This window comes from Scyliorhinus torazame, chromosome 15 (assembly GCF_047496885.1).
Source record: "Scyliorhinus torazame isolate Kashiwa2021f chromosome 15, sScyTor2.1, whole genome shotgun sequence".
NCBI classification, from domain to species: domain Eukaryota; kingdom Metazoa; phylum Chordata; class Chondrichthyes; order Carcharhiniformes; family Scyliorhinidae; genus Scyliorhinus; species Scyliorhinus torazame.
In genome coordinates, this window is record NC_092721.1 from 175571924 (window position 1) to 175860281 (window position 288358).

Below are 288358 nucleotides of genomic sequence, written 5' to 3' on the forward strand. Positions count from 1 at the left end.
AAACACACTGACATTTTCGTTTTGCGAAACGTGTTTAAAAAATAAATATAAAATTTATGAAGTAATTTGAAAAACACGGATAGCTGTGTTTTTTTTTTGGATAAACCCAACCAAACTGCGCAGAATAATCCTCCCCAAGGACTCCCATTCCCAGAAGACCACGCGCCGGTAACCATGGCGATCACAGGCGCCTCCGCCGCCATCTTGCGGGTCCGGCGGTTGCCGCAGCAACGGAGGTCCGCAGTGGGGCAGTGAGGAGAGCTGGCCTCCTTTCAGTCTGATATAGCGTGAAGCTGCTGAGCAGAAGATGGGTCAGGATTACTACACCCTCCTGGGCATCATTAGGAACGCAACAGATGCGGATATCAAGAAAGCGTGAGTGATCCTTCCCTGAAACCTGCTCCTCCAATTCAACACAGTCGGGCTAATTTGCCTGCCCAGCTTCCAAATATAACCCAGTCTGCCAAGCAATTTGCACCCTGCTGCATTCCCCTTTCTTACAACTTTAAAAAAAATTAAAATTCTATCCCCTTTCAATATTGAACTATTTGGATCTCCTGTTGCATTTGGTCAGTGTTGACTGGAAGCTATGTTGTTGCTTTGCCCCATATCCTTTAATACCCCTGGTAATCAAAAATCTAACAATCCCAGATATACATTTTATACATGGTCTCACATGGGTTCATCTTCATAGGACAGAGTTCCAAAGTTCTCTCAAAGGTTCTTTATGTGTAGTAGTGTTTCCTAATCTCACTACTTTAAGTTCTGGTTTTACACTATGCCCCCAGATCTAGACACCCCACCAGTGGAAATAGTTTCATTATATCTATCATACTATCTTAAAATCGTTGATCAGATGTGGTAGGAAAGGTTGAGAAAGTGGTTAAAATGAAATATGAGATTGCAGGACTTCCCATATTAATAATCATAGCATGTACATTGCAGAAGGAGACCATTCAGCCCATTGTGTCTGCACCGGCCCTTGGAAAGAGCACCCCACTTGAGCCCCACGCCTCGACCCTATCCCCGTAACCCAACCTAACCTTTTTGGACACTAAGGACAATTTAGAATGGGTAATCCACCTAACCTGAGAGTGACTCACAACTCGAAGGACTTTTATTTTGAGATGGCGGAGGCGTTTGTTAAGGCTGAAGAACTGGGACTGAGATGAGAGTTGGGATCTTGACTTTGATGGTGTGGACTGGGAATGTTTTTCTTTTGAGTTTTTTTCCTGGATTGGTTTTTTTCCAACGTGGGGGGGGGGGGGGGGGGGGCGGTTCACATGTGTTCTTGTTTCTTCTCATGGATGTGTTTTTGCTTTGTTTAGAGGACATAGTCTCCCCACTTTGGTGGTGTGACTGGGGGGGGAGGGGGGGGGTTGGAGTTGGTGGGAAAGGGGGGGGGTTGGAGTTGGTGGGAAAGGGGGGGGTTGGAGGGCTTTTGGGCATGAGGGGCAGGGTTGCTGAGGGTGTGGTGGGGAGAAGGGGGCGCTCTAGCAGGGGTCACCATGCTAGCAAACAAGGTTGACTGGTGAACGGGAGTGTGGTGGGTGATGGGGCTGCAGTCGTTGGAGCCTGGTCGAGCAGGTTTCAATGGACCTGAGATTTGTGAATGGTGGGGGGAGGGGACCGATACTGGGCAAAGTGTTTGCAAGAGGAAATGGATTGAAGGATTCTGGGAGGGGTGCGGGTGATGGTATCAAAAGGATGGGGTGGGTCCGGCCGGATGAGCGGGGCCTGGGCAATGGTGATGGCGGTACAGGCAGTGAAGCTGAAGATTTTACCACGATTTTGGTTCCTGTTTCAGTGCCTGCCGGTCTTTTTGCCTAAGATTTTTTTTAAGGCGGTGGATAGGCTGATGTCTTCGTTTGTATTGGTGGGGATGGTGGCCAGGATAAGGAAGGTGATACTGCAGAGGGTACGGCAGTCGGTGGGGTGTTGGACCTTTCAAATCTGATGTACTATTATTGGGTGGTGAATGCAGAGAAGGTTCAGGGATGGAATAGGAAGCTGGGTCTTTGTGGGTAAGGATGGAGGCGGGCTCATGTAGGGGGGTTGGGTTGCGGGCGCTAGCAATAGCACCTTTCCCGATGGCTCCAGCGAAGTATTCGGTGAGTCTGGTGGTGATGGCCATACTGAAGATTTGGAGGCAGTTTCGGCAGCCTTTTAGGTAGGGAGCAAGGTTGGGGGGCTGCCAATCAGGGGAAATCATGGATTTGAGCTGGGAAGGATGGTTGCGGGGATGGGAGGAGAAGTGGATTATGGAGATGAAGGATTTGCTTTTGAGAGGGCAGTTTGAGAGTCTGGAGAAGCTGAATGAGAAGTTTGGATTGGCTTGGGGGAGAGTTTCCGGTACATGCAGGTGCTGGACTTTGTGAGGAAGGTCTTCTCGACCTTCCCGATAGTGCCCCCCCTCTTTGTTGTTGGAGGTGGGGGAGTTGGGGGGGGGGGGGGTCATCTCGGCTATCTATGGGAGGATTTTGGAGGAGGATAAGGGGTCCATGGAGAGGGTTAGGGCTAAGTGGGAAGAAGAGCTGGGGGTGGTGCTAGAGGAGGGATTGTGTTGTGAGGTGCTGCGAAGGGTGAATGCCTCCACTTTGTGTGCGAGGCTGGGGTTGATGCAACTGAAGGTGATAACAGAGCATACCTTACAAAATGAAGGATGAGCCTGCTGTTTGAGGGGGTGGGGGACAACGGTGAACGATGAGGGAGGGGCCCTGCGAACCATGTTACATATGTTTTGCACCTGTCTGAAGCTGGGAAGGTTTTGGAGGGTGGTTTGCAGCACCATTTCGGGGGTTTTACATGTCGATGTGGAACCCGGTCCCCTGGAAGCCATATTCGGACCGGCCAGAGTTGTAGACTGGTGCGGGTTAAATGTTTTAGCCTTTGCCTTGGGTGGGTTTGTTATTGTTGTAAAATGTAAAAAGTAGAATATTTGGATTAAAAATACTTGAATAAAGTATGAATACAAGGAAATGATGGTGAACCTTTGTTAAACACTAGTTCACCCTCAAGTGATGTTTTGCCCCCAATTCTGGACATTACACTTTAGGAAGATTGATATGGAGATGCCGGCGATGGACTGGGGTGAGCACAGTAAGAAGTCTTACAACACCAGGTTAAAGTCCAACAGGTTTGTTTCGAATCACTAGCTTTCGGAGCACAGCTTTCACCTGAGGAAGGAGCTGTGCTCCAAAAGATAGTGATTCGAAACAAACCTGTTGGATTTTAATCTGATGTTGTAAGACTTTAGGAAGAATGTGAAGGCTTTAGAGAGGATGCAGAAAAGATATACAAAAACGTTTCCAGGAATGAGGGAATAATTATGTGGTTGGCTTGAGAAGCTGGGACTGTTTTCCATGGAGAAGAAAAGGCTTGACAGGAGATTTGAGAGAAGTGTTCAAAATCATGAAGGGTCTAGACAAAGTGGAATCTGTTCCCATTGACAGATTGACAGGTGGTGAAGAACCAAATTTAAGTGGAACGGCATAAGAATCACCAGCTACATGGGGAAAAACATTGTTATGCAACTTTTGGTAGGATCTGGAATGCACTGCCTGACTTTAAAAAGGGAATTGGCTAAGAACCTGAGGAGAAAAGAATGCCGGACTAAAGACAAAGGAGATTGGACAATTGATTTTCCTTTGCAGAGAGCTGACAGGTATGATGGGCTGAATTGCCTCCTTCTGTGCTGTAACTATTGTATAATTATATGAATTCACCTTCTAAATCCCATGGAATTTTTGTAATCTCTCCTCATAGCTTATCCCTTAAAATCCAGGTATAATTTTAGGAAAACTACGCTGCACTCCCACCAAGGTCAATTTGTCCTTCCTAAGGTGTATCTCCCAGAACTGCCCACAGTACTTATTTCAATTCTCGCCCCACGCCTAGTGGTGCACTAAGACAGACTTTTGTCTGTTTCCATAGCTAGTTCACTTGTCTGTCACCGGGGGCTTATCTCTTAAGGGATGCCACTCCACATCAAACGTGGCTGACCAGGAGTCTCTCCCGCTCTTACTGGCAGCCATTGGCATGTTTGGAACGATTTGCAGGTTGTAGCACGCAACCTGTTTGACCACATTATGATCACACGTTCCTTGACCATTAAATCCTGGGATGGGACACAAACCCAGAGCTTCTGGCTCAGGGGCAGGGACACTACCCACTGTGCCACAAGTCATCCTACAGTACTGAACTCAACTGGAGGCAGAGCTGCTTATATTGAGGTACTGGAGAGTGAGATTAGCAAGGATGAGCCTGATTCAGTTTAAGGTGGTGCACAGGGTGCATATGACTCGGGCGGGAATGAGTGGGTTCTTTCAGGGGGTAGCAGATGAGTGTGAGAGTTGTGGGCGGGGGACAGCGAATCATGCGCACCTGTTTTGGGGTTGTGAAAAATTGGGAAGATTCTGGGCAGGAGTGTTCACGGTCTTAGCCAGGACGGTGGAGGAGGAGGTGGACCCGGACCCTTTGGTGGCGATATTTGGGGTTTCAGAGAAGCCGGAGCTCATGGAGAGAAAGACCGATGTCATGGCCTTCGCCTCTCTGACTGCACGGTGATGAATTTTGCTGGAGTGGCGGTCGGCTTCGCCACCGGGGGTAGCAGCGTGGTTGGGTGACCTGTATGACTTCCTGCGGTTAGAGAAGATAAAGTAAAGGCGCTCAGCAGGGGAGTTTGAGAAAAGGTGGGGTATGTTTGTGACTGTGTTTGAGGAGCTGTTCGGCGCAGGGGGTGGGGGGCGGGTGAAAAAGGAGGAAAATCTGTACAAACTGTATAGTTGATTGTTGGGAAGAATGTTTCCCGGGGTGTTTATTTGCTGCAACTACTTTGATACGAGTTTGAATAAGATGCGGTTTAAAAAAAAAAGAGGTGAGGGCTACCCTTTGCCAACCCCCTAAAATATTGCAGATTATTGTGATGTGCACTCTGTGACGCCCCCCTCCACTCAACCCCCCCCACCCCCCAACTAATGTTCGATATTATCCAGTTCTTGAAAGTGCATGATGAATAATGCCCATGAATTGTAGAACCCCTCCATCCTCCCCCTCAGTTCAAACTTAACCTTCTCAAGAGTCAAGAATTCCAACAAGTCCCCCCGCCACACCAGGGCACAGGGTGGAGAGGCTGCCCTCCATCCCAGCAGGATCCGCTTTCGGGCGATCAATGAGGCGAAGGCTACAACATCTGCACCTGCTTCCAACCCTGGCTGGTCCGACACCCCGAATATGGCCACGCGGGGGCCCGGGTCCAGTTTCACGTGCACCACTTTAGAAATTACCCTAAAAACCTCCTTCCAGTAATCCTCTAGCTTTGGACAGGACCAAAACATATGAACGTGATTAGCGCCCCCCCCCCCCCCCCCGCAACGTTCACACACATCTTCTACTCCTTCAAAGAATCGGCTCATCCTCGCCCTCGTGAGGTGTGCTCTGTATACCACCTTCAGCTGTATCAGCCCCAACCTCGCGCATGAGGTGGAGGCATTCACTCTCCGGAGCACCTTACACCAGAACCCCTCCTCCATATCCTCTCCCAACTCTTCCTCCCACTTTGCTTTGATCCCTTCCAGTGGTATCTTCTCCTCTTCCAAAATAGCTCCGTAAACCGCTGACACTACCCCCTTCTCCTGTCTCCCTGTCGTCAGCACCTCCTCCAGCAATGTGGAGGCCGGTTCCTCCGGGAAGTTCTGTATCTCCTTTCTGGCGAAATCTCGAACCTGCATTTATCTAAACATTTCCCCCTGTTCCAGCCCATACTTCGCTTTCAGCTCCTTCAATCCTGCAAACCGACCCCTAAGAAACAAATCTTTCAGTGTCTTAATCCCCATTTCCTCCCATTTCCGAAAATTTCCATCCCACCTCCCTGGCTCAAATCTGTTGTTCCCCCGAATCGGCATATCTCTTGACCCTGCCCCCAACCCGAAGTGTTGGTGAAACTGCCTCCAAATTCTCAATGAAGCTATTATTACAGGAATCCCTGAGTACTTCCCCGGGGCTATCGGGAGCTGATGCTTTCAATCCCGACCACATTCACAAACTCTCTTCCATTCTGACCCACTGGGAATCAACCCTTCTGACCCAGCTCTGCACCTTCTCCACATTCGCCGCCCAGTAGTAATGCATCAGGTTCGGAAGACCCAAACCCCTGCATGCCTTCCCCTCTGTTAGTAGCACCTTTCTAACTCTGGCCACCTTCCCTCCCCATATGAACGATGTAATCCTTCCCTCAATCTTACTGAAAAAAGCCTTTGGCAGGAAAATCGGCAGGCATTGAAAAATAAACAGAAATCGCGGCAGAACGTTCATTTTAACCGCCTGTACCCGACCCGCTAGTGACAGAGGGAGACTGTCCACCTTGCCAGATCAGCTTTCACTCTCCCCACCAAACTAGAAATGTTGTACCTGCGGAGCCCCCCCCCCCACTCCCGGGCAACCTGCACCCCCAGGTACTTAAAGTGAGTCCCTGCCCTACGGCATGGCAGCCCCCCCACCCCTGCCCCCACCCCTGGCCGAGACACCACAAAATATTCACTCTTGTCGAGATTTAGTTTGTATCCCAAGAAAGACCCAAACACTCGAAGCAGCTCCAATATTCCCCCTATCGACACACTCCGTTCCGACACGTATAACAGCAAGTCATCGGCATACAAGGACACCCTATGCTCTATTCCCCCCCGCACTATTCCTTTCCATACCCCCAAACTTCTTAATGGGATGGCCAATGGCTCAATCGCGAGTGCAAACAGCAGGGGGGACATAGGACATCCCTGCTTAGTCCCATGGTGGAGAGAAAAGTATCTCGAGCTGATGTTGTTTGTGCGGACACTCGCCCTCGGCTCCTTATATAATAGCTTTACCCAATTCACAAATCTTGGTCCAATCCCAAACCGCTCCAGAACTGCCATCAAGTACCCCCATTCTACCCGGTCGAACGCCTTCTCAGCGTCCAATGCCACAACCACCTCTGTTTCCTTCCCCTCTGCCGGTGCCATAACGACGTTCAATACCCTTCTAATGTTTGAAAAGAGCTGCCTCCCTTTCAGGAACCCCGTCTGATCTTCACCTATCATCTTTGGGGGGCACTCCTCCAGCCTACCCGCCAGTACCTTCGCCAATACTTTTGCATCCACATTCAGAAGTGACATGGGCCTATACGACCCACACTCCGTCGGATCCTTATCTTTTTTTAGCAACAGGGAAATCGATGCATGCCCCAAAGTTTGTGGCAACACCCCCTTCCCTATCGCCTCTTCAAACATCCGCACCATCAGTGGTGCCAGCTTATCGTTGAATTTTTTATAATATTCCACCGGAAACCCATCTGGCCCTTCCCCGACTGCATCCTCCCAATCGCATCCTTTATCTCCTGCTCCACTATCGCTCCTTCTAATGTAGCCCTGTCCCCCTCCCCTAACCTTGGGTACTCCAACCCATCTAGAAATTCCTGCATCTCACGGTCTCCCCAGGTGGCTCTGACCTGTACAACCTCTCATACAATTTCTCAAAAACCTTGTTAATCAGATCCGGAGCCACCACCAACTTCCCTGCCCTACCCCTCACCTGCACAATTTCCCTTGCCGCTGCTTCCCTCCGGAGCTGACCTGCTAACATGTTCGTAAACTGCACCCCTTGCTCGTCTCAGTTGGCGCACTGCCTTCCTGGTAGATAGTAAGTCAAAGCTCGCCTGTAGTTCCTTCCTCTTTTCCAGCTTTGCTGGGTCCCCATCCTCTGCATAACTCCTATCTACCTCCAACATCTCATCTATTACCCTCTGCCGCTCCAACCTCTCCTCTTTGTCCACCCAGGCCTGGAACACAATCACCTCCCCCCTCACCACCGCCTTTAGAGCCTCCCAGACGACCGCCTTCGACGCCTCACCCGTACAGTTGAAACCTACATATTCCTTAATTACCGTTTCAATTTTGTCACAGAATACTTGGTCCCCCAAAAGTCCCACATCTAATTTCCACCCCGGCCTCTGCGCTACCCCTTCTCCAGCACCATATCCACCCAATGTGGAGCATGATCTGACACTGCAATTGCCGAGTATTCCGACCCCTTAACCCCAGCCAGCAAAGCCTTCCCCACCACGAAAAAGTCGATCCGCAAATATATACCCCCCCCCACACACTATCAGATCGTGTGTGTCCAAGTCGGGGATGGCCCCAAACACCTTCTTTGCGAATCCCACATCATCCCAATTGGGGCCGTATACACTTAACTGCGCCACTAACCTCCCCTCCAGCGCCCCTGTCACAATCCCATATCTACCTCCCTTCTCCACCTAGAAGCGTACTCTTTTGCTGACCATTAAAGCTACCCATCGAGCCCTTCCGTCAAGTCCAGAGTGAAACACCTGACTAATCCAGCCCTTTTTAAGTCTCACCTGGTCTTTCACCCTCAAGTGAGTCTCCTGCAGCATTGTTACATCGGCTTTCAAACTTTTAAGATGCGCAAGCACCCTTGACTGGACCTCCTAACCCCCTCACGTGACTATCCTAACTGGGGGTCTCTCACCCCCCCCCCATCCTTCTTATCCACCATCATCATACCACCGGGCCCTGCCCTATGAGCCTGACCCGCCCCTATCCATTATTAACATCGACCCCCCCCCACCCCACATTTGGAGGCTGTGTGTATTAAGGGTGACTATGGGTGATTCCTGATTCCTTTTTGTCATTTGTTTATGTAAACATGCGGGATAATGTTTGGGGTTTGGTGGGAGGATGGGATTGTTGTTATTGATATGGGGATTGACATATTTGTTACTGATTATTGTTTATTGTTGGTGGGTGTAAATTTGGGAGAAAATGTGAAAAAGGAGGAGAATAAAAAATATTTTTTAAAAAGTCAGAGATAAGATAGGTTCTTGATTAATAAGGGGATCAGGGGTTATGGGGAGAAGGCGATGAGAAAAATATTAGTCATGGTTGATTGGCGGAGCAGACTCGATGGGCCGAGTGGCCTAATTCTGCTCCTATGTTTTATGGTCTTATGGCTTAAGCTGTGACTGTACCCAACGTTTATTAGATTAATTATCTGGGAAAAAACACAAGTACACAGACGAGTGATTGAAGTTGCGCTTGATTTAGGCATTTCTGAATGGGAATGCGAACATTAGAAGTGAAAAACTGAATGTTAGAGGGGTCTGGCAACAGGGTTGTCAGGTAATTTTGATTCTTAACAGTTTTCTGGTACATTTTCCAGTATTTTTCAATCTACTGTTGGTTTCTGCATTAGAAACCAAAAATGACAGGCCAAACACTCCACCTCTGAACTCGGAACCACCCTTGCCTTCAGTACATCTGACGTCAGCAAACCCCTGCCAAAATCCCCTAAGCTTCGGACATGCCCAAAACATATGGACATGATTTGCAGGCCCTCCTGCACACCGCCCACACCTATCCTTCACCCTTTCAAAGAACCTGCTCATCCGGGCCACAGTCATCTGCGCCCTGTGGACCACCTTAAATTATATCAGGCTAAGCCTGGCACAAGACGAGGACGCATTGACTCGCCTCAGGGCATCCTCCAATAACCCAGACTCCAACTCTTACTCCCACTTCCGCTTCACCTCCCCTATCGGGGCTCCTCCCAGTCTATCAGCTCCTTATAAATCTCTGATACCTTCCCCTCCCCACTCCCATTTTCGACACTACCTTATCTTGTATCCCCTGGGGCGGCAGGTCCGGGAAAGTCGATACCTGCCTCCGCACAAAGTCCCTCACCTGCAAGTAGCGGAACCCATTCCAACCAGGCAACGCAAACTCCTCCTCCAACTCTTCCAAACACTGAAAGCCACCGTCGATAAACAAATCCCCAAACCGCTTGATCTCCGCCGCTGCTACCCCAAAACCCCGCCCATCCAGCTCCCCCAGAACAAACTGGTGATTGCCACATAATCGGTGCCCATATTACTTTTTATATGTCATTGGTCAGGCCACTGGGCTTTACCTTTAATAGAAATCAAACTGAACCATGATGACAAAACACCAATAAACGTTCAGAGATCAAATTTCATAAAATGTAATTAAACATATTTAGTCGTCTTGAAGCAGTGGCCTTAGTTGCAAGTCTTTATTTTCAGATGAAGGATCATTGACCTCAAATGTTAACGTCTCTCCCTCTCTCTCTCCACAGATGCTGAATATTTCTAACATTTTCTGTTTTTATTACCTGGGAATATGTTTCAATAGTAATTTGTGCTGTTGAATTTTTTGAAATTGTGCCAGATTTTTGGAAACCTTTGTAAGTGCTGCAGGGTGGCATGTATGAGAATGGGCCGTGCGTTTCTTCATTAAACCATCAGGGAAATAAATGGAAAGGGAGAAGAATCTTATTGCATTATACTGAGGATGTATATCTGCCATTGTAGGTACCGTAAATTGGCCCTGAAGTACCATCCAGACAAAAGTGAGGATCCATGTGCAGAGGAAAAGTTCCTACAAATTGCAGAAGCTTATGATGTTCTAAGTGATTGTGAGTATTTCAATCTTTTTAATTAGGAGCTGGAAAAATTAATGTTATACCTTGATTGGCCTTGATGTATTCAGATGTTGGAATGATTTGGTTTTAAATGAAAATATAAACTATTGTAGTTTAGTAATGCCCTTGTTTGTGAAATCTGAATATTGATTTCAATAATATCTCCCAATACTTGGATTATTAAAATCCTGATGAGAGCAAGTTTACACTCCAAAGCCACAAAACCTTGTGGGGCAGTGTCAGTGTTGTGAAAGGCAAGCATTATTCCTTCACTGCTGACTGATGAATCTGGGCAAATAGGTAGATTCAAAGGACCAACAAATTCAAAATACTATATCATGCTTGAAGGCATGGTGGCACAGTGGTTAGCTCTGTTGCTTCACAGCGCTAGGGTCCCAGGTTCGATTCCCAGTTTGGGTCACTGTCGGTGCGGAGTCTGCACGTTCTCCCTGTGTCTGCGTGGGTTTCCTCCGGGTGCTCTGGTTTCCTCCCACAAGTCCCGAAAGACGTGCTGTTAGGTGAACTGGGCATTCTGAATTCTCCTTCAGTGTACCCGAACAGGCGACGATGGGCTTTTCACAGTAACTTCATTGCAGTGTTAATGTAAGCCTATTGTGACAATAAAGATACTGAAATCCAGTTCATGTTAAACTCCATTAATTACCTTCTCCTTCTGGCATCTTACAACTTGATTATCTCTCATTAATATACTCTTAACACTCTACTTAAATCCTCTGAGGACACAGATATTATGGAGACATTTATCTGCTTTGTTCTACAGGTTCAGGCCAAATTTCTCAGCATTGAACTCCTGTTTCGGCCGAACTCATTCCTTTACCTTTGTTCAGCAAAATCTCACTCATTCAGCCTCTCACAACAATAGCAGTGCCCCATTAAATTTGAGGGAGATAGAAATAGTGAACCTTTTTAAAAAAAAAAAATGTAGAGTACCTTATTATTTTTTTCCAATTAAGGGGCAATTTCTTTTTTTAGCATGGCCAATCTACCTACCCTGCACATCTTTTTCGGTCAGGGGGTTGTGTCAGGGGCCCCAGAGATTTAAAAATGATGTCCCGATCTCTCACTGCACTGAGGAGTCCCAGAGAGCGGTCGATAGCGTAGTGTTTCTCGGCGCAGCGAATGCTGGGAAATACACGGCTAAACGTGCTCGCTATGGGACTTTGTTTCCATTTAGTTAAATCGTGCCGACAATCTTCAAAAACATAAAATTCTGAAGTACCCTGCTTGATACCGAAATGTCTTTGGCAAATGATAACCTTGTTAGCTACAAACATTTTATCAGTGACAATACATTTGTATAGTACATTTGTGGAAACACCAGCACCTATGACAAATCCTACTAAATAAATATCTCTTTCCCAATCTATCATATGGAGTATCTTATTGGGTCTTCCAAATAACTTTATTGTAATTTTGTTAGGATTGAGCAGTTTAACATTTTAGTGAAGTTTAGACATTCAGATAAATTGATGTGTGAGACGTTCTCAATTTTATTTATTTCAGTAAGAAAGAAAGCAACATATGACAAATTTGGAGAGGAGGGATTGAAGGGTGGCATTCCCATTGAATTTGGTGATACTGGCGCTTGGACATCTGGATATACTTTTCATGGAAATGCCAACAAAATCTTCAGGGACTTCTTTGGTGGAGATAACCCATATGCAGGTACTTCCGTTAGATTTTAAAATAACAATGTGGTAAGTATAGTTAACACAGAGATGACATTGTTCATTATCTACTGGATCATGAATGAACTGCTTGTCTGCATGCCAACTAGAAAAGTATGCCAGTTAATGACTGTTTGTAAAAGTACATACTATCAAATAATGCCACAATATATCCTGTTTCACACAAATAACTTTTTCATGTACAGCAGTTCATGACCTCAGAACGTTCCATCTGGATAGCCCATATTTTGTTTTTGAAAATAAAAGTAGGCTTATCCAATGTTTCCTCATAACGCAAACCTTGACTTATGCGGCTGCCTCGAGTGCTTGAATGTCTTCATTGTATCTCAGCAACCTGAACTGCATGCAGTATTCTTTTTAAAAATAAATTTAGAGTATCCAATTATTTTTTCCAATTAAGGGGCAATTTAGTGTGGCCAATCCTGCACATATTTGGGTTGTGGGGGTGAAACGTAGACATGGGGAGAATGTGCAAACTCCACACAGACAGTGACCCGGGGATGGAATCGAGCCCAGTGCTAACCATTGCATCTGCATGCAGCATTCAACCTTGAGTCTGAACAGAGTGCAGTGCAGTTTGATCACAAATTTCCTTCACTTGTATTATATCATTTTGGCTGTCAAAAACTAGATACCAAGCAGAATAAAATATTTATTTATTTATTTTGAAAATATTTTTATTAGACTTTTAACATTTTCTACATTTTTTTTGTGTAACTTTAGAGTACCCAATTATTCTTTTCCAATTAAGGAACATTTTAGCTTGGCCAATCCACCTAACCTGAACCTGCACATGGGTTGTGGGGGTGAAACCCACGCAGACATGGGGAGAATGTACAAACTCCACACGGACAGTGACCCAAGGCCGGGATCGAACCCGTGCCCACAGCGCCGTTGGCAGCAACGCTGACCACTGCATCACCGTTCCGCCTAACATTTTACACATAAGCAACAAACAGTAAAACATGTATCAACAACCACAGCAAACAAATGTATTAACCCCCACCCCCTAACAGTTAACAGTGACCAGACCCTTGAAATGTAATATAAATGGATGCCATCTAGGGTAGAACCCGCCATTCACTCCCCTCACTGTGAACTTAACCTTCTCGAGGTAGAAAGATACCATCAATACTCTCAGCCACGCTGCGGCACTGGGCGGTGTCGCCTGCCTCCAACTCAGCAGAATCTGCCGTCGAGCCAACAGCGAGGCATAAGCTAGAGCATCAACCATCACACCAGTCCTCAATTCCAGCTGGGACAAAACCCCAAATATCGCAACTGCTCCACATCTAAAATTGCTGATATGGGACGGGATTCTCCCCTACCCGGCGGGGGGTCCCGGCGCCGAGGAGTGGCGTGAACCACTCCGGCGTTGGGCCGCCCCAAAAGTGCGGATTCCTCCGCACATTCAGGGCTAGGCCGGCCCCAGAGTGGTTTGTGCCGCGCCGGCCGCCGGCGAAGGGGCTTGGCGCTACGCCAACCGGCGCCGAAGGGCCTCCGCGGTCGGCGTGAGTTGGCGCATGCGCGGGAGCGCCAACGAGTGCTGGCATCATCCCAGTGCATGAGCAGGGGGGGATCGTCTCCGCGTCGGCCATCGCGGAGGACCACAGCAGCCGATGCGAAGGAATAGAGTGCCCTCACGGCACAGGCCCGCCCGCGGATCGGTGGGCCCTGATCGCAGTCCAGGCCACCGTGTTGGGCACTGCCCGGGTCAAGATCCCCCCGAGGACCCTGGAGGCCGCCAGGTCCCGCCGGTAAGTACCTACTCTAATTTACGCCGGCGAGACCGGCCGAAAACTGGGGGCCACTCAGCCCATCGCGGGCTGGAGAATCGCCGGAGGTGCCACTGCCAGCGGCCGCCGACCATTCCTGCCCCCGCCAAATCCCCGGCACCGGAGAATTCGGCAGCCGTCAATGGGCGGGATTCACGCCTCCCCCGGTGATTCTCCGACCCAGCGGGGAGTCGGAGAATCCCGCCCATGGTGTTAAACAAAGGCCCCAGTAACCCACCAACTTAGGGCAGGACCAGAACATGTGCATATGATTCGCAGGCCCTCTCAAGCACTGCACACACTTATCTTCAACCTCCTCTAAATACAACTCATCCTGGCATTGGTGAGATGCGTCCTGAACACCACATTGAGTTGTATCAAACAACCTCTTGCAGGATGACGTAGCATTCACCCTGCGGAGAGACTCACCCCACACCTCTCCCTCCAAAATGGGACCTAGCTCTTCCTCCCATCTAGCCTTCACCTCCTCCACCGAAACCTGCTCTTCCTCCCCTGCTCCGACCATATATCCTGAACGTACTGCCGTTTTCCGATCCTGCACAGGAGAGAATCCTTTCCAACAAAGTGGATGTCGGCACTACCGGGAATGCCAAGAAAGCTTGCCGACCCAGTCGTGCAGCAGAAAATACCTAAACAAATGCAGCTCCCCCAAGGCCTGCTTTCTCCTTCAGCTCTTCCCAGTCAGCAAACAATCCCTCTAAAAATAAGTCCTTTACCCTCTCCAGCTCCTTACTTTTCCACCCCACCAAACATGGCATCCAGTTTCCCCGGTTGGGATAAATGATTCCCACAAATAGGGGACCCCCATGAAAAATGTGGATTTTTAGGTCGGGGGGGGGTTGTCAATGGCTGGGTAATCTGTCCCTCTGTTAAATCCGTAACTCGCAGTATGCATCCTGTACAGTGCACTAGAACAAGTAAACTAAGATATATGCTTTCTGGACAATTGTTTCGCAGTTTCATAACAATTTGTTTTGAGTGTAGATGCTCCTGGTACATTACATGAAATTATTTCTCGAGATCTTTTTTTTTTATAAATATTTTATTGAAAATTTTTGGTCAACCAACACAGTACATTGTGCATCCTTTACACAATATTATAACAACACAAATAACAATAACCTATTTTATAAACAAAAAATGAATAAATAATAAATAACAAAAATGAAAACTAACCCTAATTGGCAACTGCCTTATCACAAGTAACACTCTCCAAAAATATAATTTAACAGTCCAATATATAATTATCTGTCGCAACAACCTATACATATTATACAGTATATATTAACAACCCTGAGAGTCCTTCTGGTTCTCCCCCCCCCCGATCCTGGGCTGCTGCTGCTGCCTTCTTTTTTCCATTCCATCTATCTTTCTGCGAGGTATTCAACGAACGGTTGCCACCGCCTGGTGAACCCTTGAGCCGACCCCCTTAGGACGAACTTAATCCGCTCTAGCTTTATAAACCCTGCCATGTCATTTATCCAGGTCTCCACCCCCGGGGGCTTGGCTTCTTTCCACATTAACAATATCCTGCGCCGGGCTACTAGGGACGCAAAGGCCAAAACATCGGCCTCTCTCACCTCCTGCACTCTCGGCTCTTGTGCAACCCCAAATATAGCCAACCCCCAGCTTGGTTCGACCCGGACCCCCACTACTTTTGAAAGCACCTTTGTCACCCCCATCCAAAACCCCTGTAGTGCCGGGCATGACCAAAACATATGGGTATGATTCGCTGGGCTTCTCGAGCACCTCGCACACCTATCCTCCACCCCAAAAAATTTACTGAGCCGTGCTCCAGTCATATGCGCCCTGTGTAATACCTTAAACTGAATCAGGCTTAGCCTGGCACACGAGGACGACGAGTTTACCCTGCTTAGGGCATCTGCCCACAGCCCCTCCTCGATCTCCTCCCCCAGCTCTTCTTCCCATTTCCCTTTTAGTTCATCTACCATAGTCTCCCCCTCGTCCCTCATTTCCCTATATATATCTGACACCTTACCATCCCCCACCCATGTCTTTGAGATCACTCTGTCCTGCACCTCTTGTGTCGAGATCTGCGGGAATTCCCTCACCTGTTGCCTCGCAAAAGCCCTCAGTTGCATATACCTGAATGCATTCCCTTGGGGCAACCCATATTTCTCGGTCAGCGCTCCCAGACTCGCGAACTTCCCATCCACAAACAGATCTTTCAGTTGCGTTATTCCTGCTCTTTGCCACATTCCATATCCCCCATCCATTCCCCCCGGGGCAAACCTATGGTTGTTTCTTATCGGGGACCCCCCCAAGGCTCCAGTCTTTCCCCTATGCCGTCTCCACTGTCCCCAAATCTTCAGTGTAGCCACCACCACCGGGCTTGTGGTGTAGTTCCTCGGTGAGAACGGCAATGGGGCTGTCACCATAGCCTGTAGGCTAGTCCCCCTACAGGACGCCCTCTCTAATCTCTTCCACGCCGCTCCCTCCTCCTCTCCCATCCACTTACTCACCATTGAAATATTAGCGGCCCAATAATACTCACTTAGGCTCGGTAGTGCCAGCCCCCCCCCCCCTATCCCTGCTACGCTGTAAGAATCCCTTCCTCACTCTCGGGGTCTTCCCGGCCCACACAAAACCCATGATGCTCTTTTCAATCCTTTTAAAAAAAGCCTTCGTGATCACCACCGGGAGGCACTGAAACACAAAGAGGAATCTCGGGAGGACCACCATCTTAACCGCCTGCACCCTCCCTGCCAGTGACAGGGATACCATATCCCATCTCTTGAAATCCTCCTCCATTTGTTCCACCAACCGCGTTAAATTTAACCTATGCAATGTGCCCCAATTCTTGGCTATCTGGATCCCCAGGTAACAAAAGTCCCTTGTTACCTTTCTCAACGGTAGGTCCTCTATTTCTCTACTCTGCTCCCCTGGATGCACCACAAACAACTCACTTTTCCCCATGTTCAATTTATACCCTGAAAAATCCCCAAACTCCCCAAGTATCCGCATTATTTCTGGCATCCCCTCCGCCGGGTCTGCCACGTATAGTAGCAAATCGTCCGCATACAAAGATACCCGGTGTTCTTCTCCTCCTCTAAGTACTCGCCTCCACTTCTTGGAACCCCTCAACGCTATCGCCAGGGGCTCAATCGCCAGTGCAAACAATAATGGGGACAGAGGGCATCCCTGCCTTGTCCCTCTATGGAGCCGAAAATATGCAGATCCCCGTCCATTCGTGACCACGCTCGCCATCGGGGCCCTATACAACAGCTGCACCCATCTAACATACCCCTCTCCAAAACCAAATCTCCTCAACACCTCCCACAAATAATCCCACTCCACTCTATCAAATGCTTTCTCGGCATCCATCGCCACTACTATCTCCGTTTCCCCTTCTGGTGGGGCCATTATCATTACCCCTAACAGCCTCCGTATATTCGTGTTCAGCTGTCTCTCCTTCACAAACCCAGTTTGGTCCTCGTGGACCACCCCCGGGACACATTCCTCTATTCTCATTGCCATTACCTTGGCCAGGATCTTGGCATCTACATTTAGGAGGGAAATAGGTCTATAGGACCCGCATTGTAGCGGGTCCTTTTCCTTCTTTAAGAGAAGCGATATCGTTGCTTCAGACATAGTCGGGGGCAGTTGTCCCCTTTCCTTTGCCTCATTAAAGGTCCTCGTCAATACCGGGGCGAGCAAGTCCACATATTTTCTATAGAATTCGACTGGGAATCCATCCGGTCCCGGGGCCTTTCCCGCCTGCATGCTCCTAATTCCTTTCACCACTTCTTCTACCTCGATCTGTGCTCCCAGTCCCACCCTTTCCTGCTCTTCCATCTTGGGAAATTCCAGCCGATCCAAGAAGCCCATCATTCTCTCCCTCCCATCCGGGGGTTGAGCTTCATATAATTTTTTATAAAATGTCTTGAACACTCCATTCACTCGCTCCGCTCCCCGCTCCATCTCTCCTGCCTCATCCCTCACTCCCCCTATTTCCCTTGCTGCTCCCCTTTTCCTCAATTGGTGTGCCAGCAACCTGCTCGCCTTCTCCCCATATTCGTACTGTACACCCTGTGCCTTCCTCCATTGTGCCTCTGCAGTGCCCGTAGTCAGCAAGTCAAATTCTACATGTAGCCTTTGCCTTCCCCTGTACAGTCCCTCCTCCGGTGCTTCCGCATATTGTCTGTCCACCCTCAAAGGTTCTTGCAGCAACCGCTCCCGTTCCTTACTCTCCTGCTTCCCTTTATGTGCCCTTATTGATATCAGCTCCCCTCTAACCACCGCCTTCAGCGCCTCCCAGACCACTCCCACCTGGACCTCCCCATTATCATTGAGTTCCAAGTACTTTTCAATGCACCCCCTCACCCTTAGACACACCCCCTCATCTGCCATTAGTCCCATGCCCATTCTCCAGGATGGGCGCCCTCCTGTTTCCTCCCCTATCTCCAAGTCCACCCAGTGTGGAGCGTGATCCGAAATGGCTATAGCCGTATACTCCGTTCCCCTCACCTTCGGGATCAACGCCCTTCCCAGCACAAAAAAGTCTATTCGCGAGTAGACTTTATGGACATAGGAGAAAAACGAGAACTCCTTACTCCTAGGTCTGCTAAATCTCCACGGGTCTACACCTCCCATCTGCTCCATAAAATCTTTAAGTACCTTGGCTGCTGCCGGCCTCCTTCCAGTCCTGGACTTCGACCTATCCAGCCCTGGTTCCAACACCGTATTAAAATCTCCCCCCATTATCAGCTTTCCCATCTCTAGGTCCGGAATGCGTCCTAGCATCCGCCTCATAAAATTGGCATCATCCCAGTTCGGGGCATATACGTTTACCAAAACCACCGTCTCCCCCTGTAGTTTGCCACTCACCATCACGTATCTGCCCCCGTTATCCGCCACTATAGTCTTTGCCTCGAACATTACCCGCTTCCCCACTAATATAGCCACCCCCCTGTTTTTCGCATCTAGCCCCGAATGGAACACCTGCCCCACCCATCCTTTGCGTAGCCTAACCTGGTCTATCAGTTTCAGGTGCGTTTCCTGTAACATAACCACATCTGCCTTAAGTTTCTTAAGGTGTGCGAGTACCCGTGCCCTCTTTATCGGCCCGTTCAGCCCTCTCACGTTCCACGTGATCAGCCGGGTTGGGGGGCTTCCTACCCCCCCCCCCCCCTTTGTCGATTAGCCATCCCCTTTTTCCAGCTCCTCACCCGGTTCCCACGCAGCTGTATCTCCCCCAGGCGGTGCCACCCCGCCCTTCCCCTCCCATACCAGCTCCCCCCTCTCCCCAGCAGCAGCAACCCAGTAATTCCCCCCTCCCACCCCCCCCGCTAGATCCCCCGCTAGCGTAATTACTCCCCCCATGTTGCTCCCAGAAGTCAGCAAACTCTGGCCGACCTCGGCTTCCCCCCGTGACTTCGGCTTGCACCGTGCGACGCCCCCTCTTTCCTGCTTCTCTACTCCCGCCATGATTATCATAGCGCGGGAACCAAGCCCGCGCTTCTCCCTTGGCCCCGCCCCCAATGGCCAACGCCCCATCTCCTCCACCTCCCCTCCTCCCCCCATCACCACCTGTGGAAGAGAGAAAAGTTACCACATCGCAGGATTAGTACATAAAATTCCTCTTTCCCCCCTTTTTTAACCCCCCTCTTCGCCCCCCACATTCGCCCCACCACTTTGTTCAAACGTTCTTTTTAATAACCCGCTCATTCCAGTTTTTCTTCCACAATAAAAGTCCACGCTTCATCCGCCGTCTCAAAGTAGTGGTGCCTCCCTCGATATGTGACCCACAGTCTTGCCAGTTGCAGCATTCCAAATTTTATCTTCTTTTTATGAAGCACCGCCTTGGCCCGATTAAAGCTCGCCCTCCTTCTCGCCACCTCCGCACTCCAGTCTTGATAAACGCGGATCACCGCGTTGTCCCATTTACTGCTCCGAGTTTTCTTTGCCCATCTAAGGACCATTTCTCTATCCTTAAAACGGAGGAATCTCACCAATATGGCTCTGGGAATTTCTCCTGCTCTCGGTCCTCGCGCCATCACTCTGTATGCTCCCTCCACCTCCAACGGACCCGCCGGGGCCTCCGCTCCCATTAACGAGTGCAGCATCGTGCTCACATATGCCCCGGCGTCCGCTCCCTCCGCACCTTCAGGAAGACCAAGAATCCTCAGGTTGTTCCTCCTTGCGTTGTTCTCCAGTGCCTCCAACCTTTCCACACATCGTTCTGATGTGCCTCATGCGTCTCCGTCTTCACCACCAGGCCCTGTATGTCGTCCTCATTCTCGGCTGCCTTTGCCTTCACGACCCGAAGCTCCCGCTCCTGGGTCTTTTGTTCCTCCTTTAGCCCTTCGATCGCCTGTAGTATCGGGGCCAACAGCTCTTTCTTCATTTCCTTATTGAGCTCTTCCACACAGCATTTCAAGAACTCTTGTTGTTCAGGGCCCCATGTTAAACTGCCACCTTCCGACGCCATCTTGGTTTTTGCTTGTCTTCCTTGCCGCTGTTCTAAAGGATCCACTGCAATCCGGCCACTTTCTCCTCCTTTTTTCATCCGTATCCAGGGGGGGATTCCCTTCTGGTTTACCGCACAGTGTTTTTAGCCGTCAAAATTGCCGTTGGGGCTCCTATCAAGAGCCCAAAAGTCCGTTTCACAGGGAGCTGCCGAAACGTGCGACTCAGCTGGTCATCGCCGCACCCAGAAGTCCATTTCTCGAGTTCTTTACTCACCTTACTCCAAAATCCCTTTGAAGATCTTTGGAACATTTGGGCAATCAAAATGCTAATTTTTTTAGCTAAACAATGTGTTAATCACTAGATGTTGCTGACTTCCTCAGAAATTCTCTTTCCCCTGCCCACAGGAGACTGGTCAGGGCTAGAAATTACAACTCACTTCCATCAAACTGTGTATTATATTTCAAACCAACAGTATCACCCTTCAATATTAACTGCTATCTGAAGACATTACTTAATTCATAGTCTGCAGTCATTATCCATCTTCCATTTGGAACTTTAGCGATACAATCTTCCAATTTGAACCTAACTATTTAAAATTAGTGTCAGCCGTGGCTCAGTTGGTCGCACTCTCACCTCTGAGTCAGAAGACTAGGTTCAAGTCCCACTCCATGTTTTGTCTGAGCTGTGTAGCGCCCTGGATGTTGCCGTACCAGTTGACTATAAATTGGCCCTTTTAAGTCACTGCATCTGTGTGGCCATGCAAAACAATAAAATTCCGTGGGCTTAAGTGAATAGACCACACACAACAAGGAACAATTAGAAGGCAGGTAGGTCTCACTCCAGAACCTGAACACAAAACTCAAGGCTGACACTCCAGTGAACCACTGTCAATGGTGCTGATGTTTGGATGAGACGTTAATCCGAGGCCCTGTCATCCCTCTCTTGTGGACTTAAAAGATCCCATGGTGCTATTTCAAAGAAGAGTCTAGGGGAGTCATCCCTGGTAGCCTAAGCAATATTTATCTCTCAATCAACATCACCAAAATAGATCTTCAGGTCATTACCACATTGCTGCTTGTGGGAGCTTTGTGTGCGCAAATTGGCTGTTGCATTTCACACATTACAACAGTGACTACACGTTAAAAGTACTTAATTGGCCGTAAAAGTGCCTTGGGATGTTCTGTCATCATGAAAGGCACTATGTAAATGCAATTATTTCTATGGGCAGCACGGTAGCACAGAGGTTACATAGAACATAGAAAAATACAGCACAGAACAGGCCCTTCGGCCCACGATGTTGTGCTGAACCTTTGTCCTAGATTAATCATAGATTATCATAGAATTTACAGTACAGAAGGGGGCCATTCGAGTTAGCACTGTTGCTTCACAGCGCCAGAGTCCCAGGTTCGATTCCATGCTTGGGTCACTGTCTGTGCGGAGTCTGCACGTTCTCCCCGTGTCTGTGTGGGTTTCCTCCGGGTCCTCCAGTTTCCTCCCACAAGTCCCGAAACACGTGCTTGTTAGGTGATTTGGATATTCTGAATTCTCCCTCAGTGCACCCAAACAGGCGCCGAAGTGTGGCGACTAGGGGATTTTCACAATAACTTCATTGCACTTTTAATGTAAGCTTACTTGTGACACTAATATTATTATCTTTAAAATATAGATTTTAAAATTCTGTTTGTCTGCTGCTATAAAAGTAAGCATCAATATCAATTATTGAATGCATTACTTAATTTATCTTTTGTTCCCTGAAATCGGTGACTCTTATCAGGGCATGGTTTCACAAGCGACTTTCACTCTGGCACCTTACTCAAACCGTATCTAGTCCTGAGCAAGCCTGGGTATTCCATGACTATCCGACCCTGGATACCTCACATCTGAGAAAACATTGCTAATTTTCCTGCAGAAATGTTTGAGCAAAGAACCAAGAATGTTAGCTATTTTCCCCTCTGACCTCCCCAATCTTGATGATGCACTCGCATGTTGGAGCACGCTTATGTCTACTGTTGCTAACTTTTGGTTGGTTCAATTGGCTCTGTTTTATAACCTTTGCTCTCGAGTTGCCAGGTATCTTTATGATACCGCCACGAGGTTCAAGTCCAAGTAATGATCAATAACTCAACACACCAATTAGTAAGATTCAAATCAAAGGACATTTATTATACACAGTAATCTCTACTCATGCACAAATTCTACGTCTAAGCTACTTCTACAACTAACAGGCCTATACTTAACTTCGGACTGGCCCACCAGGTCAGGGGAACAAATGGCCTTTTGTTCGGAATCTGAAACTGCGGGATTCAAAGCCGGTATGGACTGGTAGCTAGGAGCGCCTATCTCGTAGCGAGCGTCGACTTGAGACTTACTTCAGGGATGTGGCAGCTTGGACCGTTCACTTTCAGGGGTTGCTTCGTGTTGCTGAGTGACCCGGTCAAGGAGAACGATTTGAACTTGGGGGCTTGCCTTTTATAGTCCCCAGGGGCTTCCCGCCTTTTGGTTCTAGGTGATTGGACTTCATTCCAATCGCTTCATTCGATTTCTCCAATACTGGAGCGGTTCCCTGATCGATGGACGGTCTTGAGGTGTTCGTTAACCTCTTTTGTGTTGGCTCCTGCTGGCGCCGGAGAGTCTGGCTTAGTTTTGTTTGTCCCAAATGTTGCTATTGTTCCCAGGGATTGCTCATTAGTATGTAGATGGCTGCTAAATTATTATGCTGATGGTCGCTGTTTTCAATGCTGTCTGGGCTTTTGCAGAGCTCAATACACAGGAAACCTGCACCTGCTGGTTTCTGCCTGTGTTGGCTGAATTTCCCTTCAGCCTTTGCCGTTCGCCATTTTAAATCGGGACTTGGCCAACTCAGGTGGCTATACTACCTTAGCTGAATTTGGGCTCATTTATGTTCACCCAAGAGGGAAGGTTGGCCTCAGTTTAATATCTTTTGCAAGAATGGTCTCTGAAAATGCACCACTCTGTCAGTACTACATTGAAGTGTCAACCTAGATTAAATCTATGAAGTAGAACTTGAATTCTGACTCCGAGGTGCGAATGGTACCCCTGAGCCAAGGCTGTCATCCTCGGTCTACCTTTAAGTTATACAGTGGTTTGCCTGTGGTGTTGTTCCTGGACAGTTGTTTACATTTCGTTTTTGAAAAATTGGTGCCATAGCTGCAGGACAGAAGCGCTTCAGGATTTGGCTTCGCGGAGCTACCTAATATTCAGAGGTTACAACTATATTGTGACGGTTAACACAGCAAAGCAAATGTTGACATGGTAATTTTCAATTGTAAATGGGTACTGTTAGATAATCATGGACTGTGTCTTCAAATATCATTTGGGTTCAGGCTTGTCAAATCAGACACAACTAAAGTTGGAATTCTCCAATCCGAGAGAACGGAGAATTTGGCGCTCAGCCAAAACTCCATTCACTGCAGCGGGACTGGGAAATTCCGCCGGCGTGAACAGACTCAGAATTCCAGCCTAAATATATACAAACTTTAAAAAAAACACTTTAAACATTAATGATAACACATTTCATGTATACCACCAAAGCATGAAATTCACCACAGGAGTAAGAGAACATTGCATTGGAGTCCATTAGGGCGGCTCAGTAGCAGTGGTTAGCACTGTTGCTTCACAGCGCCAGGGTCCCAGATTTGATTCCCGGCTTGGGTCACTATCTGTGTGGAGTCTACACGTTCTCCCTGTGTCTGCGTGGGTTTCCTCTAGGTGCTCCAGTTTCCTTCCACAAGTCCTGAAAGACGTGCTGTTAGGTACTTTGGACATTCTGAATTCTCCCTCAGTGTAACCAAACAGGCGCCGGAGTGTGGCGGCTAGGGGATTTTCACAGTGGCTTCATTGCAGTGTTAATGTAAGACTACTTGTGACAATAAAGATTATTATTATTATTTATACCTCTTACAGAATACCATTGTTATCCTTGGACATGGCCCTTTTTGTTATAATTTTTTAACATGACACTCAGCATATTACTGCAGCAGCAACTTTCCTCACCTTGCAGGCTCTGTCTAAACTTTATTGCATGAAGAAAGTAAATCTTGTTTAGAGAACTGCTCTCTTTTGCGAACTAGTATAATTAAAATTTATATTAGGAAGTAACAATTGCCATATAAAATGGAACATCCATCCTGCACGGGAGCAGCATGGTAGCATTGTGGATAGCACAATTGCTTCACAGCTCCAGGGTCCCAGGTTCGATTCTGGCTTGGGTCACTGTCTGTGCGGAGTCTGCACATCCTCCCCGTGTGTGCGTGGGTTTCCTCCGGCTGCTCCGATTTCCTCCCACGGTCCAAAGATGTGCAGGTTAGGTGGAGTGTCCAAAATTGCCCTTAGTATTGGGTGGGGTTACTGGGTTACGGGGAAAGGGTGGAGGTGTTGACCTTGGGTGGGGTGCTCTTTCCAAGAGCCGGTGCAGACTTGATGGGCCGAATGGCATCCTTCTGCACTGTAAATTCTATGATAACTATGATTTTCAACTATTGTTCAACCTCATGGATCTGCTAACCATGAATGATTTCACTATTCATTTTTTGCAACATCAACATTCAAGCTTATAACCACAGATTTCACTTCATTATTCTTTTACCCTCTCATGAAAACATGTTTAAACTATTTTGTTGAACACATCTGCAAAATATTAATTCCACATTAGTGAGTTAATTTTAACACATTGGGCCAGATTTAGCTGGAGCAGGGCATCTTGTGATGCATCCGATTAGTTAGACTTGTATTGGACGGGGCGGCACGGGGGCACAGTGGTTAGCACTGCTGCCTGACAACACCAGGGACCCGGATTCAATTCTGGCCTTGCCTGACCGTCTGTGTGGAGTTTGCAGGTTCTCCCTGTGCCTGCGTGGGCTTCCTCCTAGTGCTCCTGTTTCCTCCCGCAGTCCACAGATGTGAAGGTTAGGTGGATTGGCCATGATAAATTGCCCCTTCGTGTCGAAAGGTGTGCCGGTTGGATGTAGTTACAGGGATGGGTCGGGGGAGTGGGCCGAGGTAGGGTGCTCTTTCAAAGGGTCGGTGGTGACTCGATCGGCCAAATGGCCTCCTTCTACACTAGGAATTCTATGGACATTTAGGTTTAAAAACCTGTGCTGACGAAGTTGCTAGAAGTTGCTGATAACTGCATTGATGTGACATACAGACTCAAAACAATAACTCCGTTTCTCTCTCCACAGATGCCGCCAGGCCTGCTGAGTTTGTCCAGCATTTTCTGTTTTAATGTTATATATTATATTGGAATATCTGTGACCTTGGCGAACAACAGAACAAACTATCTCCTTAACCAATAGGAAAAAAAAATGAGAAAGAGGGTCAAATTGACTGGGTGCAATCAATGCAAAATCAAATACTGCAAGATAAATCGAGAGAGGGGAGGGTAGATTGGATTAAGGGAGGAGAAAAGAGACAAATGAAAAATAAGATTTAAAAAATTTAAACAATTTCAAAATCTAAAATAGTTCACAACCCAAAAGAATGAAATTCCACACTTTGTTTACTTTCTGGGATAGTTTGATTGATTGGCATCATTAACAATTATCATGTGATTAAAAGGGTACTTACACTATTAATCACTAGACTTGAATTTCTGTGACGGGTTTGACGGGTAATTTATGTGTAACTGCTACAACTAGATAAAAACTATGGGGAGTTTAAGAGATGCCATTTTCCTGAAGCTAATGGCAGAGTGTGGAAAATTGACCAGCAACTTGTGATTCACAGTTCACGGAATATCTTTCTTGCCACAAGTTACTGGTCAATTGCACATTAGTAATTGCATGCGTCGTACAGATAGCATTATGTTTCAGCAAAATCTAGCTCCGTGTGTCTTAAACATTGGATTATCATGTTTGACTAATAAAATTCAATATTTGCAAAGTCTAAGAATGTTAAACTAGCAGATTCCCTCATCAATCATGTCAGTTGCTATCCTGATTATCCCTTTCCATACTTGTCTACCATTGTCTCAATAAGAATTTTACTGAATATATTACAAACATTAAAAAACAATTCAGTCAATAAATTTAATCCCGTTCCTGTCAAATATTTAATTTCATCATATTGCATTTTATTTAAACCTTATTTAAGAATATTGAAAAATTCAGTTATTGACGTAAAACTGCAGATAAAATCAATATTTTGAGCAATTTGTGGAAACCCACTAGCCAGACTATGCAACTACAGGGTGATAAACTCACTATAAAATAGTAGCAATAATGTATTACAAAGTGACATCTTTAATATTAGCAATAATAAGTATTGTGAGTACATATAATGAGTTTTCGATGTAGTGAATTTAATTTTTAGTTGCTTTCAGTACATATTTTATCTGTATTCTTCCATATTATTTTTATCCCTTGATTTTTATTTCCTGAGCGAGAGAGATAAAAAAAAAATCAGACATCCAGTCTGAAACCGTCTATAGATAGAGGTAGAGGAAAGGATTGAACTCAATCCTGCTGACACCTGGGCTGAGGCCTATGTCTAAATAATAAATATTGAGGCAAGTTCCAGAGACAGTTCTAGAGGAAATTTGACAATTGATTTTTTAAGTATGGAATAAAAAAGAGCATTGGACCTGTAAAACATCTTTTATCCATGGACCATGTACAATTTGTGTTATATATCTGACTAGCCCACTCAGTCTCTATACATAAAGGAAAACTTACAAAAAGATAAAGGTTTCTGAAGTGTCTTCTCAGTTCTGAAAGGCAACCATGTGGAACTCTGCTAGATTGACATGGCAACACACATCATTCAGCTCCAACAAGTTGGACTCTATTTATAAGATTGTCCAATCAGCTGAGAAGTAATTGCATTTAATACAGAATTTGATAGTCAATATCCTTATGACCTACAGTGCTATTCTTCACCAGCTTTTTATCAGGAATTGGGTTAGTTACAGACTGACAAACTCCCCTGTCATCAAGATGTGGATAAAGCAGCACTCCCTCCAGATGAACGTTGGGAAGATTTTTTAAAAAATAAACATATTATTGAGGTATTTTTGGTTTTACAATGACGACAAATTAAACAATATACATAAGTCTATAAACATAGTGCAAAAAGACTGCTTCCTCCCTTCCAGGTCTCACTTTTATTAACCCCCTACTCTAAACTAAACTAACCCCCCCTCCCGCTGACGATTAATTTTCTGCGAAGAAGTCGACAAACTGTTGCCACCTCCGGGCGAACCCTAACAGTGACCCTCTCAAGGCGAACTTGATTTTCTCCAAACAGAGAAAACTAGCCATGTCAGTAAGCCAGATCTCCGACTTTGGGGGCTTTGAGTCCCTCCAAGCTAATATTATCCGTCTCCGGGCTACCACGGAAGCAAAGGCCAGAACGTCTGCCTCTTTCTCCTCCAGGATTCCCGGATCTTTTGACACCCTGAAAATTGCCACCTCCGGACTCGGTGCCACCCTTGTTTTTAACACCGTGGACATGACGTCTGCAAACCCCTGCCAGAATCCCCTGAGCTTTGGGCATGTCCAAAACATGTGGACATGGTTCGCTGGCCCCCCCACACACCTTGCACATATGTCTTCTACATCAAAGAACTTGCTCATCCGGGCCACTGTCATATGAGCCCGGTGAACGACCTTGAACTGTATCAGGCTGAGCCTGGTGCATGTTGTGGACGCGTTGACTCTACTCAACGCATCTGCCCAGAGACCATCCTCTATCTCTCCACCTAACTTCTCTTTCCATTTGCGCTTCAGCTCCTCAGTCTGCGTGTCCTTTGACCCCATGAGCTCCTTATAGATATCGAAGACCTTCCCTTCTCCCACCCCCACTCTGGAAACTACCCCATCCTGAATCCCCCTTGGTAGTAGGAGCGGGAAGGTTGAGACCAGTCTACGTAGGAAGTCCCACACTTGCAGGTACCTAAATTCGTTTCCCCTCGCCAATCCAAATTTCTCCTCCAGATCCCTCCAGCTAGGAAAGCTTGCGTCTATGAACATATTCCCCATCCTCTCAATTCCTGCCCTCTGCCATCTCCGAAACCCCCCCATCCATCCTTCCCGGGGCAAACCGGTGGTTATTGCAGATTGGGGACCAGACCAATGCTCCCTCCGCTCCCACATGCTTCCTCCATTTCCCCAGACTCTCAGGGCTGCCACCACCACGGGGCTGGTGGAGTACCGTGCCGGTGGAACCGACAGAGGTGCCGTTATCAATGCCCCCAAGCTGGTGCACTTACATGAAGCCGCCTCCAAACGCTCCCATGCTGACTCCCCCCACCCACTGGGTCCGATACATACAGGAGCAGGTCGTCTGCGTAAAGTGAGACTCTGTGTTCCACTCCCTCCTGGACCAACCCTTTCCAGCCACTTGAGGCTCTCATCGCAATTTGCAGCAGCTCTATAGCTAGCGCGAACAACAGTGGGGAAAGGGGGCACCCCTGTCTCGTCCCACGATGTAGTCTAAAGTAGTCTGATGTCATCCTATTCGTCCGTACGCTCACCACAGGAGCCTGTTACAGTAACCTGACCCAGTCAATAAAGCCCCGTCCAAATCCGAACCGTCCCAGTACTTCCCATATTCCCATTCTACTCGATCAAAAGCCTTCTCTGCGTCCATTGTGACCACTACCTCCACCTCCCTACCTTCTGGGGGCATCATGATCGCATTTAGTAACCTTCTTATATTGGACACCAACTGTCCCCTTAACGAACCCCCCTCATAAATCGCCCCCCCTCACCTTTCTCAGCTGCTCCACCACCCTTCCTGTGGTTAACAAGCCAAACTCCGCCTATAGCCTCCGTCGTTCCCTTAGACGCCCTGCCTCCGGGGTTCTCCACATACCTCCTGTCGACCTGTAGTATCTCCTTTACCAGTCGGTCCGTCTCTGTCTACCTTCTCCCTGTGGGCCCGTATCGAGATCAACTCCCCTCTAACCACCGCCTTCAGTGCCTCCCAGACCACCGCTGCCGAAATTTCCCCCGTGTCATTGACCGCCAGGTAATTCTGAATACATTTACTCAGCCGCCCGCACACCTCCTCGTCCGCTAAAAGCCCCACGTCTAACCTCCAGTGCGGGCGCTGATTACCGTCTTTACTGACCTGTAGGTCAACCCAGTGCGGGGCATGGTCTGAGATTGTGATTGCCGAGTACCCCATGTCCACCACCCCTGTCAGTAGAGCCCTGCTCAAAATAAAGAAATCAATCCTGGAGTACACTTTATCCATGTGTGAGTAGAAGGAGAACTCCTTTACTCTTGGCTGCCCAAATCTCTCTGGGTCCAACCCCCCCATCTGCTCCATGAACCCTTTTAGCTCCTTAGCCATTGCTGGCACCCTGCCCGTTTTTGAGCTTGACCAGTCTAAACCAGGGTCAATAACTGTATTGAAGTCCCCTCCCATGACCAGCTTATACGAATCCAGGTCCGGTATCTTCCCCAGCATCCTCTTTATAAACTCCACATCGTCCCAGTTTGGCGCGTATACATTTACTAGTACCACCTGCATCCCCTCCAATTTCCCACTGACCATAATGTACCGGCCTCCCCCATCTGAAACTATTCTTCCCGCCTCAAACACCACTCACTTGTTGATGAGGATTGCGACCCCTCAGGTCTTTGAGTCCAGTCCTGAATGAAAAACCTATCCGATCCAACCTTTCCTTAACCTAATCTGGTGAGCTACTCTAAGGTGCGTCTCCTGCAGCATTACCACGTCCGCCTTCAGTCCTCTCAAATGCGCAAACACGCGTGCCCTATTGACTGGCCCATTGAGCCTCTTACATTCCAGGTGATCAATCTAGTCGGGGGTTCATCGCACCCCCCCCTTCGCCCATCAGCCATCCGCTCTCTTGGGCCAGTCGCCAGCCTGCGCCCCACCTCTCCACCGGCCCGCCCCCAGGCAGCCTGAGCTCCTCTCTGTCCCTCAGCAAACGTCCCTCCCTCGTCAGTAGAACATTTTCCCCTCCTCCCCACCCAAGTACAGCGCAAAATAAAACGACCCCTTTGATAAGCCTAACATCTGTTCACCCCCCACTACGCTTCCGTAAGTTAGCCCGCCCAGCTAGCTTGGTGGCCCTCGCCCCTGGCGCCAGACAATCTCCCACCTATTGTCTTGTCCCCCTCCGCTCATACATACATATTTAAATGAAAAACAATTCCAACACAATTGTCCGACAGGGATAAGAAAAAAAAAACCAAGTTGAACTCGAACCAAACAAAAGATCAAGCAAAGATCCAGCATCTGAACAAACGCGCCTCAATCCCCCAATAGTGCAAATGCAAAAACTTTACCTCACTCAGCTCTGCAGCTGACCCCAGGTCCATACAGCAGGCATTACAAATAACGTCCGAAAAAGCGAGAAACCAGAAACTTTTTTTTTGAGAAGCATAAACGCTCCAGCAAAATTCAAAGTTCTCAGTCCGACACCAATCCTTTCCTTTTGGCGAAGTCCAGCGCTTCCTCAGGCGACGCGAAATAGAAATGTTGTTCCTCGTATGTGACCCAGAGGCGGACCAGGTGCAACAGTCCGAACTTCACCTTTTTCTTGAAAAGGGTCGACCTGATCTAGTTAAACCCCACGCTTCTCCTGGACACCTCCGCATTCAGGTCTTGATAGATCTGCAGGATACTGTTGTCCCATTTGCAGCTCCGTGTCTGCTTGGCCCACTGTAAAACACTATCCTTATCCAGATATCTGTGGAATCTCACCACCATTGCCTTTGAGGGGTCTCCCATTCGCGGCTTCCTCGCAAGCGCTCTGTGAGCCCTGTCCGCTTCCAAGGGTCAGGGGAATACCCCATCCCCCAGCAGCTTCTCGAACATGGCCGCTATATATGCCCCAGCGTCCGCTCCTTCGGATCCCTCCGGGAGCCCAACGATCCTCAAGCTCTGCCGGTGGGACCTGTTCTCTCGGTCCTCCACCTTCTCCAGGAGCCTTTTCTGCTGGTCTCTTAGCATCCCCACCACCAACTCCACCACTGTTTGATGTTCCTTCTGGTCAGCCAGCACCTACTACTTTCTGGATCAGCTGATCTTGGGCATCCAATCTAAGTTCCAGCTGCGAAATTGCCTGTTTAATCGGGTCCAAGCAGTCCTCCTTCTGCTTGGCGAAGCCTTCCTGGATAACTTGCATCAACTGCTCCGTTGACCGCTGGGTTGATAAGTCAGAGGTCCGGTCCTCCGCCATGCTTCCTCCCAGTGCAGCTTCAGCCCAAGCCTTCTCTGTCCTTCTGCTTCTGCCTTTGCGAGCACTCCTAGTCTTCCTTTCCATGCACCGTGTATGTGGGAATTTAGTTCACAATTGCCTCTGTCATCAATTTTTCAAATCAAGTCCGGTAAATAATTGGGGAAAAGGTCCAAAAGTCCGACCCGAGCGGGAGCCACCAAATGTGCGACTTACTCCTTCATAGCTGCCACCGGAAGTCTTCAGGAAGATTTTTTAAAAAATATTTTTATAGGGTATTTGCAAGTTTATATAATAATAACAATAACAGTGACATGAACTTGGTACAATAAGCATTTCCACCCCATCCCAATCTTCTCACACCCCAACAATAAGAAAAAAAACCCCAGTCTGCCCCCCCCCCCCCCCCCCCCAACGTTTGGAATTCTGCCTCTGCTGACATTTTAATTTTCCCCGAGAAAGTCGACGAACGGCTGCCACCTCCGGGTGAACCCCACCATTGATCCTCTTAGGGCGAACTTTATTTTCTCGAGACTGAGAAACCCAGTCATGTCACTGACCCAGGTCTCTACACTCGGGGGCTTAGAGTCCCTGCACATTAACAAGATCCGTCTCCAGGCTACCAGGGAGGCAAAGGACAAGACGTCGGCCTCTTTCGCCCCCTGAACTCCCGGCTCTTCCGACACTCCAAACATCGCCACCTCCGGACTCTGCATCACCCGTGTTTTGAGTACCGTGGACATTGCCTTAGTGAAACCCTGCCAAAACCCTCTAAGCTTCGGGCATGCCCAAAACATGTGGACATGATTTGCTGGGCCTCCCGTGCACCTCGCACACCTGTCCACTACCCAAAAAAACTTGCTCATCCGGGCCACTGTCACGTGTGCCCGATGGACTACCTTGAATTGTATCAGGCTAAGCCTGGCACATGATGAGGATGTGTTAATCCTGCTTAGGACGCGCCTCTATCTCTCCTCCTAGCTCGCCTTCCCACTTGCCCTTAAGCTCTTCCACCAGAGTTTCCTCCGATTCCAAAAGTTCCAGCACTTCCCACAGGTAATCCCACTCCACCCGATCAAAAGCCTTCTACTCATCCATCGCTACCACCACCTCCATCTCCCCTCCTTCTGAGGGCATCATAATAAAATTTAAAAGCCTTCGAACATTGGCCGTGAGTTGCCTGCCCTTTAAAAATCCCGCCTGGTCTTCCCCTATCACCCCGGGGACACAATCCTCTATCCTTGTGGCCAGTATCTTAGCCAGCGGTTTGCCATCCACATTCAGTAGAGAAAATAGCGTGTATGACCTGCATTGCCCCGGATATTTCTCCCGTTTCAGGATCAATGAAATCGAGGCCTGCGACATTGTTGAGGGGAGGACTCCCTTCTCTCTTGCTTCTTTAAATGTCCTTACCAGCAGATGGGCTCAATATCTCTGAAAACTTCTTATAGAATTCCACCGGGTAGATGTCCAGCCCCGGGGCCTTGCCCGACTCCATGCCCTCCAGCCCCTCAATTATTTCCTCAATTTCTATTGGGGCTCCCAGCCCTTCCACCAGATCCTCAGCCACCCTCGGGAACCTCAACTGACCCAAAAACTGCCTCATCCCCCTCCAGTCGGTGTTCCGACTCATATAATTTGCTGTAAAAGTTCTTAAACACCTCATTCACCCCCACTGGGTCTAGGACCATAATCCCACCTCTACTCTTTACTCTCCCTATCTCCCTGGCCGCCTCCCTTTGTCTGAGCTGGTGCGCTAACATTCTGCTTGCCTTTTCCCCATACTCATAAATCGCCTCCTTTGCCTTCCTCAGCTGTTCCACCGCTTTCCCTGTAGTCAACAGCCAAAACTCCGCCTGTAACCTCTGCCGCTCCCTCAGTAGCCCCGCATCCGGGGCCTCCGAGTATCTCCTGTCCACCTGGAGTATCTCCTCCACTAACCTATCCCTCTCAGCCCGTTCTGCCTTTTCTCTGTGGGCCCGTATCGAGATTAATGCCCCTCTGACCACTGCCTTCAAAGCTTCCCAAACCGTTGCTGCAGAGACCTCCCCTGTATCATTTGTTTCCAGGTAGTTTTGGATGGACTTGTTCACCCGCCCACAGATCACTTCATCCGCTAACAACCCCACATCCAGCCTTCATAGCGGGCGTTGTCCTCTCTCCAAACTAACCCGTTGATCCACCCAATGTGGGGCATGATCCGACACTGCGATTGCCGAGTACTCAGTATCCACCCCCCCCAGTATTAGAGCCCTGCTCAGAACAAAAAAGTTGATGTGAGAGTATACCTTGTGGCCATGGGAGAAAAAAGAAAACTCCTTCGCCCTTGGCCATGCAAACCTCCATGGGTCTACTCCCCCCATCTGTTCCATAAACCCCTTCAATTCCTTTGCTGCGGCTGGCACCCTCCCTGTCCTGGATTTTGACCGGTCCAATTCCGAATCAATAACTGTGTTAAAATCTCCCCCCATGATCAAGTTATGTGACTCTAAGTATGGGATCTTACCTAACACCCGCCTCATAAATTCCACGTCGTCCCAATTCGGAGCATATACATTCACGTGTACCACCCGCACCTCCTCCAGCTTGCCACTCACCATTATGTACCTACCCCCCCTATCTGACACGATTCTCCCTGCCTTGAATGCCACTCGTTTATTGCTTAAGATCGCTACCCCCCTGGTCTTTGAATCCAGCCCTGAGTGGAATACTTGGCCAACGCACCCCTTTCTCAATCTCGTCTGATCTATAGCCTTTAGGTGTGTCTCTTGTAACATTGCCACATCCGCCTTTGCCGACTAGCCCTTTTTAGGCCAGCCTCCAGCTCGTGTCCCCGGCCTCCTCGAGTCCCCCCTCGGGCATTCGCCATCCCCGACCTCCCATTTGTCCCTTAGTAACAGTTCCTCCCCTGTCAGCAAAGCAGCTTACCCCCCCCTCCACCCAGCTCCCAGTGAGACAAAGTTAACTTTAGCCATCGATACAACCCCTTATTGCACATAACACTACTTATTGAAATCAGCACAAAAGTGATTGTCAACAAATCGCCACTGCAATACTCTCCCCAAGGATTCAGTGTCTTTAGTTCACTTCCAGTCTTTTTTTCTTGATGAAAGTCAATACATGAAATGAAATTGAAAATGAAAATCGCTTATTGTCACAAGTAGGCTTCAATGAAGTTACTGTGAATAGCCCCTAGTCGCCACATTCCGGCGCCTGTTCGGGGAGGCTGATACGGGAACCAGCGTCTGGTGTTTCAAAGTAAAAATCCCGTTCCTCATATGTGACCCACAGACTGGCTGGGTACAACATCCCGAACTTCACCCCCTTCTTAAAGAGGGCCACTTTTGCCTGATTAAACCCAGCCCGCCTCTTGGCCAAATCCACGCCCAGGTCTTGATAAATGCGCAGCTCACAGTTCTCCCACCTGCTGCTCCGTTCTTTCTTGGCCCACCGCAGAACGTGTTCCTTGTCCAGGAATTGGTGAAAACGTACCACCATCGCCCTCGGCGGCCGTTCGCTCGGGGCTTCTTTACAAGGGCTCAGTGCACTCTATCCACTTCCAGGGGCCGAGGGACCGCCTCAGCCCCCATCAACTTCTCCAGCATGTTTGTCACATAGGCCCTCGCATCCGATCCCTCAATGCCTTCAGGGAGGCCGACGTTTCTGAGCTTCTGCCTCCTGGACCTGTTCTCCAGGTCCTCCAGCTTCTCCTGCATTCTTTTCTGGCAGTCATTCATCATCTCCATCTTGGTCTCCAGCACTGTTAGGTATTTCTCGTGCTCGGACACCTTTTCCTCCACTTCCAGGATTGCACGTCCGTGGGTTTCTTGATTCTGCACCACCTGATCAATCGAAGCCTTGATCAGGTCCAGCGTGTTCTTCCTCAGCTTGGCGAAGCAATCTTCGAAAAACGTCACCAGCTGCTCCGTCGGCCACTGTGCCGTCTCCCCGCGGCCCTGCTTCTCCGCCATGCTTTCCCACGTTGCCAGCTCTGCTCGCGTCTTCCTTGTAGAACTTTGTCTTCTCACACGGCCACTTCTGGTCCAATTCTCCATACACTGAAGGGGGATTTCTCCTTACTGTCTCACTCTTCACCGATTTATCCAATAAAATCCGGAAAGAAACGGGAGAAAAAGGTCCAAAGGTCCGTTACAGGCGAGAGCTATCAAATGTGCGACCTACTCCTCCATGGCCGCCACCAGAAGTGAACATTGGGAAGATTGAAAAGTCATTGTCCACCATGCTATAAGTTCTGTTCCATCTTTGCAAAGCTCTCAAAACCCAAGATGACTCTTCCACCATGCCTCAGCATCCTTTTCTTCATTTGTTTTATTTTCTTCATTTTCGGGCGACATGGTAGTACAGTGGTTAGTACTGCTGCCTCACTGTGCCAGGGACCCGGGTTCAATTCCAGCCTTGGGTGACTGTGTGGAGTTTGCACGTTCTCCCCGTGTCTGTGTGGGTTTCCTCCGAGTGCTCTGGTTTCCTCCCACAGTCCAAAGATGTGCAGGTGAAGTGGATTGACTCTGCTAAATTGTCCCTTAGTGTCCAAAGGTTAGGTGGGTTAAGGGGATGGGACGGGGGAGAGGGTCTAGGTAGGGTGCTCGTTCATGGAACCAGTGTAGACTCGATGGGCCGAATGGCCTCCTTCTGCACTGTAGGTATTCCATGATTCTTTAAAATGCCATAAACGTGTTCTCTGCATTGAAGTGCTACATAAATAGAAGTTGTTATTAGATGCCAATCTAAGTAAAACGTTATCCATTAATGTGTCACCTTGCTGCCATGCACTCAGTGGTAATCTAATTTTATAATTGGCCACTTTGAACTGGAATTCAGGAATAAAAAGGATATAGATCTTTGCTGAGCTAGCGCTGATGGAAACCACAGTAGGTAACAGGCTAGTTCCACTCAAAGTGCCCTGTCTCTTTAGGTGACATTAAATAGTTCTTCTAACAGATGAGAGACAGTTCAGGGTTTTTTTCTATTTATCGAGGTGAGAAATGTCAGTGTAAAATTTTTTTTCCTTCACTTTTGCGTTCAGGTTAGTATGCCACACAGAAAAGTAAAGTTCTTTTTACTCTGCCCCAACAATGTGCTTAACCTCAATTTTTGAAAGTCAGCCTCTGCACCAGTGACAATGGGAGGAATTTAATGCCCTCCCCTCAGGCAAGTTTGGAGGCATTTAATTTAATCAGGCTAAATGGTGCAGGGTGAGAACACAACTGCTTTCCTGCCTCTACCCAAATTAAGTCTGATTAAGCCTAATTAATGCCCACTTAAGGACCTCATCCCACCTTTGTTGGTATTCAATGAGCAGTGGGTGGGGCAGTCACCACCCTGGGAGCCTGAAACACAAAACTGTTGGGTTTGCTCCCAGGCTCCCAGGGAGAAGGTCTCTCATTATCTACTGGAGAGATCCGGCATTGGGAAGGAAGATTGGAGCAAAGGACCTTAAATCTGCTTTGCCGATCAATAAGATCATGGCTGATCTAGTTGTGGTCTCCACTCCACTTTCCTATCAACCCCCATAACCCTGGACTCCCTTGTCTATCAAAAATCTATCCAACACTGTCTTGAATAAATTCAGTGACTCAACCTCCACAGTTTACTGGAGAAGAGAATTCCACAGACTAACAAACCTCTGAGATAAAAGCAAATCTCCAACTTAAGGGAGACCTCTTCATCTTGAACTGTGTCCCCGGTATCCATCCTATCGAGTCCCATTATATGTTTCAATAAGATCACTTCTCATTCTTTTTAAAAAAAAAAACATTTTATGAGGCCCCCCCCCCCCCAGATCTCTGCCGCTGCTGACATTTTAATTTTCTCCGAGAAAGTCGACGAACAGCTGCCGCCTCCGGATGAATCCTAACATTGACCCTCTTAGGGCGAACTTTATTTTCTCGAGACTGAGAAACCCAGCCATGTCACTAACCCAGGTCTCTAATTTTGGGGGCTTCAAGTCCCTCCACATTAACAGTATCCGTCTCCGGGCTACCATGGAGGCAAAGGCCAAAACGTCAGCCTCTCTCGCCCCCTGGACTCCTGGCTCTTCCGACACTCCAAAGATCGCCACCCGTGTTTTAAGTACTGTGGACATAGCCTTAGCGAAGCTCTGCCAAAAACCCTTTAAGCTTCAGGCATGCCCAAAACATATGGACATGATTTGCTGGACCTCCCGTGCACCTCGCGCACCTGTTCTCTACCCCAAAAAACTTGCTCATCCGGGCCACCGTCATTTGTGCCCGATGGACTACCTTGAATTGTATCAGACTAAGCCTGGCACATGATGAGGATGTGTTAACCCTACTTAAAGCATTCACCCACAGACCTGCCTCTATCTCCACCTCTCATTCTTCTAAACTTCAATGGGTACTATTAGATACTGCTTTTCTATTCTACTCTACACTATATGGCTGAGAGTCACTCTCTTGCTCTTTCTTCCCACCCCCCTTGCATCCCAGCCCAGCCAGCGTACCCCATCCGCCTCTCACTCACTTGTGACCTGGATTCTTCATTGATTATGGGCGTTTGATGGGTAAATTACTGAGAGCTACCACTGCTCCTGCAGTGAAGCTAATGGAAATGAGCTCTCGGAGATGGGATTTCTGCCCTTGGTTCCTTGATTGCAGAGAAGACTTGCTACTGCCCACTTAAGTGCCTGACCAGCACGTAATATGGCCGACCTTCCTCCGCAAGGCCCTCAGCAGCTCTCCAGCTGCCGGGCGAGACTCCAGTCACCTGCATTAACTTCCACCATTCCAATTATTTTTGTGGTTTCACTGAAGTGAAATGGCCAATTTAGTGCTGAATTATGGATAGCTTTTAAAATTTAATTTCTGTTTTTAAAAATTAATTAATTAACATCCCAAAAGAGGATGTTAGGCTCAAAAATAAAAAAGCAACAATCTCAAATATAAAATACTTCAGATTTGTGATGCAGTTAGTTAACCTTCCTAGTTATATGATAGGGCGGGTAGAAAACAGGGGTGGGGACTTGACTGGCCTCACCTGGTCTTTTCTATTTCTAATGAAACTGATAGTCAAGTTCCGCACGCATGAGTATGGCCTCAATCAGGACCTTGGATTCATGTCTCATTACATTCATCCCCACCATCTGGCCTGAGCTTGCGAAATCCTACCAACTGTCCTGGCTTGAGACAATTCACACCTCTTTAACCTGTGATTATCCCTCTCTCCAGTCGCTCCGTCTGGACCTGTAAAGATTTAATTACCTGCAAATACAAGCATTCAAAGTATCATCTTGCATCATTGACTTTGCCTATATATGTGGTTGTGGAACCCACCTCTTTACTCACCTGATGAAGGAGCTGTGCTCCAAAAGCCAGTGCTTCGAAACAAACTTGTTGGACTTTAACTTGGTGTTGCAAGACTTCTTACTGTGCCCGCCCCAGTCCAACGCCGGCATCTCCCCATTGTTCCTAATGCAGTAGACATTTCCAAACATTGCTCCTGCTGCATGCTGCAAATGCCTGCCCAAAAATAGATGTTAATGGCAGAGTAGTATCATACATTGCAGTTTCTCTCCTTACGTGCATGGAATACCAATACTCCTCTTCACTCAACTTGTCTGACAATTCAATTCTTTAAAGCATTAAGTTGATGTTTTGCTGTGTTATTTACATTGCCTGATTCAAATTATTAGATAATTAACATTTTTTAGGTGCTTAAAAATGACTTTGAATGATCAGAAGTACAAAGTAGACATTCAGCATTGCCAGGGATGAGGAGACCTATTAAAAATGAAAGTGTAGTGCAGTGAGATAATTCATTGGCAGCTCAGTTTAAAAAAAAAAGGTTTGACTTCAATAAATTCACACCTGTCAGGCAGGCAGACATTCTGTCCCTCCATGCTTTCAGTGATACAGCAGCCAAAGGGAAATTCTCACCCAGAAGGTTTGATCTTTTAGAAGTGCTATTTCAAAACAGTTTGTTTTGTGCCTTGAAGTAAAACTCTGGAAATGTTAATATTGAACATAATGTGAACACTTTGAATTGAACATATTCCAATTTGAACATAGAGGTGACAGTTACACCATTGTGGACGATCATGCACTACTGACCTTGACAAAGCTTCTGGGGTCAAGCCTCTTTAAATATTTAGAGTGAGCTCCCGGTATTTATTTATTTTATTAAAAATATATTTATTCAGATTTTTCAACAGATTTTCAACAAACCCCCCACAACAAAAGAAACAAAAAAGAACACAACAATCAGAAATTATACATTGGATTTCCCCCATATCCAATAACCCCCCCATATATCATTTAAAGACACAAATAGGGAACCCCCCCCCCCCCACCTTCACCCAAACGCCACCTCAAAAGAAACCCCTCCCCCATCTCTCTCTCTCTCCTCCCCCCCCCCCCCCCCCACTACCACCACCCCGGCTCCCGGCTCTTGGGCTGTTGCTGACCTCCTCCTAACGCTCCGCGAGATAGTCTAGGAACGGTTGCCACCGCCTGGAGAACCCTTGCACAGACCCTCGCAAGGCAAACTTTATCCTCTCCAGCTTGATGAACCCTGCCATGTCATTGATCCAGGCTTCCACACTAGGGGGCTTCGCATCTTTCCATAGTAGCAAAATCCTCCGCCGGGCTACAGGGACGCAAAGGCCAGAATACTGGCCTCTTTTGCCTCCTGCAGTCCCGGCTCATTCGATACCCCAAATAATGCCAATCCCCAGCTCGGCTTGACCCGGGCGTTCACCACCTTGGACATAGTCCTCGCAAAACCCCTCCAAAACCCATCCAGCGCCGGGCATGACCAGAACATATGGACGTGATTTGCCGGGCTCCCTGAGCACCTCCCACATCTGTCCTCCACCCCAAAGAACCTACTCAACCTCGCCCCTGTCATATGCGCTCTGTGAGTAACTTTGAACTGTATTAGGCTGAGCCTGGCGCAAGAGGAGGGAGAATTAACCCTACTCAGGGCACCAGCCCACAGACCCTCATCTATCTCCTCCCCCAGCTCCTCCTCCCACTTGCCCTTTAACTCCTCCACCGAGGCCTCCTCCTCTTCCTTCAGCTCCTGGTAAATCGCCGAAACCTTGCCTTCTCCAACCCGTACACCCGAAATCACACTGTCCTGAATCCCACGTGCCGGAAGCAGCGGGAATTCCCTCACCTGCCGCCTCACAAACGCCTTCACTTGCATGTACCTGAAAGCGTTTCCCGGGGGTAGCCTAAACTTCTCCTCCAGCGCCCCTAGGCTCGCAAACATCCCATCGATGAACAGGTCCCCCATTCTTCTAATCCCTACCCGATGTCAGCTCCGAAACTCCCCATCCATCCTTCCCGGGACGAACCGATGATTCTCCCGAATCGGGGACCAAACCGAGGCTCCCACCTCGCCCCTGTGTCGCCCCCACTGCCCCCAGATCTTCAGCGTCGCCGCCACCACCGGACTCGTGGTGTACCTTGTCGTCGAGAGCGGCAGCGGTGCCATCACCAGCGCCCTCAGGCTCGTGCCCACACAGGACGCCATCTCTAGCCTCTTCCACGCCAACACCCTCCCTCCATTACCCACTTACGGATCATCGCCACATTGGCTGCCCAATAATAGCCACACAAATTCGGCAGCGCCAGCACCCCCCTGTCCCTGGTACGCTCCAGAAACACCCTCTTCACCCTCGGGGTCTTATTCACCCACGCAAATCCCATAATGCTCCTGCTTACCTGTTTGAAAAAGGCCTTGGGGATCATAATGGGAAGGCACTGGAACGCAAAGAGAAACCTCGGGAGGACCGTCATTTTGACCGACTGCACCCTACCCGCTAGTGAGAGTGGCAGCATAGCCCATCTTTTAAAATCCTCCTCCAACTGCTCCACCAACCGCATCAAATTGAGCTTGTGCAGGGCCCCCCAACTCCTAGCTACTTGGTTCCCTAGGTACCGAAAGCTCCTTTCCGCCCTCTTCAGCGGTAGCTCGTCTATCCCCCTTCCCTGGTTCCCTGAATGCACCACAAAGAGCTCACTCTTCCCTACGTTGAGTTTATACCCCGAAAAGTCCCCAAACTCCCTAAGGACCCGCATGACCTCCGCCATCCACTCCATTGGATCTGCCACATACAACAACAGGTCGTCGGCATACAACGACACCCGGTGTTCCCCCCCCCTCCGCACCAGTGCCCTCCATTTCCTGGACTCCCTCAGTGCCATGACCAACGGCTCAATTGCCAGTGCAAACAACAAGGGGGATAAGGGGGACAAGGGGGATAACACTCCGACCTCCGCCGGTTCGTAGCCACACTCGCCACTGGGGCTCTATATAGCAGCCTGACCCAACTGATGAACCCCTCCCCGAACCCAAACCTCCGCAACACTTCTCAAAGATACTCCCACTCCACCCGATCAAAGGCCTTTTCCGCGTCCATAGCTGCCACTACCTCCGCTTCCCCCTCCACCGAGGGCATCATAATCACATTGAGGAGCCTCCGCACATTTGTGTTTAGCTGCCTACCCTTCACAAATCCCGTCTGGTCCTCATGAATCACTCCCGGCACACAGTCCTCAATACTCGTAGCCAGCACCTTCGCCAGCAACTTAGCGTCAACATTGAGGAGCGAGATCGGTCTATATGACCCACATTGCAATGGATCCTTGTCCCGCTTCAAGATCAAAGAAATCAGCACCCTGGACATTGTCGGGGGCAAGGCCCCCGCCCCCCCCCCCCGCCTTATTAAAAGTCCTCACTAGCAACGGGCCCAGCAGGTCCACGTATTTCCTGTAGAATTCAACCGGGATCCCATCCGGCCCCGGGGCCTTCCCCGCCTGCATGCTCCCCAATCCTTTAACCAGCTCCTCCAGTCCAATCGGCGATCCCAAACCAGCCACCTCCTCCTCCTCCACCCTCGGGAACCTCAGCTAATCTAGGAATCGTCGCATCCCCTCCTCCCCCGCTGGGGGCTCAGACCTGTACAGATCCCCATAGAAGTTCCTAAATACCTTGTTTATTCTCACCGCACTCCGCACCGTATTACCCCCTCTATCCTTAACTCCACCAATCTTCCTCGCTGCCTCCCTCTTACGAAGCTGATGTGCCAGCATCTGACTCGCCTTCTCCCCATACTCATACATTGCCCTCTGCGCTTTCCTCCACTGTGCCTCTGCTTTCCCCGTGGTCAACAGGTCGAATTCCGTCTGGAGGTTCCGTCGCTCCCGAAGTAGCCCCTCCTTGGGGGCCTCTGCATACCTCCTGTCTACCCTTAGAATCTCCCCCACCAACCTCTCCCTCTCCCTCCCCTCTCTTTTCTCCCTGTAGGCCCCAATGGAGATTAGCTCTCCCCTGACCACTGCCTTCAACACCTCCCAGACTGCCCCCACCTGCACCTCCCCGTTGTCGTTGGCCTCAAAATATCTTTCAATACCCGCCGCACACCCCCTCATCCGCCAACAGCCCCACATCGAGGCGCCACAGCGGGCGCTGGTCCCTCTCCTCCCCCAACTCCAGCTCCACCCAATGCGGGGCGTGGTCCGAGATGGCTATGGCCGAATATTCCGTTCCTTCCATTTCGGTATTAGCGTCCTACTCAAAATGAAAACATCTATCCGGGAGTAGGCTCTATGGACATGCGAAAAGAAGGAAAATTCCCTGGCCAGCGGCCTGGCAAACCTCCATGGATCCACTCCCCCCATCTGGTCCATAAACCCCCTGAGCACCTTGGCCGCAACCGGCCTCTTACCCGTCCTGGACCTAGAACTGTCCAGTGCTGGGTCCAGCACCGTGTTGAAGTCCCTCCCCATTATCAAGCTTCCTACCTCCAGATCCGGAATCGGATCCAGCATGCGTTTCATAAATCCGGCATCATCCCAATTCGGGGCATATACGTTCACCAGTACCACCCGCACCCCCTGCTTCCTACCACTCACCATCACATATCGACCTCCATTATCCAGTACAATATTCAGTGCCTCGAACGACACCCGCTTCCCCACCAGTATTGCAACCCCTCTGTTCTTCGCATCCAACCCTGAATGAAAGACCTGCCCCACCCATCCCTTTCTCGGCCTAACCTGATCTGCCACCTTCAGATGTGTCTCTTGGAGCATAACCACGTCTGCCTTCAGTCCGTTTAAGTGCGCGAACACCTAGGCCCTCTTGACCGACCTGTTCAGGCCCCTCACATTCCAAGTTATCAGCCGGATCGGGGGGCTACTCGTCCCCCGCCCCCCTGACGACTAGCCATCTCCTTTTCTAGACCAGCCACGTGCCCGCACCTCCCGCACCCTCCAGTCCCCCAGGCGGCGGACCCCCGCCCCGACTACCTCTACTACTTCCAGTTCTCTTTTGGACAATGCAGCAGCAACCCAGCCCCCCCCCCCCCCCCCCGCTAGATCCTCATCTAGCCATTTTGCACCCCCCATGACACTCCCGTAAGTCAGCTGACTCCTGCTGACCCCGGCCTCTCCCGCCATTCCATCGACGCCCCAGTGTGAGAATCCCCCCACGCCTTGGCAGTCAGTGTGCACTCCTCTCTAGCACCGCCCTTCCCCCCGGCCCCGCCCCCATCCTTCCCTAACGCGGGAAAAAGCCCGCGCTTTCCTGAGCCGGCCCCGCCCCCTTTGGCGCAGCTCCTTTTTGCGGCCTTACCCCAACTCCTCATCCCCGGGCCTCCACCCCCCCGCTTACTCCGTGGAACCCAGCCCCTCCAACACCAACGCCCACACTCTCCCACAGTCCCCACATCAAATCCATTCACCAATCTCCACCCAGCACTCAAACAAAAAGAACATTCCCCAAACGTGGTAAACACAGTAAACATTCCCCCACGACAAACCCACAATTTGAGTCCAACTTTTCAGTCTGTATAAAGTTCCATGCCTCATCAGGCGTTTCAAAATAGTGGTGCCGATCTTGGAATGTGACCCACAATCGCGCTGGCTGCAGCATCCCGAACTTCACCCCCTTCCGATGGAGCACCACCTTAGCCCGGTTGAAACCAGCCCTCTTCCTCGCCACCTCCGCACTCCAGTCCTGATAAATTCGGATCTCCGTGTTCTCCCACCTGCTGCTCCGCTCTTTTTTGGTCCATCTCAGGACACACTCTCTGTTCACAAAACGGTGGGACCTCACCACTACAGCCCTTGGCGGCTCGTTGGCTTTGGGTCTCCTTGCCAAGACCCGATGAGCCCCACCCAGCTCCAGGGGCCTCGGGAAAGCTCCCGTGCCCATCAGCGAATTGAGCATCGTGCTCATATATGCCCCGGCATCGGGCCTCTCCACTCCTTCAGGGAGACCCAGAATCCGAAGATTCTTCCTCCTCGACCGATTCTCCAGGTCCTCGAATTTCTCCGCCCACCTCTTGTGCACCGCCTCGTGCGCCTCCACATTCACCGCCAGGTCCAAGATCTCGTCCTCGTTCTCCAAAGCTTTTTGCCGCACCTCCCGGATCGCCGCCCCTTGGGCCTTCTGGGGCTCCACAAGCTTCTCAATCGCCGCCTTCATTGGCGCCAGCATTTCTGTCTTCAGCTCCTCAAAGCAGCGTTTAAGAAACTCCTACTGCTCCTGCAACCACTGCGCCTATGCCCCTTGGTCTCCACCCATCACCATCTTGCTTTTCCTCACTTGCACTTTACGCTGCACCAGGATCACTTTTTTAGCCGCTCCACTCCTGGTCCAATCCATATAATGTCGGGGGGACCTTGCTGTCACCTTCCCACACTGGAAGCCGTTGAACAATTGCCGTTGGGGCCCCTCTGAAGAGCCCAAAAGTCCATTCTCGGCGGGAGCTGCCGAACGTGCGACCTACCTAGGCATAGCCACAACCGGAAGTCCTCAAGCTCCCGGTATATCTTATCTTCTGTTCTTAGGAAATCCCTTGGAATTGAGGATGATTTATTGCTTCCACATTACAAATGGCACCTCAGGTGACAGGGGTCCAATACATGACCTGTAGTCTCTGTTACTGGTGGAGCAGACGGTGGTTGGAGGAGATGATGGGTGGGGTGCATGGGTTGCCACGCGCTCCATTTGCTGGTGAAGCTTGGCTCCAACTTGCTTTTGATGACAAACTCAATGTGTTCAGCTCCTTCCTAGACACTTTTCCTCCTTCAGGCAGTCTTGGGCCAGGGATGTCCAGGTGTTGGTGGGGATGTTGCACTTTTTCAAGGAGGCTTTGAGGGTATTTTTGAAGTGCTCCCTCTGCCCCCCTGGGGCTTGCTTGCCGCGTTGAAGCTCCGATTAGAGCGCATATTTCAGGTGTCTCGTGGCAGGCATGCAAACGATGTGGCCCGCCCAGCTGAACTGAAAGAGCCTGGTCAATGCTTCGATGCTGGAGATGTTGTGCTGAGCAAGAACACTGACGTTGGTGCACCGATTCTGCTAGTGGTGTTGCAGCACTGATGGCACTTCTCCAGGGCTTTTGATGTCCACATATCTGAGAGGAGGGTGGATATCACTACCACTCTGTAGACCATGAACTTGGTACCGAGACTGAGGTCCTCATCTTCAAACACTTTCTTCCTCAGGCGACCGACAGCTGTGCTTTCACATTGAAGGCGGTGTTGAACCTCATCGTTGATGTCTGCCATTGTTAAAGTGAGCTCCTAAGGTATGGAAAGTGGTCTATGTTGTGGATTTTAATAACTGGGTGACAGTGCTGTATTGCAGGGGAGAGGTTGATAGAGGACTCTTGTCTCACAGATATTTAGTATGCTCCCATACCCCTCAGTGAAGAGGTTGACGATGGCTTGGAGTTCAGAATCTGAGTGTGCTTAGATGCAAGCACTGTCTGTAGTTCAATGACAGATCCCATACCAGACCCCAACAGTGGCTAGGATACTGGACTGAAACCCTAATATTTGGTTTATTTTGGAAGACTGTGCGGAAGGAATACTTCGCTCCAGGAGCGATTGCACAAGAAATAGGGATTTGGTATTTTAGAACAAAATCTTATTATTAACACCACATTAAAATCTTTAACATCACACCCAAAAATAGCTAACAACTATCCTTTAAACAATACTACTCAATACAGTAAATACAATACCCTTAATTACTATCTCTATTCTAAAACTTTTTAAAAAATAAATGTTTTATTAAAGTTTTTCCAAAGAGCGTTTTTACATAACAAAAATAGAAATACAGATAATAAAAAATAACAACCAACATATCCCAAAGCTTACAGTGAAACTACTTACACAACAGAAAAGTTTTTCCTTTTTTTAAAACAGAACAAGGTGGGTTTTGTCTCCATGCCCAACTCACATTATATCAATAGTACCCCCACCTGAACCACCCCCCTCCCCCCCAGGATGCTGCTGACACTTACTGCTCCCCTAGAAAGTCAAGGAAAGGTTGCCATCGCCGGGAGAACCCCATCAAGGACCCTCTCAAGGCAAACTTTATTCGATCCAGGCTGAGGAACCCCACCAGATCACTAACCCAGGTCTCAACACCCGGGGGTTTTGAGTCCCTCCACATTACAAAGAACAAAGAACAAAGAAATGTACAGCACAGGAACAGGCCCTTCGGCCCTCCAAGCCCGTGCCGACCATACTGCCCGACTAAACTACAATCTTCTACACTTCCTGGGTCCGTATCCTTCTATTCCCATCCTATTCATGTATTTGTCAAGATGCCCCTTAAATATCCCTATCGTCCCTGCTTCCATCACCTCCTCCGGTAGCGAGTTCCAGGCACCCACTACCCTCTGCGTAAAAAACTTGCCTCGTACATCTACTCTAAACTTTGCCCCTCTCACCTTAAACCTATGCCCCCTAGTAATTGACCCCTCTACCCTGGGGAAAAGCCTCTGACTATCCACTCTGTCTATGCCCCTCATAATTTTGTCTACCTCTATCAGGTCGCCCCTCAACCTCCTTCGTTCCAGTGAGAACAAACCGAGTTTATTCAATCGCTCCTCATAGCTTATGCCCTCCATACCAGGCAACATTCTGGTAAATCTCTTCTGCACCCTCTCTAAAGCCTCCACATCCTTCTGGTAGTGTGGCGACCAGAATTGAACACTATACTCCAAGTGTGGCCTAACTAAGGTTCTATACAGCTGCAACATGACTTGCCAATTCTTATACTCAATGCCCCGGCCAATGAAGGCAAGCATGCCGTATGCCTTCTTGACTACCTTCTCCACCTGTGTAGCCCCTTTCAGTGATCTGTGGACCTGTACTCCTAGATCTCTTTGACTTTCAATACTCTTGAGGGTTCTACCATTCACTGTATATTCCCTACCTGCATTAGCCCTTCCAAAATGCATTACCTCACATTTGTCCAGGTTAAACTCCATCTGCCATTTCTCCGCCCAAGTCTCCAGACAATCTAAATCCTGCTGTATCCTCAGACAGTCCTCATCGCTATCCGCAATTCCACCAACCTTTGTGTCGTCTGCAAACTTACTAATCAGACCAGTTACATTTTCCTCCAAATCATTTATATATACTACAAAGAGCAAAGGTCCCAGCACTGATCCCTGTGGAACACCACTGGTCACAGCCCTCCAATTAGAAAAGCATCCCTCCATTGCTACCCTCTGCCTTCTATGGCCTAGCCAGTTCTGTATCCACCTTGCCAGTTCACCCCTGATCCCGTGTGACTTCACCTTTTGTACTAGTCTACCATGAGGGACCTTGTCAAAGGCCTTACTGAAGTCCATATAGACAACATCTACTGCCCTACCTGCATCAATCATCTTAGTGACCTCCTCGAAAAGGAAGATCCGTCTCAGGCAAAGGCCAGTACCTCGGCCTCTTTCGCTTCCTGCACTCCCGGATCCTCCGACACCCCAAATATCGCTACCGCTGGGCTCGCCTTCACCCGAGAGTCCAAAACCCTAGACATCACCCTCGCAAACCCCTGCCAGAATTCTTTAAGCGCCGGGCATGCCCAAATCATATGTGCATGGTTCGCCGGACTCCCTGCACATCTCGGGCACCTGTCCTCCACCCCAAAAGAGTGAGCTGTTCGTGGTCCACGGTAGGGGCCAGGAGGAGAGACTCATTCTTGCCGCCGTTATATGCGCCCAATGCACCACCTTAAACTGAATTAAACTGAGCCTGGCACATGATGAGGAGGAGTTCACCCTGCCCAGGGCATCGGCCCACAGGCCCTCATCCAGCTCCTCACCCAGCTCCTCCTCCCACTTGCCCTTCAACTCCCCCACTGAGGCTTCCTCCACCTCCTGCAGCTCCTGATATATGTCCGACACCTTCCCCTCCCCTACCCAGATGCCAGACACCACCCTGTCCTGGATCCTACGCGGGGGCAGCAGCGGAAATGTCCCCACCTGTTTTCTAAGAAAGTCCCGAACCTGGAGGTACCTGAACGCATTCCCCGGGCGTAGGCCGAACCTCTCCAACGCCTGCATGCTAGGGAAAGTCCCGTCTGTAAACAGGTCCCCCATCCTCCTAATACCTGCCCTATACCAGTTTTGGTATTCCCCATCCAACCTACCCGGAGCAAATCTGTGGTTATTCCGTATCGGGGTCCACACCGAGGCCCCCTCCTCTCCCCTTTGTCTCCTCCACTGCCCCCAGATCCTCAGTGCCGCCGTCACCACCGGACTAGTGGTGTATCGTGCCGGCGAGAACGGCAGCGGAGCCGTAACAAGTGCCCCTAGACTGGTGCCGCTACACGACGCCGCCCCCAACCGCCCCCACGGCCCCCCCTCCTCCATCATCCATTTCCTGATCATGGCTGAGCGGGAGCTCCCTCAGTCTCTCCTCCTGGCCCCTACCGTGGACCACGAACAGCTCACTCTTCCCCACGTTCAACTTATACCCCGAGAACCTCCCGAAGTCCCCCAGGATCCGCATGACCTCCCCCATCCCCTCTAACGGGTCCGAAATATACAACAGCAGGTCATCCGCGTAGAGGGAGACCCGGTGCTCCTCCCCTCCGCGCACCAGTCCCCTCCAATCCCCCAAAGTCCTGAGCGCAATGGCCAACGGCTCGATTGCCAGGGCAAACCGCAACGGGGACAGGGGACACCCCTGTCTCGTCCCCCGGTGCAGCCTGAAATACTCCGACCTTAGCCGGTTTGTGGACACACTCGCTACAGGAGCCTGGTACAGCAGCTTGACCCACCCTATAAATCCCTCCCCAAATCCAAACCTGCCTGGCGCCTCCCACAGATACTCCCACTCCACCCTGTCAAAGGCCTTCTCCGCGTCCATCGCAGCCACCACCTCCACCTCCCCCTCCCCTCCGAGGGCACCATGATAATATTCAGGAGCCTCCTCATATTCACGTTCAGCTGCCTGCCCTTAACAAAACCCGTCTGGTCCTCCCCAATCACTCCCGGGACACAGTCCTCTATTCTGGTGGCCAGAATTTTTGCCAACAGCTTGGCATCCACGTTCAGGAGTGATATCGGCCTGTAGGACCCACACTGAAGCGGATCCTTCTCCTTCTTCAGGATAAGCGAGATCAATGCCTGCGACATTGTCAGAGGGAGGATCCTTTTCTCCTTTGCCTCATTGAAGGTTCTCATCAGGAGCAGGCTCAACAGCTCTGAGAACTTCTTATCAAATTCTACGGGGAAGCTATCCGGGCCCGGGGCCTTGCCCGTCTGCATGCCTGCCAGTCCCCTGACTACCTCCTCCAACCCAATCGGGGCCCCCAGTCCCTGCACCCGCTCTGCCTCCACCCTTAGAACATAGAACATAGAACATTACAGCGCAGTACAGGCCCTTCGGCCCTGGATGTTGCGCCGACCTGTGAAACCACTCTAAAGCCCATCTACACTATTCCCTTATCGTCCATATGTCTATCCAATGACCATTTGAATGCCCTTAGTGTTGGCGAGTCCTCTACTGTTGCAGGCAGGGCATTCCACACCCTTACTACTCTCTGAGTAAAGAACCTACCTCTGACAACTGTCTTATATCTATCACCCCTCAATTTAAAGCTATGTCCCCTCGTGCTAGACATCACCATCCGAGGAAAAAGGCTCTCACTGTCCACCCTATCCAATCCTCTGATCATCTTGTATGCCTCAATTCTAAAACTTAAATGACCAAATGTTTCTAATCCAATTTATCTAAAATCCTGCATTCGTCACACAGAGGATGCGATGACTTTGCATCAGGCGTGGGAGCTTTAACAGATTCCCGTTTACCATGCAGTTTAGCTTCACTCCTGAGGGGAGCTTGCTGAGGGCAAGATGGAGCATTGCAGCAAGGAAGATCAAAAAGAGCATCAGTGCGATGACACAGCTTTGCATGGCCCCAGTCTGAATGTGAATTGGGACTGTGGTGGATCTGTTGGTCAGGATCACAGCTTGCATGTCATCATGGAGCAGACAAGGAATGGTGATTAATCTGTGGGGGCAGCTGAAATGGAGGAGGACGCTCCATAACCTCTCACAGTTGACAATGTAAAAGGCCTTTGTGAGGTTAAAGAAGGCCATGTACAAGGGGTGGTGCTGTTCCCTGCATTTCTCTTGTGTTTGTTGCACGATGAAAATCATGCCTGTTGTGCCCTTTAGTGGATGGAATCTGCATTGGGACTCTGGGGGAAGGTTTTCAGCCACAGAGAAGGGGATTAAGGAGGACTCTTGTGATGACCTTGCTTGTCTCCGACGGCAGGGAAATTCCTCTATAGTTATTGCAGTTGGACTTGTCACTTTTCTTGAAAATGATCACCATTTTGTTGTCTCTGAGATCTCCTGGCATGTTCCCCTCACAGATAAAGAAAACAAGGTTATGCTTTTGTGCCAATAGTGTTTGCCTGGCATGTTTTAGTGCTTCAGTGTTGATTCCATCTGCTTCTGATGCCTTTTTGTTCTTTAGCTATTGGATGGCCTTTTCTACCTCGTGCAGGGTTGGGGTTGTGCTGAGATGGTGGTGGGTAGCATGCTGCGGGATAGAGTCGAGGACATCCCCGTTGAAGACAGAGTCTCTATTAAAGAGGTCTTTGAAGTGCTCCTTCCAGCGGCTGCTGACTTCCTCTCTGTTCTTGTTGAGCACCTCCCCGTCTTTGGCCGACAGTGGGGTGTGGCCTTGGGTGCTTGAGCCGTAGCCTGAGCTAAGGAAACCTTGCGTGTCATGGTTGTTGGCTAACTGCTAGACCTCCTGCACTTTCTCCACCCACTACTTGTTATTTAGGTCAAAGATTGTTTTGCTGGACCTCAGCTTTCAGCCATCTGTAAAGCTGCTATCTTGCTCTCGAGTTAAGTTGCTGTTTCAGGTTCAGAAAAACCTTGCACTTACAGCTTAGCAGCTCCTGGATCTCCTGATCATTCTCATCAAACCAATCTTGGTGTTTCCTGGTCGAGTGACCAAACATCTCTTCACAGCTATTGATTATGTTGGCCTTGAGGGCAAACCAGGTACTGTGAACATTCTGTGTCGCTGGGTCACTGAGAGCCGTCAGGTTGGCAGTGAAACGCTGGCTGAATAGGGCTCTCTTTAAAGGGTCGGAACAGAGTCTTTTTTGTGCCTCAGCATTGATTTTCCTGTGGCATTGTTTCTGTTGTCATCGCTGCTTTGCGCCTATATTGATGTTGATCACAGCAGATTAGACAGTGGAACGCCAGCAGTTGTCAGCTCCTGTCATGACACAGGTGATGCACATGTCCTTGCGGTCACTCAAACGATTACATTGCCAAGCAGGTGCCAGTGTTTGGAGCAAGGGTGTTGCCATGAGGCCTTGTGCTTGCCTCTCTGATGGAACAAGATTTTGGTTATGGCAAGGCCATGGTCTAGCCATTTTTTCAGGAGCAGGGTACAATTGGTGTTGGATTTCCCTATCCCTCCTCTGCTAATTATACCTCCCAGGGGTCTGTATCCTTTCCAACTCTGGCATTGAAGTCACCACCTGTGACTAGATATCAGGCCTAGATTTCCATCTACTCATTGGGTGTACAGAATCTGCAGAATTCTCTGCTCCATAAATCCGACTTCTATAAATGTCTGACTTAACGTCAGATATTCGTCCGGGGAGGGGGCAGGCGACGCTGGAAGTAGTGAGGGGTTGGATGTAGGCCTGGCGTGGGTTGGGTGGCTCAGCGTAAATAAAAATCAGCCCCTCAAGAAAGGTTGGTCATTGATTGTGAAGTCCCTGTACTTCAGAAGAGATGTCATTGACTTATCAGGTGCGTGGGAACTCTGTAAATGCCATCCAACTGTTAGCTGACCCAGGAATGGATGGCTCATCATGGCTTTCCCATGGAGGAAAAAATTGTCATTGTTGCTGCCTTTTTGCAGTGTACTGTACTGATACACTGAAAGCACGGAGTGGATTCACAAAACACAGCCTTGGAGATGGTGTTGTCATCACCGCTACCTATATTATGCAGTTGTGTCATTAGGTGCCAAAACTAAGTGAATTAATGACTTAAAGTGCCATGGTCATTATCCCATCCAGTTGCCATCTTGCCACCCATCTATCAGTATCCATGTTTCACTTACAACACTTTAAATAATGCAAAGATCTATGTGGCAAGCTGGACTATTTTTACAGGCAATTGGAAAGTGGAGAGAATTTAGCCAGAAACTATCTCAAAAGGAAACATAAATGTGATGAATACATCTAGCACACTGCCACAGTTGTCCATTACTGAAGATCACCACCCTTTACTCTGCAGATTTTTTTGATGTGAAAGGTGAGATAAGCCTGGGATTTGGAGGGCCCCAAGGACGAGGAGCGAAGAAACAAGATCCCCATATCGAAAAGGATCTATATTTGTCTTTGGAAGACTTGTTTCATGGATGTTTGAAGAAGATCAAAATCTCACGCAGGGTAAGTTACTATTATTTCAATGAAATACTCTGAACAGTTGTACCTTTATTTTGTTACATAGATTGGGATTGGAAATTTTGAAGGGAAATGGATCCAGTGAGTTGAACCATAGCACTCTTGCTACTGTCTGAATGAGATACACTAACTCAGAATTGATCCAAATTTCAACCTCAGATCTTCTGGCATGTATGACTTGGTGTTGCAATAGGTGGTACATTTATTCACTGAATCATTGAGTGAGGAAGGTTCTTTTTTATGACTGCTAAAAGAAAATTATAATGCTGGTATTAAGTTATTACCAATCGGATGATTTTTATCACCAGAAATTAAAATATTTCAGTTGTTACATGTGATGGTAGCACACATTGATGCTCCCCATTTATCTTTGCCAAGGAGTACATGGTACATGGTACGTAGTACAGAGGTACATGGATCTGAACTACAGACCAAGTTCCTGGTCTTAGCTGTACACTTTCCAGCACTGTCCAGTGGGTAGCATTTTGGATTTGAAACTCAGGGCATTTTTCATTTCTCTAAGAAGTCAATGGTAGGTTCCCATTTGCAGCTTGGTGGAGATCAGCAGACATTTCAATTGGCTTTTAACGCGCAAACATTTCGGCGGGAGCGGCGTGCAGGGGCCTGTCGGGAGGTGAGTATTTTCTTTAAAAACACTTACCTTGCAGGAGCAGCCCTTAGAATTTCGGCGGGAGCGGCGTGCAGGGGCCTGTCGGGAGGTGAGTATTTGCTTTAAAAACACTTACCTGGTACCGTTTCTGTTCTTTTCTGTTTTATTTTTTATTTTTTATTTATTTTTTATATAAGGCGGGAACCGGAAGTTCGACCCGGAACCGGAAGTTGGCCCGCGGACTTCTGGGAAGGTTTCTCTCCACCACCCACCCCCCCCCCCCCCCCACACCAATAAATTCTGGTGGAGAGGTAAGTGCCATATTTACATTATTATTTTTAAAAAAAAATTATTTATTAATCAGATCTTGGTTGGAAGTTAGAGGGATGGCAGGGAAGGGAGTGCAATGTTCCTCCTGCAGGATGTTTGAGGTGAGGGATGCCGTTAGTTTCCCTGCTGATTTTACCTGCAGGAAGTGCAGCCATCTCCAGCTCCTCCAAGACCGAGTTAGGGAACTGGAGCTGGAGTTGGATGAACTTCGGATCATTCGGGAGGCAGGAGGGTCATAGAAAGCAGCTTCAGGGAATTAGTTACACCAAAGATTGGAGATAGATGGGTAACTGTAAGAGGGACTGGGAAGAAGCAGTCAGTGCAGGGACCCCCTGCGGTCGTTCCCCTGAGTAACAAGTATACCGCTTTGAATACTTGTGGGGGGGGACGGCTTACCAGGGGTAAGCCATGGAGTACGGGCCTCTGGCACGGAGTCTGTCCCTGTTGCTCAGAAGGGAAGGGGGGAGAGGAGCAGAGCATTAGTAATTGGGGACTCGATAGTCAGGGGCACAGATAGGAGATTTTGTGGGAGCGAGAGAGACTCACGTTTGGTATGTTGCCTCCCAGGTGCAAGGGTACGTGATGTCTCGGATTTTCCGGGTCCTTAAGGGGAGGGGGAGCAGCCCCAAGTCGTGGTCCACATTGGCACTAACGACATAGGTAGGAAAGGGGACAAGGATGTCAGGCAGGCTTTCAGGGAGCTAGGATGGAAGCTCAGAACGAGAACAAACAGAGTTGTTATCTCTGGGTTGTTGCTCGTGGCACGTGATAATGAGTTGAGGAATAGGGAGAGAGAGCAATTAAACACGTGGCTACAGGGATGGTGCAGGCGGGAGGGATTCAGATATCTGGATAACTGGGGCTCTTTCTGGGGAAGGTGGGACCTCTACAGACAGGATGGTCTACATCTGAACCTGAGGGGCACAAATATCCTGGGGGGGAGATTTGTTAGTGCTCTTTGGGGGGGTTTAAACTAATGCAGCAGGGGCATGGGAACCTGGATTGTAGTTTCAGGGTACGGGAGATTGAGAGTATGAAGGTCAGGAGCACAGATTTGACTTCGCAGGAGGGGGCCAGTGTTCAGGTAGGTGGTTTGAAGTGTGTCTATTTCAATGCCAGGAGTATACGAAATAAGGCAGGGGAACTGGCAGCATGGGTTGGTACCTGGGACTTCGATGTTGTGGCCACTTCGGAGACATGGATAGAGCAGGGACAGGAATGGTTGTTGCAGGTTCCGGGGTTTAGGTGTTTTAGTAAGCTCAGAGAAGGAGGCAAAAGAGGGGGAGGTGTGGCGCTGCTAGTCAAGAACAGTATTACGGTGGCGGAGAGGATGCTAGATGGGGACTCTTCTTCCGAGGTAGTATGAGCTGAGGTTTGAAACAGGAAAGGAGAGGTCACCCTGTTGGGAGTTTTCTATAGGCCTCCAAATAGTTCTAGGGATGTAGAGGAAAGGATGGCGAAGATGAATCTGGATAAGAGCGAAAGTAACAGGGTAGTTATTATGGGAGACTTTAACTTTCCAAATATTGACTGGAAAAGATATAGTTCGAGTACATTAGATGGGTCGTTTTTTGTACAATGTGTGCAGGAGGGTTTCCTGACACAATATGTTGACAGGCCAACAAGAGGCGAGGCCACATTGGATTTGGTTTTGGGTAATGAACCAGGCCAGGTGTTAGATTTGGAGGTAGGTGAGCACTTTGGGGACAGTGACCACAATTCGGTGACGTTTACGTTAGTGATGGAAAGGGATAAGTATACCCCGCAGGGCAAGAGTTATAGCTGGGGGAAGGGCAATTATGATGCCATTAGACATGACTTGGGAGGGGTATGTTGGAGAAGTAGGCTGCAAGTGTTGGGCACACTGGATATGTGGAGCTTGTTCAAGGAACAGCTACTGCGTGTTCTTGATAAGTACGTACTTGTCAGGCAGGGAGGAAGGCGTCGAGCGAGGGAACCGTGGTTTACCAAAGAAGTGGAATCTCTTGTTAAGAGGAAGAAGGAGGCCTATGTGAAGATGAGGTGTGAAGTTTCAGTTGGGGCGCTTGATAGTTACAAGGTAGCGAGGAAGGAACTAAAGAGAGAGCTAAGACGAGCAAGGAGGGGACATGAGAAATATTTGGCAGGTAGGATCAAGGAAAACCCAAAAGCTTTCTATAGGTATGTCAGGAATAAAAGAATGACTAGGGTAAGAGTAGGGCCAGTCAAGGACAGGGATGGGAAGTTGTGTGTGGAGTCTGAAGAGATAGGCGAGATACTAAATTAATATTTTTCGTCAGTATTCACTCAGGAAAAAGAGAATGTTGTGGAGGAGAATGCTGAGACCCAGGCTATTAGAATAGATGACATTGAGGTACGTAGGGAAGAGGTGTTGGCAATTCTGGACAGGCTGAAAATAGATAAGTCCCCGGGGCCCGATGGGATTTATCCTAGGATTCTCTGGGAAGCCAGGGAAGAGATTGCTGAGCCTTTGGCTTTGATTTTTATGTCATCATTGGCTACAGAAATAGTGCCAGAGGACTGGAGGATAGCAAATGTGGTTCCTTTGTTCAAGAAGGGGAGTAGAGACAACCCCGGCAACTATAGACTGGTGAGCCTCACGTCTGTTGTGGGTAAAGTCTTGGAGGGGATTATAAGAGACAAGATTTATAATCATCTAGATAGGAATAATATGATTAGGGATAGTCAGCATGGCTTTGTGAAGGGTAGGTCATGCCTCACAAACCTTATTGAGTTCTTTGAGAAGGTGACTGAACAGGTAGACGGGGGTAGAGCAGTTGATGTGGTGTATATGGATTTCAGTAAAGCGTTTGATAAGGTTCCCCACGGTAGGCTATTGCAGAAAATACGGAGGCTGGGGATTGAGGGTGATTTAGAGATGTGGATCAGAAATTGGCTAGCTGAAAGAAGACAGAGGGGGTGGTTGAGGGGAAATGTTCGGAATGGAGTTCAGTTACAAGTGGCGTACCACAAGGATCTGTTCTGGGGCCGTTGCTGTTTGTCATTTTTATAAATGACCTAGAGGAGGGCGCAGAAGGGTGGGTGAGTAAATTTGCAGACGACACTAAAGTCGGTGGTGTTGTCGACAGTGCGGAAGGATGTTGCAGGTTACAGAGGGACATAGATAAGCTGCAGAGCTGGGCTGAGAGGTGGCAAATGGAGTTTAATGTAGAGAAGTGTGAGGTGATTCACTTTGGAAGGAATAACAGGAATGCGGAATATTTGTCTAATGGTAAAATTCTTGGAAGTGTGGATGAGCAGAGGGATCTCGGTGTCCATGTACATAGATCCCTGAAAGTTGCCACCCAGGTTGATAGGGTTGTGAAGAAGGCCTATGGAGTATTGGCCTTTATTGGTAGAGGGATTGAGTTCCGGAGTCATGAGGTCATGTTGCAGCTGTACAAAACTCTGGTACGGCCGCATTTGGAGTATTGCGTACAGTTCTGGTCACCTCATTATAGGAAGGATGTGGAAGCTTTGGAACGGGTGCAGAGGAGATTTACCAGGATGTTGCCTGGTATGGAGGGAAAATCTTATGAGGAAAGGCTGATGGACTTGAGGTTGTTTTCGTTAGAGAGAAGAAGGTTAAGAGGAGACTTAATAGAGGCATACAAAATGATCAGGGGGTTAGATAGCGTGGACAGTGAGAGCCTTCTCCCGCGGATGGAAATGGCTAGCACGAGGGGACATAGCCTTAAACTGAGGGGAATAGATATAGGACAGAGGTCAGAAGTAGGTTCTTTACGCAAAGAGTGGTGAGGCCGTGGAATGCCCTACCTGCAACAGTAGTGAACTCGCCAACATTGAGGGCATTTAAAAGTTTATTGGATAAGCATATGGATGATAATGGCATAGTGTAGGTTAGATGGCTTTTGTTTTTTGACTTCCCATGTCGGTGCAACATCGTGGGCCGAAGGGCCTGTACTCCACTGTATCGTTCTATGTTCTATGTTCTATTCCCAGTGTCTATATCTCCAGCCACTTGGCCAGCAGAAGACCAACAAAAAACACTGTGACATTTACTACACAGTCCAAGGGCAACAGTGTATTTGATATTGGTCTGAAAAAGATAGATTTGACTTTTAAAGGCAATGTTAAATTTATGACTTGAATATTCATGAGAACAAAAAGGGTCTCTCTAGCTGAACCAAAATGGCACTGGTTCCCTGATTCTGGAAGTCCCGCCCCTGCACCTAGCTCACACCATTTTTGCCAGTAAAGTTGAACGGTTGCAGGTTTTAGTTTGCACAGTGAATACTGGGTGAGTTGGCATGGACGATGTAAGTGCAAACGGTGGTGGGTGGGGGGCATGGATGGTTCATGGGGGTAGTTACAAATGCAAAGTGCAGCTGCATTTAACCAGATCCAATATTTGTTCGTGGAATGTTCAAAACACAACTCGTGAGCTTTTGTCCATTGCGGAAAAGATCTAAAGCTGCTAGAGGTATTTGGAGAGGCAGGGCGTCATTTTGGAGAGTTAAGGTGCTCTCTGGGAATAATGAAGTGCCCTTTAACAGAGATAAGATGCCCTTTAGGATTTATAAGAGTAGACATAAATGTGTGTAAAAATTAGATAAACTCTGAGGAACTGTCAAGCTTATCAGGGATTTTAAATCTCCTGCCCTTTAATTTAAAAAAACCCTGCAGTTTAAAAAAATACAGTTCCTGCAATTTCATTCTGTCTGTTGATAAAAGTCCCGAGGGTTATAATTATAGGATTAGTGCTGCATGACTGATTCCACAACCGATCATTAGTACAATGGGTTGCCTGTCAATTGATAATTTGATTGACAGCTCCAAGTGGTTATAACTTCTTTGATGTGGGGCTCTAAGCACAAATCTGTGTTTTCATAAGGAAATAAATACTTGCAAAAAATGTTTGCTTTCATAAGGAATTAAGTAGTTAAAGAAATTTAAATGTACTGAATGGGTTTTTAAGAATGTGTTTTTAAAAATTAAGCCTTTAATAGACACTTAGAACTTTTATTTCATTTCATGTCAACATGGCCCCTGAAGCGCCCATGGTGAATACTGGGTGAGGGGCAGCATGGTAGCATTGTGGATAGCACAATTGCTTCACAGCTCCAGGGTCCCAGGTTCGATTCCGGCTTGGGTCTGTGTGGAGTCTGCACATCCTCCCCGTGTGTGCGTGGGTTTCCTCCGGGTGCTCCGGTTTCCTCCCACAGTCCAAAGATGTGCAGGTTAGGTGGATCGGCCATGATAAATTGCCCTTAGTGTCCAAAATTCCCCCAAAGTGTTGGGTGGGGTTACTGGGTTATGGGGATAGGGTGCAGGTGTTGACCTTGGGTAGAGTGCTCTTACCAAGAGCCGGTACAGACTCGAATGGCCTCCTTCTGCACTGTAAATTCTATGTAAAGCTGGCATGGAGGGTGTAGGAGCATAAGGTGGTAAGTTGGGGTCATGGGTTGGCATGAATAGGCACTAAGTTGGAAATGGGGTTATAAAGGACCATGGGGGTGGGTATAGGGTCATAGGTTGGCATGAGGGTTATGGAGGGCCATAGGGTTGGATTGAGGAATGTAGATTAGCAGGGTTGATATGAGGAGCCATGGGGGGATGGGTGGGGTGCATGAGTTAGCATGGGCATGTGTGGAGATTAAGGGGATGTGAGGGGTCAGGGCTTGTTAGTTTTTTATTGTTTTATTATTTTTTAAATATAAATTTAGAGTCCCCAATTAACTTTTGTCCAATTAAGGGGCAATTTAGCGTGGACAATCCACGTAGCCTGCACATCTTTGGGTTGTGGGGGCGAAACCCACGCAAACACGAGAATGTACAAATTCCACATGGACAGTGACCCAGAGCCGGATTCGAACCTGGGACCTCGGCGCCGTGAGACAGCAGTGCTAACACTGCGCCACCGTGCTGCCCTCATTTTTATTGTTTTTCTTACAAGTCCCATCATCAGCACTGAGACGAGCCTTTCATGCAGCCCGATACCATACCAAGCAGCCCCTGTGGCTGCCTCCAAACTCTTTCTATAGGCGGTGGGCCCGACATCTTTTAACACCTGCCCTCCCCTGAACACAAATTAGAATATTCAGGGCACTTTCTCCTAAATTAGGCTTGCAGAGTTGGAATTTTTTCCAATTCTGCACTCCCAACTCTAGATCGAAAATTTGACCCATATTTTGTTAATATTATTGGTGCATGAAGAAGATCAAAATTTCACGCAGTGTGTGGTACCATTATATGAGCTACTATGAATATTATAGTTGTATTTTTATCTAGTACACAGATTTTGATTGGAAATCTGCAGGTGAGTGGCTCTGGTGAGTTTAGCTAGATATATAAAGTGTTTAATGACAATTCCTCTACTCTGTTATGTTTTAATCAGACTATGAATGAAGATGGGCATACTTCAAGCATTAAGGATAAAATCCTGACCATTCAAGTCAAACAAGGCTGGAAACTGGGAACCAAGATCACATTCCCAAAAGAAGGAGACCAGGTGCAGTTTGTGCAATGACTCTTAATTTAATCCTCAGAATATAGGTTGTTTTTAAATTAATTTTTACGGGATGTGGGCTTCACTGGCTAGATCAGTATTTGTTGCCCATTCCTAATTGCCCTTGAGAAGATGGTGGTGAGCAGCCTTCAGTGGTACACCCACTGTGCTATTAGGGAGGGAGTTCCAGGATTTTGATCCAGTGATAGTGGTGGAGCGGCGATATATTTCAAAGTCAGGCTGGTGAGTGACTTGGAGGGAAACTTCCAGGTGGTAATGTTCCTATGTACCTGCTGCCCTTGTCCTTCTAGATGGTCATGGCCGTGGGTTTATAAAGTGCTGCCTAAGGAGCCTTGATGAGCTCCTGCAGTGCATCTTGCAGATGGTATAAATTGCTGCTACAGTGCGTTGAAGGTGGAGGAAGTGTAGGATCTCTTATTTAATCTTCTAATGTGAGTCGATGGACTGATTCTCCACCCCGCCATGCCACATTTCTGTTTCACCCTGCTGGAGGGATGCTCCGTTACGCCGGCAGGTCAAAGGGGTTGCCCATTGTGGGACAGCCCCATGCCGTCAGGAAACCCCCGGGCTACGGGCAAAACGGAGTATCCCGCCGGTGAAGAATACAGCTCGATAGATTTTAAAAATATAACTTTTTTGCTAATTATTCACTTGAATAGACTTGAAAAAAAAAATTGAATCAAAACTTAGAAATGAAATATCAAACAATACATACAAGGGTCAAACACATGGCAAAAAAAACATTCAACATAAAAGAAGAAAGAAATCACTTCAACACAAACAAACGGATAGATGATTCAAGAATTCAGGAAGGCAGGAATTTAGGAATGAGTTCTTGACCACAAGGTCTTGCTCTTAAGGAAATCCTTGTCTATGGTTTAGTCCCTCATTTACTCTCATTGGTTTCTAATTCTCAGCTGAGACCTCCTGGTTCGTTTAAATAAATGTCTGTTACTTAGAGGACAATTTATTAATTAAACGTTGTCCATTACTTATGATTGACTGTTATCCGTCAGGAATAATTCAGTGTCTACATGCCCGCCATACAAGAATGGGATTCTCACCCCACGGCTAGCCATCGACCTTGCTGTAACTAATTATTTAATACATTCCTATTATTAAATGCACTGAAATACAATGGTCTATTCATTATATGGAACGTTCATTGGAATAATGTTTAAAGTTCTACAGACACGACCCTGAAGTTCAATAGTTAATTCAATATCTGAAACAATGACTATCTTTTCACAGTCATGTCATTTTGAATAATTCCACTCTTTTAACTATGCAGTCAATCAGTACCTAAAAACATCAATAAATCAATAAGTAAATGTTTGTGGAAGGGGTGCCAATCAAGTGGGCTGCTTTGTCCTGGATGGTTTTGAGCTTCTTGAGAGTTGTTGGAACTGCACTCATCTAGGCATGTGGGGAGTATTCCATCACACTTCTGACATGTGCTATGTAAATGGTGGCAGAATTCATAGCCTCTGACCTGCTCTTGTAGCCACGGTATTTATATGGCTGGTCCAGTTCAGTTTGTGGTCAGTGGTAACCCCCAGGATGTTGATAGTGGGGTGTCAGTGATGGTAATGCCATTGAATATCAAGGGGCTATGGTAATGCCATTGAATATCAAGGGGCTATGGTTTGATTCTCTCTTATTGGAGATAGTCATTGCCTGGCACTTGTGAGGTGTGAATGTCTGTGTGGAGTATGCACGTTCTCCCTGTGTCTGCGTGAGTTTCCTCCAGGTGTTCTGGTCTCCTCCCACAGGTCTTGTTTAAGTGAATTGGACATTCTAAATTCTCCCTTAGCGTTCCCGAACAGGCGATGTAGTGTGGCGACTAGGGGATTTTCACAGTAATGTCATTGCAACATTAATGTAAGCCTACTTGTGACACTAATAAAGATTATTATTATTAAATGTTACTTTCCACTTGTCAGCCCAAGCCTGAATATTGTCCTGGCCTTACTGCATTTGCACATGGACTGCTTCAGTGTCTGAGGAGTCGCAAATGGTGCTGAACATTGTGCAATCATCAGCCACATCCTCACTTCTGACCTTATGGTGGAAGGAAGGTCATTGATGAAGCAGCTGAAGGTAGTTGGGCCTCGGGCACTAATCTGAGCAACTCCTGCAGTTATGTGCCAGGACTGAAAATTGAAAATTGCTTATTGTCACAAGTAGGCTTCAAATGAAGTTACTGTGAAAAGCCCCTAGTCACCACATTCCAGCGCCTGTTCGGGGAGGCTGGTACGTGAATTGAACCCGCGCTGCTGGCCTGCCTTGGTCTGCTTTAAAAGTCAGCCATTTAGCCCTGTGCTAAACCAGCCCCCGAGGTGACATAAATCCAACAACCACAACCATCTTTCTTTGTGATAGGTATGTCTCCAACCTTTAATAAGGATATGTGGAGTCTACACCAAGTAAAGTAAAGAAACATCGTTTTAATTACAATACGACATATACACTGACTGGTAGATACCTACCCTTTTCCTGTTCTGGTCGGTGCCTTATTGGCTGACCTCTTATACAGAATTTAAAAGAGATCCCCCAATCCTCGCGGGTGAGCTCGTACTCCATAAGAACTACAGAAAGGATCATCATTCCCACCCTGTAGGCCTCGTGTGGGCTATTGCACAATCAGCGGAGAGTTTTTGTCCTGATTTACATTTACTCCAGTTTTGCTAGGGCTCCTTGATGCGCAACTCAGTCAAATGCTGCCTTGATGTCAACAACAGTCAATCTCACCTCACCTCTGGAGTTCAACTCTTCTGTCCATGTTTGAACCAAGGCTGTAATGAGGTCAGGAGCTGAGTGACCCTGGCGGAACCCAAACTGAGCGTCAGTGAGCAGGTTATTGCTAAGTAAATGGCACTTGGTATCATTGGTTTTTTTTTAACAAACAATTTTATTGAGGTATTTTAGGCATATAGAAAAAAAGACATTGTACAATACACAAAAAAAGAAGTCCAGGCACAAATTTAACATAGCACAAACCACGGCTCTGTTCACGCAAGGACTTGCCTCAATATCCCCCTACTCTACTCTAGCCCCCGCCCCCCCCAGCCCTGCTGACGCTTACTCCTCTGCGAAGAAGTCAATAAATGGCTGCCACCTTCGAGCGAACCCTAATTGCGAGCCTCTCAAGGCGAACTTGACTTTCTCTAGGCCAACAAAGCTCGCCATGTCCGATAGCCATACCTCAGCCCTCGGCGGCTTTGAGTCCCTCCATGCTAACAGTATTCGTCACCGAGCTACCAGGGAAGCAAAGGCCAGAACGTTGACCTCTCTCTCTTTCTGGACTCCCGGGTCCTCCGAAACCCCAAAGATTGCCACCTCAGGGCTCATTACCACCCCAGTTTTCAATACCCGGGACATGACATCTGCAAATCCCTGCCAATACCCCCTGAGTTTAGGGCACGACCAGAACATGTGTACATGGTTAGCCGGCCCTCCGGCACATCTAGCACACTTGTCCTCCAGCCCAAAGAATCTGCTCATCCGGGCCACCATCATGTGGGCCCTGTGCACGACCTTAAACTGGCTCAGGCTGAGCCTGGCGCATGTTGCGGTCGTGTTTATTCTGCTCAGGGCTTCTGCCCAGATACTGTCCTCCATCTCCCCCCCCGAGCTCCTCTTCCCACTTAAGTTTCAGGTCCTCGGTCTGCGTAACCTCAGCTCCCATTAGTTCCTTGTAGACGTCTGAGACTCTACCCTCCCCCACCTCCCCCCTAGAAACTGCCCTGTCCTGCCTCTCCTTCGGCGGGAGACGTGGGAAGGACGGCACCAGTCTGTGTACAAAATCCCTCACCTGCAAGTATCTAAAGTCGTTCCTTCTCGCCAGCCCAAACTTCTCCTCCAGCACCCTCATGCTCGGAAAGCTCCCTTCCAGGAACAGATCCCCCATCTTCACAATCCCGGCCCTCCTCCACAGTTGATACCCCTTGTCTATGTTCCCTGGGGCAAATCGATGGTTGCCGCATATTGGGGTCCACACCGATGCTCTTACCTCCCCTACATGCCTCCTCCACTGGCCCCAGATCCGAAGAGCCGCCACCACTATCAGGCTTGTGGAGTACCGTGCCGGCGGAAGTGACAGAGGCGCTGTGACCAGGGCTGCTAAGCTAGTGCCCCTGCACGAAGCAGCCTCCATCCGCTCCCAAACTGATCCCGCACCCACCATCCATTTCCTTAGCATCGCTATGTTGGCCGCCCAGTAATAGTTGCTGAAGTTCGGCAATGCCAGCCCCCCTTCTCTGTTCCTTCCAAACATCACCCTCTTCACCCGTGGGGACTTCCCATACAAATCCCAGAATAATTTTATTCAGCCTCTTAAAGAAGGACCGCGGGATAAAGATGGAGAGACACTGAAAAACAAACAAGAACCGCGGGAGAATCGTCATCTTAACAGTCTTCACCCACCCTGCCAATGACAGCGAGAGCACTTGATATCATTGTTGATGACACCTTCCGTCACTTTACTGATGTTTGAGAGTAGACTGATAGGGCAGTAATAGGTCAGGTTGGATATGTACAGGGCATACCTGAGCAGTTTTCCACATTGCCAAGTAAAATGCCAGTGTTGTAGCTGTAGTGGAACAGCTTGGCTAGAGGTGCGGCAACGTCTGGAGCACAAGTCTTCAGTAGTATTGCTGGAATATTATCAGGGCCCATAGTCTTTGCAGTATCATGTACCTTCAGCTGTTTCTTGATATCACATGGGGTGAATAGAATTGGCTGAAGACTGGCATTTGTGATGCTGGGGAGCTCTGGAGGAGACTGAGATGGATCATCCATTTGGCATTTCTGGCTGAAGATTATTGTGAATGCTTCAGCCTTGTCTTTTGCTTGGCTCCTCCATCATTGAGGTTGGGAATATTTGCAGAGCCTCCTCCTTCAGTGAGTTTTTTAATGGTCCACCACCATCATGACTGGATGTGGCAGAACTTCAGAGCTTCGATCTGATCTGTTGTTTATGGGATCGCTTAGTTCTGTCCATCACTTGCTGCTTGTGTTGTTTGGCATGCAAGTAGTCCTGTGTTGTAGCTTCACCAAGTTAGCACCTAATTTTTCAGTACAGCCGGTCAGCTCCTGGCATGCCCTCTTGCACTCTTTATTGAACCAGGGTGGATACCCTAGCTTGTTGGTAATGGTAGAATGGAGGATATGCTGGGTTATGAGGTTACAGATTGTGGCTGAGCACAATGCTACTGCTGCTGATGGTCCACAGTGCTTCATGGATGCCCAGTCTTGAGTTGCTAGACCTGTTCTGAATCTATCACATTTAGCACGATGATAGTGACACACAACAGAAATGGAGGATATCCTCTACTGGACTGGACTTCTTCTCCCCAAGGTATCATCTTGTTAAATTTATACTGCATTGCCCACAAGGCCATTATATCCTTCTGAAGGTGTGGTGCCCAGAACTGCTCTCAGTTTTTTTGGTGTGGTCTAACTGAGGCTTTGTATACTTGAAGCATGCGTTCTATCTCTTTGCATTCTAGTCCTGTGGATATAAAGCCAGCATTCCAATAGCCTTTTTAACAACCATCTGTTAATGACATTTTGATAACCCACATACCTGAACCTTAAGTACCCTGTCCTATGCCTGTTTGGTTGTTATTGATTGAAGGGGAGCTGAGGAAGCAGACATGCTGTTGGAGGACAACACTTACTGCCCCCATGTCACTGCTATGACCATGGCGCTTTGGTTCAGCACTTTCTTTGCTTTACAGGTGGGCACACTGCAAATGATAAATGTCACGATTAAAGCCTCTAACATTTAACCTATTGATGTACCGTCAATTACCACGAGACGAGAATGGTGAAACAATCGAGGCTTTATTGCACAAGATGTTGTGCCTCCTGCAGCTGGAACCAGAATGGGAGCAGCGCAGGAGAGCTTACACTTTTATACGCCGCCTGCTGGGAGGAGCCAGCAGGCAGGGATTTACCGTAGTACCTTTAATACACAGGCAGTGCCGTAATACATGCAATATATCACGAGTGGTGTTTATCACACCTATTAATATTCTGGGATTGGCTCCATGCATGCTGAAAGTGGACTCTCCACACTTTCATCCATGGTGGAGGCCATCTGCCTCTCCAAGGCAGAGCAGAAGTTTGAACTCAGATTCTCCTTGTCAGCCATCTGAGCTTCCAGCAATTCATTGTCTCGTATTGTGACAAGCCAGCTGCTGTGTTCTGGATGTGGCAAAATCCCTCAAGACAGACTTCAGAGTATTGATGCATTGTTAGTTGTCTCCATGCAGGTGGGAAGAGTACTCTCCATAATTTCAGCCATGGTGGTGAATCTCCTTGATATGCCTTCCAATACTTGATATAGCTGCTTGTGCAAACCAAGCAGTTTTCTTTTCATTACTAGACCCCTGAAGTCATCCTTAGAAGAGGTAAGAGAGGACATTGCCTTCCGGTGAGCTGTCTTCTAACTTGTTTCTACCACGAGTACCTACTACTGCAGAATTTGCACAGTTTTAGTGAACCCTGAGAACAATGTTTTTAAAAATAAATGCATTTTCATCAATGGTTTCTGTTTACACCCACAGAAAACCAACGTTTGAGTCCTCCAAGGATCAAATCTTGGTTCTCCTTTCTTTCATCAAGGAAGAAATAGCGAGGCATCTGGATGGAAATTGTCTCATTGGGCAGACGCAGCATGGGTTCATAAAGGGCAGGTCGTGCCTAACTAATTTAGTGGAATTTTTTGAGGACATTACCAGTGCGGTAGATAACGGGGAGCCAATGGATGTGGTATATCTGGATTTCCAGAAAGCTTTTGGCAAGGTGCCGCACAGAAGGTTGCTGCATAAGATAAAGATGCATGGCATTAAGGGTAAAGTAGTAGCATGGATAGAGGATATGTTATTCTCTAAGTCTGAATAAAGATTGTAGACTTCCAGTTAACACAAATACTCTGTTCAGTAGTTTGTTCAGTTTCCAGAGCTTAACTAGATATAATACAGTCAAGAGGTATGACCAGTGAAGCTAAGGTAAGCTGCCTATGCTGAGCTGTCTCTGTGTGCTGCTGCTCACTAGCCCTGTGCTTCTGAAAGAGACGGTCCTACCTTGTGCTGGACCCTTTATACCCATCTCTGATGCCCTCTAGTGATGCTGTGGCTGTTACATCTTTCTGCAGTCCCTGGTGTATGTGCAGATGTATGTACAGATGTACAGATCACTACAGAGGATTGGTTAATTAATAGAAAGCAAAGAGTGGGGATTAATGGGTGTTTCTCTGGTTGGCAATCAGTAGCTAGTGGTGTCCCTCAGGAATCATTGTTGGGCCCACAATTGTTCACAATTTACATCGATGATTTGGAGTTGGGGACTAAGTGCAATGTGTCCAAGTTTGCAGACGACACTAAGATAAGTGGTAAAGCAAAAAGTGCAGAGGATACCGGAAGTCTGCAGAGGGATTTGGATAGGTTAAATGAATGGGCTAGGGTCTGGCAGATGGAATACAATGTTGACAAATGTGAGGTTATCCATTTTGGTAGGAATAACAGCAAAAGGGATTATTATTTAAATGATAAAATATTAAAACATGCTGCTGTGCAGAGAGACCTGGGTGTGCTAGTGCATGAGTCGCAAAACGTTGGTTTACAGGTGCAACAGGTGATTAAGAAGGCAAATGGAGTTTTGTCCTTCATTGCTAGAGGGATGGAGTTTAAGACTAGGGAGGTTATGCTGCAATTGTATAAGGTGTTAATGAGGCCACAACTAGAGTATTGTGTTCAGTTTTGGTCTCCTTACCTAAGAAAGGATGTACTGGCGCTGGAGGGTGTGCAGAGGAGATTCACTAGGTTAATCTCAGAGCTGAAGGGGTTGGATTACGAGGAGAGGTTGAGTAGTCTGGGACTGTACTCGTTGGAATTTAGAAGGATGCGGGGGGATCTTATAGAAACAAATAAAATTATGAAGGGAATAGATCGGATAGATGCGGGCAGGTTATTTCCACTGGCGGGTGAAAGCAGAACTAGGGGGCATAGCCTCAAAATAAGGGGAAGTAGATTTAGGACTGAGTTTAGGAGGAACTTCTTCACCCAAAGGGTTGTGAAACCTATGGAATTTCTTGCCCAGTGAAGCAGTTGAGGCCCTTTCATTAAATGTTTTTAAGATAAAGATAGATAGTTTTTTGAAGAATAAAGGGATTAAAGGTTATGGTTTTCGGGCCGGAAAATGGAGCTGAGTCCACAAAAGATCAGCTATGAATGGCGGAGCAGGCTTTAGGGGCCAGATGGCCTACTCCTGCTCCTAGTTCTTATGTTCTTATATTCTAATGTGCATACTGCCCTTCAGGGACATGATCAACAGGCATGGAGTCCCTTCCAAATTTATATGCTAACATCAGTCCAATATCACAGCTCTGAATAGGTCAAACTTTACTCCCCAGATTAGCTCAAAGCCTTGACATTCTGTTTGATCCTGACCTGAGCTGCAAACACTAATTCGTATCCATGAGCAAGACTGCCCCACCTCCAAACAGACTTCACCTCAGCCTCAATCAAATTCTTATTCACACTTTGTTTTACCACTGGTGGCAGAGTCTTCAGCTTGGATTTATTCTCTAGAAATTCTTCCTAAACCTTTTGGCCTCTCTATTTCTCTTCACATTTAAAGATCTCTTTAAAACTCACATTTTCAATCAAGCTTTCAATCACATGTTCTAGCTTCCTCACCAACAGTTTCTTTATTTGCTGTTTCTATTATTTTTCTCCAGCTGTAAATCATCTTGGAATGTTTTCTGCATTAAGAATATGGAAAATGGAATTTATCATTGTGTTTCATGGACAAGGCCCAGATAGCCCATTTCTGAAATTATTGTTTTTGTCTTATGCCTGCAGGTCCGAAAGCATCTTAAAAATAAAAAGAGGCTGAATAAAAGATGTCACGTTCATTGCAAAATATTTAACACACAGGCACATCATTCTGGCAATGCTATGCTGCCCCCTGTGATTTTAGACTATGCACTCAGTTTTGGTTACAAGATTCATAAGCACTCTAACCAGGATTAGATATAATCTATCTGAATTTATATTTAAATTTTTTTAGACTTGTAAGATTAAGCTATTTGTTTATATTTTAAATATCTATTCATTAGCTTTGCTTAAATTAACCTCTTCTATCTTAGTTTATTAATTTATAATTTGTCACAATTAGATGACAATGCAGTCAAAGTGGAATGGTTTTTTTTCAGCCTTAAGGGAGTACATCAATTTCTAGAACTGTTTATTTGAGTGGTTGCTGTGAAGCCAGCTACATCTATCTTGACTACTAAGCTTGAGATTCGACTTGATATTCATCCTTAGTACGCACTCGCCTAGCCTGTCATGTGTTTGAGTTTTGTGTTACCTGACATTCATATTCATCTGATATGTGCTAGCTGTAATGAGCTGCAGCAACTCATGGCTCTTATTTATTGTGCTGAGTCATGTTAAATTATGAATTTTTTTGAATTTGGCATGTTTCTTATTTTTCCTCCTTTCCTTATCTTTCCTTTCTTCTCCTCCGCTCTCTCCTGCCATTGTAGCCCTAAATGTTTGTGCCATGAGCTTATTTCTGCTTGTGGCAGGCGATATCAATGACATTTCACATTTTCAGAGTACCGCTGTATTAATGAAGCCACTGAGCCTTTCTATACCAGGAGAAACAGTTACATTATTTCCCCCCTGGATATAGCAAAGTAGACAAGAATACATTAGGAATTGCTAGCATCCAAATCTTCCCTAGGGTTCAAGGACCCAAAGATTACATCTTCATTGCCTTGCATACTCCCCAAACCTGCCTTGCATTTTTCTCAATTGAAGGCATTCCACTCCCTCAACATCCATTAGGATTGTAACCACAAACAGTACATTATGCAGGACTGTGTCTAGCAGCAGGTCAAGATACAGTCATTGTGCGCCAATCTTCTGTGTTTTATTCAGCCATGGGATGTGGGCTTCACTGACTAGGCCATCATTTATTGCCCATCCCTAATTGCCCTTGAGAAGGTGCCTATTGAACCTCTGTAGTCCATGTGGTAGAGGTACACCTACAGTATAGTTGGAGAGGGAGTTCCAGTGCAATATATTTCCCAGCCAAGTTGGTGTGGCTTGGAGGGGGAACTTCCAAGTAGTTGTGTTCCCATGTGTCTGCCATCCTGGTCCTTCTAGATCAGGATTTTTCAAAGTATGGGTTTCAGGCAGATGTCAGGAGGGTGGTGGAGCGATAGATCACAGAGTTCCTGCAGTGGTTCCAATTGCAGGAGAAGCGTCCAGCGCCAGTACCGGCTTTAAAATCAGAATGAAATGAGGCTGTGTGCAGTCTGCTGACCATGAGCAGCAGCAGTGAGCAGGTCAGCACGCCCTGCACAGACACTTGTCGTCATGTACGTGCTTTTGCTGTGAAATCAGAAAGGAGAGCTTCTTCATTTTCTAGCTGCTAGTAAGCAAGGCAAGAGGCCTGTGAAGATGAATTGTTTTGTTGCAAGGAATAGACGATCAGAGACACAAATAGGTAGTGTACCTACTGGCCTATCTGAATCTGCTGGAGAGAGCTGCACAGAAGAGTCCACGGCAGGACAGAGCAGTGTTAGTGTTAGCTCTGTACAGAGCTCCAGGGCCTCTGGTGAATAGCCTACCAAGAATAAACTTAACTCGGAGACAAAACAGCATAACGATGATTTCTTGAGATATGGTTTTGCCAATTCCACCAATGCAAATAAGGATGCCAAGCCCATGTGTGTTATTTGTAGGGAAGTACTGACAAATGAGAAGAGACATTTCAGATTTTGAAAGAGAAGTGGGGGGTTAAAAATTCCTTTTGAGATAGACTCCAGAGTCAGTTATTTATTTAATTTAAAAAATATATTTATTAAAGTTTTTTAACACGATTTTTCACCCTTACAAACAATAACCCCCCCCCCCCCCCCCGTAACAAAATAACAAGAAATCGGACAAAGCAAGATATATACATGGTAAAACGATATGTTACATAGCTTTGTACACTGGCTCTCTCCCGCACGTGCCAGTTTCCCAAATCCTTCATGTTTTCTCTTGCTCATCCACCCCCCGGGCAAGCCCCCCCCCCCCCCCCCCCCCCCCCCGCCCCCCTCACAGGACATCCCCCCCCACCCCCCCTGGGTTGCTGCTGCTGACCGACCTTCCTCTAACGCTCCGCGAGATAGTCTAGGAACGGTTGCCACCGCCTGTAGAACCCCCGTGCAGACCCTCTCAAGGCAAACTTAATCCTCTCCAGCTTTATGAACCCAGCCATGTCGTTTATCCAGGCCTCCACGCTGGGGGTCTTCGCCTCCTTCCACATTAGCAAGATCCTTCGCCGGGCTACTAGGGACGCAAAGGCCTCCTGCACTCCCGGCTCGTCCACTACTCCAAATATTGCTAGCCCCAGCTTGGCTTGACCCGGACTTTCACCACCTGAGATATTGCTCCCGCCACTCCTCTCCAGAACCCCTCCAGTGCCGGGCATGACCAAAACATATGGACATGGTTCGCCGGGCTCCCTGAGCACCTTCCACATCTGTCTTCTACCTCAAAGAACCTACTCAACCTCGCCCCCGTCAAGTGCGCTCTGTGAACCACCTTAAATTGTATCAGGCTGAGCCTGGCACACGAGGAGGAGGAGTTAACCCTACCCAGGGCATCAGCCCACAGACCTTCCTCAATCTCCTCCCCCAGCTCCTCCCATTTACCCTTCAGCTCCTCTACCAGCGCTTCCCCCTCTTCTTTCATCTCCTGGTATATTGCCGACACCTTGCCCTCCCTGACCCATACACCCGAGATCACCCTGTCTTGAATGTCTTGTGCCGGGAGCAACGGGAATTCCCTCACCTGTCGCCTCACAAACGCCTTCACCTGCATATATCTAAAAGTATTTCTCGGGGGTATCTCAAACTTCTCCTCCAGTGCCCCTAGGCTCGCAAACGTCCCGTCAATGAACAGGTCCCCCATTCTTCTAATCCCCGCCCGATGCCAGCTCTGAAACCCCCCCGTCCATCCTCCATGGGACAAACCGGTGGTTACCCCTGATCGGGGACCACACCGAGGCTGCCATTGCACCCCTGTGCCATCTCCACTGGCCCCAGATCCTTAGCGTTGCCGCCACCACCGGGCTCGTGGTATACTTTGACGGCGAGAGCGGCAGCGGTGCCGTCACCAACGCCCCCAGGTTCGTTCCTTTACAGGACGCCATCTCCACCCTCTTCCATGCCGCCCCCTCTCCCTCCATAACCCACTTGCGGATCATCGCCACATTTGCTGCCCAGTAGTAGCTCCCTAGGTTTGGCAGCGCCAACCCTCCTCGGTCCCTACTGCGTTCCAGAAACCCTCTCCATACCCTCGGGGTCCTATTCGCTCACACAAACCCCGTAATACTCCTACCTACTCTCTTAAAAAAGGCCTTGGTGATCACGATGGGAAAGCACTGAAACACAAAAAGAAACCTCGGAAGGACCACCATTTTGACCGACTGCACTCTGCCCGCTAGCGAAAGCGGTAACATGGCCCATCTTTTGAAGTCCTCCTCCATTTGCTCCACCAACCTCGTCAGATTCAGTTTATGTAGGGCCCCCCAACTCCTGGCTATCTGGATCCCCAGGTACCGAAAGCTCCCCTCCGCCCTCCTCAGCGGTAGATCCCCTATCCCCCTTTCTTGGTCCCCTGCCCGTACGACAAAAAGCTCACTCTTCCCTACATTGAGCTTATAGCCCGAAAACTCCCCAAACTCCCTTAGAGTCTGCATGACCTCCACCATCCCCTCCATTGGATCCGCCACACACAGCAACAGGTCATCCGCATAAAGTGACACCCGATGCTCTTCTCCCCCTCGGACCACCCCCCTCCATTTCCTAGACTCCCTCAATGACATGGCCAAGGGTTTGATCGCCACTGCAAACAACAGGGGGGACAGGAGGCACCCCTGCCTCGTCCCTCGGTACAGCCGAAAGTACTCCGACCTCCGCCGGTTCGTCACTACACTCGCCACCGGGGCTCTGTAAAGGAGCTTAACCCAACTGATAAACCCTCCCCCGAACCCAAACCTACGCAGCACTTCCCAGAGGTACTCCCACTCTACTCGGTCAAAGGCCTTCTCCGCGTCCATTGCTGCCACTATCTCCGCCTCTTCCTCCTCCGATGGCACCATTATCACGTTTAAGAGCCGCCGCACATTGGTGTTTAGTTGCCTGCCCTTTACAAATCCCGTCTGGTCCTCGTGGTTCACCCTCGGGACACAGTCCTCGATCCTCGTAGCCAGCACTTTTGCCAGCAACTTAGCATCCACATTGAGGAGTGAGATCGGCCTGTACGATCCACATTGCAGTGGGTCCTTGTCCCGCTTTGGGATCAAAGAAATCGTCGCCTCCGACATTGTTTGGGGCAGGGTCCCCTCCTCTCTTGCCTCATTAAAGGTCATCACTAGTAGTGGGGCCAACAGGTCTACGTACTTCCTGTAGACCTCCACCGGGAACCCGGCCGGTCCCGGGGCCCTCCCCGCCTGCATGCTCCCCAAACCCTTGCTCAGCTCCTCCAACCCAATTGGTGCCCCCAAACCAGCCACCTCTTGCTCCTCCACCCTCGGGAATCTCAGTTGGTCTAGGAATCGTCTCATCCCCTCTTCCCCCGCTGGGGGCTGGGATCTGTACAGCTCCTCATAGAAGTCCTTGAATAGAACATAGAACATAGAAAATACAGCACAGAACAGGCCCTTCGGCCCACGATGTTGTGCCGAAGCTTTGTCCTAGATTAATCATAGATTATCATTGAATTTACAGTGCAGAAGGAGGCCATTCGGCCCCCTGAGTCTGCACCGGCTCTTGGAAAGAGCACCCTACCCAAACTCAACACCTCCACCCAACACCAAGGGCAATTTTGGACACTAAGGGCAATTTATCATGGCCAATCCACCTACCCTGCACATCTTTGGACTGTGGGCGGAAACCGGAGCTCCCGGAGGAAACCCACGCAGACACGGGGAGGACGTGCAGACTCCACACAGACAGTGACCCAAGCCGGAATCGAACCTGGGACCCTGGAGCTGTGAAGCAATTGTGCTATCCACAATGCTACCGTGCTGCCCTTAAGAACAAATAAATCTACACTATATCATTTTACCGTAATCCATGTACCTATCCAATAGCTGCTTGAAGGTCCCTAATGTTTCCGACTCAGCTACTTCCACAGGCAGTGCATTCCATGCCCCCACTACTCTCTGGATAAAGAACCTACCTCTGATATCCCTCCTATATCTTCCACCTTTCACCTTAAATTTATGTCCCCTTGTAATGGTTTGTTCCACCCGGGGAAAAAGTCTCTGACTGTCTACTCTATCTATTCCCCTGATCATCTTATAAACCTCTATCAAGTCGCCCCTCATCCTTCTCCGTTCTAATGAGAAAAGGCCTAGCACCCTCAACCTTTCCTCGTAAGACCTACTCTCCATTCCAGGTAACATCCTGGTAAATCTTCTTTGCACCTTTTCCAAAGCTTCCACATCCTTCCTAAAATGAGGTGACCAGAACTGTACACAGTACTCCAAATGTGGCCTTACCAAAGTTTTGTACAGCTTCATCATCACCTCACGGCTCTTAAATTCAATCCCTCTGTTAATGAATGCGAGCACACCATAGGCCTTCTTCACAGCTCTATCCACTTGAGTGGCAACTTTCAAAGATGTATGAACATAGACCCCAAGATCTCTCTGCTCCTCCACATTGCCAAGAACTCTACCGTTAACCCTGTATTCCGCATTCATATTTGTCCTTCCAAAATGGACAACCTCACACTTTTCAGGGTTAAACTCCATCTGCCACTTCTCAGCCCAGCTCTGCATCCTATCTATGTCTCTTTGCAGCCGACAACAGCCCTCCTTACTATCCACAACTCCACCAATCTTCGTATCGTCTGCAAATTTACTGACCCACCCTTCAACTCCCTCATCCAAGTCATTAATGAAAATCACAAACAGCAGAGGACCCAGAACTGATCCCTGCGGTACGCCACTGGTAACTGGGATCCAGGCTGAATATTTGCCATCCACCACCACTCTCTGACTTCTATCGGTTAGCCAGTTCGTTATCCAACTGGCCAAATTTCCCACTATCCCATGCCTCCTTACTTTCTGCAGAAGCCTACCATGGGGAGCCTTATCAAATGCCTTACTAAAATCCATGTACACTACATCCACTGCTGTACCTTCATCCACATGCTTGGTCACCTCCTCAAAGAATTCAATAAGATTTGTAAGGCAAGACCTACCCCTCACAAATCCGTACTGACTACCCCTAATCAAGCAGTGTCTTTCCAGATGCTCAAAAATCCTATCCTTCAGTACCCTTTCCATTACTTTGCCTACCACCGAAGTAAGACTAACTGGCCTGTAATTCCCAGGGTTATCCCTAGTCCCTTTTTTGAACAGGGGCACGACATTCGCCACTCTCCAATTCCCTGGTACCACCCCTGTTGACAGTGAAGACGAAAAGATCATTGCCAACGGCTCTGCAATTTCACCTCTTGCTTCCCATAGAATCCTTGGATATATCCCGTCAGGCCCGGGGGACTTGTCTATCCTCAAGTTTTTCAAAATGCCCAACACATCTTCCTTCCTAACAAGTATTTCCTCGAGCTTACCAGTCTGTTTCACACTGTCCTCTCCAACAATATCGCCCCTCTCATTTGTAAATACAGAAGAAAAGTACTCGTTCAAGACCTCTCCTATCTCTTCAGACTCAATACACAATCTTCCGCTACTGTCCTTGATCGGACCTACCCTCACTCTAGTCATTCTCATATTTCTCACATATGTGTAAAAGGCCTTGGGGTTTTCCTTGATCCTACCCGCCAAAGATTGTTCATGCCCTCTCTTAGCTCTCCTAATCCCTTTCTTCAGTTCCCTCCTGGCTATCTTGTCTCCCTCCAATGCCCTGTCTGAACCTTGTTTCCTCAGCCTTACATAAGTCTCCTTTTTCCTCTTAACAAGACATTCAACCTCTCTTGTCAACCATGGTTCCCTCACTCGACCATCTCTTCCCTGCCTGACAGGGACATACATATCAAGGACACGTGGTACCTGTTCCTTGAACAAGTTCCACATTTCACTTGTGTCCTTCCCTGACAGCCTATGTTCCCAACTTATGCACTTCAATTCTTGTCTGACAACATCGTATTTACCCTTCCCCCAATTGTAAACCTTGCCCTGTTGCACGCACCTATCCCTCTCTGTTACTAAAGTGAAAGTCACAGAATTGTGGTCACTATCTCCAAAATGCTCCCCCACTAACAAATCTATCACTTGCCCTGGTTCATTACCAAGTACTAAATCCAATATTGCCCCTCCTCGGTTCGGACAATCTACATACTGTGTTAGAAAAGCTTCCTGGACACACTGCATGTGTGCAGGCCAGGAAATACCTCGTTTATTTTTGTCACAATCCGCACCGTGGCTCCCCTTCCATCCTTGACTCCCCCTATTTCCCTCGCTGCCATCCTCTTACGGAGCTGGTGTGCCAGCATCCGACTCGCCTTTTCCCCATACTTGTAGGTCGCCCCCTGCGCCTTCCTCCACTGTGCCTCTGCCTTCCCTGTGGTCAACAGATCAAACTCCGCCTGGAGACGTCGTCTTTCCCCAAGTAATCTCTCCTCAGGGGCCTCTGCGTATCTCCTGTCCGCTCTTAAAATCTCCCCCACTAACCTCTCCTTTTCCATTCCCGCTGTCTTCTCCCTATGAGCCCTGATGGAGATTAGCTCTCCCCTGATCACCGCCTTCAACGCCTCCCATATCACCCCCACCCGCACCTCCCCGTTGTCGTTGGCCTCCAAGTACCTTTCGATGCACCCCCTCACCTTCCCACACACCACCTCATCTGCCAGCAGTCCCACATCCAGCCGCCACAGCGGACGTTGGTCCCTCTCCTCTCCCAGCTCCAGTTCCACCCAGTGCGGGGCGTGATCCGAAACGGCTATGGCCGAATACTCCGTTCCCTCCACCCTCGGGATGAGCGCCCTGCCCAGGACAAAGAAATCTATCCGGGAGTAGGCATTGTGCACGTGGGAGAAAAAAGAAAATTCCCTGGACTGCGGCCTAGCAAACCTCCATGGGTCCACTCCCCCATCTGATCCATAAACCCCCTAAGCACCCTGGCCGCCGCCGGCCTCGTTCCAGTCCTTGATCTGGAGCGGTCCAGTGCTGGGTCCAACACCGTATTGAAGTCCCCACCCATTATCAGGCCTCCTACCTCCAGGTCCGGAATGCACCCCAACATGCGCTTCATGAATCCAGCATCATCCCAGTTCGGGGCGTATACATTTACCAACACCACCCATGTCCCCTGCAACTTAGCGCTCACCATCACATATCGCCCTCCGTTATCCACTACGATAGTCTTGGCCTCAAATGATACCCGCTTCCCCACCAATATTGCCACCCTTCTGCACTGTAAATTGTATGATCTATGATCTATGATCCCTCTATTCTTCGCGTCCAGCCCCGAATGGAATACCTGTCCTCCCCATCCCTTTCTTAACCTGACCTGGTCCGCCACCTTCAGATGTGTCTTTTGGAGCATGACCACGTCTGCCTTCAGTCCCTTTAAGTGCGCGAACACTCGGGCCCTCTTCACCGGCCCGTTCAGGCCCCTCACGTTCCACGTTATCAGCCGGATTGGAGGGGCTCCCCCCCCCACCCCCCGACTAGCCATCTCCTTTTCTAGGCCAGTCCCGTGTCCGCGCCGCCCTCACCCTCCAGTCCCCCAGCCGGGAGACCCCCGCTCCGACCACCTCTTCTGTGTCCCATTCCCTTTCGGCCAGTGCAGCAGCAAGCCCCCCCCTGCCGCTAGACCCCTGTTTAGCATTTCTGCTCCCCCCATATCACTCCCGTAAGTCAGCTGACACCTGCTGACCCCGGCTTCCCCCGCCGTCCCATTGACCTCCCCGTGTGGGAGTGTCTCAATCAGTGTGCGTTCCTCCATTCCCCTTCCCGCCTTTCTTCCCTAGCGCGGAAAAACCCCGCTCTTTCCGAAGCCTACCCCGTCCCCTCTGGCGCAGCTCCTGTCGCGGCCTTGTCTCTCTCCCCCAGCCCATATAACATTTCCTGCGCGTGATTGACCCCCTATGTACAACAACCATCACACATCAAACATCCCTCCCACCCTCACAAACCCTCAGTTTGAGTCCAACTTTTCGGTTTGTATGAAGGTCCACGCCTCTTCAGGCATTTCGAAATAATAGTGTTGATCCTTGTGTGTGACCCACAGTCGCGCTGGCTGCAGCATTCCGAATCTCACTCCTTTCTGGTGCAACACCGCCTTGGCCCGGTTGAAACCCGCTCTCCTCTTTGCAACCTCCGTGCTCCAGTCCGGGTATATTCGGATCTCTGCATTGTCCCACTTGCTGCTCCGCTCCTTCTTGGCCCATTTCAGGACCCTCTCTCTGTCCGTAAACTGGTGAAATCTCACCACCATCGCCCTTGGCGGCTCGTTTGCCTTGGGCCTCCTCGCCAGCACCCGGTGTGCCCCGTCCAGCTCCAGCGGCCTCGAAGGGGCCTCCGCGCCCATCATCGCCCCGAGCATCGTGTTCGCGTATGCCCCGGCATCGGCCCCCTCCACTCCTTCAGGGAGACCCAGGATCCGCAGGTTCTTTCTCCTCAGCCTGTTCTCCAGGTCTTCGAGTCTTCCCGCCCACCTCTTGTGCAGCGCCTCATGCTCCTCCACTCTCACCACCAGGCCCAAGATCTCGTCCTCATTCTCACTGACTCTTTTCTGTACCTCCTGGATCTTTACCTCGTGGGCCTTCTGGGTCATCCCTAGTCCTTCAATTTCCGAAAACATAGGCGCCAGCATCTCCGTCCGCAGCTCCTCGAAGCAGCGCTTGATGAACTCCTGCAGCTCCGGCCCGCACTCCGCTTTGTCCCCGGCCGCCGCCATTTTGCTTTTCTTCCCTCGCTTCTCCCGCTGCTCCAATGCCGCTTTTTTGGCCGTTTCACTTCTGGTCCGGTCCATAAAAGTTGAAGGGGGACCTCTCTCTTCCCTTCCCCACGGGTTGTCTTCAAAAAAATTTCCGTTGGGGCTCCTCTAAAGAGCCTGAAAGTCCGTGATAGCGGGAGCTGCCGAATCGTGCGGCTTAGCTCTGCATAGCCGCAACCGGAAGTCCCAGAGTCAGTTATTAACCTACAACTCACTCCAAATGAAAAGACTATGCTGCAGTACCTGACCTGTGACAGCACATTAAAAACATGCGAAAGGTCCAAAAGGCTGTCAGCATTCTGGAGTAGCATCTCCCTGGAGTATCCAGTGCTGAGTAAAACAAGCATTTTGTTGCTCTTGCCCTTTACAATGACCTACATGTGCAAGGTTCGATTTTCCATTATCACAAAGATGAAGACGGCACAAAGGAACTGGCTGAAATTGACGCCTAATCTGCACATTGCCCTCTCCTCCTGTGAGGAGGAGCCATAATTGGAGTGAGATTGTGAGTACCAAACGGGTTCCTCTTTCCCATTATAAGTTCATAGATTTATAAGATATAGGAGCAGAATTAGGCCATTCGGCCCATCAGGTCTGTTCTGCCATTCTATCATGGCCGATATATTCCTCATCTGCTACCTACAGTGTTACAGCCCAAGAGCTGGATTACGCAATCAGCCAGAGCAAATTCTCCCTAGAACACATGACCTAGGAGCAGAAATAGGCAATTTAGCCTCCCGAGCCTAACACCCTCAATGTGATCATGGCTGATCCCATCCTGGCCTCAATTCCACTGTCCTGCCCATTTTCCATAATCCTTCAACCCATTACCAATTAAAAATCTGCTGAACTCCTCCTTAAATTTACTCACTGTCCCTGCCTCCACTGCTCTCTGGGGTAGCGAATTCCACAGATTCACAACCCTTTGATAGAAGTAGTTTTTCCTCAAATCTGTTTTAAATTTAAGGTAAAAGTATGAGATGTATGTCATGAAGGCCTGCGGGCATGGGTCGTGATGGTTGACCGGTGTGGGCCTCGAAGGTTAGCCGGTTGGCAAAAGTAGGTCCTGGAAAAAAGTTTGAAAAATACTGTTCTAGATGATGGAGGTTGTGGGTTTGGAAGGAGTCATCTAAGGGGTGTTAGTGAGTACCAGCAGTGCATTTTGTAGATGGTACATACTACTGCCACTGTGTGCCATTGGTGGAGGGAGTGAATGTTTGTGCATGGGGTGCCATTCAAGTGGGCTATTGTTACGTGAAGCTGCTGGAGAGGGTTCCATTACACTCCTGGCCTGTAACTTGTAGATGGTGGGCAGACTTTGGGGAGTCGGGAGATGCGTTACTTTTTGTTTTATCGAATCTACGGCACGGAGACAGGCCCTTCAACCCAAACTGGTCCATGCCAACCAAAAAACCTATCTAAGCTAACCCCCATTTGCCTGCATTTGGCCCATATCCCTCTAAACCTTTTGTCTCCATGTATCTGCCCAAATGCCTTATAAATGTTGTCAATGACCCCGCCTCAACCATTTCCTCCGGCAGCTCATTCCACATACGTACACTCTCTGTGTAAAAAAAGTTGCTCCTCAGGTTCCCATTAATCCTTTCCCTTCTTAACTTAAACCTATGCCCTCTAGTTCTCGATTCGCCAACCCTGGGAAAAAGACTGAGTGCATTCACCCTATCCATGCCTCTCATGATCTTATAAACCTCTATAAGATCACCCCTCAGTCTCCTATGCTCCAAAGAAAAAAGTACTAGCCTGTCCAATTTCTCCCTATAATTCAGTCCCTTGAGTTCTCGCAACATCCTTGTAAATCTCTTCTGCACTCTCCAGTTTAATAACATATTTTCTATAGCAAGGCGACCAAAACTGAACACAATACTCCAGGTGCGGCCTCACCAATGTCCTGAACAATTGCAACATAACTTCCCAACTTCTATACTCAATGCTCCGACTGATGAAAGCCAGCTTGCCAAAAGTCTTCTTCACTGCCCTATCTACCTGTGGCTCCACCTTTAGAGAACTGTGCACCTGCATGCCAAGGTCCCTGGTCCTACCATTCACCGTGAAAGTCCTACCTTGATTTGACTTTCCAAAATGCAACACCTCACACTTATCTCTATTGAACTCCATTTGCCAGTTCTCGGCCCACTTCCCCAGCTGATCAAGATCCTGCTGCAATTTTTGATGACCTTCCTCACTGACTACGATACCACCTTTTTTAGTGTCCTCTGCAAACTTACTGATCATGCTTTGTACATTCTCATCCAAATCGTTGATATGGATAACAAACAGCAATGGGCCCAGCACTGACCCCTGAGGCACACCACTAGTCACAGGCCTCCAGTCCGACATGCATCCTTCCACCATTACCCTCTGCTTCCGACTATCAAACCAATTGTATATCCAATTTGCCAGCTCTCCCTGGATTCCAAGTGATCTAACCTTCCAGAGCAACTTACCATGTGGAACTTTATCAAAGGCCTTACTGAAGTCCATATAGACTACGTCTACTGCCCTGTCCTCATCAACCTTCCTGGTCACTTCATCAAAGAACTCTCAAATTTGTAAGGCAAGATCTCCCATGCACAAAGCCGTGCTGACTACTCCTAATCAAAACCTGTCTTTCCAAATCTTATCCCTCAGAATTCTCTCTGGTAACTTACCCACCACAGATGTTAGCCTTACTGGTCTATAATTCCCAGGTTTTTCTTTGCAGCCCTTCTTAATAAGGGCACAACATTTGGTACCTTCCAGTCTTCTGGTACCTCACCCGTGGCTAACGATGGTGCAAATATTTCAGCCAGTGCTCTCACAATTTCTTCTTTAGCCTCACAAAGTGTTCTCAGATATACCTGGTCAGGGCCAGGAGATTTAACCACCTTCATACATTTTAATATGTCCATTACCTCCTCTACTGTAATGCGAACTGTCCCCAATTATATCGTCACTACCCTTCCCTGGTTTCCAAGTCTTCATGTCTTTCTCCACTGTAAACACAGAGGAGAAATATTCATTGAGAACCTTGCCCATCTCATGCGGTTCCCAAATATGTGTCCACTTTGGTCCTTGACGGGTCCTATTCTCTCTCTAGTTATTTTTTTTCCTTTAATATACTTGCTGGAGGATCCTAGCCTCTGACCTGCTCTTGTAGCTACAGTATTTATATGGTTAGCCCAGTTCAGTTTCTGGTCAGTGGTAACCCCTAGGATGTTGATTGTTGGGGATGATGTCAAGCGGTGATGGTTGGATTCTCTCTTGTTGGAGTTGGTCATTGCCTGGCACTAGTGTCGTGCAATTATGGCTATTATCCACGTCTTGCTGCTTTTGGACACAGACTGCTTCTGTATCTGAGGAATCGCAAATGGTGCTGAACATTGTGCAATCATCAGCGATCACCCCCATTCCTGACCTTATGATGGATGGAAGACCATTGATGAAGTAGCTGAAGATGGTTGAGCCTAGGACACTACTCTGTGGTACTACTGCAGTGATATTCAGAAACTGAGATTTTGACTGCCAACAATCACTTATTTTGTGCGAGGTATGATTCCAACCAACAGAGAGTTTTTCCTCTGATTCCCGTTGACCTAGTTTTGCTAGGGATCCCTGATGCCACACTCAGTCAAGTGCGGTCTTGATGTCAAGGCTGTCACTCTCACTCCACCTCTGGAGTTGAAGCTCTTTTGTCCATGTTTGAACCAAGGCTATATTGAGGTCAGGAGCTGAGTGGCCCTGGTAGAGCCCTAACTAAGCGACAGTGATCAGGTTATTGCTGAGCAAGAGCCTCTTGATATCACTGTTTGTGACTCCTTCCATCACTTTGCTGATGATCTCGAGTGGACTGATGGGGTGGTAATTGGCCAGGTTGGATTTGTCCTGATTTTTGTGTACAGGATATACCTGGGCATTTTTCTATATTGCCGGGTAGATGGAAGTGTTGTATTTATACTGAATCAGATGGCTAGCAGCACGGTAAGTGCTGGAGCACAAGGCTTCAGTACTATTCCCGGAATAGTGTCATCGCCTTTGCAATATCCAGAGCCTTGAGGCGTTTTTTAATATCTGGTGGAGTGAATAGAATTGGTTGAAGACTGGCATCTGTGACGCTGGGGATCTCCAAAGAGGCTGAAATGGATCGTCCACTTGACACTTCTGACTGTAGTTGTTGCAAATGCTTCAACCTTATCTTTTGTACTGATGTGTTGGGTTCTCCATCATTGAGCATGAGGATATTTATGGAACCTGCTTCTCCAGTGAGTTGTATAATTGTCCATCACCACGACCGGATGTGTCAGGACTGATGAGCTTGGATCTGATCCGTTGTTTATGGAATCACTCAGCTCTGTCTATTACTTGCTGCTTCTGCTATTTGGCAGGCACGTAGTCCTGTGTTGTAGCTTCACCAGGTTGGCACCACATTTTAGGTATACCTGGTACTGCTCTTGTCATGCCCTCCTACACTCTTCATTGAATCAGTGTGGATTTGCTGGTTTGGTGGTGATAATAGCGTGGGGAATATGCCAAGCCATGGGGTTGCAGATTGTGTTTGAATACACTGCTGCTGCTGCTGGCCCACAGTGCCTCATGGTTGCCCACTCTTGAGTTGCTAGACTGTGCAGTGGTCATTCCTACTCATACTGTCATAGACAAATGCATCTACGGCAGACAGGTTGGTAAGGATGAGGCCAAATATGTTTTTCCCTCTTGTTGGTTCCATCACCATCTCCCGCAGACCCAGTCTAACAACTATGTCCTTTGGGACTCTGCCAGCTCAGTGTGTAGTAGTGCTACTGAGCCACTCTTAACGATGGACATTGTACCCAGATTACATTCTGCGTCCTTACCACCCTCAGTGCTTCCTCCAAGTGGTGTTCAACATGAAGGAGTACTAATTCATCAGCTGAGGGGGGATGGTACATTGTGATCAGCAGGAGGCTTTCTTGCCCATGTTTGACCTGATGCCGTGGGATTTCATGGGGTCCAGAATCGAGAGGATGCTAGATGGGGACTCTTCTTCCGAGGTAGTATGGGCTGAAGTTAGAAACAGGAAAGGAGAGGTCACCCTGTTGGGAGTTTTTTATAGGCCTCCTAATAGTTCTAGGGATGTAGAGGAAAGGATGGCGAAGATGATTCTGGATAAGAGCGAAAGTAACAGGGTAGTTATTATGGGAGACTTTAACTTTCCAAATATTGACTGGAAAAGATATAGTTCGAGTACAATAGATGGGTCGTTTTTTGTACAGTGTGTGCAGGAGGGTTTCCTGAAACAATATGTTGACAGGCCAACAAGAGACGAGGCCACGTTGGATTTGGTTTTGGGTAATGAACCAGGCCAGGTGTTGGATTTGGAGGTAGGAGAGCACTTTGGGGACAGTGACCACAATTCGGTGACGTTTACGTTAATGATGGAAAGGGATAAGTATACACCGCAGGGCAAGAGTTATACCTGGGGGAAGGGCAATTATGATGCCATTAGACGTGACTTGGGGGGGATAAGGTGGAGAAGTAGGCTGCAAGTGTTGGGCACACTGGATAAGTGGGGTTTGTTCAAGGATCAGCTACTGCGTGTTCTTGATAAGTATGTACCGGTCAGGCAGGGAGGAAGGCGTCGAGCGAGGGAACTGTAGTTTACCAAGGAAGTGGAATCTCTTGTTAAGAGGAAGAAGGAGGCCTATGTGAAGATGAGGTGTGAAGTTTCAGTTGGGGCGATGGATAGTTACAAGGTAGCGAGGAAGGATCTAAAGGGAGAGCTAAGACGAGCAAGGAGGGGACATGAGAAGTATTTGGCAGGAAGGATCAAGGAAAACCCAAAAGCTTTCTATAGGTATGTCAGGAATAAGCGAATGACTAGGGAAAGAGTAGGACCAGTCAAGGACAGGGATGGGAAATTGTGTGTGGAGTCTGAAGAGATAGGCGAGATACTAAATGAATATTTTTCGTCAGTATTCACTCAGGAAAAAGATAATGTTGTGGAGGAGAATGCTGAGCCCCAGGCTAATAGAATAGATGGCATTGAGGTACGTAGGGAAGAGGTGTTGGCAATTCTGGACAGGCTTAAAATAGATAAGTCCCCGGGACCTGATGGGATTTATCCTAGGATTCTCTGGGAGGCCAGGGAAGAGATTGCTGGACCTTTGGCTTTGATTTTTATGTCATCATTGGCTACAGGAATAGTGCCAGAGGACTGGAGGACAGCAAATGTGGTCCCTTTCTTCAAAAAGGGGAGCAGAGACAACCATGGCAACTATAGACCGGTGAGCCTCACGTCTGTAGTGGGTAAAGTCTTGGAGGGGATTATAAGAGACAAGATTTATAATCATCTAGATAGGAATAATATGATCAGGGATAGTCAGCATGGCTTTGTGAAGGGTAGGTCATGCCTCACAAACCTTATTGAGTTCTTTGAGAAGGTGACTGAACAGGTAGATGAGGGTAGAGCAGTTGATGTGGTGTATATGTTTGATAAGGTTCCCCACGGTAGGCTATTGCAGAAAATACGGAGGCTGGGGATTGAGGGTGATTTAGAGATGTGGATCAGAAATTGGCGAGCTGAAAGAAGACAGAGGGTGGTGGTTGATGGGAAATGTTCAGAATGGAGTACAGTCACAAGTGGAGTACCACAAGGATCTGTTCTGGGGCCGTTGCTGTTTGTCATTTTTACCAATGACCTAGAGGAAGGCGCAGAAGGGTGGGTGAGTAAATTTGCAGACGATACTAAAGTCGGTGGTGTTGTCGATAGTGTGGAAGGATGTAGCAGGTTACAGAGGGATATAGATAAGCTGCAGAGCTGGGCTGAGAGGTGGCAAATGGAGTTTAATGTAGAGAAGTGTGAGGTGATTCACTTTGGAAGGAATAACAGGAATGCGGAATATTTGGCTAATGGTAAAGTTCTTGAAAGTGTGGATGAGCAGAGGGATCTAGGTGCCCATGTACATAGATCCCTGAAAGTTGCCACCCAGGTTGATAGGGTTGTGAAGAAGGCCTATGGAGTGTTGGCCTTTATTGGTAGAGGGATTGAGTTCCGGAGTCGGGAGGTCATGTTGCAGCTGTACAGAACTCTGGTACGGCCGCATTTGGAGTATTGCGTACAGTTCTGGTCACCGCATTATAGGAAGGACGTGGAGGCTTTGGAGCGGGTGCAGAGGAGATTTACCAGGATGTTGCCTGGTATGGAGGGAAAATCTTATGAGGAAAGGCTGATGGACTTGAGGTTGTTTTCGTTGGAGAGAAGAAGGTTAAGAGGAGGCATACAAAATGATCAGGGGGTTGGATAGGGTGGACAGTGAGAGCCTTCTCCCGCGGATGGAAATGGCTGGCACTAGGGGACATAGCTTTAAACTGAGGGGTAATAGATATAGGACAGAGGTCAGAGGTAGGTTCTTTACGCAAAGAGTAGTGAGGCCGTGGAATGCCCTACCTGCTACAGTAGTGAGCTCGCCAACATTGAGGGCATTTAACAGTTTATTGGATAAACATATGGATGATAATGGCATAGTGTAGGTTAGATGGCTTTTGTTTCGGTGCAACATCGTGGGCCGAAGGGCCTGTACTGCGCTGTATTGTTCTATGTTCTATGTTCTATAGACCTATTTCACTATTGATCGTGGACGCCAAATTGCTGGCAAAGGTACTGGCATCGAGGATAGAGGACTGTGTCCCAGGGGTGGTGCACGAGGACCAGACAGGGTTCGTAAAAGGGAGACAACTGAATGTTAACGTGCGACGACTATTAGGGGTGATAATGATGCCCCCAGTGGAGGGGGAGGCAGAGATAGTGGCGGCAATGGACGCAGAGAAGGCATTTGATAGGGTGGAGTGGGAGTATTTATGGGAAGTGTTAAGGAGGTTTGGGTTTGGGAACGGGTTTATTAGCTGGGTTAGACTTCTTTATGGGGCTCCAACGGCAAGCGTAGTTACAGGTCGACATAGATCGAGTATTTCCGATTATATAGGGGAACAAGACAGGGATGCCCGCTGTCTCCATTGTTGTTCGCGTTGGCAATTGAACCTCTGGCCATGGCGTTGAGAGACTCCAGGAAATGGAGAGGGGTGATTAGAGGGGGAGAAGAACACCGAGTCTCGTTATACGCAGATGACCTATTGTTATACGTGTCGGACCCAGCGGGGGGGATGATAGAGGTTATGCGAATTTTGAGGGGGTTCGGGGAATTCTCGGGGTATAGGCTAAACATGGGGAAGAGTGAATTATTTGTGATACATCCAGGGTACCAGAGTAGAGAGATAGAAGGCTTACCGCTAAGGAAAGTGGAAAGAAACTTCCGATACCTGGGGATTCAGATCGCTAGGAGCTGGGGAACCTTGCACAGACTTAATCTGACACGGCTGGTAGAACAAATGGAGGAGGACTTCAAGAGGTGGGACATGCAGCCTCTATCGCTGGCGGGCAGGGTGCAAGCAATTAAGATGATGGTCCTCCCGAGGTTCTTATTTGTATTTCAATGTCTCCCTATACTAATCACCAAGACCTTTTTTAATAAAATAGATAGGAGCATCACGAGCTTCGTGAGGGCAGGGAAAGTTCCGAGAGTAAGGAGGGGGTTCCTTCAGCGTAGTAGGGACAGAGGAGGACTGGCACTACTGAACTTGGGTGATTACTATTGGGCCGCCAATGTGGCAATGATACGTAGATGGATGATGGAGGGTGAGGGAGCGGCGTGGAAAAGACTGGAGAGAAAGTCCTGTAAAGGGACGAGTTTAGAGGCGCTGGTGACGGCGCCGCTACCGTTCTCACCTAAAATGTTTACCACGAACCCGGTGGTGGCGGCAACACTGAATATCTGGGGACAGTGGAGGCGACAGAGAGGGGTGCGGGGAGCCCTGGTGGGGTCCCCTATCAGGAACAACCATAGGTTCGCCCCAGGAAGAATGGATGGAGGATTTCAGAGCTGGTACCAGTTGGGAATTAGGAAGGTGGGAGATTTATTTATAGATGGGACTTTTGCAAGCTTGGGAGCATTGTAGGAAAAGTATAAGTTACCCCGGGGAAATTTCTTGCGATATATGCAGGTGAGGGCATTTACTAGACAACAGGTGAGGGAATTTCCGTTGCTCCCGACACAGGGGATACAGGACAGGGTGCTTTCAGGGGTGTGGGTCGGAGAGGGCAAGGTGTCAGAGATTTATAGAGAGATGAGGGAAGAGGGGGAGGAGTCGGTGGGCGAACTAAAAGGAAAGTGGGAAGAAGAATTAGGGGAGTAGATAGAGGAGGGTATGTGGGCTGATGCCCTAAGCAGGGTAAATTCCTCTTCCTCATGCGCCAGGCTTAGCCTGATTCAATTTAAGGTGCTACATAGAGCACACATAACGGGGGCAAGATTGAGCAGGTTCTTTGGAGTGGAGGACAAATGTGGGAGGTGTGGCGGGAGCCCGGCAAACCACGCACATATGTTTTGGGCGTGCCCGGCACTGGAAGGGTATTGGAAGGGAGTGACGGGAGTGATTTCGCAGGTGGTGAAGGCCCGGGTCAAACCAGGCTGGGGGTTAGCTCTATTTGGAGTTGCGGAAGAGCCGGGAGTGCAGGAGGCGAAAGAGGCCGATGTCGTGGCCTTTGCGTCCCTAGTAGCCCGGCGCAGGATCCTACTCATGTGGAAGGAGGCGAAACCCCCCGGACTGGAGGCCTGGGTAAATTATATGGCGGGGTTCATTAAACTGGAGCAGATAAAGTTTGCCCTGAGAGGATCGGCTCAAGGGTTCACCAGGCGGTGGCAGCCATTTCTCGACTACCTAGGGGAACGTTAGAGGGAAGACAGATGACCAGCAGCAGCAACCCAGGGGGAGGGGGGGGGGGGGGGAGGGGGTTTAGTTTAGGTCAATAGACAATGGGGTTTTATTACCTGTGTATTGTTAAAAATTTCTGTATTGTTATTGTTTCGTTTGCTTTGTAAGAGGGAAAAATTGTTGTTTGGAAAAAATTTTCAATAAAATATATTCAAAAAAAAAAGGATTATCACCTCTAGACATGATTTATGTCTCCTGTTAGAAACCTGGGAAGAGCTGCATATCAGGTTAAAATGTCAGCCACACCGCCACCACCATTTACATCATCAAGCAAACAATTGGCATGGTCAAGCATTGCTTCTACTGCCTGGACTGTTCAGCAGGAGCTTTGCAGTATTGCCCTGATTGGGAATCCTAGTTTGTGGGTACTTTCTACATGCTCCATAACTTTATCATTATGAAAACAGCAACTTCCAGACCCACAACCTCGACCATAGAATCCCTAGAATCACAGAATCACAGCAGTGAGATGGAGGCCATTACGTCCATTGAGTCTGCACCGACCCTCTAAAAAAGCACCCCTGCCCAGATCCCTTCCCCGCCTTATCCCCATAACCCCACCTAACCTGCACATCTTAGTTCTGTAGGAAGAAACTGGAGCACACGGAGGAAACACACGCAGACCCGGGGAGAACGTGCAAATTCGATACTGGCTGTCATCCAAGCCAGAATTGAACCCGGGTCTCTGGAGCTGTGAGGCAGCAGTGCTAACAACTGTGCCACCATGCTGCCCCACCTAGAAGGACAAAGACAGGAGATGTATGGGAACAGTGCCACCTACAAGTTCTTTTTTTTAAAAAGTCCGTTTATTGGCATTTGCAACATGATGTACATTGATGTTCATTTTTATTTATTGTACAGTGTAAAAATGGCTTTTGTCTTGCGTTACTTCATTTACAAATTGTTGCCGTCTAGTTCAGCGTGTCCTCCCCTCCCCGTCTCCCCCGCTCACCCCTCTTGCTGTCACCTGAAAGTTCTCTTCAAAGCCACACAGCATCTTGATTTGGAACAATATCACCTTTCTTCACTGTTGTTGGGTCAAAATCCTGGAATTCGCTTTGTAACTGCTCTGTGGGTATACCTAAACATGGACTCCAACAGTTGTGAAAGAATGGAAAAAAACAAAGGCCTATTCTCACCACCAGCTGGACATCAAGAGGAGACCTGAAGAGACATTGACTACCAGCGCCTCAAGCTGTTTGCCATGCCAAATGTATAGGGTAATGTCAAAGTAAAAAGGAGGGAAAGAAGATAAAGTGTGAAGATACACCCATTACGTTTCTTCCAGGGTTGCCAGCCGCCACTGATTTTCCACGGTTCTGATGAAAGATCACGGCCTGAAACATTAACTCTGTTTCTCTCCCCACAGATGCTGCCACACCTGCTGAGTATTTCCAGCGTTTTTGTTTTTACACCCCTTTAATCGGCTTTTCTGCCTTTATATTGTGTCATATTTCACCTTCCCTGAACGGAACAGGAATGCAACCAATGGTAGCACTGTAATCATACCTGATTCATTATAACAAGCTCTCATCATGAATATTATATGCTGCCTGGAATAATAACACTGGCAGGTATGGGAGTGCAGGTCCTGACCCTTGTGTTACGATCCCGGACTAGACCCCAACATTTGTTAGGATACTGAACAAGAACCCTGAACACTTTTTATCATTTTTAGAACTGTGAGGAAAGGATATTTCGCTCCAGGAGTGATTCCACTGACCAATAGGTATCTTTTATATTAAAACAAACTTTATTATTAATACAGGATTAAACTACATTAACAACTCAAAAAATAGCTTACAATTTACAGTTAAACAATTCTTAACAATAAATGAAAACACTTTAACTTCTAACTTATACCGTCTCTAACTCCAATTAAGCAAAGCCATCACAAGTTAAAAGCCACTTATGAGTAAAGTTAGTATACACAGGATTACTTGCTGTACACTTGGAAAGACTGTTTGAAGAGGGAGAGAAACCCCTTTGGGCACCAGATACAAGTCTTGCTGTCTTTTGGAGACTACTGCTTAACCTGACAGTCTTTGACCAAAGTTCCTGCTCAGCTTCAAGCTCCTAGCAAAACTAAAAGCTAAACTGCCTTATACAGTCCTGGCTCTTCCCATTTACTGCATCATCTTTATCCCACTCAGATCCCCTGACCTGCTTACCCACTGTCTCAAATTATCTACTCTTTGGGGAATCTTCTTTCTAGAAACAAAAGTCCATTAGGCCTCCCTTTGTAAACACATACATGGTTGAAATGAAAGATGATCTCACTTTTATAACATCTTAATTTCACCTTTTGTAGCCACAGAGTCTGGATACCTTAACCTAGATTCTTTAATAATATTACTGCAAGATATTCATACCTGAACTCAGGCTTATAAAAACATTACAGCAACAGATATAAAATACAATATTTCTGCCAATTTCTTTTTTAAAATATCTTTATTCGGTTTTTAACATTTTAAACAGAGCAATGCAAAACAACAAGAACAACAACCCCCTTCCACCACCAAACAACACCCCAAAAAAACTCACATAAGAGACCCCCCTACCCTACTCCCCAACTCCCCCTCCTCCCAGCAGCTGACACCAACCAACTCTGTAAAATGAAGAATAAACAGACCTCTTCTGGAACCCCTCAATCACCCCCTCAAGGTAAATTTAACCCTCTCCAAGTACAGGAACTCCATTAGGTCCCCAAGCCATACTGAGGCACTTGGGGGAGAGGCTGACCTCCAACCCAACAGGATCTGCCTGCAAGCAATCAGCCAGATGAAGGCTAAAACATCTATCCCCACTCCGATCTGCAACTCCAGCAATTCCGACACCCCAAATATGGCCCCCAGGGAACTGGGCTCCAAATCCAAGTGTAAGATCGTCAGCATGGTGCTGAAAAACGACCCCCAAAATGTCACCAACTTCGGGCAGGACCAGAACATATGTACATGGTTGGCCGGACCTCTCCCACACCATTCGCAAATGTCCTCCATCCCCTCAAACAACCGCCTCATCCTTGACCTCGTCCGGTGAGCCCTGAGCACCACCTTTAACTGTATTAATCCCAGCCTCGCACATGAGGTTGAGATATTCACCCTCTGTAACATTTCACACCACAACCCCTCCTCCAATGCCACCCCCAGATCCTTCTCCCACTTGGCTTTAACCCCCTCCAGCGACACCATATCCTCCCATAAATCGTTGAAATGCCCCCCCCCCCCCCTTCAAACACATCAAAATCAACTGTTCTACCCCCATAAAAAATGCTTCTGGCAAAAAGACCGGTAAGCACCGGAATAAAAATTAAAATCGTGGCAAGATATTCATCTTTACCGCTTGCACCCAGCCGGATCGGTAGGCATAGCATCTGTTTGGATAAAGTTGAGAAATCGCAAAGGATAAAAGACCCTGATGGGAGTTATGTACAGGCCTCCTAGCAGTGGTCAGGATGTGGGGCAGAAAATAAATCAGGAGATAGAAAAGGCACATAAGAAAGGCAATATTACAATAATCATGGGGGACTTCAATCTGCAGGTGGACTGGGAAAATCAGGTTGGTAGTAGATCCCACAAAAAGGAATTTGTGGAATGTCTATGAGATGGTTTTTTGGAGCAGCTTGTGAGCCCACTAGGGAACAAGCAATTTTGGATTTGGTGATGTGTAATGAGGCTGACCTGATTAGAGAATTAAGATGAAGGAGTCCTTCGGGGGCAGCGACCACGATATGATAGAATTTCCCTGCAGTTTGAGAGGCAGAAGCTAGAATCAGGAGTTTTTAGAGTTTATTCGGGAGGCACAACAGAAATTCATCGCGAGGAGGAAACATGCTAAGGGGAGGATGAGGCATCCATGGCTGACAAGGGAAGTCAGGGGCACCATAAAAGCAAAAGAAAAAGCATACAAAGTGGCGAGCATTAGTGGGAAGCCAGATGATTGGGAAACCTTTAAAAGTGAGCAGAGTTCAACTAAAAAAGCAGTACGGGGAGAGAAGATGAAATATGAGTGTAAGCTAGCTAGTAATATAAAAGAAGATAGGAAGAGTTTTTTTCAATATATAAAAGGTAATAGGGAGGCAAGAATGGACGTTGGACCACTGGAAAATGAGGCTGGAGAAGTAGTAATAGGAAACAAAGAAATGGCAGAGGATCTGAATAGTTACTTTGTATCAGTCTTCATGGTGCAAGACACGAGTGGGATTCCAGAACTCCAGGAGAATCGGAGGCAGTGGTGATGGTAGTAGCCAACACTAAGGAGAAGATTTTGGGGAAACTGAAAGGCCTGAAGGTGGATAAATCCACTAACCAGATGGACTACACCCCAGGGTTCTAAAGGAGATAGCTGAGGAGATTGTGGAGGCATTGGTGGTGATCTTTCAGGAATCACTGGAGGCAGGGAGTGTCCCAGAGGACTGGAAAGTGGTTAATGTAACACCGCTCTTTCAGAAGAGTGGGAGGCAGAAGACAGGAAATCATAGGCCGGTTAGCCAGACTTCGGTCATTGGTAAGATTTTAGAGTCCATTATTAAAGATGAGATTGCAGAATACTTGGAAATGCATGATAAAATAGGACTGAGTCAGCATGGCTTTATCAAGGGGAGGTCATGTCAGACAAATCTGTTAGAATTCTTTGAGGAGATACTAAGGAAGTTAGATAAAGGAGAACCGTGGCCGTGATCTATTTAGATTTCCAGAAGGCCTTTGATAAGGTGTCAAAAAGGAAGCTGTTAAATAAGTTAAGAGCCCATAGTGTTGAGGGTAAGATACTGGCATGGATAGAGGATTGGCTGACTGGCAGAAGGCAGAGAGTGGGCATAAAGGGGTCTTTTTCAGGATGGCAGCCGGTGGCTCGTGGTGTGCCCCAGGGGTTGGCGCTAGGACCACAACTTTTCACAATCTACATTAACGATCTGGAAAAAGGAACTGAGGGCACTGTTGCTGAGTTTGCAGATGATGCAAAGATATGCAGTGGGACAGGTAGTGTTGAGGAAACAGGGATACTGCAGAAGGACTTGGACAGGCTAGGAGAGCGGGCAAAGAAGTGGCAGTTGGAATACAATGCGAATAAGTGTGAAATTATGCACTTTGGTAGGAAGAATGGAGGCATAGACTATTTTCTAAATGGGAAAAGGCTTAGGAAATCAGAAGCTCTAAGGGATTCAAGATTCTCTTAAGGTTAACGCGTAGGTTCAGTCGGAAGTTAGAAAGGTAAATGCAATGTTAGCATTCATGTCGAGAGGGCTAGAATACAAGAGCAGGGATGTACGTCTGAGGCTGTAAAAGGCTCTGGGATGACCAAACTTGGAGTACTGTGAGCAGTTTTGGGCTCCATATCTAAGGAAGAATGTTCTGGCTTTGGAAAAGGTCCATAGGAGGTTCACAAGGATGATCACTGGAATGAAGAGCTTGTCGTATGAGGAACGGTTGAGGACTCTGGGTCTGTACTCATTGGAGTTTAGAAGGATGAGGGGGATCTTATTGAAACATACAGGATACTGAGAGGCCTGGATAGAGTGGACGTGGAGAGGATGTTTCCACTTGTAGGAAAATCTAGAACCCAAGGGCACAGCCTCAGACTGAAGGGACGGTCCTTTAAAACTGAGATGAGGAGGGATTTCTTCAGCCAGAGGGTGGTGAATCTGTGAATCTCATTGCCACAGAAGACTGTGGAGGCCAAATCACTGAGTGTCTTTAAGACAGAGGTAGATAGGTTTTTGATTAATTAGGGGTTATGGGGAGAAGGCAGGAGAATGGGGATGAGAAACATATCAGCTATGATTGAATGGCGGAGCAGATGCGATAGGTTGAATGGCCTATTTCTGCTCCCATGTCTTATGGTCTTACGGCCTGCCAATGACAGGGGGAGGCTGTCCCAACTCAACAAATCTCCCTTACCCATTAGGCTTGTAAAATTCAATTTTCAGAGCTGGACCCAGTCCCAGTCTAACCTGCATGGCCAGGTACCTGAAATGAGTAATCGCCACAGGAAACAGCGACCCCCCCCCGGCAAGCTTAAATATACCAATTTCCGCACTATTGGCCCTTGCCGAAGTAAACATTTCTTTCCGAACAGGTTATCCAACATAAAATATACCAATACAAATTGTAGTGAAGCTTATCATTAAAAGTGTTGATCAAAGATCCATCCGTTATTCTTAGAGTTTGAAAAATAGTTGTGATTATGAAATATTGAATTTTAACCACCTTTTGTATTGGTTAAATTAATTCATTACTTTTGATTCATGCAGGGTCCAAATAATATTCCATCGGATATTATATTTGTTTTGAAAGAGAAACCACATAAATTTTTCTGTCGAGAAGAAAATGATCTAATTTTCTGTGCTCCTATTTCCTTGGCAAAGGTATGTGTAATGTTCAGGCAGATTACAATGCCAATTCAGAACCTGCATTAGGACGGAAAAATAGAACAGGTTTTTCTCTTGCAGGATATGATTCTTTTAAATTACTTCAATAAGTACTCCTTAATCTCAGTAAATATGTATCACCAGCATTATTCTAAAAGTCATATTTAAAAGATTTTGCTCCATTGGATATTCTGCAAGACAGATTTGTGTGGAGTTCCACGACATGGGTAAGATTTTAAATTGTAAATTGAAAATGATACCATTATGTAGAGATGAACTGATTGTTTAGGAATCGAAACAATGGTCTAATGATAGAATTAGTTTAAAAAGGCACTGACGGGGGTGATGTGATGTGAGCGCGTGAGTGGCTGCATTTTCGCGAGCTCTGACTCTGCTCATCTTTTCATCCGTTATTTTATCCTGGTGCACATTTCATATTTGTCTTTTCTTGGGATATTTGTCTTGTGCTATGTCCCTGGAGGATCCTGATTGGTGTTTTGCAAAGAGGAGCTGAGATAAATTGCAGAACATTCTTTGACAAAGAGTCATCCAGACTCGAAACGTTAGCTCTGTTCCCTCTCCACAGATGTTGTCAGGCCTGCTGATATTGTCAATCATTTTCAGTTTTTGTTGCAGAAAATTCTCGTTTGACCGTGGCAGTCGGAGTGGGCTGGGGTGGGGCCCAGCTTGCAGTGGCATTGTTGCTGGTGAGCCTGCTTTTATCTCGATGGTGCTGTGTGCATCCAGATGATGGCCACCATTGAGAATGTTGTTCTGGATGAAGATCTTTGGCTCCATACTACAGGTTTTTAGAGCTCACTTTAAAGATTTGCAAGATATCCTTCGGAGAATGGTGGAGATGCATGAGAGAGTCCTTGCATTCGGAAATGCACTTTCCCTGGCAAGGGCCCGCCTACGAGACATTGATATCCTGCTGCATGCTGTGTTGCTTACCCTTGCGGATTCGGGAGGTAGGGGCCAGGCAAGGTGTGTCCATGAGACCGGTCCCTATAGAGAAGTGGGAGGCGTGTTCCCGATTTGAGAATGAAGATTGGCTGCCACGCTTTATTGATCTTGATTTGTAGGCTGCGTGATTCAGGTTCAATGGATCACAGAGTATTCAATCTTCAAGGCCTTGGGTTGGTTGGGCCCCCTGATTCTCTATTCTATCCTCGCCATGAGGGGTTGGAGGTGGCTGAGCAGGTCAAGTCATTCCCCAGGCTGGGCTTAGGCTGTAGGTTGCTTTGCGTCATGGTGGAAGTGAAGGTGGTTTTATTCGTTAGAATTCTTGAGAGATCCTGAGGAATGTTCATTGATCCTGTTTTGGTGTAGGCCTTCTCGAGCAACATAGATGGTGTCATTATCCTGAAAGTCTTCTATCATCCAAGGCATTACTCGCCTGTGATTATGTTGGTGATTATTTATTCCTGACTTTTCTCCTGCAAGGGTGTGCGAGATGTGAGCACAAGAAAAATGCTGTCTGTTATTATGTTCTAACAAAAATCATATTGATCCTCCAAGTACCCGAACAGGCGCCGGAATGTGAGGACTTGGGGATTTTCACAGTAATTTCATTGCAGTGTTAATGTAAGCCTACTTGAGATAATAAAGATTATTATGAATGGGAGGATATGAGTGCTGGCGCATGCCAAGGTGGGTTTAGTTAATCTTTGGCTGCTCCACTGACAAGAAAGTTTGTTCTTAGTACCCTTCCTGTGATGGCAAACAGCCCTGGGTGATGGTTGATATTTTTAGATCAGTCCGGGCGTTCATCCCTTACGTTTTTTTTTCCCTTTTCCTTTTTTATAGTCTCCTTCCTTCTTCATCCAGGTGAGCAGGATGCTGTTGCTAATCTTGGTCCAGTCCAGTGCTTCAGGGGAGATTCCCCTGGTTGTACCAAGAGGAGGGAGTTGGTCCTCCCTCCCAGGGCACCCAATTGTTGGGTGTCTTGGCAATCCTGCTTCTCTTTGGCAATGGGGCCTCTCTGTCTGGGTTGACGGAATCATCCTTTTTTCTTTTCAGTATAAATCGGGGCTGCCCTGGATGTGGTTGCAGAGGTGCAGGTCTGCCTGGGCTGTGAGTGTTGGAGTGTACTACTGGAGGGCCTGGGCGTATTAAACCCAGGAGGTGCTGAGCTAGTCAGGTCCAGTGCTGTATCGGGTATCTCTGTTGCCCCTTTGGAGCTTTAAAAAAAATTAATTCAGGGGATGTGGGCGTCGCAGGTTAGGCCAGCATTTATTGCCCATCCCTAGTTGCCCTATAGAAAGTGGTGAGTTGCCTTCTTGAACCGCTGCAGTCCTTCAGGTGTAGTACGCCCATTGTGTTAGGGAGGAAGTTCTAGAATTCTGTCCCAGCTACAGTGAAGGAACGGCGATATATTTCCAAGACGGGGTGGTGAGTGACTTGGTATCTCCACTAGGTGGTGGAGTTTCCAGGTATCTGCTGCTCTTGTCCTTCTAGATAGTAGTGGTCGTGGGTGTGGATGTTGCAACCTAAGGAACCTTGGTGAGTTATTGCATTGCATCTTGTAGATGGTACACACCGCTGCAACTGTTTGTCGGTAATGGAGGGATTGAATGTTTGTAGAAGGGATAGCAATCAAGCAGGCTGCTTTGTCCTGGATGGTGTTGAGCTTCTTGAGCGATGTTGTCATTCGAGGTCCTGCCGGACGGGCATGATGTCGAAGAATCCGGCTGAACACGAAGACAGTGTGACATATCTACCAGATCATAGCGCACCTGGCACCACGGGGGTAGGGGGGTGGACACCTGCTCTCGCTGGCCCTCAAGGTGACTGGCACCCTGAACATTTCCTCCACAGGTCCTTCCAGTGGGGACCTGTCGAGGATCTGACCTCGGTGCACAGGTGCATCCGCGCCGTCACACCGGCCCTATATGCCCGTTGGCACCATATATCAAATTCAATGTGGACTGAGCCAACCAGGATACCAGGGCAGCGGGGTTCGCTAACATCGCCGAGTTGTCCTGGGTCTAGGGGACGATCGACGGGATGCATGACCCCCTACAAGCACCAGTCCATGACAGGCCTTCACAATTCGAAAAGGGTTCTATTCGATGAACGTGCAGCTGGTGTGTGACCATGAGATGCACATCATGCATGTTTGTGCCCGATATCCAGGCAGTGTGCACGACGCCTTCATCCTGGCACAGTTGACAGACCCTGACCTCTTCGAGGTGCACCCCCGGCTGAGGGGTTGGCTCCTGGGCGACAGGGTTTATTCGCTGCGGTCGTGGCTGATGACGCCTATCTGGAGGCCACAGACCGATGCGGAGACCCTCTATAACAACGCCCATGCAGCAACCAGGGACGTAATCGAGCGGTGCTTCGGCATCCTGAAGATGCAGTTCAGGTGCTTGCAAGGCTCTGGAGGGGCCCTCCAGGACCGCGTCAGGAAAGTCTCCCAGATTGTGGTGGCCTGCTGCGTCCTTCACAACATCGCGCAGCAGAGGGGCAATGTGCTGGAGGAGGAGGATGAAAGCCAAGCCTCATCAAATGAGGAGGACGTGGGGGACGGTGAGGACGGGCAGGACAGGAGGCCGCACAACGTGTGAGCCTGGGCCGGTCGGCACGGGGCGCTCTAATCGCCTCCAGGTTCACCGACTAGGGGGCCTGGCGAGCGCCACGGACATCCATCCCACCCTGGTCTACCACCCCCTCACATGAACACATTCCCTCTGCCCCCATCCCCTCTTTGCAACCCTCTCCATGATTCATACCTGCCTCACTATGGGATGCGGGCCCTGAGTTGTCGTAACAGCAGGTCTGGTCCATGGGAAGGAGGTGATGACGACCCGCTCTGCCAGTGACTACGTCACCTCCCTCTGGGCATGTGCCACATTACCCAGTGACTATGCCCGGGCAATACGCCAAGCCCTCAGCCATGATCTGCTGTGATTGGGCCACAATCTGGAACGCCGCTGCAATATCCAGGTGGTCCATGGCTGCCTCAGCCACCGCCTGTACAGAGTGCCCAGGCTTTGGATATATTGACCTTTGGCCAACACCTTCACCCCCAAGGCCTCCATCATTGTTGCCACCCGTGTTGGTCTGGTGGGACGCATGGTCGACACCACCTCCTGCCCCTGCAGGTGTTTGGACTCCTCCAACTGCACTTGCAGGCGCTGAGTGGTTGCTGACAACCCCTCATGTAGCCCCCGGCTTGTGACTGCAGCTAGTCTCTGGGGTCGATCCGCCCTCCGACCTTCCACCCCTTCGAGGGTTCCTACCTCCACCTTATGAACTGCAGCATGTGTGTACTGCGCACCAGATAGTGCCCCATGAGCCCCTTCGCTAAAGTGCCCAACCGAGGTGACTGTCTCTGAGATGGTGGAAGGTGTTGAAGACAGCTGTGTCAGGAAGTCAGTGTCATCCCTGAACTGGTGCTCTGGGGTATCTTGAGCTGCGATTCGAGGGTTCCCGTCACTGTCCATGTCCTCTTCCTTGCTGCTATCTGGTTGGGGTTGGGTTGTGTTTGGGGTCGGGGGCAGAGGACACCAGAAGGGCCCGCCTCATTGCCAGGTGATCCTGCAAGACACAAGATATGACGCATGTTTGGATCGGAGGTTGGGGTGGTTGGTGGTGGTGAAGGGGGTTGTGGGGGGCTGGGGGGGAGAGGGGGTGGTGTGGGTGGTGGTGGTGGAGGGGGGTTTCCATTGTACAGTTGACTGTGGTATTAAATCCGCACCTTGCTTCTTCTGTGTTATATATTAGATGTGCACATACTGCAGAAGTGGCTTCTATCTTACACCCCTCTAATGTTGTATTAATCATATTATCCCCTATTACTACAGTATATGATGGAATGTTATGATATCTGATACAATGACTTTCTATAATTACTCCAGTATTCTCCACTCTATTGATGCTCGATCAGTGACTCCAGAAGTGAGATTGGATGACAATTGAAAGCTTTATTGGACTAGATGTTTCCCCCAGCAGCGCAGGTACAGAATGCAGCTGCTAGGGAGACACAGACTCTTATACTCGGCCTTACTGGCCGGAACCAGCAGGCAGGATTCACCAATGATCTTCCTGTCTCAGGTACCTCCCACACCAATGATCTTACAGCCTCAACCTAGGTACTGTAATACCCCTAATACATTCACCACTGTTAAAAAAAGAGTGCGGCGGGGGTGGTGGTCTCGCGTCATGCAATGGTAGAGGTTATGGTGGTACCCGTCGGTGGTACAGTGTTTTGCCTTATTACATGTCACAACTATTTACAGTATTCATTTTACATGTACATATCAGAATTAAGCAATTAGTCGATCGGGTCGTCCGCTGTGATCGTCGCAGTTTCGGCGGTGATGCAAGCGCCGGCTCGGGCATCAGTGACTCCGGGAGCGTGACTTCGGCTTCTTTGGTAGCTTCATCACCCCTGGGTGGGACCAGTGGAAGAAACGATCCACCTGGGAAGGGGGCAGCCGTGTGGTGTGCCGGTGGGAGGGAGGGTGGGGTTGGTGGGGAGTGCGTGGGTGGAGATCCAGCGGGCGTCAGGTCCCGCAGGGAGACCGTATCCTGCTGGCCGTCGGGGTACGCCACGTAGGCGTACTGAGGGTTAGCGTGAAGGAGGTGGGCCCTCTCTACCAATGGATCCAACTTGTGCGCCCGCACGTGTTTGCGGAGCAGAATGGGTCCAGGAGCTGCCAGCCAGGTTGGGAGCGAGGTCCTGGAGGACTTCCTAGGGAAGACAAGGAGACGTTCATGAGGTGTTTCGTTTGTCGTGGTACACAGCAGTGATCGGATGGAGTGGAGTGCATCGGGAAGGACCTCCTGCCAGCGGGAGATTGGGAGATTCCTGGACCGTAGGGCCAGTAGGACAGTCTTCTAGACCGTTCCGTTCTCCCTCTCTACCTGTCTGTTTCCCCGGGGGTTATAACTGGTTGTCCTGCTCGAGGCGATGCCTCGTCAATCACGTTCAGGAAGTACGTGTTGCGGTCGGTGGAGGGGAGGGGCCATTGAAGTCCATACTGAGGCGTTGAAAGGGATGGGAAGCCTTTATCAGGTGTGCTTTCTCTGGCCTGTAGAAGTGCAGCTTGCACTCCACGCAGATTTGGCAGTTACTGGTGGCGGTCCTGACCTCCTTGAGGGAGTAGGGCAGGTTGCGGGCCTTGATAAAATGGAAGAATCGAGTGACCCCCGGGTGGCAGAGGTCCTCATGGAAGGCCCGGAGTCGGTCCACTTGTGCGTTGGCACATGTGCCGCGGGACAGGGCATCAGGAGGCTCGTTTAGCTTCCCGGGACGATATAAGATCTCATAATTGTAGGTGGAGGGCTCGATCCTCCACCGTAAGATCTTATCATTCTTTATCTTGCCCTGCTGTGCATTATCGAACATGAAAGCTACAGACCATTGGTCAGTGAGGAGCGTGAATCACCTGCCAGCCAGGTAATGCCTCCAGTGCCGCACAGCTTCTACTATGGCCTGGGCCTCCTTTTCAACGGAGGAATGACGGATTTCTGAAGCATGGAGGATGCGTGAGAAGAAGGCCACGGGCCTGCCCGCTTGGTTGAGGGTGGCCGCCAGAGCTACGTTGGACGCGTCGCTCTCGACTTGGAAGGGAAGGGATTCATCGATTGCATGCATCGTGGCCTTTGCGATGTCCGCCTTTATGCGGCTGAAGGCCTTGCGGGCCTCTGCCGACAGGGGGAAAACCGAGGATTGGATTAGTGGGTGGGCCTTGTCCACATAATTGGGGACCCAACTGGGCGTAATATGCAAAAAATCCCAGGCAGCGTTTCAAGGCCTTGGAGCAGTGGGGGAGGGGAAACTCCATGAGAGGGCGCATGCATTCGGGATCTGGGCCTATGGCTCCATCATGCACTACGTAGCCGAGGATGGCTAGACGGTCAGTGCTGAACACGCATTTGTCCTTGTTGTAGGTTAAGTTAAGGGTTTTTGCGGTATGGAGGAATTTGCGGAGGTTGGTGTCGTGGTCCTGCTGGTTGTGGCCGCAGATGGTGACGTTGTCAAGGTATGGAAACGTGGCCCGCAAACCGTACCGGTCAACCATTCGGTCCATCTCCCGTTGGAAGACCGAAACTCCATTTGTGACACCGAAGGGAACCCTTAGGAAGTGGTAGAGCCGCCCATCTGCTTCGAATGCAATGTATTTGCGGTCACCCGGGCGGATGGGGAGCTGGTGGTAGGCGGATTTGAGGTCCACCGTGGAAAAGACCTTGTATTGTGCAATCTGATTGACCAAATCAGATATGCGGAGGAGAGGGTACGCGCGAGAGGTGTATGTGATGGTCTGACTATAATTGATGACCAACCTGTGCTTCTCCCCGGTCTTTACAGCCACTACTTGAGCTCTCCAGGGGCTGTTGCTAGCCTCGATAATACCTTCCTTCAGTAGCCGGACTTCCGACCTAATGAAGGTCCGGTCCTGGGCACTGTACCATCTGCTCCTGGTGGCGACGGGTTTGCAATCCAGGGTGAGGTTCGCAAAAAGGGAAGGCGGGTCGACCTTGAGGGTCACGAGGCTGCAGACAGTGAGGAGGAGTATAGCGCCGCCGAATTTAAAGGTTAAGCTCTGGAGGTTGCATTGGAAGTCCAATCTCAGGAGCGTGGCAGCGCAGAGGTGAGGGAGGACGTAGAGTCGGAAATGTTTAAATTCTCGTCCCTGGACTGTGAGGTTCGCTATACAGAACCCCTTGATCTCTACAGCGTGAGACCCGGAGGCCAGGGAGATTCTTTGGTTAACTGGGTGTATGGGAAGAGAACAGCGCCGTACCGTGTTGGGCTGTATGAAGCTCTCTGTGCTCCTGGAGTCGATCAGGCAGGATGTTTTGCACCCGTTGATGAGCACGGTCGTCGTCGCGGTCGAGAGCGTTCGGGGCCGAGACTGGTCCAGGGTCATCGAGGCGAGTCGTGGTAAAAGTTGGAGATTTTCCTCGGGCGGTGTGTGGTCATCCGAATCGGGGTCCTGAGACTCCAGCCAAGATGTCGGCACCCACGAGTCGCACATGGCTGGGGGTGGGCAAGATGGCAGCGCCCACGCATCGCACGTGGTCCCTGGGGAACAAGATGGCGGCGACCGGGACCCGCATGTGGCTCGGGAAAATTAAGATGGCGGCACCCGCGGCCCGCACGTGGCCAGTGGAGAGAGTTGTGGTGGCGGCCCCCGTTCGCCCCCGGAGACAGCGGCGACCGTCCGGGCCTGGCATACCGCCACGAAATGGCCCTTTTTGCCACAACCTTTGCAGGTGGAGGAGTGGGCCGTGCAGCGCTGCTGGGGGTGCTTGGCTTGCCCGCAAAAATAACCCCGGGGTTGCCTGGTAGCCGCGCGGCACAAGCTTGTGGGAGGATGGGGGATGCATTGTGGTCGGCCGCGGGTGGGTTCCACGCTGCCCAAGGGGCTGCAGCGCGGTCGGGGACGTACGCGCGGGCATTTCGGGAGGCCACATTCAGGGAGCTAGCAAGGGCCCGTGCCTCCTTGAGGCCTAGTGTCTTTTTCTCCAGCAGCCGCTGTTGGATGTGGGAGGACAGCATACCTGCAACGAATGCGTCCCGGATTAAAGGTTCTGTGTGGTCGCTGGCTGTAATTTGCGGGCAGTCACAGTTCCTACCTGGTACCAGGAGCGCGCGGTAGAATTCATCCAGCGATTCCCCCGGGATTTGTCGCCTTGTCGCTAGCAGATGTCGGGCGTAAACCTGGTTTACTGGGCAAACGTAGTGTCCTTTCAACAGGGCCATCGCGGCCTCAAAATCGTTCGCATCTTCGATGAGGGTGTAGATCTCTGGGCTCACCCTCGAGTGGAGAACTTGCAGTTTCTGGTCCACCATAGGTGCAGTTGTGGCCATCCTGAGGTACCCTTTGAAGCACGCCAGCCAGTGTTTGAAGGCTGCCACTGCGTTTGCCGCTTGGGGGCTGAGTTGCCGACACTCCGGCTTGTTTCGGAGCTCCATTCTTTAAAATCTAGTCCAATAAATTGATGCTCGATCATCAATGGCTCCAGAAGTGAGATTGGATGACAATTGAAGGCTTTATTGAACTAGATGTTTCCCCCAGCAGCGCAGGTACAGAATGCAGCTGCTAGGGAGACACAGACTCTTATACTCGGCCTTACTGGGTGGAACCAGTAGGCAGGCTTCATCAATGATCTTCCTGTCTCAGGTGCCTCCCACACCAATGATCTTACAGCCTCAACCTAGGTACAGTAATACCCCTAATACAGACTACCACATCTATGTTATAATCTGTGTGGTTATAACGGTTATCACTAAAACAAGACCTCCTAACAGATTGCTATTCATAATACATTCAGCATTAGTCTTATATACATGTGTTAAACCCGTGAGCTGGAATCCGGATTAACCTGTGGTTGGTATTTTGTGAGAGGTTACCTTGATGTTCATTTGTAACCCACAGTGGAACTATTCCTTCATTAATTTGCTTCAAATTTTCTCGCGCCTGTTCAATTGCCCATGATCCATAGGTGCGACAGGCATCATTCCTACTTCCATCATCCAAAATATCTTTCCCTATCCCGATTAATTTCTTAATGGTGACTGCATGATTTTCCAATACAGTGGGCAAGTTCTGAATTATCCGTGTCATGTCTTGGGCGAGTGTACAGAATCACTTGCCCTTTACCCAGAATCCTTTATAGCTGTAAGCTTAAAGTTTGGGCCTTCTGGACGACAGTTGCTAGATCAATAAAATTAACCATTGAAGTCCTGGTATTAAATGCTGCAGCCACATCATTTATCAAGCCGCGTTTTAATCTGTTATTTCCAGGTATGGGGGTGCAGCTATTGGCCACGCTCCATCATTAGACTGAGTTGATTCGGTCACTAATTGATCCATCAAGGCCAGATACAGTTCCCGAGTATGGATCAAACACCATTGAGGCAGGACTATGTTTATAATGTTTAGGACTATGGGTACATTATCATACAAAATCTTATTGTCATTAATAATACAACATCATTCTCTGACCCTGGACTCATGGTTGGACGAGGTGGGTCAGTTGGCTCGGTTAGTGATGAGCCCTTGACTGAACTGTAACGTCACTTATTCATCTATTTCCACATTCAGGATTCCACGTTACACATTGAATTCTGCATGGACTGTGGTGTACCAGGGTCCTCATTGTGATATCAGGCAAGCTGGTACGCCACCAATCCTGTGACTATGGTCATCAGTACCACAAGAATCAATACAGCTGTTCCTATTCTGTAAATTTTTTAAAAATATATATATTTTATTCAAAATATTTTGGCCAAACAAAACAATACAAAGGTTTTCCTTTTTTCAGCAATAAAACAGTATAAATAACAGTGGCCGTTTTAACAAATAAATAAATAATATATAAACTAAATGGCAACTGCCATATCAAAAATAATAACTCTCCAAAAATAAAATCAAGCAATCCAATATACATAACCTGGTACAAATATCTATACACAACAATCCCTGAGGACCCGCCCGGCCCACCCCCCCCCTCCCCCCTGGGTTGCTGCTGCTACCTTCCCATTTCCTTTATCGTTCTGCGAGGTAGTCAATGAACGGTTGCCACCGCCTGGTGAACCCTTGAGCCGAACCCCTTAGTGCGAACTTTATCCGTTCTAGTTTTATAAACCCTGCCATGTCATTTATCCAGGTCTCCACGCCCGGGGGTTTGGCTTCCTTCCACATAAGCAATATCCTTCGCCGGGCTACTAGGGACGCAAAGGCCAAAACATCAGCCTCTCTCGCCTCCTGCACTCCCGGCTCTTCTGCAACCCCAAATATAGCCAACCCCCAGCCTGGCTCGACCCGGACCCCCACCACCTTCGAAAGCACCTTTGCCACCCTCATCCAGAACCCCTGCAGTGCCGGCCATGACCAAAACATGTGGGTGTGGTTTGCTGGGCTTCTCGAGCATCTCCCACACCTATCCTCTACCCCGAAAAATTTACTGAGCCTTGCTCCGGTCATATGCGCCCTGTGTAAAACCTTGAATTGTATCAGGCTTAGCCTGGCGCATGAGGACGACGAGTTTGCCCTGCGTAGGGCATCAGCCCACAGCCCCTCCTCAATCTCTTCCCCCAGCTCTTCTTCCCATTTCCCCTTCAGCTCGTCCGCCATGATCTCCCCCTCGTCCCTCATTTCCCTGTATATATCCGACACCCTACCATCCCCCACCCATGTCCCTGAAATCACTCTATCTTGAATCTCCTGCATCGGGAGCTGCGGGAATTCCCTCACCTGCTGCCTCGCAAAAGCCCTCAGTTGCATGTATCGAAATTCATTCCCTTGGGGCAACCCATATTTTTCCGTCAGCGCTCCCAGACTCGCAAACGTCCCGTCTACGAACAGATCTCTCAGTTGCACAACCCCAGCTCTCTGCCATGCTCCATATCCCCCATCCATTCTCCCCGGGACAAACCTATGGTTATTTCTTATCGGGGACCGCACCGAGGCTCCCGCCCTTCCCCTATGTCGTCTCCACTGCCCCCAAATTTTTAGTGTTGCCACCACCACTGGACTTGTGGTGTATTTCTTCGGGGAGAACGGCAACGGCGCCGTCACCATTGCTTGTAGGCTGGTACCCTTGCCATCTCCAATCTTTTCCACGCCGCTCCCCCCCTTCTCCCATCCACTTACACACCATTGAGATATTGGCGGCCCAGTAGTATTCACTTAGGCTCGGTAGTGCCAGCCCCCCACTATCCCTGCTACGCTGCAAGAACCCCCTCCTCACTCTCGGGGTCTTCCCGGCCCACACAAATCTCATGACACTTTTCTCAATTCTCTTGAAAAAAGCCTTCGTGACCATCACCGGAAGGCACTGAAACACAAAGAGGAATCTCGGGAGGACTACCATTTTGACCGCCTGCACCCTACCCACCAGTGACAGGGGCACCATGTCCCATCTCTTAAAATCCTCCTCCATCTGTTCCACCAATCTTGTTAAATTAAGCCTATGTAAGGTTCCCCCAACTCCTGGCTATCTGAATCCCTAAGTACCGGAAATCTCTTGTTACCTTCCTCAGCGGTAAGTTCTCTATTCCCCTGCTCTGCTCCCCCGGATGCACCACAAACAACTCACTCTTACCCATATTCAATTTGTACCCCGAAAATTCCCCAAACTCCCTGAGTGCCTGCATTATCTCAGGCATCCCCTCCACTGGGTCTGCAACATACAGCAATAAATCATCTGCATACAAGGATACCCGGTGTTCTTCTCCTCCCCTGAGCACTCCCCTCCACTTCCTGGAGCCCCTCAGTGCTATGGCCAGGGGCTCAATCGCTAATGCAAACAGTAACGGAGACAGGGGACACCCCTGCCTCGTCCCGCTATGAAGACGGAAGTAATCAGACCTCTGTCTGTTCGTGACCACGCTCGCCACCGGGGCCCTATACAGCAGCTGTACCCATCCGATATACTCTTCTCCAAAACCAAATCTCCTCAGCACCTCCCACAGATAATCCCACTCCACTCTGTCGAATGCTTTCTCGGCATCCATCGCCACCACTATCTCCGCCTCCCCCTCTGGTGGGGGCATCATCATTACCCCTAGCAACCTCCGTATGTTCGTGTTCAGCTGTCTCCCCTTAACGAACCCAGTTTGATCCTCGTGGACCACCCCCGGGACACAGTCCTCTATCCTCGTCGCCATCACCTTGGCCAGGAGCTTAGCATCTACATTTAAAAGGGAAATGGGCCTGTAGGACCCACACTGCAGCGGGTCTTTTTCCTTCTTCAAAAGGAGCGATATCGTTGCCTCCGACATAGTCGGGGGCAGCTGCCCCCTTTCCCTAGCCTCATTAAAAGTTCTCATCAAAAGCGGGGCCAGTAGGTCCATATACTTCCTATAAAATTCCACCGGGAATCCGTCCGGTCCCGGGGCCTTCCCCGCCTGCATGCTCCCAATCCCTTTTACCACCTCCTCCATCTCAATCTGTGCTCCCAGTCCCGCCCTCTCCTGCTCCTCCACCTTAGGGAATTCGAGCTGATCCAAGAAACACATCAGTCCCTCCTTCCCTTCCAGGGGCTGAGCCTTATATAACCTCTCATAAAATGCCTTGAACACCCCGTTCACTCTCTCCGCTCCCCGTTCCATCTCTCCCTCCTCATCTCTCACCCCACCTATCTCCCTCGCTGCTCCCCTCTTCCTCAATTGGTGGGCCAGTAGCCGACTCGCCTTCTCTCCATACTCATACTGTACACCCTGTGCCCTCCTCCACTGTGCCTCTGCCTTACCCGTGGTCAGCAGGTCAAATTCCACATGTAGCCTTTGTCTTTCCCTGTACAGTCCCACCTCCGGTGCCTCCGCATATTGCCTGTCCACCCTCAAAAGTTCTTTCAGCAATCGCTCCCTTTCTTTACCCTCTTGCTTCCCTTTATGTGCCCTTATGGATATCAGTTCCCCTCTAACCACCGCCTTCAACGCCTCCCAGACCACTCCCACCTGAACCTCTCCATTGTCATTAAGCTCCAAGTACCTTTCGATGCACCCCCTCACCCTTAAACATACCTCCTCATCCGCCAATAAGCCCATATCCATTCTCCAGAGCGGGTGCTGTTCTTTTTCCTCTCCTACCTCCAGGTCTACCCAATATGGAGCGTGGTCCGAGATAGCTATGGCCGTATATTCCGTCCCTGTCACCTTCGGAATCAGTGCCCTTCCCAAGACAAAAAAGTTTATCCGTGAGTATACTTTGTGAACATGGGAGGAAAATGAGAACTCCTTACTCCTAGGCCTACTAAATCTCCAGGGGTCTACCCCTCCCATCTGGTCCATGATGTCCTTGAGCACCCTGGCCGCTGCCGGCCTCCTCCCGGTCCTGGACCTCAACCGGTCCAGCCCTGGATCAAGCACCGTATTGAAGTCTCCCCCCATTACCAACTTTCCCGCCTCCAGGTCCGGGATACATCCCAACATACGCCTCATAAAATTTGCATCATCCCAGTTCGGGACGTATACGTTCACCAGAACCACCGCCTCCCCTTGCAATCTGCCACTCACCATCACATATCTACCCCCGCTATCCGCCACTATGGTCTTTGCCTCAAACAGTACCCGTTTCCCCACTAAGATAGCCACCCCCCTGTTCTTTGCATCTAAACCTGAATGAAACACCTGCCCCACCCATCCTTTACGTAGTCTGACCTGGTCTATCAGTTTCAGATGCGTTTCCTGCAACATAACCACATCTGCCTTTAATTTCTTTAGGTGTGCGAGTACCCGTGCCCTTTTAATCGGCCCGTTCAGCCCTCTCACGTTCCACGTGATCAACCGGGTTGGGGGGCTCTTTACCCCCCCCCCCCCCCCCTTTTTGACTAGCCATCCCCTTTTTTAATCCAGCTCCTCACCCGGTTCCCACGTACCCGTATATCCCCCCGACGGCGCCCTCCCGCCTCAACCACCCCATCCCATAACAGCTCCCCCTTCTCCCCAGCAGCAGCAACCCAGTTAACCCCCCCCTCCCCCGCTAGATCCCTTCCTAGCGTAGTTGCACCCCCCATGTTGCTCCCAGAAGTCAGCAAACTCTGGCTGACCTCGGCTTCCCCCCTTGTCCTCGGCCCCCACTGTGCGAGGCCCCCTCCTTCCTGCGTCCCTATTCCCGCCATAATTACCATAGCGCGGGAACAAAGCCCCCATTCTGTAAACTTAAGCAAATAGCTGCCCCAGTCGTCCCTGGTCAGCTGGTGTTAATTTTATGTAAAATAAGATAAATTAGTAAAGCGCTTTTGTTGCGACTAGTGTTTCCAGTGCCCCCCTCCTCGGGCAGCACGGTAGCATGGTGGTTAGCACAATTGCTTCACAGCTCCAGGGTCCCAGGTTCGATTCCCGGCTTGGGTCACTGTCTGTGTGGAGTCTGCACATTCTCCCCGTGTGTGCGTGGGTTTCCTCCGGGTGCTCCGGTTTCCTCCCACAGTCCAAAGATGTGCAGGTTAGGTGGATTGGCCATGCTAAATTGCCCTTAGTGTCCAAAATTGCCCTTAGTGTTGGGTGGGGTTGCTGGGTTATGGGGATAGGGTGGAGGTGTGGACCTTGGGTAGGGTGCTCTTTCCAAGAGTCGGTGCAGACTCGATGGGCTGAATGGCCTCCTTCTGCACTGTAAATTCTATGTCTATGTCTATATCTATGTCCACGCAAGTCCATGCATCACTGGTCATAGTTACTGTGCACAGTCCCACACACTTGGTTGGGATCCAGGTTTGTCAGACGCAATTTTAACCATTACCTTTCTATCTGTTCTCTTGTTGTGGTCAATTGTCACTAAGTATTTCATTCTCAACTTCTTAAATTGTTGACTTCCGGGTGCGGCGATGACCAGCTAAGTCGCACGTTTCGGCACCTCCCGTTGAAACGGACTTTTGGGCTCTTATTAAGAGCCCCAACGGCAATTTTTAACGGCCAAAATCATTGTGTGGTGAAATAGGAGGGAATCCCCCCGGATAAATATGGATAAAGGAGAGGATAGCGGCCGGATTGCAGTGGATCCACTGGAGCAGCGGCAAGGAAGGGAAGCGCGAAGCAAGATGGCGTTGGAAGGTGGCCGTTTGGTATGGGGCCCGGAGCAACAAGATTTCCTGCGGCGCTGTGTGGAAGAGCTGAAGAAGGAGGTGTTGGCCCCGATGCTACAGGCGATTGAAGGGCTAAAGGAGGCGCAGAGGACCCAGGAGTTGGAGCTTCGGGTCGTGCAGGCAAAGGCTGCGGAGAATGAGGATGAAATACAGGGCCTGGTGGTAAAGACAGAGACGCACGAGGCACAGCACAAAAGGTGTGTGGAGAGGTTGGAAGCCCTGGAGAATAACTCGAGGAGGAAGAATTTAAGAGTCATGGGTCTTCCCGAAGGCACAGAGGGGGCGGACGTCGGGGCATATGTGAGCACGATGCTTCACTCGCTAATGGGATCGGAGGCCCCGACGGGCCCTTTGGAGGTGGAGGGAGCTTACCGAGTTCTGGCGCGAAGACCAAAGGCAGGAGAAATACCTCGAGCCATAGTGGTGAGATTTCACCGCTACAATGACAGAGATGGTTCTAAGATGGGCGAAGAAAACTCGGAGCTGCAGGTGGGAGAACGCGGTGATCCGCGTGTACCAGGATTGGAGTGCGGAGGTGGCGAGAAGGAGGGCAAGTTTCAACCGGGCCAAGGCGGTGCTCCACAAAAAGAAGGTTACATTTGTAATGTTGCAGCCGGCGAGACTGTGGGTCACACACCAAGGGAAGCACCACTACTTTGAGACGTCAGAAGAGGCGTGGACATTCATTGTGGACGAGAAGCTGGAATAGTCTGGCGAGAGAAAAAGCTTCTGTAATAAAGTGGTGGGGTGATTATGTGGGACGAGGAAGGGGAAGGGGGGGGGAATTTTTTCAATTTTTCAATTTTGTAGCTTTCCTCTTTTCCCCTCGTGGGGGGGGGGAGGAGTATGGGGAACTGTGGGCGCCAGTGGGAAGGAAAGGGGAAGGAGAAGGGAACTGCGCCATCAGGGACGGGGCCGAGTGGGAAACGCGGGCTTTGCTCCCGCGCTATGATAATTGTGGCGGGAACGGGGACGCAGGAAGGAGGGTTTAAACTAGGAAAGTAGGAAGGAACTTAAGCAAGGAGTCAGGAGGGCTAGAAGGGGTCACGAAAAGACATTGGCAAATAGGGTTAAAGAAAATCCCAAAGCTTTTTACACGTACATAAAAAGCAAGAGGGTAGCCAGGGAAAGGGTTGGCCCACTGAAGGATAGGCAAGGGAATCTATGTGTGGAGCCAGAGGAAATGGGCGAGGTACTAAATGAATACTTTGCATCAGTATTCACCAAAGAGAAGGAATTGGTAGATGTTGAGTCTGGAGAAGGGGGTGTAGATAGCCTGGGTCACATTGTGATCCAAAAAGACGAGGTGTTGGGTGTCTTAAAAAATATTAAGGTAGATAAGTCCCCAGGGCCTGATGGGATCTACCCCAGAATACTGAAGGAGGCTGGAGAGGAAATTGCTGAGGCCTTGACAGAAATCTTTGGATCCTCGCTGTCTTCAGGGAATGTCCCGGAGGACTGGAGAATAGCCAATGTTGTTCCTCTGTTTAAGAAGGGTAGCAAGGATAATCCCGGGAACTACAGGCCGGTGAGCCTTACTTCAGTGGTAGGGAAATTACTGGAGAGAATTCTTCGAGACAGGATCTACTCCCATTTGGAAGCAAATGGACATATTAGTGAGAGCCACCATGGTTTTGTGAAGGGGAGGTCGTGTCTCACTAACTTGATAGAGTTTTTTGAGGAGGTCACTAAGATGATTGATGCAGGTAGGGCAGTAGATGTTGTCTATATGGACTTCAGTAAGGCCTTTGACAAGGTCCCTCATGGTAGACTAGTACAAAAGGTGAAGTCACACGGGATCAGGGGTGAGCTGGCAAGGTGGATACAGAACTGGCTAGGCCATAGAAGGCAGAGAGTAGCAATGGAGGGATGCTTTTCTAATTGGAGGGCTGTGACCAGTGGTGTTCCACAGGGATCAGTGCTGGGACCTTTGCTCTTTGTAGTATATATAAATGATTTGGAGGAAAATGGTCTGATTAGTAAGTTTGCAGACGACACAAAGGTTGGTGGAATTGCGGATAGCGATGAGGACTGTCGGAGGATACAGCAGGATTTAGATTGTCTGGAGACTTGGGCGGAGAGATGGCAGATGGAGTTTAATCCGGACAAATGTGAGGTAATGCATTTTGGAAGGTCTAATGCAGGTAGGGATTATACAGTGAATGGTAGAACCCTCAAGAGTATTGAAAGTCAAAGAGATCTAGGAGTACAGGTCCACAGGTCATTGAAAGGGGCGACACAGGTGGAGAAGGTAGTCAAGAAGGCATACGGCATGCTTGCCTTCATTGGCCGGGGCATTGAGTATAAGAATTGGCAAGTCATGTTGCAGCTGTATAGAACCTTAGTTAGGCCACACTTGGAGTATAGTGTTCAATTCTGGTCGCCACACTACCAGAAGGATGTGGAGGCTTTAGAGAGGATGCAGAAGAGATTTACCAGAATGTTGCCTGGTATGGAGGGCATTAGCTATGAGGAGCGGTTGAATAAACTTGGTTTGTTCTCACTGGAACGAAGGAGGTTGAGGGGAGACCTGAGAGAGGTATACAAAATTATGAGGGGCATAGACAGAGTGGATAGTCAGAGGCTTTTCCCCAGGATAGAGGGGTCAATTACTAGGGGGCATAGGTTTAAGGTGAGAGGGGCAAGGTTTAGATTAGATGTACGAGGCAAGTTTTTTACGCAGAGGGTAGTGGGTGCCTGGAGCTCGCTACCGGAGGAGGTAGTGGAAGCAGGGACGATAGGGACATTTAAGGGGCATCTTGACAAATATATGAATAGGATGGGAATAGAAGGATACGGACCCAGGAAGTGTAGAAGATTGTAGTTTAGTCGGGCAGCATGGTCTAAAATGCTGCCCGATCCCTTACCCTAAAACTACAATCCAGGTTCCCATGCCCCTGCTGGGTTTAAACTAATGCAGCAGGGGCATGGGAACCTGGATTGTAGTTTTAGGGTAAGGGAGAATGAGAGTATAGAGGTCAGGAGCACAGATTTGACATCGCAGGAGGGGGCCAGTGTTCAGGTAGGTGGTTTGAAGTGTGTTTACTTCAATGCCAGGAGTATACGAAACAAGGTAGGGGAACTGGCAGCGTGGGTTGGTACCTGGGACTTCGATGTTGTGGCCATTTCGGAGACATGGATAGAGCAGGGACAGGAATGGATGTTGCAGGTTCCGGGGTTTAGGTGTTTTAGTAAGCTCAGAGAAGGAGGCAAAAGAGGGGGAGGTGTGGCGCTGCTAGTCAAGAGCAGTATTACGGTGGCGGAGAGGATGCTAGATGGGGACTCTTCTGCCGAGGTAGTATGGGCTGAAGTTAGAAACAGGAAAGGAGAGGTCACCCTGTTGGGAGTTTTTTATAGGCCTCCAAATAGTTCTAGGGATGTAGAGGAAAGGATGGCGAAGATGATTCTGGATATGAGCGAAAGTAACAGGGTAGTTATTATGGGAGATTTTAACTTTCCAAATATTGACTGGAAAATATATAGTTCGAGTACAATAGATGGGTCGTTTTTTGTCCAGTGTGTGCAGGAGGGTTTCCTGAAACAATACGTTGACAGGCCAACAAGAGGCGAGGCCACGTTGGATTTGGTTTTGGGTAATGAACCAGGCCAGGTGTTGGATTTGGAGGTAGGAGAGCACTTTGGGGACAGTGACCACAATTCGGTGACGTTTACGTTAATGATGGAAAGGGATAAGTATACACCGCAGGGCAAGAGTTATAGCTGGGGGAAGGGCAATTATGATGCCATTAGACGTGACTTGGGGGGGATAAGGTGGAGAAGTAGGCTGCAAGTGTTGGGCACACTGGATAAGTGGGGCTTGTTCAAGGATCAGCTACTGCGTGTTCTTGATAAGTATGTACCGGTCAGACAGGGAGGAAGGCGTCGAGCGAGGGAACCGTGGTTTACCAAGGAAGTGGAATCTCTTGTTAAGAGGAAGAAGGAGGCCTATGTGAAGATGAAGTGTGAAGTTTCGGTTGGGGCGATGGATCGTTACAAGGTAGCGAGGAAGGATCTAAAGAGAGAGCTAAGACGAGCAAGGAGGGGACATGAGAAGTATTTGGCAGGAAGGATCAAGGAAAACCCAAAAGCTTTCTATAGGTATGTCAGGAATAAGCGAATGACTAGGGAAAGAGTAGGACCAGTCAAGGACAGGGATGGGAAATTGTGTGTGGAGTCTGAAGAGATAGGCGAGATACTAAATGAATATTTTTCGTCAGTATTCACTCAGGAAAAAGATAATGTTGTGGAGGAGAATGCTGAGCCCCAGGCTAATAGAATAGATGGCATTGAGGTACGTAGGGAAGAGGTGTTGGCAATTCTGGACAGGCTGAAAATAGATAAGTCCCCGGGACCTGATGGGATTTATCCTAGGATTCTATGGGAGGCCAGGGAAGAGATTGCTGGACCTTTGGCTTTGATTTTTATGTCATCATTGGCTACAGGAATAGTGCCAGAGGACTGGAGGACAGCAAATGTGGTCCCTTTGTTCAAAAAGGGGAGCAGAGACAACCCCGGCAACTATAGGCCGGTGAGCCTCACGTCTGTAGTGGGTAAAGTCTTGGAGGGGATTATAAGAGACAAGATTTATAATCATCTAGATAGGAATAATATGATCAGGGATAGTCAGCATGGCTTTGTGAAGGGTAGGTCATGCCTCACAAACCTTATTGAGTTCTTTGAGAAGGTGACTGAACAGGTAGACGAGGGTAGAGCAGTTGATGTGGTGTATATGGATTTCAGCAAAGCGTTTGATAAGGTTCCCCACGGTAGGCTATTGCAAAAAATACGGAGGCTGGGGATTGAGGGTGATTTAGAGATGTGGATCAGAAATTGGCTAGCTGAAAGAAGACAGAGGGTGGTGGTTGATGGGAAATGTTCAGAATGGAGTACAGTCACAAGTGGAGTACCACAAGGATCTGTTCTGGGGCCGTTGCTGTTTGTCATTTTTATCAATGACCTAGAGGAAGGCGCAGAAGGGTGGGTGAGTAAATTTGCAGACGATACTAAAGTCGGTGGTGTTGTCGATAGTGTGGAAGGATGTAGCAGGTTACAGAGGGATATAGATAAGCTGCAGAGCTGGGCTGAGAGGTGGCAAATGGAGTTTAATGTAGAGAAGTGTGAGGTGATTCACTTTGGAAGGAATAACAAGAATGCGGAATATTTGGCTAATGGTAAAGTTCTTGAAAGTGTGGATGAGCAGAGGGATCTAGGTGTCCATGTACATAGATCCCTGAAAGTTGCCACCCAGGTTGATAGGGTTGTGAAGAAGGCCTATGGAGTGTTGGCCTTTATTGGTAGAGGGATTGAGTTCCGGAGTCGTGAGGTCATGTTGCAGCTGTACAGAACTCTGGTACGGCCGCATTTGGAGTATTGCGTACAGTTCTGGTCACCGCATTATAGGAAGGACGTGGAGGCTTTGGAGCGGGTGCAGAGGAGATTTACCAGGATGTTGCCTGGTATGGAGGCAAAATCTTATGAGGAAAGGCTGATGGACTTGAGGTTGTTTTCGTTGGAGAGAAGAAGGTTAAGAGGAGACTTAATAGAGGCATACAAAATGATCAGGGGGTTGGATAGGGTGGACAGTGAGAGCCTTCTCCCGCGGATGGATATGGCTGGCACGAGGGGACATAACTTTAAACTGAGGGGTAATAGATATAGGACAGAGGTCAGAGGTAGGTTCTTTACGCAAAGAGTAGTGAGGCCGTGGAATGCCCTACCTGCTACAGTAGTGAACTCGCCAACATTGAGGGCATTTAAAAGTTTATTGGATAAACATATGGATGATAATGGCATAGTGTAGGTTAGATGGCTTTTGTTTCGGTGCAACATCGTGGGCCGAAGGGCCTGTACTGCGCTGTATTGTTCTATGTTCTATGTTCTATGGTCGGCACGGGCTTGGAGGGCCGAAGGGCCTGTTCCTGTGCTGTACATTTCTTTGTTCTTTGTTCTCTGAGGGGGCCTCGCACAATGAGGGGCCGAGGACAAACGGGGGAAGCCGAGGTCAGCCAGAGTTCTGGGAGCAACATGGGGGGTGCAACTACGCTAGAAAGGGATCTAGCGGAGGGGGGGGGGGGGGGGAGTTAACTGGGTTGCTGCTGCTAAGGGGAAGGGGGAGCTGTTATAGGGCGGGGTGGTCGGGACGGGAGAGCACCGTCGGTGGGATATACGGGTACGTGGGAACCGGGTGAGGAGCTGGATTAAAAAAGGGGATGGCTAGTCGACAAGGGGGGGGGGGTAAAGAGCCCCCCAACCCGGCTGATCACGTGGAACGTGAGAGGGCTGAATGGGCCGATTAAAAGGGCACGGGTACTCGCACACCTAAAGAACTTAAAGGCAGATGTGGTCATGTTGCAGGAGACGCACTTGAAACTGGCAGATCAGGTCAGACTACGTAAAGGATGGGTGGGGCAAGTGTTCCATTCGGGCTTAGATGCGAAGAATAGGGGGGTGGCTATCTTAGTGGGGAAACGGGTACAGTTTGAGGCAAAGACCATAGTGGCGGACAGTGGGGGTAGATACGTGATGGTGAGTGGCAGATTGCAAGGGGAGGCGGTGGTTCTGGTGAACATATACGCCCCGAACTGGGATGATGCAAACTTCATGAAGCGTATGCTGGGCCGTATCCCGGACCTGGAGGCGGGAAAGCTGGTAATGGGGGGAGACTTCAATACGGTGCTTGATCCAGGGCTGGACCGGTCTAGGTCTAAGACCGGGAGGAGGCCGGCAGCGGCCAAGGTGCTTAAGGACTTCATGGAGCAGATGGGAGGAGTAGACCCCTGGAGATTTATTAGGCCTAGGAGTGAGGAGTTTTCATTTTTCTCCCATGTTCACAAGGTGTATTCACGGATAGACTTTTTTGCCCTGGGAAGGGCACTGATTCCGAAGGTGACAGGGACAGAGTACATGGCCATAGCCATTTCGGACCACGCTCCACATTGGGTAGATCTGGAGACAGGAGAGGAAAAGGAGCAGCACCCACTCTGGAGATTGGATATGGGGTTGTTGGCGGATGAGGGGGTATGTCTAAGGGTGAGGGGGTGTATCAAAAGGTACCTGGAGCTTAATGGTAATGGAGAGGTCCAGGTGGGAGTGGTCTGGGAGGCGCTGAAGGCGGTGGTCAGAGGGGAACTGATATCCATAAGGGCCCATAAAGGGAAGCAAGAGGGTAAAGAAAGGGAGCGACTGTTGAGAGAACTTCTGAGGGTAGACAGGCAATATGCAGAGGCTCCGGAGGAGGGACTGTACAGGGAAAGACAAAGGCTACATATGGAATTTGACCTGCTGACCACGGGCAAGGCAGAAGCACAGTGGAGGAGGGCACAGGGAGTACAGTATGAGTATGGAGAGAATGCGAGCCGGTTACTGGCCCAACAACTAAGGAAGAGGGGAGCGGCGAGGGAGATAGGTGGGGTGAGGGATGAGGAAGGTGAGATGGAACGGGGAGCGGAGAGGGTGAACGGGGTGTTTAAGGCATTCTACGAGAGGCTGTATAAGGCTCAGCCCCCGGAAGGGAAGGAGGGAATGATGCATTTCCTAGATCGGCTGGAATTCCCGAAGGTGGAGGAGCAGGAGAGGGCGGGACTGGGAGCACGGATTGAGGTGGAGGAGGTGGTAAAGGGGATTGGGAGCATGCAGGCGGGGAAGGCCCCGGGAACGGATGGGTTCCCGGTGGAATTTTATAGGAAATACATGGACCTACTGGCGCCGCTTTTGACGAGAACCTTTAATGAGGCCAGGGAAAGGGGGAAGTTGCCCCAGACTATGTCGGAGGCGACGATATCGTTACTCTTAAAGAAGGAAAAAGACCCGCTGCAGTGCGGGTCTTACAGGCCTATTTCCCTCCTGAACGTGGATGCTAAGCTCCTGGCCAAGGTGATGGCGACAAGGATAGAGGATGGTGTCCCGGGGGTGGTCCACGAGGATCAAACTGGGTTCGTTAACGGGAGACAGCTGAACACGAATATACGGAGGTTGCTAGGGGTTATGATGATGCCCCCGCCGGAGGGGGAGGCGGAGATAGTGGTGGCGATGGACGCTGAGAAAGCATTTGACAGAGTGGAGTGGGACTACCTATGGGAAGTGTTGAGGAGATTTGGTTTTGGAGAGGGGTTTATTGGATGGGTACAGCTGCTATATAGGGCCCCGGTGGCAAGTATGATCACGAACAGGCAGAGGTCCGTCTACTTCCGTCTTTATAGAGGGACAAGACAGGGGTGTCTCCTGTCCCCGTTACTGTTTGCATTGGCAATTGAGCCGCTGGCCATAGCACTGAGGGGCTCTAGGAAGTGGAGGGGAGTACTCAGGGGAGGAGAAGAACACCAGGTATCATTGTATGCAGATGATCTATTGCTGTATGTTGCGGACCCTGTGGAGGGGATGCCTGAGATAATGCGGACACTCAGGGAGTTTGGGGAATTTTCTGGGTACAAATTGAATATTGGGGAAGAGTGAGTTGTTCGTGGTGCATCCGGGGGAGCAGAGCAGGGGAATAGATGATTTACCGCTGAGGAGGGTAATAAGAGATTTCCGGTACTTAGGGATCCAGATAGCCGGGAGCTGGGGAACCCTACATAGGCTTAATTTAACACGATTGGTGGAACAGATGGAGAAGGATTTTACGAGATGGGACATGGTGTCCCTGTCACTGGTGGGTAGGGTGCAGGCGGTCAAAATGGTAGTCCTCCCGAGATTTCTTTTTGTGTTCCAGTGCCTCCCGGTGATGGTTACGAGGGCTTTTTCAAAAAAATTGAGAAGAGTGTTATGAGCTTTGTGTGGGCTGGGAAGACCCCAGGAGTGAGGAGGTTTTTTTTGCAGCGTAGCAGGGATAGGGGGGGGACTGGCACTGCCGAGCTTAAGTGATTATTATTGGGCCGCCAATATCTCAATGGTGCGTAAGTGGATGGGAGAAGGGGAGGGAGCGGCGTGGAAGAGACTGGAAATGGCGTCCTGTAAAGGAACCAGCCTACAAGCATTGGCGACGGCGCCGTTGCCGTTCTCCCCGAAGAAATACACCACAAGTCCAGTGGTGGTGGCAACGCTGAAAATTTGGGGGCAGTGGAGACGGCATAAGGGAATGACGGGTGCCTCGGTGCGGTCCCCGATAAGGAATAATCATAGGTTTGTCCCGGGGAGAATAGATGGGGGATTTAGAACATGGCAGAGAGCAGGGATTGTGCAACTGAGGGATCTGTTCCTAGACGGGACGTTTGCGAGTATGGGAGCGCTGACAGAAAATTACGGGTTGCCCCAGGGCAATGCATTTCGGTATATGCAATTGAGGGCTTTTGTGAGGCAACAGGTGAGGGAATTTCCGCAGCTCCCGACGCAGGAGATTCAGGATAGAGTGATTTCGGGGACATGGGTGGGGGAAGGTAGGGTGTCAGATATATACAGGGAAATGAGAGACGAGGGGGAGATCATGGTGGATGAGCTGAAGGGAAAATGGGAAGAAGAGCTGGGGGAACAGATCGAAGAGGGGCTGTGGGCAGATGCCCTACGCAGGGTAAACTCTTCGTCCTCGTGTGCCAGGCTTAGCCTGATACAATTCAAGGTCTTGAACAGGGCGCACATGACCGGAGCAAGGCTCAGTAAATTTTTTGGGGTAGAGGATAGGTGCGGGAGATCCGCGAGAAGCCCAGCGAACCACACCCACATGTTTTGGTCATGCTCGGCACTGCATGGGTTCTGGGTGGGGGTGGCAAATGTGCTTTCGAAGGTGGTGGGGGTCCGGGTCGAGCCAAGCTGGGGGTTGGCTATATTCGGGGTTGCAGAAGAGCCAGGAGTGCAGGAGGCGAGAGAGGCTGATGTTTTGGCCTTTGCGTCCCTAGTAGCCCGGTGAAGGATATTGTTAATGTGGAAGGAAGCTAAACCCCCGGGCGTGGAGGCCTGGATAAACGACATGGCAGGGTTTATAAAACTGGAACGGATAAAGTTCGCACTAAGAGGTTCGGCTCAAGGGTTCACCAGGCGGTGGCAACCGTTCATTGACTACCTCGCAGAACGATAAAGGAACTGGGAAAGTAGCAGCAGCAACCCAGGGGGGGAGTGGGGGGCTCGGGTGGGTCCACAGGGGTGTTTTTGTATGGATATTGTTACTTGGATATGTATATTGGCTTGATTGACTTTATTATTTGGGAGAGTTAATATTTTGTTATGGCAGTTGCCATTTAGTTTACATATTATTTATTTATTTGTTAAAAAACGGTCACTATTGTTTATATTGTTTTATTGTTGTAAAAAGGGAAACATTTTTGTATTGTTTTGTTTGGCCGGAAAAAAAAATTTGAATAAAATATATTTTTTTAAAAAACTTTTAAAATTGTTTCAAATAGAATGTCTTTTTAAAAATTCCCTCTCTCATGATCAATTTCAGATTCTCTTAAGACTACTTTCACTATTGTCTTGACTTTTCTAAAGTTTAAAAAATATATATTTTTCAATTCAATTTAAAACTCTGATCTTGCCTGTGTCGGTTTATTATCCAAGCTTGTTTGTAATCTAGCTAGAAATGTTTGTTCTTCTTAAAGGTAAACAACCTTGCTGGCAAGTTCTGCTAATCTCAAGGCCTTGAGGTATAGCATTTGAAAATGAAATGAAAATCGCTTATTGTCACGAGTAGGCTTCAATGAAGTTACTGTGAAAAGCCCCTAGTCACCACATTCCGGCGCCTGTTCGGGGAGGCTGGTACAGGAATTGAACCGTGCTGCTGGCTTGCCTTGGTCTGCTTTAAAAGCCAGCGATTTAGCCCAGTGAGCTAAACCAGCCCCTGACTAGCAATGTACTTTTACTCTAATGCAAAGGTGTTATATCTATTCAGCCTAACTCACTCTTACATTGGTCTTCCAATTCCTTCTTCCAGCCTCTGTTGGATTGTCACATTCATAAGCCATCTTCACACATTTTCCTATCTGTTCGATGTATTCTCTTGGTATTTTGTAACCCAACAGTTATTTTGTTGTGCTTGGTGGCATCTCTCTGCCTTCTCCCACAAATTGTTTTGCATTTGTGGAAGGTTTATCAGGTCTTTTAAAAATCACTTCCATCATCCTAGATTCCACTGTCTTAAAAAGGATGAGTCATTCAATAATTATTCTAGACTCTTCTCAAAAATCAAAAGTCAACAGGGATCTTCATCTCAAGATCTTTGCTTATTTCCCACAGTAAATGCGTCAGGTGATGGCCAGATTATCAAATTCACTTCTCTTAAAGATTTGTAGGTTGTGTTCCTTTTCCCCTATTCTTTTCCTATTTCATCATAACATCTAAGTCAGTTTGTCTGGAGAAACTTTACAGTCCAGTAGAGCATTCTTATAATATCTTTAAAACAGAAATCAAACATTTCTATTTGTTCCCAGGCATTCACACGTTTAATTTTTGCCGCCTTTCCATGAAACAATGTTTTATTTTCCAAAGGTAGCCCTCTAAATTAAAATTGTCTCAGCAATGATCCTACGATCCCGGACCGGACCCCAACATTTGCTCGGATACCAGACAGAAACTCCAGTACTCTATTTAAATTTGTAAAATGTTGAGAAAAGGATACTCCGCTCCTGGAATGATTCCACGCGAAAACAAGAAAATGGCATATTAAAACAAACTTTATTATTAACACAGTATTATACCACCCTAACATCACAGAAATATAGATTACAATTGCCAATTAACAATAAAATGAAACACTTTAGTTCCTAATTGCTACCTATCTCCAATCAGCACGGTAGCATTGTGGATAGCACAATTGCTTCACAGCACCAGGGTCCCAGGTTCGATTCCTGCTTGGGTCACTGTCTGTGCGGAGTCTACACATCCTCCCCGTGTGTGCGTGGGTTTCCTCCGGGTGCTCCGGTTTCCTCCCACAGTCCAAAGATGTGCAGGTTAGGTGGATTGGCCATGATAAATTGCCCTTAGTGTCCAAAATTGCCCTTAGTGTTGAGTGGGGTTACTGGGTTATGGGGATAGGGTGGAGGTGTTGACCTTGGGTAGGGTGCTCTTTCCAAGAGCCGTGCAGACTCGATGGGCTGAATGGCCTCCTTCTGCACTGTATAATCTATGATAATCAAGCAAAACCCACCACAGGTCAAACCCCATTATTAAATAATGTGAGTAAACACAGGATTCCTTGACAACCTCCGGATAAATATTTCTTCCAAAAGACTGCTTGGAGAGAGAGATCCTGTCAGGAAACAGCCTGCAGATTCTACCGCTCAACCTGACAGCAATTTTGCAGAAGCTGCTGTTCTATTCACAGCCAAATCTAAACTGACAGCTAGAGACCTGTGGTACAGTCCTGATTCCTCCCATTGCTACATCACCTTTATCCCACGTAATGTCGCCTCCTGTAACCATCACTTCTAACATTCCTGTTTTCCCAATTCCCCTTTTAACTTCATTATAATTTAATTATTATTTTCTTCCATTTAAGTCAATTTCCAAAGCCTGATTTTATATGCATTGCCTATCTTGGTTGATTCAAAATCTCAAAGACGCATTCTCTGTTTAAAAAATGAATTTAGAGTACCCAATTATTTTTTTTTCCAATTAAGGGGCAATTTAGGGTGGCCAATCCACCTAACCTGCACATCTTTGGGTTGTGGGGGTGAAACCCACGCAGATACGGGTGAATGTGCAAACTCCACATGGACAGTGATCCAGGGCCGGGATTCGAACCCGGGTCCTCAGCACCGTAGGCAGCAGTGCTAACCACTGTGCCACATGCCGCCTCTCAGGCGCATTCTCTACGAAGCAAATTACCACCTGCAAAAATGTTTGTTTCTTATCTGGAGGGGATATGACAAACACAATAAAATTCCCACACTTGGTCCAAATTCCTCCGGACTAAGCTTAAAATTTCCACATTTTACTGGTGTTGTTGAGTTCCCACAATTAACCCTTATGATTAAAAAAAAAATCAGCTGTCTGCTGAAATGGTTAATTGTTCTACAAAACCTAAAGGGGCGGGGAGAGGGCGGAGAAACTTGGCATGCAATTGCATCCCGTTACGTAATTTAAAAACCTCTCGTTCTATTTGCTTCAATTTCATTTCTTTTGTCTATCCTTTTCCCCCTTTAATTTCCAATATTTGCTAATTAACCCAAGTTACTTTGTGAAATGAGTTGTTAACTGAATCGCAAAATTTTAAAAAACTTACATGTACTGAGAAGCTCGTATTGAATTGCAGCCGAACTGTCATCTTATCTTTGTTTTGGGAACCGACTGGCCTAACAATTTCTAAACATGTATAGCTTACTTTCAAACCTTGAATCCTAGTGCAGTTTGAATTTCCTTTAAACAGACTTTCACATTAAATGAAGTTTAGTTTCCTTTCCAAATTAAATTGAAACAGTTTTTACACACCTAAACAAGACAATAACAAGCCTCTTACTAGCATATCTCAAAATAGAAACAGTAAATTCATTTCCTCCATTTTAACTTTAGCTGTTCCTAACTCTCTAGTACAAGGGAAGGGGGAATATATGACTAAATGTTTAGGACAGCTTCTCCCTTCCTAATCTCGTAATGAGCTGTACCTTTCCTTATCAACCTGTGTCCAACTCTGAATGGCCTTTGTTAGGGTTTACAAAATGCTTTTTCACAGAAAGAATTTTTGGGTCACAAGCCTGTATTTCATTTACAGTTTGGCCAGCCGAGTGATTTCATTTTATCATCAGTTTCCTCTGCTTTCAGGCGAGGTAAAGTGACGCTGACCCCTCACCTTCCCACTCCTCAGCAAATTTGAGTTCTTTCAGGCTTTATCTTACCCTGTAAATTTATTAAACCTATTGGCTATGGCCATAGGAGCCTCGGCCCAAGGGCAGTTGGTGACTGTGTTTTATCTTACATGGTGGCCTCGCCCCTATACACCCAATGGTGTTGCTGCAAACTGCAGCCACCGGCTGTTCTGGATTATGTCATTCATTTGTCCAACCATTTGTACATTTAAACTGATGGAAGTATGGACCACTACCCTTTCTGTTATTTGTCCTTCTGACCTACCCATCAACTTTCCTATCCCTTGGGGATCCCTTCTTGGTTCCACACATCCTTCTGCATTTTCTTAACTAATTTACACTGTTATTCCACTATGAACCTTGTGATGGAGCTCTGGGCTCCCCAATTAAAGCCCGTATTGCTCCCTTCCTCCTTCTTCTCAGACATTCCTCCTGTTTCTACACAGTTAGTTCATAATTTCAGCGTAGTTCTTGTTATCTTATGAAAATGCGGTCTACTTCTTCGCAGCTTCGACCAGTCTCTCGTCTAAGCATTCGCTGCCTGCATGGCTTTCACTGCAGTACTACCAATTGTCAGTCTGCCTGCATGGCTTCAACTACACTCACCCTCCTGTGCTCCATACTTCTTCTTTGTGGCCGTTAACCTGCCTGTGCAGCTTTTACTACAGTTTTACTACCCATCAGTCCGCCTGCAAGGCTTCAACCATACTGGCCTGACTGTGCCCTTATACTCGGTAGTGGCTTGCCCCATCTCATGCAGCTTCGGTCCTGAAAGCCCACCTGCACAGCTCTGCCCCTACCTTGGCGCCTGGCTCTGTCCTGAGTTCTCCTCCCTCAGGTTCTTTAATACTCGACCAGATCATTTCAAACAGTCTGACTGCACTAGGGATGGTAAATAAAATATACTCATTTGGATTGGATTGGATTTGTTTATTGTCACGTGTACCGAGGTACAGTGAAAAGTATTTTTCTGCGAGCAGCTCAACAGATCATTAAGTACATGGGAAGAAAAGGGAAGAAAAGAAAATACATAATAGGGCAACACAACATATACAATGTAACTACATAAGCACTAGCATCGGATGAAGCATACAGGGTGTAGTGTTAATGAGGTCAGTCCATAAGAGGGTCATTTAGGAGTCTGGTGACAGAGGGGAAGAAGCTGTTTTTGAGTCTGTTCGTGCGTGTTCTCAGACTTCTGTATCTCCTGCCCAATGGAAGAAGTTGGAACAGTAAGTAAGCCGGGTGGGAGGGATCTTTGATTATGCTGCTCGCTTTCCCCAGGCAGCGGGAGGTGTAGATGGAGTCAATGGATGGGAGGCAGGTTTGTGTGATGGACTGGGCGGTGTTCACGACTCTCTGAAGTTTCTTGTGGTCCTGGGTCGAGCAGTTGCCATACCAGGCTGTGGTGCAGCCCGATAGGATGCTTTCTATGGTGCATCTGTAAAAGTTGGTAAGGGTTAATGTGGACATGCCGAATTTCCTTAGTTTCCTGAGGAAGTATAGGCGCTGTTGTGCTTTCTTGGTGGTAGCGTCGACGTCGGTGGACCAGGACAGATTTTTGGAGATGTGCACCCCTAGGAATTTGAAACTGCTAACCATCTCCACCTCGGCCCCGTTGATGCTGACAGGGGTGTGTACAGTACTTTGCTTCCTGAACTCAATGACCAGCTCTTTAGTTTTGCTGGCATCGAGGGAGTGATTGTTGTCGCTACTCCACTCTACTAGGCTCTCTATCTCCCGCCTGTATTCGGACTCGTCGTTATTCGAGATCCGGCCCACTATGGTCGTATCGTCAGCAAACTTGTAGATGGAGTTGGAACCAAGTTTTGCCACGCAGTCGTGTGTGTACAGGGAGCAGAGTAGAGGGCTAAGTACGCAGCCTTGCGGGGCCCCGGTATTGAGGACTATTGTGGAGGAGGTGTTGTTCATTCTTACTGATTGTGGTCTGTTGGTCAGAAAGTCGAGGCTCCAGTTGCAGAGTGGGGAGCCAAGTCCTAGGTTTTGGAGCTTTGATATGAGCTTGGCTGGGATTATGGTGTTGAAGGTGGAGCTGTAGTCAATAAATAGGAGTCTGATGTAGGAGTCCTTGTTTTCGAGATGCTCTTGGGATGAGTGTAGGGCCAGGGAAATGGCGTCTGATGTGGACCGGTTGCAGCGGTATGCGAATTGCAGTGGATCAAGGCCTTCTGGGAGTATGGAGGTGATGCGCTTCATGATCAATCTCTCGAAGCACTTCATTACGACTGAAGTCAGGGCCACTGGACGGTAGCCATTGAGGCACGTTGCCTGGTTCTTCTTTGGTACCGGTATGATGGTGGTCTTCTTAAAGCAGGTGGGGACCTCGAAGTGGAGTAGGGACAGGTTAAAGATGTCCGCGAATACCTCTGCCTCTGCCACGAATACCTCTGTACTCAGCCTTTCTGCAGAGCTGTTCTAATGATCCGATACAAATATCTTGTTCGTGATGCCTATTGTTGTAGTGCTAGACTATTATACAAAATAATTTGAGGAGACTCAGGTACAGAACGGTCGTTTATTAGCCAATGTGTTGAGAGAGCACAACCTCCAAGAAAGCTCTCTGCAACTGACTCTACCCAACTGAGAAATCAAGCAATATTTATACATTGTAGGTACCATAGGCAAAGGCATTATTTCCATTTGAACATTGTCTGGTATCCATCTCACTGTTACTTTTGTTTTATAAATTTAGATTACCCATTCTTTTTTCCAATTAAGGGGCAATTAGGCGTGGCCAATCCACCTACCCTGCACACCTTTGGGTTGTGGGGGTGAGACCCACATAGTCACAGGGAGAATGTACAAACTCCACACAGACAGTGACCCAAGGCCGTGATCGAACCCGGGTCCTCTGCGGCGTGAGGCGAGTGCTAATCACTGTGTTGCCATGCTGATAGTTGTGTCTGTGTCTTTAGGTGTTAAAAAAACAAGTTAGACTGAAAAACATGTTATTCAGGGACTTGCGGGTGTCTTTTATCGCGAAGTAAACATTCACTTTAATAATTTTAATCATTTGTCATCTTTTGCCACATCAGCATGTTGTTGGTTGGTGTCTTTATCCTGACTGTGGAATTTTCCTCCCCGTTCTAATATACTATATACTGCATTATATAAGTTCAAAAAATCCTTAAAGACCCCTTAATAGAATATAATTATTGTTTTCCCTGATGAATCATTGAAACGGTAACAGCATGGTAGCATAGTGGTTAGCATAATTGCTTCACAGCTCCAGGGTCCCAGGTTCGATTCCCGGCTTGGGTCACTGTCTGTGTGGAGTCTGCATGTTCTTCCCGTGTGTGCGTGGGTTTACTCCGGGTGCTCCGGTTTCCTTCCACAGTCCAAAGATGTGCAGGTTAGGTGGATTGGCCATGCTAAATTGCCCTTTGTGTCCAAAATTGCCCTTAGTGTTGGGTGGGTATATTGGGGATAGGGTGGAGGTGTGGGCTTGGGTGAGGTGCTCTTTCAAAAAGCCGGTGCAGACTCGATGGGCCAAATGGCCTCCTTCTGCACTGTAAATTCTATGAATTTAACCCGATTCATTAGTTCCCCTCTTCCAGGGAGTCATAGAAACGTTCTTTGTCTGAGATGCTGGAATACAGAGTTGGCACCTTGGCACATATGGGGCGAAATTCTCCCGAAACGGCGCGATGTCCGCCGACTGGTGCCCAAAACGGCGCCAATCAGACGGGCATCGCGCCGCCCCAAAGGTGCGGAATGCTCCGCATCTTTGGGGGCCGAGCCCCAACATTGAGGGGCTAGGCCGGCGCCGCAGGAATTTCCGCCCCGCCAGCTGACGGAAACGGCCTTTGTTGCCCCGCCAGCTGGCGCGGAAATGACATCCCCCCGGCGGCGCATGCGCGGGAGCGTCAGCGGCCGCTGACAGTTTCCCACGCATGCGCAGTGGAGGGAGTCTCTTCCGCCTCCGCCACGGTCTCCACCGTGGGACCCCCCGGGGGCCAGATCGCCCCGCGCTGACTGCCCCGCCCCGCGCCCCCCCCAGGACCCCGGAGCCCGCCCACGCCGCCTTGTCCCGCCGTTCAAAAGGTGGTTTAATCCACGCCGGCGGGACAGGCAATTTATCGGCGAGTCTTCGGCCCATCCGGGCCGGATAATCGAGCGGGGGGTCGACGGGTCCCCCCCCGGCGATTCTCTGGCTCGCGATGGGCCGAAGTTCCGCTGCTGTCATGCCAGTCCCGCTGGCGTGAATCAAACCACCTACCTTACCGGCGGGACTGGCGGCGCGGGTGAGGCTCCAGGGTACTGGGGGGGGCGCGGGGCGATCTGGCCCCGTGGGGTGCCCCCACGGTGGCCTGGCCCGCGATCGGGGCCCACCGATTCGCGGGTGGGCCTGTGCCATGGGGGCTCTCTTTTCCTTCCACCTCGCCCATAGCCTCCACGATGGCCGATGTGGAAGTGGCCCCCCCTGCGCATGCGCGGGGATGACGTCACCCGGCTTTAAAGAGGAGGCTAAAGCAATTCGGGCTGTTAGCCAGCAACCCTGCTGGAAAACATACATGAGAGAACTAGGAGAGAATAAAAAACAAACGTATCAAACTGTCAAAAAATATCTGAAGCTAAAGAATTCATGTTCTCACTTTTTAGAGATTTTGCACAATAGATGTTTTAATATTTAATGTTTATTTGGATTTCAGGCTCTAACAGGTCATACCGTACAAATTGAGACACTCGATGGCAGATTTCTCAGCATCCCAATCAATGACATTGTCCAGTAAGTATTCATAAGCTATTTTCATGTTGTTTTATTGTGGCAGAAGTCCAAAAGCTTTTCCTCTGATTTCTCAGGTATGAATCTATATTGTGAGTCATAGGAACTTGGCAGTTGAACCCAATCCTGTATTCTCCCCACATCCACATGTGGGACACATGTATTTAGCTGCTGGGGCCATTGTGGTAACAATCAGGAGCAGTAATCTTGGTTGTGTTTTTGCTCTTCTATATGCCAGCTGCAATATTCATCAGGGGAACCTAAGAATGCACCAGACTGAAAAAGACCATTTGTATTATCTAGTCAACTCCAGATTTCTAAATCTGAATTTACAATTCATTACCTGTACCATTCAATGATTTTCATATTGTGATGGCCCATATGCTTTTGAAAAAAAAATCCTCATCAGAATTCTCCGTCAGCGGGATTCTCCGGTCGCTGACAGCACGCCCACGCCCCTGGGTCTCCCAACGGCATGGGGTTGCCACAATGGAAAACCTCCATTGGCTGACTGCGGGAATGGAGAATCCCGTTGCCGGCTAGGGTGCACCAGGCAGGAAAACCCACGGCAGGCGGGCAGGAATATCCCGCCCCCTATGTTTTGTGCTGCGGTGACGTTCCCTTTAAGAACTAGGGGCAAAATTCTCCAGAAACGGCGCGATGTCCGCCGACTGGCGCCCAAAACAGCGCAAATCAGACGGGCATCGCGCCCCCCCAAAGGTGCGGAATGCTCCGCATCTTTGGGGGCTGAGCCCCAACCTTAAGGGGCTAGGTCGGCGCCGGACGAATTTCCGCCCCGCCAGCTGGCGGAAAAGGCCTTTGGTGCCCCACCAGCTGGCGCGGAAATGACATCTCCGGGCGGCGCATGCGCGGGAGCGTTAGCGGCCGCTGACAGCTTCCCACGCATGCGCAGTGGAGCGAGTCTCTTCTGCCTCCGCCATGGTGGAGACCGTGGCGGAGGCGGAAGGGAAAGAGTGCCCCCACGGCACAGGCCCGCCCACGGATCGGTGGGCCCCGATCGCGGGCCAGGCCACCGTGGGGGCACCCCTCCGGGCCAGATCGCCCCGCGCCCCCCCCAGGACCCCGGAGCCCGCCCGCGCCGCCTTGTCCTGCCGGTAAGGTAGGTGGTTTAATTTACGCCGGCGGGACAGGCATTTTAGCCGGAGAATCGTGCGGGGGGGCCCGCCAACCGGCGCGGCGCGATTCCCGCCCCCGCCGAATCTCCGGTGCCGGAGACTTCGGCAACTGGTAGGGGCGCGATTCACGCCAGCCCCCGTCGATTCTCCGACCCGGCGGGGGGTCGGAGAATCTCGCCCTAGGTTTTTCTGAAAGTGGTTCGGTATAAAAAAAAGCTTGTTGCCAGTAACTGATCATGTGACCAAGCGGCCTGGGAGATGAGGCAGTGGTGTAGTGGTATTGTCACTGGATTAGTAATAATTGGGTGCAAATCCCACCACAGCAGAAGGTGAAATTTGAATTCAATAAAAATCTGGAATTAAAAGTCTAATGGTGACCATGAAGCCATTGTCGTAAAATCTCATTTGGTTCACTGATGCCCCTGAGGGAAGGAAATTAGCCGTCTTTACCTGGGCTGGCCTACATGTAACTCCAGATCTAAAAAGCAATGTGGTTGATTCGCAAATGTCCTCCAAGCCACTCTGTTGTATCAAACCACGAAGAACAAGTCAATAAGGAATGAAACAGGTTCCTGTATCAAATTCGGCATCGGAAACGACAAAGACAAACCCAGCCCTGTTGACCGTGCAAACTCCTCTTTCCATATGGGGACTTATGCCAAAATTGGGAGATCTGTCTCACAGATGAGTCAACAGCCTGACAGTCGGACTCATGGAATCGTATCGTACAAGTTCCAGACACCACCATCACCATCCCTGGGCATGCTCTGTCCCACCGGTAGGACAGACCCAGCAGAGGTGGCAGCACAGTGGTACACAATCAGGAGAATATTGCCCAGGGAATCCTCAATATTGACTCCATAGCCATGACGTCTCATGGCATCAGGTCAAACATGGGGAAGGAAATCTCCGACTGTAGATAGTGTTGAGGGTTGTTGCAAGTGACAACAGGACATTGACAGGATGCAGAACTGGGCTGAGAAGTGGCAGATGGAGTTCAACCTTGATAAATGTGAAGTGATTCATTTTGGAATGTCGAATTTGAATGCTGAATACAGGGTTAAAGGCAGGATTCTTGGAGGTGTGGAGGAACAGAGGGATCTTGGGGTCCACGTACATGGATCCCTCAAAGTTGCCACCCTGGTTGATAAGGTTGTTAAGAAAGCGTATGGTGTGTTGGCTTTCATTAACAGAGGGGTTGAGTTTAAGAGCCGCGAGGTTTTGCTGCAGCTTTATAAAACCCTAGTTAGATCACACTTGGAATATTGTGGCCAGTTCTGGTCACCTCATTCTTGGAAGAATGTGGATGCTTTGGAGAGGGTACAGAGGAGATTTACCAGGATGCCGCCTGGACTAGAGGGCATGTCTTATGAAAGAAGGTTGAGGGAGCTAGGGCTTTTCTCACTGGAGCGAAGAAGGCAGAGAGGTGACTTGATAGAGGTCATCCTCACCAACCTGTCTGCTGTAGGTGCATATGTCCATGACAGTATTGGTAGGAGTGGCCACTGCACAGTCCTTGTGGAGACGAAGTCCCATCTACACATTGAGGATACCCTCCGTCATGTTGTGTGGCACCAAACAGGAGTAGATCATTCGGCCCCTCGAGCATGCTCAGCCATTTAATAAGATCATGCCTGATCTGATAGTATCCTCAAATTTGCATTCTGCCTGCTCCCAATTATCTTATCACCATCTTGCTTATCAAGAATCTATCCACCTCTGCCTTACAAATATTTAGACTCTGCTTCCACCGGCTTTTCAGGAAGTAATGAATAGTGCAGCAGGGCATGCCAGGAGCAGCACCAAGCATACCTAAAAATGAGGTGTTATTATGGGCCAGAGAACACCAAAGTATATCATGGAGTTCACCTGACCTACAGCTTTTAATAGATTTTGGTTATGGGGAGCACAAGGGCCCACTTTACAGGTGTTATGCAACAGAGAACTAAAGTATTTTTAAACAAAACAATGTTTATTCTATGAATCCAGTTAACATTTTATAAACACACAGTAAACATCTTATCAACTACCAACACAAATACCCCCCCAAAGATACAGTACTCTAAAGGTAACCCTTAATAACTTTCCTTACAACATCCATAAGCCAAACACCATTTTTTCCTACAAAACAGTAGGTTTGAATTCCTTACAGAAAACAGGTATTACTTTGAAGTTATTAAGTGGTCTGGAGACATTCTTTAGCATGCAGAGAAAGAGACCAAAGATACACCTTCTTTGTTTGAATGCAGCTCCCAACTGAAAGCGAAACCAAAAAACTCAGAGCCACAAAACAGCTTCCAGCTCAAAACGAAAGTAAAAGACAGAATCACAGCCCAGCTCCACCCACACAGTAACGTCACTGCAGCCACTTGATAAAACACACTTTTCTTAAAGGGACCCTCACATGACAATGTCAACCTGGTGAAACTACAACACAAGATTGCTTCCTACCAATTACCATCAGTGGCAAATGATGGACACAGAGCTAAGCGATTCCACAAACAATGGATCAGATTTAAGTTCTTTAGTCCTGCCAGCTCCAGTCAGGAATGGTGGTGGACAAATAAAGAACTCACTGGAGGAGACGTCTCCACAAATATTCCCATCCTCAATGATGGGGGAGCACAGCAAACCAGTGTAAAAGGTAAGGCTGAAGCATTTGTAACAATCTTCGGCCAGAAATGCGAGTGGATGATAAATCTTGGCCCTCTCTGAACATGCATGCGAACGTACACATTTGCAACAGTAGGATACTCGGCCCTTCAAGCCTGTACCGTCATTCAATAAGATCTTGGTTGACCTGATTGTAACTTCAGCTCCACATTCCTGCCTACTCCAATAACTTTTCACCCCATTGCTAATCAAGAATTTATCTAGCTCTGCCTTAAAAATATTCAAAGACAGTGCTTCCACTGCCTTTTGAGGAAAAGAGTTCCTGAGACTCAGGACCCTCTAACCTTCCAGAGCTCTCCAGCATCACAGATAATAATCTTCAGCTAATTTGATTCACTTCACGTGATATCAAGAAATGATTTAAGGCACTGGGTACTGCAAAGGCCCTAACAAAATTACGGCAAAAGTGCTCAAGACTTGTGCTCTAGATGTTGTATCCCCCTAGCCAAGCTGTTCCAGTGCAACAAGAGGCTGGAATCCCCCAGTAATGTGGGAGATTGCCCAGATATACCCTGTACACTAAAAGCAGGACAAACCCAACCTGGCCAATTAAACCCCATCAGTCTACTCTCGATCATCAGTAAAGTCATGCAATGAGTCATCAACAGTGCTATCAAGTAGCACTCGCTTAGAAATAACTACTCATTGATGCTCGGTTTGGGTTCCGCCGGGGCCACTCAGTTCCTGACTTCATTACAGCCTTGGTTCAAACATGGACAAAAGAGCTGAACTCTGGAGGTGAGAGTCATTGCCTTTGGCATCAAGGCAGCATTTTTGACTGAGTGTAGCATCAAGAAGCCCTAGTGAAACTGGAGTCAATGGAAATCAAGGGAAAACTCTGCTGGTTGGATTCATATCTCGCACAAAGCAAGATGGTTGTTGGTTGTTGGAGGTCAACCATCTCAGTTCCAGGACATCACTGCAGGGGTTCCTCCATGTACTGTCCTAGGCCCAACCATCTGCTTCAATAATGACCTTTCCATCATAAGGTCAGGAGTGGATATGTTTGCCAATGATTGTATAATGTCACCGCCATTCGCGACTCCTCAGATACTGAAGCAGTCGATGTCTGTTAGGGAGCTGAATCAGCCATTCAGCTCCACTCGAGCAACCAGACAACAGAGTTCTCGATTAAGATCTTTATTCAAGCTATAGCAGCGGATCTTGTTTATCAACGTGTGGCTCCCCGAACAAAGGGATATAACAGTAATTTTACCTTTAGGCTCAAATGCAAGTAATTCACACCAATCAAAACTGTACACTTATTCAAAGTAAATCTATATCCAATCACAACTAATGGTCTTGCTTACGTTATTTGTTTCCCACAGTAGTATTTAATCAATTATAGAAACTCAACACTTGCCTAATTACAATATCCATAGTAAGCAAGCACGTACACATAGCTATATTATCAATAAACATACATCTATGGTCCTTGACTGGTACCTTGAATTGTAACTTATAGCTTCTATCAAAACATATTTGCAGTCCTGGAAAGTAGTGATATATGTGGTTATGGCCTTCTTATAGTCTATCAAAGCTCTCTTGTCCAGTGTTTTTGCAGTTGTCCCCTGCAACCCTTGCAGTTCCCCAGGAACTTAGCTGCGGTCAATGATCTTTACCCCCTTCAGTCCCCCCTTTTTGCCCTTGGATTTACACAAACTGGCCTAACTAGCAGTTGAGAGTTCCTCTCCCCTAACCTCTTTCTTCTGAACAGCAGGCACTACAAACGGACTTCAATTCAATACTCAATGCATAACTTGGTCAGTAAAAGTTGCTGCTTATTAACTAATTGCATGCCACAATGCACAGTGTTGTTGAGCCTCTGGTCTCTCCTCTCACAAGCGGTCAAACAGTTGAGTATCAAGCAAATACTCTACTCTGAACTTACGATTTAACATGATTGTATTCACTAAACTTGCATCAAATACACTATGTATTCAAATCTTATGCTATACAAATGATCACAATTTGCCTCAAGACTCAGCTTCAGACATAACTAGATACTTTGAACTGAATTGGCCAAATTCTTCTCGGAGGTCTGTTCTGTTCGCTGAGTCTTGACTCAGGGTGCTGCATGTGTGAAGTCGTCGCTGAAACTAAAAATTTCCGATGTTTGATTCTTACACTTTTCTGACCTGTGACATAGACAGGTCAAAGTTGGGTTTTGTTCCAAACTGCCGAATGACGTCGTTCTTCTAACTGTCAATATTGAATTCTTTACCTGTCAGTCTGGCCTCAATAAAATTCGAGATGGATTTTGTAGGTATAGTATTATTTATTTCTAACCAACTTGCAAGTCTGACTCGCTTCACAGAGACTCAGAACACAGAAGCTGTCTACTGGACCCCTCGAAAACAAATGAGGTCGGAGACAAAGAGATCTCTGCAAATACATTCAAATGGTATCAAGTTTCACATACACGATTCCCATAGGTCATCCTATACCCCTCCTGACCTGGCCATACATCCTGATTGGCTCACTTCGCATTCCTTAACCCTGGGCCTCTTGTTGCCCAGCATCCTTTTCCCCATCTAACTTGCCATGCTTTCTGAATTCTGAATTCCTTTGTCCTTTGTCCTCTGTGAACTCACCACTATTAGACTGGCCCACATCTACATTACTGTAACTAATATTTGAACTAACTACTTTATATCACATTCGTCATAACCACAGATCCATACTTCAGATTTTGGTTCTCCAGTATTCAGACGTGGTTACAGGTATCCGCTCAAGTTCCTACTTCGAAATTTTGCAAACTTTTGATCTGTGCATTGCAAACTTTCCTTAAATAGTTCAGATCAAAAGGTCCTTGACTATGTCTCATTTCAAGTTGACCAGAAACTTCCCATCATGCCTGTAGTCAGACATTTTAGTACAAACAGGGCCTTATCACTACAGTGTGAGCAATGATGTTATTGCAGTCCCATTGGCCTAAATGAGGCGGGACTAATTCTTAATTGGCTTAAGGCAGGCATTGCCAAACTCGGGGCCGCGGCCCACAGGTGGGTCGCGGGCGGGTGTCGAGAGGGTCGCGGAGGCGTCCGTCGCGGCGCTCCCGATCACGCAAATCCGCGCGCAACAGCCGGCTTTTAACTATGCCGGCTGCAAGCGGCCTTCAAAATGGCCACGAACATATTTTTAAAATTTGGCCGCAATGCGCATGCGAACCGATGATCGGGCACGCATGCGCAGTGCGGCCGCATTTTATTTTATACGGTCGCAGCCTTTTTTTTACAAGTTTGGGGGGCCAAAGGGACCAAAGGAACAAAGAGACCATTGGGGTCAAAGGGAGCCAAAACCATTTCCTCCATTTTTGTCAGCAACAAACAAGGCAAGAGAAACTGGTGGGTCACGCAGTTCAGCCGGCATGGGCCGCGAAGGTCGGCTGGCATGGGTCGTGAAGGTCGGCCGCGTGGGTCGCGACGGTCGGCTGGCATGGGTCGCGAAGGTCGGCCGGTTGGTAAAAATGGATCCCCGGAAAAAAAGTTTGAAAAACACTGATTTCAGGGGTGCATGATCAATCTGTGATTGGTCTGATTTGTTTCTTGGGGGTTAAAGTCATCTATTGATATTATTTCCCATAGTCCCTTATTTTGTGTAAAACTAAATAAACCAATTTGAATAAACTCAGGGATCCCACTGGTTGTCTAAGGTATCAATTACATGTGAGACGATCCCTCTCATTACAATTTGTTTCTGTTACTTCTTGTTGAGATAAAATAATGTTTTGATATCTCCCTTGCCTATTTGTTCATGATGGGGAAAATATGCTGTCATATCTCCATAATTGATATATTGAACCCATCGTCTCAAAATCACATTTAATTGGTATTAAATCAGATCCCTATAACGTGACCTTATATTTTGGCCGGTTATCTGAGGGTTGCTATTATCCTCTGGTTTCTTGGAATGAGTTACTACTTTCAAATTACACGATGTCTATGAAATACATATCAATGTTTGAAAGTGATTGGACTGCTAAATATAATAGTACATTCAGTACATTTAACTAACAGATATCAAAATTTGAAGAACTGAAGAGTTACAAAAACTAAACTTACAAAATCAAAGATGGTTACACAGTGTGAAATAAAGTGACTTCTCTTCAACATCACAAGTTCAACAGCACTAATTTAATGCACAAGGCTGAATGTTTTAATACTTGTTTTTCTTAGCACAACAGACCTTGTATATAGAGAACAGAACTGATCATTTTAATTACGAGGGAGGTGGATAGATTGTATCAGTAATTGTTCAACCTTGACGTCATGCATCACTGCCTTAAGGCCATATGTTCTTTTTCCCTTGTCAATTTTGAGTAGATTATCATCATAGAATTTATCATAGAATTTACAGTGCAGAAGGAGACCATTCGGCCCATCGATTCTGCACCGGCTCTTGGAAAGAGCATCCTACCCAAGGTCAACACCTCCACCCTATCCCCATAACCCAGTAACCCCACCCAACACTACAGGCAATTTTGGACACTAAGGGCAATTTATCATGGCCAATCCACCTAACCTGCACATCTTTGGACTGTGGGAGGAAACTGGAGCACCCGGAGGAAACCGACACACACACGGGGAGGATGTGCAGACTCCGCACAGACAGTGACCCAAGCCGGAATCGAACCTGGGACCCTGGAGCTGTGAAGCAATTGTGCTATCCACAATGCTACCGTGCTGCCATTGGTGTGCAGAAACCAGGCACTTAGCAGCAAATTGTTGGTGCAAAAATATCATGTGCAGAAATTGTGGCAGAAAGGGCCACAATACATGCTTGTTGGAAAAAGAAACAAACTTCAGGCACAAATTGGATGAAGCAAGAGCCGAATAAAATAAATGGCAAGCTATATCAAGGAAAAAGGTGTCCAAAAGGATAAAAAGGGAGTGAGAACTATCCACAGACGACCTGTCATTATGTGCTAGCATTGCTGGTGAAACAACCCGATATTGGGTCACCCCATTACTGGCAGTCAGCTGGTGAAGATGGAGGTGCCACTGATGCAGCCGTCTCGCTGGTGCCAGTGACTGTTTATTAAGAGAGCCTTCTACATATTGTTCTGCAACCCTCAAAGATTGTGTTGTAATCTCGGGATTACTCCCTGTGCCACGTGCCAGTGAGGCTAGAAATAGGAAGATAGAGCCTCTAAACACGTGGCTAAACAGCTGGTGTAGGAGGGAGGGTTTCCGTTATCTGGACCACTGGGAGCTCTTCGGGGCAGGTTAGGTGGATTGGCCATGATAAGAAGGACGGGTTGCATCTAAACTGGAGAGGCATAAATATCCTGGCCGCGAGGTTTGCTAGTGTCACACGGGAGAGTTTAAACTAGTATGGCAAGGGGGTGGGCACGGGAGCAATAGGTCAGAAGGTGAGAGCATTGACGGAGAACTAGGGAATAGGGACAGTGTGGGCACGGGAGCAATAGGTCAGAAGGTGAGAGCATTGACGGAGAACTAGGGAATAGGGACAGTGTGGCTCTGAGGCAGAGCAGACAGGGAGAAGTTGCTGAACACAGCGGGTCTGGTGGCCTGAAGTGCATATGTTTTAATGCAAGAAGTATTACGGGTAAGGCAGATGAACTTAGAGCTTGGATTAGTACTTGGAACTATGATGTTGTTGCCATTACAGAGACCTGGTTGAGGGAAGGGCAGGATTGGCAGCTAAAGGTTCCAGGATTTAGATGTTTCGGGCGGGATAGAGGGGGATGTAAAAGGGGTGGCGGAGTTGCACTACTGGTTAGGGAGGATATCACAGCTGTACTACGGGAGGACACCTCAGAGGGCAGTGAGGTTATATGGGTAGAGATCAGGAATAAGAAGGGTGCAGTCACAATGTTGGGGGTTTACTACAGGCCTCCCAACAGCCAGCGGGAGATAGAGGAGCAGATAGGTAGACAGGTTTTGGAAAAGAGTAAAAACAACAGGGTTGTGGTGATGGGAGACTTCAACTTCCCCAATATTGACTGGGACTCACTTAGTGCCAGGGGCTTAGACGGGGCAGAGTTTGTAAGGAGCATCTAGGAGGGCTTCTTAAAACAATATGTAGACAGTCCAACTAGGGAAGGGGCGGTACTAGACCTGGTATTGGGGAATGAGCCCGGCCAGGTGGTATAAGTTTCAGTAGGGGAGCATTTCGGGGACAGTGACCACAATTCAGTAAGTTTTAAAGTGCTGGTGGACAAGGATAAGAGTGGTCCTAGGGTGAATGTGCTAAATTGGGGGAAGGCTAATTATAACAATATTAGGCGGGAACTGAAGAACCTAGATTGGGGGCGGATGTTTGAGGGCAAATCAACATCTGACATGTGGGAGGCTTTCAAGTGTCAGTTGAAAGGAATTCAGGACCGGCATGTTCCTGTGAGGAAGAAGGATAAATACGGCAATTTTCGGGAACCTTGGATAACGAGAGATATTGTAGGCCTCGTCAAAAAGAAAAAGGAGGCATTTGTCAGAGCTAAAAGACTGGGAACAGACGAAGCCTGTGTGGAATATAAGGAAAGTAGGAAGGAACTTAAGCAAGGAGTCAGGAGGGCTAGAAGGGGTCACGAAAAGTCATTGGCAAATAGGGTTAAGGAAAATCCCAAGGCTTTTTACACGTACATAAAAAGCAAGAGGGTAGCCAGGGAAAGGATTGGCCCACTGAAGGATAGGCAAGGGAATCTATGTGTGGAGTCAGAGGAAATGGGTGAGGTACTAAATGAATACTTTGCATCAGTATTCACCAAAGAGAAAGAATTGGTAGATGTTGAGTCTGGAGAAGGGTGTGTAGATAGCCTGGGTCACATTGAGATCCAAAAAGATGAGGTGTTGGGCGTCTTGAAAAATATTAAGGTAGATAAGTCCCCAGGGCCTGATGGGATCTACCCCAGAATACTGAAGGAGGCTAGAGAGGAAATTACTGAGGCCTTGACAGAAATCTTTGAATCCTCACTGTCTTCAGGTGATGTCCCAGAGGACTGGAGAATAGCCAATGTTGTTCCTCTGTTTAAGAAGGGTAGCAAGGGTCTTCCGGGTGCGACGATGACCAGCTAAGTCGCACGTTTCGGCACCTCCCGTTTTAACGGACGTTTGGGCTCTTATCGGGAGCCCCAACGGCAATTTTCGAAGGCTAAACCCACTGTGAGGAGGACATAGAAGGGAGTCCCCCCAGATGTGAATGGACAGAAGAGATAATAGTGGCCAGATTACGGAGGATCCTCTGGAGCAGCGGCAAAGAAGGGAAGTGAGAAGCAAGATGGCGGCAGAGGGAGGCCAGTTGGTATGGGGCCTGGAACAGCAGGAGTTCCTCCGGCGATGTGTGGAGGAGCTCAAGAAGGATCTCTGGGATTCTCTGGGAGGCCAGGGAAGAGATTGCTGGACCTTTGGCTTTGATTTCTATGTCATCATTGGCTACAGGAATAGTGCCAGAGGACTGGAGGATAGCAAATGTGGTCCCTTTGTTCAAAAAGGGGAGCAGAGACAACCCCGGCAACTATAGACCGGTGAGCCTCACGTCTGTAGTGGGTAAAGTCTTGGAGGGGATTATAAGAGACAAGATTTATAATCATCTAGATAGGAATAATATGATCAGGGATAGTCAGCATGGCTTTGTGAAGGGTAGGTCATGCCTCACAAACCTTATCGAGTTCTTTGAGAAGGTGACTGAACAGGTAGACGAGGGTAGAGCAGTTGATGTGGTGTATATGGATTTCAGTAAAGCGTTTGATAAGGTTCCCCACGGTAGGCTATTGCAGAAAATATGGAGGCTGGGGATTGAGGGTGATTCAGAGATGTGGATCAGAAATTGGCTAGCTGAAAGAAGACAGAGGGTGGTGGTTGATGGGAAATGTTCAGAATGGAGTTCAGTTACAAGTGGCGTACCACAAGGATCCGTTCTGGGGCCGTTGCTGTTTGTCATTTTTATCAATGACCTAGAGGAAGGCGCAGAAGGTTGGGTGAGTAAATTTGCAGACGACACTAAAGTCGGTGGTGTTGTCGACAGTGTGGAAGGATGTAGCAGGTTACAGAGGGATATAGATAAGCTGCAGAGCTGGGCTGAGAGGTGGCAAATGGAGTTTAATGTAGAGAGGTGTGAGGTGATTCACTTTGGAAGGAATAACAGGAATGCGGAATATTTGTCTAATGGTAAAGTTCTTGGAAGTGTGGATGAGCAGAGGGATCTAGGTGTCCATGTACATAGATCCCTGAAAGTTGCCACCCAGGTTGATAGGGTTGTGAAGAAGGCCTATGGAGTGTTGGCCTTTATTGGTAGAGGGATTGAGTTCCGGAGTCAGGAGGTCATGTTGCAGCTGTACAGAACTCTGGTACGGCCGCATTTGGAGTATTGCGTACAGTTCTGGTCACCGCATTATAGGAAGGACGTGGAGGCTTTGGGGCGGGTGCAGAGGAGATTTACCAGGATGTTGCCTGGTATGGAGGGAAAATCTTATGAGGAAAGGCTGATGGACTTGAGGTTGTTTTCGTTGGCGAGAAGAAGGTTAAGAGGAGACTTAATAGAGGCATACAAAATGATCAGGGGGTTAGATAGGGTGGACAGTGAGAGCCTTCTCCCGCGGATGGAAATGGCTGGCACGAGGGGACATAGCTTTAAACTGAGGGGTAATAGATATAGGACAGAGGTCAGAGGTAGGTTCTTTACGCAAAGAGTAGTGAGGCCGTGGAATGCCCTACCTGCAACAGTAGTGAACTCGCCAACATTGAGGGCATTCAAGAGTTTATTGGATAAACATATGGATGATAATGGCATAGTGTAGGTTAGATGGCTTTTGTTTCGGTGCAACATCGTGGGCCGAAGGGCCTGTACTGCGCTGTATCGTTCTATGTTCTAAGGAGGTGCTGGCGCCGATGCTGCAGGCGATTGAGGGGTTAAAGGAGGCGCAGAAGACCCAAGAGATGGAACTCCGTGGAGTGAAGGCAAAAGCTGCCGAAAATGAGGACGAGATACAGGGCTTGGTGGTGAAGACGGAGACGCACGAGGCACTGCATAAGAGGTGTATGGAGAGACTGGAAGCCCTGGAAAATAGCTCGAGAAGGAAGAACTTAAGAATCTTGGGTCTTCCCGAAGGGGCAGAGGGAGCGGACGTTGGGGCGTATGTGACCACGATGCTCCATACTTTAATGGGAGCTGAGGCCCCGACGGGCCCCCTGGAAGTGGAGGGAGCGTATCGAGTCCTCGTGAGAAGACCAAAGGCAGGAGAAATACCTCGAGCAATAGTGGTGAGGTTCCACCGCTACAAGGACAGGGAGATGGTCCTGAGATGGGCGAAAAAGACACGGAGCAGCAGGTGGGAGAACGTGGTGATCCGCGTGTATCAGGATTGGAGTGCGGAGGTGGCGAGAAGGAGGGCGAGTTTCAATCGGGCCAAGGCGGTGCTCCACAAGAGGAAAGTGAAGTTCGGAATGTTGCAGCTGGCAAGACTGTGGGTTAGACACCAGGGTAAACACCACTACTTCGAGACGGCAGAAGAGGCGTGGACATTTATCGAAGAGGAGAAGTTGGACTAGATTGGAGAAAGAGTGTTTGAAATGAAGTAGTGAGGTGGTGGCCAAGGGACTGTGAATCAGATGGGGGGGGGGAATTTTCTTTCCCTTCGAAGGGGGGACACACAAAGAAATGTGGGCACCGGTGGGGAAGGGGAGGGGGAAGGAGAGAGGTAGCTGCGCCATCAGGGGCGGGGCCGAGAGGGAAGCGCGGGCTTTGTCCCCGCGCTATGGAAATTGTGGCGGGAAAAGGGGGCGCAGGAAGGAGGGGGCCTCACATGATGGGAGGCTAAGGATAAACGGGGGAAGCCAAGGTCAGCCAGAGTTTGCTGACTTCCGGAAGCAATATGGGGGGAGCAACTAAGCTAGAGAGGGATCTAGCGGGGAGGGGGGGGGGGAGGGGGGGGGGGTTAACTGGGTTGCTGCTGCTAAGGGGAAGGGGGAGCTGTTACGGGATAGGATGGTCGGGACGGGAGGGCGCCGTCGGGGGGGAAAAGCGGGTGCGTGGGAACCGGGTGAGGAGCTGGACTAAAAAAGGGGATGGCTAGTCGACGAGGGGGGGGGGGGGGGTAAAGAGCCCCCCAACCCGGTTGATCACGTGGAACGTGAGAGGGTTGAACGGGCCGATTAAGAGGGCAAGGGTACTTGCGCACCTAAAGAAGCTAAAGGCAGACGTGGTCATGCTTCAGGAGACGCACCTGAAACTGGCGGATCAGGTCAGATTAAGAAAAGGATGGGTGGGACAGGTATTCCACTCGGGCTTGGATGCGAAAAATAGAGGGGTGGCTATACTGGTGGGGAAACAGGTATTATTTGAGGCGAAGAACATAGTGGCGGACAGTGGGGGTAGATACGTGATGGTGAGTGGCCGACTGCAAGGTGAGGCGGTGGTGCTGGTGAATGTATATGCCCCGAACTGGGATGACGCGAACTTTATGAAGCGTATGTTGGGGCGCATCCCGGACCTGGAGATGGAAAAGTTGGTAATGGGGGGGGGGACTTCAACACGGTGCTGGACCCAGGACTGGACCGGTCCAGATCTAGGACCGGGAGGAGGCCAGCAGTGGCCAAGGTGCTTAAGGGCTTTATGGAGCAGATGGGAGGAGTGGATCCCTGGAGATTTACTAGGCCAAGGAGTAAAGAGTTTTCCTTCTTCTCCCATGTCCACAAAGTGTACTCCCGGATAGACTTCTTTGTCCTGGGAAGGGCGCTGATCCCGAAGGTGGCAGGCACGGAGTATTCGGCTATAGCCATTTCAGATCATGCCCCACATTGGGTAGATCTGGAAGTCGGAGAGGAAAAGGAACAGCGCCCACTCTGGAGATTAGATATGGGACTGTTGGCGGACGAGGGGGTATGTGTAAGGGTGAGGGGATGTATTGAAAGGTACCTAGAGATTAATGATGATGGAGAGGTCCAGGTGGGAGTGGTCTGGGGGAGCTGATCTCCATAAGGGGAAACAAGAGGGTAAAGAAAGGGAGAGATTGTTGAGGGAGATTTTGAGGGTGGATAGGCAATATGCGGAGGCTCCAGATGAAGGGCTATACAGGGAAAGACGGAGATTGCACACGGACTTTGACTTGTTGACCACGGGTAAGGCGGAGGCACAATGGAGGAAGACACAGGGAGTGCAGTATGAATATGGAGAGAAGGTGAGCTGGCTGCTGGCCCAACAACTTAGGAAGAGGGGGGCGGCGAGAGAGATCGGAGGGGTTAGAGACGAGGAGGGAAAGATGGAACAGGGAGCAGAGAGGGTGAACGGGGTGTTTAAGGTATTTTACGAGAGGCTATATAAGGCTCAACCCCCGGAAGGGAAAGAGGGAATGATGCGTTTCCTAGACCAGCTGGAGTTCCCGAAGGTTGAGGAACAGGAGATGACAGGACTGGGAGCGCAGATTGAGGTGGAGGAGGTGGTAAAAGGAATTGGGAACATGCAGGCAGGGAAGGCCCCGGGACCAGATGGGTTCCCGGTGGAGTTCTATAGGAAATACGTGGACCTGCTGGCCCCACTTCTGACGAGAACCTTTAATGAGGCTAGGGAAAGGGGGACACTACCCCCGACGATGCCGGAGGCGACGATATCGCTGATCCTGAAAAGAGACAAAGACCCGCTGCAGTGCGGGTCATACAGGCCTATTTCCCTCTTGAACGTAGATGCCAAGCTTTTGGCCATGGTGATGGCGACGAGGATAGAGGACTGTGTCCCTGGGGTGGTGCATGATGATCAAACGGGGTTTGTTAAAGGGAGGCAATTGAATGCTAATATACGGAGGCTGCTGGGGGTGATGATGATGCCCCCACCGGAGGGGGAGGCGGAGATAGTGATGGCGATGGATGCAGAGAAAGCATTTGATAGAGTGGAGTGGGACTACCTGTGGGAAGTACTGAGGAGATTTGGATTTGGAGAGGGGTTCATTAGATGGGTTCAGCTCCTGTACAGGGCCCCGGTGGCAAGTATGATTACATATAGGCAACGATCTGACCACTTCCGACTATATAGGGGTACAAGACAGGGATGTCCCCTGTCCCCGTTACTGTTTGCGTTGGCAATTGAGCCACTGGCCATAGCGCTGAGGGGCTCCAGGAAGTGGAGGGGGGTACTTAGAGGAGGAGAAGAGCATCGGGTGTCATTATACACGGATGATTTGTTGTTGTATGTCGCGGACCCAGTGGAGGGGATGCCTGAGATAATGCAGACACTCAGGGAGTTTGGAGAATTTTCAGGATATAAATTGAATATGGGGAAGAGTGAACTGTTTGTGATGCACCCCGGGGAACAGGGCAGGGGAATAGACGATTTACTGTTGAGGAGGGTAACAAGGGATTTCCGGTATTTGGGGATCCAGGTGGCCAGGAACTGGGGAACCTTGCATAAGCTTAACTTGGCACGACTGGTAGAGCAGATGGAAGAGGACTTTAGGAGGTGGGACATGGCGCCCCTGTCACTGGCGGGCAGGGTGCAGTCGGTTAAAATGGTGGTTCTGCCAAGGTTTCTTTTTGTGTTCCAGTGCCTTCCTGTACTGATTACAAAGGCCTTTTTTAAAAAGGTGGACAAGAGTATTCTGAGCTTTGTGTGGGCTGGAAAGACCCCAAGAGTAAAGAGGGGGTTCCTGCAGCGCAGTAGGGACAGAGGGGGACTGGCACTGCTGAGTCTAAGTGATTATTATTGGGCCGCCAACGTGTCAATGATATGTAAGTGGATGAGGGAAGGGGAAGGAGCGGCGTGGAAAAGATTGGAGATGGCGTCCTGTAGGGGAACTAGCCTAAAAGCACTGGCGACGGCGCCGTTGCTGTTCTCCCTGAAAAAATACACCACAAACCCAGTGGTGGTGGCAACTCTGAAAATTTGGGGGCAGTGGAAACGACATAAGGGAGTGACGGATGCCTCAGTGTGGTCCCCGATAAGGAACAATCATAGGTTCGTCCCGGGAAGGATAGATGGGGGATTTAAATCTTGGCAGCGAGCAGGAATTGCGAAATTGAAGGACTTGTTCTTAGACGGGACGTTCGCGAGTCTGGGAGCACTGACAGAAAAATATGGGCTGCCACCTGGGAATGCATTTCGCTATATGCAAGTGAGGGCATTTGTGAGGCAACAGGTGAGGGAATTTCCGCAGCTCCCGGCGCAAGAGATCCAGGACAGAGTGATTTTGGGGGCATGGGTGGGTGATGGCAGGGTGTCAAATATATATAGGGAAATGAGAGACGAGGGGGAGACGATGGTGGAGGAGCTGAAGGGAAAATGGGAGGAGGAACTGGGGGAAGAGATTGAGGAGGGGCTGTGGGCAGATGCCCTAAGTAGGGTAAACTCTTCGTCCTCGTGTGCCAGGCTCAGCCTGATACAATTCAAGGTTCTACACAGGGCGCATATGACTGGAGCAAGGCTGAGTAGATTTTTTGGAGTGGAGGATAGGTGCGGGAGATGCGCGGGAAGCCCGGCGAACCACACCCACATGTTCTGGTCATGTCCGGTATTGCATGGGTTCTGGGTGGGTGTGGCAAAAGTGATTTCAAAGGTGGTGGGGGTCCGGGTCGAACCAGGCTGGGGGTTGGCTATATTTGGGGTTGCAGATGAGCCGGGAGTGCAGGCGGCGCGAGAGGCCGATGTTTTGACCTTTGCGTCCCTAGTAGCCCGGCGAAGGATTCTACTTATGTGGAAAGAAGCTAAACCCCCGGGCGTGGAGGCCTGGATAAACGACATGGCAGGGTTCATAAAATTGGAGCGGATAAAGTACGCACTAAGAGGTTCGGCTCAAGGGTTCACCAGGCGGTGGCAATCGTTCCTCGACTATCTTGCAGAGCGATAAGGGAAAATAGGAAAGGTAGCAGCAGCAGCCCAGGGGGGAGGGTGGGGGGGGAGGGGAGGACTCATTTGGGTCCTCAGGGGTTTTATGTGTGTGTTTATATATTAGTTATTTATATTAGATTTTACGAAGTTACTATTTTAGTTACTATTTCTGTTGTTTCTTATTTTGTTGTTGGCAGTTGCCGTTAGTTAGCATATTATTTATTTTAAAAACGATCAATGTATATATTATTACAAAGTTGTAAAATGGGAAATTTTTGTTTTAGTTTGATCGAAAAACGTTAATAAAATATATTTTTTTTTTAAAAGAAGGGTAGCAAGGATAATCCAGGGAACTACAGGCCGGTGAGCCTTACGTCAGTGGTAGGGAAATTACTGGAGAGAATTCTTCGAGACAGGATCTACTCCCACATGTCAGATGTTGATTTGCCCTCAAACATCCGCCCCCAATCTAGGTTCTTCAGTTCCCGCCTAATATTGTTATAATTAGCCTTCCCCCAATTTAGCACATTCACCCTAGGACCACTTTTATCCTTGTCCACCAGCACTTTAAAACTTACTGGAAGCAAATGGACGTATTAGTGAGAGGCAGCATGGTTTTGTGAAGGGGAGGTCATGTCTCACTAACTTGATAGAGTTTTTCGAGGAGGCCACAAAGATGATTGATGCAGGTAGGGCAGTGGATGTTGTCTATATGGACTTCAGTAAGGCCTTTGACAAGGTCCCTCATGGTAGACTAGTACAAAAGGTGAAGTCACACGGGATCAGGGGTGAGCTGGCAAGGTGGATGCAGAACTGGCTAGGTCATAGAAGGCAGAGAGTAGCAATGGAAGGATGCTTTTCTAATTGGAGGGCTGTGACCAGTGGTGTTCCGCAGGGATTAGTGCTGGGACCTTTGCTGTTTGTAGTATGTATAAATGATTTGGAGGAAAATGTAACTGGTCTGATTAGTAAGTTTGCAGCCGACACAAAGGTTAGTGGAATTGCGAATAGCGATGAGGACTGTCAGAGGATACAGCAGGATTTAGATTGTTTGGAGACTTGGACGGAGAGATAGCAGATGGAGTTTAATCCGGACAAATGTGAGGTAATGCATTTTGGAAGGTCTAATGCAGGTAGGGAATATACAGTGAATGGTAGAACCCTCAAGAGTATTGAAAGTCAGAGAGATCTAGGTGTACAGGTCCACAGGTCACTGAAAGGGGCAACACAGGTGGAGAAGGTAGTCAAGAAGGCATACGGTATGCTTGCCTTCATTGGCCGGGGCATTGAGCATAAGAATTGGCAAGTCATGTTGCAGCTGTATAGAACCTTAGTTAGGCCACACTTGGAGTATAGTGTTCAATTCTGGTCGCCACACTACCAGAAGGATGTGGAGGCTTTAGAGAGGGTGCAGAAGAGATTTACCAGAATGTTGCCTGGTATGGAGGGCATTAGCTATGAGGAGCGGTTGAATAAACTTGGTTTGTTCTCACTGGAACGACGGAGGTTGAGAGGCGACCTGATAGAGGTCTACAAAATTATGAGAGGCATAGACAGAGTGGATAGTCAGAGGCTTTTCCCCAGGGTAGAGGGGTCAATTACTAGGGGGCATAGGTTTAAGGTGAGAGGGGCAAGGTTTAGAGTAGATGTACGAGGCAAGTTTTTTACACAGAGGGTAGTGGGTGCCTGGAACTCGCTACCGGAGGAGGTGGTGGAAGCAGGGACGATAGTGACATTTAAGGGGCATCTTGACAAATACATGACTAGGATTGGAATAGCGGGATACGGACCCAGGAAGTGTAGAAGATTGTAGTTTAGTCGGGCAGCATGGTCGGCACAGGCTTGGAGGGCCGAAGGGCCTGTTCCTGTGCTGTACATTTCTTTGTTCTTTGTTGTACACCAGAGAAGTGGTTCCGTCGAGGGGCCGTATTGATGTAACAGTGCAATTAAATGGACAGATGGCAGATTTGACCTTGCACATAGTCAAAGGAAATTATTCAGCAATAATGGAAAGAACTTGGCTGGAAAATATCAGACTAAATTGGGACGAGGTAAATCTCATGACAGATTCCCAATCAGGCCCACCTAAAATCTTGAAGAGACACGTCATTGTCTTCAAACGTGAGCTGGGAAACATGAAAGATATCTCAGTAAAGCTGAAGATCAAGGAAGAAAGTCAAGTGAGCTGCTTAAAGGCTAGGTCAGCGCCGTATGCTTTCAAACCTAAGGTAGAGGCAGAATTGGAATGGCTGGGCAGAATGGGAGTTCTTGAACCCGTTAACGTGAGTGATTGGGCTATGCCGCTATACCCGCGATGAAAAAAGACGGATCTGTACACGTTTGTGGTGATTTTAAAGTCACTATTAATCCTGTGCTGCGTGCAGAGCAGCACCCTGTACCCTGATTGATGACCTATTCACTGGGTTGGCTGGAGGCCAACACCTCGGTAAAATCAACCTCAGTTAAGCACAGCTTCAAATGAATGTGGATCAAGATTCACAACACTTCTTGATGAACCACCAAGATAAAATAAATTATCAAGAAAAATCAGCAGAATAAGGTCATACAACGGGAGGTCATGGTGAAACGTCGTGTTTTTCACCAGGGTCAAGAAGTTCTGGCAAGAAATTGTACCGCAAGTGAAAAGTGGATTCCTGCCGCCACCTTAGCACAGGCAGAACCGGTGTCCTACACGGTCCATACACGAAACACTGTAATATGGAGAAGGCATGCGGATCAGCTTTTGGCGACACGTGCCAGTCTGCCTGAGGCTGAATCGACAGACAGACCAAATCCAACTGTGCCAGGAGATGACCTGGACCTTCCCAAGAACCGGACACTAACCGAACAAATTGAGGAAAAGAGCACCTCAATTGCGAATCAAACACTGAGTCAACCTCAGTTTACTACATCAGCTCTGGTTAAGATAAACGCTGAAGACACTCACTCCAAGTCAAGGACACCAGAGTTTGCAGCAAGTCCTAAAGACCAGACACCCGAGGCTCACCGACAACCACAAAGAGAACAATGACATCCGGACCAACCGACATACTCACTTGTTGTTGATTGATCATTCATGTTGCTAATTGTTAATGTTATGCTGTTTATTGTGTCAGGGACCTTTGATTTAAAGGGGGAGGAAATGTCGTGTATTCACAGGATGAGATTTAATGGCCACCCTGTGCCTGAAAAGCAGTTTGCCACAGCACAGCATGGCTGATAAAAGCCGAGAGACCTCGCTCCCAGGATCTACCCGGCTCACACCTCACAAGATGTAATGCAATCTTGCGAGACATTGCCATGTGAATCCTGGCCATTGTGGGCGGGATAACCTTTTAATAAGTCTGCATATTAGAGCGAGACAGCAAATCTCACTTTAATGTGTAGATTCCCGAGGTACCCGAAGCATGAAATCTATCTCCCTCACCTTGGAGACCTCAGGCGAGCGACGTTCAGCACTGGTCGCACTCATGAACTCGGTGAAAGACGCCCTTTGGTCTGCCCGAAACTTGCTGATATTCCAGTGCAAAGAGCTATCCTCGACCGAGTGTTGCAGACTGGCACATTCCACTACGTGCTGAGGGATGCACTCAAGCTTGGGGCAGCTGCCGCCAAGGCGCAATGGGGAAAGACCACTGTGTAAGGTCTTACCAGCAAATGTACACCGAGGGGAGGGTAACAGTGTCAACCCCCCTCGGTCTGGGCCATTAACATTCCAATGTATAAAAGAAACATGACAATGTAAATGTTTAAGAAGGAATTGTAACGTAAAGAGCGATATGTGTGTAATGTTATCAAAACTGAATGGAAGAAAGTCAAGGGAATGTATAACTCTGATGAAAATGTACAGTCAAGACAATTAGAAATGTTCTGTAATGTTTATGATAGATTTTATGAATAAAGTATATATTTTTTGAAAAAAGAAAACTGCTCACACTCGTGGGGGAGGCCCACAGGTGTATGCCCTTTGGGCAGGGTGATACCCTGACATGGCTGGTGCTATCTGGGCACCCTGGCACTGCCATGGTGCTCAGGTGGCATTGCCAGCTGGCAGGGGCTGTGCCAGATTGGTACTGTCAAGTTTCTGTTCTTTTGCACAGGTGCGATTGGGCCCAGGATGCCCTGTGCAGGTGTTGGGGACGTTCAGGGGTGCTAGGGACCTTCCCATAGTGTGTAGGGGCTTGGGGGGAGGGTCAGGGGTCGCTTCGGGGGCCTCAGAGATAAATGTCCCGATCGCTCACTGTACAAAACGGGGCTATGTGCATCTCTGTTGAGGCCCCTATTAAACGCCTTGTATTTCTCAGCGATGTGAGCGCCGGGAAGCCCGTGGTTAAATGCGCTTGCTATGGGACTTTATTCTCATTTAGTTAAATTTCACCCACAGTGTTTATAGTGTTTCCTCACAAGCAGCCTTGTAGCTGAACACGGGCACTTTAAGAGACCGATGGCAGATCAGTTGTTTGCACAGGCAAATGGACAGTCTAACATCGCAGTCTGTAGTGTTAACATCTTCTAAATAAAGCTATGTTTTAGTTGAACCTTACAGGCCTGCAATCCTGAATCCACCACAGATATTGGCATTCGTATTCTTTGATTTTTGCGTAGTAAAGTTGAACTGTAAACCTTATGGCTTCATTCTTTTAGAAAATACCTGGATTTTTGGATTCGGAAGAAACCCACACAATTGTCTCTACCGCAATCATAACAATATCAGTTACTCAGAATAAAAGCAAATTACTGGGGATGCTTGAATCTGAAACCAAAGAGAAAATGCTGGAAAATCTCAGCAGGTCTGGCAGCATCTGTAGGGAGAGAAAGGAGCTAATGTTTCAAGTTCAGGGGCGAAATTCTCCCGAAACGGCGCGATGTCCGCCGACTGGCGCCCAAAACGGCGCTAATCAGACGGGCATCGCGCCGCCCCAAAGGTGCGGAATGCTCCGCATCTTTGGGGGCCGAGCCCCAACATTGAGGGGCTAGGCCGACGCCGGAGGAATTTCCGCCCCGCCAGCTGGCGGAAACGGCCTTTGTTGCCCCGCCAGCTGGCGCGGAAATGACATCTCGGGGCAGCGCATGCGCGGGAGCGTCAGCGGCTGCTGACAGTTTCCCACGCATGCGCAGTGGAGGGAGTCTCTTCCGCCTCCACCATGGTGGAGACCGTGGCGGAGGCGGAAGGGAAAGAGTGCCCCCACGGCACAGGCCTGCCCGCGGATCGGTGGGCCCCGATTGCGGGCCAGGCCACCGTGGGGGCACCCCCCGGGGCCAGATCGCCCCGCGCCCCCCCCCAGGACCCCGGAGCCCGCCCACGCCGCCTTGTCCGCCGTTCAAAAGGTGGTTTAATCCACGCCGGTGGGACAGGCAATTTATGGGCGGGACTTCGGCCCATCCGGGCCGGAGAATCCAGCGGGGGGGGGGGGGGGGGGCTGCCAACTGGCGCGGCCCGATTCCCGCCCCCGCCGAATATCCGGTGCTGGAGACTTCGGCAACCGGCGGGGGTGGGATTCACGGCAGCCCCGGCGATTCTCCAACCCGGCGGAGGGTTGGAGAATGACGCCCCAGATGACCCTTTGACGAAGGGTCATCTGGACTCGAAACGTTAGCTCTTTTCTCTCCCCACAAATGCTACCAGATCTGCTGAGATTTTCCAGCATTTTCTCTTTCGTTTCAGTTACTCAGAAACTTCCTTCTAAAGTTGCTGTGTTTGCAGCCTTCATCTCCTCCCTCAGCATATATGTATCCACTTTTATCAGAATAATCTCAGACATAGATGTCAGGCTCACTCAGCTGTAATTTTCAACATAATTCTTTTTAAAAGATAGATGTTCAATTCCCTTACAACCAATTTTTTCCCCAATTCTGCAATAATCACAGGAATCAAATAACCAATTATGAATGCTATAACCTGAGTAATTTTAATTGTCCTTAAAATATTCTTTCTCATTTTCTCACTGGGAGAGTCAGCTACTTTTCCCATAAACACCAACACAAAGGAATTGTCTCGAATATTTGTATTTCCTGATTGCCCAACACCATGGGCGTCATTCTCCGACCCCCCGCCGGGTCGGAGAATGGCCGTTGGCCGCCGTGAATCCCGCCCCCGCCGAAGTCTCCGCTCCCGGAGATTGGGCGGGGGCGGGAATCCGGCCGCGCCGGTTGGCGGGACCCCCCACTGGATTCTCCGGCCCGGATGGGCCGAAGTCCCGCCCAGGAATTGCCTGTCCCGCCGGCGTAAATTAAACCTGGTATTTACCGGCGGGACCAGGCGGCGTGGGCGGGCTCCGGGGTCCTGGGGGGGGGGGGGGGGCGCGGGGCGATCTGACCCCGGGGGGTGCCCCCACGGTGGCCTGGCCCACGATCGGGGCCCACCGATTCGCGGGCGGGCCTGTGCCGTGGGGGCACTCTTTCCCTTCCGCCTCCGCCACGGCCTCCACCATGGCGGAGGCGGAAGAGACTCCCCACTGCGCATGCGCGGGAAACTGACAGCGGCCGCTGACGCTCCCGCGCATGCGCTGGGAAACTGACAGCGGCCGCTGACGCTCCCGCGCATGCGCTGGGAAACTGACAGCGGCCGCTGACGCTCCCGCGCATGCGCCGCATTTCCGCGCCAGCTGGCGGGGCAACAAACGCCATTTCCGCCAGCTGGCGGGGCGGAAATCCCTCCGGCGTCGGCCTAGCCCCTCAATGTTGGGGCTAGGCCGCCAAAGATGCGGAGACTTCCGCACCTTTGGGCCGGCGCGATGCCCATCTGATTGGCGCCGGCTTTGGGGCCAGTCGGCGGGCATCCCGCCGTTGGGGGAGAATTTCGCCCCATATCCCTATCTGTGCCTACTTTTTTAAATGAAAAGGGATTTAACTCAGATTAAATGGAAGAAAATACTGACTAACAGAACTGTAGGTCATCAATGGGGAATATTGAAACAGGAAATGTAATGGGTTCAAAGTATATTTCATTAAGGAAAAGAATAAGTATATCAAAGGCTGAGACTCAGTGGCTGGAGAGAGACAAAATCAAATTTGAAATTCAATAAAGGAAACCAATATTGTTTACAGAGTTGATAATAAAAAGAAAATTAGTAAAAATATGGGGTGCGATTTTCCGAGCCCCGCACCGGGCCAGAGGATCGGCGCAACCGCGCCACGATGCCGGGGCGCGATTCTCCGAGGTGCGGAGAATTGGTGCCATTTGCGCCGGCGCGTTTGGCGCGGTACGGGCCGCTGGAATCAGCGATTTGCCAGCCCGGATGGGCCGAGCGGCCGCCCCGATACAACAGACTCCCACCGGCGCCATACATCCCTGGTCGCTGCCGGCGGGAACTCTGCGGGAATGCTCGGGGGGCAGCCTGTGGTGGGGGGGGGCTCCTTCACCGATCAGCAGGCCGGCCTCTCCCCCCCCCCCTTGGGCCTACTTTCCAGCGTGGCCGGCCCCTGAACACCGACCCCAACTGCGCATGCGTAGGATTGAGCTGGCCCAACTACGCATGCGCGGGTTGGCGCGGTGCCCATTTGGTGCCTCATAAGGAGGCTGGAGCAGCGTAAACCGCTCCAGCGCCGTGGCCCCCTGTGGGGGCCAGAATAGGTCACGCCCGGGCCCTGTTCGCGCCGTCGTGAAACGCGACGGCAGTCGCGACAGTGCGATCACTTGGCCTCAATATTGGAGAATCGCCCCCTGGAAGAGCATAGAGAAGATGCCAGTAGGATAAGAAAAAAGGCTAAGAAAGAGTATGAGAAAATATTAGCAAACAGTATAAAAACAACGAGGGACAGCTGCTAAGAGATAAAAGTGGCAAATCTGCAGTGGGGACTTCGGTATGGTTGCCTTAGATTTGAAATTGTAGAACCACAGGACTTCCCGTTGCGGCCACGGAGTGAGCGGTCGCACGTTTGGTGGCTTCCGCTCAAGGGGGATTTTTTTCGGTCTTTTCTCCGCCCGAAGGGCGAAGCATTTGAGTGCAAGAGGTTCAGGAGTGTCTGGGGAAGGCTTTCTCCTCTGGTGTGGCTGGTGGATGGATCCACGGACTAGGAGTGGGGCGAGAAGAATGAGCTGCAGGAATAGGAGAGTTTTCATGGTGTGCCGCAGGATAAGATGGACGGAGGGCAATGGGACTGCTCTGCTTGCCCAGTGATCAACGGAGCAGTTAATAGAGTTTCTCAGTGAAATGTTCTGCAGAGGAAAGACGCCCTGAAAGACCTGGCCAAGGTGGTGAAACCGATTAAGTCAGGGATTGAGAGAGTGGAGCAGAGGCTGGAGGCACAGGGCCGGGCGACCCAGGAAGTGAAGGAAGCAGTGGGGGAGCGCGAGGAGCAGTTGGCCTCATTGGCGGCTGAGGTGGGGTGATACGGAAGACCTAAACGAGGCTGAAGAAGAAGGTGGAGGATCTGGAGAATCGCTCCAGAAGACAATGGGCAGGATTCTCCACTCCCGCGCCAAAGTGCCCACGCTGTCGTGAACGCCGTCGAGGTTCATGACGGCGCGAAACGGCCCCTATGCCGACCGATTCAGGGCCCGATAATGGGCTAGGAGCGGGGCCGCGTCATTTACACGTGCCAGGTCTTGTCGGCACGTAAAGGCGGCGCCGCATACATGACCCGGCCGGCGCCGCATAACTGGCGTCACCCGCGCATGCGTGGTTGCCGTCCTCTCCGAGTCCGCCCCGCAAGAAGATGTCAGACGGATCTTGCAGGGCTGCGGAAGAAAGGAGGTCCTCCTTCAGATCCCATTTGAGGCCCCCCCGGTGCAAGATCCCCCCCCCCCCCCCCCCCGCAGCCCCCCCCCCCCCCCCCCCCAGCGTTCCGCGCTGTTCCCGCCGGCAGCGACCAGGTGTGGACGGCGCCGGGGGGAACCCGGCAATTTGGCCTGGCCGCTCGGCCCATTCGTGCCTGAGAATAGCGGGGGTGGCGGAGAATCGGCATTTTGGGTATCTCGGACGATTCTCCGGCCTGCGCAGCGCGGAACTCGACGGGGCCGTTCTCGCCGCCTGGGAGAATCGCGGGAGAGCGTCGGAACGGCGTCGCAGGAAATTTTGGCGACCCAGGCGATTCTCCCAACCGACGCGGGAGTGGAGAATCGCGCCCAAGGTCTTAGGATCATTGAGATGCCTGAAAACATCGAAGGTGCGGAGGCCGGTGTGTGTATGGCTAATATGCTGGAGCAGCTGATGGGGGAGGAGGCCTTCGACCAGCTCCTGAAGATAGACTGAGCACACATGGCGCTGATGAGAAGATTGCATAGAATGTGAGGGGCCCGAATGGGTCGGTCAAACAGTCACGTGTATTTGCGCACTTGAGGAATCTGAAGGCGGATGTGGCCTTTTTGCAGGAGATGCACCTGCAGATAGGGGATATGAGAACAAGGAGAAGATTCTCCGATAGGTGAGGCAGACCAGGAAATGTACCCGGGAGCTGCGGGTGTATCAAGACCCGGGGACATAACTGGCGAAGAGGAGGATCGGGTTCAACCGGTTCAAAGCTGCCCTCTTTAAAAAGGGGTGATGTTTGGAGTATTGTACCCGGCCTGCCTGTGGGTGACTTTCCAGAAGTGAGAGTGCTATTCCGGCATGCCAGAGGAGGTGATGGAGTTTATGAAGGACAGCACGGTAGCATTGTGGATAGCACAATTGCTTCACAGCTCCAGGGTCCCACGTCCGATTCCGGCTTGGGTCACTGTCTGTGCGGAGTCTGCACATCCTCCCCGTGTGTGCGTGGGTTTCCTCCGGGTGCTCCGGTTTCCTCCCACAGTCCAAAGATGTGCAGGTTAGATGGATTGGCCATGATAAATTGCCCTTAGTGTTCAAAATTGCCCTTGGTGTTGGGTGGGGTTACTGGGTTATGGGGATAGGGTGGAAGTTGACCTTGGGTAGGGTGCTCTTTCCAAGAGCCGGTGCAGACTCGATGGGCCGAATGGCCTCCTTCTGCACTGTAAATTCTATGATTCTATGAATGGACTGGGAGGAGAGTGAGGACATTGAACTTTGGAGGAGTTTGTGTGCTTTTTAAAGTTTTTGAGGGTGGGTTTTCTGGAGGGCAGGTTTTTCATGGGGGAACATCGAGGGTGAGTAACCTTTTGTTACTGTTTAGGGGTGTATGGTTACGGGGAGGTGAACTGGGGGAGGTAGGGAGGTTGGAGGCCTTGGGTGGGGGCCACCATGCTAGCTGGATGAGCTAGTTAATGGGAGTGAAGTGGGGGGTTGTCAGGAGGCAGACATGGGGGAGGAATGGGGTTGGTGCTTTGTTCAAAGATGGGGGTGGGGGGGGGGAGGGTTGCTTATAATGGTTTGATTGGTGTGGTGCAGTTGGAAAAGGATGGATGACGATGGACATTCGAGGGTGGGCCTGGAAGTCACGTGACATCGGCTGAGGGCTGGCCCACGATGGAATATGGCTGATCGGCAGGGGAGTGGGGGTGGGGAGCCCCCAGGTCAGGCTGGTCACATGGAATGTGAGAGGGCAGAATGGGCCGGTCAAATGGTCACGTGTGTTTGTGCACTTGAAATGAAATGAAATGAAAATCGCTTATTGTCACAAGTAAGCTTCAAATGAAGTTCCTGTGAAAAGCCCCTAGTCGCCACATTCCGGCACCTGCTCGGGGAGGCTGTTATGGGAATTGAACCGTGCTGCTGGCCTGCCTTAGTCTGCTTTCAGAGCCAGCGATTTAGCCCTGTGCTAAACAGCCCCTTGAAGTTTGAAGGCGGACGTGGCCTTTTTGCAGGAGATGCACCTGAAGATAGGGGACCAGACAAGTTTGAGGAAAGGATGGATAGGGCAGGTGTTCCATTCAGGACTTGATATGAAGATGAGGGGGGGTGGCGGTGCTGGTGAATAAGTTCGAGGCGGGCAAAATTGTGGCCCATTCGGGATGAGGGGGATAGGTTTGGGGGAAGTTTGTGATGGTTAGTGGAAAGTTGGAGGGTATGCCGGTGGTCGTGGTAAACAGGCAAGGAAGGCCCCAGGGCTGGACGGGTTCACAGTGGACTTTTATAAAAGGCTTGCGGCGCACCTGGGGCCTCTGCTGATGGGGACATATAATGAAGCAAGGGAGGGGGGGATCGCCCCCCTATATTGTTGCAGACTTCCATCTCCCTGATATTAAAAAAGGATAAGGATCCGGAGCAGTGCAAATCATACCACCAAGCCTTGGCGAAGGTGCTGGACCCCTGAATCGAAGACTGCGACCCAGGGGTGATACGCGAGGATCAAACGGGTTTTGCGAAGGGGAGACAGTTGACGGCGAATGTGAGGAGGTTGCTTCGTGTAATCATGATGCCTCCGGAGGGGCAGGAGGTGGAAGTAGTGATGGCGATGGACGCGAAGAAGGCATTTGACCGGGTGGGGTGTTTCGGGTTCGGACAGGGGTTTGTGGACTGGGTCCGGTTGCGGTACAAAGCAGCGGTCGCAAGTGTGTGGCCGACCCAAGTGGGTTTGAGATATTTTGGGCTGCATCGGGGGATGAGGCAGGATTACCCTCTCACCCCGTTGCTTTTCGTCTTGGCTATAGAGCCATTGGCAATGGCTGTTAGGGCATTGAGGGACTGGAGAGGGATTGAGCAGGAGCGTGTCAAGCACAAGGTACCACTGTATGCGCACGACCTGTTGTTATACATTTCAGATCCATTGAGCAGAATCGGGACATCATGGGGATTTTAGAGGGATTTGGTCAGTTTCGGGATACAAGTTGAATATGGGAAAAAGCGAGGTGTTCCCTATTGAGACTAGAGGGCAGGAGACGAGGTTAGGGGAACTGCAGTTCAGGGTGGTGGGGGCGAGCTTTGGTATTCAGGTGATTCGGGGTTGGACGCAGCCGCACCAGTTGAACCTGACTTTTTTAAAAATTCATTTACGAGATCTGGGCGTCGCTTGTCAGGCCAGAATTTATTGTTCATCCCAAGTTACCTTTCAGAAGGTGGTGGTGAGCTGCCTTCTTGAACCGCTGCAGTCCTTGAGGTGTAGGTACACCCACAGTGCTGTTAGGGAGGGAGTTCCAGGATGTTGGCCCAGCGACAGTGAAGGAAAGGCGATATATTTCCAAGTCAGGCTAGTGAGTGACTTGGAGGGGAACCTCCAGGTGGTGGAGTTCTCAGGTATCTGCTGCTCTTGTCCTTCTAGATGGCGGTGGTCGTGGGTTTGGAAGGTGTTGTCTAAGGAACCTTGGTGAGTTACTGCAGTGCATCTTGTAGATGATACATACGGCTGCCACTTTTCGTTGATGGTGGAGAGTTTGAATGTTTGTGGAAGGGGGAGCATTCAAGCAGGTTGCTTTGTCCTGGATGGTGTTGAGTGCCTTGAGTGTTGTTGGAGCTGCACTCATCCAGGCAAATGGAGAGTATTCCATTACACTCCTGACTTGTGCCTTGTAGATGGTGGACAGGCTTTGGGAGGTCAGGAGGTGAGTTACTCACCATAGGATTCCGAACCTTTGACCTGCCCTGGTAGCCACAGTATTACTATGGCTAGTCCAGTTCAGTTTCTGATCAATGGTAACCCCGAGGATGTTGATTGTGGGGGATTCAGTGTTGGCAATGCCATTGAATGTCAAGGGGTGGTGATTTGATCCTCTCTTGTAGGAGATGGTCATTGCCTGCCACTTGTGTGGCTCGAATGTAACTTGCCACTTGTCAGCCCAAGCCTGGTATTGTCCAGGTCTTACTGCATTTGGACATGGACTGCTTCATTATTTGAGGAGTCGCGAATGGTGCTGAACGTTGGGCAATCATCCACAAACATCCCCACTTCAGACCTTATGATGGAAGGGAGGTCATTGATGAAGCAGCTGACGATGGTTGGGCCCAGGACACTACCCTGGGGACCTCCTGCAGTGATGTCCTGGAGCTGAGATCATTGACCTCCAACCACCACAGCCATCTTCCTTTGTGCCAGGTATGGCTCCAACCAACGGAGAGTTTTCCCCCTGATGCCCATTGACTCCAGTTTAGCTAGAACTCCTTAATGCCATACTCGGTCAAATGCTTGATGTCAAGGGCAGTCAATCTCACCTCACCTAGGCATTCAGCTCTTTTGTCCATGTTTGAACCAAGTCTGTAATTTGGTCAGAAGCTGAGTGATCCTGGCGGAACCAAAACTGAGTATCCTTGAGCTGGTTATTGCTGAGTAAGTGCCGCTTGATAGCACTGTTGATGACTCCTTCCATCACGTTGCTGATGATGGAGAGTAGATTGATTGGGCGGTAATTGGCTGGGTTGGATTTGTCCTGTTTCTTGTGTACAGGACACACTCGGACAACTTTCTACTTGCTGGGTAGATGCCAGTGTTGTAGTTGTAATGGAACAGCTTGGCTAGGGTTGTGGCAGGTTCTGGAGCACAAGTCTTCAGAACTATTGCCAGGATATTGTCAGGACCCATAGCCTTTGCAGTATCCAGCACCTTCAGCCATTTCTTGATATCATGTGGTGTGAATCGTATCAGCGGAAGACTGACATCTGTGATACTGGGGACCTCCGGAGGAGACCGAGATGGATCATCCACTCAGCACTTCTGGCTGAAGATTGTTGCGAATACCTTGTCAGCCTTGTCTTTTGCACATATGTGCTGGGCTCCTCCATCATGGATGGGGATATTTATGGAACCTCCACCTCCTGCATGGGCCAGCCGACAGATGTGTTCGCAGACATCTTTAACCTGTCCCGACTCCGCGCCAAGGTCCCCACCTGCTTCAAGAAGACCATCACGGTGCCAAAGAAAAACCAGGCAACATGCCTCAATGACTACCATCCGGTGGACCTAACTTCAGTCGTAATGAAGTGCTTCGAGAGGTTGGTCATGAAGCGCAGCACCTCCATACTCCCAGAACGCCTTGATCCACTGCAATTTGCATACCGCCGCAAACGGTCCCCAGCAGACGCCATCTCCCTGGCCCTACACTCATCCCTAGAGCATCTCGACAACAGGACTCCTACATCAGACTCCTATTTATTGACTACAGCTCCGCCATCAACTCATAATCCCAGCCAAGCTCATGTCAAAGCTCCAAAACCTAGGACTTGACTCCTCACTCTGCAACTGGATCCTCAACTTTCTAACCCACAGACCACAATCAGTAAGAATAAACAACACCTCCTCCACAATAGTCCTCACCACCGGGGCCCCGCAAGGCTGAGTACTTAGCCCCCTACTCTACTCCCTGTACACACATGACCACGTGGCAAAATTTGGTTCCAACTCCATCTACAAGTTTGCTGACGTTACGACCATAGTGGGTCGGATCTCGAATAACCACGAGTCAGAATACAGGAGGGAAATAGAGAAACTAGTGGAGTGATGCAGTGACAACAATCTCTCCCTCAATGCCGGCAAAACTAAAGAGCTAATTGATTTCAGAAAGCATAGTTCTGTACACATCCCTGTCAGCATCAACAGGGCCGAGGTGGAGATGGTTAGCAGTTTCAAATTCCTTGGGGTACACATCACCAAAAATCTGTCCTGGTCCACCCACATCGACGGTAAAATCAAGAAAGCACAACAGCGCCTATACTTCCTCAGGAAACTAAGGAAATTCGGCATGTCCACATTAACTCTTACCAATTTTTACAGGTGCACCATAGAAAGCATCCTATCGGGCTGCATCACAGCCTGGTATGGCAACTGCTCGGCCCAGGACCGCAAGAAACTTCAGAGAGTCGTGAACACGCCCAGTCCATCACACGAACATGCCTCCAATTCATTGACTCCATCTACACCTCCCGCTACCTGGGGAAAGCGGGCAGCATAATCAAAGACCCCTCCCACCTGGCTTACTCATTCTTCCAACTTCTTCCATCGGGCAGGAGATACAGAAGTCTGAGAACATGCATGTATAGACTCAAAAACAGCTTCTTCCCCGCTGTTACCAGACTCCTAAACGACCCTCTTATGGACTGACCTCATTAACACTGCATCCCTGTATGCTTCATCCGATGTTATGTAGTTACATTGTGTACCTTGTGTTGCCCTATTATATATTTTCTTTTATTTCCTTTTCTTTTCATGTACTTAATGATCTGTTGAGCTGGTCGCAGAAAAATACTTTTCACTGTACCTCGGTACATGAGACAATAAACAAATCCAATCCAATCCTGTGAGTTGTTTAATTGTCCACCATTCATGGCTGAATGTGGCAGGACTACAGAGCTTAGATTTGATGCATTCATTGTGGAATCACTTAGCTTTGTCTATTGCGTGCTGTTTATTCTGCTTGACACACAAGTCCTGTTTTGTAGCCTCACCAGGTCAACACCTCATTATTTGGTATGCCTGATGCTGCTCATGGCATGCTCTCCTGCACTCTTCATTGAACCAGGGTTGGTCCTCTGGTTTGTTGATAATGGTAGAGTGGGGGATATGCCAGGCCATGAGGGTGCAGGTTGTGTTTGAATGCAATTCTGCTGCTGTTGATGGCCCTCAGCGCCTCATGCCCAGGCTGGCGAAGCAGATGAAAGGGGATTTCAAGACGTGGGATGTGTTGCCACTGGCAGAGCAGGTGCAGACAGAAAAAATGATGGTGTTGCCAAGGTTTCTGTTTGTGTTTCAGAACCTCCCAATTTTTGTCCATATGGTTAATGCAGTGATCTATGGATTTGTGTGGGCGGGAAAGACCCTGTGGGTTATGAGCGGGCGCGAAGGGAGGGGGGTGGGGGGCCTGGCGCTGCCGAACTTGATGAACTACTACTAGGCGACAAATATTGCTATGGTTAGGAAATGGGTTGTGAGGGAGGTGTCGGTTAGAGGTGGCATCGTGTAGGGGAACAAGTTTGAGGGCTTTGTTATTAGCGCCTCTGCCTTCTCGCTGGCCGGTGGTTGTGTCGGCCCTGAGGGTGTGGGGACAGTGGAGGTAGCATCTGGAACTGGAGGTGGCCTCGGTATATGCACCGATCTGCGACAAACATAGGTTTGCCCCGGGGCAGGGTTGGATGCAAGGTTTCAGGGTGACGGGATTGAGCGATTTGGGAATCTGATCATAGGCGGCAAATTTGCGAGGTTGGAGGTTGCGAGGGAGAGTATGTGCTGCCCAGGGGGAATGGTTTTAGGTACCTGCAGGTCCGACATTGGTAACGAGAGAGGTGCCGTCCTTTCCTGGGCTACTGCCCCTGGGGTTGCAAGACAAGGTGCTGTCGAGGGACGAGATTGCAGAGGGGATGGTGTCTGATGTCTACAAGGAGTTGATGGACTGGGAGGGGCACTGGAGCGGGACATAAAGCGCTAGTGGGAGGAGGAGCTGACATGGGAGTTGAGGGCCGAGACATGGGCAGAAGCCTTGCGGAGGGTGAATGCGTCCTCGTTGTGTACAAAGTTAAGCCTCATCCAGTTTAGAGTAATACATAGGGCTCATATGACGATGGCGAGGATGAGTAGATTCTTTGAGGGGGTAGAGGATAGGTGTGGGTAATGCGCAGGGAGGATTGCGAATCACATCCACATGTTCCGGGCGTGTCCAAGGCTGAAGGGGTTCTGGTAGGGGTTTGCGGACGTAATGTCCGATGTGCTGGGGGTGAAGGTAGCCCCGAGTCCAGAGGTAGCGATATTTGGGCTGACAGAAGATCTGGGAGTGCAGGGGGTGGGAGATGCCGATGTTCTGGCCTTTGCCTCCCTGATAGCCCAGAGATGGATTTTTCTGGAGTGGAGAGACTCTGTGCCACTGAAAGTGGGGGTGTGGGTGAATAACAGGCCGAAATTCCTGAAGCTGGAGAAAGTTTGTCTTGAGGGGGTCGGGTGGATGGGTTCATTCGGAAGTGGAAGCTGTTTATTGACCTCTATAAAGAGATTTGAAGGGTTAGCGGGGGGGGGGGGGGGGAGAGTTAAAATGGGGAAGGTGGGTGTGAGAAGGGGTGGTATTCGGGGAGCGGGAGGGTGTTGAGTGATTACAATGTTGTTTGATTGTTCTTCTGCTTTTGTTCGTTCATATGAAAAAGCCTTGAATAAAATATTTTTTTAAATTGTAGAACCACCAGAGGCAGGAGTGGGAGTTTGTGATCTTTTGTCTCATAAGCAAGAGTTTCTTTTCATTCATGGATGTGAGCATCGCTGGCAAAGCCAGCCATTATTGCTCATGCCCAATTGCCTTTGAGGAGGTGGTGGTGAGCTGCTGTCTTTTACTGCTGCAGTCTATGCGCTATTAGGGAGAAGGTTCCAGGATTTTGACCTAGCGACAGTGAAGGAATGACAATATAGTTCCAATTCAGGTGGATCTGTGTGATTTGGAGAGTAACTTGCAGGTGATCGTGTTCACATGCAGCTGTTGCCCTTGTTCTTCTAGGTGGTAGAGATGCGGGTTTGGAAGGTGCTGTTGAAGAAGGCTAGGCTAGTTGATGTAGTGCATCTTGTAAATGGTACAGACTGCCGTCACTGTGCATTGGTGGTGGAGGGAGAGGACAGGAGGGCCAATCAAGCAGGCTGCTTTGTCCTGGTTGATGTCGAGTTTGTTGAAACTTGTTAGAACTTCACTCATCCAGGAAAATGGAGAGTATTCCATTACACTCCTGACTTGAGCCTTGTAGATGCTGGACAGGCTTTGGAGAGTCAATAGGTGAGTTACTCTCCTCCGAATTCTCAGCCTCTGACCTGCTCTTGTAGCGACAGTATTTATGTGGTTGGTCCAGTTCAGTTTCTGGTTAATAGTAACCTCCATGATGTCAAAAGTGGGAGGATTCTATGATGGTAGTACCATTGACTATCAAAGGGAGATGGTTAGATTTTCTCTTGTTAGAATTGATTATTTCCTGACATTTGTGTGGCATTAATGTTTCTTGTCTCGTATCAGCTCAGCTTGAATGTTTTGGTGCTTGCCACATAAAGAGCACAGACTTCTTAGATATCTGGGGAGTTGCAAATGGTAAGGGACACTGCAAAATCATTAGCAGACATCCTCACTTCTGATTTTATGATGGAGATCAGGTCATTGATGCAGTTGAAGATGGTTGAGCCTAAGATCCTACCTACCCTGAAGACTTCCTGCAGTGAAGTCCTGGGGTTGAGGTAATTGGCCTTACAAAAAACACAACCATCTTCCTTTGTGCTAGGCATAACTCTCACCAAGTGGAGAGTTTGCTCCATATTCCCATTGAACTCAATTTTGCTAAGAGTCCTTAATGCTGATTTGATATCAATATCAGTCAATCTCAACGCACATCTGGGGCGGGATTCTCCGCAATCGGCGCGATGTCCGCCGACCGGCACCAAAAACGGCGCGAATCAGTCCGGCATCGCGCCGCCCCAAAGGTGCGGAATTCTCCGCATCTTGAGGGGCCGAGCCCTCACCTTGAGGGGCTAGGCCCGCACCGGACTGATTTCCACCCCACCAGCTGGCGGGAAAGGCCTTTGGTGCCCCGCCAGCTGGCGCAGAAATGACTTTGCCGTGCGGCACATGCACGGGAGTGGCAGCGGCAGCTCACGGCATCCCTGCGCATGCGCAGTGGAGGGGGTCTCTTCCGCCTCCGCCATAGTGGAGACCATGGCGAAGGCGGAAGGAAAAGAGTGCCCCCACGACACAGGCCCGCCCGCGGATTGGTGGGCCCTGATCGCGGGCCAGGCCACTGTGGGGGCACCCCCTGGGGCCAGATCGCCCCCCGCCCCCCCAGGACCCCGGAGCCCGCCCACGCCGCCTTGTCCCGCCTGTAAGATAGATGGTTTGATTCTCGCCGGCGGGACAGGCGCGGGACTTCGGCCCATCGCGGGCCGGAGAATCGCCGCGGGGGGCCCGCCAACCGGCGCGGCGCGATTCCCACCCCCGCCGAATATCCGGTGCCGGAGAATTCGGCAGCCGGCGGGGGCGGGATCCATGCCAGCCCCCGGCGATTCTCCGACCCGGCGGGGGATCGGAGAATCCCGCCCCTGCTGGATTTCAGCTCTTTTATATATTTTTGGACCAAGGCTGTGATGTGGTCAGGAAATGAGTTATACTGGAAGAACCCAAACTAAGTATAAATGAGCAGGTTGTTGCTGAATAAAGCATTGTTGGTGATAGTTTTCCATCACTTTGCTCATGTTTGAGTGTAAATTGATAGGGGGATAATTGGCCATGTTTGCAAACAGAACATACTTGGGCAATTTTCCACATCTTAGGGTAGATGCTAGTATTGTAGTTGTACTAGAACAACTTGGATAGTGGTATGGATAGTTCTGCAAGTCTTCAGTACTGCCGCTAGGATTTTGACAGTCTGCCTATGCCTGTAAATTGAAAAAAAGATGTACTTGCTGTTTCAATAGCTGTTTGTTGACATAACTCTTAAGTGCAACCATTAGAGCATTATTACTGCTTGACCATTTCCAAAACCTATCATCATCATAGTGAGGGGTGGAGGCTGTAAATTCACTGTTTGATTGACAGCACCAAGAAGTTATTAAAGAATTATCTGTCTTTGTTATGAATACAAATGTTTGTTTTTATTAGGATTAAGAATTTGAGGGGATTTAAATGTATTGAATGGGATATCATGAATGAAAGTCTTTCTTTTAATAGTGAAGTCTGTAATAGATATTTAGTACTTTATTTTATTTCATCTCAGCACGGCTCCTGAGGTCTTCCTATAGTTGATACAGACTGAGTTTTTATTGGGGTTTAAGGACAATGGATAGGGGGTTGGGATGTCCTAAGTTGGCAGTAAGTTAGCATGGGGCTATAAGGAGCCATGGGGGAGGGGGGGGGGGTGCACTGGGATTCATAGGTTAGCATACATTGGCACTATTGGCATCAGGGTTATAGGGGCCATGAGGTGGGTGGGGAGTCATAAGTTGACCTGGAGTTATCGGACGAGTGGAGGGCATACGGACCTTCAAAGTGGTTTGGGGGGGGGGGGGTTGAGGGGTGCGGCACATTTTCTTGAGCCTTGTGCAGTCAGCTGGGAGATTTTCCAACTCTGCACGTCCACCTTGGGAGCAAAAAATCCAAACTAAGTGTGCAATATTCCCAGAATTGCGCAGTGTTGGATCAGGCAAAAAAAGCTGTGCACAACTGTGCGGAGTCCACTTTTTCATGCCTGGTTTAATGGCACTCTGTGCTGGCGAGGATCACACAGCCAATTGGAGGGGCGAGGCCGAAACACGTCAGCAACGGCAGGAATCTGAGATTAGGCGCCCCAATCTCAAAGTAAAATTTAAGGTGCCCCCCCACAAAGACATTGGGACCCTCGGGGAATAAGTTGAATTCCCTCCACACAAAGGGAGACCTACACCAATGGAGGGTAACCCCCCCCCCCCCGGCAGTGCAGCACTGCCAGGGGACACTGCACAGACATGGCCCTCAGCCTCGGGGGCTACAAACACCTCCGCACCCTGGTCGTGGTCATCACGACTGGTGTTCGTTTTGAAAACCAGTGATATTTTGTGCCGGTGTGACATCATGCCGTGTGGGGGGGGAGGAACATTATGTCGCCAAACCCAATAATCATATGTAAATTTATTAAAATGTGTGGAAATCAGGTTCACGCCCAGAAGGATTGCATCATCGGTGGGGAGGCAGGGAAGATCTCAAACTGAGATGTCGCTGATGAAAATCTCATTTTTGGCCGCTTGCGAGATTTGGTAGCCATTTGGGGATTTGCGCCTATATCTAACGTGGCCACTAGATTGCACCCAAGGTGTCTAATATTTAACATGTTATTAAATAATTACTCATTATCCTCATTTGGGTAATTTGGAATGTAGGGAAAATTAGTTCAGGATTCAATGAGTAAATATTTTTGAAAATGTTTATTTTTACTATAAATCACAAAAGCTGTTACTCAATTTCTACTATTTCCATTGCAGGTCAGAAATAAATAATAGCGCAAGTATCAGACCTACTTAGTCCTAGATCTAGTGTTATTCATTCTTTGATTTAAGATTAATATTAGTCCACTGTTGTACTCAAGAAACTCAAGAACTACCTTTTGAATGCAAAAGGTAATTGTATTTTTCCTGCTGTTTGATGGCCTGGCCAATATTTATCCCTCAACCAATATCACAAGAACAGGTTTAAAAAAAATTCCATTCTTAAAGTTACAAAGCCAATGCGCAGAGTGGATACTTAATCCACTTGCTCCAAAAACCAATTTAAATTGAAGCCAATTCATGGTCTCCATAAGAGACATGCAAGATCCAAGCTGGCAAGAAAAAGCATTGCACCTCATCTTGGGCTTGACCGGAGGCTTGATTTTAGCCAAAAGGCCGAGAAGCGATTCAGATTATGTATGTTGATTGTGCACTGCACTAATCAGCTACCAGATATATTACAGTAATGACTTTACTTTAGAAGTGCTTCATTAGCCCTAAAGGGCTTTGGAACATCCTAAGATTGTGGAGGTGCTACATAAATGTGGATTTTTTTCTTTCTACTCTCTCGGAGAAGTGGCCTTAATCCTTGTAATTTCTACTATTTTTCTCCCCAGTCCTAAATATACTAAAGTTGTCCCAGGAGAAGGAATGCCCTTATCCAAGGATCCATTACAAAAAGGAAATCTTGTGATCCAGTTTGACATCAAATTTCCAGAAAAGCTCACAACATCAAAGAAGAAGCTGATTAATCGAGCATTACAACTATGAAGTGAACAATGGCATTAAGATAGTTATTAAAGGATCAGGATGGTGTATATATCCTTCTGTATTAATATATAGCGCATTAATGTATTTACAACATGAATGTGTTTATAAATGGGGATTGCTGAAGAAAACTTTTCATTTTTGATTACTGTATGTAACAGTTCCCAATAAAGTTGATGAATTGTGGTAAGCGCCTCGTGTAATTAAATCAGGGACGCCATAGACCAGAAAGGAATTTTACACAAATAAGCAGATATTTATTTTCGAACTGAAAATAAAAATTGTGAATTTTAAATTTTCATCCTTGTTTTCAAATCACACCATGGCCTCATCCTTCTCTACCTCTGCAATCTCCTCCCATCCTATAACCTGCCAAGATATCTACACTCCTCTAATTCTGGTCTCTTGGGCATCCCTGATTTTAGCTTCGCCACCATCTGTGATCACCCTTTCAGTTGCCTATGCCCTGAGCTCTGTAAAACCCCTCTCCAATTCTCTACCTCACCTTCCTCCTTTAAGACACTCCTTAAAGCCTACCTCTTTGACCAAGCTTTTGGTCATCCGATCTAATATCTCCTTATGTGAGTTAGTGTCAGATTTTGCTTTATAATGCTCTTCTGCATTGTCTTGGGATATTCCATTATGTTGTTGTGAATACTGAAAATCCAAATTAAAACAGAAAAAGCTGAAAATACATTGCAGGTTATCTGAAATAAAAAGCAATTTGCAACGAATTTCCATAGCTTCTCCAATTATCCCACTGTATGGAAGATCGGGGAAATTAGTCATTTTAAGATGTCTATGCTCTTCCTATTGAGGTTTTGCCAATCACCTGCCACTGAATCTCCAGCAAAATTCCAGGGATTCATCTGTTTTTGCTTTTTATTTCAGCAAGTCCATTTTCTGCAAATGATTTTTATAAAAACATTTGAATAGATAAACTGGTGTAGATTTTCATGACATAAGTGTAGCCCTGGTTATTCTGACAGTGTGCCTAATCATGGTGTTACTGCTCCAAGTGCAGTTTCTAAACCCAGTTCCACACAGCTATTATGGTTTTGCATATGGTAACTAAAATACCAGTCAATTATTAAGGAGCACGAATAAACTGAGCAAACAACTTGTTTTTGCTTTTAATTCCTCAGTTTTTCAGTGGGAATTTTAATAGGTCACGTTGGAAGTAGGCTCAAAAACAACCATCAAATCCTGACTTCTTAATTCATGGGTTAATTGAACACTTATGGGGCATTTTTAGTTGATTGCCCCCTTTGTGATAGAGCAAAGAAACTTTAACATGCTGAATTATCCTTTTCACTGAATTTGTAGGAACAAATTATTTGACTTTAATTGTCTTTTTTCCTTCAGTAAGCATGTTCTCAATGGCAAGTTATTTGTTACGCATTGGCTTGGAAATGATATATTTTCCATGGCTATGAAGATAATAATAGATGCAGATATATATTCTCCTTCAGGCATTGGATCTTGTAGTCAACAGTGTCCATTCCATGCACTAAATGTTCTATTTTTAAAATATTATGAGAAATGGTATCGACTGTTTAACATTGTGTTTTATTTACTTTGGGACTGATAATGCAATTACTCAGCTAACCTTGAAAATAACTGGAACTCAGTGTCTATGTCAAACAGATGGTGGATGATTGGTTTGTCCTATCATGTTATTGTCAGACTTTTAAAGGGAACTGCAGTAAGTCATCTTAACCTATTAATTTTATTATTTTATAAGGGCCACGCTTGCACTCCAAAAGGCAGATTTTGCCGACTTAGTTTATTGACTTCAGATGTTGATAGTCCCAGTGGCCCCTAAAACTGATGAAAAATGTTTGGGAGGTAAAACAGCTGAATTCAACAGCAAAGCTTTGGCTGTTCTGCTGCAAGAAGTCCTTTCAAAATTCAATACCTCTTGCTACTGATTCCATACCCTTCCCTGACACTTACCTCATGCTGAATCAGATGGTTTGAAATCTTCACGTTCTACTTGATCCAATTTGAACTTCAACTCCATATCCTCTCCCATCAAAAGGCAGTAACATTGCCCACCTTAGTTCATCTGCCACTGAAACACTCATGTCTTTGCCACTTCTAGTCACCCCTCAGTCCTTGTTGACCTAAATTGGCTCCCATGCCTCCACGACCTCCAATATAAAGTTTCCATTGTCACGTATAGATTCCTTCACGGCCTCCTATCTCTCCATCTCCTCCAGCCTTATAATGGATCACTCCGCTCCCAAACTCTCTATTCCTCTGGCCTCTTGTGCATCCCACCCTTCCTTCAGACTACCTTTGAAGGCCATACCTTCAGAATTTTAAGCATCACACTCTGGAATTCTCTCTCAACCTCTCTTCAAAGTTGCTCCCTTTAACGGAACTACTGGTCACTCAGCCTAAGAGTATATCCTTTGTTTGTTCTGCCACATTTTTTTGTCTGAATACAGCTCTGTGAAACATCTGGAGACGTTTGGGCGGTACGATGGCACAGTGGTTAGCTCTGCCGCCTAACAGCTCCAGGGTCCCAGGTTCAATTCCAGCCTTGGGTGACTGTGTGGAGTTTGCACTTTCTCCCAGTGTTTGCGTGGGTTTCCTCCCACAATGCAAAGATGTGCAGGTTAGGTGGATTGGCCATGATAAATTGCCCCTTCGTGCCAAGAAGGTGAGGTTGGGTTATAGGGATAGGGTGGAGGTGTGGGCTTAAGTAGGGTGCTCTTTCCATGGGCTGGTGGAAACTCGATGGGCCGAATGGATCCTTCTGCAATGTAGGGATTCTATGGTTTTTCTTTATGTTAAAGGTGGTATATAAATACATGTTAGTGGTAGTATTGCTGAATAGATTTGTTTTGACTGGAGCAAAGTATCCAGTAAAGTCTCCTCCCAGGTCAGTATTAGGATTATTGTAGCGTGGTGGGTATCCATAAAGACACCAGCAAAGTTGGATAGTTAAAAGAATACAGCATAAGAATTGTGGGAGCAGTATAAATTAGTGATCTGCAGCAAAGAACAAGATGTGCAGCCAGGACGAGCGTCGATTGGGCAGTCAGCTCATGCGAGGCATAGCTGTTGCTATGGCTCAGGTGGACAGTGATTGAACACCCACCCCCCTGTATCGTGTTACTGAGAGAAATATGATCCCCTGAGAGAGACAACTCCCTGAGCATCCATAACTAGAAAACAGCAATTGATTACTGCCTGTCCTGTGAATATGTGACCAGAAGCAGATCTGTTTAAGGAAGAGAGACAAAGAAATGAGCAACAACCATCGTAAGAAGCAGCACCCAGAGTCTGGGACTCAGAGGACATCAGAATCCAGCAAGGAGGCTGATCACCTCGCCTCTTAACAGGTGGTATTTCGGTCCAAACCGTGTGGTTTTGATACCTTTTGGATACTTAGTGTCTAACGAAGAAAGAGTTTTATACTTTGTGTGTAACAAAGTTTCGATACTCTGTGTAATATGGTTTTGATACCTTTTGTGAAAACTTGCTAAAGGAGATTTTATTATGGGCCAGGGTTTAGAGAACCCCAAAGTGTATCAGAGTTCACCTAGCCCACAACTTTTAATAGACTGTGGTATGGGGAGCAGACGGCACACTCCACAGGTGTGGTATAGCAGAAATGGAAAAGTATTTTTTAAAGCAAAACAATGTTTATTCTATGAACTCAAGTTAACCTTTTTAAAACATACAGTGAACATCTTAGCAACCATTAATTCAAATACAACCCCCAAAGAATACAACACTAAGTAATCCTTAAGCTGTCCTTTTAACATCCATAAGACTTAAAGAAGAACTTTTAACAGAAGCACATCAGGTTAAAGTCACTACTGAGAGCAGTTATTAGTTTTAAATCACCAAAGGATTGATTTACATTCCTTAGATTACAGAGACTCATACACCTTCTGGCTGTGACTGCAGCTATCCAGCTCTGAAAACGAAACTAAAACACACCCTGCAGCAAACAGCCTAAAACGAAACAGCCCAGCTCCACCCACACTCTGACATCATTGATAAACACCCATTTCTTAAAGGTACTCTCATATGACAATTTGTTATACAATAATTCAAGAGTTTTGAGTGTTTTGTCTGGAATGTTAGTTGACCATGTGTCTGAGGTGCGAAATTGATTTTTTTATTGTATATAAATTATCTGAACTTGTTAATAGGTCTGGGTTTGTGAACCATATAAAACTTCGCAACCTCTGGGAAATGGTATGATAGCAGCAGACATTGGGACATAGGCAGACTGATGAAATGGGAAGACACTCGACAGATGGAATTTAACATAGATGTTGGAGAGGAAATACATAGATGTAGTATAATCTAAATAGTGCCTTTTCAACAAACAATAGGCTTTAGGGGCAGCTATTCCCTGGTTCATTCCCCATGACATTGCCTTGACCAGTCAACTTGCCTAGTTTGAATTTAAACAAAATCTTGTCAGTTAGCTGTTATGTAGTATTCCTTTTCGCATGGTAAATTATTATTCTCTTTGAGATTTGGTATCCTTATAAATCTGTCCTGTGTGCAAAATGAATAACTTTGACAGCATGTCTCTTTTTCAGCAAAATTCAGCCAAAATATTCACTGGGATTTGTTTCTACATATGCTGATCTGTCAAAGGCCTCAATGTTAATTAGAAGGAAGACAGGATAGAAAAAGGTCACAGAAATCTGAAGGAAACCACATGACAGGTAATGGCCAAAATCCAACTGCCAGCATAAGAGATATCAATTGAATTCAATCCAAGAAGTGTGAGATAATGTATTTGGGAAAGACGGACAATGCAAGGAGAAACACAATAACGCTAAGTGTAGAGGAACAGTGCATGCCCACAGATACCCGAAGTGGCATGAGGCATACACTTGCCTTTAGTAGCCGAGGCATAGATCATCATAATTTCAGGGTCACGTTTGGCCTACCATGTCTGCACTGGCTCTCCATATGAGCTATTCACCTACTGTCATTTCCCTGCATGTTTTTGTAGAATCATATAGTACAGAAGAGGCCCTTCAACCATCAAGCCTGCACCAACAAAAAACGACTCTAAAATCTACCCAGCACTTGGTCCAGAGCCTTGAATGTTATGGCATTAAGTGCTCATCCAAGTACTTTTAAAGATGGGAGTAGTTTTCCTGCCTCTATCTGGCTATAGTCTTCTGTAACCCAAAACCTTCTTCATGTGACTAATTAGGGCAGCCCGGTGGCGCAGTGGTTAGCACTGCTGCCTCACAGCACTGAGGTCCCAGGTTCGATCTCGGCTCTGGGTCACTGTCCGTGTGGAGTTTGCACTTTCTCCCAGAGTTTGCATGGGTTTTGCCCCCACAACTCAAAGATGTGCTGGGTAGGTGAATTGGTTATGCTAAATTGCCCCTTAATTGGATAAAATGAATTGGGTATTCTAAATTATTTTTTAAAAACTACCTGGCTAATCATGTCATCTGCAAACTTATCATCACCCCCGCATTTTCTTCCAGAATCATAGAATTTACAGTGCAGGAGGCAATTGGGCCCATCGAGTCTGCACCAGCCCTTGGAAAGAGCACCCTACTTAAGCCCACATCTCCACCCTATCCCCATGACCCCACCTAACCTTTTTTTGGACACTAAGGATAATTTAGCATAGCCAATCCACCTAACCTGCACTTCTTTGGACTGTGCGAGGAAACCGGAGCACCCGAAGGAAACCCACGCAGACACGGTGAGAACGTGCAGACTCCGCAAAGACAGTGACCCAAGCCGGGAATCAAACCTGGGATGCTGGAGCTGCGAAGCAACTGTGCTAGCCACTGTGCTATCTCTTCTATATCATAAACAGAAAGGGATTCAGCATTATTCCCTGTAACACGCCACTGGACACCGGTCTCCAGTCACACAAAAACAGCCTTTAACCACCACCAGCTCTCCTATCACTTAAGCAAATTTTGGATCCTACTTGCCGAGTTACCCTGGATCCCATGTGCATTTACCTTCTTTATTGGTCTCCCATGTGGGACCTTGTTTATATGGATTTCAGCAAAACCTTTTGACTACATCAACAGCACTACCCTCATCTACACACCTGGTCACCTCCTTAAAAGATTCAATTAAATTTGTTATGCATGGCCCCCCTCTGACAAAGCTATGCTGACTGTCCCTGATCAAACCTTGCCTCTCCGGGGCAGCACGGTGGCGCAGTGATTAGCATTGCGGCCTCACGGCGCTGAGGTCCCAGATTCGATCCCAGCTCTGGGTCACTGTCTGCGTGGAGTTTGCACATTCTCCCCCTGTCTGCGTGGGTTTCGCCCCACAATCCAAAAGGTGTGCAGGGTAGGTGGATTGGCCATGCTAAATTGCCCCTTAATTGGAAAAAATGAATTGGGCACTCAAAAAATTTATATAAAAATAAAACCTTGCCTCTCCCAAGTGGAGATTAATTTGCTCCTTCAAAATAGGTTCCATACCACTGATGTGAGACTCACCAGTCTGTAATTCCCTGGGTTTATCTTTACCCTTCTTGATAAGTGGAATCACAGTAGCTTTCCTCCAGTCCCCTAGTACCTCCCCTGTGGCCAGAGAGGAATTAAAAATTTGGGTCAGAGCCCCTGTAATTTTCCTCCCACAGCAGTCTGGGAACCAACTTATCCAAACCTGGGGATTTGTCCATTTTTAAACCCACCAAAACCTCTAGTACCCCCTCACTGCATAGGTCAGACTGCTCAAGAACCTCAGTCCCTCGGTCTGAATTCTGCACCTACATCCTCCTCCAAAGTGTAGACAGATGTGAAGTAACACCTTAACACACAGACTTGGTCCCTAATTGGTCATACTCTTTCCAGATAACAATCTAAGTCCGTTTTGAATTCCTTGATTGAACCTGCCTCCTCCACAATCTCAGGCAATGCATTCTAGATCACCATGAATAAAAGTCCAAGCGATGAGTAATTTTGTCCCAATTATTGTTTCTTGAAGTTTCTCCACTATTGCAGTTAAACCGACTGGCCTGTGGTTGCTGGGCCTTTGTTTTGAGCAAGGATGTAACATTTGCAATTCTCCCATCCTCCAAAAGAAAAACGAGTGACCAATGCCTCCACTCACACTTCCTTCAGTATTCTTGGATGCTTTTTATGCAGTCTTCAAAGACAGCCTACCTAACACCATCTCCTTCTCACAGAGTACAGTAGATATGCTGAATTGCAAAACACAGACTGCAGTAAACATGCAGTTCTGGCCAGTCGCACCATGATATGAGGACACAGAGGCAATTCACACAAGGATAAAAATAAAATACTGTCCCAGTGGGTGAGAATGGAGGAGAGTCTATGCAGGGGGTCGGGATTGAAGGCATTGGCAACAGCGCCGCTCCCGTTGGCCCCGGGAAAATACACGGGGACTCCGGTAGTAGAAGCTGGAGGCAGTTGCGCCAGCACTTTAGGCTGAGGGCGGGGTCAAAGGAAATGCCGATTCAGGGAAATCAGATTTGAGCCAGGAAAGGGGATGGGAGAACTAAAGGATTTGTTTCTTGGGGGGGGGGGGGGCAGTTTGTGGGACTGGAGAAGCTGGGGGCGAAATATGGGTTGGGGAAGGGGGAAGTGTTTAGGTATATGCAGGTCCGAGATTTCACGATGAAGAAGATACAGAGCTTTCCGGTGGCGTCCGCCCCCATACTGTTGGAGGAGGTGCTGACGACAGAAGGAGTGGAGAAGAGGGTGGTGCCGGCAATTTATGGGGTGATTCTGGGAGACGCAGGAGGGTATTAAGACAAAATGGGAGGAAGAGTTGGGGGGGGGGGGGGGCGGGTGGTCATGAAGGAGGGGTTGTGGTGTAAGGTGCTCCGGAGGATGAATGCTTCAACTTAGTGAGAGGGGTTGGGGCTGATACAGCTGAAGGTGATGTATAGGGTGCACCGCATAAAGGCGAGGATGAGCTGACTCTTTGAGGGGGTACAGGATGTTTGTGAATGTTGTGGGGGGGGGGGGGTGCAAATCACATTCATATGTTTTGGTCCTGTCCAAAGCTGGAGGGGTATTGGAGGGAGGTCTTCAGGGTAATCTCGAAGGTGGTACAAATGAAACTTGAACCGGGTCCCCTGGAAGCCATATTCGGATATCAGATTGGTCGGGGATGCGGAGGCAATTGTCTTAGCCTTGTTGAGCCTTGGCCTTGTTTTTTAAAAAAAATAATTTTTATTAAGGTTTTCATAAAATATCAGTAACAAAATGAAAAAGGAACCTAACAGGGTTAAGTACAAAACACGGTCTAGAAAAGCAACCCTCCCTACCCTCCTCCCCCCTGTACATAAATAATAAATTAACACCCCAACTTAACACAACTGGTATATACACCCCCCTGGACCCTCCAGTGTAAGTAACAGAAACAGAAATAAAGTAACCCCCGCCCCCCTCCCCCCCAGAGTTGCTGCTGCCATTGACCAATGTCTACCATTCGGCCAGGATATCGAAGAATGGGTGCCACCGCCGAAAGAACCCTTGTACCGACCCTCTCAAGGCGAATTTCACCCTCTCCAATTTAATAAACCGTGCCATATCGTTGATGCAAGATTCCACGCTTGGGGGCCTCGCATCCTTCCACTGAGGTCCAAAATTCCTCCAGCGCTGGGCATGCCCAGAACATATGGGTGTGATTTGCTGGGCTCCCTGAGCAACTAACACCTGTCCTCACCCCCAAAAAAACGGCTCATCCTTGTCCCGGTCACGTGTGCCCTGTGCAGCACCTTAAACTGTATGAGGCTGAGCCTTGCGCACGATGAGGAAGAGTTCACCCTCCCTAGGGCCTCTGCCCACGTCCCCTCTTCGATCTCCTCTCCAAACTCCTCCTCCCACTTACCTTTCACCTCCACCACCGAGGCCTCCTCCTCCTCCTGCATCACCTGATAAGTTTCCGAGATCTTCCCAACTCCGAACCTCCCCCCCCCCCCCGCGAGCACCCTGTCCTGTACTGTGTGTGGCAGTAGCCGCGGGAATTCCATCACCTGCCGCCTGGCAAACGCCCTTACCTGTAAGTACCTGAAGGTGTTCCCCGGGGGGGGGAGCCCGTACGTCTCCTCCAGCTCACCCAGGCTCGCAGACTTCCCGTCCACAAACAGGTCCCCAACTTTCGTATCCCTGCCCTGTGCCACGCCGAGAACCCTCCACCTGTTCTCCCTGGGGCGAACCGGTGATTCCCCCATATTGGGGTCCATGTCGAGGCCCCAACTTCCCCCCTATGCTGCCTCCACTGCCCCCAGATTTTGAGGGGGGGCAGCCGCCACCACCGGGCTCGTGGCATACCTCCTTGGAGGGAGCGGCAGCGACGCCGTAGCCAGCGCCCCCAGACTCGTACCCACACAAGACGCCGTCTCCAGCCTCTTCCATGCAGCCCCCTCCCCCTCCATCACCCACTTGCGCACCATCGTCGCATTGGCGGCCCAGTAGTACCCACAGAGGTTGGGCAGCGCCAGTCCCCCCTTATCTCTACTCCGTTCCAGGAACACCCTTCTCACCCTCGGAATCCCTTGCGCCCACACAAACCCCATTATACTCCTGTTAACCCGCCTAAAAAAAGCCTTCGGGATAAACATGGGGAGGCACTGGAACAGGAACAAAACCCTTGGGAGCACCGTCATTTTGATTGACTGCACGCTACCCACCAAGGACAGCGGCAACGTGTCCCACCTCTTGAACTCCTCCTCCATTTGTTCCACCAGCCTTGTAAAATTAAGCCTATGCAGGGCCCCCAGCTCCTGGCCACCTGGACCCCCCAAATACGTGAAGCTCCTCTCCGCCCTTTTTAGTGGGAGCTCACCAATCCCCCTCTCCTGGTCCCCTGGGTGAACCACTAACAGCTCGCTCTTCCCCATGTTGAGCTTGTACCCCGAAAAGTCCCCGAATTCCCTAAGAATCTTCATTACCTCCGGCATTCCCCCCACCGGGTCCGCCACATATAGCAGCAGGTTGTCCGCATAGAGCGACACCCTATGCTCCTCCCCACCCCCCATCAACCCCCTCCAGTTCCTTGACTCCCTCAGTGCCATAGCCAGGGGTTCAATCGCTAGACACCCCTGCCTCGTCCCTCGGTGCAACTGAAAGTACTCGGACCTCCTCCTGTTTGTGGCCACACTCGCCATTGGGACCTCATACAACAGCCTAACCCACCTGACAAATCCCTCCCCAAACCTCCTCAGCACCTCCCACAGGTACCCCCACTCTACCCTATCGAAGGCTTTCTCAGCGTCCATCGCCACCACTATCTCTGCCTCCCCCTCCCTCGCCGGCATCATAATAACGTTCAAAAGCCTCCGCACATTCGCGTTCAATTGCCTCCCCTTCACAAACCCCGTCTGGTCTTCATGGATGATCTGCGGCACACAATCCTCATGGCTAAGACCTTCGCCAGCACCTTGGCATCTACATTTAGCAACAAAATTGGTCTGTAAGACCCACACTGCAGGGGATCCTTGTCCTGCTTCAGGATCAAGGAGATCAGTGCCCGGGACATCGTCGGGGGCAAAGCCCCCCCCCCTCCCTTGCCTCATTAAAGGTCCTGACTAGCAACGGGCCCAACAGGTCCACATATTTTTTATAAAATTCGACCGGAAAACCATCCGGCCCCGGTGCCTTCCCTGCCTGCATGCTTCCTATCCCTTTGGTCAGCTCCTCCAGCGCAATTGGGCCCCCAATCCTGCCACCAGTCCCTCTTCCACCTTTGGAAACCTCAATTGGTCCAGGAAGCGGCCCATCCCTCCCTCCTCCCGTGGGGGCTCGGATCGGTACAATTCCTCGTAAAAGTCCCGGAAGATCCCATTGATGCCATCCCCACTCCGCACCACATTCCCTCCCCTGTCCTTAACTCCCCCAACCTCCCTTGTTGCGTCCCGCTCCGAAGCTGATGTGCCAACATCCGGCTTGCCTTTTTCCCATACTCGTAAATCGCCCCCTGGGCCTTCCTCCACTGCACCTCCTCCTCCCTGGTGGTCATCAGGTCGAATTCGGCCTGGAGGCTGCGCCTCTTCCTCAACAATCCTTCCTCGGGCACCTCCGTATACCTCCTGTCTACCCTCACCATCTCCCCACCAGCCTCTCCCTCTCCCCTTGCTCCTTGTGGGCCTTAATGGAGATCAGCTCTCCCCTCACCACCGCCTTCAGCGCCTCCCATACCATCCCCACTCGGACCTCCCCGTTGTCGTTGGTCTCCAAGTACCTCTCTATACTTCCTCGGACCCGCTCGCTCACCTCCTCGTCCGCCAACAGCCCCACCTCCAAGCGCCACAGCGGGCGCTGGTCCCTCTCCTCCCCCATCTCCAAGTTCACCCAATGTGGGGCGTGGTCCGAAATGGCTATTGCCGAATACTCGGTATCCTCTACTCTCGCGATCAGCGCCCTACTCAAAATTAAAAAGTCGATTCGGGACTAAGCTTCATGGACGTGAGAAGAATGAAAATTCCCTAGCCCCCGGCCTTGCAAATCTCCAAGGGCCCACCCCTCCCATCTGGTCCATAAACCACCTCAGCACTCTAGCCGCCGCCGGCTTCCTAACCGTCCTAGAACTGGAGCGATCCAGTGCCGGATATAACACCGTGTTAAAGTCTCCCCCCATTATCAGGCACCCCACTTCCAAGTCTGGGGTCCGACCCAACATAGGCCGCATAAAACCCGCATCGTCCCAATTCGGGGCAAACACATTGACCAGTACCACCCTCTCCCTGCAACTTACCACTTACCATTACGTACCTACTGCCATTATCTGCCACAATGCTTGACGCCTCGAATGACACCTTCTTTCCCACCAAGATCACCACCCCTCGATTTTTGGCATCCAGCCCCGAGTGAAACACCTGACCTACCCACCCTTTCCTTAATCTTACCTGGTCTGCCACCTTCAGATGTGTCTCCTGGAGCATGACCACATCCGCCTTCAGGTGCGCGAACACGCGGGCCCGCTTAACCGGCCCATTCAGTCCCCTTACATTCCAGGTTATCAGCCGGATCAAGGGGCTACACGCCCCCCTCCCCCGCTGACTAGCCGTAACCCCTCCTCGGCCAGCCATGCGCCCACACCCCACACCCGGCCCGTTCCCCACGGCGGCATACCCCCGTCTCGCCACCCCCCCCCCCCATTCGCTCCAGCTCCCCCTTGACCATAGCTGCAGCAACTCGATTCCCCCTCCCCCACCCCCGGCTAGGACCCATCCTAGCTGATTTACTCCCCCCATTGCACTTACGCAAGTCAGCTGACTCCTGCTGACCCCAGCCCCTCCCGCCTCTCCTTCGACTCCTCCCATTGTGTGACACACCCTCCTCTCCCGTTCCCCATCCACAGGCTCTCCCCCTCCCATTCTAGGCGCGGGAAACAACCCTCGCTTCCCTGCCCCGCCCCCGCCCCTTCCAGTCTTCAGCGCAGGAAAAAGTCCGCGCTTTCCACCTACCCGGCCCCGCCTCCTCTGACGCATCTCCTTTTACAGGCCCAGTCCCCTTACCCGCGACTCGTGCCACCCCCTCCCCCGCAGGGCCCCATCTCACCGCCGGCCACCACCCCTGTTCCGTTTACCTACCCCCCTCCAACCAACCCAACCAAAACAGTGCCCAACCCACCCCAACCGACCCGAAAGAGAAAAACACAAAGAAAAAGAAACCAGGAGCAAAGCAAAGCAAAGCCCCCCCCCCCCTTCAAAAAACAAAACAAAATTTTTTTTATTTTTTTTTACATATCAACCGCAGTCCCCAGTCGCCCATCCCGACCCTCAATCTGTGTCCAGCTTCTCGGCCTGAACAAAGGCCCATGCCTCCTCCGGAGACTCAAAATAACGGTGCCGGTCCTTGTAGGTGACCCACAGTCGCGCTGGCTGCAACATGCCAAACTTCACCCCCTTACTGTGCAGCACCGCCTTCACTTGATTGTACCCGGCCCTCCTCTTCGCCACCTCCGCACTCCAGTGCTGGTATATTCGAACGTCCGCGTTCTCCCACCTGCTGCTCCTCTCCTTCTTGGCCCACCTGAGCACACACTCCCGATCGACGAACCGATGGAACCTCACCAGCACCGCCCACGGAGGCTCGTTAGCCTTGGGCCTCCTCGCCAGCACTCTATGGGCCCCCTGAAGGACTCCGCTCCCATCAGCGAGTTCAACATGGTGACCACATAGGCCCCCACGTCCAGCCCCTCCGGGAGGCCCAGAATCCGCCGATTCTTCCGCCTCGACCGATTCTCCCTCTCCTCGAACCGCTCCTGCCATTTCTTGTGGAGCGCCTCGTGCGCCTCCACCTTTACCGCCAGGCCTAAGATCTCGTCCTCGTTGTCGGAGATCTTTTGTCGAGCCTCGCGGATCGCCACCCCCTGGGCCGTCTGTGTCTCCAGCAGCTTATCAATAGAAGCCTTCATCGGCTCTAGCAGGTCCGCTTTAATCTCTCTGAAGCAGCGCTGGATACCCTCCTGCTGCTCCTCCGCCCACTGCATCCACGCTGCCTGGTCTCCGCCCGCCACCATTTTGTTATTCTTCCCTCGCACCTTCTTCGGATCCACCACCACCTTTTTAGTCGCCCCGCTCCTAGTAGAAACCATATACTATCAGGGAGCTGTTATAATCTCCTTCCCACACCGGGAAACGTCAAGAAAGTGCCGTTGGGACTGCCGGGTGCGGCTATGCAGAGCTAGGTCGCATATTCGGTAGCTCCCGCTTGGAATGGACTTTTGGGCTCTTTTACAGGGCCCCCACGGCATTTGTTTGACATTTCCCGGTGTGGGAAGAAGACTGCAGCATTCCCCTGACAGTATCCCCCAGGAATGTTATGTCTTTTGGCTACCAGACCCGGCAGAAACAGTAAAAGATTTGGCTTGAGCTGCAGGAATAGACAAAAGCCTCTTCCAGCATGCAGGCAGGGGAAGGGCAAGCTTAAAGCTGCAATCTGACTTGAGGGCCTCTATCAAAAGGTGAATTCTAGCAGCAGAGGGAACAACTGTGAAAAGATCTACCAAGGCCATTGAAGAAGCGGGGACAAGGCTTCCAGTGGCGGCCATGGAGGAGTAGGTCACGCATTCGGCAGCTCCCGCCTGGAACCGACTCTCAGACCTTTTTCAGGAGTTTCCATAGACTTTTTGGGGCCGACTGGTGAAGCGAACACTGCCAAAAGGATTCCCTCTCGACTTCCGGTTGCGGCTGTGCGGAGCTAAGCCGCACGATTCGGCAGCTCCCGCTACCACGGACTTTCGGGCTCGTTAGAGGAGCCCCAACGGAACTTTTTTTTTTTTGACGCAACCCGTGGGGAAGGGAAGAGCGAGGTCCCCCTCCAAATTCTATGAAACGGACCAGAAGTGTAACGGCCAAAGGAGTGGCACTGGAGCAACGGGAGAAGTGAGGGAAAGAAAACAAAATGGCGGCGGCCAGGGACAAAGGGGAGCTGCAGAAGTTCATCAAGTGCTGCTTCGAGGAGCAGCGCGAGGAGATGCGCAAGGAGATGTTGGCGCCTATGCTTTCGGCAATTGAAGGACTCGGGATCACTCAGAAGGCCCACGAAGCTAAGATCCAGGAGGTACAGAAAAGCTCGTGGCCGTGGCGGTGAGAGTGGAGCAGAACGAGGCGCTACACAAGAGGTGGGCGGGAAGACTCGAAGACCTGGAGAACAGGTCGAGGAGAAAGAATCTGCGAATCCTGGGTCTCCCTGAGGGAGTGGTGGGGACTGATGCCGGGGCACACGAGAGCACGATGCTCGAGGCGATGATGGGCACGAAGGCCCCTTCGAGGCCACTGGAGTTGGACGGGGCACATCGGGTGCTGGCGAAGAAACCCCAGGCAAATGAGCCGCCAAGGGCGATGGTGGTGAGGTTCCACCCGTTCACGGACAGAGAGTGGGTCCTGAGATGGGCCAAGAAGGAGCGGAGCAGTAAGTGGGACAATGCAGAGATCCGAATATACCCGGACTGGAGCACGGAGGTGGCAAAGCGGAGAGCGGGTTCCAACCGGGCCAAAGCGGCGTTGTACCGGAAAGAAGTGAAATTCGGAATGCTGCAGCCGGCGCGACTGTGGGTCACATACAAGGGCCAACACTACTACTTTGAAACGCCTGAAGAGGCGTGGACATTTATACAAACCGAAAAGTTGGATTCTAACTGAGGGTTTGTGAGGGTGGGGGGGATGTCTGAGGTTTGATGTGTGATGGTTATTGTATATAGGGGGTCAATCACGCGCAGGAAATGTTACATGGGCTGGGGGAGAGAGACAAGGCCGCGACAGGAGCTGCGCCAGAGGGGACGGAGCGGGCTTTGGAAAGCGCGGGGTGTTTTCCCACGCGCGGGAAGAAAGGCGGGAAGGGGAACGAAGGAATGCATATGGATTGGGAGACTCCCACACGGGGAGGTCAATGGGACGCCGGGGTCAGCAGACTTACAGAAGTGACATGGGGGGAGCAAAAATGCTAGACAGAGGTCTAGCGGGGAGGAGGGGGAAAAGGGTTGCTGCTGCACTGACCGAAAGGGAATGGGACACAGAAGAGGTGGTCGGGACGGGGGTCCCCCTCTGGGGGACTGGAGGGTGAGGGAGGCGTGGACACGGGACTGGCCCAGAAAAGGAGATGGCTAGTCGGCAGTGGGGTGAGAGCCCCTCCAATCCGGCTGATAACGTGGAATGTGAGGGGCCTGAATGGGCCGGTGAAGAGGGCTCAAGTGTTCGCGCACTTAAAGGGACTGAAGGCGGACGTGGCTATGCTCCAAGAGACACACCTGAAGGTGGCGGACCAGGTCAGGCTAAGAAAGGGATGGGTAGGACAGGTATTCCACTCGGGACTGGACGCGAAGAATAGAGGGGTGGCAATATTGGTGGGAAAGCGGGTGTCATTTGATGCCAAGACTATTGTAGCGGACAATGGAGGGAGATATGTAATGGTGAGCGGTAGGCTGCCAGGGATGTGGGTGGTGTTGGTAAACGTATACGCCCCGAACTGGGATGATGCAGGATTCATGAAGCGCATGTTGGGGCGCATTCCGGACCTGGAGATAGGAGGCCTGATAATGGGAGGGGACTTCAATACAGTGTTGGATCCAGCACTCGACCGCTCCAGATCAAGGACTGGAACGAGGCCGGCGGCGGCCAAGGTACTTAGGGGGTTTATGGATCAGATGGGGGGATTGGACCCATGGCGGTTTGCAAGGCCGCAGACCAGGGAATTTTCTTTCTTCTCCCATGTACACAAAGCCTACTCCCGGATAGATTTCTTTGTTCTGGATTGGGCGCTCATCCAGAGAGTGGAGGGGACGGAGTATTCGGCCATAGCCGTTTCGGACCATGCCCCGCACTGGGTGGAACTGGAGCTAGGAGAAGAGAGGGACCAACGCCCGTTGTGGCGGCTGGATGTGGGACTGCTGGCGGACGAGGTGGTGTGTGGGAAGGTGAGGGGGTGTATCGAAAGGTACTTGGAGGCCAACGACAACGGGGAGGTGCGGGTAGGGGTGGTATGGGAGGCGTTGAAGGCGGTGATCGGGGAGAGCTAATCTCCATTAGGACTCATAGGGAAAAGACAGAGGGTATGGAAAGGGAGAGGTTAGTGGGGGAGATTTTGAGAGTGGACAGGAGATGCGCAGAGGCCCGGGAGGAAAGATTACTTGGGGAAAGACGACGGCTCCAGACGAGTTTGACCTGTTGACCACAGGGAAGGTGGAGGCACAGTGGAGGAAAGCGCAGGGGGCGACCTACGAGTATGGGGAAAAAGCTAGTCGGATGCTGGCACACCAGCTCTGTAAGAGGATGGCAGCGAGGGAAATAGGGAGAGTCAAAGATGGAAGGGGAGCCACGGTTCGGAGTGCGACGAAAATAAACGAGGTATTTAAGGCCTTTTATGAAGAGCTGTACAGATCCCAGCCCCCAGCGGGGGAAGAGGGGATGAGACGATTCCTAGATCAGCTGAGATTCCTGAGGGTGGAGGAGCAAGAGGTGGCTGGTTTGGGGGGCACCAATTGGGTTGGAGGAGCTGAGCAAGGGTTTGGGGAGCATGCAGGCGGGGAAGGCCCCGGGACCGGACGGATTCCCGGTGGAGTTCTACAGGAAGTACGCAGACCTGTTGGCCCCGCTACTGGTGAGGACCTTTAATGAGGCAAGAGAGGAGGGGACCCTGCCCCCGACAATGTCGGAAGCGACAATTTCTTTGATCCTAAAGCGGGACAAGGACCCACTGTAATGTGGATCGTACAGGCCGATCTCGCGCCTCAATGTGGATGCAAAGTTGCTGGCAAAAGTGCTGGCCACGAGGATCGAGGACTGTGTCCCGGGGGTAATCCACGAGGACCAGACGGGATTCGTAAAGGGTTCGGGGTAGGGTTTATCAATTGGGTTAAGCTCCTTTACAGAGCTCCGGTGACAAGTGTAGTGACGAACCGGCGGAGGTCGGAGTACTTTCGACTGTACCGAGGGACGAGGCAGGGGTGGCCCCTGTCCACCCTGTTGTTCGCATTGGCGATCGAACCATTGGCTGTCATTGAGGGAGTCTAATAAATGGAGGGGGGTGGTCCGAGGGGGAGAAGAGCATCGGGTGTCGCTTCATGCGGATGACCTGTTGCTGTACGTGGCGGATCCAATGGAGGGGATGGTGGAGGTCATGCAGACTCTAAGGGAGTTTGGGGAGTTTTGGGGCTATAAGCTCAATGTAGGGAAGAGTGAGCTCTTTGTATTACAGGCGGGGGACCAAGAAAGAGGGATAGGGGACCTACCGCTGAGGAGGGCGGAGGGGAGCTTTCGGTATCTGGGGATCCAGATAGCCAGGAGTTGGGGGACCCTACATAAACTGAATCGGACAAGGTTGGTGGAGCAAATGGAGGAGGATTTCAAAAGATGGGACATGTTACCGCTCTCGCTGACGGGATAGAGTGCAGTCGGTCAAAATGGTGGTCCTTCCGAGGTTTCTGTTTGTGTTTCAGTGCCTTCCCATCGTGATCACTAAGGCCTTTTTTTAAAGAGAGTAGGCAGGAGTATTATGGGGGTTTGTGTGGGCGAATAAGACCCCGAGAGTAAGGAGAGGGTTCCTGGAACGCAGTAGGGACCGGGGAGGGTTGGCGCTGCCAAACCTGGGGAGCTACTACTGGGCAGCAAATGTGGCGATGATCCACAAGTGGGTTATGGAGGGCGAGGGGGAAGCATGGAAGAGGGTGGAGATAGCGTCCTGTAAAGGAACGAGCCTGGGGGCGTTGGTGACGGCACCGCTGTCGCTCTCGCCAACAAAGTATACCACGAGCCCGGTGGTGGCGGCAACGCTAAGGATTTGGGGCCAGTGGAGACGGCGCCGGGGTGCAATGGGAGCATCGGTGTGGTCCCTGATCAGGGGTAACCATCGGTTTGTCCCGGGGAAGATGGACGGGGGATTCCAGAGCTGGCATCAGGCGGGGATTGGAAGAATGGGGGACCTGTTCATTGACGGGACGTTTGCGAGCCTAGGGGCACTGGAGGAGAAGTTCAAGTTACCCCCGGGAAATGCCTTTAGATATATGCAGGTGAGGGCTTTTGTGAGGCGACAGGTGAGGGAATTCCCGTTGCTCCCGGCACAAGAAGTTCAAGATAGGGTGATCTCGGGTGTATGGGTCGGGGAGGGCAAGGTGTCGGAAATACACCACGAGTTGAAAGAAGAGGGGGAAGCGCTGGTAGAAGAGTTGAAGGGTAAATGGGAGGAGGAGCTGGGGGAGGAGATCGAGGAAGGTCTGTGGGCTGATGCCCTAGGTAGGGTTAATTCTTCCTCCTCGTGTGCCAGGCTCAGCCCGATACAATTTAAGGTGGTCCACAGAGCGCACTTGACGGGGGCGAGGTTGAGTAGGTTCTTTGGGGTGGAGGACAGATGTGGAAGGTGCTCAGGGAGCCCGGCGAACCATGTCCTTATGTTTTGGACATGCCTGGCACTGGAGGGGTTCTGGAGAGGAGTGGCGGGAGCAATATCTCAGGTGGTGAAAGTCTGGGTCAAGCCAAGCTGGGGGCTAGCAATATTTGGAGTAGTGGACGAACCGGGAGTGCAGGAGGCGAAAGAGGCCGGCATTCTGGCCTTTGCGTCCCTAGTAGCCCGGCGAAGGATCTTGCTAATGTGGAAGGAGGCGAAGCCCCCCAGCGTGGAGGCCTGGATAAATGATATGGCTGGGTTCATAAAGATGGAGAGGATTAAGTTTGCCTTGAGGGTCTGCGCAGGGGTTCTACAGGCGGTGGCAACCGTTCCTAGACTATCTCGCGGAGCGTTAGAGGAAGGTCGGTCAGCAGCAGCAGCAACCTTTGGGGGGGGGGGGGGGGGGGGAAAGGGGGGACTGCCTGAGAGGGTGGATGAGCAAGAGATAACATGAAGGGTTGGGGAAACTGGCACGTACGGGTGAGGGCCACTTTACAAAGCTGTGTAAATATATCATTTTGCCATGTATATATCTTGCTCTGCACGATGTCTCGGGTTTTTTTGTTGTGGGGGGGGGGGGGGGGGGGGGTGGGTTATTGTTTGTAAGGGAGAAAAATTGTTTTAAAAAATTTTAAATTTTAAAAAATATATATTTATTAAAGTGCCTTTGGGGGCCCCGAAGAGTCCAAAAGTCCATTTTTGCGGGAGCCGCCGAATGTGCGACTTAGCTCCGCATAGCCGCAACCGGAAGTCAGCCTTCGCCTTGTTGATCACCCAAAGGTGGGTCGTGTTGTGGTTGAGGTCAGCTCCTCCAGCCTATGCCCTGGTGTGGCGGGGGGAATTGGAGTTTTTAAACACTTGGGAAAGTGATGTTTGAGTTGAGGGGAAGGATGGAAGGGGAAGGATGGAAGGGTTCTACAATTCATCGGCTTTGTTTATTATGCCCTTTCAAGAGTTGGATGACGTTGAACACTAGGGCAGGCACTGTGTAGGTTGTTGGTGACTATGCATGGGGCGACGGTGGATTCCTTTTCTTTGATGTTAGTATTTAAAATGTTGAGGGTTGTTGAGAGGTAGGGATTGTTGACATTGTATTCGTTACCATTGATGGTTTGTTGGTGGGTGTAAATTTGGATGAAAAATAGGAGAATTAAAATATTTTTTTAAAAAATAAATAAAATACTGTGAATGCTGGACTGTGAATGGTGGATATCGGAATATACTTATCAAGTCTGACAGCATCAACAGTCACTCAGCACAGATTTACAAGGATGTGGTCTGGCCGTGAGTTATTAGGCTAGAATTGTTTACTTTAGAACAGAACAGGAGACCAAGAGGCTGACCTAATTTCATCTGCTTCAATTATAAGGGGTCCTGATGGGAGTGGAGAGGAAGGCCCTTGGTCAAGAGGTATATATATATCAGGGCATAGGTTTACAGCAAGAGGTTGGAGGACCAGGGGGCATTTGATGGATAATTCTTTCAGCCAGAGGGTGATAGGAGGGAAATGCTCTGCCTCTTGGGAATGCCATAATCTGTACTACTACGGACCAAGAGCAGGAAAATGGCATTCGGCTGGATGGCTTCACATTGGCCAGCATGGACACGATAGGCCGAATGGTCTCTTTCTGTGATTATAACCAGGGGGGGTCACAACTATACAAACAAAATAATGAGACCAAGTTTAAAAATTCTTTCAAAAATGAGCACTTATCAAATCGAAAGCTGCAAAAGAACAAACCTGGAGGGAAAAGAAACAGTCTATATACACTTTAGCATGAGAATCAGTTTTATTTCAGACAAGGAGGCATATTTTTTTTTTTTTTTTTTATAAAAAGAATGTTTTATTTTAAATAGAACAGCAACAGTACTGTTGTTAAAAAAGGGTTATAAAGTCAAGCACATTACTCCAAACTGGGGATCGAGGTTCTTCCCAAGGTGGTACTTTATTCCACACAAGTGAGATTTTCCAACTGCTAATAGATTTAACATAAATTTACAATGTTCAGAGTAGCTGTTTGCTGGTGTATCATATTTATTTGGCCGGGGGGGGGGGGGGGGGAGAAGATAAACTGTCATCACGACAATTGCAAATTAGCGTGAGTGTACGGTCTGTGGTAAAGCAAATGTCACGAACGTTGAAAGCAAATGGATACATTGTGCCAAAGGTAGATGCGAAAATCAGCCAAGAAATTAAATACCATACAGAACAATGGGACATTTAAAAGATATGAAATCCTGAAACCATTCCCAAGGATTTGTACAACCGGTCTTGGAGTAAATATGCAAAAAATTCTAGTGAAAAAAAAGAGGTAGGAGGAACTAAAAAGTTATTATTGGTATACAAGTTGTGCAAACTCAGCAACTAAAACTAGGCATTATTTTGTTTACAGAGAAGATTCTTAAGAAAGCCTAGCTACCATCATAGCTCGTTTCAGCTGTTCATACGTAATAAACATCACTATGTTCCACGACCCCAGACGCAGAAATGATGGCATGAACCTGGAATCAAATAATAATTGCACTTAGATTCTAGTACAAAAAAAATGCATGGATATACATTCAAAAGCTTACTTACTACACTTGCACATTTAGAAGCTGTACTGTTCGCTCACAACCCCATAAAGATTTAGATTTAATGAAGATTATTCTAGATGCAAGTAACTGGAATCTATTTTAAGCAAATATGTTGAAGTCACGCAATATTGCATGCTTAAAAGCAGCTCAGATACAAACCAGCTTATTATAAATTAGTTTGGTGGAATATCAAAAATACACCCCCCCCCCACCCATCTTCTTCTTAAACTCTCCACTTCCTAATTGCTGATGATCTGCTAAACAGATTCCTTGTTTTTGTCTTCCATTACCCTCCAGATCCAGTGTTCTATTTGCAACCCAAGTACGGAGTTTCAACCCTCATTTCGCCAACATGTACAACCCCAAATTAAGTTTAGGATATCCACTACCAAATGCAAGCATGAGCCAATATTTGTGTTTTTAACAGGTTATAAACATTAGTGATAAGTACTTACCCTTTATAGAAGGCAGTAAGACCCTCCTTTGTAAACATGGTTACTGCACAGTTTAAGGCACTGCCGTACTGGCCAGGGGCAGAGTTCATGTATCTTGTCTTCACTACATCAACAGGCGAAGCAATAATGGTTGTGCAGAATCCAGCACCAATAGCAGAAGAGAAATGGCATGGAAGGTTATCTGTAGGGAAGACATTGAAACAAAGGTTGGGAAAACATTGCACCAGTTCAGAGTAAACTTTGTTAAAGTCAACTGCCTTTTATGTGAACATTCCTCAAAATTAGATATGGAGCCATTAAAAATAGAAATAGACAATTCCAAGCAACTGAAAAGATTGGAACATTGACCTCAAATTTAGAGACTTTGATGGCTGCATTAAACCCCATCAATGGATATAACTCGGACATCAGGGCATTTCCTATTAATCAGATTAGTTGCTTATTGGTGTTGGCCCAGGTGCATATCACAGCACCCCCAAGTATCACCATTGACCACCCCCTACTTCAAAGCCACCATTTCCTGCTGTAGGAAGACAATTCATTCCGGTTGGCTATTGGGGCAGCATGGTGGCGTAGTGGTTAGCACTGCTGCTTCATGGTGCCAAGGATGGTCCCAGGTCACTGTCCGTGTGGAGTTTGCACATTTTCTTTGTGGCAGCGTGGATGTGCAGGCTTGGTGGATTGGCCATGTTAAATTGCCCCTTAAATTGGAAAAAAGAATTGGGTACTCTTGGTACTATAGCCAGACAGGCCATTGGGAGGGTAGTAGTGCATGCTCCCATTCTACATGCAGGGATCAAATAAAGCAACTATCGTTCACCTCTCTAAACATTCAATTGGACTGGATGCAAATATTTAAAGCACAAAAAGATAGCAATGGTCGCATATAACAAAAAGTACATCAGGTTGATTTATTTTTTATTTTTTTTTTTGATAAAAAGAAATTATAAATTGCTCAGACTGCCAAGATCTGAATCAGAACACAAAGTGTCTCAATTTTTTTTTTTTTGAAATATATTTTATTGAAAATTTTCGATCACAATTTTTTCCCCCTTACACAAACATAAAAATAAAAAAGAAAAAAGAAAATTTAACAGTGTATGTAACATCGCTAACCAACATGGTAAACTAATCATTTAACATAAAATAAAAATAAAACTTTCCCCCCCCTCCCCCTGGGTTGCTGCTGCTGGTCATCTATCTTCCCTCTAACGTTCCCCTAGGTAGTCGAGGAATGGCTGCCACCGCCTGGTGAACCCTTGAGCCGATCCTCTCAGGGCAAAACTTTATCTGCTCCAGTTTAATGAACCCCGCCATATCATTTACCCAGGCCTCCAGTCCGGGGGGTTTTGCTTCCTTCCACGAGTAAAATCCTACGCCGGGCTACTAGGGACGCAAAGGCCACAACATCGGCCTCTTTCGCCTCCTGCACTCCCGGCTCATCCGCAACTCCAAATAGAGCTAACCCCCAGCCTGGTCTGACCCAGACCTTCACCACCTTCGAGATCACTCCAGTCACTCCCTTCCAATACCCCTCCAGTGCCGGGCACAACCAAAACAAGTGCGTGGTTTGCCGGGCTTCCGCCGCACCTCCCACACTTGTCCTCCACTCCGAAGAACCTGCTCAACCTTTCTCCCGTTGTGTGCGCTCTATGTAGCACCTTAAATTGAATCAGGCTAAGCCTGGCACACGAGGAAGAGGAATTTACCCTGCTTAGGGCATCAGCCCACATACCCTCCTCTATCTCCTCCCCGAGCTCTTCTTCCCACTTTCCTTTTAGTTCGCCCACCAGCTCCTCCCCCTCTTCTCTCATCTCCCGGTATATCTGACACCTTGCCCTCCCCGACCCACACCCCTGAAAGCATTCTGTCCTGGATCCCGTGTGTCGGGAGCAATGGAAATTCCCTCACCTGTTGTCTTGTGAACGCCCTCACCTTCATATACCTAAAGAAGTTCCCCCGGGGCAGCTTATACTTTTCCTCCAATGCTCCCAAGCTCACAAATGTCCCATCTATAAATAAATCTCCCACCCTCCTAATTCCTAACTGGTGCCAGCTCTGGAATCCTCCATCCATCAAAGTGTCTCAAATTTGATAAGAAATAAATAATACAAGTCACTGAATTGGGATCATATTTGTCACACAAGATACTTTATAAATGACATAATGACACAAGGTATTGTATAATATTCTAAATGCCAGTGAAATGAACAGGCAACATCAAAAGTTGCATCAATTTCACCAGAACTGGATGAGCACCAACTGTATTCCGGTAGGAAATGACAACACCGGTTGCTTTAGAAGAACAAGAAGTCAGAACATTCATTTTTGGGGAAGCTTAATTATAGCAAACAGGAAAGGGATGTCTGCATGTCAGCATCTTTCCACACACGATTGGCACAAGTGTGTGCACTAAAGAAATCTGTTACATATGGAGAAGGTTCCAAGAGATTTCTGAAAGTCGAAACCTGAAGTCTCACGGCGGAGGTTCCGAGACAACATCTGAGGCCTCGGATTGTCACTGGATCCAAAGCCAGAAGTAGTGAGGGTTAGCTGGGAAGTTTTAGTGGGTATGAACAAGAGATGGCTCTCAGTGTACCCCCCCCCTCCATCAAGGACCCACCCCAGAGCCTGTAAGCAATCACACATGGCAAGTCCCCCACCTGCTGCTGGGTTAACACCAGCAATGGCAGGGCGAGGCCCCTTAACACCACATCAATTGCCAGCTTAGTCTTAGTAGTAACACAGGAAGGCCGGCACAGGCCTTGCTACCAAGGACTTCAGTGGAAGTAGGAAAGCAGCATCCCTACCTGCCACCTGGTTAAATAACCCCCTCAGCAAACTCGCCATAGTGGAAGGCACAGAATTCCACTTTGAAGCGCTACCTTAACTAAAATTAAACAGAAAAAGCAGCCAGGCCATCAATGTGGTTGGGGGAAATCCCCTACAGGGTAGCCTTTGTCTGCATCCACACCCATATAGGAAGGGAAGGTCCTTGGGAGTGCTGGCCCCCAGACTTGCCACTGGGTGCCTGCCTCCAGGCAGCTGAACTGCTCTCCCTGCTTCGGGAAACTGGAAAATCCTATTCAGCCTCCATGAACAATTATAAATTGCACAAGGTATTTTATACATTTTCTAAATGCTGACAAAATGAAACAGGCAATATCAATAAAGATACTGGATGAGCACCAACTATATTCGGGTAGGAAATTACACTCCCAATTCATAGGAATAAGAAGCCAGAATGTTAATTTTTGAAGAGATTTAATTCTGGTAAATTTAATTTTCCACCAACTTGAAAATTATGCAGCAAGAGAATTCAGGACCTCAAGAGGGAGCGTCAAAAGACTTCAAATGCCAACCCCTTTTACTGGACTGGCCCAATATTCTCCCGTGCCGAACTCCTCAGCTCAACACACCTTGCCAATCATCTTTCCAATCCAGAGACCTTTCCTGAATCTAGGGAATTCTGAAAGATTACAGCCCATGCAGCCACCGACTCTGCAGACATTTCCTTTCAGACCCGAGGATAGAGACGTTTCTTTTTATAATAATCTTTATTGACGCAAGTAGGCTTACATTGTAATGAAGTTACTGTGAAAAGCCCCTAGTCGACACTTTCCAGCGCCTGTTCGGGTACACAAGAGGGAGAACTCTATGTACAAATTACCTTCCTCATATTTTTGGGATGCTTTTCATGTCTTCGTCCCATGAAGACCAGAGACTAAATACTTGTTCAAAGTCTCTGCTATTTCCTGGTTTCCCCATTAATTTCCCAGTCTCATCCTCTAGAGGGACCAAAGTTTATTTTAGCTACTCTCTCCCTTTTGTTCTTGTGTTCACAGACCTCTGAAAACAGCAGGCCAGGTTGGTGGTTAAGGCGGCCTCTGGGATACTTGACTTTTTTAACCGAGTCATTGAATAGAAGATCAGGGAGGTTATGCTGGATCTGTATAAAAACGCTGGCTCGGCCCCAGCTGGAGTAGTGCATGCAGTTCTGGTCACCACACTTCAGGAAGTGATTGCACTGGAGAGGGTGCAGAGTAGATTCACCAGGATGGTGCCTGGGCTGGAGCGCTTCAGCTATGAAAAGAAACTGGATAGGCTGGAGTGGTTTTTCCTGGAACAGAAAATGCTGAGGGAGGGACCTGATTGAAGTGTATCAAATTATGAGAGTCATAGATCGGGTTACAGAAAGGTATTTTCCCCTCAGTGGAACGGTCAATAACCAGGGGACATAGATTTAAGGTAATCAGAGAATGTACAGTGCAGAAGGAGGCCATTCAGCCCATCAGGTCCGCACCAGACCTTGGAAAGAGCACCCAACTCAAATCCACACCTCTGCCCTATCCCCATAACCCAGTAACCCCACCTAACCTTTTGAACATTAAGGGGCAATTTTCACATTTCCAATCTACCTAACCTGCACATCTTTGGAATGTGGGAGGAACTCCTGAGTACCCGGAGGAAACCCATGCAGACACGGGGAGAAGAATCTCTGCACAGACAGTCACCCGAGGCCGGAAGTGAACTCGGGACCCTGGAGCTGTGGCAGCAGTGCTAATCATTTGTGCTGCCCATGGTATAATGGGTAGTTTAGAGGGGGTGGGAGGAAAACCTTTTTCACCACGAGCGTGGTTGGAATCTTGAACTCAATGCCTGAAAAGGTGGGAGAGGGAGGAACACTCAACTTTAAGTATTTAGATCAGCATTTCAAATGCCTTAGCACAAGGCTACAGACCTAGTGCTGGAAAATGGGATTAGAATAGTTAGGGTCTTTTTTATTGTCCATTTTCTACAGAATTTACACCCCACCAACAAGCAGAAACGGTAACGAATACAATGTCAATCCCCTTATTAACAACAACGATCCCATCCTCCCCCCAAACAACGGCCCACCTGACAATATAAGCATCAAATAAAACAAACCCTCCCAAGGTGGAAAAAAAATTAAAAAAGGAATCAGGAATTGCCACCATTGACATATAGTCCACCCCCCCCAACCCCCCCCTAATATTCAACGCCATCCAATCCCCGAAAAAGTACCGTGAATGACACACTTTCTCTCTTGCCTCCTCTCTCTCTCCGCCCCCCCCCTCCTCCCATACTCCTTCCCTCCACTTCCTCTTGTAAAATCCTCCCCCCAACCTTTCACCCCGGCTAGACTCACCGAAACCCGTTCTACCAGGCTCCGATGGCCACAGCAGCAGCCCCCCCACCCCTCCCCCTCACTGGCGAACTTAAACCGGCCAGTGTGGAGGCCCCCGCCCAGGTCCTAGAAAAAACAAAATCCCTTTAGCACACAACCCCCGCTTACACACCCAAGTCCCAAAGAACCATCATTGCAAATGAAGTCCCAACTCTTCCCTCGTCCAAATATATACAGCGTCTACTCATTTAGTACATACACCATCACGCGGTGAAAAAATAAAGTTACATGGGTACATGACCTGCTCAGTCCCATTTCTCAATTCTGCCACAGTACTTCTGCCTTTGCAAACTCCTTCGCCGCCCCAAAATAAAAGTCCTTGGATTTGTAGTTCACCCTCAGCTGCATATATTATGCTGCACTGCACCTTGCTGATGTACAGTGCCTTCTTCACCCGGCTGAAGGCAGCCAGTCTCCTCGCCAGCTCCACCGTAAAGTCCTGGTATATGCGTATACCAGCTCTAGCCCACTGCACCACCCGCTTCTGCTTTGCCCAAAACAGGACTTTCTCCTTTATGCTATACCTAAGGAAACACAGTTACTACTCTTGGTGGCTCACTCGCCTTTGGTATAGGCCTCCACAACCGATGTGCCCGATCCAACTCAGAGAGGGATCGTCCCACTCCCCCAATAGCTTCGCCAACATCGTGGCAAAATACTCCGTCGGCCTCCCACCCCTTTGGGCAGACCCACAATCCTCAGATTCTGTCATCTGGATCTGTTTTCCAGGTCTTCCATTTTGGCTCGCAGACCCTGGTTGGTCTCTATCACCCTCCGCAACCCCTTCCCCCATCGAGGTGAGTTGATCACTGTGTTGCGATAATACCACTTCCTTCGGTGTCTCACCATGCTCCCGCACCTCCGCCATGGCACTTGATACCGCCGCCCTCACCGGGGCAATCGCCACCTCCACCAGCACTTTCAATACCGCCCCCATCTCCTTCTTCATCGCTTCCATGTGTTTTGTGAACTGTTTCTCAAGTTCCACAGCCATCACCTTGGTCATTTCTTCTGCTGTGAGCAATGCGGCCTCCCCTGGTGCTCCAGACTCTGCTTTCCTTAACAGTTCCTGCGCTGACTTTTCCACTCACCGGCAGACTTTCATTAACCCCCTTTTCACGGCCGTTTTTCTCCCAAACCTGGACATTTCGCCTCCGTGCCTTCTTACAGCTTTTTCAGCCTCAGTTGCCCCCGGGACCGGGCGTTAAGACTCCGAAATTTCTATTCCCAAGTGGGAGCCCTCCAGTGTGCGGCTGCCTCCCGTCCGCTGTCAGCGGAAGTCTCAAACCTTTTAAATGTTCAGACTCCGAAAAGAGCTTTCTGGACCAGCCAGTTTGTACCGAGCGGGGCTGCAGATCCTCACGTTCAGCCGGGGTTATCGGCCGCCATATTTAATAGATGCCAATAGTTAGGTTCTTGATGGTCAATGCGGACGTGATGAAGAGCCTCTTTCTGTGCTACTCTTTATAAGCAAAAGTTACATTAGATTTCAGAAGGCAATGTCAATGCAAGTGACACACTTGACATCATGTCAAAACCGGCTTCCAGTTTCATTGAATTGATAAACTGAATAGATTCCTTACACGAGCTCAATCCAAACTGGAAAATTCCACTTCATTAAACTACAACTAGTTCAGAGTTACTTACATTCTGATGGTTTGCATATTAGAGAATCTCTCGAAAACTTACCACTTAGGAGACCATTCTTCATCAACAAATCCTTGATCAGATCATAGGTAACGAGTTCAGTGCAGTTCACAATAGCATTACGGGCAATATTTGGCATGGTCCCTGCAGAAACAAGTTAGATCTTGATTTTAATAATATTCATTCCAATCGAGGTTAGAATTTAGTGTTTAAGAAATTGAGATCTTTCCCTCCTACCCCTCCAAAACCTCCCCGATTCAAAACACAAAAAGGTACTTTATTTTAAATAGATTTTCACAGTCAGTCAATTACTAAAAAGGTCCACGTGGAGAACCCAATCGAGGCTTTATTGAGCAGACTTGTTCCCCAGCAGCTCAGTTACAGAATGCAGCTGCTGGGAGAAACCGGGTTCTTAAACCCCACCTTTCTGGGTGGAGCCCAGTAGGCAGCAGATCCAATCAGGACCCAGTATCTGTCCACCAATAGCCCCTCGGCATCATGGTGTACCGTATTACCCCTAATACATACCACCACAAGGTTCAAGACAGCTGACAGGATAGGCCACAAAAAGAGAACCAAGCTTCAAAATCAAATTCCAGCTTGAGAATTAAAATAGCAGATTTCTAATTTGTGCCACTTAGAAGTTTTCATTTGAGTCAGGACTGGAATCGGGCAGGCCGCTAGGCTTATTCCTGCCTCCTGTGTATTTTCATGCAAACGGTTTTGTATTTTCATGTAAACTGCTTTGAAGGAGGTGGGGGCATGCTGACTGCTACCTACCCTCCATTGGTAGATAGCCAATTAAAGTGCCTATAAAGGACACTGCCATGATCAGAAGACATGAAGGAAAGACCTGGCTACTTCATAAAAATAAAAATGAAGAAAATGCTGGACTGATAAAATGGTCGCCCTTGACCACATGGTAGTTTTGGAAGTTTAAAATGGACAAAGGATGAAATGTAACACTTCCTTCATTGTATAAACATTCCAGCCAAGCCAACACAAAAGGATAGTGGACAAGACGCCTGCACCAGGCAGCTACGGACATGGGCAAAGCTATTTATGACTCCTCATTTCCAACGTTGCGCATATGCTTCTACACTTACCTGCTCAAGATACTTTGGGTTTTAACCAGGGGCTTCGTTGACTGAAAAGCAGAACCTGAAACCACCCCGTCACATGAAACAGATTTTGAGCTGCTCAAATTTTACAGCTTTTGGGTTTTATCTCCAGTTGCAGTATAACCTCAAAGAGAAAACCAGGTTCCACGCTGAGCCTGCGTCGGACCTCTATCTCAAAGTCGGACCTCCAGAAAGAGCCTGGTATAGAGTCGCTACTGTGCAGGAAGCCATTCAGCCCATCAAGTCTGCACCAACCCTCCAAAAGAGCACCCCACCTAACCCACTCTCCCATCCTATCCCCGCTACCTCATCTATCCCGTGCATCTTTGGACTGTGGGAGGAAACCAGAGCACCCGGAAGAAATCCACACAGACACGGGCAGCATATGCAAACTACACACAGTCACCCAATGCTAGAATTGAACCCGCGTCCCACTGGCGCTGAGTGACAGTGCTAACCGCTGTTCCGCCAGAACTAATCTCCAGGATACAATACTTTGTTGCATCTTCAACGGACTCGATCTGCAACTAGGTTCCTCACACCAAGACCAAGAATTCTGCTGGACCTAAAGAATGTCAGTGGGCATAGACTTACTGGACCCGCGCGAAACCATAATTATTTTGATCACGGTCTGTGACCTGACCGTGCGAGGGGGAGGTTTCAGATTCCTGGGACAAATCCGACAAAGTCACCCAGACTCCAAAACGTTGGCTCCCTTCTCTCTCCACAGATGCCGTCAGGCCTGCTGTGATTCTCCAGTATTTTCTGTTTTTGTTCCAGGATGGTTTGCTGGACCAATACATTGAGGAACCAACTAGCGAACAGGCCATCCTAGATTAGATATAGTGTAATGTGAAAGGAATAATTGGAAATCTATTGTGCAAGGCCGTTTGGGGTTTAGTGACCATATGGTAGAATCAGAATCATTCGGAGTGAAATAGCTGATCGAGACTAGGGTCTTGAATCTAAATGAAATGAACTACAACAATATGAGGTGTAAGTTGGCTATGATGGATTGGGAAACATTACTTAAAAGGCATGACGGTAGCTAGGTAATGGCAAACATTCAAAGAGTGATCTGCAACAATTGTTCATTCCTGTGTGGCAGCAAGGAAAGGTGGCCAAACCATGGTTTACAAGGGAATTTAGAGGTAAAAAAAAAAAGAGGCATGCAAATTGGCCAGAAAAAAAAACCCGAGAATTGGGAGCAGTATAGAATTCAGCAAAGACAACGGGATTGATTTAGAAGGGGAAAATAGAGTACAAGGTGGAAAACGGACTATAAAAGCTTCCATAAGCAGGGCGGCACGGTGACAGTGGTTAACACTGCTGCCTTATGGCACCGAGGACCCGGGTTCAATCCCAGCCCCAGGTCACTGTCTGTGTGGAGTTTGCACAGTCTCCCCATATCTGCGTGGGTCTCACCCCAACAACCCAAAAGGCATGTACGGTAGGTGGATTGGCCATGCTAAAATTGCCTCTTAATTGGAAAAAAAAAAAAATTGGGTTCTTAAATTTATGACAAAAAAGCTTCCTTAGGTATGTGAAGGGAAAAAGGTTGGTGAAGGCAAATGTCCTTACAGTCGGAAATGGGAATTTATAATAGAGAACAAAGAAATGGTTGACCAACTGGTCCTGTCTTCACAAAAGGATGACACAAATAACTCACCAGAAAAGTTGGGGAGCCAGTAATGTTGGGGACTACAGGGTTCAGAGAGAGCGGACCAAAGGAAATCAGGACGAGTAGAACATAGAACATTACAGCGCAGTACAGGCCCTTCGGCCCTCGATGTTGCTCCGACCTGTGAAACCTCTCTAAAGCCCATCTACACTATTCCCTTATCGTCCATATGTCTATCCAATGACCATTTGAATGCCCTTAGTGTTGGCGAGTCCTCTACTGTTGCAGGCATTCCACGCCCGCACTACTCTGAGTAAAGAACCTACCTCTGACATCTGTCCTATATCTATCTCTCTCTCAATTTAAAGCTATGTCCCCTCGTGCTAGACATCACCATCCAAGGAAAAAGTCTCTCACTGTCCACCCTATCCAATCCTCTGATCATCTTGTATGCCTCAATTAAGTCACCTCTTAAACTTCTTCTCTCTAGTAGAGTAGAGAAATGGTTTCGGGGAAATTGATAAAATTAAAGACCGATAAATCCCTAGAGCCTGATCAAATTTACATCCCAGAGTATTTAAGGAAATGGCCATAGAAATAATGATTGCATTAAGATCTTTCAAGATCCTGGAACAGTTCCTACATGGATGGTAGCAGGCATTACTTCCCGGGGTAGAGAAAACAGGGAATTATAGACCAGTCAGCCAGATATCAGTAGTGGGGCAAATGCTATAGTCCATTATCAAAGAATTAATAGCAGAGCACTTGGAAAAGTGGCTGGATCGGACAGAGTCATCACGGATTCACAAAAGCGAAATCAAGCCTGACAAACCTACTAGAATTCTTCGAGGATGTTACTAGAGTTGAGGAGGGGAACCAGTGGATGTGGTTTATTTGGACTTGACAAGATCCTACATAAAAGACCAGCGTGTAAAATTAAAGCAGTGGGATTGGGAGTAGTGTTTTGAGAGGGATAGAAAACTAGTTGACAGGAATAGAGTAGGACTAAACAGGTCTTTTTCCAAGTGGCAAGCAGTGACTAGTGGGTTACTGCAGAGATCAGTACAAGGACCCCAGCTATTCACAATGTATAATAATGATTTAGATGAGGGACTCATGTAATATCTCCAAATTTGCAGATCACAAAAAGCTGGGGGGGGGGGGGGGGGGGGGGGGAGAGAGAAGAGAGAAGAAATGACTTGTGACGAAGATGCAGAGTTGCTTCAATGTGTTTGGACAGGCTGAGTGAGTGGGAAAACGCAGTATAACATGGATAAATGAGAGGTTGGATTGAGAGAGGGGAATGTGCAAAGAGACCTTGGTGTCCTTGTACACCAGTCACTTAAAGTAACTGCAGGCAGTGAAGACAGCAAATGGTATGTTGTCCTTCACAGCACAAAGATTAAAGTACAATAGCAATTATACAGGGCCTTGGTGAGGCCACACCTGGAATATTGTGTGCTGTTTTGATGCATGTTCTAGTTATGGGAGTGCAGTGAAGGTTTATCAAGGATGACTTACAAAGGGATATGGAGTTAGAATTATATTTGCTGGTGAGTGGGATAGATCTCATAGAAGCCTTTAAGATTCTAACAGAACTAGACAGGATAAATAAGAACTAGGAGCAGGAGTAGGCCATCTGGCCCCTCGAGCCTGCTCCACCATTCAATGAGATCATGGCTGATCTTTTCTGGACTCAGCTCCACTTTCTGGCCCGAACACCATAACCCTTAATTCTTCAAAAAACTATCTATCTTTATCTTAAAAACATTTAATGAAGGAGCCTCTACTGCTTCACTGGGCAAGGAATTCCATAGATTCACAACCCTTTGGGTGAAGATGTTCCTCCTAAACTCAGTCCTAAATCTACTTCCCCTTATTTTGAGGCTATGCCCCCTAGTTCTGCTTTTACCCGCCAGTGGAAACAACCTGCCCGCATCTATCCTATCTATTCCCTTCATAATCTTATATGTTTCTATAAGATCCCCCCTCATCCTTCTAAATTCCAACAAGTACAGTCCCAGTCTACTCAACCTCTCCTCGTAATCCAACCCCTTCAGCTCTGGGATTAACCTAGTGAATCTCCTCTGCACACCCTCCAGTGCCAGTACGTCCTTTCTCAAGGAGACCAAAACTGAACACAATACTCCAGGTGTGGCCTCACTAACACCTTATACAATTGCAGCAGAACCTCCCTAGTCTTAAACTCCATCCCTCTAGCAATGAAGGACAAAATTCCATTTGCCTTCTTAATCACCTGTTGCACCTGAAAACCAACTTTCTGCGACTCATGCACTAGCACGCCCAGGTCTCTCTGCACAGCAGCATTTTTTAATATTTTATCATTTAAATAATAATCCCTTTTGCTGTTATTCCTAACAAAATGGATAACCTCACATTTGTCAACATTGTATTCCATCTGCCAGACCCTAGCCCATTCACTTAGCCTATCCAAATCCCTCTGCAGACTTCCAGTATCCTCTGCACTTTTTGCTTTACCACTTATTAGTGTCGTCTGCAAACTTGGACACATTGCCCTTGGTCCCCAACTCCAAATCATCTATGTAAATTGTGAACAGTTGTGGGCCCAACACTGATCCCTGAGGGGCACCACGAGCTACTGATTGCCAACCAGAGAAACACCCATTAATCCCCACTCTTTGCTTTCTATTAATTAACCAATCCTCAATCCATGCTACTACTTTCCCCTTAATGCCATGCATCTTTATCTTATGCAACAACCTTTTGTGTGGCACCTTGTCAAAGGCTTTCTGGAAATCCCGATATACCACATCCATTGGCTCCCCGTTATCTACCGCACTGTTAATGTCCTCAAAAAATTCCACTAAATTAGTTAGGCACGACCTGCCCTTTATGAACCCATGCTGCGTCTGTCCAATGGGACAATTTCCATCCAGATGCCTCGCTATTTCATCCTTGATGACAGATTCCAGCATCTTCCCTACTACCGAAGTTAAGCTCACTGGCCTATAATTACCCACTTTCTGCCTACCTCTTTTTTTAAAACAGTGGTGTCACGTTTGCCAATTTCCAATCCGCCGGGACCACCCCAGAGTCTAGTGGATTTTGGTAAATTATCACTAGTGCATTTGCAATTTCCCTAGCCATCTCTTTTAGCACTCTGGGATGCATTCCATCAGGGCCAGGAGACTGGTCTACCTTTAGCCCCATTAGCTTGCCCATCACTACCTCCTTGGTGATATCAATCCTCTCAAGGTCCTCACCTGTCATAGCCTCATTTCCATCAGTCACTGGCATGTTATTTGTGTCTTCCACTGTGAAGACCGACCCAAAAAACCTGTTCAGTTCCTCAGCCATTTCCTCATCTCCCATTATTAAATCTCCCCTCTTATCCTCTAAAGGACCAATATTTACCTTAGTCACTCTTTTTTGTTTTATGTATTTGTAGAAACTTTTACTATTTGTTTTTATATTCTGAGCAAGTTTACTCTCATAATCTATCTTACTCTTCTTTATAGCAGCTTTCTGTTGCCCCCTAAAGATTTCTCAGTCCTCTAGTCTCCCACTGATCTTTGCTACTTTGTATGTTTTTTCCTTCAATTTGATACTCTCCCTTATTTCCTTAGATATCCACGGTCGATTTTCCCTCTTTTTAACCGTCCTTCCTTTTTTTGTTGGTATAAACCTTTGCTGGGCACTGTGAAAAATCACTTGGAAGGTTCTCCACTGTTCCACCATAAAGTCTTTGCTCCCAGTTTACCTTAGCTAGTTCTTCTCTCATCCCATTGTAATGTGGGAAGAACGTTCCAGATGGTAGGAGAGTTCAGAACCAGGGGGTCACAGTCGGAGGATACGGAGTAAACAAGTTAGAATGATAGGAGAGATTTCTTCATCAGAGTGGTCGGCCTGTGGCCAAAACATTGTATGTTTTCAAGGAGTTAGACAGAGGTCCTGGGGCGAAAGGGATTGAATGATATGGGGGAAGGACAGGTTACAGAGTTGGATGATCTGCCATGATAATGAACGGTGGAGCAGACTCGAAGGACCGAATGGCCTACTGCTACTCCTATTTTCTATGTTTCCTTTAGAACACAGAACCTACAGTGCAGAAGGAGGCCATTCGGCCCATAGAGTCTGCACCAACCTACTTAAAGCCCTCACTTCCACCCTATCCCCATAACACAATAACCCCTCCTAACCTTTTTGGACACCAAGGGGAATTTAGCATGGCCAATACACCTAACCTGCACGCCTTTGGACTGCGGGAGGAAACCGGAGCAAGGAAACCCACGCACACACAGGGAGAACGTGCAGACTCTGCACAGACAGTGACCCAGCGGGGAAATCGAACCTGGAACCCTGGCGCTGTGAAGCCACAGTGCTAACCACTGTGCTGCCCTTTATCCCTCTTTTAATGTAAGAATGCAAAAATAAAATGTGTAAAAAGTGCCCACGTTTTGTGTGTAAAATAAACCATCTCTTTTATTTCACCTTATCTTGGGTTTGCTGTGGGGTTATTAATATAGAATTGGATCACTCCCCCCAAAAAAAAAAAAAGGTTGGAGATTTTTGCCACCTCTTATATAAAGTTGTGGAACATGTCTGCCATCCTTAATTAGGCAGGGCTTCTGGAGGTGGCCAGTTAATATTCCCCGCCCCCACTGCCCTCCAAAATCTCCCCCAGGGTCCTGCTGCCAATATTTCTGAATCTCCCAACCCAGCAGCAGGTTCAGGTTTCGGGAACAAAATCAAGTCCTTAGTTTGACACATTTTCTTTGCGGACAGCTTAAAAAAAAAAAAAAAAAGTGATCGACAACCTGCCCGTTAGCAGAACAGCTAGACAGCATGTTCGCTCCAAATAAAGCGAGGCTGTACAGGATACATACCTTTCCATAACCCACGGATACCTTCTTCCTTGGCGATGGTTTTGTAGGCTTCAATGGTGCCATTATATCTTCGGTTTTGACTGGACATATTTGCTTGCGCTTGAAACCTTACTTTCACCACATCAGTTGGTTGGGCGAAGGCCACAGCCATGGCTCCCGTGGTGCAACCAGCTAGTAGGCGGCTGCCAACACCAACATCTAAAAGAAATCAACCACATATGAACAAAATGGGTCATACAAAAACAAAACAAGCGAACAGTGGTTTCGGAATTTTCCTGAAACGAAACATTAGTCAAAGCGCAGGATGAGAAATCTGCATCAACAGTAGATCAAATGGACCGTCAAGCCTGTTCCACAACTCCCCACCTCTCATGGAGTACAATATTCGTAAATGTGAGGTCATCTATTTTGGTTGGAATAACAGCAAAATGGACTATTATTTAAATGGTAAACAATTGCAGCATACTGCTGTGCAGAGGGACCTGGGTGTCCTTGTACATGAATCGCAAAACGTTGGTTTGCAGGTGTAGCAAGTAATTAAGGCAGCAAATGGAATTTTGCCCTTCTTTGAGAGCAGCATTGGGTTTAAAAGCAGGGAGGCTATGTTCCAGCTGTGTAGGGAGCTGGTGAGTCCACACCTGGAGTACGGTGTACAGTTTTGGTCTCCTTACTGGAGAAAGGATGTACTGGCACTGGAGGGGGTGCAGAGGAGATTCACTAGGTTGATTCAGGAGTTGAGGGGGTTGGCTTATGAGAAGAGACTAAGTAGATGAGTGTGTGAGAGTGTGTGTGCGAGAGTGAGATCTGATAGAAACATAAAATTATGAAGGGGATAGATAGGATAGAAGCAGGGTGGGATTTTTCACTTTAGGTAGGTGAAATTAGAACTAAGGGTCATAGCCTCAAAATGAGGGGGAGCAGCTTTAGGGCAGAGTGGAGGAGGAACTTCTTCACCCAAAGGGTTGTAAATCTATGGAATTCCCTGCCCAGTGAAGCAGTTGAGGCTACCTCGTTGAATGTATTTAAGACAAAGATGGATAGATTTTTGAACAGTGAAGGAATTAAGGTGAGCAGGCAGGTAAGTGGATCGGAGTCCACAAAAAGGTCAGTCATGAATGGTGCCGCAGGCTCAAGGGTCCTCAATTCAGAGTCAAAAATCTTTCTAAAAAATGTATTCAGCGATGGAGCATCTACAAACTTCTGGGGCAGAGAATTCCAAAGATTCACAACATTGAGGGAAGTAATTTCTCACCTCCGTCCTCAATGATCGACCGCCTTATCCGAAGACTCTGCTGCCCTGTTTTAGATTTGCCAGCTGGCAAGGGATGGAGCCGGTCAACACTGTCAAACCCGCTCATTCTTTCTGAACTCCAAGAGAGCAGAGGCCCAATTTACCCAGCCTCATAGGACAACTCTCAGCCCAGGGACCAATCAAATGACCTTTGCTGTACCACCTTCAATTCAATGCCAGTCTATCCTTCCTCAAATATGGAGACCAGGATTGCACAGAATTACTTCCAGGTGTGGTCTCAAAGTCCCGTCGAGCTGTAGCAAACATTTTTATTCTTGTACTCCATCCCTTTTGCAATTAAGGCCAACCTACCATTTTCTTTTGAATGGCTTCTGCAAGCTGACTTTGAGAGTTCCTTGTATGAACTCACCCATGTCTCTCCAAGACATAGATGTCACAGTTTCACAAGTCAAATATTCTGCTCACCTTATTCTCACAACCAAAAGTGAACAACCCCCCCCCCCCCCCAAACTTGGCATATTGTTGCCCCACTCACTCTTCTGTTTGCAACCCTTTGGTCTCCTCTTCACCAGCTTCATTGCCAACCAAGGTAAATTAAACAGATTTGCAAAACCTAGCCTCCCAGGCCGGTTACAAACGATAGGACCCGGGAGACCAGATATGGAAAAATCTGGCCAGGTTCTCAACCGGGTGGTGTCAGTCACTCAAAAAACAAAATGCTTCAGGACACTGGCACAAGAACCAGTTATTACTATAAAAGGAGACTGAAATAATCCACTTGTGCAATCCAAAGTTGGTTTAAAAATTTATGCTGCAGAGTGGCCTAGTCAAGAAATTAATTTTAAGTGGGACTAAAAGCAGCCACACGATTACCCTATCAGGGAAGTCAAGCATCCTTCATTCTAACCATCATTAAATGGCAACAACTCAAGACATGATATTTTATTAGTCAATTATAATAAGCTGTACTCACGTTCAGATCCTTTGGTATAGAACTGTTTCACAGAATCGTAAAGTCCAATGCGCACTGAAGCAAAGCTCATCTGACGTTGGAGACCAGCTACCAGGCCACTATAGAGACTTCTCGCTCCCTCAGTCTTAACCATTGTAGCCATAGTGCCAAACACACCTCTATACCTTACGGTGGCTACTTCTGCAGCAGACTTCACTTCTCCTTGAATCTGTGCAGGACAAAAATCGGATGAACAGGCACTTGTGATTTGGGCTCAGCCCATCTCACATGTAGACTAGTCTAATATTTAGGCATCCCAGATCCAGCACTTGGGTCATCACAGGGCAATTCCAGCTCGGGGCTTGTAAACTGTTATTTGTAAAAAAATTACATATACAGAAATATTGTAAGTAGAGATTTGAGGAGCAGAAAGATTCATCATTTGCTATTTCTCGTTGACAAGAAGTCATGTGGGCACATGCACTAAACACAAAGCCAGGACAAGATTGGTAATTCCCAGTTATTTGTTTGAATACATAGACCAATTTAGTTCAGTTTGTGGGAGAACAGGTGCCCTGGTGTCAACTCTCTACATACACAGCTAATACTGGGTCCATTAGAATGGCAGAATCTGAGGCCTAGATAATGGTTTTAACCGGGAATTAAAACGCTCTTCCTTAATTGGGACAAAATAAACTCCACACATGCTTAAAAGACAATGAGAACAAGTCTATTGAGTAAATATTGGCAAAAAAGTGTTCATTGCTTTTGACACATCTTAAAAGCTAGTTAGTAATGTCACCGTAAAGGTTGAAAGCGAAGAATTCACAACAATGTACCAGATCATATCAGATGATGAAATGCCAATGTTTATGCTAGTCCAATATTTATGCTAGTCCAAGCTTAAACATACACTAGGATGGGAATTTCTGGGAACCTTACCTGTAATCTGACTTTAGCAGTGTCCAAAGGGAAGGTGAACAGATCAGCTATGCAGGCAGCTGTTCCAGCACCAAGAAATTTCACCGTGGCTGTTGGAGGAACATCTGTCGGTTTGAATCCAACCATTTTCAGAAAAGTTATGATTAGCGAAGAGTGATGAGATAAATCCTGCCGTGTCTTGCAGGATTGCGATATAGTGATCAACAAGACAAATGGACTCTGCCCGAGCCTGGGTGGGAGGGGGAAAAGAGAGAGAGAGAGAGAGAGAGAAACAAAGCAATAATTTAGTTTCTACACTTACCAAAAAGTAAAGAAACACCTTTTCAACTGAACTGGTACCCTGCATCTGCATCGTAGCTCCACAAGAGTGAGTCTCGAGAGCAGATTTGAACCCTACTCTTGACAGCCCCAGCAACTGAAGCTCCAACTCCGAATGGGATGCGTAATTGTATGATTTTCCTTTTACTTTAGAAAACAAAGCTGCATTTTTTTTGAAAGCTTCCATTTATTAGGATCTTTTCCACCCCCCCCCCCCCCCCCCCAAAATTAATTTTTGCCTTCAACAAATTGAGCTACTCTTATTGGTTAGAATTTGAAAATGAAATGAAAATCGCTTATTGTCACAAGTTATTGTCAAATGAAGTTACTGTGAAAAGCCCCTAGTCGCCACATTCGGGTGCCTGTTCGGGGAGGCTGGTACGGGAATTGAGCGCAAATGACTAACAAACCAGTTGTTGAGAAGTTAACTTTAAATGAATTAGCAAATATTTTGAGCAAAGCAATTGCAATAACAGGGTTTCAAGTAAAAACCATTGATTTGTGAGGACACCAACAACATTTTGAATCCAAATGACTGTTTATTAACTTTATTGTTGATGGCTGCAACTAATATTCATCATCGTAAAATAATGCAGCAAATAAGGAAGCCATCCGTGTCCAACCTGCTCTTTGCCCAGTTACACTCCGACCCTTTCCCAAATTCCTGCACTTTTGCATCCCTTTCGAAAGGTACTACTGAACACCTTTATAGCACCCTCATCAGGTAATGCTGTCCAAATACTAACCACTCGCTGCATTGTGAAGTTTCACTTCTGGTTGCTTTACAGTTCTTTTGCCAATAACTTCAAAATCTGGAGCCTTTGGTTATGAAACCTTCAGCCTTTGGAAACGGTTTATTTACTAGCGTACGACTTTAAACAATTTTTGTAAATCATGGTAGGTCTTGAGGTGCAGTAGTCACATCTCTACGTCAGAAGATCTAAGTTAAAGTCCCACTTCCAAGGCCTAATGGCCTTGAAAGGTGCATCTATGACGTGGCCAAACAGGTCGATTATCAGCTTGTCAATCCTTCCAATATGTCTGATGGCAGGCAGAAACTGTGGTTTCCAATATGTCCAGGTGTGAGAGTGTTTTCTGGTCAGCAATACCAAGGAGGCAACAGCAAACCCACTGCAGTACTTTGCAAAACATAATCACAGACCAATTAATCTGGAAGTCCATGGTTGTCAACATTCTCTTACGGCTTGGTACCCAGAGGAGGAGGGCCACAGGTCCTCGGTGCCTGAAGTAGAGCAACACCAGCTTTCCCTGGTCTATTCACAAACTGTAATCCCTCAATCCTGGAAATATTCTAGTACATCTCTTCTCCAAAACCTTCAAACATCCTTCCTGAAGTATTATATCTATAATTAAGCAATGCTCCTGCTGCAAGGACCAAACCAAACTGGTACTTTGTGATAAAGTTTGCAGCACTTCGGATCATGCATGCTTCTTTAGTAACCCTTTTAAAACAAAAAATCCTGTCCTGCCTCGATTTGACAAAAACAATCCCCGGTTTTGGTTCCTGTACCATTTAACTTGCATTTGTCGAGATGCATCACCTCACACTTTTCTATGCTGTATTGGCATCAGCCATGTGTGCATCAATTACGCCAGCCTGCTCACTGTGTAAGGCACGCCCAGGTTTCACATCACCTATAAGTTTTAAAACAGTGCCAACCATCAAAGGTCTGTCAAAAACAGCAACGGTCCCATTACTAAACCTTGGGCAATACCACAGAATACAACCAACCATTCACATCGTATGCGGGTTTCATTGTTTTTACAACTTGGAAGGTCTTCTAGTTAATGGTGGTGGGGAAATGAATTAGAGAACAAAATTGTGGCAGTCGTTTTGTTGTACAGTATTGGAATAATCATACGGTAAGTATCCTGTATAGAAGATCAAAACATCTCGTCTGTAGGGGCTGAGGAGTACCTGTTACCTACAAGACTGTTAAATCTCCCTCTGCTGCCAAGATGTGCACCAGAAACAAGCCGGGTATTTTGACTAATAAGGGATTATGCAGCGACGTATGCAACCCATTTGTGCAGGTGCTGGACTGTGGCTAGGATTTAGCTGATGCCAAGTACTGGGTTTGCCACCACTGAAAAATCAGGTCACCCTCATCATCAGGGAAGTGCAAGGATAATAACAGAGTACCACCAGGTTGGCAGCTAGAATTTCTCATTTTTATTTGAAAAGTTGCACATCTCCCACAATACAATTTCTAAATGATAATCCAAATTTTAAAATTACCATCTGCTGACTATTTTCTTTCATCAGCTTCCTTTGGGAGCGTAATACCCAGGAGGTGCTGAAGCACTTCCCCTTTAAAACATGTGATTTGCAAGGTTGCCAAGCTTATTTCAGAGCTGCCACGCAGAGTGCTGACCGGAATGTAGCTGAGTAATGGGTTATTTAAGTTGACGTAATGGTGTCGTGTTGGAAACTGTTGTTACTGGTCACAAACAAGTGCACATTAATAAAAACATAACTGTAGAAGAGGAACCAATTCCTTGGCAGACAGTATATCTCTCATTTTCTATCTGTACTGCCACTGTCCCCTTTGATCCTCAGGCGTCAACTTTGCGGAAAAGCCCATTGTGGTAAATTATCAAATGCCTTTTGGAAGCCCGTGTACACTACATCAGCCGCATTTCCACAATCAATTCTCTCCACGTCCTCTTCAGAAAAATCTCGGGCTACGTTAGTTAAATAATTTGCATCCAACAAATCCATGCTGGACTTCCTTTAATTAATCCACGTGTCCAAACGACTGCAGATTTTGTCGCAAATTGTCCAACGGAAAGAGACACAGCCACATCCAGTTACCAAAAAAAACACCACAAAATTAAGGGACACTCCAAGACCCATCGACCGCGGGAAGCGAGTCAGAGCTGGAAATCGGACCGATTCTGGAGCAGCTCAACTCGTCTACAGGGGTGTACGATATTGGTGTAGAAAATAAAGCAGATCTGAAGGGGGGGGGGGGGGAAAGAGAAAAAACCCTTGCATCTTTTTTTTTTTTTGAAGAAAGTTGTAATATTCACAATGAACCAGTCCCCTGCTCCCCTCGACTGGAATGTTGTAGTCAGTGCCTCCTCCAATTCCAGCCTTGTTTCCAGAGGCATCCTTGGACGCATCTCATCTGGTCCTGGTGATTGTTAACTAAATGCAAGGAAAAGTACAGCTAAGCTTTCCAACATCTCAACAACTTGGGCTATCCAGTGCCTCAACTACCTCCTCTTCGACTTTGGCAGTAGCTTCTTCCTCAGTAAAGAAAGATGCAAAAATACTAATTTAGAACATCAACCCACTCCCCCCCCCCCCCCCCCCCCCCCCCCCCCCCTCCCCACATATAGATTTATTTTCATACTTTAGCCTACACCTCATCTCTCAACCCTTCAATGTGAGCTTCCAGCCAGACTCAAACCAATCCACAAATTCCTCTTCCCTCTCCATTCATTCTATTTCCTCAGACCACCCAGTTCCTTTGCCATTCTTTTTCAATTATTATTTTGATTAATTGGCTGAGGCAATCGGTTATATCCTGTCATCAAAGAGCTTTCTGGGTTTGAGTGCCCTAGTTTTATGGCCCCTTATTATTGCATTAAATCAGTCTTTCCCTTCATATTTCAGTTTTGGAAAGAACTAGTCAAATGTATCTGCTCTCCATTGATGCCGATGGATCCAAGATGGATTTCCAGCTCGGGATGAGAGTGTCGCCGACTAGGCCAACATTTATTACCCATCCGGTTAGGTTTCATTAATCCTCTCTTAAACAGCTATTTCATTTCAGGTTTCCAGTTCAAAAGAGGATTTGAAAACATTCCTTTATAGCCATATTCAAATATAGTACAAGAACCGTGCTAGTTTCCAGATCAACAAATTGACTCCGGGCTTTGCCACCAGCTGTGTAAGCACGTCATTAAGAAAACCTTCCCTGAAGATCGTTAATGTGAGTTGCACAAGGAATCTGTTTTGCAGCAAAAATATTTACGTGCAAAGTCAGGCAAGCCCGTTATGGATGGCCTGTCCAAAAACAAAAAACAACCAAGGTGTTGTTCTGATCAGGATGATAAACATGCTGCATCGGTACAGGTGACAATAAACAAAATGCTAAATTTCTGATCAGAATACACTATATGAATCTGTTATTAAGGGCGATTGTATTTGCCTTATATTGTCCCAGTATTTGATACGCATCAGTACTGGACAATCATAGAACTCAGTTCACGTTTCCTCTACGCAAAATTCAGACCAGAGTGGTAGTCACTGTACAATAATTAGTCAGAGAGGTATGGCAATTAAAATTCTTTTCGCCCTGGTTATCCCACAGTCCTCTAATGCACTATTGTGTGGAGTGCGGGTGGGTATCGGTTGAAAGGCAACATCGGTTTTGACTGCCTCCACAGCAGAATAGTTTTCCAGCACGTTCAATGAGGAACACGCATGAAGAATGGGCGATGGGCAAATTAGTGGAGGTGACCAATGCCTGTGGATCTGTTACCCCTGATCGAGCCAGTTTCTTCAGAAAGTAGAATTGGAAAGTTGGGAAGGTAAAAACATAAAACAGATACTCATCACAAAAAGGTAAGCGAGTCGAGTGACCAGTATCCTGCTGAAACAGAGATTAACAATGGACATAAAATTAGCGTAGGAATGAAAGGGCCTCAAGGTGCTGAGGACCCGGGTTTGATCCCGGCCCACTGTCAGTGTGGCGTTTGCACATTCTCCCCATGTCTGCGTGGGCCTCGCCTCCACAACCCAAAGATGTACATGGTGGGGTGGGTGGATTGGCCATGCTAAATTGCCCCTTAATTGGGAAAACAAAATTAGGAATGAAAGGGCATTTTGGACCAAAAAGTAAATAACAGACAGAAAGGCAAAGTAAAAGAATACAACTCAGAAATGTTCATCACACTTGATGGTACAAAATATGTAAGGCAGATCAGAAACACTCTGGGCAAGGAGCATGGTCTTAATGTAGAGAGGAGAGATGGCAGAATTCGTAGAGACAGATATGGCAGAAGATAACCTATTAAATGCAGAAACTGATGGGGTACAAGGATGGAAAGCAAGTACAAGCTATGACCAGGAGCCTCCTGTTGCTTGCTATTCCAACTCCACCACCCTGTCACTCGGGCTTCTCCAGTTTTGGCCTCCCAACACAGCATTGCAATCAACCTTTAAAAACATGAATGCCTCCTTCTTCAAGCAGTTTGAATTTTGTAACTTTAGGCCATAATCTACACCTTAAAAAACTTCTTACGGGAGGATGTGCAAGGGTAGATCCTTCATCTGCAAAGTTCTACTGTGGCGGCAGGGGGAGGCGGGGGGCTGAGAATGTAGAAGCAAGCCACCGTCTTCATGCCAAGCATTTGGTTGGGACCAGACCCCACAAGTCCCAAGTTCTTGATTCCCTAACCTCGCACTGTCCTCCACCCCTCCCCCACACTTCAAAATGTGATCAGCTCACCGTACTGGTTTTTCTGATCTATTTTAAAATGTATTTTCACCATGCCCTCCCAGTTTTACCAACACGGATTTATTCCACAGTTTCTAGACCTGAAGATGGTTCTCTCTGCACTCTTAACATTATAAACATTGATTGGCCTGCATAATCGCCAGAAATGTGTGTTCTCCTTCACTTCGTTTTTTTGTTGAAAAACATTTGTTCTCTTGTTAGTTCCAAACCACATTCAAGGTCTCAGTATTGCTGGCGAGAAGATAAAAGGTAATCTGTCACCACCAGATACTGCGTCAAGCAGTATCTGATTGCTTCAGGGAGAACACAAAAGGTGATGAATAATGGAAGAGCTGGAACACAATTGGTTGATTCGGTTGCTAGGGCTGGACTGAAATGAAAGTCACATCTGCTTCACCCGGTGAGGCCAATACAGCGAGACAAACAACTGCCTCCACTTCGTCATGCAACATTTATAGCGGCAGATAAAAGGAATACAACAACCTGAAGCCACGATAAAATCTTGCAAACCAGGACATTCAATACTTTGTTTATCCACGAAAATGAGGGGAAAAAAAAGAAAGCACAGGCATTTCAAGGTAGCAAGTCCTGCTAATAAAACAACAGCCAAGCTTGTAACTATAGCTAGGGCGGGTTATAGAAATGTTTTAAAATTGGACATGAGGGGAGAAACTAGAAAGAGAGCACTTCACAACAGGACAAAATATGGAAACCCACCAAACCTTTGGTGTGGTTCAAAGTTCAATAGCATTTTTCATCATTCAAGGGCTACATGGCAAGCCTCGTTGAAAGAACCTAAAGGATAGAAGTACAAATACTGGTAGTAGTTACATTAACTGATCACGGAAAATCCAACCTTGTAGTCCATTAATGTTTGGATTGATAGGAACTTCAATTTTCAAAAAAATGTCTAAATAGCCTTGGCTGCTTCCCAATGTTTCTACATGGCCCTGGTTTCATAGTCATTTTAATTTATTTGTTCTCAAGATTGGCAAGACAGCATTTATTGCATTTCTCTTAACAGCATTAGCAACCACTTCAGATGGTATCAAGCAGAAAATCTCAAGGCAAAAGTTCCCTAAAGCAGTGGTTAGTCGTTTAACAATACAATCCCCGTTGTGACCAAGTTTTAAACAACAATGCAAGTCATCATGTGGCCATTCTGTTCTCCCTAATGTCTCCCTGTGAGCCACCAGATTTAGTTACTAAAAACCAAATGATTCCCTCAGCTGCCTTGGATTACACTACCTCCCACCCAGGGTCGGCAAATGCAGCCATTCCATTCGCAGTTTCCCCATCGCACCTGCTCCGATGATATCACCTTCCACGTCAGCGTCGTGAACAACAACTTTATATATGGAAATTTGGTACAAGACGTCCCTCGACATTCCACAGGAGTATTACACATCGTTCGACACCAAGCCCTCCAAAAAGGCGCTATTAAAATGGCCAAAAGCTTGTCCAAGAGAAAGAGTCGTCGAGAGGGAATTCTAGATCTTGCTGAATGCACTGCTACCAATGGTGGAACAGTTAAAATCGAAGGTGCTTCAGTCTGTAACATTTTAGAAAGTGGTGGGGCTGGGAACAGCTCATCCTCAGCCATTTCCGACACCTCCAAACAGCTCTTCACTTCCCTTCCAGCCAACATCCTTCCATCAGGCCCAATACCAAGTCCCTTTCCCAGGAAAGGTAACACATGTCCTTTTCACTACCACCTGCCCTTTTCTACCTCGCTTCCCACCAGGGCAGCATGGCTGTCGCCTCATAGCTCCAGGGTCCCAGGTTCGATTCCCGGCTTGGGTCACTGTCGGCGGAGTCTGCACGTTCGCCTCATGTCTGCTCCGGTTTCCTCCCACAGTCCAAAGACATGCAGTCCAGATGGATTGGCCATGCTAAATTGCCCTTAGGTGTTCAAAAGGGTTGGGTGGGGTTGCGGGTATGGGGCGGAGGTGTGGGCTTTAGTGGGCTGCTCTGTCCAAGGGCCGATGCAGACTCGATGGGCCGAATGGCCTCCTTCTGCACTGTAAATTCTATGTCTAGGTCATCCAGGGAACCCAAAGATTCAGCAATTTATTCATATTTATTTTAAATTTAGTCGCTGCATTCTTCTCTACACGGGAGTGGCCACATTGAATGGCTGAATGACCGCTTTGCTGAACACGTCTGTTCTGTCTGTAAATTGTGTCCGTCCTTCTAGTCACTTTCATTCTTAACACAAGAATTTGAAGCAGGAGTAGGCCACTGGATCCTTCAAGTCTGCCCTGCCATTGAATATCATGGCTGATCTATGCCGGCCTCAACTACTTTCCTCTGCAATTCCCTCAGAGCCCTCTTTCTCGTTTTATCAAATATTTATCCACCTCCTCTTAAATACTTCCAATGATCCTGCCTCCGGGGCAGAGAAATTCCAGGAGATTCACCACCCCATCGCTACGAGAAGAAACTTCAGTGGATCTGAGTTTTAAATGGCTGGCCCTTCGTCTTGCAGCTATGTCCCATTGTTCGAGACTCTCCCAGTAGTGAAAATCTCACCATTTACCCTGTCAAGCCCCATCAGGATCTTGTATGTATGAATATTGTCACTCCTCACACTTCTAAACTTCGAGGAATGCAGACGCAGACTATTTAGTCTCTCTTGGACCTCAACCTCACTGAAGCTCAGTTTGAGCAACTGCACCTCCACTTTGACCAGGTACTTACAACTGTCTGGCCATTTTAAGTTATTTCAACAATCTGAATCATAACCACACCCATCTTGCCATTGAAGCTATTTCAACAATCTGAATCATAATCACAACACCCACTCAATTAAAAATCCATTGTACGACTATCTCGTTGCCATTATCACACCCTTTAGCCTTGAATCATGTCATTGACACACTCATGCCTCCCACATGATCACCAACCTTCTCTCGTGTCTTTCCTTCACCCCCTCCCCGACACATACTTGATATTTTTTTTAAATGTTATATCTCGATCCATTTCCAGTTCTGAAATGACCAGAAACATTAACTGTTTTGCAGTGCGCAGATGCTGCCTAGCTTGCTGAGCAGTTCCAGCATTTTTTCCACTTTTGATACAAGATTTAGGGAATGGGTTTTTATAACAGGAAACCAGTTCATGGTTCCCTTTACCCTAGTCAAATATGGCAAGAACAGACTACGATTTCCAAGACAACAGTGCGAATGGCTATATATCTTGCTCGGAATGGGCGTCCATGAATTAGAGATGAACCCAGGCAGTACATAGAACATAGTGCAGAAGGAGGCCATTCGGCCCATCGAGTCTGCACCGGCCCACTTAAGCCCTCACTTCCACCCCATCCCCCTAACCCAATAACCCCTCCTAACCTTTTTGGACACTACGGACAATTTAGCATGGCCAATCCACCCAACCTGCATGTCTTTGGACTGTGGGAGGAAACCGGAGCACCCAGAGGAAACCCACGCAGACATGGGGAGAAAGTGCACACTCTGCAGACAGCGACCCAGCGAGGAATCGAACCTGGGACCCTGGTGCTGCGAAGCCACAGTGCTAACCACTATGCTACCGTGCTGCCCACCTATGCTACTGTGCTGCCCACGATAGTACAACATTAAGGACTGGCTTAACCAGGACTCATGGGGCAGATGAGGAAAGTGGCATTGGAGAAAGAAGCAGCTATGATTAATTGAAAAGTGGAGCAGACTTGATGAGCAGAAGGCCTACTCCTGTCCTGTCCAATTTTGTTATGACCAAGACCATAAGGCAACACAAGACAGTGTGTCAGAAGTAGGCTATTCGGCCCATCGAGTCTGCTTCACCAGTAAACGAGACCATGACTGATCTGATGTACTAATCCTCAATTACACTTCCCTGCCTTAGTCCCACAATCCTAGATTCCCTTTCGGATTAAAAATCGGTCTCTCAACTTTGACAAACAACCCAGGGTAGCAAATCTGTGGAATTCTCTACCGCAGGGAAGAAATTCCTCCTCGGCGGTTTTAAATGGGCAACCCCTGAACTGAGATTATGCCCTCCAGTCCCAGACTCTCTCACAAGGGAGAAACAATATCTCAGAATCTACCCGATCAAGTCCCCTGTTAATCCTATTGTCTTATTAAGGGTGCCTCTCATTCTACTAAACTCCAATGAACCTTTCCTCATAAGAAAAGAAAAAAGTCTGCTTACGCAGCTCAGCATGGCACAAGACAATGTCCCGGGGGGGGGGGGAGAAAGAGAGGAAAGAGGAGAGGAGAAGAGATCATTTGGGCCAGGATTTCCCAGCCCCACCCACCTGGTGGGATATTACGGTCCCACCTAGCCCACTACACTCTACTAAGGCCCACTCCCCCAACTTATCCTCACCCATAACCAGAATTAAACCTAGGTCCCTGGCACGGAGAGACAGCAGTGCCAACCATTGTGCCACCATCATGGATCCACCAGGCAGACAGGGACTCCTTGTCCAAAAGATGACACCTCAACAATGCAGCACTCACTCCTGTGCTGCACTGGGGGCATCACACTCAAAAATGTCCTTCTGAGACAAATCCAGTACTATGACCCTCTAACCCAGCTTCCCCAATCACTCAACACAAATTCCAAACTAAACAACTACAGAAAAATAAGACCCGTAAAAAGTTTTTTTTTTTTTTTTTAAAATGCCATTCGGAGCTGAAGCAAAGAAGAATATTTGATACCTCTATGGAGCCCAATTCCACCCTAAAATTCTAGGACCATTCATGCGACAGTTGAATATAATGAGGGAGAGACTGTGACAATAGTTGGCACCCTATAGGCAGCATGGTAGCACAGTCATTATTAGCACTGTTGCTTCACAGCACCAGGGTCCCAGCTTGAGTCACTGTTTGTGCAGAGTCTGCACATTCTCCCTGTGTCTGCATGGGTTTCCTCCGGTTGCTCCAGTTTCCTCCCACAGGTCCCGAAAGACGTGCTTGTTAGGTGAACTGAGCATTCTGAATTCTCCCTCGGTGTACCCGGACAGGTGCCGGAGTGTGGCGACGAGGGGCTTGTCACAGTAACTGCATTGCAGTGTTAATGTAAGCCTACTTGTGACAATAAAAATTATTTTAAAAAAAGTTTCAGTCTATAAATGTTGGAAGACATTCAAAAAAAAAGTGTGACTTGGCCTGTACATTTTGTTCCCACTCTCCCGGAATAAGGTGAGGCAATAGTCGGTAGGAGGAAAGCGGATGCGAATGAGTCAGTGCAGAGGAGCCAGAGTGAAACATCATCAAGCAGGATGCAACCTCACCCCACTGAGGGACACTGAGAAAAGGTGCTCAGCAGCCCCTGAACCTGGCAGCTGGAGACTGTAAGTGTGAGGGGAGAGCGAGTACCTGTTGTCAGGTCCAGTGTGTCCAGGGGAGAGGGACAATCAGGATTCTCTAAAAGTATCCCGCTCGTTGAAGCTCTTTTTCACTAAGCTTTGTCTCTGCCGTTGTTCCATAGAAAGTTCAGAATTTAAACGCCGATTGATCATAATACAGGTTCTGTAACGAGAAAGAGGGTTAAAAAAAAACACACTTTGACACAGGCCGGTTAGCACTAACTGACGCGGCATCTCTCACATTAACTCGTCAATTAGGAGTTTAAAAACTTTCAAAAACATTCTCGTGGTAGCAGTTTAAAAAGAAAAACACAATTTGATTTCAATTTAACGGAGAGCCTAAATGATTTAAAAGGCAAATAAAGTTGCTCAGGACCAATTAAACAAAACTTCACAAAGTCTTTAACCAATTGAGGAACAATAAGAGAGAGAATTGCTACTTCCCAGCTAGCCGGGGAATGATACAATTGAAACATTTACCTGATAACTTAGATGAATCCTTTTTCCTACCAGATTAATTTGCTGCCGTGTGGTTATTCAGGACGCTTTCTGCAGGCGGAAGGTAGCCCCGAACTTGGATCTGCGCACTGCACGCCGGCTCCAGCCTCCTCTTAAATACACAGCGCCGGGGCCGCCCTCAGCGCTCTGCCACAAGGGAGGGGCTCGCCTGCCCGCATCGCTCTCCCGGCAGCATCAACATCGCGGCTGTGTGCGCACCAACAAAACACTCTTGTTCCCCCCCCCCCCACCCCGGACCCGCTATCCCGGCACCAAAGGTGTTGCATTTTTCAATTTGCAGCCTTTTCATTTTTGTTTGCCCAGGGTCTCCCTCGTCAGCCACTATTACAAAACAAAAGGCCTTGTCCGCGCTGCTCAGCTGCCGGTGTGTGTTTTTTTTTTACTCCCACGCTCGTGGTGGGGAAGAGGGGGCCAAATCTCCCTCGGACAAGACCTCTCTGGCTCAGTTGCCGTCCCAGGGTGAGGGACATTGGAATTGGGGTGGGGGTGGTGTGGGTGGAAGACAGGATTGGGAATGTGTGGGGCGGATGCAGACTGAGGGGGTTTTGGGGGGTGCAGACTGAGGGGGTTTTGGGGGGTGCAGACTGAGGGGGTTTTGGCGGGTGCAGACCGGGGGGATATGGGGGGGGGGTGCAGACCGGGGGGATATGGGGGGGGGGGTGCAGACCGGGGGGATATGGGGGGGGGGTGCAGACCGGGGGGATATGGGGGGGGGTGCAGACCGGGGGGATTTGGGGGGGGGGGGGTGCAGACCGGGGGGATTTGGGGGGGGGGGTGCAGACCAGGGGGATTTGGGGGGGGGGGGTGCAGACCAGGGGGATTTGGGGGGGGGTGCAGACCAGGGGGATTTTGGGGGGGGGTGCAGACCGGGGGGATTTGGGGGGGGGGGGGTGCAGACCGGGGGGATTTTGGGGGGGGGGTGCAGACCGGGGGGATTTGGGGGGGGTGCAGACCGGAGGGATTTGGGGGGGGGTGCAGACCGCAGGGATTTGGGGGTGGGGGGGGGGTGCAGACCGCAGGGATTTGGGGGTGGGGGGGGGTGCAGACCGCAGGGATTTGGGGGGGGGGGGTGCAGACCGCAGGGATTTGGGGGGGGGGGGTGCAGACCGCAGGGATTTGGGGGTGGGGGGGGTGCAGACCGGAGGGATTTGGGGGGGGGGGGTGCAGACCGGGGGGATTTGAGGGGGGGGTGCAGACCGGGGGGATTTGAGGGGGGGGTGCAGACCGGGGGGATTTGGGGGGGGGGGTGCAGACCGGGGGGATTTGGGGGGGGGTGCAGACCGGGGGGATTTGGGGGGGGGGTGCAGACCGGGGGGATTTGGGGGGGGGGGTGCAGACCGGGGGGATTTGGGGGGGGTGTGCAGACCGGGGGGGATTTGGGGGGGGTGCAGACCGGGGGGATTAGGGGGGAGGTGCAGACCGGGCGGATTTGATGGGGGGTGCAGACCGGGGTGGGTGCAGACCGGGGGGATTTGGGAGGGGGAGCAGACCGGGGGGATTTGGGGGGGGTGCAGACCGGGGGGATTTGGGAGGGTGCAGACCGGGGGGATTTGGGGGGGCTGCAGACCAGGGGGGATTTGGGAGGGTGCAGACCGGGGGGGTGCAGATCGGGGTGATTTGGGGGGGTGCTGACCGGGGGGGATTTGGGGGGGGGTGCAGACCGGGGGGATTTGGGGGGGGGGTGCAGACTGGGGGGATTTGGGGGGGGGTGCAGACCGGTGGATTTGGGGGGGGTGCAAACCGGGGGGATTTGGGGGGGGGGGTGCAAACCGGGGGGATTTGGGGGGGGAGTGCAGACCGGGGGGATTTGGGGGGGGTGCAGACCGGGGGGATTTGGGGGGGTTACAGACCAGGGGAATTTGGGGGGGTGCAGACCGGGGGGATTTGGGGGGGTGGGTGCAGACCGGGGGGATTTGGGGGGGTTGCAGACCGGGGGGATTTGGGGGGGTTGCAGACCGGGGGGATTTGGGGGGGGTGCAGACCGGGGGGATTTGGGGGGGGGGTGCAGACCGGGGGGATTTGGGGGGGGGTGCAGACCGGGGGGATTTGGGGGGGGGGGTGCAGACCGGGGGGATTTGGGGGGGGGGGGTGCAGACCGGGGGGATTAAAAATGACAAGATCTTAAGGTGGAGGATCGAGCTCTCCACCTTTAACTAAGATCTTGTACCGGCCCGGAAAGCTGAACGAGCCGTCCGATGCCCTATCCCGCGGCACATGTGCCAACGCACAAATTAACCGCCTCCAAACCCTCCACGAGGACCTCTGCCACCCGGGGGTCACTCGGTTTTACCACTTCATCAAGTCCCGCAATCTCCCATACTCTTTAGAAGAGGTCCGTACAGTCACAAGGGACTGCCACATCTGCGCGGAATGCAAGCCGCATTTTTTCAGGCCAGATGGAGCGCACCTGATTAAGGCTTCCCGCCCCTTTGAACGCCTCAGTCTGGATTTCAAAGGGCCCCTCCCCTCCACCGACCGCAACGCATATTTCCTTAATGTAGTGGACGAATACTCCCGCTTCCCTTTTGCCATTCCCTGCTCCGACATGACCGCGGCCACAGTCATTAAAGCCCTGAACAGCATCTTCACGCTGTTCGGTTACCCCGCATACGTCCACAGCGACAGGGGGTCCTCTTTCATGAGTGACGAGCTGCGCCAGTTCCTGCTCAGCAAGGGCATAGCCTCAAGCAGGACGACCAGCTACAACCCCCGGGGGAACGGGCAAGTAGAAAGGGAGAACGGCACGGTCTGGAAGGCCGTCCTACTGGCCCTACGGTCCAGGGATCTCCCAGTTTCACGGTGGCAGGAGGTCCTCCCGGACGCTCTCCATTCCATCCGGTCGTTATTATGTACAAGCACTAATCAAACGCCGCACGAGCGTCTCCTTGTCTTCCCTAGGAGGTCCTCCTCTGGAACGTCACTGCCAACCTGGCTGGCGGCCCCAGGACCCATCCTGCTCTGAAAGCATGTGCGGGCACATAAGGCGGACCCGTTGGTCGAAAGGGTTCACCTCCTCCACGCAAACCCCCAGTACGCCTACGTGGAGTACCCCGACGGCCGACAGGACACGGTCTCCCTGCGGGATCTGGCGCCCGCCGGCACCACGCACACCCCCCCGTCACCATCAACCCAACCGCCCCCCTTCCTGCCGCCGCCGCACCCCGCGACCGCCCCCTTCCCAGTAGGATCAGTCCCCCTCCCCTTTGCACCGACAGCTGAAACCGTGCGGCTCCCAGAGGCGACAACGCTGGTACAAGCACCACCACCACCGCCGGGGCCGAGGCGATCGACACGGACGACCAGACCGCCCGACCGACTCGTGGCGTCGATGTAAAACAAAGATGGACTGTTCAATGAACATTTTGTTTTTCCTATACCCTCTGTAAATAGTTGTAACAGGACGATACTGTCCAATACTGTACTACCATGTAACTGTTCTATCCTCCCAGGACCAGCCCTGTAAACCCTTACCACCATACGAAGCATCACCCCGCCGGGTTCATTTTTGACAAGGGGTGAATGTGGTAGTATGTATTGGGGGTCATGTGGGACTGGAAGCCCTAATGTCATTGGCTGACAGATCCCGGGTCCTGGTTGGCCGTTGACCTCATACTCCGCCCTGAAGGCGAAGTATAAGAAGCCGGTGCCTTCCCCCGCAGGCCAGTTTACTATCGGGCTGCTGGGGAACAGACACGCTTAATAAAGCCTCATCGACTTCACTCTTTTCGTCTCATGGAGTCTTTGTGCGCTACAGGGAGTCAGGGGGGTGCAGAGTGAGGGGGGGGGGGTTGGAGGGGTGCAGAGTGAGGGGGTGCAGAGTGAGGGGGGTCAGGGGGTGCAGAGTGAGGGGAGTCGGGGGTGCAGAGTGAGGGGAGTCGGGGGGTGCAGAGTGAGGGGAGTCGGGGGGGTGCAGAGTGAGGGGGGTCGGAGAGGTGCAGAGAGAGGGGAGTGGGGGGGTGCACAGTGAGGGGGGTCAGAGGGGTGCAGAGTGAGGGTGGTCGGAGGGGTGCAGAGTGAGGGGAGTCAGGGGGGTGCAGAGTGAGGGGTGCAGAGAGAGGGGAGTGGGGGGGTGCAGAGTGTGGGGAGTCAGGGGGGTGCAGAGTGAGGGGGGTCCGAGGGGTGCAGAGAGAGGGGAGTGGGGGGGGTGCAGAGTGAGGGGAGTCGGGGGGTGCAGAGTGAGGGGAGTCGGGGGGGGTGCAGAGTGAGGGGGGTCGGAGGGGTACAGAGTGAGGGGGGTCAGAGGGTGCAGAGTGAGGGGTGTTGGGGGGGTGCAGAGTGAGGGGTTTGGGGATGTTGGGGTGTGAAGTAAGAGTGGTGTAGAGTGAGGGGGGTCGGAGGGGTGCAGAGAGAGGGGAGTGGGGGGGTGCAGAGTGAGGGGAGTCGGGGGGTGCAGAGTGAGGGGGGTCGGAGGGGTGCAGAGTGAGGGGGGTCAGAGGGGTGCAGAGAGAGGGGAGTGGGGGGGTGCAGAGTGAGGGGGGTCAGAGGGGTGCAGGGTGAGGGGTGTTGGGGGGGTGCAGAGTGAGGGGTTTGGGGATGTTGGGGTGTGAAGTAAGAGTGGTGTAGAGTGAGGGGGGGTCGGAGGGGTGCAGAGTGAGGGGGGTCGGAGGGGTGCATAGAGAGGGGAGTGCAGAGTGAGGGGGGTTGGAGGGGTGCAGAGTGAGGGGTGTATGGGGGAATGTGGAGTGAGAGGGGTTTGGGGGATGTTGGGGTGTCAAGTAAGAGTGGTGTAGTGTGAGGGGGGCTTTGGGGGGTGTAGAATGAGGGGTTATGTGGGGTGTCGAATGAGGGGGTGTAGAGTGTGGGTGTCAAAGCTTTGACAAAGGATTATCGGACTCGAAACATTCGCTCTTTTCTCTCCCTATATAAGATGCCAGACATGCTGAGATTTTCCAGCATTTTCTTTTTGGTTTCCAATTCCAGCATCCACAGTAATTTGCTTTTCTGTAGCGTGAGGGGGGTTTGGGGGATGTGTAGAGTGAGGTAGGGATGTGTAAAGTGAGGGGGCTTGGTAAAATAATAATAATCTTTATTGTCACATTAACACTGCAATGACGTTTCTGTGAAAAGCCCCTGGTCGCCACACTCCGGCGCCCGTTCGGGTACACAGAGGGAGAATTCAGAATGTCGAATTCACCTAACAGACCGTCTTTCAGGACTTGTGGCAGGAAACCGGAGCATCCGCAGGAAACCCACGCAGACACGGGGAGAACGTGCAGACTCCGCACAGACAGCGAGCCAAGCCGGGAATCGAACCTGAAACCCTGGGGCTGTGAAGCACCAATGCTAACCTCTGTGCTACCCAACGGCCTGTATCAGGCCTGTTACAGAATTCGACACTTTACATGAAAGCCACAGTCAGACCCACAGACAGGCCTGTTGGGAAGTCAAACAGCTAGACGCCAATACACTGGACAGAGACAGACAGCCGGGGCAGGTCTGGGCTTGTCCTGGAACACGACATCGGAGGATAATTGGTCCCATTCAAACGGATCGATTGTTGTGGATTGCCCAGATGAACCCAGACTTTCTGGCTCCTAGATCACTTTATATGGGATAAGATTATGTGCAGACAACGCACCTGAGGATGGACCCCTGCAGGGATGTTCCTGCTGTCCCACAGAGTTGCAATCGGCAACTCCATTGGGTGTTGCGACCCCCAACCATCAATCTGTTTGGCAGCACGGTAGCACAAGTGGCTAGCACTGTGGCTTCACAGCGCCAGGGTCCCAGGTTTGATTCCCCGCTGGGTTACTGTCTGTGCGGAGTTTGCACGTTCTCCCCGTGTCTGCGTGGGTTTCCTCCGGGTGCTCCGGTTTCCTCCCACAGTCCAAAGACGTGCAGGTTAGGTGGATTGACCAAGATAAATTGCCCTTAGTGTCCAAAAAGGTTAGGAGGGGTTATTGGGCTATGGGGATAGGGTGGAAGTGAGGGCTTAAGTGGGTCGGTGCAGACTCGATGGGCCGAATGGCCTCCTTCTGCACTACATGTTCTATGTTCTATGAGGGCCAGAGAAAATTCTGGAAGGGTATAACCAGAGACCATCCCCAGCGAAGACTTGACACAGAGGCAGTGGAGAAGATTCAACACTAGATCAGAGGATGGATGAAGCAGCGTGCAGACACTCCTTCACAGGCGGGAGTGCTGAGACTCAGAGTATTGGACCTGCAGCTCGATCCAGTTCACCGGCACGAGTAGTATTAGAATCGTGGGAATATTCTAGTTGGTATAATTTGTGACACCTTAGCCTCCACATTGAAAGAAACATCCTCTGCCAGTTCTGATGCCACCACCAAACACATCTTCCCCTCACTCCTCCTGTCAGCATTTCGCAGGGACCATTCCTTCCGGCATACCCTCGCCCTCTCCTCCTTGGCCTACTGTAATTTCCAGTGAAGCCAGCGCAAACTGGAGGAACATCATCTTCCGATGAGGCACGTTACAGCTTTCCGGACTTAACATTGTGTTCAACAACTTCAGTCTGTGAACTCTCTCGTCCACCTTCACCCCATTTTTATTTCTATCAATTTATTTTCATTTCTTCCATTGATCTGTTGTTGCCTCACCATTGTTCCCACTCCTCCCCCCACCAACCGTTCCTAGTTGCCCTTTGCCACACTGCTCACCTTTGTTCTGAAGTTCACACATTGTAATCTCTTTCTGGCGGCACGGTAGCACAGTGGTTAGCACAGTTGCTTCACAGCTCCAGGTTCGATTCCCGGCTGGGTCACAGTCTGTGCGGAGTCTGCACGTTCTCCCTGTGTCTGCGTGTGTTTCCTCCGGGTGCTCCGGTTTCCTCCCACAGTCCAAAGATGGGCAGGTTAGGTGGATTGGCCATGGTAAATTGTGAACCTGTGACTGTCCTTTGCTCATCTCGCAAATAAGGGCAACTGAGTAAAACGTTTTACTAATAAACCGGTTGAGGTGCCTGAAAATTTACAGACAGCATGTGGGTGCAGAGTGAGGGAGGTTTGGGGTTGCAAAGTGGGGGGGGGTTTGGGATTGCAGTGTGAGGGGGGTTTGGGGTTCCAAAGTGAGGGGGGTTTGGGGTTCCAAAGTGAGGGGGGTTTGGGGTTGCAGAGTGAGGGAGGTTTGGGGTTGCAGAGTGGGGGGGGTTTGGGATTGCAGTGTGAGGGGGGTTTTGGGTTGCAAAGTGGGGGGGGGGGTTGGTGATTGCAGTGTGAGGGGGGTTTGGGGTTCCAAAGTGAGGGGGGTTTGGGGTTGCAGAGTGAGGGAGGTTTGGGGTTGCAGAGTGGGGGGGGGGGTTGGGATTGCAGTGTGAGGGGGGTTTGGGGTTGCAAAGTGAGGGGGGTTTGGGGTTGCAAAGTGAGGGAGTGTTGGGGTTGCAGAGTGAGGGGGGGTTGGGGTTGCAGAGTGGGGGGGGTTTGGGATTGCAGTGTGAGGGGGGTTTTGGGTTGCAAAGTGGGGGGGGGTTTGGGGTTCCAAAGTGAGGGGGGTTTGGGGTTGCAGAGTGAGGGAGGTTTGGGGTTGCAAAGTGAGGGGGGGTTGGGATTGCAGTGTGAGGGGGGTTTGGGGTTCCAAAGTGAGGGGGGTTTGGGGTTGCAGAGTGAGGGAGGTTTGGGGTTGCAGAGTGGGGAGGTTTGGGATTGCAGTGTGAGGGGGGTTTTGGGTTGCAAAGTGGGGGGGTTGGGGATTGCAGTGTGAGGGGGGTTTGGGGTTCCAAAGTGAGGGGGGTTTGGGGTTGCAGAGTGAGGGAGGTTTGGGGTTGCAGAGTGGGGGGGGGGGGTTGGGATTGCAGTGTGAGGGGGGTTTGGGGTTGCAAAGTGAGGGGGGTTTGGGGTTGCAAAGTGAGGGAGTGTTGGGGTTGCAGAGTGAGGGGGGGTTGGGGTTGCAGAGTGGGGGGGGTTTGGGATTGCAGTGTGAGGGGGGTTTTGGGTTGCAAAGTGGGGGGGGTTTGGGGTTCCAAAGTGAGGGGGGTTTGGGGTTGCAGAGTGAGGGAGGTTTGGGGTTGCAAAGTGAGGGGGGTTTGGGGTTGCAAAGTGAGGGGGGTTTGGGGTTGCAGAGTGAGGGAGTGTTGGGGTTGCAGAGTGAGGGGGGGTTGGGGTTGCAGAGTGAGGGGGGGTTGGGGTTACAGAGTGAGGGGGGTTTGGGGTTGCAGAGTGAGGGGGGTTTGGGGTTGCAGAGTGAGGGGGGTTTGGGGTTGCAGAGTGAGGAGGGTTTGGGGTTGCAGAGTGAGGGGGGGTTGGGGTTACAGAGTGAGGGGGGTTTGGGGTTGCAGAGTGAGGGAGTGTTGGGGTTGCAGAGTGAGGGGGGGGTTGGGGTTGCAGAGTGAGGGGGGTTTGGGGTTGCAGAGTGAGGGGGGTTTGGGGTTGCAGAGTGAGGAGGGTTTGGGGTTGCAGAGTGAGGGGGGGTTGGGGTTACAGAGTGAGGGGGGTTTGGGGTTGCAGAGTGAGGGGGGTTTGGGGTTGCAGAGTGAGGGAGTGTTGGGGTTGCAGAGTGAGGGGGGGTTGGGGTTGCAGAGTGAGGGGGGGTTGGGGTTACAGAGTGAGGGGGGTTTGGGGTTGCAGAGTGAGGGGGGTTTGGGGTTCCAAAGTGAGGGGGGTTTGGGGTTGCAGAGTGAGGGAGGTTTGGGGTTGCAGAGTGGGGGGGGGGGGTTGGGATTGCAGTGTGAGGGGGGTTTGGGGTTGCAAAGTGAGGGGGGTTTGGGGTTGCAAAGTGAGGGAGTGTTGGGGTTGCAGAGTGAGGGGGGGTTGGGGTTGCAGAGTGGGGGGGGTTTGGGATTGCAGTGTGAGGGGGGTTTTGGGTTGCAAAGTGGGGGGGGTTTGGGGTTCCAAAGTGAGGGGGGTTTGGGGTTGCAGAGTGAGGGAGGTTTGGGGTTGCAAAGTGAGGGGGGTTTGGGGTTGCAAAGTGAGGGGGGTTTGGGGTTGCAGAGTGAGGGAGTGTTGGGGTTGCAGAGTGAGGGGGGGTTGGGGTTGCAGAGTGAGGGGGGGTTGGGGTTACAGAGTGAGGGGGGTTTGGGGTTGCAGAGTGAGGGGGGTTTGGGGTTGCAGAGTGAGGGGGGTTTGGGGTTGCAGAGTGAGGAGGGTTTGGGGTTGCAGAGTGAGGGGGGGTTGGGGTTACAGAGTGAGGGGGGTTTGGGGTTGCAGAGTGAGGGAGTGTTGGGGTTGCAGAGTGAGGGGGGGGTTGGGGTTGCAGAGTGAGGGGGGTTTGGGGTTGCAGAGTGAGGGGGGTTTGGGGTTGCAGAGTGAGGAGGGTTTGGGGTTGCAGAGTGAGGGGGGGTTGGGGTTACAGAGTGAGGGGGGTTTGGGGTTGCAGAGTGAGGGGGGTTTGGGGTTGCAGAGTGAGGGAGTGTTGGGGTTGCAGAGTGAGGGGGGGTTGGGGTTGCAGAGTGAGGGGGGGTTGGGGTTACAGAGTGAGGGGGGTTTGGGGTTGCAGAGTGAGGGGGGTTTGGGGTTGCAGAGTGAGGGGGTTCGGGGTTGCAGAGTGAGGGGGCTCGGGGTTGCAGAGTGAGGGGGGGTTGGGGTTACAGAGTGAGGGGGGTTTGGGGTTACAGAGTGAGGGGGGTTTGGGGTTACAGAGTGAGGGGGGTTTGGGGTTGCAGAGTGAGGGGGTTCGGGGTTGCAGAGTGAGGGGGGTTTGGGGTTGCAGAGTGAGGAGGGTTTGGGGTTGCAGAGTGAGGGGGGGTTGGGGTTACAGAGTGAGGGGGGTTTGGGGTTGCAGAGTGAGGGGGGTTTGGGGTTGCAGAGTGAGGGAGTGTTGGGGTTGCAGAGTGAGGGGGGGTTGGGGTTGCAGAGTGAGGGGGGGTTGGGGTTACAGAGTGAGGGGGGTTTGGGGTTGCAGAGTGAGGGGGGGTTTGGGGTTGCAGAGTGAGGGGGTTCGGGGTTGCAGAGTGAGGGGGTTCGGGGTTGCAGAGTGAGGGGGGGTTGGGGTTACAGAGTGAGGGGGGTTTGGGGTTACAGAGTGAGGGGGGTTTGGGGTTACAGAGTGAGGGGGGTTTGGGGTTGCAGAGTGACGGGGTTCGGGGTTGCAGAGTGAGGGGGGGTTGGGGTTACAGAGTGAGGGGGGTTTGGGGTTGCAGAGTGAGGGGGTTCGGGGTTGCAGAGTGAGGGGGGTTTGCGGTTGCAGAGTGAGGGGGGTTGGGGTTGCAGGGTGAGGGGGTGTTTTGGGTTGCAGAGTGAGGGGGGTTGGGGGTTGCAGAGTGAGGGGGGGGTTGCAGAGTGAGGGGGTTTGGGGTTGCAGAGTGAGGGGGCTTTGGGGGGTGCAGAGTGAGGGGGGTTTTGGGGTGGAAGAGTGAGGGGGGTTGGGGATTGCAGAGTGAGGGGTGGCAGAGTGAGAGGGGGGTTTGGGGTTGCAGAGTGAGGGGGCTTTGGAGGGTGCAGAGTGAGGGGGTTTTTGGGGTGGCAGAGTGAGGGGGGTTTGGGGTTGCAGAGTGAGGGGTGGCAGAGTGAGGGGGGTTTGGGGTTGCAGAGTGAGGGGTGGCAGAGTGAGGGGGGTTTGGGGTTGCAGAGTGAGGGGTGGCAGAGTGAGGGGGGGTTGGGGTTGCAGAGTGAGGGGGCTTTTGGGGGTGCAGAGTGAGGGGGCTTTTGGGGGTGCAGAGTGAGGGGGGTTTGGGATTGCAGAGTGAGGGGTGGCAGAGTGAGGGAGGGTTGGGGTTGCAGAGCGATGGAGAGGGTCTGAGGTTTGCAGAGTGGAGGGGTCTTGGGGGTTGCTGAGCAAGAGGATCTTGGGGATTGCCAAACGAGGGGATGTTGAGGGTTTTCTTTTCTCTGGTCCTGGAGCTTCTGGAGTTCTGTGGGATCAAGCATAGTGTCTGTTACTATCTTGGTTTAATATCTTGTATGATAGCCTGGCCGTCCATTAGTGCCAATTACTCCCTTTACAATTGGTCACTATGTGTGACTCTTATCATTTTTTCCCCAAAAAACGAATTTCAGGACAAGACACACTTACAAATACTGAACCAGTGCGAGCCGTCTCGTAGACTGTGCGGGTTACCATCCAAATGTTTCAGGATGTAAATAGCAGAGGGTTGGCAACCTAAGGGTTACCTGAAAACAAAACAAAACGTTTTGAACAAAACTTGCCGAAATGAGGTGCGTATGGGCTGCGACGGGTAAGATTTGGATGGAGTCCCCGGGTAAGACGGCGACCAATGCCATGTGTTCTCTACCTGAGCGTAGTTGACCAGAGGGGGGTTCCCGGGCAGGGTGGGTCCCAATGCCCTTTCTCCACTGCCTGAGCAACCGACAAGAACGGGCAAGAAATGTAGTCATCGTGGGGGGCTGCCGTATTGGTTCTTCCTTCGAACCAGAAGGGCAGTTACGAACGGGGGTCTGGCAAGCTCTCAGAGGTTTCTGCTGATGAGCGTGCGGACAAGTTCTCGGAGGTTTCGGCCGAAAAATAAGGCGTGGAGCTGTGGGAAAAAAAGATTCCGGTCTAACATACAACATTTAACAGAACAAGTACAAACAACACAAACATGCTGCAGGTTCCATCAGAAAGGACACCGTTTTCTCCCAAGCGGTTCCTTTTAAAACATCATCTGGACACCTCAGTTATCGGTTGCGAACAGGGTCGCAAAGGGGTTCTCGTTTTGGGAGTCAGACTCCAAGTCATCATCTTCTCCCGGGTGCCAAACTCTCGAGTGTATCAGGGCTGATAGGGCTGCATGGTGTGATTGGGGATCGCTCTCGTCATTCCGGATGAGTCTGTATGAATTATCACGGTGCCAAAAGGTGGTGTCTAGTTCTGTGGGGATGGAATCGGGGTCGTCATTGTAGGTCGGTGGTCGGTGGTGGGGTTTGTTTAGGAAAGTGATCATGAAGCGATCACTCGAATCGTGGTCAGATTCGCTAGGTGTGGGTCCGGTTGCATGGGGATGGTATGGAGGCGTGCTGTGGCTATTGTCTGTGTCACAGTCGCTGTCGCTGCTGCTGCAGACTGTGGGCGTTCCGGGGCAGAGTCGAGATTTTGGGGGTGGAGTCGAGGTCGAGTCCGTGGCTGGGCTGGACGTGTTGGGGGAGGGTAGGGTTACGTTGGCTGTGGGCGGGGCGTGGTCTGCTGCGCGAGCATGACGTGGTGTGCGTGGTTAGACTGTTCCATATGCCTTCATCTGGTTGATATGGAACAACGCAGTCTTTCCATTGGGGTACTTTATTTTGTAGACGGAAGGGCTGACTTTGTCCGCAATGGAGTACGGACCCGAATACTTTGGTGACAGGAATGTGCTGGGGTTGTATACGGAGAGCATGACTTGCTGTCCTACACTGAACTCAGTCGCATGCACTGTCTTATCGAAACAGGCCTTGTTCTGTTTCTTTCTTGTGCCCAATTTCACTGCGGCTGCTAGCTGAGCCGTTTTTACGTTTTCCACTAATTGTTCTACTGCTTTCTTGTGTGTGAGGGCCGTCGCTTCGGGGCTGGTCAAATCGAATCCTAATAAAAATTCTGTGCCTTTCATGGGGCGTCCGGTCATGAGAGTGTGTGGGGTGTAACCTGTGGATGTGGAAACCGTATTTCGCAGAAACATCAGCGCAAAGGGGAGGACTGAATCCCAAGTGGTGTTGTTTTGCTGGAACATTTTTCTGAGGGTTGATTTTAGGGTCCGATTCATGCGCTCCCCCATACCACTTGACTGGGGGTGGTAAACTATGTGGAATTTTTAGGTAATGCCAAATATCGTGAGGACGTTCTTCATGACACGTCCCGTAAAATGGGAACCTTGGTCGGATTCAATGCTGCGGGGGAGTCCCCATCTCGTAAAGATGTGGTGGGTTAAAATCTTGGCTGTGGTCTTTGCCGTGTTCGTTCTGGATGGGGATGCTTCCAACCATTTTGTAAACGTGTCTATCACCACGAGTACATATTTATAACCATTCCTGCAAGGGGGCAATGGTCCTATAAAATCAATCTGGAGGTTAGTCCAGGGCCATTAACGGGCCAGGTGTGACTGAGTTGAGCTTTTTTGGCGTATCTGTCCGGGTTGTTCTGGGCACAGATAAGGCAATTCTCAATGTAGTGAGTTACATCGTCTTTTAAACTCGGCCACCAACAGAGCTGCCTGAGGTGGGCTGTAGTGGGATCAATTCCCTGACTGTCATGGAACAAACAAATGAGCTGATTCCTGTCCTGTTCAGGAACCACATAAAGGGTGTCTTTTAACACCACACCGTCATGTGTGGTCAGAGCATTTCTAAACCTATCACAGGGGGCTGGATAGTTTCCTTTCAAAATCTCCCTGAGATTGCTTTCCTGCTTCTGGGCCTGCACTAAATCCTCGATATTAGTCTGCGAGATCTGAACTGCATTCACTGGTGCGCTTTCGGGGGGGGGGGGGGGGGGGGTCCAAAAATATCCATGCCTGGAACCTGCTTTAGCCAGTGCGTCGGTTTTTACATTTCCAGGGGGGAGGAACGATGGTGACTTCGAACTTTAACTATTCCAAAAGTCCGGTTCTGTGCTCGCTCTAAAATGTGACGGAGCAATGGGGCTAAGGGGAGGGGTTTTCCGTCTGCGGAAACAAATCCTCTTGCTTTCCACAGGAGTAGGAATTCCGTAAGGCTGTTGCAGACATAGAGGCTGTCCGAGTATATGTCTGCTGGGCTGGGGAAGGAATCTGGGTGTTCCACTATGTATGCGATGGCCTCAAGTTCTGCTGCCTGCGCGCCTAAGTGTCCTGGAAGCTTTATTGCTATTTCTTCTAGGGCGTGTCCTCAACGTAAATGCCGCATCCTGTTATTCGCTTCCCTTCTAATATTGTGGAAGATCCATCCACATATATCCTTATGGGTTCACACGTGTCTGTGTGCTTGGGGCTCTGGGTTGAACTACCTATCTTTCTGGGGGGTGTTTTAGCGATAAAGGGGCCTGTGTTGTGGTGCGGTGAGATGATTTCACATTCATGGGGGGTTCCGGGGTACTGTAGGTTATCGGCTAAAAAAGTGTGGGTCTTTGTCCTTTTAACAGTGATGTCCCGTCCCTGCAAAAGAAGGGTCCATCTGGCTGCTCTAATCTGACTAACTGTACCGTCCTTGAGTCGTCCGTCCAGTAAAAGTTGGGTGGAGGTGTGTTCCGTGAGGATTGTGATGGGGTTCAGTCCGGTAATGTAAGAAAAATACTGTACTGCCCAGAATACTGCGAGCAGGTGCCTCTCACAGGCTGAAAATCCCTGCTTCATGGCATCTAAAACTCTGGAGGTGTAAGCCACGGGCCTTAACTGTTCGTGCCGTTCCTGAAGGAGCATGGCCGAAAGGGTGCGGTCTGTGCTTGCTACCTTTATCGCATAGGGGGAAAGCGGGTCTGGAACTTGTAGTGCGGGGGCTGCTATGAGTGCTCTTTTCAACAAGTCCACAGCATCCGTATGCTGCGGAAGTCATTCCCAGGGGGCTCCTTTCTTTAGGAGGTCTGAGAGGGGCGCTGCCTTGCTGGCGAAACCGTCAATGTGGTTTCGGCAGTAGCCAACCAGTCCTAAAAACGACCGGAGGGCTGAAACGTTCTGGGGAAGGGGCAATTTGGCAATCAAGTCAATCCTTTTATGCTCGATCTCGCGTTTACCGTACGTGATAATTGTACCCAAATATATCACTTTGTGTTCCAAAATATGGGCCTTTTTGGGGTTAACTTTACATCCAATTGCTTGTAGGAGTTCCAGGAGTTCGGACAGAAGCTCGATGTGCTCTTCCTTGGGAAAATCCCAAGGCTTTTTACACGTCCATAAAAAGCAAGAGGGTAGCCAGGGAAAGAGTTGGCCCACTCAAGGATAGGCAAGGGAATCTATGTGTGGAGCCAGAGGAAATGGGCAAGGTATTAAATGAATACTTTGCATCAGTATTCACCAAAAAGAAGAAATTGGTAGATGTTGAGTCTGGAGAAGGGTGTGTAGATAGCCTGGGTCACATTGAGATCCAAAAAGACGAGGTGTTGGGTGTCTTAAAACATATTAAGGTAGATAAGTCCCCAGGGCCTGATGGGATCTACCCCAGAATACTGAAGGAGGCTGGAGAGGAAATTGCTGAGGCCTTGACAGAAATCTTTGGATCCTCACTGTCTTCAGGTGATGTCCCAGAGGACTGGAGAATAGCCAATGTTGTTCCTCTGTTTAAGAAGGGTAGCAAGGATAATCCAGGGAACTATAGGCCGGTGAGCCTTACGTCAGTGGTAGGGAAATTACTGGAGAGAATTCTTCGAGACAGGATCTACTCCCATTTGGAAGCAAATGGACGTATTAGTGAGAGGCAGCATGGTTTTGTGAAGGGGAGGTCGTGTCTCACTAACTTGATAGAGTTTTTCGAGGAGGTCACTAAGATGATTGATGCAGGTAGGGCAGTGGATGGTGTCTATATAGACTTCAGTAAGGCCTTTGACAAGGTCCGTCATGGTAGACTAGTACAAAAGGTGAAGTCACACGGGATCAGGGGTGAGCTGGCAAGGTGGATACAGAACTGGCTAGGTCATAGAAGGCAGAGAGTAGCAATGGAAGGATGCTTTTCTAATTGGAGGGCTGTGACCAGTGGCGTTCCACAGGGATCAGTGCTGGGACCTTTGCTGTTTGTCGTATATATAAATGATTTGGAGGAAAATGTAACTGGTCTGATTAGTAAGTTTGCAGACGACACAAAGGTTGGTGGAATTGCGGATAGCGATGAGGACTGTCAGAGGATACAGCAGGATTTAGATTGTTTGGAGACTTGGGCGGAGAGATGGCAGATGGAGTTTAATCCGGACAAATGTGAGGTAATGCATTTTGGAAGGTCTAATGCAGGTAGGGAATATACGGTGAATGGTAGAACCCTCAAGAGTATTGAAAGTAAAAGAGATCTAGGAGTACAGGTCCACAGGTCACTGAAAGGGGCAACACAGGTGGAGAAGGTAGTCAAGAAGGCATACGGCATGCTTGCCTTCATTGGCCGGGGCATTGAGTATAAGAATTGGCAAGTCATGTTGCAGCTGTATAGAACCTTAGTTAGGCCACACTTGGAGTATAGTGTTCAATTCTGGTCGCCACACTACCAGAAGGATGTGGAGGCTTTAGAGAGGGTGCAGAAGAGATTTACCAGCATGTTGCCTGGTATGGAGGGCATTAGCTATGAGGAGCGGTTGAATAAACTTGGTTTGTTCTCACTGGAACGACGTAGGTTGAGGGGCGACCTGATAGAGGTCTACAAAATTATGAGGGGCATAGACAGAGTGGATAGTCAGAGGCTTTTCCCCAGGGTAGAGGGGTCAATTACTAGGGGGCATAGGTTTAAGGTGAGAGGGGCAAGGTTTAGAGTAGATGTACGAGGCAAGTTTTTTATGCAGAGGGTAGTGGGTGCCTGGAACTCGCTACCGGAGGAGGTGGTGGAAGCAGGGACGATAGTGACATTTAAGGGGCATCTTGACAAATATATGAATAGGATGGGAATAGAGGGATTACGGACCCAGGAAGTGTAGAAGATTGTAGTTTAGTCGGGTGTGGTAGTATGCATTAGGGGTCATGTGGGACTGGAAGCCCTAATGTCATTGGCTGACAGATCCCGGGTCCTGGTTGGCCGTTGACCTCTAGCTCCGCCCTGAAGGCGGCGTATAAGAAGCAGGAGTCCTCCCCCGCAGGCCAGTCTACTACTGAACTGCGGGGGAACAGACACGCTTACTAAAGCCTCATCAACTTCACTCTATTCGTCTCTCGGAGTCTTTGTGCGCTACATCGGGCAGCATGGTCGGCGCGGGCTTGGAGGGCCGAAGGGCCTGTTCCTGTGCTGTACATTTCTTTGTTCTTTGTTTGTTGTTCTTTGGTGTCTGTCTGCAGTAGTAGATCGTCTACGTACTGGACCAGACATTCGGGGTGAGAGAATTTGGCTAAACCATTGGCCAGCTGTCGGTGGAAAATGGAGGGGGAATTGTGGAATCCTTGTGGAAAGCATGTCCATGTGTACTGTTGATTTTTAAAGGTGAAGGCAAATTTATACTGGCACGCCTTTGTCAATGGAATGGACCAGAATCCATTACTGACATCCAAAACCGTAAAGTATCGGGAATTGAGTCCCTGCTTGAGCATGGTCTCGGGACTTGTTGCTACTGTGGGGGCTGCTGCGGGGGTGATTTTGTTGAGTTCCCGGTAATCGATGGTCAGTCGCCATGATCCATCGGGCTTTCTCACTGGCCAATTCGGGGCATTATTAGTGGAGGCTACTGATCTAAGTATGCCCTGCTCTAATAAGCTGTCGATTACTTTTGCGATTTCTCCCTCTGCCTCTTGGGGAAATCCATATTGCTTTTGGGGTCTAGGGTCAGGTCCTGTGATTTGTACTGAACCAGTCATCCGGCCACAGTCGTGTTTGTGGGTCGCGAATGCTGTCCTGTTCTTTTGTAACACTGCCCTAACCTGCTTGTCCATGTTAATCGTAGTCAGGTTAAACCAAAATTCGCCTACTGCGCTAATTTTGTTCATATACTCTCCTATGTTGAGCGTTGCGGGGGCTCTTGCAGATTTTGCCATTCTCCAGACACATTGGTTGACTGGATCAAAGGATAGGTGGTGGGAATTCATAAAGTCAATTCCCAAAATGTGTTCTGCTGTGTGGGGTGGATCGACTAAAACTATGGGGTGCTTGGTGGTGATGTTGCCGATTTGAATGGGTACAGGGGCTGTGATGTGTCCCTGCTGTGAGTGGCCTGTAAAGCCTCTGAGGGTGATGGTGGCTGTAGTGGGCCACGTGTCTTTCTGGAATATGGTGGAGGAATTGATTGTGGTGCGGGACCCTCCTGTGTCCCAGAGGAATTCGATGGGCTGTCCCCGAATCTTTGCTGCAACTACTGGTCGGCTGGACCTATCCCAACGGGTGTTGCAGACCCAACTGGGCGAACCCGAACACCAGTCTGTTCCATTCAGGTCCCTCTGATCTGAACGGGTGCTCACGCTATGTATCGGCTGTGTCCTGCTCTTACTTAGAGTGCCCGTCTGCTGGGCTCTCTGTGGCTTTCGTGGGGCATTGCATTCTCTTGCAAAGTGTCCTAAATGGCCACAGTTGTAACACTCCTGTGGTTTCTGTGGGGGGCGGTTCCTGCCTTCATTTACCCATGCGGGGTTCTGGTGTGATTTAACTGCCTGTATGTCTGCTTCTGCCTGCTGTTCTTCGGAATTATTAACTGCGGGTTTGTTTTGTACCGACTGCTCCCAGGCGCGGGACACTCTTTTTACGACCCATTTCTCATTATGAGCCTCCTCTGAGGGATCATAATTCGTACAAGCTTTTTGTCCTGTTTCTGTGGCATGGGAGATAAGGGTGCGGGGTCCATTTGGCCATGTTGTCTGGGGACAAATGGGTGCGGTCTAAGTCTCCGAAAACTGCTGCAAAATGGATCCCCAGGCGTCCAGCAAACGCTGTGGGGTGCTCGGTTTTCTTTTGACTGCATTTATTGAGGCCTTCTACGGGCTCACTGTTATACCCGATCGCGTCTAGGACCGCGGTATGCATTTGAGGAAGGAGCAGTGCTCCGAAAGCTAGTGTTTGAAACAAACCTGTTGGACTTTAACCTGGCGTTGTAAGCCTTCTTAGTTAATATAGAGGCCGTGGAGAAGATTCAACAGCAGATCAGAGGACGGACTAAGCATTGTGCAGACCCTCCTTCACAGCCGAGGGCGCTGAGACAACTGAGATTCAGAGTATTGGACCCCCATCTCGATCAAGTTCACCGGCACGAGTAGCATTAGAATCGTGGGAATATTCTAGTTGGTATAATTTGTGGCACCTTAGCCTCCACATTGAAACATCCTCCGCCAGTTCTGCCAACTCCAGCTTGATGCAATCGCCAAACATCTTCCCCTCACTCCCCCTGTCAGCATCCCTGTCGCTGGCTTTGAAAGCAGACCAGCAGCACGGTTCAATTCCCGTACCAGCCTCCCCGAACAGGTGACTAGGGGCTTTTCACAGTAACTTCATTTGAAGCCTACTTGCGACAATAAGCGATTTTCATTTCATTTCATTTTTCATTTCATTTCATTTCACAGGGACCGTTCCCTCCGGGATACCCTCGCCCTCTCCTCCATCACCCCAACACCTCACCCTCTACCCATAGCACCTTCCCATGCAATTGCCGAAGGTGTAACACCTGCCCCTTTATCTCCTCCCTGCCCACCATCCCAGGTCCTAAACACTCTTTTCAAGTGAGGCAGTGCGTCATGTGCACCTCCTTCAATCTGGCCGACTGCATTCGCTGCTCCCAATGCGGTCTACTCTACCTTGGACAGACTAAATGCAGACTTGATGTGCCGGCGTTGGACTGGGGTGAGCACAGTAAGAAGTCTTACAACACCAGGTTAAAGTCCAACAGGTTTGTTTCAAATCGCTAGCTTTCGGAGCACTGCTCCTTCCTCAGGTGAAATGCAGACTGGGTAAGCACTTTGCAGAACACCTCCGGTCCGTCCGCAAGCAGGACTCAGACCTTCCTGTCGCTGCCATTTCAACTCACCATCTTGCTCTCACGTCCATATGTCCGTCCTTGGCCTGCTGCAGTGTTCCAGTGCAAACTTGAGAAACATCACCTTCCGATTTAGGCACGTTACAGCTTTCCGGACTTAACATTGTGTTCAACAACTTCACCCCGAGAGCTCTCGTCTCCACCTTCACCCCATATTTATTTCTATCAATTTATTTTCATTTCTTCCATTGATCTGTTTTCCCCTCACCATTGGCGTCGTCCCCACTCCACCTGGGCCAACTGTTCCTAGCTGCCCTTTGACACACTGCTCACCTTTGTTCTGTCATTCACACATTCTAATCTCTATGCCACTATCAGCGCCCTTCTTAGCCTTAATCACCCCCGTTTACATTCCTTTCCTCTTTCTGTAGGAAGTCTTACAACACCAGGTTAAAGTCCAACAGGTTTGTTTGGAGCCACTAGCTTTCGGAGCACTGCTCCTTCATCAGGGCAGCACGGTAGCATTGTGGATAGCACAATTGCTTCACAGCTCCAGGGTCCCAGGTTCGATTCCGGCTTGGGTTACTATCTGTGCGGAGTCTGTACAGCCTCCCCTGTGTGCGTGGGTTTCCTCCGGGTGCTCCGGTTTCCTCCCACATGCCAAAGATGTGCAGGTTAGGTGGATTGGCCATGATAAATTTCCCTTAGTGTCCGAAATTGCCCTTAGTGTTGGGTGGGGTTACCGGGTTATGGGGCAAGGGTGGAGGTGTTGACCTTGGGTAGGGTGCTCTTGCCAAGAGCCGGTGCAGACTCGATGGGCCGAATGGCCTCCTTCAGCACTGTAAATTCTATGTAAAAAATCAGGTGAGTGAAGAGGTGGGTTCACAAACCCATATGGACTCCAAACAAACCTGTTGCACTTTAACCTGGTGTTGTAAGAGTTCTTACTGGGTAAGTAGAGTAGGGTTGGGGTAGATAGAGTGGGGTTGCGGGGTCGAGTGGGGTTGCGGTAGGTCGAGTGGGGTTGCGGTAGGTAGAGTGGGGTTGCGGTAGGTAGAGTGGGGTTGCGGTAGATAGAGTGGGGTTGGGGTAGGTAGAGTGGGGTTGCGGTCGGTAGAGTGGGGTTGGGGTAGGCCGAGTGGGGTTGCGGTAGGTAGAGTGGGGTTGCGGTCGGTAGAGAGGGTTGCTGTACGTAGTGACGGAGAAGGGGGAGATAGAGCAGAGTTTGAGCTTGGGGAATAGTAGATGTGATTGTAAGAGCCGACCAAAGTTAAAGGTCCAGAAGTTCAGAATGTAGAGGCAACAGCTGGACGGATGTAATCAATGACACCCAACACATTAAACTCAGTCAGACTAGAGCTGGCATTAGAGAGCATCTGGTTGGCAGGGGGAAAGAACATACAGGCTGCATTTATATAGTGCCTTTCATAAAGGTGCTTTATAATCAGTTAAATATATTGAAAGTTTCGTCACAGTTATGTTAGAGGACACATGTTACGATCCCAGAACAGACCCCACCCGTGGCTAGAATACTGGACCAAAACCCCAATACGATATCTTATTTTAAGACTTGCTCCACGAGTGATTGCTGAAAAAAAGGGAACTTTGGTATTTCTAAAACAAAACTTTATTTTTAAAAAAATTATATATTTATTAAAGTTTTTTTTAACAACAACACAATTTTTCTCCCTTACAAACAATAACCCCCCCCCCGTAACAAATAACAAAAAATCACACTGAGCAAGATATATATATGGCAAAATGGTATATTTACATAGCTTGATACACTGGCTCTCTCCCGCACGTGCCAGTTTCCCCCACCCTTCATGTTATCTCTTGCTCATCCATCCCCCCAAGCAGTCCCCCATTCCCCCCCCCTCCCTCCTCTCCCCCCAAGACGCCCCCCCCCCCCCGCCCCCCCCCCCCCCCCCCCCCCCCCCCCAGGTTGCTGCTGCTGCTGACCGACCTTCCTCTATCGCTCCGCGAGATAGTCTAGGAACGGTTGCCAACGCCTGTAGAACCCCTGCGCAGACCCTCTCAAGGCAAACTTTATCCTCTCCAGCTTAATGAACCCCAGCCATGTCGTTTATCCAGGCCTCCACGCTGGGGGGCTTTGCCTCCTTCCACATTAGCAAGATCCTTCGCCGGGCTACTAGGGACGCAAAGGCCAGGATGCCGACCTCTTTCGCCTCCTGCACTCCCGGTTCGTCCACTACTCCAAATATTGCTAGCCCCCAGCTTGGCTTGACCCGGACTTTCACCACCTGAGATATTGCTCCCCCCACTCCTCTCCAGAACCCCTCCAGTGCCGGGCATGACCAAAACATATGGACATGGATCGCCGGGTTTCCTGAGCACCTTCCACATCTGTCCTCCACCCCAAAGAACCTACTCAACCTCGCCCCCGTCAAATGCTCTCTGTGAACCACCTTAAATTGTATCAGGCTGAGCCTGGCACACGAGGAGGAGGAGTTAACACTACCCAGGGCATCAGCCCACAGACCTTCCTCGATCTCCTCCCCCAGCTCCCCCTCCCATTAACCCTTCAACTCTACTACTAGCGCTTCCCCCTCTTCTTTCATCTCCTGGTGTATTGCCGATACTTTGCTCTCCCCGACCCATACACCCGAGATCACCCTGTCTTGAATTTCTTGTGCCGGGAGCAACGGGAATTCCCTGACCTGTCGCCTCACAAAAGCCCTCAATTGCATATATCTAAAGGCATTTCCCGGGGGTAACTCCAACTTCTCCTCCAGTGCCCCTAGGCTCGCAAATGTCCCGTCAATGAACAGGTCCCCCATTCTTCTAATCCCCGCCCGATGCCAGCTCTGGAACCCCCCGTCCATCTTCCCCGGGACAAACCGGTGGTTACCCCTGATCGGGGACCACACCGAGGCTCCCACTGCACCCCTGTGCCGTCTCCACTGGCCCCAGATCCTTAATGTTGCCGCCACCACCGGGCTCGTGGTATGCTTTGACGGCGAGAACGGCAGCGGTGCCGTCACCAACGCCCCCAGGCTCGTTCCTTTGCAGGACGCCATCTCCATCCTCTTCCATGCCGCCCCCTCTCCCTCCATAACCCACTTGCGGATCATCGCCACATTTGCTGCCCAGTAGTAGCTCCCTAGGTTTGGCAGCGCCAACCCTCCTCGGTCCCTACTGCGTTCCAGGAACCCTCTCCTTACCCTTGGGGTCTTATTCGCCCACACAAACCCCATAATACTCCTACCTACTCTCTTAAAAAAGCCTTTGGTGATCACAATGGGAAGGCACTGAGACACAAACAGAAAACTCGGAAGGACCACCATTTTGACCGACTGCACTCTACCCACCAGTGAGAGCGGTAATATATCCCATCTTTTGAAGTCCTCCTCCATTTGGTCCACCAACCTCGTCAGATTCAGTTTATGTAGGGCCCCCCAACTCCTGGCTATCTGGATCCCCAGATACCGAAAACTCCCCGCCGCCCTCCTCAGCGGTAGGTCCCCTATCCCTCTTTCTTGGTCCCCTGCCTGTAATACAAAGAGCTCACTCTTCCCTACATTGAGCTTATAGCCCGAAAACTCCCCAAACTCCCTTAAAGTCTGCATGACCTCCACCATCCGCCACGTACAACAACAGGTCATCCGCATATAACGACACCCGATGCTCTTCTCCCCCTCGGATCACCCTCTCCATTTATTAGACTCCCTCAATGACATGGCCAAGGGTTCGATCGCCAATGCAAACAACAGGGGGGACAGGGGGCACAGCTGCCTCGTTCCTCGGTACAGCCGAAAGTACTCCGACCACCGCCGGTTCGTCACTACACTCGCCACCGGGGCTCTGTAAAGGAGCTTAACCCAGCTGACAAACCCTCCCCCGAACCCAAACCTACGCAGCAGCTCCCAGAGGTACTCCCACTCTACTCGGTCAAAGGCCTTTTCCGCCTCCATAGCTGCCACTATCTCCGCCTCTCCCTCCTCCGATGGCATCATTGTCACGTTTAAGAGCCGCCGCACATTAGTGTTTAATTGCCTGCCCTTTACGAATCCCGTCTGGTCCTCATGGATCACCACCGGGACACTGTCCTCAATTCTCGTGGCCAGCACTTTTGCCAGCAACTTTGCATCCACATTGAGGAGCGAGATCGGCCTGTGCGATCCACATTGCAGTGGGTCCTTGTCCCTCTTTAGGATCAAAGAAATTGTCGCTTCCGACATTGTCGGGGGCATCTTGCCTCATTAAAGGTCCTCACTAGTAGCGGGGCCAACAGGTCTACGTACTTTCTGTAGATCTCCACCGGGAACCCGTCCGGCCCCGTGGCCTTCCCCGCCTGCATACTCCCCAAACCCTTGCTCAGCTCCTGCAACCCAATTGGTGCCCCCAAACCAGCCACCTCTTGCTCCTCCACCCTCGGGAATCTCAGTTGGTCTAGGAATCGTCTCATCCCCTCTTCCCCCGCTGGGGGCTGGGATCTGTACAACTCTTCATAGAAGGCCTTGAATACCTCGTTTATTTTCGCGCACTCCGAACCGTGGCTCCCCTTCCATCTTTGATTCCCTCTATTTCTCTCGCTGCCGTCCTCTTACGGAGCTGGTGTGCCAGCATCCGACTAGCCTTTTCCCCATACTCATAGGTCGCCCCCTGCGCCTTCCTCCACTGTGCCTCCGCCTTCCCTGTGGTCAACAGGTCAAACTCCGTCTGGAGCCGTCGTCTTTCCCCAAGTAATCTTTCCTCCGGGGCCTCTGCGTATCTCCTGTCCACTCTCAAAATCTCCTCCACTAACCTCTCCCTTTCCATGCCCTCTGTCTTCTCCCCATGAGCCCTGATGGAGATTAGCTCTCCCCTGATCACTGCCTTCAACGCCTCCCATACCACCCCCACTCGCACCTCCCCGCTGTCGTTGGCCTCTAGGTACCTTTCAATACACCCCCTCACCTTCCCACACACCACCTCATCTGCCAGCAGTCCCACATCCAGCCGCCACAGCGGGCGTTGGTCCCTCTCCTCTCTCAGCCCCATTTCCACCCAGTGCGGGGCATGGTCCGAAACGGCTATGGCCGAATACTCCGTTCCCTCCACCCTCGGGATGAACGCCCTGCCCAGGACAAAGAAATCTATCCGGGAGTAGGCTTTGTGCACGTGGGAGAAGAAAGAAAACTCCCTGGCCTGCGGTCTTGCAAACCTCCATGGGTCCACTCCCCCCATCTGATCCATAAACCCCCTGAGCACCTTGGCCGCCGCCGGCCTCTTTCCAGTCCCTGATCTGGAGCGGTCCATTGCTGGGTCCAGCACTGTATTGCAGTCCCCTCCCATTATCAGGCCTCCTACCTCCAGGTCCGTAATGCGCCCCAACATGCGCTTCATGAATCCGGCATCATCCCAGTTCGGGGCGTATACGTTTACCAACACCACCCACGTCCCTTGCAACCTACCGCTCACCATCACATATCTCCCTCCATTATCCACTACGATAGACTTGGCCTCAAATGACACATGCTTTCCCCCCAATATTGCCACCCCTCTATTCTTCACGTCCAGTCCCGAGCGAAATACCTGTCCTACCCATCCCCTTCTTAACCTAATCTGGTCCGCCACCTTCAGGTGTGTCTCTTGGAGCATAGCCACTTCTGCCTTCAGTCCCTTCAAGTGCGCGAACACTCGAGCCCTCTTCACCGGCCCATTCAGGCCCCTCACGTTCCACGTTATCAGCCGGATTGGAGGGGCTCTCTTTCCCCCCCCCCCCCCCCTTCCCGCCGACTAGCCATCTCCTTTTCTGAGCCAGTCCCATGTCCGCGTCTCCCTCCGTCCCAACCACCTCTTCTGTGTCCCATTCACTTTCGGCCAGTGCAGCAGCAACCCTTTGCGCCCCCCCTTCCAGACCCCTGTCTAGCTTTTTTGCTCCCCCCATATCACTCCCGTAAGTCAGCTGACACCTGCTGACCCCGGCTTCCCCCGCCGTCCCTTTGACCCCCCCCCCCCCCCGTGTGGGAGTCTCCCAATCAATGTGCGTTCCTTCGTTCCCCTTCCCGCCTTTCTTCCTGCGCGCGGGAAAAACCCCGCGCTTTCCAAAGCCTGCCCCGCCCCCTCCTGTCGCGGCCTTGTCTCTCTCCCCCAGCCCATGTCACATTTCCTGCGTGTGATTGACCCCCTATATACAACCATCACACATCAAACCCCAAAACAGCCCCCCCACCCTCACAAACCCTCAGTTAGAGTCCAACTTTTCAGTTTGTATGAAGGTCCACGTCTCTTCAGGCGTTTCAAAGTAGTAGTGTTGGTCCTTGTGTGTAACCCACAGTCGCTCTGGCTGCAGCATTCCGAATTTCACTCCTTTCCGATGCAGCACCGCTTTGGCCCGGTTGAAACCCGCTCTCCGCTTTGCAACCTCCGTACTCCAGTCCAGGTATATTCGGATCTCTGCATTGTCCCACTTACTGCTCCGCGCCTTCTTGGCCCATTTCAGGACCCTCTCGCTGTCCGTGAACCGGTGAAATCTCACCACCATCGCCCTTGGCGGCTCAGTTGCCTTGGGCCTCCTCGCCAGCACCCGGTGTGCCCCGTCCAGCTCCAGCGACCTCGAAGGGGCCTCCGCGCCCATCATCGCCCCGATCATCGTGCCCGCGTATGCCACGGCATCGGCCCCCTCCACTCCTTCTGAGAGACCCAGGATCCGCAGCTTCTTTCTCCTCGACCTGTTCTCCAGGTCTTCGAGTCTTCCCGCCCACTTCTTGTGTAGCGCCTCGTGCTGCTCCACTCTCACCGCCAGGCCCAAGAGCTCTTCCTCATTCTCACTCACTCTTTTCTGGACCTCCTGGATCTTCACCTCGTGGGCCTTCTGGGTTATCCCTAGTCCTTCGATTACCGCCAGCATAGGCACCAGCATCTCCTTCCGCAGCTCCTCGAAGCAGCACTTGATGAACTCCTGCAGCTCCGGCCCGCACTCCGCTTTGTCCCCGGCCGCCGCCATTTTGATTTTTTTTCCCTCGCTTCTCCTGCTGCTCCAATGCCGCTTTTTTGGCCGTTGCACTTCTGGTCCGGTCCATAAAAGTTGGAAGGGGACCTCTCTCTTCCCTTCCCCACGGGTTGTCGTCAAAAAAATTCCGTTGGGGCTCCTCCAATGAGCCCGAAAGTCCGTAGTAGCGGGAGCTGCCGAATCGTGCGGCTTAGCTCCGCATAGCCACAACCGGAAGTCTCAAAACTTTATTAGTAACACAATATTAAACTTTTAACTTCACACCTGAAAGAAACAGTTTACAATGACCTCGTAACACAATTTCCAATTAAACATCAAGAGAATAAACATGCAGCTCTCAATCCAAAATAACAAAGTAATACTTGTGTTACAGAACAGAGTCTGGCTTTTCATAGAATTTACAGCTCAGAAGGAGGCCATTCAGCCCATCAAGTCTGCACCAGCCCTTGGAAAGAACACCCTACTTAAACCCCACACCTCCACCCTATCCCCTTTATCCCCGTAACCCAGTAATCCCACCTAACCTTTTTGTCACTAAGGGCAATTTAGAATGGCCAATCCACCTAACCTGCACGTCTTTGGACTGTGGGAGGAAATCGGAGCACCCGGAGGAAACCCGCGCAGGCACGGGGAGAACCTGTGGACTCCACACAGACAGCGACCCAAGCCGGGAATCGAACCTGGGACCCTGGAGCTGTGAAGCAACTGTGCTAACCACTATGCTACTGCGCTGCCCCTTATTTTTGTTAGAACCCTTTTAGACTCTGGCTGAATATCTTCAAATGGCTGCTTCAACTGGTTTTTTTCAGCCTGTTCCTTGTCTTCAGATGAGACTGCCCTGCTTTAAAATCTTATTACTTTTTTAGAAATGATCTTACTGAGAAAGAAAACTGCCTTTTCTTATGGTCTAAAAAGACAAGGTTGCCAGATATGACATCACTTCCAAGAGCCTTTCCACAAAACTCTGTCTCTCTAGAAGCTTTCTCTAAAATTGCCTCTCTCCACAGCTTCTCAAAATGTTCCTTTGCCTTTCTTGGCGCCACCCAGCAATGATCTCATCTCCCCAAGCTAACAAACAAATGATCTCTGCAGGCTGCAAACACATTAACTCCCCAGGGACTTCCCCAGGCAAGCCACCAGGCATTAGGCCAGACTGAAAAACACATTCCTTTGTCAATTTCACCTGTTGGTTGCTCAAACTACCCAAGCCCTGCAGACCAAAATTATTTTTAAACACATTCTAACCTCGGCTTTCAACCCTTACATTGCCTATTACATTATTAAACCAATTGTCCGAACATCTTCCAATCATCACATACACTACATTTTGCAAGATGGTTTTGTGGTGTTAGTTTAAAAACAATATTTTTAATTCTCCTTTTTCCACATTTTCTCCCATATTTACTCCCACCAACAACAAACAATAATCAGTAACAATTATTTAAATCCCCATATCAATAACAACGATCCCATCCTCCCACCAAACCCACCAACAACAAATAATCAGTAACAAATATGTAAATCCCCATATCAATAACAACGATCCCATCCTCCCACCAAACCCCAAACATTGGCCCACATGTTCATATAAACAAATGACAAAAAGGAATCAGGAATCACCCATAGTCACCATCAACACACACCGCCCCCCTTCCCCCAACCCCCCCCCCCCAACTAATGTTCGATATTATCCAGTTCTTGAAAGTGCATGATGAATAATGCCCATGAATTGTAGAACCCCGCCATCCTTCCCCTCAGTTCAAACTTAACCTTCTCAAGAGTCAAGAATTCCAACAGGTCGTCCCCCCGCCACGCCAGGCCACAGGGTGGAGAGGCTGCTCTCCAGCCCATCAGGATCTGCCTTCGGGCGATCAACGAGGCGAAGGCTACAACATCTGCCTCCGCACCAATTTCCAACCCTGGCTGGTCCAACACCCCGAATATGGCCTCCCGGAGGCCTGGGTCCAGTTTCACGTCCACCACTTTAGAAATTACCCTAAAAACCTCCTTCCAGTAATCCTCTAGCTTTGGACAGGACCAAAACATATGAACGTGATTAGCGGGGCCCCCCCCCGCAACGTTCACACACATCTTCTACCCCTTCAAAGAATCGGCTCATCCTCGCCCTCGTGATGTGCACTCTATATACCACCTTCAGCTGTATCAGCCCCAACCTCGCGCACGAGGTGGAGGCATTCACTCTCCGGAGCAGCTCACACCAGAACCCCTCCTCCATATCCTCTCCCAACTCTTCCTCCCACTTTGCTTTGATCCCATCCAGTGGTGCCTTTTCCTCTTCCAAAATAGCTCCGTAAACTGCTGACACTACCCCCTTCTCCAGTCCCCCTGTCGTCAGCACCTCCTCCAGTAATGTGGAGGCCGGCTCCACCGGGAACCTTGGTATCTCCTTTCTGGCGAAATCTCAAACCTGCATGTATCTAAACATTTCCCCCCACTCCAGCCCATACTTCGCTTCCAGCTCCTTCAGCCCTGCAAACCGACCCCTAAGAAACAAATCTTTTAGTGTCTCAATCCCCTTCTCCTCCCATTTCCGAAAATTGTTTTGTGGTGTTAGTTGAGGGTTAAATGTCAGTTGGGGCAGAAGGACAAATTATCCTAATCCTAACTGACACCGAAACGTTTCCAAACCCTAAACCCATCATTAAATTGTCAATATTGCCCAAATCCTAAATCTTGTCTTGGCCATTGACCACACTTCCAACCCCAATTTTGAAGACTGTCGTCTAATCTCTACTCCAAGTTCTCTGTTTCTAAACCTTTGGAGGTTTTGTTCAGAAAATTAGTATTTTGCAGAAATTCCCATGATTCACATGTACTATGGCTATCCAGATTTAAGTTTGGACATTATAGAAGGAGTTATTGGAATTTGGTAACATCCTCAACAATGAGGAACATGATTCTGGAACAAGGAACCTTCATTGTTGTTTTTAAGATAAAACTAACAGACTATTGCTATTAAGTGGGATATTAGCAATCAGGTGAGGAAATTTGGTAAATGGATAACATGGAATTGCCTGAAATTGTTACAATGTAACTGTCGCCTATTAAATTGATATCTTTAAAAAAATTTAATTTAAGGGCCAATTTAGTGTGGCCAATCCACCTACCTGTACATCTTTGGGTTGTAGGGGTGAGACCCATGCAGACACTATAAGACATAGGAGCAGAATTAGGCCACTCGGCCCATCGCGTCTACTCCGCCATTCAATCATGGCTGATATTTTTCTCATTCCCATTCTCCTGCCTTCTCCCCATAACCCCTGGTCCCCTTATTAATCAAGAGCCTATCTCTCTCTGTCTTCAAGACACTCAGTGAATTGGCCTCCACAGCCTTCTGCGGCAAAGAGTTCCACAGATTCACCAGCCTCTGGTTGAAGAAATTCCTCCTCATCTCTGTTTTAAAAGATCGTCCCTTTAGTCTCAGATTGTGCCCTCTGGTTTTAGTTTTAGTTTCTCTTACAAGTGGAAACATCCTCTCCACGTCCACTCTATCCAGGCCTCGCAGTATCCTGTAAGTTTCAATAAGATCCCCCCCTCATCCTTCTAAACTCCAACAAGTACAGTCCCAGAGTCCTCAACCATTCCTCATACAACAAGCTCTTCATTCCAGGGATCGTTCTTGTGAACCTCCTCTGGAACCTTTCCAAGGCCAGCACATCCTTCCTTAGATACGGGGCCCAAAACTGCTCACAATACTCCAAATGGGGTCTGACCAGACCTTACACAGCCTCAGAAGTACATCCCGGGTCTTATATTCTACCCCTCTCGACATGAATGCTTAGATCGCATTTGCCTTCCTAACTGCTGACTGAACCTGCACGTTAACCTTAACAGAATCATGAACAACGACTCCCAAGTCCCTTTGTTCTTCTGATTTCCTAAGCATTTCCTCATTTGGAAAATAGTCTGTGCCTCCATCCCTCCTTCCAAAGTGCATAGTCTCACACTTTTCCACATTGTATTCCATCTCCACTTCTTTGCCAACTCTCCAAGCTTGTCCAAGTCCTCCTGCAGCCCCCGTGCTTCCTCAATGCTACCTAACACGGGGGGAACGTGCAAACTCCATACAGACAGTGACCCGGGGCCAGGATCGAACCCGGGTCCTCGGCACCATGAAGCAGCACTGCTAACCACTGTGCCACTGTGACGTCCCTATTAAATTGAAATCTACTACAAATATAACGTCATATAGAATCTACAATAGCTTTCATTTATGAAGCGCCAGTGACAGAGTAAAACGTCGCAAGATGCTTCAGAGCATCGTTATCAAACAAAGTTTGACACTGAGTCACAAGAGATATTGGGCTAGGTGACCAAAAGCTTGATCTGAATATAGGTTTTAAGGAGAGTTGTGACGCTGGGGAAAGGGGTAGAGAGGCTTTGGGAGGGAATTGCAAAGCTTAGGCACAAGGCAGCTGAAGGAATGGCAGTTAAAGATAGAATGATTCAATTTAAGGATCTATAAGGGGCCAGGATTAGAACCCAGAGGTTCTACTGGGTTATAAGGTTGGATAAGGTTAGAGATGGAGAGGGTGAAGGCTTTGGAAAGATTTTAAAACAAGTATAAGCGTTTTAACATTAAGTTATTGCCGGACCTTGAAACAATGCTGCTCACAGCTCAGACACAAGTCATTCAACAGGTCGATGCTGGTGTTTGAGAGGAGCGTCCCCTCATTGTAATTATCTCTGCTCAACCTAGCCCCCATGTCTCTCTCTATCAACCTTTCTGTTTCAAGCCTCCCCCTTATCTACTTTTACCACTGATTACAACCTACCGCCCTTCCTCAATAAATCAGTGCGTCTCCATATTAAACATCATTTGGAGGACAGCAAGCATAGGGACTTCAATGGCCAAGAGTGACTTGGTAGAACCACTATTGACCAAGCTAGCCAAATCCTTAAGAAAATACCTGCCAGATTGGGCAATATGGTGAAAGAATCAACGAGAGAGAATAATATGTTCAATATTGCCCTCACCAATTTATCTGTCACAGATACATCTACCCATAATAGTATTGGATGATGTGATTATCACACCGTCCTAATGGAGACTGTGCCATCTTCACATTGAGAAGATGGTATTGTGTAGCACTACCACTGTGCTAAATTGGAATACTGAGCCTTACACCAACTTCCACAGGACACCTGTAGTCACAGCTATATCTCCTGTCGATCCTCCCGAGATTCCTAACCCGACCAGCTGAACCATAAACCCTAGCCTTGTCTCAGCACCATACTCAAATGGCCTGACTCGAGCCTAAATGTGATGGTCGATGGGGGCAACATGGTGGTGCAGTGGTTAGCACTGCTGCCTCACAGCGCCGAGTACCCGGGTTCAATCCGACCCCGGGTCACTGTCAGTGTGGAGTTTGCACATTCTCCCTGTGTCTGCGTGGGTCTCACCCCCACAACCCAAAAGGATGTGCAGGGTAGGTGAATTGGCCGCGCTACGTTGCCTCTAAATTGGAAAAAATGATTTGGGTCTTCTAAATTAAAAAAAAAGAAACACATGTGATGGCTGACCTTAAGGATTGTATGTGCGGAGGTGGGACCACCATCCCCAATGCAAAATCCTATCCAAGTTTGCAGCTCGGTGTCTAATTTTGTTTCAAATGCTATGTGTAGTGCCTTTGTTTTAATTCAATGAAGGCGCTTTACAAATACAAGTTGTGGTTATTAACCAATCAGTTATCTGATTTGATTTTTTGGATTTGATTTGATTTATTGTCACATGTACCGAAGTACAATGAAAAGTATTTTTCTGCGGCCAAGGGAACGTACACAGTACGTACATAGTAGACAAAAAGAATAATCAACATAGAACATTGATAAATGATACATTGACAAAAGGTGATTGGTTACAGTGAGGAACAAGGGGCCAAGCAAACATGAGCAAGAGCAGCATAGGGTGTCGGAAATAGTGTTCTTACAGGGAACAGATCAGTCCGAGGGGGAGTTGTTGAGGAATCTAGTAGCTGTGGGGAAGAAACTGTTCCTCTGTCTGGATGTGCAGGTCTTCAGACTTCTGTACCTTCAGCCTGATGGGAGGGTCTGGAAGAAGCTAATGCCTGGATGGGAGGGGTCTCTGATAATGCTGTCTGCCTTCCTGGGGCAGTGGGAGGTGTATACAGAATCAATGTGGGGGTGGCAAGCTTGCGTGATGCGTTGGGCTGAGTTCACCACACTCTGCAGTTTCTTGAGATCTTGGACCGAGCAGTTGCCATGCCAGGCTGTGATGCAGCCAGATAGGATGCTCTCTATCGCACATCTGTGGAAGTTTGAGAGTCGATGCAGACATGCTAAATTTCTTTAGCTTCCGTAGGAAGTAGAGACGTTGTTGGGCTTTCTTGACTGTTGCTTCAATGTGAGTGGACCAGGACAGATTGTTGGTGATGATAACGCTGGGGCAGTTCTATCTTTCAGATGAGATAGTAAACGAAGGCCCATGTGTTCTCTCTGCTGGACTGTAGGAACTCTTATTTTACCGTCTTCTAATAAGACTCGATAGACCGGTTGATTGGAGGAGTTGAAAATACAACTTTATTGCTAATTATTCACTTTAATACACTTGCATACAAACTAAATCAAAACTTTGAAACAAAATATCAAACAATACATGAGCTGGTCGAATACATGGCAAGAAAAGCATCAAACATAAAAGCATAAATAAATCACTTTAAAATAAACAAATAGGATGATTCAAGAATTCAGGAAGGCAAAATTTCAAGAACGTGATCTCGGCCACAAGGTCTTACTTTAAGGGAATCCTTATCTATGGTCTAATCCTTCATTGACTCTCATTGGTCTCTAATTCTCAGCTGAGATCTCTTGATTTGTTCAAATAGATGTCCGTTACTTAGAGGATGATTTATTAATCAAACATTGACCATTATTGACTGGTGTCCATCAAGGTTAATTCAATGTCTACGTGCGCAACCTCATGAGAATAGGATTCTCATGCCACTGCTGGCCATAGACCTTGCTGTAACTAATTAGTTGATACATTCTTATTGCTAAATGCACTGAAATACAATAGTCTATTCATTATATGAAACAATCACGAAAACAATGTCTAAATTTCCACAGACAAGAACATAGAACAGTACAGCTCAGGACACTAGTATTCAATCGTTGATTCATTATATGAAATAATGACTGTATTATCAGTCAAGGCATTTTAAATAATTTCATTCTTTAGTCATGCATTCAATTAGCACCTAAAACCATGAATAAATCAATGAATCAATTAATCAATAATCTATCATGGACATAAAAATGCCCTGGCACTATTTCAAAGAAGAATAGGCGAATTATTCCACTCATACGGGCCAATATTTATCTCTCAATCAATATCGCATGAATTGATTATCTGATTGTTGTCACATTATTGCTTGTGAGAACTTGTGTATATGGGCAGCATGGTAGCACAGTGGAGAGCACAATTGCTTCACAGAGCCAGGGTCCCAGGTTTGATTCCCAGCTTGAGTCACTGTCTGCGCGAAGCCTGCACGTTCTCCCCGTGTCTGCGTGGGTTTCCTCCGGGTGCTCCGGTTTCCTCTCACAAGTCCAGAAAGACGTGCTGTTCGGTAATTTGGACATTCTGAATTCTCCCTTGGTGTACCCGAACAGGTGGCGGTATGTGGCGACTGGGGGCTTTTCACAGTAACTTCATTGCAGTGTTAATGTAAACCTACTTGTGACAATAAAGAGTATTATTATTAGCTGCCACTTTTCTGATATGCACAGTAGCACAATGGTTAACACTGTTGCTTTACAACGCCAGGGAGCCGGGTTCGATTCACAGCTTGGGTCACTGTCTGTGCGGAGTCTGCACATTCTCCCCGTGTCTACGTGGGTTTCCTCCGGGTTCTCCAGTTTCCTTCCACAAGTCCCGAAAGACGTGCTTGTTAGGTGAATTGGACATTCTGAATTCTCCCTCTGTGTACCCAAACAGGTGCTGGAGTGTGGCGACTAGGGGATTTTCACAGTAAATTCCTTGCAGTGTTAATGTAAGCCTACTTGTGACACTAACAAAGATGATAAGATTATATTATATTGCAAAGACTGCGCTTCAAAAGTACTTTGTTGACTGTAAAGTACTTTGGCACATCCTGAGGTAATAAAAAACACAATATAAATGTAAGTCTTTCTTTCTTTCTAAGCTTCCCTTGACCGGCAGGTTTTGAAGCCAGCTACCGACAGAAAGATAGTCACTAGTTTGTCTTTAGACAATTGGCCATGGTGGGTTTGAGCCTTGCTAATTTTACAAGCAGCACAATGCATGCGAGTGAATTTGTAGCATCCTCCTGACCACAGTATCAACTGCACTGCATTGAATAGTGCTTCCACCAGTTGGAGTTGGCGAGCTTGAGCTGTTAGTTTACATTCCAATCTCGGTATTTCGAACCCAGTCTCCAACCAGCAACCACCCTTCCATGTCTCAAGTTCCATCAATTATACAACATACCTTCCGTCAAAATTAGGAGTTTCAAACGTACCAGCTGCATTGGTGGTCTCTGCATCTAAATCCAATGCCGCATGGACATTTACTCAGGGACTGATCAATCCATCAAGGATTAGCCATCATGAGACTGATTCCCCTCGGGAGTTGTCAATGACAGGTTGGTGTAGGCTGGGACGTTCCCTCTCTACAATAATCTCTGCTTTTTTTTTTGTCACATCGTTCTCAGAGCTTAGTCCTGGACTTTGTGTAGAGACAAGGAGGAACCCCCTTTTGTTACACGTTTAGGAGGCCCGACACACCAACTGTTGAACATTTGTTATCTTCCACAAGCTTAACCTGCGCTGGAGCTTTGTTGCTCCTGAAGAAATTTGAATGGCGGAGAACATTCAGCACATTCAGGGACCACAGAGATTTAAGAAAGCTTGAAGGGTGGGCATTCATTTGTGAGTGTTTGAGCAGGGGATTTGGCACGGAAGGAGGGAGACAGTATTTGATGAGTATAACTGTTTAGCGTGACAACTAGGATAGGGGGCTAGGAAATAAAAATGGGAGATACTGGGTGAAAAGTTGTTAGGAAGCGCCAGTTTGGGTGTAATGGCCACTGCTCAGGGCCAAAGATAATTTCTGCAGTATGCAGGTTAACACTTCCACCATGAATTGTACTGCACATGGTATTGGTGAAGATGTTCATGCGCAAACAGCTAACACGCGTCAGAAGTATGCAGAGCAGGCAGATCACCAGGCCAATCAGTGGACACTGCTGCATTGATGCTAGCGCTGCCATTTTGGAGTTGCATGCTGTAGTCAAAACCCTTTCTTAACCAGCTGTGTCAAGCAGTGTGAAGGACACACCACCAATGCTTTTTAAAGGTATGATCAATTACTCACAGGTTAGTGTGTTGTCCTCTGCTTTGCTTTACCTGGATGGCTTGGATGCGTAGTGTCGAACAAAGAACAACAAGCTTTGTTAACAAACAAAACTAATTTATTAACACTACTAAATAAGATTTGTATGTATTCCTAAATTATAAGGTCACTATATTAAACTATGCTATCTCTAACTACAGAACTCTCAAATACACAACTAATGTCTCCTATGCCTAACCATCTTCTACCTCTTCTACTCTACTCTCCTGGACTCTCTCCAGCTCACTCTCCCAGAAATCTACGAGTCAGTGCAATTTATAGTACTGTTCCTTAGCTCCCTCCAGTGGCTAGTTTTAACATAACATTAACTCTTCACATGCTATACATTTGTATAATGTCACAGTTAGTTGCTGGTTGAGTTCTTCAGGCTATTGGTGTATGTTTCAGAAGTCAAAGAGGTGGTGCGGCAGGTTCGAAGGATGTATTCCCTCTTCTCAACAATCAGCCATTGATGGCCTAGTGTGACTTCCTCTGAGCATCGAGCATGACTGGGAAAATTAGCAGAGGCCACGCAGAGAGCGGCTTCAAGAAACAATTTAATACATTCAGCACAATTCAGCCTGTCGGAAAGAAAAACAACGACAGCAAGAAATATCCAACTGTGGCTTACTTTGGAAATTAAAAGTAGCATTAGATTAAAAGAAGAGGCTTATAATACTGCAAACACCAATAATTAATCTGAGGATTGGGAGTCTTAGAAACCAACAAAGGGCCGCCAAAAAGTTAATTAAGTGGAGAAAAATTGAGTAGGAGAGAAAATTAGCCAGGAATATAAAAACAGATTGTAAGAACTTGTACACACATATAAAAAAGGAGAGTAACTAAAGTAAACGTTGGTTCCTTAGAGACAGAGGCAGGAGAAATGATCGTGTGGAATGAGGAAATAGTAGAGATATTGAACTAATATTTTGTGTCTGACTTCATAGTAGAAGACACAATTAGATGTCAGAAATAGACCAAGGGGTTAGGAAGAGTAATTAATAACAGCAGAAAAACAGTATTGGAAAAGTTAAGAGACTAAAAGTTGACCAATCTCCAGGATCAGAAGCCCACTATACACAACTAATGTCTCCTATGCCTAACCATCTTCTACCTCTTCTACTCTACTCTCCTGGACTCTCTCCAGCTCACTCTCCCAGAAATCTACGAGTCAGTGCAATTTATAGTACTGTTCTAAAAAAGGTATTTGCAGAGATAGAAACCCTAAAGTGCAGAAGAAGGCCATTTGGCCCATCAAATCTACACCGACTCTCTGAAAGGCCCACTTGCCCGCCATATCCCCGTAACCTCACCTAACATTTTTGTCTTTGGACATTAAGGGGCAATTTCAGCATGGCTAAGCCACATAACCTTTGTTTTTATTCATTGGATATGGACATTGCAGGCCATCCCAGCATTGATTGCCCATCCCTAATTGCCCATGAGGTGGCAGTGAAGAGTCAACCACATTGCTGTGGATCTGGAGTCACATGTACGCCAGACCAGGTAAGGATGGCAGATTTCCTTCCCTAAAGGACATTAGTGAACCAAATGGGTTTTTATGACAATCGACAATGATTTCATGGTCATCATTAGACTTTTAATTCCAGATTTTTATTGAATTCAAATTTCACCATCTGCAGTGGCGAGATTCGAACCTGGGCCCTTAGAGCATTACTCTGGGTCTCTGGTTTACTAGTCTAGTGATAATACCGCTACGCCACCGCCTCCCCTCACCACCTCTCCCATCTTTGGACTGTGGGAAGAAACTGGAGCACCCAGAGGAAACCCATGCAGATACGGGGATAACGTGCAAAATCTACACAGTTACCCAAGGCCAGAATTGAACCCGGATTTCTGGAGCTGGGAGGCAGCAGTGCTAACAACTGTGCCACCATTCTGCTGAACTGGTTATAATTTTCTAAAATTCCCTAGTGTAGAATGGTCCCACTGGTTTGGAAGTTATCAATGCACTACTGCTATTCAAGAAAGGAGGGGGAGAGAAGACAGAGCACCTCTGGCACCACTGGATCCAAACCTTCGCGGTTCACACCCGGGTATTGAACTCGGCGGCTATCTGCTCCCACTGCATCTTTTGACTATGAGCCTGGAGAGTCTCCTAGTCCCCAGGCCAACTCTACTGTTTTTAACTAGCTTTACGAAATGCTGGAATCTTGCTACTTTGGCCACTTTGCCTCCTTTTGATTAAATATTCCAGAGGTACTGTGGGTTTTCAACAAATAATGATGCTCCAGAACACCTGTTGAGCCACGAAAACCTTACAGAAATTAATCAACTGGAACTTGATGACAGCTCAGCAGGAGGGGTTCCGCTGAAGATCACGTTGTGTCTTAATTGCAGTCACAAATAGATAAAGTTTGAAATTATTGCAATTAAAAAATTTAAATAAAAAAAATTTAAATTGCTAATCCACAATTATTCCCTCTTCCCCAGATCAGACTGCAATAATTCTGCAAACATAATTTTGCAAACTTTACACACTATTTTGTATCTGGCTTCAGGCATGCAAGTATAAATGCATACAGATTTAAACAAAGTCAGATCACAAATTATGAATTGTTAACTGAATGGGTGTTTAGGACACTTTTGCCAAATCTAAAATCTCTACTGCTGCTTATAATAGTAGTCCTATAAACTAATTTGGATTTTAAATCCTATATCCACCCTCCACCCCATTCTTCGGGTTTTTTTGGCAGTGTTTGTGATTAAGAACTGGGGTGGCATCTGTTCCCAAATGGTGAAAGTGCAAACACGGATGAATTCCATTTTAGTTTACCATTCCGGATTGTGCTACTTGCTGAGGACTGGGTTATAGTATTAACTATCAAAATGGAATTGTTTAATTGAAAAAAGTAAGCTTTGTCATGACTACCAACACGATGTAGGAGTGAGGATGACCCACAAACTACAACTAACTAACGACAGGCACATTGAACTGTTTATGGAAGATCTGTGTCTTTAACAATAAATACAAGAAAAGTCACTGATCGAAAGATGACTGTTCTTGTAAAGTGGCCACTTAAGGAAAATTCCAATGTGGATTATACTGGCAGACTTGTCCTGAGAGGTTGCATGGTATTTCACACCCGGGAAGGAGTCAAGGCCCATTTCAATCAGAGACACTTGATAGGAAGATATGGAAAATTGAAAAAAGCTGGACTTTACTTCTCCGTGTTTGTGAAGACAATGAAAACTGTACCCTCACCCCAGCCAACTACATCCCATGAGTCATCCAAACCCATCCTCCCCTTCCCAGGACAACTCAAAAACTAAAGGATTAGGCCACCCAAAAACATAGATCCATATCTGTGAGTCCATCACACCAAACCTCACCATCCAACACTACCTCCACCCGACTAAGAGAACCATCAGAAAGGGAGATCCACATCAGGAGAAACGACCAACTCCCCCAAAAGGGGCTCCAATGAACCCCAGGCCTCATCAGGATAGTACACAGTCTGCCTCGGCCGGAGAATCATAGCATTTACAGTGCAGAAGGAGGCCATTCAGCCCATTGGGTCTGCACCAGCCCTTGGAAAGAGCACCCCACTTAAGCCCACACCTCCACCCTATCCCCGTAAACCAGTAACCCCACCTAACCTTTTTGGACACCAAGGGAAATTTAGCATGGCCAATCCACCTAACCTGCATATCTTTCGACTGTGGGAGGAAACCGGAGCATCCGGAGGAAACCCACGCAGACACGGGGAGAACGTGCAGACTACGCACAGACAGTGACCCAAGGCGGGAATCGAACCTGGGACCCTGGAGCTGTGAAGCAACAGTGCTAACCACTGTGCTACTATGCCACCCACTTTTTTTAAAAACCGGTGTCTTATGCAAGTTAAGCTAACTTCCTTGCTTTTGTATTTTATGCCCCTGTTTATGAATCTCATGATGCTATGTGTTTTATTAACTGCTCTCTCACCCTCTCCTCTCACCTTCAATAATTCATCCACATATACACCGAGGTCCCTGTTGTTTCTTTTAAAAAAAATTTAGAGTACTCAATTCATTTTTCCAATTAAGGGGCAATTTAGCATGGCCAATCCAACATGGGCTATCTTATTAAGTAGCCTTTTGTGCGGTACCTCATTGAACACTTTGGAAATCCAGTAGGTCACATCTACTGGTTCCCCTTTATCTATCCTGCTCACTACCACCACAAATAATTCTTTATTTGTTAGAAATTTAGAGCACCAAATTCATTTTTTCCAATTAAGGGGCAATTTAGTGTGGCCAATCCACCTACCCTGTACAGCTTTGGGTTGTGGGGGCAAAACCCACGCACACACGAGGAGAATGTGCAAACTCCACACGGACAGTGACCTAGAGCCGGGATCGAACCTGGGACTTTGGCGCCGTGAGGCAGCAGTGCTAACCACTGTGCCACCGTGCTGCCCTAAGAAGCAAAAAGGCGCAGCCAAAAAATAAAATATCTCTGACCAAGGAGGTCCTTCCTTGAACAAAGCAAGGACAGAACTAACTTTACCACCCACACCCTTCACCCCTCCCCTGCTCCAGCTCTGCTCACGCACCCCCCCCCCCCCCCCCACAACCCCCAAGAATAATATTAGGTGCAGGACATCACACTCAAAATATTTACTACCTTGCAAACAGATAAATTGACCACGTTAATGGTCGACAACATGATTATCGGGGAGTAAAGTCCAAGATAACAACTGAGGAACGAGTCAGTCACCAAGATAAAGACCACTCCACTGACGCACGCAGAAAGTAGACATTTAGCAAAAAGCATGATCTGAAATGTAGAGCACTCTGCAGGATCTTCCACTGATCGGAACACAAACCTCATTACTTCCAACATGCCGATGCAATCGAGCTCAGGCAGCCATCCACCTTGGCTCCAGCAGAGTGAGACACCCCAACTAGCTCAGGAGACCACAACCTCTCTCGCCCGATAACAGGAACAGGACCACACAATACCAGAGGTTGGAAGGCCAACCTAACCCCAGGCCTCAGAGACAGCATTAAATGTGCTCCATCAAACCCAAGCTGCCCGTCCTCCAGATCGAGACTCCCAAGACATGGTAGCCAGTTCTAAAATTGCACTGGGAACATCTCCACCACCTCACTGGAGACACCAGGCACAAGAGTGCTCCCCACCTGACCCGAACTCCCCAGGATGGACAACAGGCCATGCAGCAGAAACTCAACCATGTGGAGGTGGGTCTCCACCAGTGACATTGCTCTTTCTGCAATCAGAACCTCCGCGTGCACCACCACTGCCTCCATAAAGACTCCTTGCAACTCCAGAAATTGTCTTTAACGTTCTGCACCGCAGAGCCAAGACTATCAGACAGATCACCTTCTTGATAGCAGCCATCATCCATCGGTGTGAACCTCATCGTCAGGGTGGAAAGCCTCTCAAGGCAGCTGCACCACCAAAGATAAAGCCCACCCCAACTCACTCCAGCCGGCATGAATCACTGAGATTAAAGCCTATGGTCTTAACTCAATGGTAAAAGCCATGTAAACCAAAATTAGACATAAAAGAGATGTGCACAAGGATAAAAATAATGATTGAAAGATGAACAGAGCTGGAGCTCGTGGAAACGGAGCCGTTCCTGCACTCACATCATGTGATCCCCCACCATGGCTTCTTTGATAGAACCGCCAAAATCAATGAGAACATAGGAGTACAAGGGAAGCATGTTCATGGGAATACTGCCATTTACAAATTCCCCTCCAAATCACACACCATCCCAACTTCGAAATATATCAATGTTCCCTCATTATTGCCAGTTCAGAACCTTGTAGCTCCCTATTTAACTGCACTGCAGAAGAGCCTTCACGACACATAGTACAGTGGTTCAAGAAGGCCCCTTATTGCCACCTCTCCAGGGAAACACTAATCAGTAACGCCCATATCATGAGAATGAATCAAATTTGAGGTGCTCTGTCGAACTTACTGTAAAAATAAGGATCATGCTTTTATTAATAATAAATGAAGACGTTTTACTGTCTCCAGTGTGAATATGTTAAAAAAAAGTTGTGGACTTTCCAAATAATATTAGCTAATTTATTAGAAATATAACAAGAGGATTAGGTATTGAGTTGTACGTTTTGTACACTCTAGCCTGCCAGGTTCACAAAACACACCCAACAGCATCCCTTGGCATTCTTGACACACACAATATTGTTAAGGGCCAGGGTTTAGAGAACCCCAAAGTGTATCATGGAGTTCACCTGACCCACAACTTTTAATAGATTGTGGTATGGGGAGCACACGGCCTACTCTACAGGTGTGGTACAGCAGAAATGGAAAAGTATTTTTTAGAGCAAAACAATGTTTATTCTATGAACTCAAGTTAACCTTTTTTTAAAAACATGCAGTGAACATCTTAGCAACCATTAATTCAAATACAACCCCAAAGAATACAACACTAAGTAATCCTTTAAGCTTTCCTTTTAACAGCCATACGACTTAAAAACAAAACCTTTATCAGAAGCACATCAGGTTCAAGTCACTACTGAAAACATTTATAGTTTGGAATTCACCAAATGATCAAGAGATAGTCTTTTGACGGCAGAGAGAACAGCAGTACACCTGCTTGGTCTGGCTTCAGCTCCAACACTGAAAACAAAACTAAAACACACCCTGCAGCCTGCTCAAAAACGCAAGTAAAAAGCTGACAGACAGCCCAGCTCCACCCACTGACATCACTGCAGTAGTAAACACCCATTTCTTAAAGGTACTCTCACTACAGATATTTATATACACACCCATTTATAAACACCCAGTTCTTAAATGTACTCTCACATGTCACCTCCCCACAAGATAAAAAAAACCATCAACTTCAAGATGGTTTCATTTTTCACGATCCTTTAAGAATTGCATACAGTAAATATACTTTTTTGTTTCAAAAAAAAAAAACACACGCAAACATGTACAATAATATAGTCCATTTTTGTTCTTCTTCCTCCAACTGAAATCCTTCCTGATTGACAGTCTCTTTGAACAAGAAGGTCTCTGCACGATCCGTCCATTTCTCCACACCTCGGCATTTCTCTTTAAAGTCAGATACTTTAGTTCAATCTGATCACAGAGTCCCTTGTAATTCTCCAACACAGGAGCATTGGTTATCACAGCTTTCAGGCAGTAAAATGCCAGTTGACACTCCCCTGTCCATTGAAATTTTCGACGTTTCTTCAGCAAGTCCATCAGTGGAGCAACCACGTTCCAAACCTTTTGCACAAATGTTCGATCAAATCCACTCATGCCAAGAAATCACATTATTTCCCTTTGTCTTGAGGGTATCGGAAGCTCCTCAAGGAAAGTGACTTGGCCTTTTCCAAATTCACTTTTGGCTAGGTTTATCACCAAACCCGCCACCTGAAGTCGATCGACTAACTCCATCATATGTTTTAAATGTTCTTTCCAGGTCTGGCTGAAAATTACCAGATCGTCGATGTATACCGCACAATTGGATAATCCTGAAAGGACTTTGTGAGGTAACCGTTGAAATGTGGCTGGTGCGTTTTTCATGCCAAATGGCATAACTTTGAATTGGTATATACCAGCTGGAGTCACAAAAGCTGAAATCTCCTTCGCCCTTTCGGATAAAGGTACCTGCCAGTAACCTTTAAGTAAATCCAGTTTGGAAATAAAAGCTGATTGTCCCACTTTCTCAATGCATTCCTCCAAACGTGGGATAGGATAAGAGTCCATTCTTGTAACTGCATTACCCTTTCTATAGTCCACACACAACCGTTGGGTACCGTCTGATTTAGGTACCATCACTATGGGTGAGCTCCATTGGCTGCAACCCACTTCAATTATGCCATTTTTAAGCAGTCTCTCAATCTCTTTGTTAACCTGTGCCAATTTTAAAAGGTTAAGTCTATATTGATGTTGTTTGATTGGAACAGCATTTCCCACATCTACATCATGTTACCATTTTAGTACTTCCCAATTTATCTCTACAAACTTGCCCATGTGATATCAATAACTCTCTTAGGTCAGTTAATTTTTCCTCTGGAAGGTAACTCAACATTTTATCCCAATTTTTAAGAACATCCTCGTTTTCCAATGTAATTTGAGGTATGTCAAATTCACAGTCATCTGGATTTAGTTCATCACTTTTAGTTAGAATCATTAAAACCTCCTCCTTTTTCTCCCCTTCCCTTTCAAAGTATCTTTTAAGCATATTCACATGACATACTCAGTGAGTTGAAATGAAAATCGCTTATTGTCACAAGTAGGCTTCAAGTGAAGTTACTGTGAAAAGCCCCTAGCCGCCACATTCTGGCGCCTGTTCGGGAAGGCTGTTACGGGTATTGAACTGTGCTGCTAGCCTGCCTTGGTCTGCTTTCAAAGCCAGCGATTTAGCCCTGTGCTAAACAGCCCCTATCTATCTGACGTTCTTACCACATAATTCACCTCACTTAATTTCCTTTCAATCTGATAAGGTCCACAAAACCTAGCTTTTAAATGTTCACCTACCTCTGGTAACAACACAAACTTTATCTCCACTGGCAAAACTACGAACTTTGGATTTCTAGGCTGCTACCCGTTTCATCACATTTTGTGCAACTTTCAAATGTTGTCTAGCCAATTCACCTGCTCCATTTAATTGTTCCCTAAAATTTTACACATAATCCAATAATGTAATTTCTGATTTCTCACTCACCAATTTTTCTTCAATCAATTTAAGTGGTCCTCTTACCTCTTGACCAAAAATTGGTTCAAAAGAACTGAATTTCGTTGATTCATTAGGTGCATCCCTAATTGCAAACAGTATGAATGGAATTCCTTTATCCCAATCCTCTGGATAATCTTGACAATATGCCCTCAACATTGTCTTTAATGTCTGATGCCACCTTTCTAACGCTCCCTGTGATTCTGGATGGTACGCAGTCGATTTAAATTGTTTTATTCCTAAGCTATCCATAACTTCTTTGAATAACCTTGAGGTAAAATTCGACCCTTGATCCGATTGTATTTCTGTGGGTAGTCCATATCTAGTAAAGAATTTAAATAACTCCTCCACTTTTTAGCTGTAATATTACGTACTGGAATGGCCTCTGGAAACCTAGTAGACGCATCCATTATTGTCAAAAGATATTGATTCCCACTTTTTGTTTTAGGAAGTGGTCCTACGCAATCAATTAGGACCCTTGTAAAATGTTCCTCAAATGCTGGAATGGATATTAATGGTGCTGGTTTTATCACTGCTTGAGGTTCCCCTATCACTTGACATGTGTGACATGATTGACAAAATTTAACTACATCTTTATGTAGTCCAGGCCAATAAAAATGTTTCTGGATTTTAGCTTGAGTTTTCCTTATTCCCAAATGACCTTCCACTGGTACCTCATGTGCAACTCGCAACACCTCCTTTCTATACCCTACCAGCAATACTACTTGACGAATTTCTGCCCACTTTTCATCCGCCTCCATATGTAAAGGTCTCCATTTTCTTATCAAGACATCACTTTTACGGTAATAACACTCTGGTATACACCTCTTCCGTGTATGCTTTCTGATACATCCGTTTTATTTCTACATCTTTTTGTTGTAACTCCGCCAATTTTGCTGAACTAAAAATATCCGCCTCATCCTCCACCTGTTCTTGTTCTTTTTCAACCATCTGATCAAAAATCGTTTCTGATAATTGCACTTCAACTTCATCTTCGCTCTTTGATTTCTCCTCTTGTCTTAACCTGTGACTTTGCGACCTTGTCACTACACAATCCGGAAAAATCCCAGGATATTTGTCCTTCAACACTTCAGTTGTCTGATTTTCCACTGGCTTATTAACCACAGTAGGCATCACTCCCACCTGCGATCCAGCTATATCATTACCCAAGATAAACTGTATTCCTGGACAAGATAGTTTCTCTATTACTCCTACTACCACTTCACCACTCTTCACTGGACTTTCCAACCCTACTTTATATAATTGAACAATACTCCCCTCACCCTGAATTCCACATATTACCACCTTTTCTGGCCACATTCTTCCCAAACTACATAACTCCTCATCTCTTACGATTAAAGATTGACTTGCTCCCGTATCTCTTAAAATTGTGACTTCTTTACCTGCTCCTCCTGATACACATGAGTAAACTTTACCCACACAAGTAAATTCTTTAAAGAGATCTGGCACCTTCTTACCAATCACCTCTTGATCGGGCTGTACAATCTTTTGCACCTCCTTCGGTTCACTTGGGCTTTCCTTTACCACTTTAACAAACCCCACTGTCTTATCCCGTTTTACCACATCAGCCTTCCCAGTGCTTTTCTTCAACAAACCACACTGTGACTTTGCATGGCCTAGTTTATTACAGTGAAAACATTTGAAACTTTTCATTTCTTTTCCACCCTCCTGGATTTCTTTTTCTAATCTGAGCTACACTCTCCTTATTGTCTCCCATCAGATCACCTTTACCTTTACCACTTGAGTATTTCTCATGTCCCCAGTTTCTATTCCTCACAGGCTGATGTCGGAAACCAAGCTTTGATTTATGAACTAATTCATAATCATCTGCTAATCTCGCAGTTTTAACCCTCTGCTCTTCCACATGAATTCTCACTACATCAGGAATTGAATTTTTAAACTCCTCCAAATGTATAATTTCTCTGAGAGCTTCATACGTTTGGTCTATTTTCAAAGCCCTTATCCACCAATCAAAATTACTCTGTTTGATCCTTTCAAACTCCATGTATGTTTGACCAGGTTCTTTCCTTAAATTTCAAAACCTTTGTCTGTAAGCTTCAGGCATTAGTTCATATGCAACTAAGATGGATTTTTTCACCTCCTCGTACGTCCCAGATACCTCCTCCGGTAGTAATGCAAACACTTCACTCGCCCTACCTATTAGCTTTGTTTGAATCAGTAATATCCACATGACTTGTGGCCATTTAATTTGTTTTGCTACCTTCTCAAATGAAATGGAAAAGGCTTCTACCTTCTTCTCATCAAACCTTGGCAATGCTTGGACATATTTAAATAGATCCCCACCACGTCTTCGACTATGATGCGCTCTCTCACTGTCCTCATCAATCTCATCTAACTGTACGTTTCCCTTTACGTCTGCCAATTTTAACTAACTTGTCATATTTCATGGCCATTTTCTGAAGTTCAAACTCTCTCTCTTTATCTTTTTCCCTGATCTGTATCTACCTTGCTCTTTCTTTTTGTTCTGCTAGGGCTATTCTTTCTGCTCTCTCTCTTTCCTCTCTCTCTCTCTTTCTCTTTCCTCTCTCTCTCTTTCTCTTTCTTTTTCCTCTCTCTCTCTTTCGTATTCAAGCTGCTTTAATTCTTTCTCATGTTCCATTTGTTTAATTCGTAACTGAATTTTTGCTATTTCCAATGAGTCAAACTGAATCTCAGGCAGCTTTAAATGCTTAGCCACCACCATAATGACCTCATCTTTTTGCATTTTGTCAGGTAATGTTAACTGCAATGTTTCTGCCAAATCTAACAGTCTGCTTTTAGTCTCTGTCGTAAGGTACTGCGTGTGACCGTCTCCACCCCCAAAAACTTCGGAGCCTCGGAAAGAGCTATTGTCCACAACACACTCCCTACTTAAACTGAAATACCACACCTGAAAAGCAACCACAATATGCTCACCCCTCACTGTCTTTACGTTCACAAAGCCAATCCAATAGATAGACTTTTATACCGGACGAGCCCCCAATTTGTTATGGGCCAGGGTTTAGAGAACCCCAAAGTGTATCATGCAGTTCACCTGACCCACAACTTTTAATAGATTGTGGTATGGGGAGAACACGGCCCACTCTACAGGTGTGGTACAGCAGAAATGGGAAAGTATTTTTTAAAGCAAAACAATGTTTATTCTATGAACTCAAGTTAACCTTTTTTAAAACATAGTGAACATCTTAGCAACCATTAATTCAAATACAACCCCCAAAGAATACAACACTAAGTAATTATTTAAGCTTTCCTTTTCACATCCATATGACTTAAAAACAAAACCTTTATCAGAAGCACATCAAGTTAAAGTCACTACTGAAAACATTTATAATTCTGAATTCACCAAATGATCAAGAGATAGTCTTTTGATGGCAGAGAGAACAACAGTATACCTGCTTGGTCTGGCTTCAGCTCCAACACTGAAACGAAACTAAAACACACCCTGCAGACTGCTCAAAAATGCAAGTAAAAAGCTGACAGACAGCCCAGCTCCACCCACTCTCTTACATCACTGCAGTAGTAAACACCCATTTCTTAAAGGTACTCTCACTATAGATATTTATATACACACCGATTTATAAACACCCAGTTCTTAAAGGTGTTCTCACATGACAATATGCATTGTCCTTAAACCGAATAAACAGATTATTTTACAGAAGGTCAGTGTGTGGTGTACCTTAGAGGTGCTGGTGAAGTGGATAATCCTTTTTCTATCTGATAATAGAATCAATAAGGGTGTACTGTGTTTCCCCATTGACATCAACTCAAAGCAAGTAAATAAATGTGGCTAAATAAAATCAGGAAATACTGGAAATACCCAGCAGGTCAGGCAGTATTGTAAGATTTTGACAATAGTCTAAAAATTGTGGGGGATTTGTATAGGATGGGCTCATGTTTATGAAATGTTTAAGTTAACCAATTTTAAAATTGTCGGTTTTAATTTATTTTTAAAAAAATATATTTTTATTGATGTATTTGTAAAATTTTATAACAAAAACAGAAAAGAAACAGTAAACATTAAACATTAACATGGTGCAAAAATAGATATTTTCCCAAACAGCTCTGTCTTCACAGACCACCTAAAATAACATAAAAACAACATTCCCCCCCACTCCCACCCGCCTCAGAAAGCTGCTACTGCCGACATTTTAAATTTCCCCAAGAAAGTCGGCGAACGACTGCCACCTCCGGCAGCACCCTAACATTGATCCTCTTAAGGCAAACTTTATTTTCTCGAGACTGAGAAACCCAGCCATGTCACTAACCCAGGTCTCTACACTCGGGGGCTTCGAGTCCCTCCACATTAATAGGATCCGTCTCCGGGCTACCAGGAAGGCAAAGGCCAGAACGTCGGCCTCTTTCACTCCCTGAACTCCCGGGTCTTCTGACACCCCAAAGATGGCCATCTCTGGACTCGGCACCACCCACGTACCTAGCACCTTGGACATTGCCCTGGCAAACCTCTGCCAGAACCCTTCAAGCTTCGGGCATGCCCAAAACATATGGACATGGTTAGCTGGGCTTCCCGCACATTTGTCTTCTACCCCGAAAAATGTCCTCATCCTCGCTGCCACGTGTGCTCGGTGTACCACTTTAAACTGTATTAGACTGAGCCTGGCACATGATGAGGAGAAATCGACCCTACTTAGGGCTTCCACTCATAATCCCGGCTCTAACTCCCCTCCAACTCCTCCTCCCACTTGCCTTTAAGCTCCTCCACTGGGGTTTCCTCCGCCTCCAGCAGTTCCTGGTAGATATCCGACATCTTCCCCTCCCTCACCCAGGTACCAGCCACTACTCTGTCCTGTATCCCCCGTGGCGGCAGCAGCGGGAAGGCCACCACCTGCTTCCTCAGGAAGGTGTCCGCACTTGCAGATACCTAAAGCAGTTCCCTGGCGTCAGTTTACATTTGTAAACTGGGAAAGTTCCCAAGCGATTTTCATTTCATTTTTCATTCAATGGCCAGAGCAAATAATAACGGGGATAGGGGACACCCTTGCCTCGTCCCCCGGTGCAATTTAAAATACTCCGACCTAAGCCGGTTCGTGCGCATGCTTGCCACAGGCACCTGGTACAGCAATCGCACCCACCGGACAAAGCCCTCACCAAACCCAAACCTATCCAGCGCCTCCCACAGGTACTCCCTCTCCACTCGATCAAAAGCTTTCTCTGCATCCATCGCTACCACAACCTCTGCTTCCACTCCTTCCGAGGGCATCATAATAATATTTAAAAGCTGGATTTGTAAGCTGGGAAAGCTCCCATCTATAAACAGGTCACCCATCCTTCTAATACCCGCCCTCTGCCAGCTCTGGAACCCGCCATCCATCATACCCGGCAGGAACCTGTGGTTATTACATATCGGGGACCAGACTGATGCTCCCTCCACCCTCTTGTGACTCCTCCACTGCCCCCAGATCTTCAGTGTCGCCACCACTACCGGACTGGTGGAGTATCGGGCCAGCGAGAACAGCAGAGGTGCCGTTACCAGCGCTCCAAAACTGGTGTCTTTACATGACCCCGCCTCCAGCCGCTCCCATGCCGACCCCTCCCTCATTACCCACTTCCTGGTCATGGCAATGTTGGCTGCCCAGTAGCAGCGCCAGCCCACCCTCCCCGACAGTGTTCCAGCAGTGCTCTCTTTAATCGCGGGGTCTTATTCGCCCACACAAATCCCGAGATGATCTTATTAACCCGTTTAGAAAAAGCCTTCGGGATGAAGATGGGAAGGCACTGGAATACAAATAAGAACCTGGGGAGGACCGTCATTTTCACGGTCTACCCTCCCCGCCAGTGACAGCGGGAGCATGTCCATCTTTTAAAGTTCCCTTCCATTTGTTCCACCAGTTGGGTCAGATTAAGTTTATGCAACAAATCCCACTTCCGAGCCACCTGTACTCCCAGATAGCGAAAGCTCTTCTCTACCCTCCAAAGCGGCAGCTCACTCGGTCTCTTCTCCTGTCCTTTAGCCTGGACCACAAACAACTCGCTCTTCCCCACGTTCAATTTACACCCTGAAAAACTGCCAAATTCCCTCAAGATCTGCATGACCACCCCCACCCCCTCCAGTGGGTCGGAAATACAGGAGGAGGTCATCCGCATAGAGCGAAACCCAGTGCTCCTCCTCCCCCCCCCCCCCCCCCACCCGCCCCCCCCCCCCCCCACCCCCGGACCAGCCCCTGCCAGTTCCTTGAAGCTCTCAATGCCATGGCCAGTGGCTCATGGCCAGGGGCTGTTTAGCACAGGGCTAAATCGCCGGCTTTGAAAGCAGACCATGGCAGGCCAGCAGCACGGTTCGATTCCCGTAAGAGCCTCCCCGAACAGGCGCCGGAATGTGGCGACTAGGGGCTTTTCACAGTAACTTCATTTGAAGCCTACTTGTGACAATAAGCGATTTTCATTTCATTTTTCATTCAATGGCCAGAGCAAATAATAACGGGGATAGGGGACACCCTTGCCTCGTCCCCCGGTGCAATTTAAAATACTCCGACCTAAGCCGGTTCGTGCGCATGCTTGCCACAGGCACCTGGTACAGCAATCGCACCCACCGGACAAAGCCCTCACCAAACCCAAACCTATCCAGCGCCTCCCACAGGTACTCCCTCTCCACTCGATCAAAAGCTTTCTCTGCATCCATCACTACCACAACCTCTGCTTCTTCTCTTTCCGAGGGCATCATAATAATATTTAAAAGCCTCCGCACATTAGCGTTCAGTTGCCTTCCCTTAACGAATCCAGTCTGGTCCCCCCACATCACCCCCGGGACGCAATCCTCTATCCTCGTGGCCAAGATCTTAGCCAATAGCTTGGCATCCACATTTAACAACGAGATTGGCCTGCAAGACCCACACTGTTCAGGGTCCTTCTCCCGTTTCAGAATGAGTGAGATCGAGGCCTGCGTCATTGTAGGGGGGATGATTCCCTTTCCTCTCACCTCATTAAAGGCCCTCATCAGCAGTGGGCTCAACACCTCTGAAAATATTTTTTTTTATTCCACCTGAAAGCCATCCGGCCCCGGAGCTTTGCCCAACTGCATGCCCTCCAGCCCCTTAATAATTTCTTCTATCTTGATTGGTGCCCCTGCCCCTCCACCAGACCCTCCTCCACCCTCGGGAACCTCAACTGGTCCAGAGATTGCCTCATCCCTTCCGCACCCGCCAGGAGACTTCATTCACCCCCTCCGGGTCTAAGACCAAGTTACCCTCCTTATTCTTTACTCCCCCAATCTCCCTGGCCGCCTCTCTCTTCCTAAGCTGGTGCGCCATAATCCTGCTCACTTTCTCCCCATACTCATACACCGCACCCCTAGCCTTCCTCAGCTGTTCTACCGCTTTCCCTGTGGTCAACAATTCAAACTCCGCCTGATGCTTGCCCCGCTCCCTCAGGAGTCCCGTGTCTGGGGCCTCCACATATTTCCTATCCACCCGGAGTATCTCCTCCACCAATCTCTCCCTCTCCGCCCTTTCCCTCTTTTCTCTGTGGGACCTGATCGATATAAGTTCCCCTCTAATAACTGCCTTCAGGGCTTCCCAGACTGTCGTTGCCGATACCTCTCCCGTGTCGTTTGATTCCAAATAGTTCTGGATACTCTTATTTACCCGCCCACAAACCACCTCATCCGCAAACAGCCCCACGTCCAGTCTCCACAGCGGATGCTGCCCATCTCCTCCCCAAGCCGCAAACCACCCAGTGCGGGGCATGGTCCAAGACTGTAATCGCCGAGTATTCCGTCCCCGTCACCTTTGGGATCAACATCCTGCCCAGAACAAAAAGGTCAATACGGGAATAAACTTTGTGGATGTGGGAGAAGAAAGAAAACTCCTTTACCCTCAGCCGTGTAAACCTCCACGGGTCTACGCCCCCCCCCCCCTCCCCCATCTGTTCCATAAAGCCCTTCAGCTCCCTTGCCGCCGCCGGCCTCTTCCCTGTCTTGGATTTTGAGCGATCCAATTCAGGTTCAATGACCGTATTAAAGTCCCCTCCCATGACCAAGTTGTGTGACTCAAGGTCCGGGATTTTGCCCAACACGCGCTTCATAAAATCCACATCGTCCTAGTGCGGGGCGCAGACATTCACGAGCACCACTCGGACCCCCCTCCAGCTTCCCACTCATCATGATATACCTACCCCTTAGTATGTTCGATTGATATGTTTATAGTATGTTTGATTGATATGTTTATGTTTTGTTCTGTTCTTTTCTCTTTTCTGTTACGGGGGGGTGGGGGGTTTAATTGGTTGAAAATTTTTGTTCGAAAAACTTTGAATAAACATATTTTTTTAAAAAATGATATACCTACCCCCTTTATCAGCCACTATTCTCCCAGCCTCAAATGCCACTCACTTGCTGATCAGAATTGCTACGCTCTGGTCTTCGAGTCCAGCCCTGAGTGGAACACCTGACCCACCAAACCCTTCCTTAATCTCATCTGGTCTGTGACCTTCAGATGTGTCTCCTGGAGCATTGCCACGCCTGTCTTTAGTCCCTTTAAATGCGCGAACACGTGTGCCCTCTTCACCTCGGTTTTCATTTCTATTAGACAATCAACAATTAAGGTAATTCGGGAACTGGACAGCAGATGTTCGTGAAAAGCGGCACTTGGTGAATTTATGACTCCAATGGTGCTGCTAAGTCTGAATTCAAAGTTTTTTCTGCTTTGAAGGAATAGTTAATAGCATGGAACTTAGAAAAACACTTTATGTTTAAACAAAGTATGCATTGCTCTAATTGATCTGTACCAATAGAACATAGAACATTACAGCGCAGTACAGGCCCTTCGGCCCTCGATGTTGCGCCGACGTGTGAAACCACTCTAAAGCCCATCTACACTATTCCCTTATCGTCCATATGTCTATCCAATGACCATTTGAATACCCTTAGTGTTGGCGAGTCCACTACTGTTGCAGGCAGGGCATTCCACACCCTTACTACTCTCTGAGTAAAGAACCTACCTCTGACATCTGTCTTATATCTATCTCCCCTCAATTTAAAGCTATGTCCCCCCCATGCTAGACATCACCATCCGAGGAAAAAGGCTCTCACTGTCCACCCTATCCAATCCTCTGATCATCTTGTATGCCTCAATTAAGTTACCTCTTAATCTTCTTCTCTCTAACGAAAACAGCCTCAAGTCCCTCAGCCTTTCCTCATAAGATCTTCCCTCCATACCAGGCAACATTCTGGTAAATCTCCTCTGCACCCTTTCCAATGCTTCCACATCCTTCCTATAATGCGGTGACCAGAATTGCACACAATACTCCAAATGCGGCCGCACCAGAGTTTTGCACAGCTGCAACATGACCTCATGGCTCCGAAACTCAATCCCTCTACCAATAAAAGCTAACACACCGTACGCCTTCTTAACAACCCTCTCAACCGGAGTGGCAACTTTCAGGGATCTATGTACATGGACACCGAGATCTCTCTGCTCATCCACACTGCCAAGAATCTTACCATTAGCCCAATACTCGGTCTTCCTGTTATTCCTTCCAAAATGAATCACCTCACACTTTTCTGCATTAAACTCCATTTGCCACCTCTCAGCCCGGCGCTGCAGTTTATCTATGTCCCTCTGTAACTTGTAACATCCTTCCGCACTGTCCACAACTCCACCGACTTTAGTGTCATCTGCAAATTTACTCACCCATCCTTCTACGCCCTCCTCCAGGTCATTGATAAAAATGACAAACAGCAGTGGCCCCAAAACAGATCCTTGTGGTACACCACTAGTAACTGGACTCCAGTCTGAACACTTCCCATCAACCACCACCCTTTGTCTTCTTCCAGCTAGCCAATTTCTGATCCAAACTGCTAAATCTCCCTGAATCCCGTGCTACCGTATTTTCTGCAGTAGCCTACGTGGGGAACCTTATCAAACGCTTTACTGAAATCCATATACACCGCATCAACTGCTTTACCCTCATCCACCTGTTTCGTCACCTTCTCAAAGAACTCAATAAGGTTTGTGAGGCACGACCTACCCTTCACGAAACCGTGTTGACTATGTCTAATCAAATTATTCTTTTCCAGGTGATTATACATCCTATCTCTAATAAACCTTTCCAAGATTTTGCCCACAACAGAAGTAAGGCTCACTGGTCTATAGTTACCGGGGTTGTCTCTACTCCCTTTCTTGAACAAGGGGACAACATTTGCTATCCTCCAGTCTTCTGGCACTATTCCTGTTGACAAAGATGACTTAAAGATCTAAGCCAAAGGCTCAGCAATCTCCTCCCGAACTTCCCAAAGAATCCTAGGATAAATCCCATCCGGCCCAGGGGACGTTTCTATTTTCACCCTTTCCAGAATTGTTAACACCTTCTCCTTATGAACCTCAAGCCTTTCTAGTCTAGTAGCCGGAATCTCAGTATTCTCCTTGACAATATTGTCTTTTTCCTGTGTGAATACTGATGAAAAATATTCATTTAGCACCTCTCCTATCTCCTCGGACTCCAAGCACAACTTCCCACTACTGTCCTTGACTGGCCCTACTCTTACCCTAGTCATTCTTTTATTCCTGACATATCTGTAGAAAGCTTTAGGGTTATCCTTGATCCTACCTGCCAAAGACCTCTCATGTCCCCTCCTGGCTCTTCTTAGCTCTCTCTTTAGGTCCTTCCTAGCTAACTTGTAACTCTCGAGCGCCCTTACTGAACCTTCATGTCTCATCTGTACATAAGCCTCCTTCTTCCTCTTGACAAGTGTTTTGACTGTCTTAGTAAACCACGGTTCCCTTGCTCGACCACTTCCTCCCTGCCTGACAGGCACATACTTATCAAGGACACGCAGTAGCTGTTCCTTGAACAAGCTCCACATTTCCATTGTGCCCATCCCCTGCAGTTTTCCTCTCCATCCGATGCATCCTAAGTCTTGCCTTATCGCATCATAATTGCCTTTCCCCCAGATATAACTCTTGCCCTGCGGTATATACCTATCCCTTTCCATCATTAAAGTAAACGTAATCGAATTGTGGTCACTATCACCAAAGTGCTCACCTACCTCCAAATCTAACACCTGTCCTGGTTCATTACCCAGTACCAAATCCAATACAGCCTCGCCTCTCGTTAGCCTATCTACATACTGTGTCAGGAAACCCTCCTGCACACATTGGACAAAAACGGACCCATCTAAAGTACTCGAACTATAGAATTTCCAGTCAATATTTGGAAAGTTAAAGTCCCCCATAACAACTACCCTGTTGCTTTCGCTCCTATCCAGAATCATCTTTGCAATCCTTTCCTCTACATCTCTGGAACTTTTCGGAGGCCTATAGAAAACCACTAACAGGGTGACCTCTCCTTTCCTGTTGCTAACCTCAGCCCATACTACCTCAGTAGACGAGTCCTCATCAAACGTCCTTTCTGCCACCGTAATACTGTCCTTGACTAACAATGCTACCCCTCCCCCTCTTTTACCACCTTCCCTGAGCTTACTGAAATATCTAAAACCCGGCACCTGCAACAACCATTCCTGTCCCTGCTCTATCCATGTCTCCGAAATGGCCACAACATCGAAGTCCCAGGTACCAACCCATGCCGCAAGTTCACCCACCTTATTCCGGATGCTCCTGGCATTGAAGAAGACACACTTTAAACCACCTTCCTGCCTGCCGGTACATTCCTGCAACTTTAAAACCTTACTCATGACCTCACTACTCTCAACCTCCTGTATACTGGAACTACAATTCCGGTTCCCAAGCCCCTGCTGAACTAGTTTAAACCCTCCCGAAGAGCATTCGCAAATTTCCCCCCCAGGATATAATAGGAAACCTTCATTCTCTGATATTATGATAAGAAGTAGTCCGAGCGGGGACGGCACAGTCACACAGTGGCTAGCACTATTGCTTCACAGCTCCAGGGACCCAGGTTCGATTCCCGGCTTGGGTCACTGTCTGTGTGGAGTCTGCACGTTCTCCTCGTGTCTGCGTGGGTTTCCTCCGGGTGCTCTGGTTTCCTCCCACAAGTCCAAAAAGACATTCTGTTAGGTGAATTGGACATTCTGAATTCTTCCTCCGTGTGCCCGAACAGATGCCAGAATATGGCGACTGGAGGATTTTCACAGTAACATCATAGCAGTATTAATGTAAACTTACTTGTGACAATAAATATTATTATTAGCTGTTGGTTTTAATAGCTTTAGTATGGGGTTTGGGTTAAAATATGTTGACAAGAGAATGTGACTTTATTTATGACTGTTTGGTATCAAAAGAAAATATGCCATTTGTTCATGATGGAATGTAAACTTCTGGGGTCTGAGAAAATAACTGATAGAGCTGTGCCTCAGTTTATGACCCATAACCCAAGAAGATTTTAGTTTAGATGGGCAGCATGGTCGGCACAGGCATGGAGGGCCGAAAGGACTGTTCCTGTTTTGTACTTTTCTTTGTTCTTTGTTATTTGTCTCTCTCTCCGGGCATAAAGCAGGGGTTGCAAAGGTAAGGGTGACACAAGATGAATTGCACCCTTTGGCCAATGGAAGAGGTGAATTTGGACCATTCATAGAACACAGACCTTAGAACATATAGTGCAGAAGGAGGCCATTCGGCCCATCGAGTCTGCACCAACCCATTTAAGCCCTCACTTCCACCCTATCCCCCTAACCAAATAAGCCCTCCTAACCTTTGTGGACACCAAGGGTAATTTAGCATGACCAATCCACCTAACCTGCACATCTTTGGACTGTGGGAGGAAACCGGAGCACCTGGAGACACGAGGAGAATGTGCAGACTCCTCACAGGCAGTGACCCAGCGGGGTCGAACCTGGGACCCTGGAGCTGTGAAACCACAGTGCTAGCCACTGTGCTACCATGCTGTCCCATTCACAAAACGGAAGTCTCGATTAGTGAATAGTGGGGATTAAAGTTGGAGAATTAGTGTCATGCTGGCACAGTTTTGCTATTTCTTTTTTTTAATAAATATTTTATTGAAAATTTTTGGTCAACCAACACAGTACATTGTGCATCCTTTACACAATATTATAACAATACAAATAACAATGACCTATTTTATAAACAAAAAATGAATAAATAATAAATAACAAAAATGAAAACTAACCCTAATTGGCAACTGCCTTATCACAAGTAACACTCTCCAAAAATATAATTTAACAGTCCAATATATAATTATCTGTCGCAACGACCTATACATATTATACAGTATATATTAACAACCCTGGGAGTCCTTCTGGTTCCTCCTCCCCCCCCCCCACCCACCCCCACCCCCCCTCCCCCCACCCCCCCCACCCCCCTCCCCCCACGCCCCCACCCCCCCTCCACCCCCCCCACCCCCCCCCACCCCCCCCCACCCCCCCTCCCCCCACCCACCCCCACCCCCCTCCCCCCACGCCCCCACCCCCCCTCCACCCCCCCCCACCCCCCCACCCCCCCCTTGTGGTGTAGTTCCTCGGTGAGAACGGCAATGGGGCTGTCACCATAGCCTGTAGGCTAGTCCCCCTACAGGACGCCCTCTCTAATCTCTTCCACGCCACTCCCTCCTCCTCTCCCATCCACTTACTCACCATTGAAATATTAGCGGCCCAATAATACTCACTTAGGCTCGGTAGTGCCAGCCCCCCCCCCCCCCCCATCCCTGCTACGCTGTAAAAATCCCTTCCTCACTCTCGGGGTCTTCCCAGCCCACACAAAACCCATGATGCTCTTTTCAATCCTTTTAAAAAAAGCCTTCGTGATCACCACCGGGAGGCACTGAAACACAAAGAGGAATCTCGGGAGGACCACCATCTTAACCGCCTGCACCCTCCCTGCCAGTGACAGGGATACCATATCCCATCTCTTAAAATCCTCCTCCATTTGTTCCACCAACCGCGTTAAATTTAACCTATGCAAAGAGCCCCAATTCTTGGCTATCTGGATCCCCAGGTAACGAAAGTCCCCTGTTACCTTCCTCAACGGTAGGTCCTCTATTTCTCTGCTCTGCTCCCCTGGATGCACCACAAACAACTCACTTTTCCCCATGTTCAATTTATACCCTGAAAAATCCCCAAACTCCCCAAGTATCCGCATTATTTCTGGCATCCCCTCCGCCGGGTCTGCCACGTATAGTAGCAAATCGTCCGCATACAAAGATACCCGGTGTTCTTCTCCTCCTCCAAGTACTCCCCTCCACTTCTTGGAACCCCTCAACGCTATCGCCAGGGGCTCAATCGCCAGTGCAAACAATAATGGGTTCAGAGGGCATCCCTGCCTTGTCCCTCTATGGAGCCGAAAATATGCAGATCCCCGTCCATTCGTGACCACGCTCACCATCGGGGCCCTATACAACAGCTGCACCCATCTAACATACCCCTCTCCAAAACCAAATCTCCTCAACACCTCCCACAAATAATCCCACTCCACTCTATCAAATGCTTTCTCGGCATCCATCGCCACTACTATCTCCGTTTCCCCCTCTGGTGGGGCCATCATCATTACCCCTAACAGCCTCCGTATATTCGTGTTCAGCTGTTCCCCCTTCACAAACCCAGTTTGATCCTCGTGGACCACCCCCGGGACACATTCCTCTATTCTCATTGCCATTACCTTGGCCAGGATCTTGGCATCTACATTTAGGAGGGAAACAGGTCTATAGGACCCGCATTGTAGCGGGTCCTTTTCCTTCTTTAAGAGAAGCGATATCGTTGCTTCAGACATAGTCGGGGGCAGTTGTCCCCTTTCCTTTGCCTCATTAAAGGTCCTCGTCAATACCGGGGCGAGCAAGTCCACATATTTTCTATAGAATTCGACTGGGAATCCATCCGGTCCCGGGGCCTTTCCCGCCTGCATGCTCCTAATTCCTTTCACCACTTCTTCTACCTCGATCTGTGCTCCCAGTCCCACCCTTTCCTGCTCTTCCACCTTGGGAAATTCCAGCCGATCCAAGAAGCCCATTATTCTCTCCCTCCCATCCGGGGGTTGAGCTTCATATAATTTTTTATAAAATGTCTTGAACACTCCATTCACTCTCTCCGCTCCCTGCTCCATCTCTCCTTCCTCATCCCTCACTCCCCCTATTTCCCTCGCTGCTCCCCTTTTCCTCAATTGGTGTGCCAGCAACCTGCTCGCCTTCTCCCCATATTCGTACTGTACACCCTGTGCCTTCCTCCATTGTGCCTCTGCAGTGCCCGTAGTCAGCAAGTCAAATTCTACATGTAGCCTTTGCCTTTCCCTGTACAGTCCCTCCTCCGGTGCTTCCGCATATTGTCTGTCCACCCTCAAAAGTTCTTGCAGCAACCGCTCCCGTTCCTTACTCTCCTGCTTCCCTTTATGTGCCCTTATTGATATCAGCTCCCCTCTAACCACCGCCTTCAACGCCTCCCAGCCCACTCCCACCTGGACCTCCCCATTATCATTGAGTTCCAAGTACTTTTCAATGCACCCCCTCACCCTTAGACACACACCCTCATCTGCCATTAGTCCCATGTCCATTCTCCAGGGTGGGCGCCCTCCTGTTTCCTCCCCTATCTCCAAGTCCACCCAGTGTGGAGCGTGATCTGAAATGGCTATAGCCGTATACTCCGTTCCCCTCACCTTCGGGATCAACGCCCTTCCCAGCACAAAAAAGTCTATTCGCGAGTAGACTTTATGGACATAGGAGAAAAACGAGAACTCCTTACTCCTAGGTCTGCTAAATCTCCACGGGTCTACACCTCCCATCTGCTCCATAAAATCTTTAAGTACCTTGGCTGCTGCCGGCCTTCTTCCAGTCCTGGACTTCGACCTATCCAGCCCTGGTTCCAACACCGTATTAAAATCTCCCCCCATTATCAGCTTTCCCATCTCTAGGTCCGGAATGCGTCCTAGCATCCGCCTCATAAAATTGGCATCATCCCAGTTCGGGGCATATACGTTTACCAAAACCACCGTCTCCCCCTGTAGTTTGCCACTCACCATCACGTATCTGCCCCCGTTATCCGCCACTATAGTCTTTGCCTCGAACATTACCCGCTTCCCCACTAATATAGCCACCCCCCTGTTTTTCGCATCTAGCCCCGAATGGAACACCTGCCCCACCCATCCTTTGCGTAGCCTAACCTGGTCTATCAGTTTCAGGTGCGTTTCCTGTAACATAACCACATCTGCCTTAAGTTTCTTAAGGTGTGCGAGTACCCGTGCCCTTTTTATCGGCTCGTTCAGCCCTCTCACGTTCCACGTGATCAGCCGGGTTGGGGGGCTTCCTACCCCCCCCCCCCCCCCCTTGTCGATTAGCCATCACCTTTTTCCAGCTCCTCACCCGGTTCCCACGCAGCTGTATCTCCCCCAGGCGGTGCCCCCCCGCCCATCCCCTCCCATACCAGCTCCCCCCTCTCCCCAGCAGCAGCAACCCAGTAATTTCCCCCTCCCACCCCCCCCGCTAGATCCCCCGCTAGCGTAATTACTCCCCCCATGTGGCTCCCAGAAGTCAGCAAACTCTGGCCGACCTCGGCTTCCCCCCGTGACCTCGGCTCGCACCGTGCGACGCCCCCTCCTTCCTGCTTCTCTATTCCCGCCATGATTATCATAGCGCGGGAACCAAGCCCGCGCTTCTCCCTTGGCCCCACCCCCAATGGCCAACGCCCCATCTCCTCCACCTCCCCTCCTCCCCCCATCACCACCTGTGGAAGAGAGAAAAGTTACCACATCGCAGGATTAGTACATAAAACTCCTCTTTCCCCCCTTTTTAACCCCCCTCTTTGCCCCCCACATTCGCCGCACCACTTTGTTCAAACGTTCTTTTTAATAACCCGCTCATTCCAGTTTTTCTTCCACAATAAAAGTCCACGCTTCATCCGCCGTCTCAAAGTAGTGGTGCCTCCCTCGATATGTGACCCACAGTCTTGCCTGTTGCAGCATTCCAAATTTTATCTTCTTTTTATGAAGCACCGCCTTGGCCCGATTAAAGCTCGCCCTCCTTCTCGCCACCTCCGCACTCCAGTCTTGATAAACGCGGATCACCGCGTTCTCCCATTTACTGCTCCGAGTTTTCTTTGCCCATCTAAGGACCATTTCTCTATCCTTAAAACGGAGGAATCTCACCACTATGGCTCTGGGAATTTCTCCTGCTCTCGGCCCTCGCGCCATCACCTCCCGACGTCCGCTCCCTCCACACCTTCAGGAAGACCAAGAATCCTCAGGTTGTTCCTCCTTGCGTTGTTCTCCAGTGCCTCCAACCTTTCCACACATCGTTTCTGATGTGCCTCATGCGTCTCCGTCTTCACCACCAGGCCCTGTATGTCGTCCTCATTCTCGGCTGCCTTTGCCTTCACGACCCGAAGCTCCTGCTCCTGGGTCTTTTGTTCCTCCTTTAGCCCTTCGATCGCCTGTAGTATCGGGGCCAACAGCTCTTTCTTCATTTCCTTTTTGAGCTCTTCCACACAGCATTTCAAGAACTCTTGTTGTTCAGGGCCCCATGTTAAACTGCCACCTTCCGACGCCATCTTGGTTTTTGCTTGCCTTCCTTGCCGCTGTTCTAAAGGATCCACTGCAATCCGGCCACTTTCTCCTCCTTTTTTCATCCGTATCCAGGGGGGATTCCCTTCTGGTTTACCGCACAGTGTTTTTAGCCGTCAAAATTGCCGTTGGGGCTCCTATCAAGAGCCCGAAAGTCCGTTTCACCGGGAGCTGCCGAAACGTGCGACTCAGCTGGTCATCGCCGCACCCGGAAGTCAGTTTTGCTATTTCTAAGAGTCCTGTTTATTTCCTTTGTTCCCATTTCTTTTATTTTATTATTTTGGTTGGTGGACCCATAATTGGGATGAGCCTTGAAGCAGAACACTCAAAGTTGAAAACAACTGTATTCCCAGGTTTTGTATTTTGGAGAGAAGCCAGACTCCTTGGCACTGGGTGGATCTTAGGAACCAGTTTTGGAAGGAGTTGGTTCGATTGGTTAACTGGCGATGTGGGTTGGCCAGGGATAGTGTTCTGCCTGACAACGGTCAGTGATTGGTTCCTGCATGATGCTTTCTGAGAGAAATTAGCTGAGGTGTTTAAACCTGGGAAGTGAAAGGAACTCTGTCTCTCTCTCTCACCCCCTCTCTCTCTCTCTCCTGCTTGCTGAAGTGAAAGTACTCTAATGTTCTGAAAGCAGTGAGTGCCTGGAACACCCTTTGCTGTGAACCTGAAATGATGCTGAGTCTTCAGAGAAGATAGACAACCTTGCCAGAGAAAACTTTCTCAAGCCTAGAAAGAAGTAGCAAAACAAAAGCCGAAATTTCAGAAAGACATTGAGTGGAAATCATCCCAGTGAATCAAGGACCCTATCCTTTTATTTTAATTTTATTTCCATTTCCACCCTCCTACGTATCTGTTTTATTTGTCTGGATGTGTGTATATATATATATATATTAGAGAGAGAGAGAGAGAGAGAGAGAGAGAGAGAGAGAGAGAGAGAGAGTGGGGCGAGTTAAGAAGGGTGGGGTTGTGAAAGGGGTAGTAAATAGTTACAATTTCTGCCTGTTTAATTATAATATTGGACATAATAAAAGATTTCTTGTGGTGTAAAGTTACAAGCCTGGTGACTGCAGTTTATTGGGCTCGACCAAGGACCTTGGGTATTGTAAATAAAATCTAATTTCACCTGTGTTGCGACTGTAGTCTAGTTGGGCTGGAATTGACTGCGCACCAGCCCAGGGTGTCGTGACACACTGATTCAATGTGATACTGAATCTGAGATACCATTATATCTGAGGGAGAAGGAAACAGATTTTGGCTGTGTTGTCAGCAATCAAAGAATCCTAAGCACCTGAGGATAGAGTATCCAGGCTGTCTTCACTGTTTCTTGTTAAGTATATTTACATTTTACTTAATAAATTCTGCTTAATTCATAAATATTAGTCATTCATACCCTGTAGGAGTCAAGCACAGCTGAGGATCCGAGTGTTAGAATGGAAAATTCAGACCTCAAAGTTTAATTTTAATTAGAAGAGCTTTGCACCTCAAAACCTTCAAACCTTCCAATTGGCGCTCAAACGTGAGGCCAGATGTTGAGGCCAGATGTTGCAAATGGCTAAAACCGAACGGTTGGTTGTGCGATTAAGTGGAATTTTGGTCTTATTATTTTGATCAGCTTTTTAGACTTAGCGAAGGGAACCCATAAAGGGAGAGACGGACATAGATCCACTGAGCAAGTGAATAAATGTTATATAAATTGCGAGGTATTAATTTGGTTAGAAGAACGTACAAAATACCCAAGGAAAAGGAATCACGGTAGCACAGTGGTTAGCACTGTTGTTTCACAGCGCCAGGGTCCCGGGTTTAATTCCCCGCTTAGGTCACGGTCTGTGCGGAGTCTGCACGTAATAGCCTGGATGAGGAGTTAATTGAATGTTTTTGAGATAGTTTCTTAGAGCAGCACATTCTGGAACCAACCAGAGAGCAGGGGGATATTCTCCGTTGGCCGCCACTGGTAGCAAAGTTCCTGATGTGGCAGAGAATCTAGTGTCGGGCAAAAAATGGGATCAGCCCCGTTTCGATGTTCCGGTCCTCTGCTGGTGGCGTCATCGATTTACGTGCACCATGCCAACAGGAGGATACAAGTGGGTAATTTGTCATGGTGCACCTCGTGGTGGGCGAAGGGCGTAAGTATTTAACATAGTTGCCCCAAAGTCCATCGGAGGGCCCCCATCCCCACAATGCAAATCTTGCCCACCGCACCCCCAGTCTCCCCATCGGATCCCCACCAGAGGCTCATCAGACCTCCACACCAAATACCCCCTCCAGATACCCCATTAGGCCTCCCCACCAGACCCCCATCAACAGACCCCTGCATCAGACCCCTATAAGAGCCCCCCATATCAGAGACACCCCCAATATTAAAGATCCCTCTATACCAGAGACCTCACCAATTCCATTAGTCACCCCTGCCTGGAAAGTAACGAACAGCTCAGGCAGAAACTATGACAAAACACTGCTTTTTCACTCACCTGTCCCTTACACCTACTGCCTCAGATAGAGGTGTAGAAAGCAGAAGCTGTAACTTCATAGAGAGCCACCACCACATCACAAGGCCTTTAACCCCCTCAGATTCTTTGATCTGCAAAGATTCTATTCGCTTTCAAAGAGAAAAAGTTTTTAGTAGGCTGCATTGACAGAGTAATAGCTCCCAGACAGCCAGGCGTCTGAACTGTATATTTTCATCTCCCTTCACGCTTGAATGCATCTCAAGTACCCTGCTTTGAACCTAAACTCAATGTTTATAAACATCTTGGAGTGAAGTGCTTTTACTTCCTCTTTTTATCAGCAAAAAGCACTTAACTGCTTTTGATGTGGTCAGGAGCTGGCAATCATATCTAGATGGCGGGGAAATCCCTTGTGCTCCTCCTCATGCATAAATTTGCAGATTAAGAAGTCTTACAACACCAGGTTAAAGTCCAACAGGTTTGTTTCGAATCACTAGCTTCCGGAGCACTGTTCCTTCCACAGGTGAATGGAGAGGTAGGTTCCAGAAACATTTATATAGATAAAGTCAAAGATGCAAGACAATACTTTGAATGCAAGCATTTGCAGGTAATTAAGTCTTTACAGAGCCAGAGAGAGGGGTAACCCCAGGATAAAGAGGTGTGAATTGTCTCAAGCCAGGTCAGTTGGTAGGATTTTGCAAGCCCAGGCCAGATGGTGGAGGGTGAATGTAATGCAACATGTATCCAAGGTCCCAGTTGAGGCCATACTCATGTGTGCGGAACTTGGCTATAAGTTTCTGCTCGGCGATTCTGCGTTGTCACGTGTCCTGAAGGCCCCCTTGGAGAACGCTTACCTGAAGATCAGATGCTGACTGCACTTGACTGCTGAAGTGTTCCCCGACTGGAAGGGAACATTCCTGCCTGGCGATTGTCGTGTGATGTCCATTCATCTGTTGTCGCAGCGTCTGCATGGTCCCGCCAATGTACCACGCTTCGGGACATCCTTTCCTGCAGCGTATGAGGGAGACAACGTTGGCCGAGTCACACGCGTATGTACGGCATACCTGGTGGGTGGTGTTCTCATGTGTAATGGTGGTACCCACGTCGATGATCTGGCATGTCTTGCAGAGATTGCCATGGCAGGGTTGTGTGGTGTTGTGGTCGCTGTTCTGAAGACTGGGTAGTTTGTTGTAAACAATGGTTTGTTTGAGGTTGCACAGTTGTTTGAAGGCAAGTAGCGGGGATGTGGGGCTGACCTTGGCAAGATGTTCATCTTCATTGATGACGTGTTGAAGGCTGCGAAGAAGATGTTGTAGTTTCTCTGCTCCGGGGAAGTACTGGACGACGAAGGGCACTCTGTCGGTTGTGTCTCGTGTTTGTCTTCTGAGGAGGTCGATGCGTTTTTTTGCTGTGGCGCGTTGGAATTGTCGATCGATGAGTTGAGCGCCATATCCCACTCATACGAGGGCATCTTTCAGCGTCTGTAGATGTCTGTTACGCTCCTCCTCGTCTGAGCAGATCCTGTGTATTCGGAGGACTTGTCCATAGGGGATGGCTTCTTTAATGTGTTCAGGGTGGAAGCTGGAGAAGTGGAGCATTGTGAGGTTATCCGTGGGCTTGCGGTAAAGCAAAGTGCTGAGGTGACCGTCCTTGATGGAGATGAGTGTGTCCAATGATGCAGCCGATTTTGGAGAGTAGTCCATGGTGAGTCTGATGGTGGGATGGAACTTATTGATGTCAGCGTGTAGTCATTTCAGTGATTCTTCGCCGTGGGTCCAAAGGAAAAAAAATGTCATTGATGTATCTGGTGTATAACGTCAGTTGAAGGTCCTGTGCAGTGAGGAGGTCGTGTTCTAACTTGTGCATGAAGATGTTGGCATATTGAGATGGGAATTTGGTCCCCATAGCTGTTCCGTGTGTCTGGATGAAGAACTTATTGTCGAAGGTGAAAACGTTGTGATCCAGAATGAAACGGATGAGTTGCAGAATTTCGTCTGGAGATTGGCAGTTAGACCATAAGACCATAAGACATAGGAGCGGAAGTAAGGCCATTCGGCCCATCGAGTCCACTCCGCCATTCAATCATGGCTGATTTCAACTCCATTTACCCGCTCTCTCTCCATAGCCCTTAATTCCTCGAGAAATCAAGAATTTATCAACTTCTGTCTTAAAGACACTCAACGTCCCGGCCTCCACCACCCTCTGTGGCAATGAATTCCACAGACCCACCACTCTCTGGCTGAAGAAATTTCTCCTCATCTCTGTTCTAAAGTGACTCCCTTTTATTCTAAGGCTGTGCCCCCGGGTCCTAGTCTCCCCTGCTAATGGAAACAACTTCCCTTCATCCACCCTATCTAAGCCATTCATTATCTTGTAAGTTTCTATTAGATCTCCCCTCAACCTCCTAAACTCCAATGAATATAATCCCAGGATCCTCAGACGTTCATCGTATGTTAGGCCTACCATTCCTGGGATCATCCGTGTGAATCTCCGCTGGACCCGCTCCAGTGCCAGTATGTCCTTCCTGAGGTGTGGGGCCCAAAATTGCTCACAGTATTCTAAATGGGGCCTAACTAATGCTTTATAAAGCTTCAGAAGTACATCCCTGCTTTTATATTCCAAGCCTCTTGAGATGAATGACAACATTGCATTTGCTTTCTTAATTACGGACTCAACCTGCAAGTTTACCTTTAGAGAATCCTGGACTAGGACTCCCAAGTCCCTTTGCACTTCAGCATTATGAATTTTGTCACCGTTTAGAAAATAGTCCATGCCTCTATTCTTTTTTCCAAAGTGCAAGACCTCGCACTTGCCCACGTTGAATTTCATCAGCCATTTCTTGGACCACTCTCCTAAACTGTCTAAATCTTTCTGCAGCCTCCCCACCTCCTCCATACTACCTGCCCCTCCACCTATCTTTGTATCATCGGCAAACTTAGCCAGAATGCCCCCAGTCCCGTCATCTAGATCGTTAATATATAAAGAGAACAGCTGTGGCCCCAACACTGAACCCTGCGGGACACCACTCGTCACCGGTTGCCATTCCGAAAAAGAACCTTTTATCCCAACTCTCTGCCTTCTGCCTGACAGCCAATCGTCAATCCATGTTAGTACCTTGCCTCGAATACCATGGGCCCTTATTTTACTCAGCAGTCTCCAGTGAGGCACCTTATCAAAGGCCTTTGGAAGTCAAGATAGATAACATCCATTGGCTCTCCTTGGTCTAACCTATTTGTTATCTCTTCAAAGAACTCTAACAGGTTTGTCAGGCACGACCTCCCCTTACTAAATCCATGCTGACTTGTCCTAATCCGACCCTGCACTTCCAAGAATTTAGAAATCTCATCCTTAACAATGGATTCTAGAATCTTGTCAGTTGTCAGTGTTCTTAAAAAAAAAAAATATTTAATAAGGTTTTTTAACACAATTTTTCACCCTTACAAACAATAACCCCCCCCCTCATAACAAAATAACAAGAAATCGCACAAAGCAAGATATATACATGGTAAAATGATATGTTACATAGCTTTGTACACTGGCTCTCTCCCGCACGTGCCAGTTTCCCCAATCCTTCATGTTATCTCTTGCTCATCCACCCTCCCAGACAAGCCCCCATTCCGCCCCCCCCCCCCCCCCCCCCACCCCCCTTAGGTTGCTGCTGCTGCTGACCGACCTTCCTCTAATGCTCCGTGAGATAGTCTAGGAACGGTTGCCACCGCCTGTAGAACCCAGCCATATCGTTTATCCAGGCCTCCAGGCTAGGGGGCTTTGCCTCCTTCCACATTAGCAAGATCCTTCGCCAGGCTACTAGGGACGCAAAGGCCAGAATGCCGGCCTCTTTCGCCTCCTGCACTCCCGGCTCGTCCACTACTCCAAATATTGCTAGCCCCCAGCTTCGCTTGACCCGGACTTTCACCACCTGAGATA

At 48.7% G+C, this 288358-nt stretch overlaps 2 protein-coding genes across 4 annotated transcripts; one reads left to right on the forward strand and one right to left on the reverse strand.

Annotated features, from left to right (window-relative positions):
- Nucleotides 1–208: 208 nt before the first annotated feature.
- dnajb13 (DnaJ heat shock protein family (Hsp40) member B13) lies at nucleotides 209–169208 on the forward strand. Of its 2 annotated transcripts, XM_072477139.1 has the most exons (8): nucleotides 209–375; nucleotides 10382–10485; nucleotides 12016–12177; nucleotides 53173–53327; nucleotides 60641–60754; nucleotides 95809–95922; nucleotides 129872–129948; nucleotides 168872–169208. In XM_072477139.1, exons 1-8 carry the CDS (start codon nucleotides 308–310, stop codon nucleotides 169023–169025), a joined length of 948 nt encoding a protein of 315 aa, XP_072333240.1. In that variant the 5' UTR covers nucleotides 209–307; the 3' UTR covers nucleotides 169026–169208. The 2 variants fall into 2 exon arrangements, with proteins under 2 accessions (XP_072333240.1, XP_072333241.1); XM_072477140.1 differs by lacking the exon at nucleotides 95809–95922.
- A 20562-nt stretch (nucleotides 169209–189770) lies between these two features.
- Nucleotides 189771–220334, reverse strand: ucp2 (uncoupling protein 2). Of its 2 annotated transcripts, none has more exons than XM_072477142.1 (8): nucleotides 220146–220334; nucleotides 219646–219798; nucleotides 208494–208722; nucleotides 207573–207780; nucleotides 205348–205545; nucleotides 197780–197881; nucleotides 190882–191062; nucleotides 189771–190351 (listed from the first exon to the last, which is right to left on the reverse strand). In XM_072477142.1, exons 3-8 carry the CDS (start codon nucleotides 208617–208619, stop codon nucleotides 190252–190254), a joined length of 915 nt encoding a protein of 304 aa, XP_072333243.1. In that variant the 5' UTR covers nucleotides 208620–208722; nucleotides 219646–219798; nucleotides 220146–220334; the 3' UTR covers nucleotides 189771–190251. The 2 variants fall into 2 exon arrangements, with proteins under 2 accessions (XP_072333243.1, XP_072333242.1); XM_072477141.1 differs by having other exon boundaries at nucleotides 220116–220334.
- Nucleotides 220335–288358: the final 68024 nt, after the last annotated feature.

Coding starts and splice junctions, on each gene's coding strand:
- dnajb13 (XM_072477139.1), top strand. CDS start 308: ATGGGTCAGGATTACTACACCCTCCTGGGCATCATTAGGAACGCAACA. Junction 10,486..12,015: donor TTATGATGTTCTAAGTGATT/GTGAGTATTTCA, acceptor TATTTATTTCAG/TAAGAAAGAAAGCAACATAT. Junction 12,178..53,172: donor TGGAGATAACCCATATGCAG/GTACTTCCGTTA, acceptor TTTACTCTGCAG/ATTTTTTTGATGTGAAAGGT.
- ucp2 (XM_072477142.1), bottom strand. CDS start 208,619: ATGGTTGGATTCAAACCGACAGATGTTCCTCCAACAGCCACGGTGAAA. Junction 205,546..207,572: donor CTATACCAAAGGATCTGAAC/GTGAGTACAGCT, acceptor GATTTCTTTTAG/ATGTTGGTGTTGGCAGCCGC. Junction 190,352..190,881: donor CTTACTGCCTTCTATAAAGG/GTAAGTACTTAT, acceptor ATTTGATTCCAG/GTTCATGCCATCATTTCTGC.